Source organism: Artibeus jamaicensis, unplaced genomic scaffold (genome assembly GCF_021234435.1).
Source record: "Artibeus jamaicensis isolate MK-2021 breed Jamaican fruit bat unplaced genomic scaffold, CSHL_Jam_final contig_793, whole genome shotgun sequence".
Lineage (NCBI taxonomy): Eukaryota > Metazoa > Chordata > Mammalia > Chiroptera > Phyllostomidae > Artibeus > Artibeus jamaicensis.
In genome coordinates, this window is record NW_026521975.1 from 9,888,949 (window position 1) to 10,177,306 (window position 288,358).

Sequence of the window (288,358 nt, forward strand, 5' to 3'; positions counted from 1 at the left end):
CCAGGGCTAGGAGCACAGGGGATCCAAACAGCCCAGCGGTGAAACTCGGCCCCCACCCAAGCCGAGGCTCCAGCAAGGAGCGCCAGCGAGAAGACCAACGCCAGTGTGGTCATCCCAGGTATCCAGTCTGGGTGGGCTGGTGCGCCCTAGGGGCGTGGACACTGCAAGACACGCCCCAGACACACTTAAAGTAGCTGCGAGCCCATGCAGGCAGGAAGGAGGGAGAAAGCTCCAGCTGCTGCTGACCCAGACGTAGACCCAACCTGCACGCACTCAGCCCGCTCCAGACAGCACCATGCGGGGCCTGAGCGTGGCTCTGTGGCTCCTCGTAGCCCTGCGCACGGGTGAGGCCCCTCCGCCTGGCAGTGGGAGCAGGACCCGGGGCGGGGGGTCTGGAGCTGGGAACTGTGTCCGGACCACGGGTCTCGCGGATGAGGACGACAGAGGGAACTAGCACTGACCCGAACACACTGGGGTGTCTGGAGAGCTCAGTGGAGGAAGTGGCCTTGAGCTGGGCCTCGAAAAAGCGGACCTTCTGACGCCCCAAGGAGAGGCTCCGCCAAAGGCGTGGGGGGCGGGAGGGGGCCTGGGAATGTCGGGAGGACGTCGGAGGCTGCACGCCCCTGATGAGCATGGACGGCAGAGGAGGGTTTAGAGGCCAGAGCCCCTACTTCTCCGCAGTCACCTCGGGGAGGGAGATGGGAGGAGTCCAGGGGGTGAGAGGAGGGGCGAGACGCCTCCCCGGGGACAGCTCCGGGGCGCCTGCGGGGCGCAGGGGTGGAGAAGCGGGCGCAGGTGCCCTCCACCCCCGCCCCCGCCACGCGCTCCCGCGCCGCCACCTCCCAGGGTAGTCGGGGTCCGGACTAGGAGACTGGCGCCGGGCCTCAGGTAGCTGTTTGCAGGGCTCGAGGGCCCGAGCTCGGCGGTTGCCCGGCCTGCCGGCGTGCGGTCCCGGAGCGCCACGGGGAGGGCCGGCCCCCGTTCCGGGAGCTGCCGGACCCTTGGAGTGGGCGCGCCGGGAGAGTGGGACCTGGTCCCTAGGGGGCGGGAACCGGCCCCAAAGCCTCGCAGGGAACACAGGCCCCCCCGGCGGTCCTGGCTGGGCGGGGTGAGTGCGGGAGGCGCGCCGGGCCCGGGCCGGGAGCGAACTCGGCCGCGGCTTCCCGAGCAGGAAGAGGGGCCTGAGCAGAAGGCCGCTGAGGACTGTTTGTCCTGGCTCAACACAGGTTTATTTACAGCGCGGAAGGTGGGTTTTCTCATTTGCTTTTCCTAAAGACGGAACAGGCGCAGAGAGGTCAAGTAAGTTCCCTTGAAGTCACCTGTTAGAGGAGCACTAACTCGAAGCTGACTCAGCCTCCCTCTGTCGTCGGTCCTGGCACTGTGCCCCCTGAGGGGCTGTGCAAGGGGCATAATCACAGACGCTCCAAGAGGGTGCAAGGCTCCTCAAGGGCAGCTCTACCACTCCCCTGGCTCTTGTCTCAGTTCATGAAGGGCCCAGGGACACTGCTTAGTGAGGAACCCAGTCCAGCACCTTCTTGGAGAACACAGAGGTGTCAAGAGAGGTGGGAACTAGCGAGGTGCTTCCCAGTGGCGAGGCTGTGCTGCGGCTGAGGACCAAGTCACGAAGAGCCGCCGGAGCCATCCTCCTCAGTGGGGGCTGCGGGCGCCCTCGGGGAGCTGGGCCTCACTGCACCCTACCCCCAGCACTCGGCGGGGCGGAGGTGCGGTGGTGCACCACCTCAGACCCGGAGCAGCAGAAATGCAGCGACATGAGCCAGGCCTTCCAGAGAGCCGGGATCCAGCCCTCCCTCCTGTGCATCCAGGGCACCTCAGCTGACCACTGCGTCCAGCTCATCACGGTGAGTCCTCGCCCTTCCGCTCTGGCACCTCCACAGGCCAGACAAGAGGGCTCTGACTCAGGAGGGAGCACACAACAGCCTCATTCACTGGGAAAAGCAGCAATGTCCCCGCCCCCCCCCCCCCCCCCCCCCCGCCAGGGTTGGGCGATAGGATCTGAGTTTCCCAGGCAACAAGGGCCAGCTTGTTTCCTGCGCAGGCCCAGGCCAGGCACTGGGAGGCCCCAGGGTGGGCGCCTGCTCAGATGGGCGCCGGTGGGGAAAGGTACCTGAGAGGCGGAGTGTTTCTTCCACAAGGTCCTTGCCATACTGGCGACACTGCTCACCCCACTGAGGGAGCCCAGACAGCATAGTCCTCCGTGACCCACGGTGGAGTCACTCTCTGTGCCGTGGAGTTTTCCAGAACAGGGCTTGTGTCGATTCTGGAGTGGAAGGACCAGAGGCCAGCAGTCTTGGGTGGGTGAGTCAGGAGTGGGAAAGCAGTTCCGAGTGGCAGCAGAGCCGCGCACCTGGCACCGCCAATACTCAGAGGCAGGACTTCAGTAGCAGGACAAGGTGTGACGGGAAGCCTCAGGGGCAGACACAGAGGGACCTGAGCTTTCACTTCAGCTCAGACTTTGGGACGTCCCAAGGCCTAATCCAGTCCTGGTCCCCTGCGGGCCAAGGCCTTGGGTCAGGCTCCACTGTGAAGGCGGAGACCAATTGTATTGGGCTGTAATTCTATTCATGGACTCCGTAACACGTTGATAGTATACTGCCATTTGTGTTTTAAAGTAAAAAGGAAAAATTTGAAGAGGGCATGCATTTATGGGACTCAGTCTGCATCTTAGAGAGAAAACCCAAGAAGCAGGGCAGCCAGGAGCTGGGAAACCAGAGTGAGGAAGCCTCACTTTGCACGACACACCATTTTGTACTATCTGGCTTTTTTTTCCCTGTACATCTACTATACGTCCTATAAAATTAATATTTTTCAAATAACTAATTAGAAAAACAAGGTGAGCCCCTGGGCCTGGTAAAGGGGGAGACTCCTACGCTCTGGGCGGGGAGGGGCCTGCAAGGCTGAGCCAGGACACGGCTCCTAGGCCAGACCAAGAGGACCAGTGTGGGCCTCTGTGTCTTTTCAAGGGGCCCTAAGGGGGTGTCCCTGAGTGTCTCCCTGAGTTAGGTAGGAGGGGCGGGGAGGGGCGAGGTGGGGCTGAATCACTTGTTCCCAGCAGGCTGGGGAAGCTGAAGCCATCACTTTGGACGGAGGAGCCATTTACGAGGCAGGGAAGGAGCACGGCCTGAAGCCCGTGGTGGGTGAAGTGTATGATCAAGGTCAGAGGGCCAAGCGGGAGGAGGGGTGGGAGGAAAGGGGAAGTCGCTCTGCAGTGTGTCCTTGCTGGGCCTGGCCCAGCCATGAAGCCCTGGAGCTGGTCAGCAGCCGTCTCCCCAGAGCAGTCCTAGAGTCCTGGCCACACTAACTTTCAAAGGCCCTACATCTCTCTTGACACACCCGCCCTTTCCCCAGGAGTGAGGGTGCCGGAGGCAGAGGCTGATCCATACCTGTTTTTCCTCACGGGGGTCCCAGCAGACCCCAGGTTTTCACCCTCAAACTCTTGCCGAGGGGCTGCCCCAGGCCTGGTGTAGTGTTGGGCGTGATGGCCCGGAGTAAACCTCAGTAATGCCTGGCCACCGCGCACGTGAGGGGCCACCTGTCAGAAGCAGCAAGAGCGGTAATGGGGACGGGACAGAGGTGGTGACCAGGAACTGCAGAGCCGACACACCAAACACAAGTCCCAGCCCTGCCCCTTCCTGGGACTTCCTGTGACCTTGGACAACCTTTATTTCCTTGACTATAAAATGGGGACAGTGATCCCTGCCGATGTGTGAACACCTGACGTGGGCTATGGGTTGGAAACATGAGCTCCTTCGCCCCTGGACCTTCACCTCACACCAGACATGCCGCAGCCTCAGGCGCCCTTCGTACCTCTCCCATTTGTCCAGTGCCTGGCTTCTGTCACAATCAGATCCGTTGTCACCTCCAAGGGCTCCCCTGGGCCTTCCCACCCCTGCAAAGGTCCTCTCTTTCCTGCTTCCCAGAGCACCGATTCACTCTGCTAAGGTTCCGTCCCCTTGTGTCTTGTGTTCTTTGTTCTCACCATAGTGAGTCCCCTGAGGAGGCCCTGGTCCTCATCTTTGGTACCCAGCACAGGGTCTCTCTTGGTTGCTTGTTGAATTAGTGACTGTCAGATGACATAAGACACAGTCCAGCCCTGTAAACCAGCCAGTCTTTTCACTCAACAGCCAGAAACAATCCTGCCTCTCAGGCCCCAAATGTAGATCTTCCCCTTTAATTAATGCAACACACTTATTAAGCACCTACTACATGCCAGTCATGAGCATAGAGTAGTAAGCAACAGAAGCCAGTTTCTGCCCCTCAAAGAGCAGGTGTCAGAAAGTAAACAATGGATGGGAGACCATTAAAACAGAGCAGACAGGAGGGCTCATCCGGGGAGGTGACATTAAGTGGAGCCCAGACAAGAGTCCCAGGTAAGAAAGAGCTTAGTGTGTTCAAGGGACTAAAAGGAAAGGCACAGTGGGCCAATCAGAGGATGGGACCGGATGAGACTACTTGCTTAGGTTGCCAAGGGCCAGACTCAGGTGTACAAAACATAACACTGGTTTTGTTTTCTAGAACTCAACTTCAGTCTGACCCTGGGCACCTGCCACCACGGGGCAGTTGTGCATGCGCACCCACACTCCAGTGTCAGTGATGGGACATCAGTCCCCATAGACGAGTCACTTCTGTCTTGTCTGAATGGCCCCTTCTCGGCCACGTTTGGCCCGGGGGAATCTTTTGCAAGGCTGTAGACTCCTGCCCACCCACCTGCACCCCAGTTAGGGTCTTGAGTGATGGGAGACCACAATGTTCTGTCCACCTGTCACCTACCTACCTACCTCTCCTTCCCACTCAGCACTAGTAAGTCCCTTTTTCTAATCTGAGGGAAGCCACCACCCTGCTCTCCCTGTTCCTCCCAACCACTGCCCTTCCCGTAACCACGATACCATTCCCTCAACCTTTCCCACCTCTCCAACCTCTCCACAGGGAGAACTTTTGGAAAACAAAAGTTACCGGCCACTTCTGCTGTTGGTCCAGATACAGAGCCCCCCTGACATTCACAGATGTCGACCAACTAAGTGCCAGCTAACTTGGGAAGGAAAGGCAAAAATTAACTAATGAAATAATATCTCAATATCTACCAAACCAGGCTGCAGGAGGGCGGGATCTGTGATTAGACAGGTGGCTCACACTCAGTTGCTCCCTCAGGAACTAGAACACCACGTACTCACACACCTGTACCTCCACACACACGTGCATCCACACACAGGGTCGTGTGTGCGTGCACACGCACCCTTCTCCCACAGCCTTCCTGGTCAGGGTCCCAGCCTTTCTTGTGGCTTCTCCCTCGCCATCCTCGCTCCTCTCCTCCTTCTAGATGTTGGTACCTCCTATTACGCTGTAGCTGTGGTCAAGAGGAGCTCTAACCTGACCATCAACACCCTGAAGGGCATGAAGTCCTGCCACACGGGCATCAACAGGACAGTGGGCTGGAACGTGCCCGTGGGCTACCTGGTGGAGAGCGGCAGGCTCTCCGTGATGGGCTGTGACGTGCTGCGAGGTGAGGGCTCCTGGAGGGCAGACGCTCCTCTGCAACATCTCCGGGTTTCCCATCTCCTTGCCTCATCCCTTCCCTTTCCCTCACAGGACAGCCTTCCTCCTGGCTCACCTCCTTCTTGCACCTTCTGTAAAGAATGGCACAGTCCCAGCTCTGCCCGGGCCTCCCAGACACCTAACAGTGGTATCACTCCCGCCTGCCCTTAATGCCGGTTGCCACCATTTTAATTTCTGCTTGGGGATTCTTTCAGGGCAGCCGACTCTCACTCAGTCCTCACCCTGAAAAACGGGGCCCAGCCCATGTTGGGACATTGTGAATTGCAGCTCTCACTGGTGGACACCTGGTGCAAGTTGCTATTTACAGAAATGTGCCCTCAACTTTACAGATTCAGAAACCCTATTTCTTCAGGACCCAAGCAGGCTGCAGACTTGTACCCAGAAAGCTTACACATGGCTAATCAGAGACTTGCTGCTCCCTGACTGACTCGTTTGAAGTGCAGACAGAAAATTCTCCTCGGGAAGGGGGTGCAGAGTGATCAGAACAGGGTGGCTGAGAATGAAACGCATGAGGGGAGTCAGGTGAAGACCCGAGGGTCTCAGCTGAGAGCCCAGAGCCCTCATTCTGGCAGCCTGGGCTGACACCCTGCTTCTCATGCTTTGGGCTTCTTTTCTTGGTCACCTACTGGCCACCCAGTTGTGTCAATCTCCAGAGTGGACACTACAGCCATGAGGTGGCCCCTGACACATGACCACTATACCCTCAAACTGTTCTCCTGGATCACACCACCCCCCAAGTAGAGTTTGGGGGGCCCTCAAATCCCTTGTCCACAAGAGTGCTGACTCCTGGTTCGCTCCACAGCTGACGAGTGCTTCTGGGGGTGGGTAACGGAGGGGGGAAGGATTTTGCAGAAGACACAATGGTCTTTTAAAGCCCTGACGTGGCTGTCAGGTAGATGATCTGCCCTCAGACAGATCACCTCCTGGAACTTCAGTTTCCTCATCTTGTAAAATGGAAGTTAACTTCAGTGCAGTGAGGTCGGGGGGACCAAGATAGTTCACCCGCCATCTTTGCACAGTGCTTCACACACTGCATGACTCAGGGCACGGGCTCACCTCAGGGAGCTGTGGTTACTACGAGTTCAACTTCCATACCTCTTAGCGGGCACCTCACAGTTGTGCATACACATGCATGTACATACATGCCCAAACACATGGGGCACCCATGCCCATGCATGTATGCACTGCCCCCACATGGGCCCAGCCACTCTGTAAACCAGCACGCCCCCAGAATGCCTGGAATCCATGTCCTCACAGTTGCCGGCCAGGTATGTGTGGTTTATCGGTCACTTGACACATTTATTAAATGTCTTCTTCCCTGGGAGGATACAAAACAAGATCAAGAAAGGGCACGCACCCTGAAAGAGCTCAGTCTAGCTGGGAGGTGAGCACGAGGTGACTGGCACCCCGCTCACCCCGCGCAGCCCTGGGACGTTCTCAGCACAGGGTAAATATTTGTCAAGAGGGTGGAAACCGGCCCGGAAACCGTGCGGAGCTGACCTCTTCACTCATAACACCTCCTTCTGCTCCACTTTCCTCCCCTTCTTGTTGTGAGATGCACTGTCTATCAAGTTAATCATACTCATTAAGCAATAATTTATTTCTTTCCCTGCTTTCACTGATTGCTCACCCATACCGACGTTGAGATGAAACCCTCAACGAGAACAGCCTATAGTTGTGCTGTTCAGCCTTTGGGGGTGAACGGTTTACTTCCTGAGCCATTTCTGAATAACAACGATCACTCCCCAGGGCCCACACTTGTGTGGCCTCGGTTTGGGAATCACTGATTGGAACCAGGTTCCCAGTTTTGCTCCAACTGCAGCCTGAAGGCCCAGCCCCATCCCTGGGGCGCCTGGCCCTCCACTCCCGCCTGAGTGGCCTGAGCCGTCTCTAGTGGACGGGGCAAGGGGTCCGACCCTGCAGGACAGCTGGCTCACCCCCTCTTCCTCCTTCCCACAGCTGTCAGCGAGTATTTTGGGGGCAGCTGTGTCCCCGGAGCAGGAGAGACCAGTTACTCCAAGTCCCTGTGTCGCCTCTGCCGGGGCAACGCGGCTGGGGAGGGGGTATGTGACAAGAGCCCCCTGGAGAGATACTTCGACTACAGCGGGGCCTTCCGGTGAGAGGGGCCTGGGCGGGGCTGGCGCTCCGTGGGCGGAGTCAGGGGCCAGGCCCTGCGGCCCCAAGAGCTGGGGAAAAACACCTGGGCAGGGAGGGCCCTGGGGTGGGGGTGGGGGGGTACAGCGTCCGCAGCATCTCATCAAAGTGGCCTTTCCACAGTTCGTGTGTTCTGGTTGATTTAAAAACATCAAGCCGCAGACTGGATTTGCTCATAAGTCAACATGTTTGGTATATTTAGAGAGGTGAGGACTCAGAGAGGAAAAAAATGACAAAACAGCCTTTGGGCGCTCCCATGTCCCCATTCTGGTGACTCAGGGCGGTGGGGGTGGGGGAGTGTGTCGGGGACCCTTTGGTTCAGACTGGCAGTCCAGAGGAGCCCGCTGTGGATACGAAAGAGAGGCTTTCGCTGCTGGGCTGCAGGCCCATGGGTCTCTAAGGGAGGCCTGGGTGCCCCTACCCCCCCCCCACCCCGCAGCAGGAATGGACGCCTGCTGAGCCCTTCGCACCGGCCCAGCCTCCGTGTTTCCCCTGGAAGCAGGGAAGTCTGCTAGCGCCCACGCTCCAGTCTGGGTTCTGGGTAAAATGCAGTTTTTAGCACAAAGAGAAAAACAGGTCTCTGTCCTCTAAGCCAGAGACTGTTGCGTACCCCACCTCCCTGGTGTCGTCCCCCGGTCCAGCCCCTGATCATTTGTGGCTGTGGAGACCCAGGCAGCGCCTTTGCCCATAGCCCCTGACCTGCCTCCCCCACTGGGCAGTGCCATATAGAGGATACTTCAAGTCCTCGACCCTTCCTCTCAGGGCTCTTGTTATGGCATAAGAAGGTCTACTCCTGCCCCCTGCCTTGGGTCAGAGTCAGCTTCAAACCCCCTGAGCGTTAGGGCTGCAGCCGCCGCTAAGAGCAGCTACCACAGGAGCTCCTGCTCCTTCCAGGCCCCGCTGTACAGGATCCACACAGGCGACAAAGGATCTCTCCCCACGGGAGCCACTTTCTCATCCCCACTTCACAGGTGATGAGGCTAGGAAGGCCCCACAACGTGGCAAAGCCACTAGGAGAGCTGGCACACCAGACGGTGTGCCTGGGAAACCCACGCCCACCATGACCACCCCTCAGTCCAGGCTGGGCCTCCAGAGAGGTGGAGGGTGGGCAGGGGCTCTGGGGCTCAGGGGGCGCAGCCCCACCCCAGGCTCACAGGACTCTCCCCTGCAGGTGCCTGGCAGAAGGGGCAGGGGACGTGGCCTTTGTGAAGCACAGCACTGTGCTGGAGAACACTGACGGTGAGTGAGCAGGGACCACTTGCTGGGCCCAGGGTGGCCTCAGCGGTGGAGTTCAAAGGGGGCCGTGGGGGCAGCTCTGACCTGCCCCGATTTGTCTATGGCATTGGGTTCTGTTTCCATTCGAAGACTGGGTTCCGCTTTTCCAAAAAAGTTTGCAAATCTCTGCACTACTGCTCACCTACCATCCCTTCCTGGCATTTTCCTCTTATCTGAAGAAGCTGCCCCTTTATCTCTGGACCAGCTGTTATGTGTTGACCCAGTATATCATTGTCATTTAATTTTTTTTTAATTTTGAAATAACTAAGCTTTAGAAAAGTTGGAAGAGTAATTCAAAGAACTCCCCTTTATTCTTTCCAGGATACTGACTTTCAGCATTTGCCACAGTGACTTGCCCTTTGTCTGTGTGTGTGTGTGTGTTTTGTTTTGTTTTGTTTTTAATATTTATTTATCTTTAGAGGGGAAGGAGAGAGGGAGAGAAACATCAATGTGTGGTTGCCTCTAGTGCGTCCCCTGCTGGGACCTGGCCTGCAACCCAGGCATGTGCCCTGACTGGGAATTGAACCACGATCCTCTGGTTCTCAGACCTGCACTCAATCCACTGAGCTATACCAGCCAGGGCTGTATGTGTGTTCTTTCTGAGCCCTTGTGGACGCCTGCCCACACCCCTTTGATAACTTGGTGTGTGTCCCTAAGACCCGGGTGTGAACTTACCCCCAGTACAGTTGTCACACTCGTGAAATGTGGCACTGACACAAGACTGTCATCTACAGTCCATATGTTAGATACATTAATTGTCCAAATTCTGTCCTTTGTAGTAATTTTTTAGAGGCCAGAACCTCATGTAAGATCGCACCTGGTATCCAGTTATTAGGTCTTTTTAGTTTTCTTCAACTTTGAACAGTTTTTCAATTTTTTAAATTCTTTTGTTTGTTTTTTTGAAGAGTCAGGCCAGTGATTTTATAGAATGACCCCTAATTTTGATTAGCCCGAGGATCACTTATTTTTTTAATTGAGGGGTAACTGACATACAGCAGAAATTCATCCTTTTTGAAATACAGTTCTATGAGTGTTGCCAAAAACCAGCAGTTGGGTAACTACCACCACAGTCGAGACAGCGATTGTGGGAGACCCTTCACCCCGAAATTCCTTAGTCAGCCCTACCCCTGCCCCACCTCTATAGTCTTGCGGTGCCAGCGTGTCTGATCATTGTCCATTTTTAAAAATCATTGTCTGTTTTGTTAATCTTTGCCATTTAATCATGTAGTCTGACATTCGTGAAGACAAACAATATGAGCCAAATTTGAGAAAGAAAAACAAAGTGACCTGGAAAAGGAGGCGGCCCACAGGGTGTCTCCAGTGCAGGGCGATCCCAAGAAAACAGGCAGCAGGGACTTGGGCCCCAACGTGAGTCATGAAGAGGAGAATTTGGAACTTTGAGAAGGAATAGGGGTGCATTTGGTAAAAATTAGCTCTTTTAAAATGTTGATGGTATTCAAAGGAAATCTAAGGAAGTAATTTTTAATGATTTCTTTAGAGTTTGGCTACAACTTTGTGAGGTAGACAAAGCAATTCTATCATGCCTATCTTTTCATTAACTTTATTGTGGTGACATTGGTTAATAAAGTTTATGTAATTTTAAAGGTGCGATTCTGTGATACGTCATCAGTATATCACATTATGTGCCCACCACCCAAAGTCTAGGCTGCTTCTGTCACCATCTAGCTGACCCTTTACCCTCTTCATTCTCCCCACACCCCCTCCCCCTCTGGTACTCACCCTCCCACTGTCGGTGTCTGTCAGGTTTGTTTGTTTGTCTGTCTGTTGCTTTCTGTTTTATATCCCACATATGAGTGAAATCATATGGTTCTTGTCCTTTTCCATCTGGCTTATTTCACTTACCATGACATTCTCAAGGTCCACCCACAAATGGCAGCGTTTCATCTTTTTTATGGCTGAGTAGTCTTCCGTGGCACCTACGTGTCACCTCTCTACCCAAGTCCCTATTGGAGGACACTTTGGTTGTTTCCAGGTCTTAGCTGCTGTCAATAATGCTGCAATGAACATAGAGTTTTCATGATCCTGCGAATTATCTTTTTCCCTCCTATTTCCTCATTTTTTTAATTAGTGTTCTTAATTTTCCTATTTGTTGTCAATACTTTTTCAAGTAAATCTTGTTTTCTATTATAAGTGAGTTTTACGGAAAGTTTCCAATAATGTGGAAAATTAGTTTGAAATGACAAATGAAAAAAGGAGGATGCCAGGTTGCCTATTGAGTATGTGCTTAACTTTATTTAAAATGAATAGAAATCCCTGGCTGGCGTAGCTCAGTGGATTGAGCACAGGCCTGAGGACAAAAGCATCGCGGTTCGATTCCCAGTCAGGGCACATACCTGGGTTGCAGGCCAGTTCCCAATGGGGGATGCACAAGAGGCAACCGTACATTGATATTTCTCTCCCTCTCTCCTTCCCTTCCCCTCTAAAGATAAATAAATAAAATCTTTTTAAAAATAAAATAAAATGAATAGGAAATTTAACCATATTTAAAATGATTAGAATAGAAAAAAGGGCTTGGAGGAAATATACCAAAATATGGATAGGTGGGTTAACACTGCATTACCATGTGGGTGAAGCTTTGCAGAGTTCTCCTTTTCTCTGCGGGACCCAGTTCCGGGTGGGCTCTGTCAGCGTTTGTCCCCACTGCCCTCTGGTCCGAGCCAGATTTCATGCCGGTGGGCGGCAATGACCTCCTCGAACATTTCTCTCTCTCTCAGCTTAAGCTTCTCTTCTTCTCTTACTTTTCTTATCTTTAACAAACAGTTTTGTTTGTATGTGTTGCATTATCTCCTCAAATCCATTTTATTAGTAGAACTTGTTGAGAGATACAGAGTTGAAGAAAATAGACACAGTTAATCAAGACACCTGGCCTCGTACGGCCACCAAACTCCCCTCCACTCTGAGTGCGGGCCCCGCCTCCCGGTGAGATTCCGGAAGAGCGTCCTTCTCACCGTGGGTCTGGGCCCATGACACTCCAACTTCCCCCAGGCTCCCTCTCATGAGCCATCCCTGACACCCTCCTAACACACCCCAGTTCCACCAGACAGATTTGGCTCACAAGAGGCTTCCCAATTTCCCAGGAAACACCCTGCCCTCCTGGGGCCAGGCGCTGCTGTCGCAGGACTTCAAACTGCTGTGCCCCGATGGCAGCCAGGCTGACGTCACTGAATGGAGACGGTGTCACCTGGCCCAGGTGCCCGCTCATGCTGTGGTGGTCCGCGCTGACACGGACGGAGGCCTCATTTTCCAGCTGCTCAGTGAAGGCCAGGTGAGTTCAGGCACCCACACAGCTTCTCGAGTGGCACTGGGCCTTCGTGTTTTTCACCAGGGTGGGAGTTCAGGGCCAGAGCCGTCCCGAAGCTGGGCTGGCTGGACCAGGAGGGGCAGGACCCAGGACCCTCCCCTGGGACCCACCCCAGCTAGGGACCCTGGCCTCTGTGCTGGATGGCTCATGTGAGCAAATAAACAAAATGACAAAACCAGTAAATGTCCAAGGACACCATCAGTGAGACGTGGTGAATGATGTCTTGCTGGAGCCATTGCTTACGAGAGCAGCGAGCACTGACTGACTGCTGGCACACGGCTTCAGTTCTGCCCCATGGCTTGGTCTCAGTACCATCCCACACCCAGGCCAGGAGTCCTGGGTCCAGTCAGCTGACATGACAAGGCAGGATGCCCCCGGAGGAGCGCGGGGGGTGGAGCCGGGCCTGGCCCGCAGTGGGCATCTGCCCTGAGGGCACAGGAAGAAGGAAGTGGTGGCAGGAAGGGATCCGCCCCCGCAGCACCTCACCAGCCCCCTGCCCTTACCCTTTGACACACAGCGTCTGTTCAGCCATGAGAACAGGAGTTTCCAGATGTTCAGCTCTGAGGCCTATGGCCAGAAGAACCTGCTATTCAAAGATGCCACGTCTGAGCTGGTGCCCATCGCCACACAGACCTACGAGGCATGGCTGGGCCCTGAGTACCTGCGTGCCATGAAGGGTTTCCTCTGTGACTCGAACAGTAAGTCCACCTGTCTCTTCTGCCACCGGCTCCAGCCCAGCCTGGCTGCAAGGATGGCAGGTTTCCTGGAGAGAGGGTAGGGGCGGTGGGGGTAGGGGGGACACCACTCCAGGAGGGGAACCTGTTGCTCTCACTGCCCTGCCTGCAGGGGTTTGGGGGGAAGGCATCTCCAAAACTGGGAGGCCTGCTGTTCTCCGAAGCCCCTCCTCCCTCAGGGGGTGGGGTCCAGGCCATCACGTCTGACTGGGGAAGGCTCTCCTCACCCCCCACACTGAAGTCGCTGAGTCCTGTCACTCTCCCTGCACACCCCCTGCTCCTCCGCCCGCCCGCGGCCACAGCCCCGGCTCAGGCGTGTCTCCCCTGGACCACCGCAGTAGGGCTTCCTGCCTCCGGCCCCCCCTTCACCTACCACGGGGAGGTGCTGTGCCACTGAGCTGGACCCACGGCAGCCGTGGCCTCCCGCAAGCCTCCTCACAGCCCCGAGAAAGAGGAAGAGTCATCTCATTTTCCAATGAGGACACAAGACCAGATCGCTAAATAAATGATCCCTTATTGCTAACGAGGGAAAGAGCCAGAATTTCCCTTGGGTCTGATTCCGAGTTCTGCCTGCTGAGGCCCCAGCCCCACAGGCCGTGCTCGGGCGGCCCCTGCGGCAGGCGAGTGTGCGGTGACCGTGCGCTCACACTCACGCAGGGCTGCCGCACTACCTGCACTGGTGTGTGCTGTCCACTCCTGAGATCCAGAAGTGTGGGGACATGGCTGTGGCCTTCAGCAGGCAGGGGCTCAGGCCGGAGATCCAGTGTGTGTCAGCCGAGTCCCCCCAGCACTGCATGGAACGCATCCAGGTGGGGGCCGTGACCGGCGGGGCAGAACGGGCCTGCGGAAAGCGGTGGCAGTGCCCGGATGGTCCCTCCCCATCTTCCCCTGACCCACCTGGTCTAGGGACACAGAACAGCCTGGGAGGGGAAGGCCTCCTGTGGCCACTCCACGGGGGAAGGGGAGGAGGAAGGACCCACAGGGACCTGCCACCCCACCCCAGGAACAGGGCAGAGGGGGGGCTGTTTACCCTGAGCAGGTGGCCAGGAGTGTGATGCTGGCCCCGCCCAGCCCCGCGGCCCTAGGTGAGCCCTTCCCCTTGCTGCACCTCAGTTTCCCCTTGTGCACCACAGGGGTGGGCCTGGGTCATCGTTTGTCACGTGTCCTGACGGCAGCCCACAGCCAGAGACACATTTCACATCAATCACTGTCTAGTCTGCAAAACTTTTCTTTCAGATACATATGTTTAAAAAATTCTTTCTATAGCTGGAGATATGAGGCAGAACAGTACTTCCTCTCACTAAGTAAGATGTATGCTGGTAGTTTCTGTTCTATTATATACTAGTCTTCGGGTTTGTTTTTGTTTTTTTTCAATTTTAAGGAAACAGAGACACATTGACTTGTTCCACTTATTCATATGTTCATTGGCTGATTCTTGTATGTGCCCTGACTGGGGATCAAACCCCCAACCTTGGTGTATCAGGACAATGCTCTAACCAACTAAGCAATCTGGCCAAGGGTAGTCTTATTTATTTTTTTTTTTTAACACTTGTCATGGCCCATCACATTGATTTGGCATCACTAACACAACTGCCACCTGCAGTTAAAGGCACTGGTCCTGGTCTCGGAGTTCCATTCAGCTCCGTTTTACTTCTCTGACTGGAGACAGAGGCCAGGGTTCCGTGGCAGCCCGAGGCCCTGAAGTCAGGGACGAGGTCTCACCATGGCGACAGGTGTCCCGTCAGCTTCTGGGTTCCTGGACTCCTCCCTCCTGTTCTTCAAGAGCAAGTAGGTGGGACCTGAGGTGAGAAGCATTTTTCAGACCAAAGCCTCTCAGGAGTGTCCACCCTGCCTCCTGAGGCGGGGCCTCATCCCTCACCCTGGAGCCTCCTTCTCAGGCCCTCAGACGGCTTTTCTTTTAAGACCCAGCCCGTTCACCCATTTGTGCACTCATTTGGCAAATGTCTCACAGCCGTGCTGTGTGCCAGCCCTCGGCCAGGTGCCGGGGATGCAGCGCGGTGCCCCAGGCCTCTGAAGGCCGGCGTCCACGGGGAGAGCCCACACGAGCCGGACGGCAGAGACCGTGCGAGGCTCTGCTCAGGAGACCCTCACAAGCAGGCGACCCTCTCCCGGTAACAGGACACCCTCAGAAAACATTTACTGAAAGTAGAACCAGACACCCGTGAACAGAAGTGCTGGCGAGGGTTGGTTTCAGGCCTCTGGCCCTCCAGGCACCCCTCTTGCCGGCACCAGTTCACAATGGGAGGAAAGGGCTGATGGGGCACGATGGGGTCACCAGGAGATGGGAGTCAGAGGTCAAAGTTGACCCCAAGAGACCTGGCCCTGATACCTCCATCCGCTCCCAACACCCAGAGCCACCCTGGAGCTCACCCCAGCCTGGCCACTCTCTCTGTCCCCCTGCAGGCTGGGCAAATTGACGCTGTGACCCTCAGGGGCGAAGACATCTACACAGCAGGGAAGACGTACGGCCTGGTTCCAGCGGCTGGGGAGCAGTACGCTCGTGAGTGCAGGGGACAGGCCGCTGGCTTTGGCGTTGAGGTGGTTGGTGTTTTTATATACATATGAACTTGCCCTTTAGGCTGTTTTCAAAAGCAGCGGCTCTCCCACGGTGCCTCTGTCCCCGGGCTGGCTGCCGTCTGTCACACGCAAGCCCCTCCTGCCCCAGGCCCCAGTGTTCCCGTTCAGTTACTGGAAACACGGCTGGAGTCAGTGAACCTGTAAATGGTCACAGTGTAAGCACTTCAGGCCTTACTGGCCACATACAGACTTTGCTACCCATTTTTTTAAACAACACTTTAAAAATATAAAAGCCATTCTTAGCTTGCAACCTGGGCCAGACAAAAGCAGGCTCACCCTGGACTAGTGGCCTCCTGGGCCTCGCGCCACTTGACCATGCAGCTCACAGAAGGTGGCCCACCTGCCTGCCGGTCAGCTCATGCACACCTTCCAGGGACCTGGCCCGAAGCCTCGCGGCGCCCGGTCCTCTTAAGTGGTGACCTCAGGTTCCTTCCACCTGGTTGTGAAAAAATGTGTCTGTGTCTCAGCTGTGCCTCCTCCTTTCTGCCGGGAGGTGAGAAAAACAGCACCTGGGTGTAAGAAAAGAGGGAAAGAAAGAAATCCCTCCCAGTGAGAAGGCTGGCGGGTGAGGGGGTGGGAGAAAGAACTCCAGCAGCAGAGCCAGAAGCTGCTTCTCGGCCATGGGGCCCACACAGCCACCAGCCCTCAGGCCTGGGCGCCTGCAGGACAGGGAGGGGCAGGGCCAGGGCCAGCCCTCTGGGGTGCACAGCAGCAGGAGGAAGGGGGTGAGGCAGGAAGGGACCCCTGAAAGGCGCCCCTGGCACTGAGATGGGGCCTCACTGGTGTCCCCTTCCCCAGCAGAGGACGGGAGCCACTCGTACTTCGTGGTGGCCGTGGTGAAGCGGAACAGCTCCTACGCCTTCACCCTGAACGAGCTGCGGGGCAAGCGCTCCTGCCACTCGGCCTTTGGCAGCCCTGCCGGCTGGGACATCCCTGTGGGCACCCTCGTGCGGAGGGGCTTCATCCAGCCCAAGGACTGCGACGTCCTCACAGGTGCCACTCTCCTTGGGAACGCAGACGCAGAAAATCTTCTTTGGGGTTGGCTGGGGCCAGGGACCCTCTCCCAACATGACCTCACAGAAGGCAGCCCCAGAGACTCCTCTCCCCCTCTGACGTGGCCCTTGCTCTTAGGAAGGGTGGGAAATATTCCTGGCCACCCCGGTGACAGGGGTGTCTGGTGGTTCTGTGGAAGCTGCCAGGGTGCCCTACCCACTTACTCACCCACAGTGGAACTGGCTCCAGTGGGCACGAGGAGTGGGGTGTGCACAGGTTCTAGACCAGCTGCATCACCTCTGGTCTTGGGGCTGCCCCACCCCCCAGCCTTGGGCATCTGGGGGACCTGTTGGAAAGCAGCTGTCCATCCGTATTAGTGCTGCAGACGTTCTGACCAAGCACCCACCACAAGCCGTCCGTGGGGCCCTCCCCATATGGTGAGTGGTACACATATGTGGTGAAAGGAAGGCAGGAGGAAGCTGGCAAGATCCTTGGACTGACTGCACACACACCTCGGTCCTGGCTGGCACCACCCACACAAGCACACAGAGGCGCTGGGATTGGCTGCCTCCACTCCCAGACAGCTGGACAGGGTCTCTGACTAGAACAAAATAACTTACGAGGTAGTGAGCTCCCCATCCCTGAGGGAGTTCCAGGGAAGACTCGGTGACCGCTTATCAGAGGTTATCCACGGGGTTCCTGTATCTAGACAACCTCTGTGTTCTCTCATCCCTCTGATTCCCACGGGAGGAGATTTGCCGCTCTGAGCTGGGTGGTCAGTGGAGCGCACGGGTGGTCTTGAGCCAGAAGGCTGGGCAGGGTGGGCAGACCTGTGGGGAAGCAGCCCTCCCATCTCCTTCCTGGCTGCCCTTTCTGCACCAGCCTCTTAACACAGCTCTTTCCCTGCACTCCAGCGGTGAGCGACTTCTTCAACTCCAGTTGCGTGCCCGTGAACAACCCCAAGTACTACCCCTCTTCGCTGTGTGCACTGTGTGTGGGGGACAAGCAGGGCCGCCACAAGTGTGTGGGCAACAGCCAGGAGAGGTACTTTGGCTACAGCGGCGCCTTCAGGTACTCTGGCAGGCCTGGCAGGGAGGCCTGGGGCTGGCACGGCGTCTGGGACACTGCTGACACCTGCTTTGGCCTCTTGTGTGGCAGGTGCCTGGTTGAGAATGCAGGGGATGTCGCCTTTGTCAAGCACACAACCGTCTTTGACAACACAAATGGTACGTGAGGAGGACAGGGGCCTGAGCAAGGCCCGACCCCAGTGGGGAGGGGCCGTTCCCCACCCACAACACAGTCCAGGCCCCAGGCGTTGCTGGGTTTGGGGGCCAAGAAGCAACGGGAAAGACTGAATCTAGAAGCCTCTGACCCTTGGGGATCCTGGGGCCCCAAGAGCCTCACGGCAAGAGCAGACCTCTGGCCACACAGCCAGGACACAGGACAGTCTGCACTGGACTGCAGTCCAAACCCGCGCTCCACTGAAGTGGTAGAAACTCATTCCCAGTCAACATGGGGAGACGCCCTCTGGGATGCATATGTGGTACCAAGGTGTGTGGGAGGCGTGGCAGGGGCCTCTCTCCACAGGGCCATCCACTCGCGTCTGGTCTTCGGTCCGGAGCAGATCAATGCCACGTGCAAATACCCTCCTGCAGCCCCTCCGCAATGGCGGCCAGGCACAATCCCATTCATGTTGCTGCAGTTTTTCCTCCAACAGACCTTCCTGAACTCCCTCTGGGAAAAAGAGCTAAGAACTCTGTGCTCCGGGGCCCCCTGAGCCCATCCCTGGGGTCCTGTCAGGGGTCGGGGGCCCGTGGCAAACATCACTCCCCTCCCCTTTCTGCTCTCCCTCTGTCAGAGACTTTATTTTATTCATTCTGAAGACTGGAGGCTGTTCGCCTCCAACACTCATTGTTTGCCCGTTCTGTACACCCTGCCTACACCCAGGCTTTGAACCCCCTAACGCTTGAGGCACAGCCCTTTCAGAAAGGGCTGTCCTACCACGTCTCTGCCCAGGAAAAGGCCCACGTGGGAGATGGAGGTTGGTGAAGGAAAAGCAAACTCGCAGGGAAGAGCATCTGTTACTGTTTCAAATCTCAGACCCCACCCTGCCTATGAAGGCCACCAAAGACCCTGTGAGCTGGGAAGTGCCCCAGGCCATATTGCCACAGCCCCCCTCCCCTGCCACCCTCCCACCTGGAGCCCCTGGATCATCCCCCTCGGGAGGGAGCTGAGTGCTCCAGAGCCTGGGGGCCCTGTGTGGTCCCAGCCCCCTGCTGCCTTGGGTCAGGGAGGCCTCTCTGAACCACCCACAGTGAAACACCCACCTCCCAGGGTTGCTCAGTTCCCCATATTTTCGTCTCTACTCATGGGCCAACCCGAAGTTCCTTCTGGAGGACAGATACATGAAGACATAAAGATAATGTAACTCCCAAGGGCAGTGTGTCTGAGGAAGCCCTTGGATCAACCACCTACTTCAGAATCACTGGGGTGCTGGTTTAAAACTCCGGGTCCTGTGGAATGGTCTCTTAGGGGTTCACATGTGATGTTATACGCCATCTGGTTTGAAAAGCTCAGCTGTTAGGGGAGGAGGTGAACCTTTATTAACCCATCCCACACTCGGGCCTGAAACCTGTCACACACAAAGGGGGTTCTTTGCCCAGCAGTGGATAAGAGCCTCAGTTTCTTCACTCATACAGTGGCAGGTGATCATACCTGCCTTGTGATCATACCTGTCATGAGGACAGAGCAGTGCTTGTCAAAGCCTGTCACAGAGTAGGACTCCCAGCTCCCTCAGAACTGTAGCTCCCGCCCACACTCTGGACCTGGCTGGGCTCTCTCATCCCGGCAACAGAGCAGAGCGATCGGAGAGTGGAGAATTCTGGGGAGCTGGCCAGACACTGCCACCTCCTCTCCCCAGTCAAGGATCTTGGGGTCCCGGAGGAGAGCGTCCTCTCTCTCTTCCTCCCCCTCAGGCCACAGCTCGGAGCCATGGGCTGCTGCACTCAGGTCGGAGGACTATGAGCTGCTGTGTCCCAGTGGGGCCCGGGCCGAGGTGTTTCAGTTTGAAGACTGCAACCTGGCCCAGGTACCGTCCCGAGCCATCATGGTTCGGCCGGACACCAACACCTTTGCCGTGTATGGACTGCTGGACAAGGCCCAAGTGAGTCAGGGCAGGGGCTATGTCATTACGAGAGTAGATGACGGTTGGGGGGGGGCAAGCCCCGGGACCTGTCAGACTACCGGGATCGGACCCCCGGGGGAACCGAGGAGGCCTGGGGGAGACGGACAAATTCTGTGCTTTTTCACTTAGCCAAAAACAACCCTCCAACTACTCTCCCCTCCATTTTTTAAGATTTTCTTTATTTATTTCTAGAGAGGGGAAGGGAGGAAGAAAGAGGGGGAGAGAAGCATCAATGTGTGGTTGCCTCTCGGGTGCCCCCACCAGGGTCCTGCCTGGCTCTCTGCCTGCCTCTCTGGCCACTGCTCCCAGTCTCCTTTGCTGGTCCTTCCTCGTTCCCCAGGCCTGTGACCACCCAGGGTTCAGTCCTGACCCTCCTCTCTGCTGCACCTACACCCCTGTGGATCTCATCCAGTCCCACGCCGTCAGCTTGCATTCACGTACTAGCTCCTAAACGCCCATCTTCAGTCCTGCTGCCATCAACCCTTCAGTCTCTGACTTGCCTCTTTTTTTAAAGATTTTGTTTATTTATTTTAGAGAGGGGAAAGGAGAGGGAAACATCAATATGTGGTTGCTTCTTGCATGCCCCCTACTTGGGGGCCTGGCCTGCAACCCAGGCATGTGCCCCGACTGGGAATCGAACCAAAGACCCTTTGGTTCGCAGGCCATCGCTCAATCCACTGAGCCACACCAGCCAGGGCCAGACTTGCCTCTTTAACAACTGCCTGTTTGACATTTCAACTGGCATTCTACCGGGCATCTCACACTGAACAAGTCCAAGGTTGGACGTTCTTCTTCCCTTGGTCTTCCCCACTTTAGCCTCGGACTCCAGTCTTCTTCTCATGCTCTACATTCAGTCCATCAGCAAGTCCTATTAGCTGCACTTTCAAAATACATGTAGAACTTGAACCCAGGCTGTCTGACAGCAGGGTCCCTGAGTCCTAACCCACCCTCTCTTCCTCTCTCACCGTCCTTCCCCCTAAATTGCTGACCTGCGTGGGGGAAGTACCCTGTGCAGAGGTGCATTTTTCTGGGGAGAAAGCTGGTAACTTTCATTAGATCCTCAAGAGGATTCTTGAGCATCCCCCAAAAGATCAATAGCCACCCTGTTCCTTTCCACTGTGGTAGCTTCACCATATCTTATTCCAAATCCCATTGGATGACAGAGGTGGATGAGTTGTCTAGTCAGAGTCTTGGTGCCTGCAATCCCCTGCCCTTCGGTTCACTGTATGTAGACCAGTGACCAGCAGACAGCACCTGGGTGACCATTTGGGAGCCCAGATAAAAAGCAGGTCTGCCTGTGGTGCTTCCAGGACCTGTTTGGAGATGACCACAATAAGAATGGTTTCAAAATGTTCGACTCCTCTGACTATCATGGTCAAGATCTGCTTTTCAAGGATGCCACAGTCCGGGTGGAGCCTGTGGGGGAGAAAACCACGTACCTGGACTGGCTGGGCCCCGACTACGTGGCGGCCCTGGAAGGGATGCTGTCCCAGCAGTGCTCGGGTGCAGGTAGGGCCCGGCCACTGGGTGGGCGGCTGTGGAAGCCTGGACGGGCAGGTTCACCCCCTCCCAGAGGAGGAGCAGGCATCCTGCCAGTCTCGCCACATCCTTTTGAGTCTTTCCCCAGAGAACCTTGGGCGAGTGGAGGGAGCTCCAGGTCTTTCAAATGATCCAGATGAGGTGTCTCGGGAGGGTCTGAACAGGCGGCTGCAGAGAGTTACAGCAGAAACACTTGGCTGTGTAACCCAGAGAGACCTGGATCATGACTATAAATGCTAAAAATAATCTTCCAGAAAGGATGAGACAACTACATAAATATACATGTGGTATAATTTTAAAAGGAATGAATATGTAAAGAAAGCAGAGGAGAGAACATTTGTCATAGCTCAGAAAGAGGGAGCCTGGGTGAGCTGAGTTTACAGAAATGTGCTCAGAGCCTCATACCTGCGTTTGGGCCCTCAGCGGCCGCCCCCTGCAGGGCGCCCCCGCTCCTGCCGCTGCTCCCGCTGGCCCTCTCGGCCAGCCTCCTGCAGCCCTCCCTCTGAAGCAGCTCTGGGCGAGCCTCACCCTGCCTTGGAATGGAAACCTACTCGGAAATCTCTAGAAATACGGCTGTTCTCCTCGGTAAATCCAGCTGACACGGAAAATCATGTGATGGGAGAGGAAATGTGAGACACCGCGGAGCTCCTCAGAGCTGTGATCCCGGCACTGAAGCTTCTGCGATTGCTTCAAAGTGGAATAAAAATGATGTTAAAGAAAAGCCCCCTAACCCAGAGCTGGAGGTGAGCAGGTCTGTCTCGCTGGAATCCAGCCTCTGCCTCCCGGGCGCCACTTGTCACTTTGCCACCTGGGGGCGTTGGCCAGCCTCCCAGTCACGGCCCACCCACAGGCTGGCACTTCTTCCCTGCAAATCTGCAGGCTCCCACCACCTGGGGCCTCATCAGGCTTGGGTTTGGAAAAGGCCAGTTACCAAGGAAACAGGCTGAGCCTGGACTTCCCACGTGTCCCTCTCTGCTGGCGCCGCCCAGAGGGCCCCTCCCCTGCGGGTTCCCACTTCCCCTGTACAGACGGGATGCTTCAGCTCCCATCGGCCCCCACTCTGTCCGTCCTCCCTCCCGAGGACACTGCGTCTTTCCACAAAGGCATCCACTGGATGAGGCTACAGCCAGGCTCCCCAGAGAGGCCAAGCTGCTGGGCACACACAGCCCCTCATTCGTGTCTTCCGTGGCTTGGTGCGGCCCAGCCCACAGGACGCGGCCCAGCCCACAGGACGCCTGACTGTGCCGGGCTGGCGAGGGCCGGGAGGCCAGGGCAGGACCGTTGGGATGGAACGTTCAAGGGCTCCTTAGACAAAGGAAATGCTTCTTCATAAGAACTTTTAAGGGGTGTAGGGCTTGACACAGGGTTGGGAAGTCTAAAATTCTGCCTAAACGTCTGTCTGTTGCAGGGAGGGCAGGCCTCAGAACCAGACACGCTGTGGCCCTGCCATTCCGTGCATTCATCTGCCCCAGACCGTGTCCCCGGGTTAAGTCCAGTCAGTAGGAGTCCCCACTCCTGCATTTCCTCCTCTTAAGCTCCACGTTGCCCCTTTCCCTTACCCCCAGTGTGACGCCCACCACTCCTGTACATCTGGTGGCAGCAGGTGCCTCCAAACTGAAGGGCTCGGCCTCCAGGCTCTAAGCCCTGGAGCAGGAGGTGGCGGAGAGCTTGGGGCACTACGAGGACCTCTAAAGAGTTGGAAATGGAAGGATGCCGTTTTCTTTGTCGGAGGAGCCGGGTCAGGTGCTGAGGAGCTCCGTGTCCTCGCAGTGTGACCGGGGCATCTCCCGGCCCAGACCTGCGCCAAGTGGACCTGAGGTTCCCTCCAGAGGAAGGGTCCCTCCTCCCACCTGCTGTGAGAGTCAGTGGGAAGTGCTTGTAGAGGGTCCTCTCTCTACTCCAGGTATTGCCATGGTTGTCTCAGGAGCCAGAAGTTTCCAGAACTGCCAGATCTCACTCTGAAGTTTGCTCCTTGGAAAAAGCAAAGAGAGAGAAGAAACAGGAGCCAGCCACCCTCGTCAGCAAGCCAGGTGCTGCGTGGGCCTGGAGCTATTTACATCTCAGTGCGCAGGGGCCTCGGGGACACTGCCCCCCACCTGTGGGCGTTGGGACAGATCCCTTCCATCTCTCAGCAGCAAAGGAGGCCTCTGACCACATTCTGGCCATAGTCATACCTTCCTGGCAGGGCTCTTCGCCATTCTGGGGGGTGCCCTCACCCCCTGCGAGGGCTCGGCAGGAGCCAGCCTCTGCTATCCAGCTTTGTACCCTCTTCACTGAGGGGAGCGAATGAGTCTTCTCAGACCTGATGGTTGCATAATTTTTTTAAGAGAGATGTGTGCAGTGGGACGTGTACTTCAGCGTGGCCCCCCTGGGTTAGTACGCCACCTGGCGTGTGACACCTGCATTGTGAGCCACCCAAGGTGTCACCTGTGTGAGTGCTGTGTGACGTTTGGTTGTCAGCTAGCCACCACTGTGTTAGTGCTCATGAAACAAGTTGGCTGGGTTTTTTTTGTTGTTTTTTTTTTTTTCAATAAAGCCAAACAACCCTTCACCTGCTGAGGCTTGGATTCTGATAGAAACTTTCTGTTGCTGATTGGTTTTATCTTCATAGGTGGCCAGAGGCCGACCTGCCCCAGGTCACTCAGAATGGCATTTCCACTCAGGACCCTGTCCCCCGAGAACACAAGTCAGGGGCCAGTCAGGGCCCCCAGCCAGTGAGACCCCAACTCCCCTCCCCCATATGGACTGGTTCTCTGGCCCCCACAGGGGGGCCAGCGTCCTGGCTCATCCCACTGCCTCAACCCCTTCAGCCTCTTGGGTGTCTACTCCTCAGAGGAAGATGCAAACTTTTCCACTGCCCCTGCCCCGTGTCTCCAAAATAAGCTGCCCACACCTTTTCTTTGGCAAGTTAGCTGCTGACACACTGGAGTGGAGGAAGCGGATCAGATCCCCAACAGTCCTTGCAGTGGGAGCTCTCGGGCCCGTCCTGAAGTTGGACAGCCAGAGCCCTACTCTGGCTTGGGGAGTGGAGGTTCTCTATGCTCCCCTCTCTTATATCCCCCGACCTTCACTCTGTCCCCAGGGCAGCCTTCCTCCCTCACCGCAGACATCTTACAGAGCTGGGTCTTGCTCCCCACTGCACAGAGGCCATTTCCTGGGGGTTTGGCCCACTCATGGTGAAGCTGGGCAGCCTGGAGACCTGGTGGCAGAAGTTGGTGACAGTATCCCTACACTGGACCACACCACATGGCTCAGTTTCAGCCCATTACTCAGCTCTCCCCGTGCGGCCTCTCACTGCCTTGAAGCTTTGGGAGAGTTACCGAACATCCGGGCCCCATGGCCTCATCTAGAAATGAGCCGAGTATGCTCTGGCCGTTGTGACTCGGTTGGTTGGAGTGTTGTCCCATAAACTGACCTCACAGGTCTGATTCCTGGTCGGGTCATGCAGGAGAGGCACCATTCGATGTATCTCTCTCACATCGATGTTTCTCACCCTCCCTTCCCTTTCCTCTAAAATCAGTGAGCATGTCCTTGGTTGAGGCTCAGATTATACTACACATAAAACGCCATGCTTGATATATCACGGGTGCAAGAAAGGTGGTCTCTGTGACTTGCTATTTATTACTCCAGGAGATTGGTTTTGGGATGAAGTTTCAAATTTCTGAGAGATCAACTGATTGGCCCATTGTGGGTCAGGTGCCTCCTACGTGACCAGTCAGCTCAGGTCAGTGCCTTGTGGAAACTTGGCCACTGAGGCCCCAGAGAAAAAGGAAATGAAAGCATTGTGACCACCCCAACCAGTGGTTACCATGCATATTTTAGATGATATTTGGCATTCATTGAGCAAATACTTGTTGACCCTTACTGTTACTACCCCTGGCCCTGGGCAGGAGCGATCCTGGGCCTGGATTTTGTGCTTTAGAGCAGTGCTTTCCAGACCTCAGTATGCACACAAATCCCACAGACCTTGTTAGAATGCAAGTAGGTCTGGAGCATGGCGGACAGTCTGCAGCTCTGACCAGCTCCCAGGTGGTGCCCATGCTGTTGGTCCAGGGATCGCATTTTGGGAACTAGCCCTCCCCTGACCTGCCCCTGCCGAGCAGGAGGAGTCATGGGTAAAGGGATGAGTTTAGCCAGAGCCCATACCCCACCTTGTACACATGCCCCCGAAATTCTTTTTTAAAATACATTTTATTGATTACGCTATCACAATTGTCCCAATTTTCCCCCTTTGCTCTGCCAGCACTCCTAGTTCCTCCAGCAATCCACCCCTTAGTTCATGTCCATGGGTGATACATGTAAGTTCTCTGGCTTCTCCTTTTCCTATGCTGTACTTCACATCAGCCTGTCTATTCTGTACCTGCCTATTTGTGGTCCTTAATCTCTGCACCTTTCCCCCCATTCTCCCCTTTCCCTCTCCCAACTGATAGCCCTCCAAGTGATCTCCATATCTACAGTTCTTTTCCAGTTCTGTTTGTTTATTTAGGGTTTTTTTAAAATTTATCTTTAGAGGGGAAGGGAAGAAGAGAGGGAGGGAAACATCAATGTATGGTTGCCTTTCGTGCATCTCCTGCTGGGAACTGGTCTGCAGGGAACTGGCCTGCAACCCAGGCATGTGCCCTGACTGGGAATCGAACCTCGATTGTCTGGTTCTCAGGCCCGCGCTCAGACCACTGAGCTACACCAGCCAGGGCTAGTTTGTTTTTTAGATTGAATTTTTGATAGTTATAAATTTGCTGCCATTTTAATTTTCATAATCTTGAAATTTTTTCTTAAATAAGTCCTTTTAACATTCCATATGATAATGGCTTGGAGATGATGAGCTTCTTCAGCTTTACCTTGTCTGGGAAGCGCTTTACCTGCCCTTCAATTCTAAATGATAACTTTGCTGGATAGAGTCATCTAGGTTGTAGGTCCCTGCTTTCCATCACTTTGAATACTTGTTACCAGTTCCTTCTAGCTTGCAAAGCTTCTTTTGAGAAATCACCTGACAGTCTAATGGGAATTCCTTTGTAGGTAATTATGTGCTTTTCTCTTGCTGCTTTTAAGATTCTCTCTTTATCTTTAATATTTGGCATTTTAATTACAATGTATTTTGAGTGAGCCTCTTTGTGTCTGTCTTGTTTGAGATTCTCTGTGCTTCCTGGACTTCTATTTCCTACACCAAATTAGGGAAGTTTTCTTTCATTGTTTTTTCCAATAAGTTTTCAATATCTTGCCCTTTCTCTTCTTCCTCCAGCACCACTATGATGCAAATGTTAGTATGTTTCAAGTTGTCCCATAGCCTTCGTAGCCTTTGTTTTTGTTTTTAATTGTTTTTTTCTTTTTGCTATTGTGATTTTTTTTTCTTCCTTATGTTCCAGATCATTGAATCTCACCTACATCCACTCCACCATTGGCTCCCTGTAAATTTTTTTTATTTTATTGTTATTACATTACAGTTGTCCCATTTCCCCCCCTTCACTCTCTTCAACCCTCCTAGGAGGGCCTGGGTTGAAGAGAGTGAAGGGGAGAAAATGAAACAATCTCTGTACCATCTTCCATGTCCATGGGTCATTTATATATGCTCTTTGACTAGCCCCTTCCCCTTCCTCTCAGCATTATCCCCTCCCCTTTCCCCCCTGATCACTGTCAGTCTAATCCATGTTTCCAATCCTCTGGTTCTCTTCTGCTCATGAGTTTATTTTGTTCATTAGATTCCTCTTATAGGTGAGATCATATGGTATTTGTCTTTCACCAACTGACTTATTTCACCTAACATAATATTCTTCATTTCCATCCATGCTGTTGCAAAAGGTAGGAGTTCCTTCTTTCTTTCTGCTGCGTAGTATTCCATTGTGTAAATGTACCACAGTTTTTTGATCCACTCATTTACTGATGGGCACTTAGGATATTTCCAGCACTTGTCTATTGTAAATAGAGCTGCTGTGAACATTGGGGTGCATAGGTTCTTCTGGATTGGTGTTTCAGGATTCTTAGGATATAATGCTAGCAGTGGAATTGCTGGGTCAAAAGGCAGTCCTATGTTTTAATTTTTTCATGTAATTCCATACTCTTTTCCACAGTGGCTGCACCAGTCTGCATTCCCACCAATAGTGTGCTAGGGTTCCCTTTTCTCCACATCCTTGCCAGCACTTGTTGTTTATTGATTTGGTTATTATGGCCAACCTGGCCGGTGAGAAGTGGTATCTCATGGTGGTTTTAATTTGCATCTCTCTGATGGCTAGTGATGTTGAGCACCTTTTCATATGTCTCTGGACCATCTGTATGTCCTTCTTAGAGGAGTGTCTATTCAGGTCCTTAACCCATTTTTAAATTGGGTTGTTTGTCTTACTGGTGTTGAGTCATATGAGTTCTTTGTATATTCTGGAGATTAAACCCTTGCCCAATGTATCATTGGCAAATATCTGTTTTTGTTTGTTTAGTTTGTTTCTTTTGGTTCAGTTATTGATACATATGTGTTTATTGCCATTTTATTGTTGATAGTTGTGATCTTATTTTTCAAGATCAAATAAGTTAAGTCCCTTTAACATTTCATATCATAATAGTTTAGTGATGATGAACTCCTTTAGTGTTTTCTTGTTTGGAAAGTTCTTTACTTCTGCTTTTAAATGATATCTTTGCTGGGTAAAGTAATCTTGGCTGTAGGTCGCTGCTTTTCATGATTTTGAATATCTCTTGCCAGTGCCTTCTAGCCTGCAAAGTTTCTTTTGAGAAATCAGCTGATGGTCTTATGAAAACTCCCTTGTAATTAACTAACTGCTTTACTCTTGCTGTTTTTAAGATTTTCTCTTTCTTTTTAACCTTTGGCATTTTAATTATGATGTGTCTTGAAGTGGGCCTCTTTGCATCCATCTTGTTTGGGACTCTCTGTGCTTTCTGGACTTGCATGTCTGTTTTCTTCACCAAATTAGGGAAGTTTCTTTTCATTATTTGAAGATTTTTCAATTACTTCCTTTTCTCTTCTCCTTCTGGCACCCCTATAATGTGAATATTGGAAGGCTTGGAGTTGTCCCTTAAGCTGCTTACACTGTCCTCATTTTTTGGAGTTCTTTTTTTTCTTATTGTTCTGATTGGTTGTTTTTGCTTCCTTATATTTCAAATCATTGATTTGATTCTGGCCTTCATTCACTCTACTGTTGTTTCCCTGTAAATTGCTATTTATTTCAATTTGTGAATCATTTGTTCCTGACTGGATCTTTTTTACACTGTTGAGGTCCTCACTAAGTTCTTGAGCATCCTTATAACCAGTTTTTTGAACTGCGAATCTGATAGATTGCTTATCTCCATCTTGTTTAGCTCTTTTTCTGGAGTTTTGATCTGTTCTTTCATTTGGGCCATGTTTCTTTGTCGCCTCATTTTGGAAGCCTCCCCATGATTATTTCTATGTATTAGTTAGAGCCACTATGACTTCCTGTCTTGGTAATGTGCCCTAATGTAGTAGGTGTCCTATGAGGTCCAGTGGCACAGCCTCCCCTTTCACCCAAGCTGGACATTTGAGATGCACCCTTCTTGTGGGCTGAGTACACTCTTCTCATGTAGTTGAGACTTGATTGCTGTTGTCAAATCAGTGGGAGGCGTATGCCCAGGCCAGTCAGCTATAAGGACTGGCTATGACCACCGACCACTAACCTCTGCCCTCTGTGGAGAATCAGCTGTGCAGGGGCCCGGTGGTGGTGTTCCGACGTGGTCTGTAGCTGTCCACTGGGTGCACAGGCCCTGGGGTTTCCTGGGTAGTGCAGGACAAGGTCAGCCCCCACCTGTATTTTGCCCAGGGCCACCCTGCATGAGCTATAAAACAATCTGAGATGGCTGCTACTTGTGCTGGCCTTGGAGATTCCCAAGCTGTGAAACTATTCTGGCTGATGCTAAATGCCCAGTCTGGGAATCCCTGAAGCCAGCTGTTGCTTGTTTGAGAGGATTTAAGAAGCTGTGAAGCAGAAGCCAGGACTAGTTATTCATATGGAAAAGCACCTTGGGTGGGCCTATAAGTTGGATGGGGTGGATTCTCTGTGGCTCTTCAAGACAGGTCAAATAGTGTTACCTAGGTTGATGGAGTCCCAAATATGGCACCAGCATGCCAGCTTTGTGGCTGTGCAAGGCATGGGCTTGGAAAAGGGACAATGGCCTCTGCTTGTCCCAATGCCAGACACTTCAGCTCCTTGCAGTATGCCACTGGTGGCCTTCAAGTTGCCAGCCCAGGGCTGGAGCTCAGAGGTAGTGAGTCTGAGTAGGTGAGTCCATGTGTGAGTTTTTTAGAAGGAACTGCTTGGGATTCCAGAAGTTTCTTCCACCAACGCAATCCCCTTTGGTTTTTGTAGCCACAAGTTGTAAGGACTTATCTTTCTGGCATTTGGACCCTAGGCTGGGGGCCCTAGTGTGAGGTTGGGCCTGCTTGCTCCTGTGATATCCCTCCCGAATTTTTATCCACCACACGGGGATTAGAGACCAGCCCATTCTGCTTCTCCACCCCTCCTACCAGTCTGGGTGGATGTGGTTGCTTCAATTCCATAGTTGTCAGACTCCCATTCAACTTGCTTTCTGACATTTCTGAGTGATGGTTTTTCTATATTTTTGTTGTAATTTTCATGTGGTTGTGCAAAGAGGTGAGCCATATTTGCCTTTGCCACCATCTTGACTGGAAGCTTCTGAGATTTTTATCCTAAGCATTTCTGAGCCAGCATCTAGGGTTTGGACAGGACTCTCCTCCAGGGCTTGCCTCCTAACAGTGGTCAAAGGTGGCTCTTTGCAGGAGGTATAGATGGAGCCTGATGAACAGGCTGAGGCATCCAGGTGACATACACAAGCCCCTCAAATATGGGGTGTAGCATGGATGGGAAGGGAAGAGATGGGAGCCCGTTCTTTTTGCATTTCATATTCCAGTCTGCCAAGTCTTTATAAAGCTTCATTTGTTAAAGTAGGAAGACAAAACACTTATTTGTTAGCTTGATTTGTACCTTTTAAATATGTAGCCACTTGGTAGGTGGACCTCCACTGGTACTTGTGTCCTAGGCTCCACAAATAGTTGGGGTGGGTGACCTGCTTTGTGCAATTCTGTTCTCGGGGCTCTCGAGACACAGGAAGTGAGTTCAAAGTTCACTGCCCTGACCTTTGTGTCATTTGGAGAGGCCTCTGTGCTGGTGTGGTGGAAGAAGGGACAGTAAGAGGTGAGTGACACCCCAGTAAGGACAGGCAGGTCCTCTTGGCCCACACTGCATATCGCAGACAAGGCATCACCCCACTATCAGAATCCTCCCCAGGGCTTTCTTTACACGGGGATAGATTCCTTAGAACCACGTCCTTGTAATATTCGTGCAATAGGTATAAATGCTACCATTTTCTAAAAAAATATTTCAATTTGGAAAAAAGTTAGATCACACACCTAGGAGTCAGGAAACTTAAATTCTAGTTCCACTTTTGCTATTTGCCAAAAAATATTTGGGCAAATATTTTTTCTCCTATCTCACTCTCAGTTCCCAAATCTATGAAACGAAAATTTGGAAGGTATCTCAGTAGTTTCTAGCTGTAAACAGTTATTCTTAGACTTAGAGATACCAGTCTTCACAGGGTTATTGCCTGGTCTGGTCTGTGCTGAAGTGCAGGGGGGCCAGGTGGATCATTCATTCATTCATTCTCACCTAAAGACGTACTCATTGATTTTCAAAGAGGGGGGAAGGGAGAGAGAGGGAGGAGAGAAATATTGATGGGAGAGAGAAGCATCCATCTGTTGCCTTCTATATGCACCCTGACCAGGGACAGAACCGAAACCTAGGTACGTGCTCTGACCAGGGACCAGACTTGCAACCCAAAGTTGCGTTCTGACTAGGAATTGAAACTTTCAGTTCACAGGACGATGCTCTAACCAACTGAGTCACCAGCAAGGGCCATGTGGACTCTTAAATTTCTGCCTTTCCCAGCTGCCTTTGGATTGGCCCCAACAGCTCAGAAGCTGTCTCACAGCCTTCAAGTCAGTCTACGGTCGGTGGCTCTCAAACCAAGAGTGAATCAGAATCACCTGGAGGGCTTATTAAACCAGAACTTGGCTCTCTGACTTCAGGAGCCAATATTGGGCCTGAAAACATGCATGTCTGGCAAATTCTCAGGTGATGCTGATGCTACTGGTTAGACTACCTCGCTCTGAAGGGCACTTTAAGAAAGCATTAGCTCACACCCCATGAAAGTATGACAGGTGCCTGCCCCAGTGAGGTGGATGGCTTGGATGGGAAAGGCGAGTGGTTACAAGGTCTGGGGGGAGGAAGCTGGGCCCAGTCTGGAAGAAGGGGCAGGACTGTGAGCATGGATGGTGCTGTGCTCTCCATGGGGAGGGGCGGGATGTGCAGGATGATACCAAAGAACCCAGCCCAGGCATCCCGGTGGGCAGGTGAGGGTTTGGAGCCACATTCTGACTTCACTCCCCTGCCTAAAAAGTGGCTCCCTCGTCCCACCGGCCTGCACCCCACCCTGCATTTCTGAGCAGCACATTCAGTTAGAGGGCAGAACTCAAAGATTAGCAGGAGGAAGGCATGCGGTCAGCCTCTTCCTCCTCCTAGCTTCTGATATCCTTAGAAACCCCAACTCAGCAGAAAATCCACTACGTGGTCTCTCCTGTGGCCAACCTTTGGGACATAGGGGGGATGAAGAGATAAGCCCGGTGACTTACCAAGTAGGCCATTCTTAGCCAAAATCCCAACCCAGTCAACGTCATGGCAGGCTCTGCCTGAGACCATCCAATATCCTTCTCCCCTTTGTCTTTTCTAGCAGACCTCAGTTTCGTTCAGGATGGCAATGAGCCCCACTAAAAATATTTGCTATGAGTCACCGTGCAACCCAGTTCTGGCCAATGAAACATGAGGGGAAGTTAGAGAGTTTGGATTTCAGGAAGGCATTTTAAAAGGGCAGATGGGGCTAGCGTAGCACTTCCTCCTTCTCCAGCCCAGGACGCAGACACAATAGCTAGAAAATAGAGCAGAGTCTTCCTATGTGAGGCACCAGCTCAAGGAAAAGGACCTGGTGAGCGGGGCTGAGCAAGAAGGTGGGAGCACCGAGGCTGAGTGGCAGTGCCCAGGCCTGGCCTGGTCTCATCGGATTCCCTGATGGCTAATCCAGCTTGCTGTTGTTTCAGCTGAATGCACTCCTAACTGATGTAAGTGGTAACAGTGCAAAGAGGGCGGGATGGGCCCTTGGGACTTGCTGTCTTTGTAACAGGCTGTGTGACTCGAGGAAAGTCATAGCCTCTGTTTCTTCATCGGTGGGGATGAACCAACAGGTCTCCTTCTGTGGCTCAGAATCGAGAACCAGCTACAAGCGCCAGGGTTGGGCATAAAGAGGGATTTTAGTGATGGGCAGGAAATTGGGAAGAGGTGACATCCTGGAGTCTGTGTCTTATCCAAGTTCAGCCGAAGAGAAATCCTGAACCACAGAATTAGAGGTGTCAGCAATAACTCAGTCCAATAGTCATAAGCCTTTGACATCCCCAAAGGGGTTCACACTCTGTGGCCCTATGCCCCATCCACGGCCCTTGTAGTCAGAGGGATGGTCCACTGGACCCCTACTACCTCAGTGAGAGGAAGAATGCTCCAGAGTCACTTTGCAAAAGGCATCTGGATGGAGGAGCTAATGGGTGACCACGGCAGCCAAATTCGTGGTCAGGCTGGTGGGAATCAGCCCAGAATGTTCAACTCCACAGAAACGACCCGGTAGCCTCAGTAGATAGGATCCTGCTGTTACAGAACAGGAGTTTGCTGATTGGAGTATTCTATTCATGAATAAGATGTGGCTGTCACTAGGTAGTTTTATTTACTTACAACAAGTAAAGGAGACAGCACATTCACGTCCAAGGCCCCGTCTCCCTGAAGGGAGGCTTAGCCATTGCTAATATACACTATTTGGTTAATTACACGTTGATTTCTGCTTTGCAGTTGGCTACACTTACCTGGTGGATTCCTGTCAAAGTCATCCTGTTTACAGCTGTGTCTGCAAAGTACTGTGCTACACTTTAACATTCATCAAGAACAGCATTTAGCCCTGGCTGATATAGCTCAGTGGATTGAGTGCGGACCTGCGAACCAGACAATCGCGGTTCGATTCCCAGTCAGGGTACATACCGGGGTTGCAGGCCCATTCCCTGCAGGCCAGTTCCCAGCAGGGGACGCACGAAAGGCAACCATACATTGATGTTTCTCTCCCTCTCTCCTTCCCTTCCCCTCTACAGATAAATAAATAAAATCTTTAAAAAAAAAAAAAGAGTAGCATTTAGTAAGAACCACCAGATCTTGGGATCCTTGTTCTGTCTAACACTGCCACCAACTCTGGGACACTCCTGTGCTCTCCCTCCTTCTCTCCTGTCCCCTTTGGAAGGCCTCATCTGGACCCCAAGCCTAGCCCTTGATGGAATCAGTGTACCCCAATAAATCAACCTGCTCCTTCCAGACACACTACAGTGGTGGAGAGGAAACCTTGCCCTGAAAATGGTGAAATAAGTCAAGCTCCCCTATGTCTCTTCTCTTGGCAAAAAGCTACATGTGTGTGTGTTGAGTCAGGAGAGGTAGTTGTAAATGATTGTGAAAGTTACCCTCACTTTGTGTGTTTTTTTTTAAATAGACCTTGCCTGGCTAACGTATAGGCAAAAGTCTGGTAATGGAGTGGCTATCCCAACAACCCCTCAACCACCTGCCTTTCTCCCTCCCACCCAAGTGCATGAGAATTGTCTGTCACCCCACAGTGATCTAACTCTGGCTTTTCCCCTGCCAGCTGTGAGCCTGGCCCCCTTCCACATACCCACACTCTACTACAGGCCTGGCTTCCTGAATAAAACTGACTAGAAGCGTGAGTCAGTGAAGCCCCAAACCCAGGCTAATGTCTGGCAGGCTTTCCCTCTGGCCCTCTGGCAGCCTTGGGCCCCTGCTGGCCCACGGGCCCCCTGGAAGGCAAATCCAAGACCCTGGCAGAGTGCAGGCCATCTGCAGACCCCGCCAGGACTGACTCATGTGCACCGGCTGTGTCTTCAGACTTGGAAATGTCACAGTTTGGGGGCAAGGGTTTATTCCTGCCCCTTAACCAGAACTTCCCAAGGAAAAAGGCCGCATCCCTGCGTGTGTGTCTCTGCCACCCGCTGTGAGAGTACCTGGGGGTGGAGGCCACTGGCCCCTTAGGAAGGAGCCCCCGGGAACCAGAATCTGTGCCCGGAATGAGGGGGCAGAGAAAGACCATGGCTGTGGAGCTTTTTCTTTAAGATCTACCTGCTGAAACGTGCCCTAAGAGGGTAGGTGGGCACATGGCCAAGGCAGAGGTGTGATCGTGTTCTCTCCAAAGTTTTTATGACAGTGACACACTGGAAACAATCAAAATGCCAAGCAGTATTGGGTTTGACAAATAAAAGTCGTACACACTATCATTTGCAATGAAACACAGCAGATAGTCGGCAGCCATTAAGAGCTATATTTACTGATACGGAAAGATTTCCATGCCATATTGTTGAGTAACGAGAGCAGGTTCTGAGACTGTATATGGTTCCATCAGCATAAAACGACACTCACGCACACACACACAGAGCTGTGTGGAAATCTGTTCACCAAACTGGTAACGGTAACTATCTCTAATTGGAAGTTAAGGTAACTTTTACTTTGTCCTTTAAATTACCATATTTTGAATTTTTAAGTATTCTAAATTATTGATCATTTCCACTTTGAAACAAGCAAACAAAAAAACCCTTGTCCTGGCTGGTGTAACTAAGTGGATTAAGTGCCGGCCTGTGAACCAAAGGGTCGCTGGTTTGACTCCCAGTCAGGGCACACGCCTGGGTTATGGGCCAGGACCCCAGTAGGGGGTGCTTGAAAGGCAACCACACATTGATGTTTCTCTCTCTCTCTCTCTTTCTCCCTCCCTTCTCCTCTTCAAAAATAAATAAATATAATCTTAGGGGGGAAAAAATAAAACAAAGAAACCTCCCACTGTTCTGATCACAGTCCCAACATCTCACATCCCCTTGTCTCTTGTCAGGACATTGTGATCGCCACCCCCCAGGAGGTGGAGCAGGGCTGGGGGAGGGAGCCAGGCTTGGAGCTACTCAGTCCTGGATGTGGATTTGGCTCTACCATGAGTTGTGGGACCTTGACAAAACCACTTAACCCTTCAGAGGTTCCATTTCCTCCCTGAGTGTCTGTCTGCCTCATGGGCTGGTTGAGAGGTGTGAGTTACAGGTAAGCCAAGTGCCCACACAGTCACCTTGAGGGGGTGGAGTGAGGCCCCGCCTGCCCAGGCCAATCCAAGAGCTCAAACACAAGGGGGTCTGTTCTCTCCAGCTTCTTCTGCAACTGCCTGTGATCCTGAGCCTACAACATCCTGCCTGCGTGCAAGTAGACATGGGAGGAAGAAAGGGAAGTCTATGAGGCCAAGGTTATCCTGAGGAAAGTGGACAAAAATCCTGGCTCAGCTGGGTCAGCTACAGGAGCCCAGTTGTTACTGAACAGAGGTTCGCTGCCCACTGCACACAGAAGCCAATACTATGGCACCACCTTTTGAGAAAAGGAGCTTTATTTGCAATTGTCTGGCAAGGAGACAAAACGCATTGCTCAAAACCGTCTTCCTAGTCCAGAATTTTGGGCAGGGGTTTTAGGGGTAGCAGTTAAGGGTTCACCAGTGTTAATTGTGAGTGGTGTGTCCAAGGTTTAAAGTTTGGTTGCAGGTATCATTAAACAGAATAGGACCAGTCTGAGCTGGCATATGGTTACACTGGCATCAGAACCAGCAGCCCAGGGAAGGGCTGGGGGGAGGAAGTGAAGGGCCACATGCAGGGACCTGAGCCCAGGATCAAAGATCTGCTTCAGGCAAAGTGGGGACACAGAAAATCTCCTTCAGGCCCCTCCACACACTGCCTCTCTTGGCTCGAGAGCACTTCCATCCCACTAAAACCCCCATCGCTAGTTCACCTAGGATCACCTAGGATGCTAGAGCTTGAAGAGGCCTCAGGGAATCGACTTGGTCCAACTGGTTGGTCCCACCCCTTCATGTTTCAGGAAACCAAGGACTTTCTACTGATGGTGACTTAGCTCAAGGCTCAAGCTAGCACAGTGAGCATGAAACACAATGTATAGGGACCAGAACACACCAGCGAAATCCCTTCCACCAGAATCCCAACCCAGTTTTCTCCCCTGGGAAAATGTTAACAATTATACCACAACTATGTGCCTGAGATCCTCATTGACAGCTAGTCCCCAGGTGAGCTGGTGCCAAGATTTGAGTTTGGAATCTATTACATGGATTTTTCCTGGTTCCACCATCATAGGTTAGACTCCCTGAAAATCACACTGAGACAGATTTCTGTACAAGATTATTGGTGAGTGTGCTCAGAAACAATACCTACAGGAGGATAAGGACTCCTGAAATTGAAACCAGAAAAGGCAGTATTCATGCTGCCTGTCACTACCAGAACCAATGAGTAGAGACAAGGATTGAATCTTTTTTAAAATATATTTTATTGATTATGCCATTACAGTTGTCTCATTCCCCCCTTCATATCCCTCCACCCTATATACCCCTCCCCCACCATTCTTCCCCTTTAGTTTATGTCTATGTGTCACAAGTTCTTCAGATTCTATATTTCTTATACTATTCTTGCCCTCCCTCCTATCTATTTTCTACCTACCATCTATGCTACTTATTCTCTGTACCTTCTCCCCCTTTCTCCTCCTCCCACTCCCCTGTTGCTAACCCTCCATGTGATCTCCATTTCTATAGTTCCCCACCTGATCCAGCTGTCCTCTTAGTTTGTTTTTGTTTTAGGTGTGGTTGTTAATAACTGTGAGTTTGCTGTCCACTCACTGTTCATATTATTTGTCTTCTTTTTCCTAGATAAGTCCCTTTAACATTTCATATAGTAAGGGCTTGGTGATGATGAACTCCTTGAACTTGACCTTATCTGAGAAGCACTTTATCTGCCCTTCCATTCTAAATGAAAGCTTTGCTGGATAGAGCAATCTTGGATGTAGGTCCTTGTCTTTTATGACTTGGCATACTTCTTTCCAGCCCCTTCTTGCCTGTAAGGTCTCTTTTGAGAAATCAGCTGACAGTCTGATGGGAACCCCTTTGTAGCTGACTGTCCCCTTATCTCTTGCTGCTTCTAGGATTCTCTCCTTCATTTTAATCTTGGCTAATATAATTATGATGTGCCTTGGTGTGTTTCTTCTTGGGTCCAACTTCTTTGGGACTCTCTGAGCTTCCTGGATGTCCTGGAAGTCTATTTCCTTTGCCATATTGGGGAAGTTCTCCTTTATTATTTGTTCAAATAAGTTTTCCACTTGTTGCTCTTCCTCTTCCCCTTCTGGTACCCCTATAATTCAGATGTTGGAGCATTTAAAGATGTCCTGGAGGTTCCTAAGCCTCTCCTCATTGTTTTGAATTCTTGTTTCTTCATTCTTTTCGGTTAGGTCATTTTTTTCCTCTTTCTGGTCCACTCCCTTGATTTGAATCCCAGTCTCCTTTCCATTACTGTTGGTTTCCTGTACATTACCATTCATTTCAATTAGTTTAGCTTTCATATGTTTCTCTAATTTGTGACTAAAAGCAACCAGTTCTGTGAGGATCCTGATCACCATTGTTTTGAACTGTGCATCTGAAAGTTTGGCTATTTCTTCATCACTTAGATTTATCGGCTCTGGGGCTCTGAGTTGTTCTTGAGCCATTTTTGGTCTTTTGAGCTGTTAAGTACGAGGAGTGGAGCCTTAGTTGTTTACCAGGGCGGGGCCACCCAGGTCACTGGTTTGTGATGCTGTATGTGGGGGCGTGATCAGAGAGGTGCAATGGCATTTGTCCACTCTCTCTCAGATTTCTGTCCCCTCTGCTGCTTCCCACAAGCAAATTGGGCCCTTCTGGTGCTGGTTCCCGGGTGTGTGGGCTTGTGTACCCTCCAGGACCCTGTGGGTATCTCCCTGTGCCTCTCCCGGCACCTCGACCCCAAAAGTGTTTCTAATTGGTGCTTTCAGGCTCTAATTCCCATTGCTGGGGCCCTAGCCTGCATGGTCTGTCTCACTGCTCGCTTCTTTGCCTAGTTTATCTGCGCGCGAATGTGTGACCACAGTCAACCAGCCTCCTTGCGCCCTCACTGGGTCTGCCCGTTGCCTCCCCATGCCTGGGATCTACCAACCTCCGCCTGCACGCCTAGGTCGGTCCACCGATCTTTCCTGGCTGAACCCGCTCCACCGCTGGCTCCGCCCATCTTACCAGTCTGGCCGAATGGTTCGTTGTTGTCGGACTTCCGTACAGTTCAATTTTCTGTGTTTTGGCTGCGTTTTAGGTACTAAAACTTTGTTGTCTTTAAACTTGGTTGAGCGCGGAGGCACAGTGTTTCCACCTGCGCCCACATCTTGGCCGGAAGTCCAAGGATTGAATCTTTATGAGTGTTTTATTCAGAGGCTGGTAATCTGAGAAGATGGTGGGTTATGTACCCTAAAAAACATCCTAACATCTCATCTCAAGACGACCTTTTTATAAGGAGAAGAAAGGGTAGCTAAAGACTTTGTGGGGGAAAGGTGTTAAAGGGGTAAGAGTTACAGTTCAGTGGTAATTTTCCTAGTACTTCTTTACTTATTGATAACAATTCTTTATCTGTGTTCCCTCCTGGGAACACAATAGTTTGCAGAACCCCTGGGGCACAAAGGTTGAATTGCTTGTCCTGTAGTCCCTCCTGCGTTCCAGTTCCTAGAATACCATCTTTCCACATGCATTAATCACTTAAGCCTATCAACTATAACTAAGGCTTCAATCTTTACCTCTTGAGTTCCCCTATCATAGGGGTATCAAACTCATTTTCACTGGGGGCCACATCAGCCTCACATTTGCCTTCAAAGGGCTGAATGTATTTATAAGGGTGTGTACATACAACTACTTCTTAACAGGTAAGGAAGAGCTTGGCGCTTCTGCCCTGTAGAAACAAGGTGCCAGGCCGGATAAAACAAGGTGGAGGGCCGAATTCTGCCCATGGGCCTTGTGTTTGCCACCTGGGCCCTATCAGAATGGGCAGAGAAAGGAGTTGAAAAGCAATGCTGTAGCAAGGGAGGCTCCAGATGATCCTACAGGGAACTCTGATGTCCCCCCGGGGTTATCCTATCATGAGACATGAGGGCCTGGTCTTTGTACACCTACCTCAACCCTCTAGTGGATACAGGTTGGGGGCAGGCTTATCTTGAGCAAGGTGGCTCACTGCAACTGAGGGCGAGGCCCAGAAAGAGACCCAGCTTGAACCCATCAACTACCAACACTCCCAGCAATGGGGGAATGAGAGTCTCAGTCCTGATGGGGGGCCCTGGGTAGTGGACCACAGCGTCTACTACAGACAGTGGAAGCCACTGGAAGCCCGGGGTTACACAAACAGTAAATGACAGCTCCAAATTCAAATCCAATGGCCCCAGCCCACATCTTACCACTAATCATCATACTTAAAGTGTGTGCTTAGTCTGCAGGGCACTGTACAAGACACTGTCTGTAAATTACATCATGTACCTCTCAAAACAACCCTCAGAAGAAGGTATCAGTATTATAGCCACATTTTACGGATTAAGGACTTGAGGCTTGGAGATGATAAGTAACTTGCCCAAGGCCACTGAACTAATAAGCCAGGATTTGAACACAGGCGGTTTGACCCCAGAGTTGCTACATAATAAGGCCACACTGACAAATTAGAATCTTTCTTAGTAGCTTGTGGATAACCTGCATTTTTTAAGGTTTTGGAGGGGAAAAAATATAACATGGTTTTTGGAGTGAGAAGAGAGCATGGTGTACCCTGACTTCTGCAAGCCGCCTACTGGTCTGCAGGGTGCTGAGCCTGCGTGGGTTCCGTGCAGCCCTGCAGGCTCCCTGCTCAAAGTCCTCAGAGCTGACCCACGCTCAGGGAGTGTGGCCTGGATGGGAGAAGTCCCACGCCTCACCCCTGCTCACAGCCAACTCTGCTTGGAGCCCGGGTTTGGCCTCACAATTCCCGCAGAGCCTGGCTGGGACTCTGGGAGCTGTAACCAATGGTCACCCTCATTATCACCATTGTATTGCTCCACCAGGTCTTTTTTTAGTGCTGCTTATGAAAATGCCTGTAATACATACTGGAGAACCCCATAACGATTGTGTTCTGCAGTGTCACCGGCCCCAACAGAAGTTGACCTTTGACAGTCAGCTACACCACATTCCTCAGAAGTACTCTGTTTCCTCCCTGGGGGTGGGGTAAGACCCTCTTCACCTGTGACAGGCGGTCCCAGGAACCCAGGTTCTCATGCCCCAAAACCTGGCAGCTGCATGGGGAGGGCTGACATAGAAGAAAAGACCAGAGGTCCCCTTGCCATGCTGTCACCAGGCTCCTCTTTGTCCCACTTGATTATGGGTCTCTTTTGGGGAAGGTCTAACTTTCCCAACAGCTCTCTAAGGGTAGAGACTAGGTCCCCCCTCTCCCCACTGAATTACCAGAGCCAAACTTTATCTGAAAAACAGCTGGGACCCAGTAAGCTGTTTGCTGAATGAATGGATGGATGGATGGATGGATGGATGGATGAATGAATGAATGAATGAATGAATGAATGAATGAATGAATGAGATAAGATGTTAGCTTTGCATTCGGGAAGATGGACAGCTCCCAGCAGGCTTCCAGGAGTGCTCAGTGGCTTGCTCCCTTCTGGCAGCTTTCAAACAGTGGAGCTGATTTTTACAAAGGTTACTTACTGCTGGCACAGGGCTTGGCTGATGTCTATTCCTGGTAGCAAGGCTAATCCCTTCCCCAGAGTATGAGTGTCAGTTTGTAGAGCTGCCACAACAAAGCACCACAGCTTAGGTGGTATAAACAACAGAAATGCATTGTTTCCCAGTGGGACTTCACAGACTAAACGTCCAAGATCAAGATGTCAGCAGAGTTTCTTCCTGGGCTTGTAAATCACCCTGATCCCGGCCTTCATACAACATTCTCCATGTATGCACATGTCTCTGCGTCCAAATTCCCCCTTTTTATAAGGACACTAGTTAATTGGATTAGGGCTCGTCCTAATGACCTCATCTTAACCAATTACATCTGTAACAACCCTATGTCCAAATAAGGTTCTGAGGTGCTGGGGGTTAGGACTCCAACATACGAGTTTGGGGTGGGGACACAATTCAACCCATAACAGTTTGCTCTTCTTCTGTTGGTCAGTGGTGAGCACAGAATGCCTCACAGTTTCTCAGTCCCACCCCCACCAATGCTAAACTATCAAGACACATGGTGTTTGTGTGAGAGGCCAACCCAGAGAAGATCAGACCATCTGGGCAGCATTCCCTCAGCCCCAAGAAGTGCTCCAACCCTCCACTTACCTTCCCTCTGCAAAGAGCAAAGGAGCAAGTGCAGACGGTCTGACCTGCACCCAGACTAGTTTAGAGGAGTTTGGTCTGGTCCCATGGCTTTGGCACATCCAGGGGGGAGAGGCAGGCAGTTCCCCAGCGCTGGTGCTCTGCACACCAGACCTGGGGCCACTGGGGTATGCTCAAGCCCCAGCCCTAATGCCCTCACCCTCTCTCTCTTCCTTTCTGCCTCTCAGCTCCAGCCATCCTAGGACATCAGCTGCTCTCCCTGAAATAGTAGCATCACCCTTCATGAACTGGAAGCAAATGAGCAGGGTCATTTTCCAAGGGTATTGCAATTTGTACTGTCAATTACTAGTATTTGTTGTTACCTCCTCTCTCCTTCTCAACACACCCACAGGGGTGCTGCTAGTATAACCCCCTTCCTACTGGACACGTAAGTGAGGCTGTGAGAATCAGAGGACTCACTAGGACATGAGCACGGGCGCAGCCAGCCACAGAACGTGGTGGTGGCATGTCTGCCCCAGGCCACACTCAAGCCATCCCGCCACATGACTGGCTGGGCTCCATGCCCACAGCCTCCAGGACACCCCGCCCAAAGTCCAGGAGCAACTGCCCTTATCTCCTGTGCTCTGGATCTCCATAGTCACCTCGGGGCCCTGGGCAGGCGGGCCCCTGACTCAGGAGGAGGTCTGGATCAGCGTTTCTGGGAGCTTGGGCTCATCACTGATAATGAAGTGCTGGCCCTGCCAACAGCAGAGAAAGACTGGAGACTGAGCTTATCTCAAACCTGTCAGCCAGCTGGCTGCTCAGAGGCACCTCTGTCTGGGCATGAAGTCCCTTCCTTGTCTTGCAGGGGGTACCAAGAGCTGGGAGGGGTTCTGCCTGCACATCTGTGCTGCCATCAGTCCTCCGGTCCCACAGCAGAGAGTGGGGATGGTCAGGGAGGAGGGACAGGTCAGGCTGACACAGGCCACTTGCTCCAGCTACAAAGGTCCTGGGGGACGGTTTAACTTACTTCTTTCAGTAAAAGACAGCAACCCTGGGAAAGTGTGTGCACATGATGGATGTGTGCACACAAGTGCAAGCATGTACACCACCGTTTCCAGGCCTTTCTCCTGCAAAAGAACAGAGGAGCTGGTCCCTGCTCGACAAAGAACACAGCAGATGTCCTCACCTAGCTGTGTCTCAGGGCTCCGACCCTTGAAGGCCATGCTCTTGTCTCCCCATTTCAATTCCTATTTCCACTAGAGGCTAAAGAACTTTTTAAAAACAGGCTTTTTTCATCCTACCCCAACCTTGAGTTTCTTTTGAAACTGAGAAGGATGCCCAACGGGTGGGGCAGAGGCCGCACTGAAAAGTATCTGCCTTGCCGAGGCTCGTCTTAGGCAACTTCGTTTATTTTTCTTGTGGTAAAGTATATATAAAAATTTACCATTTTAACCATTTGAAGGGTGTAGTTCTGTGGCAATAAGCACGTCACCATGGTCTACCGTCCATCGCCAGAACTTCCCCAACTGAAACTCTGTCCCCATCAAACCCTAACTCCCCACCCCCATCCCCCAGCCTCTGGCAGCCACCCTTCTACATTCTGACTGTGTGGCTTTGACTGCTGTAGGGACGGACCTCGATGTGGACTCACATAGTATTTGTCTTGATGTGACCGAATTATTCACTTAGCATAAAGTCTTCCCGATTCGCACATATTGCAACATACAGCAGAATTTCTTCCCATTTTAAGGCTGAGTGCTGTTCTATGGTAGAGTGACCCCTCACCTACCATGGGAGTTACATTCCAGAGATGCCCACCATAGGTGAAAATTTACGAAGTAGTGGCTTTTTATTTATTTTATTATGTATATATATTTTAAGGCTTTATAAACCCTTCCCACACTCCTATAAAGCTTTCCCACTCTCTTATTAACCTTTCCCACACTCTTATAAACACTTCATATGCTCTTAAACACTTTCTTTTTTTTATTTATTTTTTTAAATTGATTATGCTGTTACAGTTGTTCTATTCCCCCCTTCATTCCCCTCCACCCTGCCCCCCCATCCCCACCATTACCCCCCTTTAGTTTATGTCCATGTGTCTCAAGTCCTTTAGGTTCTATATTTCCCATGCTATTCTTGCCCCCCCCCATCTATTCTCTATCTACCGTCTATGCTACTTATTTTCTGTACCTTCTCCCCCCATCTCCTCCTCCCACTCCCCTGTTGCTAACCCTCCTTGAGATCTTCATTTCTATGTTTCCACTCCTGATCTAGCTGTTCTTTTAGTTTGCTTTCGTTTTAGGTGTGGTTGTTAATGACTGTGAGCTTGTTGTTCTTTCACTGTTCATGTTTCTTTAACTTCTTTTTCTTAGATAAGTCCCTTTAACATTTCATATAATAAGGGCTTGGTGATGATGAACTCCTTGAATTTGATCTTATCTGAGAAGCACCTTATCTGTCCTTCCATTCTAAATGAAAGTTTTGCTGGATAGAGCAATCTTGGTTGTAGGTCTTTAGATTTCATGACTTGGAATACCTCTTTCCAGCCCCTTCTTGCCTGTAAAGTCTCTTTTGCGAAATCTGCTGACAGTCTAATGGGGACTCCTTTGTAGGTGATTGTCCCCTTAGCTCTTGCTGCTTCTAGGATTCTCTCCTTCATTTTAATTTTGGCTAATGTAATTATGATATGCCTTGGTGTGTTTCTTCTTGAGTCCAACTTTTTTGGTACTCTCTGAGCTTCTTGGATTTCTTGGAAGTCTATTTCCTTTGCCAGATTGGGGAAATTTTCTTTTATTATTTGTTCAAATAATTTCTCCACTGGTGGTTGTGTCTTTCCCCCTTCTGGTACCCCTATAGTTCGGATATTGGAGCGTTTAAAGATGTCCTGGAGGTTCCTAAGACTCTCCTCATTTCTTTGAATTCTTGCTCCTTGACTCTTTTCTGTTTGGCCATTATTTGCTTTCTTCTGGTCCACTCCATTGATTTGAGTCCCAGTTTCCTTTTCATCTCTATGGGTTTCCTGTGGAATTCCATTCATTTCCCTTAGTTTAGCCTTCATATGTTTCTCTAATTTGTGGCTATAATCAACCAGATCTGTGAGGATCCTGATGACCAGTGTTTTAAACTGTGCGTCTGAGAGTTTTGCCATTTCTTTGTCGCTTAGATTTATCTCTGGGGCTTTGAGGTCTTCCTGCGACATTTTTGGTCTGTTCTGGCCCTTTAAATGTGAGAAGCGGCGCCTTGGACTCCCAGGTCGCTGCGTTGTGACGCTGTATGTGGGGGCGTGGTCAGAGCGGGGAAATGGCGGCGCCCTCTACTGCCCCAAGCCACGGGGACCGCAGGGCCCCGGTCCAACCGCCCGCTCCCTCGCCTGTCCGCTCGCCCGCAGATAGGCAACCGCAGTCAACACGCAGCACCGCCTCCCCACTGTCTCCTCAGCAGTCGCTCTAGGTCCAATCCTGGGTTTGGAACCCGTGCGTCTGGATTCGCGCGTCTGGATTCCGCGCCTGGGTCCGTCCGACTGGAGTCCTCCTGTGCAACCCCTCACGAGACGCCGGTTTCGCCCCTTACCGGTCGGGCTGAAGAATTTGTTGTTAACGGACTTCCGAAAAGTTCAATTTTCTGTGTCCTGGCTGTGTTTTCTGTTGCTAATATTTAGTTGTCTCTAAACTTGGTTGTGTGAGAAGGCACGGCACATCCACCTATACCTCCATCTTGGCGGAAGTCTCTTAAACACTTTCTACACTCTTAAACCTATGTAATTTTAACAACATATAAAATTCTATATGGGTACTCACCAGTGAAGTATACTACAACTTAAATGATGAACTTCATGAATTATATGGCTGTGCAGTACTGATGGCGATGAAGGTGATGACAATGAGACGAACGTTCTGCACAGCCAAGAAGAGCATCACAGCTCTTCTGAAGGCACCACTTCACCAGGTGCTTCATCAGATGGTGCGGTATCTTCGCCCTGGGCCGTAACTTCAATTTCCACTAAAGGTGTAGGCATAACTGATCTCTTCATCCAAGTGATGAACATAGTTATGGGGAGTTGCTGGCACTGCTTTTTATCCACAAAGGCAGCTTCTCCAGGCAGAGAAACACTCTTGAGTCCAAAGAGTCCCTGAAATTTGTCAGACTAGCCCTTGCTGGCACTGAATGGGGTTGGTCTGGTGGGAGAAGCACTCAATGGTCCTCTTCTGAGTTATCATCCTCATCTTCATCATCACGGTCGTGAACGTCCGTGCTTTCTGCAAAACTATCATAAAGTTTCTTGGTCTTCGTCCAGATGGTATTGGTATCCAGAGAGAGATTCTTCTTCCTGCAGTCATTTATCCACAGGGCCAACGCAGACTCCATCCTCACAATGGCCTTATTGCGGGAAGCGAACACCCTCTTTGCAGTCTTGTAAATAGTCATTGTTGCCGTAGACCTAAAATTCTTCTCATCTTTCTTTATAGGGCAAACAGATTCATAGATCCCGTAATGGCAGCCTACAGCCACTTAACTTTTACCTTCCTTTAACATGTCGAGAAGTTCCACCTTTTCTTTGATGGTAAGCATATTCCTTTGGTGCTTGGGTTCACTGCCAGAAGCCTTAGAAGGCGCAGAACATTTGGGTGGCATCATAGGGCTTGAAATATATTCAAACTTTTATGAAAATTTCACAAAAACACAACACCACAGAGCAACACTACATGCAGCAAACAGACATTGATGTGAAGTGGACAAGGAGAGATGCTGAACACACAGGCACAGTGCAGGAGAGCAAACAGACTGATGCTACAGTCACTGAGCCAATCAGCGCCCAGGATACAGGACACAGTGCTGTGGTTGGTTGCCCTCCATTCCATCAGCCAATAGTGTGCCGAGTACAATCTCATGATGGCAAACTTGCACAAGCGGTACTGCCGTACTGCACTTCCATTGTGTACAGTACCTTATTCATCTGCTGATGAAATACATACTGTATTTTATTTCAATGTAATATTATTTTAATATGTTTGAATTAATTTTTTATATTGCTTTAAATTTTTTAGGCAAAAATAATTAAAATAATAAATATTACATAAATACCTGTATACTGCAAAATCCTGTGATATAAAGAAAACTCCATGATACAGAATTAGATATATATTTTTTTAAAAACCTGCGATACAGTAAAGCCACAATAAATGAACCGCAATATAGCAAGGAACAGCTGTATATATACACCACATTTTGCCTGACCATTCATTTGTCAGTGGAACTTGGGTTGTTTCCACATTGTAGCTATTATGAATAATACTGCTATGAACACAGGAGTACAAATATCTCTTTGAGACCCTGCTTTTGGTTCTGTTGTGTATATACCCAGAAATGAACTGCTGGATCATCTGGTAATCCTGTTTAAGTACTTGGGGAAACTCCATACTGTTTTCCACTCTCACCAGCAGTACACAAGGGTTATGGTTTCTCCACATCCTCACTAACACATTTTTTTTTGCAATAGCCATTCTAATGGGTGTGAAGTGGTATCTCATTGTAGGTTTGATTTGCATTTCCCTAATAATTAGTGATGTTCAGCATCTTTTCATGTGCTTGCTGGTCATCTGTATATCTTCTTTGGAGAAATGTCTATTCAAGTTCTTAGCCAACTTCACATTTTTTTTTTTTAAAAAAGCTCTTCTTGATCCTTTGAAGGTTGTCATTTGGGGCCCTTTCTTTCTGAGATTTCTTGTGGGCTGCCTCAGGGCTGGGCCTGCTCCCAAATCACACCCTCCTGTGGGAACAGGAGATGAGGGTGGAGAGGCAGCCACAAAGAAGTCTTGTCCACCTTGGACCTGGCCTGGAGAACTTTGCTCTCAGGATTTCAAACCTGTTATTGCTTGAGAAATCCAGAAGCTCAAGTTGAGCTGGAGCCAGTTTCTTGGTAGCTCCAGTACATGTGGCTCCTATAAGACCAAGAGATGACAGTTTTGAGGGGACTTTGCTGGGCTGGGAGGGCAGCAGAGATGAGCAGCACCCACCTGCAGAGCTGCCTTTGGGACCCTGTTGACTTCAATTTTCCAGGAGAATTTTCTGTCCACAGGCCACATGACAGCTAGAGTCTTCTAGCACATGCACAAACCTCTCTGCTGAAAAGAAAGATTGCCACCAGTTTTGTATCTGGAAGGTACAGTGCTGAGTATATCATCTGCTTCAGTTCAAAGTTTACCTCATCAGCCCACAGGCCTTTCTCCCATTTCATTTCTTTATTGCCCCCTGCCTTTATCCTAGACCCGATTGCTGTCCCCAAATCCCATACCCCACCCCACCACGGGCATCTGTATTTGATGTGTCTTCACATTTTTGTAAAGCATGCATATTTTCATGTATAGGTTTCTTTTATTTTAAAAAATATTGTATTTCTTTTTAGAGAGAAGGAAAAGGAAGAAGAGAGGGAGAAAAACATCAATGTGTGGTTGCCTTTTGCACACCCCCAACAGAGGAACCGGCCTGCAACCCAGGTATGTACCCTGACCAGGAATCGAACTGGTGACCTTTCTGTTCACAGGCTGGTGCTCAATCCACTGAGCCACACCAGCCAGGACTTTCTTTAACATACATTGTCCTGTGCTAATAAATCTTATTCTCCTTTTCACTTTGTCTTTCCCTTGATGCTACATTTTTTTAAAAATCCACATTTCATCAGTGTTTCTCATTTAGAAAGGATCCCTTCCTGGCTTTCACCTCTGGTAGACCAACACCTCGGTGGCTTCATTGCTTGAAACACATTTACTCTTAAGATTATTAACAAAATCAATCAATAATCATTTTTAAGCTCTTTTATTTTTAAATTACAGTTGATGTACAATATTATATTAGTTTAGGTATACAACCCTATGATTAGACATGTATATAACTTATGAAGTTATGACCCCGATAGATATAGTACCCATCTGACACATACATATTATTATAATACTATTGGCTATATTCCCTATGCTGCACTTTACATCCCCATGACTATTCTCTACCGATTTGTACTTCCTAATCCCTCCACCTTGATCACCCACCACCCTCAATCCCCCTCCCATCTGGCAACCATCAGATATGTTCTCTGTATCCATGAGACTGTTTCTGTATGGCTTGCTCATTTATTGTTTTCTTTTTTTAGATTCTACATATAAGTGAAATCATATGGCATTTGTCTTTCTATGTCTGACTTGTTTCACTCAGCACAATACCCTCTAGGTCCATCCATGTTGTTACAGATGGCAAGGTTTCATTCTTTTTTATGGCTGAGTCATATGCCATTGTATATATGCCCTACTTTCTTTTATCTACTCATTTACTGATGGACACTTGGGCTGCTTCCATATCTTGGCTATTGTAAGTAAAGTGCAATAAACATATCGATGCATACGTTTTTTTTATTTAGTGTTTTGAATTTCTTTGGGTAAATACCCAGAAGTAGAATTGCTAGGTCCTTTGTTACTTCTTGTTATAGCCTTTGTTTTAAAGTCTATTATGTCTGATATAAATATTGCTACTCCAGCTTTTTGTGTTTTGTTTCCGTTTTCATGAAATATCCTTTCCCATCTCTTTACTGTCAGTCTATGTGTCTTTTGATCTGAACTGAGTCCCTTGAAGACAGCGTATGTAGGGGTCTTGTTTTGTTACCCATTCAGCCACCGTATAGCTTTTGATTGGAGCATTTAAACCATTTGCATTTAAATAAATTTAAATGTATTTAATAGATATGTATTTGTTGTCATTATATATTTATATTCCTGATCTTTTTTCTTCTTCTAATTTTTTTTTTACTTTAAAGAGAGGAAAGAGAGAGAGAGACATCAATTTGTTGTCCCACTTATTGATGCATTCACTGGTTGATACTTGTACGTGCCCTGACTGAGGATCAAACCGTCAACCTTGGTCTATCAGGACAATGCTCTATCCTGCTGAGCTACCCCACCAGGGCCACAGTGAGTTAATTTACATTTCTTTTAATATGAGTATGTTGATATGTTATAGTTACTCTTTCCATTTATTTTTTTTTACTTTGCCTCTGATTATGGTGCCTTTTGCCATAGTGAACTTGTTTACTTTGATGTAGTACCCTTTTCTCCTTTTCTTTTAAAGCTTCTGGGTATTGCATCATACTTAGAAATGCTTTCTTATCTCTGAAATTATTTTTAATTCCTCCATTACTTCTCCTGTATTTTGTAGTTTCATTGTTTAACATGTATATATCTCATTCATCTCTGAATGATTTCGCTGTGAGGTATGAGGTACTGTACAACTCTATGTTTTTGTTTTTATTTTTCAGATGGCTACCCTTTTGCCTAGCAGTCTTATACTGAATAGTTTTCCTCTACTGATTTGAAAGTTCAACTTTATCATATCCTAAATTCCCTTATATTTAAATCTATTCCTATATTTTCTATACTGTTCCATTATCTGTCTACTCCTGTACCAGTACTACCCTAGTTTATTATGGCTCTATATAAAATTAGACACTTTAATTTCTTATAAGCCCAGTCTCCTTTCATTTGTTCTGGATACTACCCAAAATAATTACCAAAAATAATTGTGGTGGTATTTCTATTGGGCTCTCACTGATTTACACAAATGGACTTTCTAAAATTCCAGTATGTCTTTCCATTTGTTCAGATCATCTTTTCATTCATAAATGTATTGCATAAATCTCATTAAGTTTATTCCTAGTTCTTTCATTTTCTGGTTGTTATTAATTTTGTTGTTTTGTTACTTTAAAAGGATTATTTTCTTTTTTAAGTATATTTTATTGATTATGCCATTACAGTTGTTCTATTTCTCCCCCTTCATTCCCCTCTACCCTGCACACCCCCTTCCCCACCATTCCTCCTTTTAGTTTATGACCACGTGTCTCAAGTTCTTTAGATTCTATATTCCCCCTACTATTCTTGCCCTCTCCCCATCTATTTTCAACCTACCATCTATGCTACTTATTTTCTGTACCTTCTCCCCCCTTCTCCTTCTCCCACTCCGCTGTTGCTAACTCTCCATGTGATCTCCATTTCTATGGTTCTGCTCCTGATCTAGCTGTCCTCTTGGTTTGCTTTTGTTTTAGATGTGGTTCTTAATAACTGTGAGTTTGCTGTCCTTTCACTGTTCATCTTTTTTATCTTCTTTTTCTTAGATAAGACCCTTTAACATTTCATATAATAAGGGCTTGGTGATGATGAACTCCTTGAACTTGATCTTATCTGAGAAGCACTTTATCTGCCCTTCCATTCTAAATGAAAGCTTTGCTGGATAGAGCAATCTTGGATGTAGGTCTTTGGATTTCATGCCTTGGAATACTTCTTTTCAGCCCCTTCTTGCCTGTAAGGTCTCTTTGGAGAAATCAGTTGACAGTCTGATGGGAACTCCTTTGTAGGTGAATGTCCCCTTATCTCTCGCTGCTTCTAGAATTCTCTCCTTCATTTTAATCTTGGCTAATGTAATGATGATGTGCCTTGGTGTGTTCCTCCTTGGGTCCAACTTCTTTGGGACTCTCTGAGCTTCCTGGACTTCCTGGAAGACTATATCCTTTGTCAGATTGGGGAAATTCTCCTTTATTATTTGTTCAAATAAGTGTTCCACTTGTTGCTCTTCCTCTTCCCCTTCTGGTACCCCTATAATTTGGATGTTGGAATGTTTAAAGATGTCCTGGAGGTTCCTAAAGCTCTCCTCATTTTTTTAAATTCTTGTTTCTTCATTCTTTTCTGTTTGGTAATTTTTTTTCTTCCTCCTGGATCCACTCCCTTGATTTGAGTCCCAGTTTCCTTTCCATCACTATTGGTTTTCTGTGCATTTCTCTTCATTTCAATTAGTTTAGCCTTTATTTGTTCCTCTAATTTGTGACTAAAATCAGCCAATTCTGTGAGCATCCTGATCACCAGTGTTTGGAACTGTGCATCTGAAAGTTTGGCTATTTCTTGGTCGCTTAGAGTTATTGACTCTGGGGCTTTGAGTTCTCCTTGAGCCATAATGTTTTGCTCTGTTCACACCTGTTAAGTATGAGGAGCAGAGCCTTAGGTGTTCACCAGGGCAGGGCCACCCAGGTCGCTGGTTTGTGACACTGTATGTGGGGGCAGGGTCAGAGAGGGGCAATAGCGATCCCCTCTGCTGCTTTCCGCTGCTGGGGCCTGTGCAATACATCTCACTGCTAGCTCCTTTGCCTGGTTTATCTGCGCGCAAATGTGTGACCGTGGTCAGCCCTCAGTGAGTCTACCCACTGCTACTCCACACCTGGGATCAGCCCACAGCTGCCTACATGCCTGGGTCGCATGCCCAGGTTGGTCCAGTGGATCTTTCCTGCCCGATCCCACTCTGCTGCTGGCTCTGCCCCTCTTACTGGTTTGGCTGAATGCTCTCAGACTTCCGTATAGTTCAATTTTCTGTGGTTTGGCTGCATTTTTTTGCTAAAACTTTGTTGTTTTTGAACTTGGTTGTGCGAGAAGGTACAGTGTTTCCACCTACGCCTCCATCTTCACGGAAGTCCCTAAAAGGATTATTTTCTTCCATTAGTTTTTCTGAGTACTTGTTTGTAAATGTTAAGTCTATAGTTTCAGCATATTAATAGTAAACCAAATATCTTACTGAATTATTTTGCTGTTCATAATACTTTCTTTTCAATTCATAGGGTTTTTTAGAGCAGTATTGGCTTGACAGCAAAATTGAATGAAAAATATAAAGAATCCCCCACATACTCTCTGCTCCTTCCCTCCCCACCCTCAATACCCTGCATCAGAGTGGTACATTTACTACAATCAATGAACCAACATTGTCATAATGTCAACCTAGTTTCACAGTTTACATTAGGGCTCATTCTTTGTACTACATAGTCTATGGGTTTCAACAAACGTATAATGACATATATCTATCATTATAATATTATACAAATAGTTTCCATGCCCTAAAAATCCTGTATTCCCCTAATTCATCCCTCCCTCCCTGTGAACCCCTTGCAACCACTGATCTTTGTACTGTCTCTATAGTTTTGCCTTTTCCAAAATGCTATACAGTTGGAATCATACAATATGTAGCTTTTTCAGATTCCCTTCCTTCACTTAGCAATGCACATTTAAGTTTCCTTCATGTCTTTTTTTTAAGGTTTTTTAAAAAGATTTTTTATTTATTTATCTTTAGAGGGGAAGGGAAAGAGAGAGGGAGAGAAATATCAATGTATGGTTGCCTCTTGTGCATCCCCTGTTGGGAATTGGCCTGTAACCCAGGCATGTGCCCTGACTGAAAATCAAACCATGATCCTTTGGTTCTCAGGCCCACGCTCAATCCACTGAGCTACACCAGCCAGGGCCCTCCATGTCTTCTTGTGGTTTGATTACTCATTTCTTTTTAGCACTCAATAATATTCCATTGTCTGGATATACCATAGTTTATCCATTCACCTATTGAAGGACATTTTTGTTGTTACCAATTTTGGACAATTATGAATAAAGCTTCTATAAACATTTACATGCAGGTTTTTGCATGGGTGCACATTTCAACTCATTTCAATAAAACCAATAACACAATTGATGGATTGTATAGTATGAGTAAGTTTAGTTTTGTCAGAATCTCCCAAATTCTTTTTTGAAGTGGCTGTACCATTTTGCATTCCCACCCACAGTAAATGAGAGTTCTGTTGCTTTACACCCTGGCCAGCATTTGGCACTTAATACATTTTGAGTCAAATCTTTTGGGGTTTCCTATAAAATTATGTCATCTGGAAATATAATGTTTTCTCTTTCTGATTTCTATAGCTCTATGTTCTACCCTTGTCAAATCACATTGGCTATTACAGCCATTAAAATGTTAAATAATAGCTGTGAAAATGGACAAATCTCTTTTGTTCCTGATTTTGAGTTGGGAAAAACTTCTTCTCCCCATTAAAAACAATACTGCCTTTGATATTGAGATAAATATATTTTATCATATTAAGGAAAAAGTATATGCCTATTCTCTCTCCCTCTCCCTATTTTCATTTCATTACGAGTGTTTACCAAGGCTCTCCGCTCTCCTATTCAACACACGGCCATGTCATTCTGCTTAGTGCCAGCTGCAACCCTGAGACATGACAGCGAAGTTCTCAGTGAATGGATTTGGCCATATTAGGTGCCTGGTCACAAGGGCTGCTTTTAACTCTGGCAAAGTGGATGTTGTGGCCATCAATGAATCTTTCATTGGCCTCAACTACATGGTCTACATGTTCCAGCATGATTCTACTCATGGCAAGTTCAAAGGCACAGTCAAGGCTGAGAACAGGAACATGTCATCAGTGGAAAGTCCATCTCCATCTTCCAGGAGTGACATCCCCCAACATCAAGTGAGGTGATGCTGGTGCAGAATATGTTGTGAAGTCCACTGGTGTCTTCACTGCTTTGCAGAAGGCTGGGGCTCACTTGAAGGGAGGAGCCAAGAGGGTCATCATCGCTGCCCCTCCTGCGGATGCCCCCATGTTTATGATGGGTATGAACCACAACAGGTATGACAATTCCATGAAGATTGTCAGCAATGTCTCCTGAACCACCAACTGCTTGGCCCCCCGACCAAGGTCATCCATGACAACTCTGGCATGGTGAAGGGACTCATGACCACAGTCCACACCATCACTATCAACCAGAAGACCGGGGATGGCCCCTCTGGGAAGTTGTGGTGTGAAGGCGGAGGGGCTGTCCAGAACATTATCCTTTTGGCACTGCCAAAGCTGTGGGAAAGGTCATCCCTGAGCTGAATGGGAAGCTCACTGGCATGGCCTTCCCTGTCCCCACCCACAACGTGTCAGTTGTGGATCTGACCTACTGCCTGGAGAAAGCTTCCAAATATGATGACATCAAGAAGGTAGTGAAGCAGTTATCAGAGGGCTCCTTCGAGAGCATCCTGGGCTACACTGAGGACCAGATTGCCTCCTGCAACTCTAACACTGACACCCACTCCTCCACCTTCGATGCCGGGGCCGGCATTGCCCTCAATGACTGCTCTATCCAGCTCATTTCCTGGTATGACAACAAATTTGGCCACAGCAACATGGTGGTGGGCCTTAGGGTCCACATGGCTTTCAGGGACTAAGGGCCCCCTGGACCAGCAGCCCCAGTGACAGGAAGAGAGGGCCTCAGTTCCTGGGGAGTCCTTGCCCTGAGTTGATCCTCTAACATGCTGAGTATCTCCTGACCTCCAGAGTTTCCACCCCAGACTCTCTGAAGAAGGGAAGGGGCTTAGGGAGCCCTACCTTGTTGTGCACAGTCAGTAAAGTTCACTATGTTTCGCCCCCCTAAAAAGGAGTGTTTACTAAGATTAAACCATTAAATTTTTTAGCCTTTTGGGAAATGGTCATATGACTTTTCTCTTTTGATCTATTAATATGGTAAATTATGTTGATAGATTTCCTATATTAAACCATTCTTATATTGCTGGAAGATAGCTATTTTTTTAAATCCCCTTGAATTGTTCACACACGCGCACACACACACACACACACACACAAATCTTTCATCTCTGCAAAAATTGTTAAACACACAAATATGAAAGAGTTACTCATAAATGACCCTATTCCTTTAAGTCCATCCATATATATGAAAAACCCTGGATTCTTTGGCGGTAGAGACACAGATGGTTGGCCCAGAGGAACTCCTCAGACCTACCCCACTGTGTAATCACAGGTCGCATAGGGTTGGCTCTTTGCCTGAGGGCCTTCCCCGGGGCCCAGGGAGCTATGGGGCCTACAGCCCCACCCAGACATCAGGCAAGTCACTCCTTCCTACCTCTCAGAGTCACCAGTCAGTTCTGTTAATGATCTGAGATCTTTGTTTCTTGACCTCTTTCACAATGCTGGAGGCTCAGGGCCAGGGCACCTCCTGAGGAAATGAGGGGACCAGGAGGCATGGAACAGAGATTGGGGTCACCTGGTCATGGCATGTCCTTTGAGTTTCTTAGGAAATGGGCTTCCTGGTTTCAGCAAGGAAATTTGTGCTCATGTGAAAGTGAGAGACCTCTGCTTCTACAAATCAAACTCCTGGGACCACCAGTCGACTGTTTGTCTATTATCCCTGGTTCTGCCCTTAACTCTGATGCTATCTTTCTCTATCTCTCTCTCTCTCTCTCTCTTCCCAGCTTGAATAGACCCTTTACTACCCTGAGTCTTTGGCACCAAGTCCAGCTGACTAGTGGGTGTAATAAAGCAGGCCCAGATCATCAGCGCAGCAGGCAGGGTCCAGGCATCTTAAAGACTGCAGCTGGCGTGTCCTTGGAATGGGTCAGGGTTTAGCTGAGACAAAGCCAAAAGGAAACAGCACAGGGGAGGCAGCACTGAAAAACTTAGGTAGAATCATATGAAACTGCTGATAATTGGGTGGTTTTAACCTACAAAACAACAACAACAAAAACAGCACTATTATATGGTTCAAACACAAAAGCTGTTTTTCAGACCAAAATATGTAGTCACAGAACCAAGTCTGTAGTGCCACCCAGTGGTCAGAGCAAGTAAGAAGAACTTGTTTGATTAATCATGAGGCCAACTAATAACAGAATAACAGAGACTTCCGGCCAAGATGGAGGCGTAGATAGACACACTGCACCACCTCACAAAACCAAAAGAAAGATAATAACAAATTTAAAAATAAAAAACAATGAGAACTGACAGAAAATTGAACTGTATGGAAGCCCAGCGACCAAGGAGTTAAAGAAGAAATATTCATCCAGACTATAGAAAGGGTGGAGACGGGCAGCTGTGCAGAGAGGAGTGTGGCAAAGCTGTGGCTGCTGAAACCAGCAAGGCGTAGGTCTGCAGACTGGGTGGTCTCACATTTGTGTGCAGGTAAACTGGGAAGAACAACTGGGGAGCAAGACAGACCCCAAAACCCATGGTTCCAGTGCAGGGAAATAAAGCCTCAAACCTCTGATTGAAAACACCTATGGGGTTTGAGGCAGCAGTGGGAGAAACCCCCAGCCTCACAGGAGACTTTATTGGAAAGACCAACAGGGTCTTAGAAAGTATACAAGCCCACCCATCTGGGAATCAACACCAAAAGGGCCCATTTTGATTGTGGGTAGCAGGGGAAGTGACTGAAAGCCGGCTGAAAGTGGAGCAAGTGCCATTGTTTCCTCTCGGACCCCTGCCCCACATACAGCATCACAACCCAGCAACAGGATTGCCCCACCCAGGTGAATACCTAAAGCTCTGGCCCTCGTTACGTAACAGGCATATAAAGATTTTTAAAAAAGCAACAAAAAACAGATCAAAGCTCCAGAAAAAATACAACTAAGCAATGAAGAGATAGCCAACCTATCAGATACACAGTTCAAAATACTGGTAATCAGGATGCTCACAGAACTGGTTGAATATGGTCACAAATTAGATGAAAAAATGAAGGCTATGCTAAGTAAAATAAAGGAAAATATATAGGAAACCAACAGTGATGGGAAGGAAACTGGGACTCAAATCAATGGTTTGGACCAGAAGGAAGAAATAAGCATTCAACCAGAACAGAATGAAGAAACAAGAATTCAAAAAAATGAGGAGGGGCTTAAAAACCTCCAAGGCATCTTTAAACATTCCAACATCCGAATAGCAGGGGTACCAGAAGGAGAAAAGGAAGACCAAGAAATTGAAAATATATTTGAAAACATAATGAAGGAGAACCCCAATCTGGCAAAGGAAATAGACTTCCAGGAAGTCCAGGAAGCTCAGAGAGTCCCAAAGAAGTTGGACCCAAGGAGGAACACACCAAGGCACATCATAATTAAATAACCCAAGATTAAAGGTAAGGAGAGAATTTTAAAAGTAGCAAGAGAAAAGGAGACAGTTACCTACAAAGGAGTGCCCATAAGACTGTCAGCTGATTTCTCAAAAGAGACCTTACAGGCAAGAAGGGGCTGGAAAGAGCCCTGGCTGGTGTAGCTCAGTGGATTGAGCTGGGCCTGTGAACCACAGGATCGCAGTTTGATTCCCAGTCAGGAAACTGGGCTGAAGGCCTGGGCTGAAGGCCTGTTCCCAGTGGGGGACGCACGAAAGGCAATCATACATTGATATTTCTCTCCCTCTTTCCTTCCTTTCCCCTCTAAAGATAAATAAAAATTTCACCAAGCCCTTATTATATGAAATGTTAAAGGGGGCTCACCTGAGAAAAAGATCACAACTATCAACAGTAAAATGACAACAAACTTATAGTTATTAACAACCACATCTAAAACAAAAACAAACTAAGCAAACAACTAGAACAGGAATAAAACCACAGAAATTGAGATCACCTGGAGGGTTATCAGCAGGGGAGAGGGAGGGGGAGAGAGGAGGGACAGGTACAGAGAATAAGTAGCATAAATGGTAGGTAGAAAATAGACAAGGGGAGGGTAAAAATAGTATAGAAAATGTAGAAGTCAAAGAACTTACATGTATGACCCACAGACATGAAGTAAAGGCAGGGAATGTGGGTGGGAGAGGATGTGCAGGATGGAGGGTAATAAAGGGGGGGAATGGGATAACTGTAATAGCAAAATCAATAAATTATATTTAAAAATTTTTTAACAAAAGAACCTATATGCATCACCCCTGGGCAGGGACAACAGTGTAGCGATTGCCTGAGGGGGTGGGGAAGGGAAGCAAAATGGGGGGAAAAAATGGGTCACATGCATTGGCATAAACAATAAAATATCATTTAAATTTTTTTTAAAAGAATAACATTCCTGGGGCTCCAACTGCAGACTGGGTTAGGAGCTTTACAAGTAACCCAGTAACATTATTTAATGCTACTGTAGTTTATGGTAATAATTACTTACTTGATGTATTACAAACAGCTCTTTTGATGTAGGCATTTAGGGATTATCTTCTTCATTTTAGAGGGGAGAAAAATGAGGATCGGGGGATTCAAGGGAGTGATGCAAGATCCCCCAGCTGAGGGAGGCAGACCCAGGTTTGCTCTTCACACTCAGCATTGTGCCCTCCCACTTTAGGGAGATGAGTTCGCAGGCAGGAGGTCCAAACCTCCAGAGGCCCCAGCCCCAGCTGCTCCAGGTGCACACACCTGGATGTCTGAGTACTTTGTTTCATACAGGAACAGATGTTAGAGGAACTGTTAAAGGAGTTTATTAAATTAACAGCTTTTTAAAAACCGTATTAAAAAATTTATAAAATGACTTCCGGTCAAGATAGAGGCATAGGTGAACACAGTTTGCCTCCTCACACAACCACATCAAAATTACAACTAAAATATAGACCAACCATCACTCAGAACCAGCAGGAATTGAGATGAATAGAAGTCTGACAACTACAGAATTATTTTTTCTTTTTTTCACTATTTATTTTTTATTTTTTAATATATTTTATTGATGATGCCATTACAGTTGTTTTGTTTCCCTCTTCATTCCCCTCTACCCTGCACACCCCTCCCCCATGATTCCTCCCCTTTAGTTTATGTCCACGTGTCTCAAGTTCTTTAGATTCTGTATTTCCCCTACTATTCTTGCCCTCCCCCCATCTATTTTCTACCTACCGTCTATGCTACTTATTTTCTGTACCTTCTCCCCGCCTTCTTCTCCCACTCCCCTGTAGCTAACCCTCCATGTGATCTCCATTTCTATGGTTCTGCTCCTGATCCAGCTGTCCTCTTAGTTTGCTTTTGTTTTAGGTGTGGTTCTTAATAAATGTGAGTTTGCTATTCTTTCACTGTTCATCTTTTTTATCTTCTTTTTCTTAGATAAGTCCCTTTAACATTTCATATAGTAAGGGCTTGGTGATGAGGAACTCCTTGAACTTGACCTTATCTGAGAAGCACTTTATCTGTCCTTCCATTCTCAATTAAAGCTTTGCTGGATAGAGTAATCTTGGATGTAGGTCTTTGGATTTCATGCCTTGGAATAGTTCTTTCCAGTCCTTTCTTGCCTGTAAGGTCTCTTTTGAGAAATCAGCTGACAGTCTGATGGGAACTCCTTTGTAGGTGAATGTCCCCTTAGCTCTTGCTGCTTCTAGGATTCTCTCCTTCATTTGAATCTTGGCTAATGTAATTATGATGTGCCTTGGTGTGTTCCTTCTTGGGTCCAACTTCTTTGGGATTCTCTGAGCTTCCTGGATTTCCTGGAAATCTATTTCCTTTGCCAGATTGGGGAAGTTCTCCTTTATTATTTGTTCAAATACATTTTCCACTTGTTGCTCTTCCTGTTCCCCTTCTCATACCCCTATAAGTCAGATGTTGAAGTGTTTAAATGTCCTGGAGGTTCCTAAGTCTTTCCTCATTTTTTTTGAATTCTTGTTTCTTCATTCTTTTCTGTTTGGTAATTTTTTTCTTCCTCCTGGATCCACTCCCTTGATTTGAGTCCCAGTTTCCGTTCCATCACTATTTCTTTCCTGTGCATTTCCCTTCATTTCAATTAGTTTAGCATTTATATTTCCTCTAATTTGTGACTAAAATCAACCAGTTCTGTGAGCATCTTGATCACCAGCGTTTTGAACTGTGCATCTGAAAGTTTGGCTATTTCTTGGTGGCTTAGAGTTATTGGCTCTGGGGCTTTGAGCTGTTCTTCTTGAGCCACAATGTTTTGCTCTGTTCACGCCTGTTAAGTATGAGGAGCAGAGCCTTAGGTGTTCACCAGGGCAGGACCACCCAGGTCACTAGTTTGTGATGCTGTATGTGGGGGCGGGGTCAGAGAGGGACAATAGTGGTCCCCTCTGCTGCTTCTTGCTGCTGGGGCCTGCAAGGTCTGTCTCACTGCTTGCTCCTTTGCCTGGTTTATCCACGTGCAAATGTGTGACCATGGTCAGCCCTCAGTGGGTCCACCCGCTGCTACTCCACACCTGGACCCGCCCACGGCTGCCTGCATGCTGTGTCTTGTGCCCGGATGGGTCTGGTGGATCTTTCCTGCCCGACCCCACTCTGCTGCTGGCTCTGCCCCTCTTACTGGTCTGGCTAAAGGTTCGTTATTGTCAGACTTCCATATAGTTCAATTTTCTGTGGTTTGGCTGCGTTTTTGTTGCTAAAACTTTGTTGTTTTTAAACTTGGTTGTGCGAGGAGGCACAGTGTATCCACCTATGCCTCCATCTTGGCGGAAGTCTCTGCCACAACTACAGAATTAAAGAAACCACATCCATCCAGACTGATAGGAGGGGTGTGGATGTGGAATGGGCTGGTCCCACATCCATGTGTGGTGGACAAAAATTCAGGAGGGATATCTTAGGAGTAAGTGATACAGGGTGCAGCCAAGGGGGAGCCCCAAAAAAGATTTGGAATGGTGTCCAGAACTCAGAGTGTGTAGGAATATTGGAGAGACATATAAGATGTCCTCACCCCTTCCCCCCACAGGTGTGACAGTTGGGGGAAGGGACACATGGAGCAAGAACATGCAGGGCTGTTTTGTACAGCCGCAGCCTTGCAGCTAATCCATGGCATGGTCATTTAACATATCTACAGCCTTTGGCCGGTCACTTGGATATGTTAAATGGCTGTGGCCAGGCTTGGAGCTAGGAGGATGAAGTCACTTCCCCCCAAGATGTAACTGGGGGAAGGTCCCCCAAGTGACAGCGCCTGCGTGGGAGCTTGGAGAAGACTGGCTCTAGGACATGCGGCCATATCTGCCCAGACTAATGATGGCAGCCCAGTAAACTTGTAATAATACAGAAATACTGGCAGGTGTAACTTATTGTAGGAGGAATCGGAAATAGGGGTACAGAGGAAGATTGGCATGGGAATTTAAACCCAGACACAGCAGCCATTGGGGAGAGCTACACGGTTTCAGCAATGTAAGGGTCCCCTCTTGGCCAGGTGAAGAGAGAACCATGTGGTTTTGGACAGAGTGAGGACACCCTCTTAGCGAGGTGAAAGAAGGAGCCATGCGGTTCTGGCAGAGTGCAGACCCCCTCTTTCCCAGGTGAAAGGGAAAACCACCCAGCTTTGCCAGAATGGAGATCCCTGCAGCCAGGTGAAGAAGAAAGACACATGCTTTTGGTGGAGTGCTAACCCCTGCAGCTTTGGTAGAAGAGGCCCACGTGCAGCTTTGGGGTGCTCCCTTTGGCCACGTGGCCTGGAAAGCAGGAGAGACTTTGACTGGAACTTGGTACAAAGAACTCTTTTTTTTTTTTAATATTAAATTTTATTTAGTTACTTTTCAAGTACATTTTTTTTATCTATTTCTCCCATCCCACCCCACCGCCCCCAGTCTCCCCCCTCCCTCCCATTCCCCCCCCAGTCCTCATCTCTGTGTCTTTCATACTTGTTCCTCAAAATCCCTCCCCCTTTTTCCCCTTAAGTTCCCTTCCCTCTCCCCTCTGGTCGCTGCCCACTTGTTACAAAGGACTCTTGCCAGTGGACTGTGAGAGGGTGCCACATGACTTTGGATTAACTGGCGATCCTGCCTGGACAGTCAACACAGCTGACAGTACCAGCGGCCTGCAACACAGACGTGTGCTCTTTTCTTGATTTATGGTACCCGGAACTGGGGCAGGGGAGAAGGGAGCGCTGTGTGTAGGTGTATACCCTAAAGGACTTTGATATTTTAATGGAGGTATTAGGCCTGAATAGCATTAAATAAACATTTTGTTTCCTTTTCACAAATCTCTGGCATTGAGAGATGCCTTTCCAGTTGGCGGCGGACAGACGAGCCCAGTAGGTATTAGTATACCGTTTTGGGGAGGGGCCCCTGTTGTTCTGTAGCAGGTTTTTTTTTGGCATCCCTGGGTGGGCCAAATATTGCCCCCCCTTGGACCTCTGTTTGGTAACATAAGGAGTCCCAGCCCCACACCAGACCCTCAGCCCAGAGTACCGGTGCCAGGAAGATGAGTCCCCACAACTTATGGCTGCAAAAACCAGTGGGAATTGAGTCAGTGGAAGACACTTCTGGAGTCCCAAGCCATTCCTCTGAAAGAACCCACACACAAACTTACTCAGACTCAGTTCCTCTGAGCTTCAGTACTGGGGGTAGCAGCTGGAAGGACACCAAAGACATATGGGGAGGAACTGAAGTGTCTGGCATCAAGGCAAAGCTAGGGGACAGCTTTCTCCCAGACAGAAAGATGGGCAGAGTCACAGAGCAGGCAGGCTTGTGCCATATCTGAGGCTGTATCAACCTAGCTAACTGTTTGCCCTGACCTGGAGATCCTGAGGCTCCACCCCACACTGTTAACAGTGGCTTTTCCATATGAATGACTTCTCTTGGCTCAAGCTTCACAACTTCCTAAATTCTTTGAAATAACCAACAGCTGGCCTCAGTGAGCCCCCAGCCTCTTGCTAAGTGGCCACAGGTTTGACACTAGCAGCAGTAAATCAGGATTCACAGCTTGGCTTCACCTGGGAATCTCCATTCCAGCACAAGGAACAGCTTTCTCAGATTACTTTATAGGTCAGGCAGGGTGGCTTGAGCAAAACACAGGTAGGGGCTGACCTTGGCCTGTACCACCTAGGAAATCACAGGGCCTGCAACCCGGTGGAGAGCTATAGTCCATGCTGGAGCACCACCACCCTGCTCCTGCACAGCTGATCCTCCACGGAGAGCAGAGGTTGGTGATCAATGGTCACAGCAAGTCCCTGAACCTGACTGGCCTGAGTAAATCCCTCCCATTGACCTGCCAACAGCAATCAAGGCTCAATTACAATAGGAGGGTGTACTCAGCCCACACAAAGGGTGGACCTTGAGTACACAGCCTGGGTGGTAGGGGAGGCTCTGCCACTGGATCCTACAGGACACCTACTACATTAGGCTGTGCCAGCAAGACAAGGAGTCACAGCAGCTCCACCTAATACATAGAAACAAACACAGGGAGGCCACCAAAATAAGGAGACAAAGAAACATGGCCCAAATGAGAGGACAGATCAAAACTCCAAAAAAGAACTAAATAAGACAGAGATAAGCAATCTATCACATGCAGAGTTCAAAACACTGGTTATAAGGATACTCAAGGAACTTAGTGAGGACCTCAATAGCATAAAAAAGATCTAGTCAGAATGAAGGACACACTAATTGAAACAAAGAACAACTTACAGGGAAACAGCAGTAGAATGAATGAAGGCCAGAATCAAATCAATGATTTGGAATGTAAGGAAGCAAAAATCAACCAATCAAAACAACAAGAAGGGAAAAGAATCCAAACACCCGAGTACAGGCCCTGGCTGGTGTTGCTCAGTGGATTGAGTACAGGCCTGGAAACCAAGGGATCCCCAGTTTGATTCCCAGTCCGGGCACACACCTGGGGCGCCAGCCAGGTCCACAGTAGGGAGCACCTGGGGGACAAGCACACATTGATGTTTTTCTCCCTTTCTTTCTCCCTTCCTTCCCCTCTCTAAACAATTTTTTTAAAAAGAAGAAAAGGGAAGATAGTATAAGCAGCCTCTGGAACGACTTCAAGAGGTCCAACATTCACATCCTAGGGGTGCCAGAAGGAGAAAAGAAAGAGCAAGAAATGGGAAATCTATTTGAAAAAATAATGAAAGAAAACTTCCTTAATTTGCTGAAGGAAATAAGACATGCACGTCCAGAAGGTCCTAAACAAGATGGATGCAAAGAGGCCCACTCCAAGACACATCATAATTAAAATGCCAAAGGTTAAAGATACAGAAAGAATCTTATAAACTGCAAGAGAAAAGCAGATAATTACCTACAAAGGAGTGTCCATAACACTGTCAGCTGATTTCTCAAAAGAAACTTTGCAGGCTAGAAGGGACTGGCAAGAAATATTCAAAGTCATGTAAAGGAGAGACCAACAACCAAGATGGCTCTACCCAGCAAAGATATCATTTAGAATTAAAGGGCAGCTAAAGAGCTTCCCAGATGAAGAAAAAAAACTAAAGAAATTCATCATCACCAAACCATTATTATGTGAAATGGTAAAAGGACTTATTTAAGAAGAGAAGATAAAAACTATGAACAATAAAATGGCAATAAATTCATACCGGTCAACAATTGAATCTAAAAAACAAACTAAGCAAACAAGAACAGAGACAGAATCATGGGTACAGAGAGAGTTTTGATGGTTGCCAGATGGGAGGGGGGTGTGGGAGAATCAGTGTAGAGGTGAGGGGATTAAGAAGTACAAATAGGTAGTTACAGAACAACCATGGGGATGTAAAGTACAGTGTAGGAAATGGAGCAGCCAAAGAACTTACATGCATGACCCATGGACATGAACAATGGTGGGGGGACTGCCTGAGGGAGTGGGGGTGCCGAAGGGAGGGGGACCAAAGGGGAAAAATTGGGATGGCTGTAATAGCATTTTCTATGAAATATGATAAGAACATAAAATTAATAAAAGAAAATAAAAATATATAAAAATGAAAAAGAAAACCATATGCTTAAAGGACATTAATCATTAATTGTCAACTTAGTGAAGTTCACTCTGAAAAATTCTCGGTCCAAAGATTAATCAGCATTCGTGTGATCTGGACTCAGTGTTTTAATTTAAATCTTTCTGAAGGGTAAAGTGCTCTTTGTATCAAATGATGCATACAAATGGCAATGTCCAAACACTCCTCCCGAGATGCTGCAGCTATGTCCTTCCATCCTGTGAGATGGGGCAGGGGAAGAAGCTGTCTTGATAGGAAGGCTGAGGAAATGGCAAAGCAGGCAGGATGCCCCCCACCTCCAGAGGCCCCCAAGCTGGGTGCAGTGAATCAGGAGGGTACTTCCATGGCCAGCGCTTGAGACACCATCAGAGCCATCTCAGCCTGAAAGGGCCAGGATTATGTCAGGTGACTTCCCTCCAGGACACTAGAGCTGAGAAGCTTTCTAGAGATCAGTGTCATTTTACGTTGAGGAAGCCAAGCACAGAGAAAGAAATCAGCCTGTTCAGGGTCACACAGCTACATGGTGGCAGAGTCAGGTCATTCCCTGAGCGCTGGCTCCACATCCCAGCCCCCCCACCCCCACCCCCAGGCCCTGGATGAGATGGGAAATCCTGCTGCTACCACTAACCTGTAACTTGTGGGTTAGATCTGAGCCAGCAGGACATCAGCTGTTCTTAAGCCTGTACAATGTGAGAAATTTGTCCCATTGCATGTGGGTTGAGACCCAAGAGAAGAGGAAATGAAAATGGTTCCGTCAAAGACTCTGCACCTGTCCTCCAGTTTCCCACACAGTGTAGTCCTGATTAAAGATGGTGACATTGGGGAGGACAAAGATGAAAGATTAAGGGGGACAAAGGAAGAGAAGGAGACTTGAGGATAGGAAGAAGGGATCTTGGGTCCTGACCCAGGGCTGCTTGATTACATCTCAGGCTTAGGAAAGGCTTTCATACCAGGCTGCTGTTTCTCATGTGAGCTTTGAGTACATATCTGAACTTTTTAAATTGTGCACATGTATTACTTTGATCAGAGATGCAAATTAAGGGGGGAAAGGGCATAAGGGGACGACATGGTCGTGGAAAAGATATAATAAAGATTATATATATTTTTTAGGATTTTATTTTATTACTTATTTTTAGAAAGATAAAGAGAGGGAAAGAAACATCAGTGTATAGTTGACTCTCGCACACCCCTACTGAAGACCTGTCCTGTGACCCCGGCATGTGCCCTGACTGGGAATCGAACAGGCAACTCTGTGGTTTGCAGGATGGTGCTCAATCCACTGAGGTGCAAAGGCCAGGGCAGATTATATAATTTTTTTAAATGTAAATTAACACAGGAAAGACTTCAATTATACACAAGGTAACTGAAGGAAAACAAAGCATTGTCCTGGCAACTAGAGAGGTGAAGATCCCAGAGACCAGGGAGCCTGAGAGAGGGGCTGGAGTAGGAAAACAAATCTTGTCTCTCCACGCCCCACAGTGTCCTTAGCCTCTGTAGGGTCATAGACTTTTTTGAAATTAGAAACCTTAATTCACCCCAGGAAAAACATACCCCAGTATATGCATATGCACAAAATTATCCATATAATTTCTTGGGTGCACACGCCCCAGGTTAAGAGCTCCTACTCTATGTGCTGATGACCAACCAGACTGTGTTTTTCTAATCCAGACCTTTTTTCTGAGGTTCAAACCCACACATTCGACTGTCTTCTGCAAACCTTCATGGAAATCTCCAAAGTGCCAGATAACCAAAACCAACCTCCCCTTGCCCCCAAGTTTACTCCACCTCCCATATTCCCCATCTGGGGACTGGAACCATCATCTAACCAGTTGTCCAAGCGCAACACCTGCCATCAACCTGTATCAGGAGGCCTCAGTGCTGGCTGCACCTCCAAATCCACGGTGGACGTTTTAAACCACAGAGCCCTAGGCCTCACCTCTGACCTCCTGAATCAGGGCCTCTGGGAGTGGAATGCAGGCTGGCAAGTCTGAAGGGTGCCTCTCCCATGCAGAACATCTGTCCCAGCTCCGCTCCAGTCACCACATCCTGTGGTTTCTATCTATTGAATTCATTAATTAAACATGAAAGAAAAATCAAAAGTAAAAAAAGAATTCCTGTGCTTTTGCTGATGAGGAGAGGCCCTGACAATGCCATGTGCTCTTGCCTCCAGAATATAATGGCAAATCAATTTGCAAAACCTAATACTAGGACTTCCGGCCAAGATGAAGGCATAGGTGGAAACATTGTACCTCCTCACACAACCAAATTTAAGGACAACAAAGATTTAGAAACAAAAACAAAACCAAAACAGACAGAAAATCAAACTGTACCGAAGTCCGACAACAACAAACCATTCATTCCAGACCAGTAAGAGGGGTGGAGTCGGCAGCCGAAGGAGAGGGATCATGGCAGGAAAAAGCGGTAGCTGCCAAACCAACCCAGGCACGGATGCGGCTGTTGGCAGATCCCAGGTGTGGGGTGGCAACGGGTGGACCCAGGGAGGGCGCAAGGCAGCTGGCTGACCATGGTCACACATTCACACACAGATAAACTAGGAAAAAAAAATGGACAGTGAGACAGACCGTGCAACCCAGGGCCCCAGCAATGGAAATTAAAGCCTAAAAGCACCGATCGGAAAAACTTTCAGGGGGTGAGGTGCTGGGAGAGGCTCCCAGCCTCACAAGAGAGTTTGTTGGAGAGACCCACAGGGTCCTAGGATGTACACAAGTCCACCCACCTGTGAACCAGCACGAAAAGGGACCAATTTGTTTGTGGGAAGTGACAGATGGAACCAAAATCCAAGAGAGAGCAGAACAAACCCCATTGCTCCCTCTCCGACCCCGCCCCCACATACAGTGTCACAGCCCAGCCACTGGGATGCCCCACCCTGGTGAACACCTAAGGCTCCGCCCCTCATACATAACAAGTGGGAACAGACCAGAACATTTTGGCTCAAGCAGAAGAACAGCTCAAAGCCCCAGAACCAATGCTTCTAAGAGACCAAGAAATAGCCAACCTATGTGATGCACAGTTCAAAACACTGGTGATCAGGATGCTTACAGAACTGGTTGATTTTAGTCACAAATTAGATGAAAAAATGAAGGCAACACTAAGTGAAATGAAGCAAAATGCACAGGGAACCAATAGTGATAGAAAGAAAACTGGGACTCAATCAATGGAGTGGACCAGAAGGAAGAAAGGAACAACCAAACACAGAAGAATAAAGAAATAAGGATTCAAAAAAATGAGGAGAGGCTTAGGAACCTCCAGGACATCTTTAAACATTCCAACATCCAAATTATAGGGGTACCAGAAGGGGAAGAGGAAGAGCAACAAGTGGAACACTTATTTGAACAAATAATAAAGGAGAACTTCCCCAATCTGGCAAAGGATATAGACTTCCAGGAAATCCAGGAAGCTCAGAAAGTCCCAAAGGAGTTGGACCCAAGGAGGAACACACCAAGGCACATCATAATTACATTAGCCAAGATTAAAATGAAGGAGAGAATCCTAGAAGCAGCAAGAGATAAGGGGACATTCACCTACAAAGGAGTTCCCATCAGACTGTCAGCTGATTTCTCAAAAGAGACCTTACAGGCAAGGGGCTGGAAAGAGGTATTCCAAGTCATGAAATCCAAAGACCTACAACCAAGATTGCTCTATCCAGCAAAACTTTCATTTAGAATGGAAGGGCAGATAAAGTGTTTCTCAGATAAGGTCAAGTTCAAGGAGTTCCTCATCACCAAGCCCTTACTATATGAAATGTTAAAGGGACTTATCTAAGAAAAAGAAGATAAAAAATATGAACATCGAAAGGACAGCAAACTCACATTTATTAAGAACCACACCTAGGACTTCCGCCAAGATGGAGGCATAGGTGGATGTGCTGTGCCTTCTCACATAACCAAGTTTAGAGACAATTAAATATTAGCAACAGAAAACACAGCCAGAACACGGAAAATTGAACTTTTCAGAAGTCCGTTAACAACAAATTCTTCAGCCTGACCGGGAAGGGGCGAAACCAGCGGCTGGTGAGGGGTTGCACAGGAGGACTCGGTCAGACGGACTCAGGCGTGGAATCCAGACTCGCGGAATCCAGGCGCAGGGTTGGACCTAGTGAGCGACCGAGCGAGCCACCAGGCGAGCGACCTCGAAGGAGACAGCGGGGAAGTGGTGCTGCGTGTTGACTGTGGTTGCCCATTTGTGCACGAGCGGACAGGCGAGGGAGTGGGTGGTTGGACCGGGGCCCCGGTGGTCCCCGTGGCAAGCAGCAGTAGAGGGCACCGCCATTTCCCCACTCTGACCACGCCCCCACATACAGCATCACAACCCAGCGACCTGGGAGTCCAAGGCACCGCTTCTCACACTTAAAGGGCCAGAACAGACCAAAAATGTCGCAAGTTCTCAAAGTCCCAGAGCCCATAGATCTAAGCGATGAAGAAATAGCAAAACTCTCAGACGCACAGTTTAAAACAGTGGTCATCAGGATCCTCACAGAACTGGTTGATTATACCAACAAATTAGACAAATATATGAAGGCGAAACTAATTGAAATGAATGGAATTGCACAGGACACCAATAGCAATGAAAAGGAAACTGGGACTCAAATCAATGGAGTGGACCAGAAGAAAGCAAATAATGGCCAAACAGAAAAGAGTCAGGAAGCAAGAATTCAAAGAAATGAGGAGAGTCTTAGGAACCTCCAGGACATCTTTAAATGCTCCAACATCTGAATTATAGGGGTACCAGAAGGGGAAGAGGAACAGCCACCAGTGGAAATCTTATTTGAACAAATAATAAAGGAGAACTTCCCCAATCTGGCAAAGGAAATAGACTTCCAGGAAATCCAGGACGCTCACAGAGTCCCAAAGAAGTTGGACCCAAGAAGGAACACACCAAGGCACATCATAATTATATTAGCCAAAATTAAAATGAAGGAGAGAATCCTAGAAGCAGCAAGAGCTAAGGGGACAGTCACCTACAAAGGAGTCCCCATCAGACTGTCAGCAGATTTCTCAAAAAAGACCTTACAGGCAAGAAGGGGCTGGAAAGAGGTATTCCAAGTCATGAAATCCAAAGACCTACAACCAAGATTGCTCCATCCAGCAAAACTTTCATTTAGAATGGAAGGACAGATAAGGTGCTTCTCAGATAAGATCAAATTCAAGGAGTTCATCATCACCAAGCCCTTATTATATGAAATGTTAAAGGGACTTAACTAAGAAAAAGAAGATAAAATAGACAAACAGTGAAAGGACAGCAAACTCACAGTTATTAACAACCACACTTAAAAGCAAACTAAGAGGACAGCTAGATCAGGAGCAGAACCATAGAAATGAAGATCTCATGGAGGGTTAGCAACAGGGGAGTGGGAGAAGGAGAAGGGGGGAGAAGGTACAGAAAATAAGTAGCATAGACAGTAGATAGAAAATAGATGGGGGGAGGGTAAGAATAGTAGGGGGAATATAGAATCTAAAGAATTTGAGACACATGTTCATGAACTAAAGGGAGAAATGGTGGGGAGGGGTATGCATGGTGGAGGGGAATGGAGTGGGAAATAGAACAAATGTAATGGCATAATCAATAAAAAAAGTTAAAAGAGAGAAAAAAAAAAAAGAACCACACCTAAAACAAAAGCAAACTAAGAGGACAGCTAGATCAGGAGCGAAAACATAGAAATGGAGATCACATGGAGGGTGAGCAACAGGGAAGTGGGAAGAGGAGAACGAGGGAGAAGGTACAGATAATAAGTAGCATAGATGGTAGGTAGAAAATAGACAGGGGGAGGGTAATAATAGTATGGGAAATGTAGAAGCTAAAGAACTTGTGACACATAGACATGAACTAATGGGGGGGAATGAGGGGAGGAGGTGTGCAGGGTGGAGGGGAATGAAGGGGGAAAATGGGACAACTGTAATGGCATAATCAATAAAATATATTTAAAAAATAATTAGCTACATCTGTACATAATTATATGGAATCAAATTATTCATATGAATAAGAAAATAAAAACACAATGCATATGAAAAAAACCCCTAATACTAGTAGTTGCAAGAGACCAAGAGAGCTATAGCGTCAAACGCCAGATAATTCACAACTGTCCACTCTTGGAAAATCACATTCCTCTTTCTCTGAAATCTCTGGGCTATTTTATAAAGATGAAGCCTGGAGGAAGATTTAAATAATATGAGCAAGAATATTAATCTAATGGTGTCTACATATGCAAAAATCTTAAATGAGAAAGCAGTAGTTGCATCTGATATTGACAAAATAGTTGGACTCTTTAAAGAAGTCAATACTCTTGAAAACTTTCTTTTAAAAAATATATAGATTTGATATGCTTTTTTGTTTTATTTTTGTTTAGGTTCAGTTGTTAATAGCTGTGAGTTTGTTGTCATTTTACTGTTCATATTTTTTATCTCCTTTTTCTTAGATAAGTCCCTTTAACATTTCATATAATAAGGGCTTGGTGATGAGGAACTCCTTGAACTTGACCTTATCTGAGAAGCACTTTATCTGCCCTTCCATTCTAAATGAAAGCTTTTCTAGATAGATCAATCTTGGATGTAGGTTCTTGCCTTTCATGGCTTGGAATACTTCTTTCCAGCCCCTTCTTGCCTGCAAGGTCTCTTTTGAGAAATCAGCTGACAGTCTGATGGGAACTCCTTTGTAGGTAACTGTCTCCTTTTCTCTTGCTGCTTCTAGGATTCTCTCCTTTATTTTAATCTTGGCTAATATAATTATGATGTGCCTTGGTGTGTTCTTCCTTGGGTCCAACTACTTTGGGACTCTCTGAGCTTCCTGGAAGTCTGTTTCCTTCATCAGATTGGGGAAGTTCTCATTCATTATTTTTTCAAATAAGTTTTCAATGTCTTGCTCTTCCTCTTCTCTTTCTGGCATTCCTATAATTCAAATGTTGGAATGTTTGAACTTGTCCCAGAGATTCCTGAGCCTCTCCTCATTTTTTTTTTTTTTTGCATCTTTGTTTCTTCATTCTGTTCTGGTTGAATGTTTCTTTCTTCTTTCTGGTACAAACCATTGATTTGAGTTCCAGTTTCCTTCCCATCACTGTTGGTTCCTTGTTCATTTTCCTTTATCTTGCTTTTTATAGCCTTCATTTTTTCCTCTAATTTGTGACCATATTCAACTAATGTGAGCATCCTGATTGCCAGTGTCTTGAACTATGTATCTGATAGGTTGGCTATCTCTTCATCACTTAGTTGTATTTTTTTTCTGGAGCTTTGACCTGTTCTTTCATTTGGGCCTTTTTTTTTTTCTTTTTCATTTTTTTTCCCCTTGGTGCCCACTTTTTTTTTTAATATAAGATTTAGTCATCCATTTTTAGAGAGAGGGGAAAAGAGAGAGACAGAGAAAGAGAGAAACAGCAATATGTAGTTGTCTTTCATGTGTCCCCTACTAGGGAGTTGGCCCACAACCCAGGCATGTGCCCTGACTGGAAATCCAACCTGTGCTCCTTTGGTTCACAGGCCCGCACTCAATCCCCTGAGCCACACCAGCCAGGGCTATTGAAAACTTTCTAACACAAGAAGGAGAGCTCCTGAGACATAAGTTTACAATGATTTCAAACATGCTGCACAGGTAAAATCGTGCACTTACAATAAGCTGAGAATACAAACCCATTATTGTTGTGATGAAAGAATGACATGCACGCTCTGAAAGCTCTCTAGTTGTTAAAGAAAATGTATACCTTAAACACAGAAGAGGAAACTCCTTAATTGTTCTCTTGATTTAAAGGTTGCTTTAAACTGTACATTAATATGGAGTATGTAGCTCTTTTTTTAAGGGTCAAATATTTGGTATATTTTATAAAAGTGTAAATTATTTAAATTATATACACATTCTTTATTTTTTTTCTTAAACCACCTAGCCTTCAACTTCTGAAAGAGGACTCAGTGAGATAATATGATAATGTTTAACAATATTATACTTCAAAAAAAATTTTGTGTAAATAGCAGATAGCTTTGGAGATAGTTTTAAAATGTTTTCTATGGTCAGTATTATAAAAAGTTAAAACCTAAAGGTGATTTATCCAGTTTATCAATATGTAATAGTTACGCTGCTACAACACCCTCCTTACTGGTCGGACCTCCTCCAATCCTCCTTCTGTAGCCAGAGCAAACATTCTGAAATGCAAATCTGACTACATCATTCCCTTGCTTAAAGCAGTCCAGTGGCCGACCCCTTCCTTTCTCCCAGGATAAAGTGCACACTCCTTAGCAGGATGCACAAGGCCCCACCCACTCCAATCTGGCTCCTGCCTACTTCTAGATTTATGCCGCTCACCCACCACCACCACACCCACACAATTTAATCCACAGCAACACCACAACTAACTACTAAACTACTAACAGGCCCCCTGCCTGGAATTCTTTATCACCCCTCCAGGAAGCCTTCCTGGACCACACCTGGCTGCATTAGGTGCCCTTTCTTTCAGTGCCCAGAGCCCTTCGTGCTTATCTCTAGCACTGGACTAACCACAGCCGATTTTTTACAAAGGCAATTCAAAGTGGAAAAGATAGTCTTTTCAACAGATTGTGTCAGAAGACTGAATATCTATGTGGGGGGAAATGATCCTTACCTCACACCATACATAAAAATTAATTTGAATGTCTCAGACAAAAAAGCCAACTAACCAGCCAGGGTTCAGAGAGCTTCTGTGTTAGTAAACATACCCTCTTACAAGGAGGGTGGTGCACCCCAACCCCTTGGAAACTGCAGCTCCTGAGATCTCAACACTTCCAGACCCTGCCTTATGTACCTCTTCATGTGGCTGTTACTCTATACCCTTTATAATATTCCTTATAATAAACTGGTAAACATTTAGAAAAATGTATCATACACCTAGACAAAAAGCTAAAAATAGCTATTTTAGAAGAAAATCTTGTGACCTCACCTTAAGTTAGGCAAAGATTTCTTAGAACAAAAAGCATGAACCATCAAAAAAATTGGTAAATTGGACACTCACAATTAGAAACTTTGGTTTTTCACCACTAAGAAAATAAAAAGACAAACCACAGACTGCAATGGACTTCCATTCATTGCTGTTGATAATGTAAAATAGTATAACAGCTTTAAAACCCACCTGAGAGCTTCTTATAAAGTTGAAACATCATACAACCAAGCCATCCTGTTCACTTGTAGATATTTTACCCTACAGGTGAAATGGAAACATGTCCACCCAAAGACTTTATAGGGATGGTCAAGGCAGTTTTATTCACCATCTCAAAACCAGAAACAACCAAAATGTTTTCCTTTGAGGTCCTGAGAAGACACCTCCCCAAGAGTATAACTGGGGCCTCCCCCCAATCCCTGCTAACATCCAGATGGAGAAACAGCTTGTGGTATGTGCACACTACTCACTAATGTTAATGATGCACGCGACTAGGTGGACTCTCAAAAGCATTGTGCAAAGTGAAAGAAGCCAGGCACAAAAGACCACACCCTGGATGGTTCTATGCACATGAAATTCTGGGAAAGACAAAGTATCGTGATAAAAATCAGATGAGTGGTTGTCTGAGGCCAGGGAAGAAGGAGGATGAAGGACTGAGAAGGGGTGGAAGTGAATTTTGGGGAGTAATGAAAACACTGTACATATTGAATTGGACTGTGGTTAGCCTGATGCTTTCATTTGTCAAGTCAGAAAACTACACAGTACTTAAAATGTATGCTATTTATTCTATGTGAGTAATACCGTGGTGAAATAGTATTTTTTTGATGTGAGGGCTGCTGTGAAGCATAAAGGAGAATATAGGTGAAGGGATTCTGCTCAAGACCTTCTAAAAAGCCAAAGACCAAAAACCTCTGATTTATCCGGGAGAGGAGGGGGTGGGAGGGCTCGGCCCCCTGTGCGCTTCAGCCCCACGCAGAGGATCAGGGAAATAGTCCCCCGCCAGGCAGCAGCGTCATTTGGCGCCCACCACGGTCCGCCCGGCAGCACCCAGGCGACCGCACGGACCCTCTGTGACCCGGGAGGCTGCGAACTCTGCAGAGCGCGGGGCAGGGGCGCGGGGGGCGGGGCGTTCCCGCAGCCGAGGGTCCCGCGCCAGAAGGGTGGGTTGCAGCGGTGCGTCCCGCGCTCGTCGCCCGTCCCTCCGGGCGCCGTCCCGCCGCCTCCCTGGGCCCGCATCGAAGGTCGGAGCCCGGCTGTAGGGCGCTCAGCCCCGCCGGTCAGGCGACCTTGGGCCGGTCCCCTGCCCCCACTGGTACCGCCGCGGGGAAGCGCTTTCCCGCACGACAGGTGCGGCGGCCGCTCGGCTGGAACGGAACCTGCCCGGCGGCTCCGGCCCCCGACTTTCTTCCACCCATGAACCAGGTCTTCTGAGCTCGGCCCAATCCCCACCCACAAAGAACCGAACATTTTTGTTCTGAATGACAGAAGAAGTGTGGCCTAGATTGTTGAGTTATCCGTGGTGCTAAAAAGGCAGCTCACCAGCCACGGGTCGCCAAGGAGGGGGCGGCCCACCGAGTGCGCTGGGGCGCAGGGAGGGAAGGGCGCAGCCACCGCCCGGCGGGACCGGAGACCCTCCCCGCCCTGCCCCACGCGGGCCGCTGCGGGGACGCCGCGGGCAGCCTCGCCCACCGCCCACCCGCGGACTCACGGGCCCGCAGCCGCCGCCTCGCCCCTCCGAGCGCACTGCGCAGGGTTCCCAACTCCCCGGACCCCGCGGAAAGGCGACCGCGCGGGGCCCTGTGGTCCCCGCGGCTCCGGCCCGGCGCCGCCGGCCTCGCAGGTGCAGCCCAGAGCAGCGCGCGGGTGAGTGGCCGCAGCGGCTCCCGAGGAGTTGATGGGGCCCCAGGTGGGTGGGAGGGGCGGGCGGGCAGCAGGGGCGTCGGCAGTCGTTTCCATTCCCACCTTCGTTAGCTGCCCAGAGACCAGCAGATGCCAGGGACTGCGGAGGCAGGCAGGGCAGCTGTGGACCCCCGCGTTCTCGCAGGCGACTCTCCCCACCCCCGCCCCGCGGCTCCCAGCACCGACCTGGCCCAGGCTCGGGGAGACGGGGGACCCCACTGGTGTTTGCTGGGGGAGGGAGGCTGTGGGAATATTCCACTTCAGAACGCTAGACCGCGACCCGGGCGGAGGCCTAGACTGGAATCCTTTGCTGCTGCGGGCTGGCGTTCTTGGCTGGTTCAGAACTTTGCTTTCCCCATCTAGAAAGTGGGGTTATCATGCCACTTTCCAGGGTCCCTGTGCGGACGAAACCGAACGCAGCGCAGTGCTGAGCAGGGAGGCTGTGAGCAGACAGCTTCACCTTCCCAACAGAAGACGCCCGCGCCTTTGGACCTCGGTTCAGCAACCTCAGTACTTGACTTCTGGCTAGGAAAGAATTCAGACCCAAATTCAAACTATGAGAGAAAGTTTGTTTATAAAGTCACAGAGGTAGAAGAAGTGAGTGGTTGAAGAAATGGGCTCATGAAAACTTAGAGGCAGGGGAAGGGCAGTTGGAGCTTAGGAGAAAGAGAGATAAGGAAGGTGTCTGGGGAAGGGAGTGGGGAAATGCGAGGGCACGCTCTAAGGAGACACCTTCTGGGTCCTCCTCTTGAGGATGTTTGTCTGGCAGTGGGGTGGGGGGGAGGGCGTCCCAATAGAATATTCATCAGATTTCCAATTGTGTCCTTTCAGAGCCCTGGTTTCTACTGATTGTTCTGTGCCAGGGCAGGGGTCGTTAGTCAGTGTAGCTGGCCCTGATGACAGCCAAGGCATTGCCTGTCTGGTTTTGCTACATTTCTGGGCCTGGAGCTGAACCACAGCGGAGGCCTAGATTTTCATCCTAGGAGCTAATGCTTAAGGGAGTGGTGTGCAAGGACCCTCGTGGGAGGCCACCCATGGGCCCCTTATTGCTCCTTCAGGGGGGTGTATCACAGGACTAGCAACAGGCCTCGGAGGAAAGGTCAGGGGAGGGTCCAAACCTCATGACCAGCAATATGAAAGGTCAGGGGGTCTAAATCGCATGACCTCTGCTATGCAAGCTAAGGAACAGTTATCCTGGGGGCAAGGTCCTTCTTTTCCTAGTTTTGCCCATTGCTAGGCACCCAGGGCTTTCTGTCCTGGTGACCTTCTGTACTTGGCCCATTGTCCTTCCTCTGCTCCATCTGTCTGAGTGCTTCCCACACTTCCACGGGATGAGAGAATGGCCTCCTTACCCAGGAGTCCTGTGGGGGTGAAACCCCAAAAGCCAGCATTGGTGCTGCCTGTCACCTACCAGGCCCAATAAGCAGAGACAGGGATTGAATCTCTATGGGCGCTTTATTCAGATGGCTGGTGATCTGAAAAGACAGTGGGTTTGTACCCTAATGGGCCATCTTAAATTCTGACCCTTTTCATAAGGAGAAGAAAAGTGTAGGTAAGGGGCTTGGAATTCAGGGGGAAAGTTTAATTAGATGAAAGCTGCAGCATTCTTTCATTTCTGTCCTGGGCCAAGGTCTTTATCTGTGTCCTGGGCGGTGAGCTTCTCACCCTGGAGCACAATGGCTCAGATACCATTTTGATTGCTTGCAGTTTTCCTGGGGCACAACGATTGCTTATGGTCTCCTGGAGTCAAGGTGGGTCACACCTCCAGTTCCTGAAACAATGGCTTTTTACATACAATGATGACTAAGCTTATTAGCTATTACCTGAAACTAAAATTTTCCCCAAAATTGACTCCCCATCAGGGCATGGACAAGGGTAAAAGCTGGGACTTCTGACCAGCATGGAGGTGTAGGTAAATATACTTTGCCTCCTTGCACAACCAAAAGAAGGACAATAAATTTAAAAACAAAAAATAACCAGAACTGACAGAAAATCAAACTGTATAGAAGTCTAACAACCAACTACTTAAAGAGAACATATTCATTCAGACAGGCAGGAGTGGCAGAGATGTGCAGCCAGGGTGGAGAGGATGTGCGGCCAGGTGGTGGCTAGCAGACCTGGTGGTCCCACATTTGCACGGGGATAAATGGGGAGGAACAACTGGGGAGTGAGACAGACCGCACAACCCAGGATTGCAGCATGGAGAAAAGAAAGTCTCAAAACCTCTGGTTGTAAACACCTGTGGAGATTGTGGCAGCAGGAGAAACACCCAGCCTCACAGGTGAGTTTGTGGAAGAGACCCACAGGGTCCTCTAGGACCCACAGAGTCCTAGAACATACACAAACCCATTCACCTGGGAATCAGCACCAGGAGGCCCAATACACTTGCGGGTAGCAGAGAACGTGACTCAGAGCCGACCAAGCAGCATCGTTCCCTCTCTGACTTCTCCACATGTAGTACCACAGTGTAATAAAGTGGGTTGCCTCCTCCGTGAATACTTAAGGTTCCGCCTCTTACAACGTAACAGTTGCACCAAGACAAATTTTTTTTTAAAAAGGCCCAAATGAAAGAACAGATCAAAGCTCCAAAAATAGAACTAAGCAACAAGAGGATAGCCAAAGTATCAGACACAGAGTTCAAAACACTGGTAATCAGGATGCTCACAGAAATGGTTGCGTATGCTTGCAAAATAGAAGAAAAAGTGAAGGCTATGCAAAGTGAAATAAAAGAAAATATACAGGAAACCAACAGGGAAGGGAAGGAAACCGGGGCTCAAATCAACAATTTGGAGCAAAAGGAAGAAATAACATTCGACCAGAACAGGATGAAGAAAAAAGAATTTAAAAAAGAAAGAAAAGAGGCTTAGGAACCTCCAGGACAACTTTAAACGTTCCAACATCTGAAACATAGGGGTGCCAGAAGGAGAAGAGGAAGAGCAAGACATTGAAAACTTATTTGAAAAAATAATGGAGAACGTCCTCAATCTGGCAAAGGAAATAGACTTCCAGGAAGCTCAGAGAGTCCCAAAGAAGTTGGACCCAAGGAAGCACACACCAAGGCACATCATAATTACATCACCCAAAATTAGAGATAAGGAGAGAATCTTAAAAGTAGCAAGAGAAGAGGAGACAGTTACCTCCAAAGGAGTGCCCATAAGACTGTCAGCTGATTTCTCAAAAGAGACCTTGCAGGCAAGAAGGGGCTGGAAAGAAATATTCCAAATCATGAAAGGCAAGGACCTGCATCCAAGATTTCATTTAGAATGGAAGGGCAGAGAAAGTGCTTCTCAGGTAAGGTCAGGTTAGAGTTCATCATCACCAAGCCCTTATTATATGAAATGTTAAAGGGACTTATCTAAGAAAAAGAAGAACAAAATTATGAACAGTAAAATAACAACAGGAAAACTCACAACTATCAACAACTGAACCTAAAAAACAAACTAAACAGACAGCAAGAACAGGAACAGAATCACAGAAATGGAGATCACAAGGAGGGTTATCAGCAGGGAGTGGTGGGGGGAAATTCCCTCTAAAGATAAATAAATAAAATGTTAAAAAAGAAAATGTCATCCCCATGCACCAAAGTTGTGGGTTCAATTCCTAGTTAGGGTACATACAGAAGTCAATGTTTCTGTCCCTCTCTCTTTCTCTATCCATTCCTTCCTCCCTTCCTCCCTCTCAAATCAACAAAATAATTTTAATATTTTAAAAGACTTTATTTATTTATCTTTAGAAGGGGAGGGAAGGAGAGAGGGAGAGAAATATCAGTGTATGGTTGCCTCTTGTGCATCCCTTGCGGGGAACTGGCCTGAAACCCAGGCATGTGTCAGACTGGGAGTTGAACCGCAATCCTTTGGTTTGCAGGCCTGTGCCCAATCCACTGAGCTACATCAGCCAGGACTAAAAAATAATTTTTAAATGACCTGAAAACTTCAGTGTCTGCCCTGAAAGAGACCCCTATCTCCTATTGCCTGCAGGGCTGAGATGCTAAAAAACAAGCACAGAATCTCATCCTGTGAGTGGATAAATTACAATAGAAATTGAATTTTCAGCCTCAGAGGATGATCACTTTTTAAGTGAGGGCATTTAATTGTGAAGAAATGGGATCATGAAAGTTGGAATGCAGACGTGTGAGAAGATTGACAGAGCTGGGGTGTTAGAGGGGTCACTGGGGGGGGCTGTGAAAGAATTCAGAGAGGAAAATGCAGAGAACAAAGTTTGTTCACTTTCTAAGAGGGGAAGGGGGCCAGGAGTGGAAACATGCTGGCTCTAAGAAGTTGGGGTTTTAAGCTTTTATTGGCTTATAAAGGGTCGGGTTGCTGTTGTGTAGCCAGCCACTGAGCTGTCAAGGGCATTTTAACCCAGGAGGTTTTGGAAGCTGCAGTTTACTCCAGTGTCATCTTTTGCCTGTGGCTGTCAGGAGCGGCTAGTCACATTCTGTTCTTGCTTTCCCAGTAATTTTATAGTCCTGTGGACATAAGCTCAGAATACAGCAAATGGCCCAGCTTTGTCCTTTCATGAAGAATGTTGAGTCCCTAAATTCTGATGAGTCTTTTTGTACCAGCAAAAGCGGTTCTTCCTCGGCATCTGAGGAGTGCAGCCTTGCCTTTGGAAATGGTTGTGGCCTCCCCTGAGGCAGTTAGTTTGCAAGACAATTCTGATTCTCCTCAGGACCCACTCCAATACCCTCCTTTGCTTCTCGACTCAAGTCCCAGCGGGTGCCTAAGGGGAAGGTACAAAGTGTAACCCACAAAGAGGTTTGCTATCCACCCAAAGGTCTGTGTGATTTCCCCCAATTTATACTTATGAAAATCCAGGGGATATGAGATTGGAATGTTACAGTGAAGTTATTGTGTAAGACCTGGAATAGTCCAGAGAACACATTTCTCAGCAAAACACCCACCAAATCTGTCACTGAAAAGATAGGCCATGACCTTCATGTAAACAAAAGTCTGGAGGTACCTTTTTAAAGAAATGTAAAGAGTTTATTCAGATTACAATTTGCAAATTGGGAAATGTAGTCCTCAGTCTGAACTGAGGATGTGCCCAACGTGGAAGGAGTGCAGTGTGGTTTATAAAGGCTAAAGTTCAAGGAGCTGTTGATTAAAGAGATGGATTGCTAGGGAAAACAAGACATCGTAACTGTACATCGTTTGTTTTCTGATTGGTGGGGGCAAATGGAACTTCAGTGATTGGCTGCCTCAGGGATTAAGCAAATGTGGTTGTGAGATGAGAACAGTGGGTAATAATATATGATTAAACATTCATCAAGTCCCAGTTTCAGCTCAGCCTGTAGGCCTGTAGGATAAAACAGTTGTCTTTGATCACACAACCATAGTACAGAGAATATTTTTTAAATATTTTAAAAGATTTTATTTATTTACTTTTAGAGAGAGGGAAAGGAAGAAAGAGGGAGAGAAACATTGATGTGAGAGAGAAACCTCTGTCGGTTCCCACTTGTACACACCCTGACTGGGGACCCAGCCCACCACCCAGGCATGTGCTGTGACCGGGGGGATTGAAGTGGCCACCTTCAGCTTTGTGGGATGACAGCCAACCACCTGAGCCATTCCGGTCAGGGGAGTACAAAGAATACTTTTTTAACAGTGACACGGAGTGTACAATTTATCAGACAGTACAATCAGTACAGGGGTGGGGGCAGTTCTGGAGCCAAAAGGCAAAGTTACCTTCTGCAAGCAGCTGCAGAGCTCAGGGCCACAAATTATGAAATTAAAATTCTTATGAGTCCTCACACCTTTACCAGTATGTACTTTTCCTACTTCCTCTACTCTGACCAGCTTGTCACATGCCCATAGTGTGCCCAGTGGGGTGGGAAATGTTATTTGCCTTAAACCATTCCGGATCTATTCCTGGGGTTAAGGATGGGACCAAATCCCAGGCTGATGTCAACTAAGTATTCTATCACCAAAAGGGTTTTTTTTTTGGCAGGGTGTGGGGAACAAATTCTAATCTAGTATGTGCAGACACATGAATGAAAAACATATACCTGCTGTGTCAGTACCACATGCTAACCAGCTGGGCCACTGGAGATCTCCTCCATAAGCCCTCTGATTTCTGTCAGGTTAATTAAGGTCTCTGTCATAATTTCACCACTGAAAATTGCTGGTAGGGGGTGATGCATGTAGTTCTCAGTGGGAATTCTGAGTACCTGGGAAAGGGAATAGATGATGGGCACTAAACAGATGTTCTGCCCTGATAGGTGTGGCTCAGTGGATTGAGTGCTGGCCTGCAAACCCAAAGGTCACCCATTCGATTCCCAGTCAGGGCACATGGCGGGGTTGTGGGCCAGGTCCATAGTTGGGGCCATGCGAGAGGCAACCAATAGATGTATCTCTCACACATCAATGTTTCTCTCCCTTTCTTTCTGCATCCTTTTCCTTCTCTCTAAAAATAAATAAATGAAATCTTTAAAAAAAATTAACAGACGTCCCCTTGCTGAATTTCTTCTGTCCCTGCAGAGGGAATCCAGGCTTGTTCTGTAACCACCCACATCGGCACAGGGCAGGCTGGGTTCGTGTTCCCAATCAGCACAATGGATTTGGTATTTCAATTCTCATCACAGAGTAAAAGTTTTGTTCTATTTTTAGCATATATTTTTATTTATTAATTTTGAGAGAGAGAGAGAGAGAAATGTTCATTTGTTGTTCTACTTATTTATGCATTCATTGCTTGTTTCTTGTATGTGCCCCGCTTGAAGATTGAACCGGCAACCTTGGCGTATCCGGACAACTCTCTAACCAACTGAGCTACTCCGCCAGGGCTAAAAGTTCTGTTCTTAAAGAAAAGTTTGAAACACATGCATAAATGTATCTAGGCAACTGGATGGAACCAAATCCTGTTTATTTTCATAGCCAGTGGACGTGCTACTTTGGGGATCTCCCAGAGTGTCTGAAGCAGCCAAGACTTTATTACTTGTGCCTCCACTAAAAAAGTAGTAATGGTAACCTCAGATTGACCGCTTACACCTGCAAGCTCTGTACACTATGTGCCCTCCATGCAATAGCTCTTTAACTCTCCCTGGACCCCATGAGGTTGCTACTGTCATCTGACTTTCTCGACGAGGAACCTGAGGTGCAGGGATATAAGCAGCTGGCCCAAGGCAGTGGCGTGGTGAAGGACCACCTCCTGGTTCATAGCCAGTGGCTTCTGGCTGTGTCCTCACCTGGTGGACAGGGGGGAAGGGGCTCTACAGAAGCTCATTTACAGAAACACTATCATCCATGAGGGCTCCACCCTCGTAACCTAAACACCTCCCCAAGGCCCCCACTTCCTGGTACCATTACATCATGCATTAGGGTTTCAGCACACGAATGTGAGGGGAAAGACCCAGACATTCAGACCCTAGCAGTAAGTTCCCATAAGTTTCTAAAGGGTAGGTTCCAGGGTGTGTGAAAGTTGGAGGGAGTGACTGGAGACAACAGAGTGGAACTTGGTGCGTTTCTACAGGGAATTGGATGGAATCCACTGAGGTTCCCAAGTTTTCAGAACTGCAAGAGACAGGCTGCCGTGCTTGCCTACGGAGAGGAACCATGACCAGGATTGGGGCTGTGAGACCTGGAGTCGGAGGGCACCCTCATCCTAATTGAAAATGTTCTATTTAAACACTTAGCAAAATGTCATGCTAGCAAATATTATATTTAGCAAGTGTCATATTTAGACACTTAGCAAACATGATTATCAAGTAATCAGGTTGCTCAACAGAGGTCTCAGTTATCCCACCTGTGAAAAGGAGATGAGACCCACTGCCCCTGGCTGGAAAGGTTTAAATGAGATATGCATGTCATCTTTCTGGCACTTAACAGGCACTTCATAAATAGTAGCTGTTATGGTTATCATTTTAATCATACATAGATCCATTTTGAGCTTATTCAAATAATTGAACACATTGTAAATTACACGATAATAACAAATGTCATTGTTGGCAGATCTGTGGATCCAGAATAGCACCTGAAGTAGCTCAGAGGTCATTTAGAAGGCTCTTGGCCCAGTGGTCTTGGAAGAAATTGGATCTGAAGATGGCATCTAGGGTGCTGTGGGGCAGCCTCAGCCTGCTCCGTCTGCTGTGGTGTCTCCTTCCACAGACAGGATATGTGCACCCAGATGAGTTCTTCCAGTCACCTGAGGTCATGGCAGGTAAAGCACCCCATGTGTGGTTAAGATAAACTGCAGCAAAGTTTGGATTAGAGCTGACTGCATATTTAGTGGGGAGGGAGAACCATATCTGTGCAGATGAACAGTAAGTCCATGAGGCTCTCTGGAATAAGAACTTGAGGATGGGAACTTCACATTTCCTTTCCTAAGTGGTAACATTGACCTTCTGGATGGTAACTAATGAAATGACAGCCTTGTTGATGTTTTCCAACTTAGACCAACAGTACAGGTTACTGGGAGGAAAAATTGTTTTGTATTGCTCAATGGGAGGATTTGTATTCTGCTACCCCAGTGACTGGGAAAACTTACACAGGGTTGTAATCTGAACTAATGTTGATTTACATGAGGGCCGAGGGAACCCAGACCTGAAATGGTCACTTGTTAGAACTTATCTGGTAGGTGGTGTCAGGACACATCATGAAGATAGTTATTAGTTACCTTGAGCCTTTTCAGATGCTTTGGCGCATGGCTTCCTCCTCATGGTCGAAGATGGCTGCTTGAGCCCCAGCCATCACTAAAACCAAGTCTTTCCAGCCACTGGAGAAGAAATGGGCATGCCTGCTCTTTTCTACGGCATTTTTGAAAGTTGCATATCTTTTGCCCATTGCTATCCCATTAGTCAGAATGTAACACATGGCCACGCCTTGCTGCAAAGGAAGCTGAACATTACAGTTTTTATAACTGACCAAACGTCCCACTAAAGAGACTAAGGAATAAGGAGGGGTTGGGTATTCGGGAGACATAGGCATTCCACTATTTCTGCCACAGACCTCAACAAGTGGATTTCACTTGAAAGGTCCAGTCTTCTTTTCTATACTTTTTAAAACCAGAGGTAGTAAAAAGTAGCCAGATCGATCTGACCCTAGATTTTCTGTTTCCCTTTCACCTTGTGACACAGGGAAAATGGCTAAAAGGCTGGAGGAATAAGTAGGGGAAACAAAGAGCCCTAAAACCAGCAATGTTGTCAAGATGAGAAGATGTGGGGTGGAGCTGAGATGCAGAAATTAGAAGTTTGTTTCCTTCGTCCTCACCCCTCAGAGCTCTGGGACACTGGAGCACAGGGTCACAAACCAGGGCCAGCTGACAAGTACCCTTTTAATTACCTAAGTACTGCCTGAATATATTCCTCTTATAAAAAATTTAAAGATAAACAAAACTAAAGTCACTTTGGACCATAGCCACAATTGCTCATTCCCTTCCTCCTCCTCACACTGCCTGTCCTGGATAAGAATCATCATTACAGAGATGCGTTTTTTTACTCTGACTTTGGAGACTTTAAATCTGAAGAAAGGATTGGAACCTCTCCCTGCCCCTCCCCCATGCACCCTGTCCAGGGAACATCGTCACCTCATGTCCCCGGCACAGTTCCTCCTGCTCCCTCCACAGGTAGGGCCAAACTCTCCTATATTCATTTCTATTGCTGCATAACAAGTCGCCACGAACCTAGCAGCTTAAAACTGTTAGTTCACAGTTCTGTTGATTAGAAGTCAGTCGTGGGCTCTCTTAGGGCAGCACGAGATTGAAATCAAAGTATTGGCCGGGCTGAGTTCTTGTCTGAGGCTCTGGGTGGACAATCTGCTGTCCAAGCTCATGCTTCTTGTTGGAAGAATTTAGTTTATTTTGGCTACGTGACTAAAGTCCCCATTCCCTGCTGTCTGTCATCCAGGGGCTGCTCTCAGCTCCTAGAGGCTGCCCACATGCCTTGCCAATGGCTCCCTCCATCTTAAGACAGCAAAGGTGCATCAAACCCTTTTAATGGTTTGAATCTCTGATGTCCTTTTCTGTCACCAGCTGGAGAAAACATTACTTTTGGAGGGCTCCTGTGATTATTTCAGGTCCATCTGGGTTATCTATCTTATAGTAAACTGTCCCCTGGGTCATGAACTAATCACAAGAGTGTAATCCATCATTTTCACAGTCCCAGGGGTTATGTGGGAAGTCAGCACTAGGGGGCTCAAATATCTTGGGAGCCATCCTAGAATTTTGTCTATCGTAATCCCTAAGCTTGGGACTGGTTCGCCTCTGCTTCTCTCTCTACAGAGGACATCCTGGGCATAGAGGCTGCCCGGCCTTGGGAGTTTCAGCCCAGCAGCTCCTGCCGCACTGTGGTCTTCCCACTGCTGACCTCTGGCTCTGCTTTCTGGCTGCTCAAGCTCTGGGAAGCGTTGGGGCCCTGGCCCATCCCAGTGAGTGGCTACGTGCTGCTGGTGGCGCCCCGGCTCCTCCTCACTGCCCTCTCCTTTGCTCTGGATGTGGCCGTTTACCACCTGGCCCCGCTGTGGAGGGCAGAGCGCTGGAATGCCCTGGTCCTGCTGTCTGGTTCCTACGTCACCCTGGTCTTCTATACAAGGACCTTCTCCAATGCCATCGAGGGACTGTTCTTTGCATGGCTGCTGGTACTGGTATCCCCCCGTGTAGCTCAGAGCCCCACAACCAAAAGGCCTGCTCCGTGGTGGCACAGCTGGCTTCTTGGCAGCATCGTGGCGGCTGGCTTCTTCAACCGGCCCACCTTTCTGGCCTTTGCTCTGATCCCCATCTTTCTCTGGGGCATTTGTGGAGCCACGGACCCTGCCTTCAAGTCACTGACCAAGGAAGCCCTGGGGCTCCTCCCAGGATTGACCCTCACTGCATCAGTGTTTGTGGCTGCGGACAGCTGGTATTTCTTCACGCCGTCTAGATCCAGGGCCCTTGTCCTGACACCTGCCAACTTCCTGCACTACAACCTGGATCCTCAAAACCTGGCGAGACATGGCACACATTTGCGGCTCACTCACCTGGCAGTCAATGGCTTCCTGCTTTTTGGGATACTGCATGCCCAAGCCCTGCAGGCTGGGTGGCAACAGCTGCAAGCCTGCCTCCAGGCCTTCGGACAGATGGGCTCTCGGAGGCTGCCGGACACCCAGAGTCTGCTGTCCAGCCCCAGGTCTCACCTCCTGCTCCTCTACTTCCTGCCCCTGGCCCTGCTGAGTGCTTTCAGCCACCAGGAGGCTCGGTTCCTGGTCCCCCTTCTGGTCCCCTTGGTCCTGCTTTGTAGTCCACAGACCCAACCTGTGCCCTACAAGGGTACCCTGGTCCTCTTCAATGCCCTGGGTGCCCTCTTCTTTGGCTGCCTGCACCAGGGGGGTCTAGTACCTGGCCTGGAGCACCTGGAGCGGGTGGTGCATACACCTGTGTTCCCAAGCATACCTACCCACTACACACTCCTCTTCACCCACACCTACATGCCTCCCCGGCACCTCCTACACATCTCAGGTCTGGGATCGCCTGTGGAGGTGGTGGACCTGGGGGGCACTGAGGACTGGGTACTGTGCCAAGCCCTGAACAACTTCACCAGACAACCAGCCTGCCAGGTGGCTGGTGGGCAGTGGCTCTGCCGCCTTTTTGTGGTGACCCCTGGCACCACCAGGTCTGCCATGGAGAAGTGTAGTTTTCCCCTCAAGAGTGAGACACTCGTGTTTCCCCACTTGACCCTTGAGGACCCACCAGCCCTGTCCTCCCTGCTGAGTGGGGCTTGGAGGGACCATCTCAGCCTTCACATCCTGGAGCTGGGCGAGAAGCCTGACAACATGACAGAAAATCCACTGCCATAGGTGAAGGCACCGCTCCGCCTTCTGTGTAGGTAGCTGGGCTGGGACAGAGCCCAGGGTCTCTTCCATCCCTTTCCCATCCCTTCCAGAACTCCCACCACTGCCTGTCCTACACACAGCCCTTGGCTGTTTTACCTTCTGGGTAATCTGACATTCTTTTCCCCTCAAAGACCAAAGATCTGACCGGTCAAGGTCCCTAAAGAACCTGGTATAACCAATGGCCCCTAACTTCTGTTCCTGCCTATTCCTTCCAGCCACTGTACTGTTTTAAATATATGGTAGCATCTGGTTGTGAAGAGAGAACCATGTGCTAATGACATTCCTCAATGACCTGCAAACCTTCCAGGATGCCTTACCTCTTGCTGTCATGACAACCTTTTGGCTTCCAAGACACCTAGAAGAAGGCAGTGGGAACATAGAGAGAGTAGGAAGCTCAGATTCAAGGGACCCAAGTTCTAATCCCTGGTCTGATACTCACTGGCTCTGTGATCTTAAGAAAGTCTCTTCCCGTACCCAGCCTCAGTTTCCCAACCTGTACAATGGGTCAGAGGATCTCCGAGGTGTCTGCAGCACATGTCCCCTGGCTAGATAGGCACGTCTCTCCTAAAGATCTTTAAGCACAGAAGTGGGTGTGGTGGTGTAATTAATTGCACTTTTATGCCTGCTGCCTTAGTGTTTGGTTATTACTAAAAAAAAAAAAAGGATCTGAACTAGTTCTTTGCACTGCCTTCTACTCCTCTCCATCAAATATAGTGGGACATTTCAGCCTGTCATCCTTTAAGGATCATTCTCCTGGATAAAGGATCATTCTTCCTTTAAGAATCAATTTTCCTCCTGAGCCTGCTACACTCGGAGTGGAGGACACACAACAGTCAGCTTCTAGCAGCACCTTCTAGCAGGCTTCCCAGAAACTTTTCTTCTCAAATGTGATCTGGTCCCTTTCCAAGCTCCAAGGCTTTGACTGAAACCCCTCTTCACAGGATGGAGAGCGAACCCGATGCCACACCAACACCTGCTGCTTTGATGGAAGCTACCACACCCCTGAGCATGCTGCTCCCAACATAGGTCCCCTCTACCCAGTCCACTGGGGACATGAGGAGCTGTGGTACTACACCTGTCCTTCTCCCGCCTCACACCTCTGCCATCTTACGAGAACAAGAGGCAACAGAGCCACAGAGACCAGTGAGCTGGAGGTCGGCACAGAGCAGGAGACCAGACCTATACGAATGACCAAAACTGAGTCCTTTTCTAGTCTTGCCTTTTGCTGGCTAAAGCCTTGTATAATCTTAAAGCTACACCCCTTGCAGGCATGCTGTTCTGTGACTTCTGTTAGGGTCTTAGTGCCATACCTTTCTCATGACTCCAACCCTAGTAAGAGGAAATTTATTGGTAGGCTGGTAAATATGTAGCAACTTGTTTTCTGGGGCACCCCCCCCCCATTTTTAACATTTGCCCATTTCTGTGGTGTAAATACTTTCACATGGCTACTTCAAACCACTAAATTGACGTTACTGAATTCCAATTTGGGAGGAGATGCCAAGGATCTACTCCCATGAAGCAGTACAAACTGGCTCTAGAACACTACTGGACGTTTGCCTCCTTTAAATTCGAGATTCATTCGTAACAATTATTCTTGTGGTTTATGTTTCTGCTACAAATATCTTGATTTGTCTTCCTACCCCTAAGGTATCATCTCTGGCAAACGATAAGCAGCCAAAAATGGCATTTCTGTTCACAGATACAAAACCAAGTGCAACCTCAGAGACACCCAAGACACTAGGGTCCAAAAATCCTTGGACTTCTGCCTCTTCCCCAGTTGAGTCCACAACCTCAGAATTCCCTGGAAAAACTGTTGGTGTAGCAGTCCATGTAGATTGTGGTGGTCTGAACTCTATTAAATTTGCCTTTAAATGTATCTATGTGGCATCAGAAGGTGAGCTGGAATTGTCCTGCACTGCAGGGGCTGCAGGATGAGGGGGTGAGCGGCTCTGCTTTCTGGCAGAGCTTAGGAGAGCTTCAGTAGCACGCTGGGAGGCTGTTGTGGGGGTTGGGAGGATCTGGTCTGTTTCTTTAGTATTAGGGTAATTGGTGAGAAGGCAAGCCACTAATAAACACTGCAGGCTTTTACAGTGATGTGGGGAGACATCCCAATGACTTCCGGTTGGAGCAGAAAGGAGAGTTTTCTGATGCCTTCTACAGATATGGAGGGAACTTAAAGTTCTTAAATACTCCTTCCACAAAAAGTAAGCACGTGCTCCCTTCTCTTGCTTTCCTTCCTAAATGGCCAGTTTATCTTGAAATTTCATTGCTTCCTGAACCTCTTCCCTTTTTCTTTCATCCAGAAAAAAATAGTGAGTGTGCTTGTTTATATTGGAGGTAGGGGTTTGGGCTGGAGACTAATATTGTGCTGTTCTGATATCGAGACCAATGGATGGGACTGAGACCAAAGAGGCAGACAAGACAGAGTGAACAAGCTCCTCAGGATCGTCACTGCCAGGCTACAAGGAGAATCCAGTGAGTTGTCTCTGGTCTAGGAGAAGAATATGTCCTCCTGGAAGAGGAGAAGAGGGTAGGATGCCAAACCAGGATTTTGGTCATTAGGGGAACTGGACTTCTGACCTCAGAGAGGATTAAATAGCACCTCTGATGGGAAGGCTGAAGGGTGGGATACCAAGCAGGAGTCTGACCATTAGGAAAGTGGAGAACAAGCTACTTTCATTCCTTCATCCCCAAGGCAGGTGTCCAGCCCTATCCAGCTCCCCGTGACTATCAGAAAAGCCAGAGTATAAAAGTCTGTTTGGTTATCAATTGGTCTAAAAGCTTCTCCCATGGCTTTGACCTTTCTAGATTGCATGAATAACTGTGTAGCCTAATTAGAGGTGATCAGAAATTCAGTCTGAAGCCTCGAATGGCAGGACGTTTCTGTATACAATGGATTTTCCTACTACTGGGTCCATTAGCTGCACCATAATGCTTATATTCTCTCCTTAACCCTCTAAAATGGTAAATAGGAATCCAGATAGCTTATTCCATGGTAGGCAGTAGTCCTTACCACCAGTGGTGATGGTGGGGAGTAGGGAGGCAGGCACCGAAGGTCAGAGTAAATGCTATAGAGAGCTATGGACTTAGGCCCTGGAGTCAAACGCCTGGATTCACATCCCACTCTGTAAGGCCATGAGTCACTTAAGAAGCTTGTGAAAGTGGCTGTAAGGATTAAGTGATAACCCACATAGGGTGCATTCAGCAAATAGCAACACAAAGTAAGCGCTCAGTATGTTAACCATTCCCTGGGCCTATAGTGCCAGGAATCCTAATACATCTTGCTAGAGAAGTACCACACTCATATCCATTACTCAGCTTGCACATTTAATCAGCATTTTGGCACCCGCTACGTTGTCTTTCCATCCATGATCTCATCTGGAGTGCCATGCTACATCAGTGCAGAGGCAGCAGCATCACGAGTTTTAGTCCCATTCGCAGAAGGCAGGCTTTCGCTCTGTGGTACGGTCCATGGGTCTCTGTACGTGGAGAATCAGGGTCTAGCCTACCTCCGTTTCTGTTAGGCTTCGGGGTATTTCTTCACACACTGCTCTGTCCGATCTCAGGGCTGCACCGAAGATGTCCGTTTGGCCTGGGTTCTCTGATAAGTGCACCTCTACAGGCCGAAATGAGTCAGGATTCGAAGCTTTGCGCAGTGCCGGGGATCACTCATTAGAGCCCAGGCCCGTGTCCAGACCGGAAGGGAAAGCAGTAAATCTCCGCCCGGCCAAACCTGGATTTAGGGGTTTGCGTCCCGACCCTTCTGGCCACCTTGTGGTGGCCCGGGGCGCTCCCGGAGGCCGCGGCGCACCTCCTCAATGAAGGTGTCTCTGAAGCGGGCAGCGCGGCGACCCAGAGAAGCCGCGGGCCCTGCCCCAAGACCTCGCAGACGTCTCGCCGCGTCCTGGCCGCGCAGCTGGGCCTGCAGTAGAGCGAAGGCAGTGAGCTGCGCCGCACGCCGGATAGGCCGCGACTCAGCCAGGCGCTCCACTAGCTGCGGGCTGTGCAGCAAGACGGCCAGCAGCCTCCGTAAGACCATCCTTGGAGCGACCCGGAACCTGTAGCGCGCCGCCTTGGCGTCTAATCGGCGACGCTACTTAACGGACCACGTCTAATCCCACACCGCCCAGTGACGACACTACCGCGCTAGGATTGGTTGACAAAAGTACGACGTCGCCGCCGAGCGTTTCCGGTTCCGTCACCTCTTTGGCGGCCCGTTTCTCGGAGTGACCGTGTGACCGTCCACTTCTCTGCGCTATGTCCGGTGGCCTCCTGAAGGCGCTGCGCAGCGACTCCTATGTCGAGCTAAGTCAGTACCGGGACCAACACTTCCGGGTAAGGGAGGCCGGACTGCGAGAAGGGAAGGCCCTGGGCCAGAACGCTGGGTTGGTTTTCTCTGGTCTCATACGGTCGTTCCCCATTCTCTGGTTTCTGGAAATCCTGAGAGGCCCGCTGCCTGCTGGGGAAGTAATGCTGAAAGGGCGTTTGGGTATCACTAAATCTCCTCTCTCAGAAAGTGCATTTGAGGCTCGCCCTCCCAATCCCTTGCAGCCGCTCTCTGTTTCTGGGCCGATGTAGAAGGGTTCGAAGGGCAATAGTGGTGGCTCACGTTTTCCTTGACTGTGCCTTGGTAACTTTCCCTTAAGGGGAAAGGGTATCCTTCTGACATATGGAGTGTGTGGAGGCGCCTTCCTGACCCAGATATTGATATCTGGGGCCTTTTATTATGTTTTGGTTTAGATTAGCCAAACGGCCCTTTGGCGCTTCGAATCCTTCTACGCAGTGGGTGGGAGACAAAGTTGAGCCCAGGCTTCACCCCTAGGGAGCCGTAGGAGTGGGGAGATGGACCAGCCCGGCACGTTGTGTCTAGATCAGGGATTTTCATCCTTTTTCATCTCACGGCACACATAAACTAACTCCTACAATTTCGTGGCACACCAAAAAAAATTTTTCTCTTCCTACTAAAAAATAGGTATGATTTTAATCCATTCACACCAGACGGCATTTTGTTGTGTTGGCTATTGTTATTTTTAAAAAAGATTTGATCATCTAAAAGAAAAGAGATCAGGTACTGTGTGTTTTAAAAATTCTTGTGGCACAACGGTTGAAAATCGTTGGTCTATATGTCAAAATCAGAACTGCTAGGCCTCAGAAGAGGAAAATTTTAATTGGGCCTATGTCATAGATTTTGTGGAAAAAGAGAAGGCAACAGATATTCAAGGTGGTTTGTTCGCTAGCAGCAAAGGGTGGGGTGGAGCGAGCCTCATTAACCACTGCTCTCTGGTGCTGTTGCTGAAGCCCTCTGCTAAACCCTACAAGCGTGTCCGGCCTGTGGCCCTGCCTGCATTCAGCTCAGGCTGTCTGTGAATGAGTTCCAGCACAAAATTGTAAATTTACCTAAAACATTATGAGGGGTTTTTTTGTGTGTGATTATGTCCCACTGTATTCAATGTATGTCCCAGAGATGCCAAAAGGTTGGACATCCCTGCAAGAGAGGGAAGACATTTCCACACTCCTAAGAGCTTGTAATCCCATAGTAGGGATGTTAAATGGAGGCAAGTAATCATCACCTAGAGCAGAAATAAGTGTAAAGGAAGGACGGGCTGTGAGAATTCAGAAAAGGGATATAACCCTGTGACTGGACAAGAAGGGGGCACATATTGAAGAAGGTAGGTGTGGGGAATGTGTAAACAGCATTATTAGAGTAGGAAAAGGAAATTTTGTTTGAGTCCAGAGAGGAAGGTCTTAAATTCCTTTACTCAAGTCAACCGATTTTAAATGTTTACCATGTGCCAGGCACAATTTTCACTTGTCACTTAAGAGTTCTCATTAGTTTAGAAAGTTCCACATCATAACTATCTGGAATTTCAAGCATCCTGAAAAGTAGACACTGAAAAGATTTAACTTTTCCTATTCTTCCCTGAACTCTAAAGCCTGTAGCTTTATTTAGATAGTAGTAAGATTCTGTCATGCAGAATTTCTAATGTTCCCTGAATGGAATCCACATTAATATCATACCTTAAGTACAACACAGTTGTTTTGAGCCATAGGCTATTTGTTTGGACATTATTTGAGTAAAGTAAAAAGAAAAAAGGAAATGACCTCCTGACCGTAATTTTAACAAATAAAAAAAACTCTATTACAGTAGTAATACAAATAAAGTGCATCTAATGTCTTATTCCAAAGTTCTGAACACCTAATGTCTTGGGGGCTTTATAGTTCTTACAGGTTTTGTTTATTTATTTGCAGAGGGAGGGAAAAAGAGAGGGAGAGGCACAATGATCAGTTGCCTCCTGCAGGCCCCCACCTGGGGTCCTGGCCTGCAACCCAGGCATGTACCCTGACCAAGAACAGAACTTACGGACTTTCGGTTTGCTGGAGCACGCCTGACCCACTGAGTTGCACCAGTCAGGGCACCCTGGGGACTTTTTAAGGAAGTAGGGGATTGGGTATAAGACTGGATTTGAATTCCAGCTACAACTACAGACTAGCTGCCTGCTTAACAAGTCTTAACTGTCTTTACTGAGGTGTAAAATGGGAATAAATTAGGACCTACCTCAGTTCTCAGAATTAAATGAGACCTCATACATGGAAGTCTGTGACCTCCAGTCCCTTGATTCTCACTGGTCAGACATACTTACCTTTTTCTTGTTTATGATATCTATGTATATTCATACTTTAGAAAATATAAACTTGGAGCATATCCTTCACATTATTCTGTACTTTTTCACTTTGATCACTATTATGGAAATGTTCTATATCACTGTATGTGGATGAAGACTTTTCTTGGGGCTAGTTTTATTTATTGAGGTATCATGATTTAGTTCATCATTTTCCTTTTGATGTGACTAGATGGTTTCTCTGTTCTGCCACTGAACCTAAGCACACGACCAATTACTCTGAACACTGTACCACAAAGCATTCAGAGATGAAGAATGCAAAGTCTTATTCTCCGAGTGAAGAAACTGGATTAATATTCTAAACAGACCAGTGAATGAAAAAGCTGTGCCGTTTGGAAAAGTGTGCCGGTGGCCTAAATGATTCTGTTCAGCTGCTTTCCAAGTTTGAATACCACTGTGTGGCTGGTATTAGAGCCCAAACATGGGTGTGAGGGCCTGAGAGCAGGTTAGCTGGTGGGTCTTCTATTTAATCAGTGCTTGTCCTCCCCAGTGTGGAGGCTAAAAGATTTTCTCCTAAACTCAGAGAAAAATATATGAGCATGTAAACTCCCTAAGCAGTCGTTGCTTTGGACATTCTTTATGGGAGGGTTACAGGGGTGCCCTGTCTCTGCAAATCCATTTATTTTTCATTGCAGAGGTTAAAAACGCCCTTTCAAATATATTGGTTCAGGCCTGGAAATTAAACTTGGACTATTAGAAAAGGATCCAGTGCTGAGGATATGAGTATTCAGGAAAAGGAATGCCCACTTGTGCGACAGGCAGTATGGTACAGGGAAAGGAAGGCTATGTGCAATGTAACTTTCAAGTCATGGCCCTCTATGAAAAGCAACCTGGAACTTTCATGAGTGTTTCATAGATTGTGAACACCTCTCTCTCCCCCACCTTTTTTTTTGGGGGGGCAAGGTATTTGTCATAGATTGGGATGATGAGAGAAGCTGATTCCCGATTCAGAATTAATGAAAAGTTTTTGACTATTAGCAATACTACTTAAGCAGGGCTCTTATATTGTGTTAACTGTTTCTCTGTTTGAAATTCTAGGGTGACAATGAAGAGCAGGAAAAATTACTGAAGAAAAGCTGTACACTGTATGTTGGAAATCTTTCCTTTTACACAACTGAAGAACAAATCTATGAACTCTTCAGCAAAAGTGGTGACATAAAGAAAATCATTATGGGCCTGGATAAAATGAAGAAAACAGCATGTGGTTTCTGCTTTGTGGAGTATCCTTCCTGTGTATGATGTAGCTATTGGATGAAGGTGGGATCTAGAGCAGTTAGTCATCTGCTTAAAAAAACTGAGTGAGGATATTTGCTAATTAGCATCCCTAATCTTAGATCTCTTTCTCCTTCCTCCATCTACTCCTTTCTGTCCAGTGTGAGTATACTCTTACACTATGAAAGCTGGTAACATTTATATTCTCTTCTGAAATCCACTTTGTTTACAGCTAATTTCTTTAAGAAAAATAATTTTGCAAGAATATATGCTCATGTATTTAAAAAAGTCAAGGGTATAGTGAAAGTAGTATCCCTGTACCATTTTAAGCCCAGAGACAATCAGTTACCAGTTTCTTGGGTGTCTTTCCAGAAAAAATCCTGTGGATGTGTGGTAGTATACTGCATGCACTGTATTTTTTCCCCTCTTAGAGGTTGTTCCACATTAGCACATGTAGGTCTACTTTTTAAAATGGCTTTATAGTATGTATCACATATTAGGTGTATATAGCTTGAGTTTTATAGATCAAAACCAAAACTGTATTTGTTATGATCATTTAGTCTCTTCCTGGAAACTGTAAATATTGGAACTTATGAATTTACTATTTTACCCCCTAATATCTTTCTTTTTGTGGTCATTTTGTTTTATATGGTGAGAAATCTCCCAGACGTGATCTAACATGTCTTTTGAAAATTGTGTGTCCTAAATTATGTTTGTTTGTGTTTATGCTGTAAGTTTTCCATCAAGGTTGGGTTTCCAATCATAATTAGGAAAAAGGCTGCTCATTTTGTGGACCCAGGCAGAGCTGCTCTCTCCGTCGTTGCCTTACCTTTCAGGTGTGCGGGTTTCCCAAATGCCAGGAAGAATTGTATTTTGGCCAGCTAGCATCAAGAGGTGCCCTGGTTGCTCCAGACACTTTGTTCAGAACCCCATCATTTCATTTGTATTTATTTTAAATGAAATGCCTTCCTACTAGCAAGTCTTTCCACAGACTATTAATTTTTGCAGCTTCACTTCTTATTCAGCTATGAATTTAGAGATCCTGGGTTTCCTGTCTCCTCCTCTGAACTGTTTTAGAATACCTCAGACTGTGACTTTGTTTCGTCCTTTAGCACTCTCCCACTGGCTTTTGTTGAATCACTAGTCTGCTGATGGCCTCTTCTATTTTCTGGCTGTATGTTTTCTTTTCTCTCATTCATTGGGTCTTGAGAAGGAAAGGAGGGAAATGTGCTACTAGCTTGAACCATAAACCCCACTTTTGTTTTTGGTATCTGGTTTCTGGGTTCTGCAAGCTTCTTCCTTCCATTCTCCCTTCACACGCAAGGAACCAGAGTGCCCATGTTTTGCTTTTGCCTCTGATAGCAATAGTTCACAGGGGACAGAGAGAACAATGAAAACACAAAAGACAAAGGAAATCCACCCTGTACGTCATAATCAGTCTGACAGTATTTTTGCTTTTGTCTTACAGGTCAAAGATGAACAATCATAATGGCAAATACCCCAAAGAGGTTGCCACTGGCACTGTTAATTTTGTTTGCCCTTTTAGCATGCATTTCACTCATCAACATAAAATTATTGAATGCCCACTATGTGCTAGGCACCTTGTAGGTTCTAGACACTGGAATTTCAGCAAGTGTTTCCCAGTATAACTAAAGACAAGGGGGAAAATGTGTAGATCAGCATTTCTCAGTCTTTCCTTTTAATGAAATGCAATGGTAATTCCATGTGCCCAGTGACCCCTTTTATTAAGGTTGTTCTTCAATATACAGCCCCAAATTTGGACACAAGTGATTCCTTGGATAAGTGTACATTTTGTGACCTAAACTTACCCTAAACATATTTTACAAATCAAAATATGGGGAGAACAGGATCAAATAATTATTAACAGGATTACTCAGGAAATCATGACCACTGTAGCCATGCCTAAGTGTCATATTTGACTCTAGTGCTTCTGGACCAACCTGAAATAGGCCTGTGCAAACCAAATTACTGTCTTTAAATTCCATTTGGTTGGACTAGTTTTTGTACTTCTTAACAACTCAGTTTCATTTAGCTGTTCCTTGCTGTACTTCCAAAAAGGTTTGAAGAAATGCTATGTAGTGTTCCTTAATATTTACACTTAAGATACTATTCAAGACCAGATGCAGAAAATGCCATGCGGTACATCAATGGAACTCGTCTGGATGACCGGATCATTCGCACAGACTGGGACGCAGGCTTTAAGGAGGGCAGGCAGTATGGCCGTGGACGGTCTGGGGGCCAGGTATGCAGGGTCTCTGGGCTTAGCCTTTACCTGGGATTCCAGTCCTAATGACAAGAGTTACAACTTTGTGCCTAAGGCCCTGACCAGGTAGCTCAGTTGGTAAGAGCATCATCCTGATACACCGAGGTTGCACATTTGATCCCTGGTCAGGCAGGGCACGTTTATGCATTCATTGGTTGATTCTTCTAACTGAAACAGCAAATCAATGTTTCTGTCTGTCTTCTCCTTTCTCTCTCTCTCTCTCTCTCTAAAAATAAGTTTAAAAAATGAAAAAATAACTGTGCCTATAACTGGCTTGAAGTGAATCTGAAAACATCCATTGGGATTAGTAAATTTTTTTTAACCAATGAAATGGTATATTCTGTACATTTCCATAAGCAGCTATTAATGGACTTTAGGGGCTAGATATTTTCCATTTGTGAAAGTGTCCAGAACAAAAAACAAATGTATTGAAATGAGTTTTGTTTTTATTTGTAATAGATAACCAAGTTTAACTACTTTGAAATTTTTTTATTATTATTTATTTATTTTTTAGAGAGAGGGGAAGGGAAGGAGAAAGAGTGGGAGAGAAACATCAATGTGTGGTTGCCTCTCACATATCCCCTACTGGGGACCTGGCCTGCAACCCAGGCATATGCCCTGACTGGGAATCGAACCGGTGACCCTTTGCTTCACAGGCCCATGGCTCAATCCACGGAGCTACACCAGTCAGGGCTGGAATGTGTTATTTTTAATGCTGGTGAGTGATAATGTACTTGGTGCTTGGTAAAAACAAAATAAAACCCTTTTAGGTGTTCTCATAATTCTGTATAGCAGTTAAGCTCTTTTGTTTTTAAATCCTCACCTGAGGACATGCTTATTGAATTTAGAGAGGAGAAAGGAGGGAGAAAGACAGAAACACTGATCGGCTGTCTCCCACACACGCCCCAACCGGGGATCAAACCCATGACCTTTCAGTTTATCCAGTAACACTCCAACCGAGCCACACCAGCCAGGGCAAGGCAGTTAAGCTTTGAATTAGTTACTTTTATTTATTTTTTCCTATTAGATTCTTAAAAATATTTTATTTATTTATATTTAGAAGGGAGGGGAAGGAGAGAGGGAGAGAAACATCAATGTATGGTTGCCTCTCGTGAGTCCCCTGCTGGGAACTGGCCTGCAACCCAGGCATGTGCCCTGACTGGGAATCAAACTGCGACCGTGTGGTTCGCAGGCCCGCACTCAATCCACTGAGCTATGCCAGCCAGGGCTGAATTAGTTGCTTTTAGAAATTACATCCTGTTTGAATGTTCATTCACATTATGACATCTGAAAAGGCATATCAGCTATTTGACATATTTGTGGGAGATATTTGTTACACTGATCTTCTCTGTACTGTAACTTGTGTTCTTTTCAATTAAGGTACGAGATGAGTATCGACAGGACTATGATGCTGGGAGAGGAGGCTATGGAAAACTAGCCCAAAACCAGTGAGCAGTTCAGAACCCCACCAAGAAAAATTCACTCCTTTAGCCTGCTGAATTTCACATACGTTACCCAAGGTCTGCAAACCTGCTATTTTTACCAAGCTTTGAGAGCCAGAAGCCCACTTCATGGTTTTCCTCTGAAAATTATTAAAGGACAAAATTCAAAAGAATGCCTTTAATTCTAGTCTTAGAATATTGGCCATATGTCAGGTTACCTTGATTTCCTTTTGAGGTCAAAAATTGTGTTCCTTGGCAACAGATTTTATCTATAATGTTGATCTAACACACACACACACACACACACACACACCCACCCACCCACCCACCCACCCACCACCACCCCAAAACTCACTTTTAGGAAAATTGAAAATTCAAAATTAAAATTTTGTTCACATTTATGTCTAAATAGGTCCATAGTCTACACTGGGGCCTGGAATTACTATTTAAAATTTTTTAAGTTTCCTTGAGATAAAGTTTAATAAATCAAGTTTTGTGATATTGTATAGCTTTTGTTTTTAAAAAATCCCCACATGAGGACATGCCTATTGGTTTTAGAGAGAAGGGAAAGGAGGCAATGGGGTGGGGGGGAACATCTATGTAAGAGAGAAACATCGATTGGTTGCCTCTAATATGCCCCCAAACCAGGCACCAAACCTGTAACCTAGGCATGTGCACTGACTGGGAACTGCACCCATGACCCTTTTGGTTTACCCAGGGCAATATTGTATAAGCTTTGCTCTAAATTAGGAACAAATGTTTGACAACTTAATTTATTTCTATGATGAATTATAATCTCTAAATGCAAACTTAGGTGTTAAGAAAACTCCCTAAATAGTTGGTCCAAAAGTAAGCCTTACAGCCCCAGGGGATACCACCCGCTTACATATCAGGAAATTAGGTATGAGACTTGAAGAGTATTTACTAAACACCTTTTTTTCAAAAGATGTGTTTTTCCTGAGGCTAAAAAAAAAAAGTAAGTTGGTTTGTATTACAGAGAACCTTGAATACTACTCTCTAAGGGAAGTGGGGGACACTGTCAGTAAGAAATGGATTGAAATATCGGGGGACATGAATTAAAACATTGCCCTTGATATGTTGAAGGTTGCTGTGAGGGCCATCAGATTTATTCTTTTCATTTTCAGAGTTGTCTTGGGAATGGAGTAAGTTTTTAAAAAGAGCTTAAAGGTTGAGAGACTGCCTAATGAAAACGATCAGAAATGCTTCCCTCAGGAACTGTGTTCTGGCTGATTCTCATGTTGAAGTCTGTCTTGTCTTTTTGATTAATTGTGCTACTGACTTTCAGAACGTTGGCAGTGATGGTCTCCACAGAGAGGAGAGTCTAGAATATTTATTTTGCATTTGTAAGGCAAGAGGTGATTCCTAACAGTGTATTGAACTGTCGCTCATTTAAAACTGTTAATCTAGTATAATTTTCCTTGATATAAGTTTTTTCCATCTAGCAACACAGTTTATGAAACTTGTGGCTGAAATATTTCAATTGTGAATATCTTTGACACTACAGTAAGTATAGGTTTTCTCATTAAAACTGGTTGTTCGAAAAAATTTTTAAAGATTTTATTTATTTATTTTTTGAGCAAGGGGAAAGGAGGGAGAAATAGAGAAAGAAACATCAATGTGTGGTCACCACTCACATGCCCCCCTACTGGGGCCCTGGCCTGCAACCCAGGCATGTGTCCTGATTGGGAATCAAACTGACAACCCTTTGGTTTGCAGCCTGGTGCTGAATCCACTGAGCCACGCCAGCCAGGACTGGTTATTTGAAAAAAAAAATTTTTTTTAAGATATTTTATTTATTTTTAAAGGGGAAGGAAAGGAAAGAGGGAGAGAAATATCAATGTATGGTTGCCTCTCGTGAGTCCCCTGCTGGGAACTGGCCTGCAACCCAGGCATGTGCCCTGTCTGGGAATCGAACTGCGATCCTTTGGTTCACAGGCTGTGCTCAATCCACTGAGCTACACCAGCCAAGGCTGGTTATTTTAATTTTTAAAAGAGCTGTAACTACTTGTACCATATGCAATTAATTTCATGAGGACATACTATTCACTTTTTAAATTTTCTTTTTACATTACAGTTTGAATTTAATGTATTTTATATTCTTTTGTAGTAAAACATAACTCAGATTTCCATAGGCCTTAAAACCACATAGTGGTTCTATTTGGAATTGTGTCTTCTGTAACAAATTTCAATAAAGTTGGGCCAACTCATCCTTGTCTGTGCCCATTTCCTTGCCTATAAAGGACAGTGGAACCCTTTTACTCTGAAATATTAACTTAATGTGTTTTGGGAGAATCTATAAATCTCATGTCCATTTTGACAGCTACCTAATATACTAGTCACTAGCCACATGTAGCTAATAAACTAAATTAAAACATTCAGTTCCTCATTCAGACTATCCACATTTCAAATGCTCAACAGCCACACGTGGCTACTGGCTGTTATAGTAGATACAAACACAGATTTCCATCACTGCAAAAAATTCTATTGGACAGCACTGTTTAAGGGCAGGCTGCTTGGAGCCTACACTAGTCAGAGTTTACAAATAAGCCCTATCATGACTGGAATGTCACTGGGAAAAATCACCACTCACCAAACAGTACATATTATTTGATACAAGAGAACACACATTTATAAAGGCATTTAGTTTATTTTTTCAAAAAAATACTTTTGTTAGAAGGTTTGAGTCATTTTACGTGATCACAACCTTTAAACAAATTCATTTTCTGACCAAAAGGTACCCCTTAAGTGAACAGCTTGTCTAGGTCTGCTTTTGTAATGCCCAAATACAATTAGCACTTCTCTGATGGCATTCCCTAGGATTTAAGTTGCCTACAGGCCAGGAGGCAGAGCCCAGCACATAAAGTATGTGCTTTATAACTGCAGATTAGTTTGGTTTCTTATTTTTATTGTTTTTTATTTTAGAGAGGGGGGTAGGAAGGGGGAAGGAGAGAAACACTGATATGAGAGAGACATCGACTGCCTGTCTTCTGTACACACCCTGACTGCGGATGGAATCTGCGACCCAGGCCTGTGCCCTGACCCGGAATCCACCACCACCTTTTGGTTTGCAGGATGATGCTCAACCAACAGCCACACTAGCCAGGCCTAGTTTGGTTTGTTAACATCACTAAGCAGAGCAGGCAGTCAATACATCTAATTCACACCATTAATTATTTCTAGCCTGAAGGGTCTCATCCACCCAGAGTTTCCTGTTATCTCTCTTTAATGCCATAAACCATGACTGTGGAGAAAAGGGGCAGCTCAATTTACACTAGTGCCAGCTGTGTCCCAGTTAGGTCTAGGTTTTGTTCCAACTATGAATTCAAGATGACCAGTGTTACTTGTACTTAATGATAAATAGGAAATACAATGTAATGCCAAAAAAGGGGATTTAGGGACCACTGGGAGCAAGTGCTTCTTTTCCCTTAGGAGGTTCCCTTCAGAGAAGGTTGGTTCTCTACAGTTCTTGAGAGCTCTTAACTAAAAGTCAAATGAAATCTACATTCATTGCTATAAACTTAACAGGAAAAAATATCACTGGAAAGAAGCAATGACAGACTGGTAAAAGTTTGCTGATGGAGAGAACTGGGCATCTTGTTGAAGGCACATGATAATAAGTAGCTTTTAGTTTGTACAAGGCCTATAATCAAGCCCAAAAGCATGAAGTGTGCCCAGCTTCTGGACAATTCAGTCCCAAGCTAGTAACAGTAGAACAATGCCCATCTCTTTCACCAACTGCCCAGACTGTACTTCAAAAATGTCTTTGTTGCAAAGAAGCAATTACTGCAAACATCAGGACAAAGGACATTCTAATGTAGGGCTTGGGCTAAATAGAGGTTATAAGAGGAGGTGGAAAGTGACTGTCAAAACCAAGTTTCATGAATGCAGAGAAACATTTTAACCAGACTTAAAATATTTATAATTTAGGCTAAAGCATGCTGAACCATGCACCTCAGAGTGTCCTATAGAGCTGGAAGTGAACGACAAACTGGAATCGGACAGCTCACTTTAGGTTCCCTATGAACATCCCGGCAAGCCTCAATGCTGAGATGGTGGCCATTTCTCAACTGGAAGAAATGGCAGGTCAAGCTTTGGGCATTAAGATCCTTACCAGAACACACTTGTGTCTCTTCTGTATGCCTAATTCTGTCAGTTAAGGAAGATATGAAGCTCCAAAGTATAAGACATTCTGAATCAATAGCCTAGTTACTGGCTACTTTGTTTAGCTACAAAAAAAATGAAGGCAAAAGTATCACATTTGAAAAATCTCATTTTGCATACTTATGTCTGAAAACTGCAAATCAAGACGACGTCCTCCCCATTTTAAACTGTCGGCTTTCCTAATGCAGACAACCCTATCTATATAGCAGCATGAAGTACCTCTAATCTGTCTTTAACTACTTGAAGCACAATAAATACTGACCTGGTTTTATACGAAGGAGTTTGAGTCTGGGAAACTTAGGCATGTGCTGGGGCTGTTTACAATGTAAACACTGGTGTCGGTGCTTGGAATGTCTGGGGAGGGGGAACCCTGCACGTAAAACACCCTTACCTACCTGCCAGCAGCCAGCCTTAGCTTTGGCGAAGTTAAACTGCACATTTTAGCTTTTTATTTCCAAAACCTAACTAGGCCTAGATCCCAAGTGTCTTCAGCCATTTTCTTGGTATTTTTCTGTACAAGCTTCTGGGTTTCTTACTGTATCCGATGTTTTTCCTGCCCATTTCAGAAAAGGTAATTGGGGAGTCTAACATGCATTTTTATTTCCTTTTATATACCACGAAAGGCTAAAGATGCAAGATCCATTACATTAACCCTTATGAAGCCAAGTGTAAGGACAGTAACCATTTCTGCCTTTCTGCAGAAGATGAGGTTCATAGAAGCAAAAAAAAGGACTCTGGTGGTAGAGTCTCAGGGTCCATCGAGCAGAGGCCAAATGAGGAGCCCTGCATGTTCCTCAGATCACTAAACAGATCACTAAACAGGCAGGGGAGGGAGAAACCAATGACTCCTGCAAGAGACCTGAAGCCAGTCTTCATTTTAAATGTTAATATTTTAAATACCCTTGAAATAGAAAGGTATTTGGCAAATTTTAACTTCTTAAGGAAAATAACACAAGGGAAGTGTCAACTTGTAAATTACTCTCCGTTCAGCTGAGTTCTCATTTCTTTGACCACTTGTTTGATAGATACTAAGTTTTTTAATGGGTCAAAAACAAAAATCCAGAGAATTCAATGTTCCAACAAAAACTTTTACAAGTCTTAGGCATTTATTATAATTCTCATGTGTGTCTTTGTGTATAAAACACACCAGTTAGTTTATGGCCACTTCCTCTCACCCTTCAAAAGGAATGCAACTCACAATCTAAGACTCACTTAGAGGGAAGTCAGTGAAAGGTACTGCTGGTAAAAGGAAGTAAGAAAGGACTGGATTTGTCAAAACAACTCCTAGCTACCCTTTATGCCCAGGGAACACCTAATACTTTCAGAGTTATGTTGTATCAAAAACATCCTGCAGTTTTAGGTTCTGGGATTAAATTTTAAACCTGTATTCAGTTCACATCTAACTAAGTTTCAAAAGCTGCACCAAATCTACTAGGCTTTTTTTTTTTAATACTCTGCACTGCATGCTCTGTCTATATGCATGCGGTATTTGGATAATAAATATTAAATATGGGGTTGGGGAAACACATGGAATCCATAAAGTTAAAACTGAAACCGAACTGAACATTAAAAAATAGTACATGGTAGCAAGAGAAATGAATAAGCGCTAAAAATAAACTTGAGGTAACAATAGTGGCCCAATACCACTGGATCTGAAATATCTGTAAAAATTCAAATAAGTGTTTGGAGATTCAAGTAACAAACCATCCATCTGCTGCAACTTGGTCAGACTTCCCAGCCTTGCTGAATTTTAGTCCATGAGCCGGCACTCACACAGCTCCTTGTAAATCCTCTTCCGCACTCGGGGCATATCTTCTTGGGAAAACTGGAAAGGCTGCTCTAAGGCGAGGCACTTGCAGTACTGTAAAGGCCCCAGAAACACAAATGGCATGTGGAGTTATGTACCAGCCCAATGTCTAACAAAATTTTCAACAGCTTTTTGACCACTAAAGGAACCTAATAGAACAAATATCCCCTGAAAGTGGCCATTATTTAAAATCTGAATAGTTTTTACTCTGTGGCTAAAAGACCATTTGCTATAGACTTATAGCTGTTCTGCAATTGTCAAAGGTCTATGATATGGAGAAATTCTGATCAGCTTCCAGAGTGGCTTACTAATAACCTCTGATAAGACATGGATGGTATCAATTATACATGCTTGACTTTCAAAGGTGGTCTTCCAATGATAACATCTGAAAATATAGAAACTACTGCTTCTCAACAAGAAAGGAAGGGAGGAAGAAAAACTAACCTGTTAACTGTAGCTAGTTCCATGTACACATCACAGGGACTACTATCTTGCCTCTCTAAGCCCAACAAATTTAACTCACACATTGTAAATTCTGAAGGGAAAAAAAGGTATTTCATTACCTGGAGCACAAAGACTCCACAGTCACTGTCATTTTTCTGCTGTGGAATACACTGAGGGGAAAACAAAATGATCATTAAAATAAGACCAAGTCCTACTCTTCAGATAAGAAATATTGTTTTTATAGAAAAATGAGCAAGAGACAGGAAGTCTCTAGCCAGGACAGCTGGTTTGCACCTCTGGTATTTAAAATGTTTGATTTAATGGAGGCATTTGGCCACATGAAAAGAGTTATCAGTAAACCACAATTTATAGAACATTCTGCCTAAATATGAAAAATGGGAAATCGAATAAAACCCTACTTAAAGACTTCCATTTGGATTATTAGCTTTGCTATGAATTCACTAACAATGAACTTGTGGATCAGAGAACATGTACCTAGACTCTGAACACTTAACCAGTCACAATCCTGCTTAGCAGTCTTCACTTTTTGTCTCGTATTATACAACTGTGTCCTACTAAGGAAAGAAATTATAAAGGTAAATGGTATGTTTTCAGAAGAACTGTTACTATATCCTTCCTAAAGTGGGAATATGAAAGATCCTGTCTAAATTTAGGAGAATGAATGAATGAATTTAGGAGAATGCCTACATATTCTATCTGGGTAAATTCAGAAAATTTACAAGTTCAATTCTAATTTGAACTAATATACTAAGTTATTTAAAACAAAACTTAAGTTTTTAAAAATATTTTCTTTATTTTCAGAGAGGAGAACTGAGTGAGAAAAAGAGGGAGAGAAACATCCATTGGTTGTTTCTTTTCTGCCCCAAATGGGGACCTGGCCCGCAGCCCAGGCATGAGCCCTGACAGGGAATCAAACCTATCAGTTTGATAGGTGACCTACCAGTTTGTAGGCTGGGTGCTCAATCCACTAAGCAGCATCAGCCAGGGCATTTAAGTTTAAGTTTAAAACATAGTACTTGGGACTTCTGGCCAAGTGGGCAAGTAGGTAGATATACTTTGCCTCCTTGTACAACCAAAAGGTCAACAACAAATTTAAAAATAAAAAATAACCGAAACAACCAGAAAAATCTAACTATGGAAGTTTGACAACCAAGGAGTTAGAGAAGAAACACTCACTCAGACTAGTAGAAGGGGTGGAGAAGATACTCAGCAAGGCAGTGGCCGGCGGTTCCACATTCACATGCAGATAAACCAGGAGGAACAACTGGGGAGCCAGACATACCACGAAACCCAGGTTTCCAGCGCAGAGAAATAAAGCCTCAAAACCTCTGGCTATAAAAATCTACACAGGTTGTGGTGGTGAGAGAAACTCCCAGACTCATAGGAGAGTTCATTGGAGAGACTCACGGGGTCCTACCAAGCATACAAACCCATCCACCCAGGAATCAGCACCTCAAGGGTCCAATTTGCTTATGGGTAGCGAAAGAAGTGACTGAAACCCTGCTGGGCACCAAGGAGCAGCAATGCTCCCTCTCTGACCCCTTCCCCACATACAGCACCACAACACAGCAATGGGGGGTTGCCATTCAGTGGCAAATACCTATGGCTCCACCCTTTACAATGTAAGAGGCATGCAGAGACAAAGAAATATGCCTCAAATGAAAGAACAGATCAAAGCTCCAAAAACAGAACTAAGCAATGAAGAGCCAACCTATCAGATGTAGAGTTCATAACACTGGCAATTAGGATGCTCACAAAAGTGGTTGAGTATGGTTGAAAGACAGAAGTAAAGGCTACGCAGAGTGCAATAAAGAGAAATATACAGGAAAGGGAAGGAAACCAGGACTCAAATCAACAATTTGGACCAGAAAGAAGAAAGAAACATTCAACTAGAACATAATAAAAAAACAAGAATTCAAAAGAATGAGGAGAGGCTTAGGAACCTCCAGGACAACTTTAAATGTTCCAACATCTGAATCACAGGGATACCAGAAGAAGAGAAAAAGCAAGAAATTGAAAACTTACTTGAAAAACCAATGAAGGAGAACTTCCCCAATCTGGCAAAGGAAATAGACTTCCAGAAGTACACAAAGTTCTGAGAGTCCCAAATTACTTGAACCCAAAGAAGCACATACCAATGTACATCATAATTACATTACCCAAAATTAAAGATAAGGAAAATCATAAAAGCGGCAAAAGAAAAGGAGACAGAAACAGGAACTAAGCAAACAACAAGAACAGGAACAGAATCACAGAGATGGAGATTACACGGAAGGTTATCAACGGGGATGCAGAGAAGGGAGAATGGGGAAAAAGGTACAGGGAATAAGAATCATAAACAGTAGGTAGAAAATAATAGATAAGGGGAGTTTAAGAATAGTATAGGAAATGAAGAAGCCAAGGTACTTCCATGTATGACCAATGAACATGAACTAAGCCAAGGTAGAATGCTGGTGGGAAGGGGGTGCAGGGCAGAGGGGAATAAAGGGTAGAAAAATATGGGACAACTGTAATAGCATAATCGATAAAATATATTTTAAAAATAAGTATATAAAATTTAGTACTAGGTTCAGTTTAAGGATGAACAAATTCATCTTGTCCCTTTAGTTTTGGGTTAAAGGTTTGTTTCAAGACTGCATTTTTAACATTGTGTCAATGATCCAGACAGGGGACAGTAACGGGGGTGGTAGTAGAGGAAATTGGGACAACTGTCAGAGAACAATTTAAAAAAATTTTTTAAAATAAAGATCCAGACAGACCTGAGTTCAAGGACCTGACTACCAATAGTTTTGATGGCCTCTAGGGAAGGTCACACCTAGGCTTCAGTTTTATTTTTTTTTAATCTATAGAATAAAGAAATGCTTATCCCGAAATGACCAGTTACCTCACAGGCTATAAGGATCAAATGAGATCACACAAGCCAAAACACTTTGAAAACAAGAAAGCACTGACCATTAAAATGTAAGACACTAGTATTTGTAACAGTTAAGCGAGAGCTCAGTGCTGCTGCCAGGTAACTGGCAGAAACAAGGTGCCGGGCTGAATAAAACAAGGTGGCTTGTTCTGAGAGGCTACACCTGGGCACTGTGACCCACATAGAGCTTTTAGATGTCTATGAGCCAAACATAGTGCTGCTTCCAGATTGTGCTCAGGCTGAAGCTCTCAGTTCACTGTGTTCCCCAAATGCCTGGAGAGCAGCTCAGAGTATTTACTCCCTTTCCAAAATAGTCATTGAGGCAAGAAGTAGGTGCCACCAAAAAAAAAAAAAAAAGTGTGTATATATAAAATATATATATTTATATATAAATCTTTTATATCTAAATAATTATATATTTAATAAAAATATAATTCAAATAAATTTATTTGTTTATATAAATCATATATCTATCCCCCACCCACCCCAGTGGAGCAACTATATCATCATCAGCTGCCCCAGGGATGAAATGACTAAACTTGTCTGTTTCCAGCAAGTACTGGGAAACAGCGGCCAGATGATGAACAGTAAGGTTTTGAGCTGCTTCCCTGCAGCCTCTAGACTCTTCATTGGTATGTTCATCATCAATCTAAAAATGCTTTTAAAGACACCCAACCCTCTGATACTCCCATCCCCTTGAAAAGTCTGGGTTTTCATTTTTATCACTGACTTACCTTTGTAACAGCAGTCTGCCAACCCTGAAGAAATTCAGGTCTATTTTTTTCTCTGGCTTCAGTCAGCAAATACTTTTTTATATTCTGGTTGAAAAGAAACCAAAACATAGATGCTATGGTCCATGATTTGGTGAAAAATGGAACCTGCCCACAGCAGATAGAAGCAAAAGAGGATACTATGGCCCCACCGTTGGGCAGAATATGCATGAACAAGTTTGAGGCTGGAACTTTACTTCAGACCTTTTATTTTGTAACACTAAGGACTCTAACCCTCTGTACTCAGGTGCGCACTTAGACTGTGGACACCAATATATGTTGTAATAAGAACCTTTTATGAGATGGTTGGCTTTTTTCAGCACTCGGTTAACCCACTGTACCTGATACTTAAAAATTACTCATGCTCAACAGAGGGAAGGAACTCATGGCAGAAATCATTAATAGCTGAAACTAAATGAAACACATTCCTGTTTCCATACTTTTGAGAACTACAGGTAAAGGTATTATTCAATTTGTTGAAGTATAATTAAACCCATTCTAAACACTAAATAGAGGCAGATCCATCGCTGAAATTTCTACTTAAATGAAGCCTACCAAAGTTTCAAATTTTCCCTTATGCCCTCAACCTCATCATGCCTATCTTTCTCTGATACCTCTTCTAAGAGTGAAATCAGAAGTTACAGGAGATAAATCAATCCTTCCGAAAGGAAGAGTAGAAGCATGTGTGTGTATGTTTATGTGTGTATATATACATGCATGTATGTATTTTATTTCCATTAAGTGTTATACTGTAATATTCCTGCAACTTGCTTTTTTAAACTTAGTATGTCTTTGAGATCTTCCCATTTTAGAATACAGACATCTATATTCTTATTAACTGCTTTGGTCAGTTTACCAGTGTGATTATACCACAGTATACGTATTTAACTAATCTGTCGGCAGAGCTAAATTTAGGCTGTTTTGATTTTTCACTATTATCAATAATGCTGCAATGAAAATCCTGGTGCGTGCCCCATCCTTATGTGCAAATACATTTCTATGGACTAGACACCAAGAAATGGAATGGGTAAGCAATAATTTACAAGGCACTTAGAAATGATTAGAATTGCAATTGTTCAAGTACACATTCCACCAGAAAATATGAGAATGTCTTGTTTCGTTTTACCTACATAAACAACTGAATACCACTAAACTTTTCCTAATACAACAGGCAAAATAAACGGAACCGTATTTGCATTTCCTGTATCTCTGGTGAGGCCAAGCAAGCATCTCTCATGTGTTTAATGATTAAATGCATTTTTCCTAAAAATTACTCATTTTATTAGATACTTCTTTTTCTTATTTACTTGTAGGAACTCTTTATATATTCTGGATAGTGTCTATTATATAGGTTACAAACATTTTTTTCAAGTCTATCCCCTGTCTTTTTACTTTATGACATACAGAAGTTTTAAATTATGATACATTATTATTTATCAATCTGTTCCTTTATGTCTTTTGCTTTTTTTTTTCTGGTTCTGTGTAAGAATGCCTTCCCTACTCTAAGAATTTAACATCTTCTATATTATATTCTAACTTTTGTAGGTTTGTGTTTTACATTTAGGTCATTATTCTGTCTGGAATTTCTCTTTATAAATAGTATGAAGTAAGGATCTATATTTTACTTTTCAAGTAGACAGTTAATTTTCCCAATGACATATATTGAAGAGCCTGTTCCTTCCTAACTTTATCATATACTAAGTTTCCACCTATACATGAGTTGTTTCTAGATTCTCTATGCTGTATCACCAATCTATTTGTCTATTCCTAAATAAATATAAACATAGTTTTTAGTTATTAAAACTTCATGATATGGCCCTGGCTGGTGTAGCTCAGTGGATTGAGCACAGGCCTGTGAACCAGAGGATTGCAGTTCAATTCCTAGTCAGGGCACATGCCTGGGTTGCAGGCCAGTTCCCAGCAGGGGACTCACGAGAGGCAACCATACATTGATGTTCTCTCCCTCTCTCCTTCCCTTCCCCTCTAAAGATAAATAAATAAAATCTTAAAAAAAAAACCACTTTATGATATGGTTTGACACCTAGCAGACCAAGTATTCCATCTTTCACTGATCTACTTCAAAACTATTTTAGTTGTTCATGCGCATGAATTTTATGATGAGCTGACCACGTTTCATTCAAAAACCTGATGGAAAACTAATTAGGACAGAAATTGGTATATATTAGTTTGGGAAGAATTGATCACTTTCTAATACTGAGTGTGTCCATCTTCCCATCTGTTCAGATTTCCTTCAAATATTTTAGTTTTTATCTTTAAAAACTTCCACATTTTTTGCTAGAGTATATTTCTGAAAATTCTGTGTCTTTGTTACTTTTGAAAATGAAATCTTTCTCTGTTCAGTTACAATTTCTAATTGGTTCTTACCAGTGCAGAAAAATTAAGAAACCTACTGAATTTTCTTGCTTTATATCCCACCACCTCATTGAAAGCTCATATTTGCCAGCTGATTCTCTTGGTTATAATTCAGTCTACAGAATTATCTTGAAGATACAAGCAAATTTCAGCTCTAAGAGAAACCAAGGAAAATTACTTCTATCCACATTCGAAATAAAGTGTTAACAGAAAGGCACAATAAAATCTGATAAAACCCAAATAAGGAATGTGTCTCAGAGAGGGATCCAGACTATAGACATACACCTGCTCCCACCTGGATAGTCCTCTCTCTAGTAGTCCTTTTCTCTGCAAACATTTCAGTGGGTGTTTATGTCAGAAATTGATCCCCTTGGTATTGACTTATGCTACTGTATCTAGAGCCAAGAAAATATTTGGTCAATCACAAGATATATATAAAAAAATAGGCAGCATATTAACTTACCTCTACACAAAATTTAAAATGAATGCCTTGGGAATCATAAAATGAAATAATTCGGTTAGAGAGTGTCACAGTAATGAGAGACCAGTGGACTTCCAGGTGAATAGGAATCAACAGAAGACTCTTTTTAAACAGATCCACCTAATCAAGACAAGAAAAAGAAATGCAGCCATCACCACGGGCTATCCAAATCAACAATAATGAACAGTAGCTTCATTTCTTGACCTTTGACCTGCCCAAGTCATAAAACTGGGAAGTGGTGAAGCCAGAATTTGAAGCCAGGTCTTAGTCTGAAGTCCACGTAACTACCAAGCTATAATACACAATAAGTAAACTGATGACACAGAGCCCTGGCTGGTGTAGCTCAGTAGATTGAGCACTGGCCTGCAGATCTAAAGGTTGCCAGCTTGGTTCCTGGTCAGGGCACGTGTCTGGGTTGCAGGCTGGGTCACTGGTTGGAGGTGTGCGACAGGCACCCAACTGATGTTTCTCTCCCTCCTTTCCCCTCTCTCTAAAAATAAATAAATAAATAATTTGGTGGTGGGGAGAAAGGAGGCCAGTTCTACATTTTGCTTTGCCAATGAAGGACACACAGCTCCAGCATAAATAGGGAGGATTCTCAAAGTCCTTTTAACCCTTTAGCTTGTCACAACTCTACAAGTAATAACATTACCATAATCCAGAAAAACCTAAGAGCACACCATAACAAACATCACTGCACAAATTGTTGTGCCTACCTTCATGTGCTTCCCAGTATTACCTACAGAGCTTACTGAACCATATGCTTCTGGGATACTGTAGTTTTGAAAACATGAAGAGAAATAACAGTACACCAAGTGCAATGCAGAAATTGGTTTCAGCTGTATACTAGAGTTTCCAATGGAAACACACTTCCAATGCCTTTGTCTGCCAACCAACATTCTCAGGTGTAGAAGTAACCAGAATTTTATCTTTCAATCCATGCTCAGTCCTATACTCTTCCACTGAACAGGCTTAAATAAAAGGCTATACACAAACATTGCTCTTAAAAAAGAAAGAAAGAAAAGAAAACTGATGACACAGAAAGCACCACTTTCCATTCAAATTGCTAAACCTGTGCTTATCAACTGTCAAATATGACTTGGCCCCTTATTTTATGCTTAACTAATTTTCTTGTGTACATATTTGACTGAAACTCAATTCTTATTAGAAAAGCACCATGGTATTAGAAAAGAGGGCTATAAAGCTTTTGTCTTTCTACAAACTCAATTTAGTAGTTAAGATTATGGGCTCTTAAGTGTCTGGTCAAGTTCAAATTGTGGCTCTTGCATTTATCAGCCAGATGACTCTGGCAATTTTCACAGCTGTGTTTCAATTTACACCATATGAAATACAGACAACAAAAGTACCTACCTTACGACGTTTTTGAGAGTGATAATCCAGTAAATCTTAGCTATTATCATTGTTAATAGCTGAGGATGAATAGTATCCCTGATAATACCCTACGTACCCTTTACATCCTAATGCATCCTTTATATCATGATATAATATCCTTTACAATATAGAAATATTTGCAATTCCACTCAATTCTAGTTATGGATGACAAAGTAGTAGGTGTTTAATAAACTACAAATTTGTAAAAAAAAAGTTAATAAATTTATTTTCTTCAGGTACTTTAATTTTTTTAAAGGGTTTCTTTTATTTATTTATTTATTTGCTTGCTTGCTTACTTACTTATTTATTTTTAAAGAGAGGGAAGAGAGAAAGAGGGAGAGAAACATCCATGTGTGAGAAATGTATCAGTTGGTTGACTCCTGCACTCCCCCAGCTGGGGACCTGGCCTGCAGCCCAGGCATGGGCCCTGACTGTGACTCAAGCCAGCAACCTTCTGGTTTGCAGGGTGGTGCTCAACCCACTAAGCCACACCAGCCAGGACTTCTTCAGGTACATTTAAAGATAATTTTAGAGATTCCTTTGGTTAAAAAATTACAAGTCTAGTTTAAAATAGCTGAATGTTCTCAAGGCTTTCTTGCTTTCTAATACTCAGATAAGGTCCTGTTCTAGAACACATAATACATGACCTTGGAGCAAGCATTTTAGCACTTCTGTTTTTCAGTTTCTGTATCCATAAACCTGGGAGATGGAGAGAAAGAAATATTCGAAAGGACTGACAATTGGTTCTTTCCAGCTCAAAAATTCTGAGTATCTAAAACAAGAAATCATGCTTAAAATACAGTATTAAATGACAACAAATTTATATTCTTCTCAAAAAGAAACATTTTGGGATGAGCATACAGACATGCTGTGAGCTGTCTGTGGAGAAGGGTAACCTCTAGAAGCTGAGGACCTCAGTCATGCCATGACATACTGAATTCTGCCACCAACCTGAAAGAGCTTGGAAGGTGAGAATGCAGTCTGGCTGAATCCTTGAGTGCAGGCTACTGAGAACCTGAGCAGATGACCCAGTTAAGCCATACCTCAATTCCTGACCATGGAAACTGTGAGATAATCAATAACGGAAACATCTCAGCATATGAATCTGGGAAACAGGTGAATGAGAGCAGTTCTGCAGGTCAGCTGATTGCAGATTGGAGAATGTATTCCTAGCCAGGAGGTCTGGAGAGTGGTATGGCATGTTCTCTGAGGTTCCCAAAGCATTCCTAAATACTCTGAGTTGGGCGACCACCCAAACAGAAAAGGAAGGGCCAGAAATTAAGACCCTCCGGAAATTTTCTGGACCAAGCTGAACCTTTCAAACACTGAATTATACAACTTGAGAAGCTCTAAAAACTGGACCACCAAGGTTCCTGATGTCCTTAACACTATGGTTGGAGAATCTAACTAGAATCTCTTTACAAGCCTTTAATGATTAAAAAATAAGAAGATTTGCCCTGGCTGGTGTGGCCCAGCGGACTGAGCGCTACCAGCCTATGAAATTAAAGGTCACTGGTTGGATTTCCAGTCAGGGCACATGCCTGGGTTGTGGGCTATGTTCCCAGTGGGGGCATGTGAGAGGCAACCACACATTTGATGCTTCTTTCCCTTTCTTTCTCCTTCCCTTCCCCTCTCTCTAAAAATAAATTAATAAAATTAAAAAAATAAGATTTATGGAAAACAGTATGGAGATTCCTCAACATATTAAGAAAACTACCATATGATCCAGCTATGCCACTACTGGGTATGAACCCCCATGTTTAATTGCAACATTATTTACAATAGCCAAGATATGGAAACAACCTGAGTTTCTATCAGTGGATGAACTTATCTGATAAAGGTGTGATGTATACAGAAAGAATAAAATCTTGCCTCTTGCAACATGAATGGCTCTAGAGGGTATTATGCTAAGTGAAGTCAGTCAGATGGAAAAAGAAAATACCACATGATTTCATTTAAATGTGGAAACTAAAATAAAACACTTAACAAACAAATAATACCAATCTCATAGATACTGAGAACAGATTGGTGATCACCAGATGGGAAAAAGGTTGAGGGGTGGGCAGTATGAGTGAAGGTATCAATTATGTGGTGATGTAACTAGACTTTGGGTAGTGATCACTTTGTAGTATACACAAACCTCATTATATTGCAGACCTGAAACTTATATAATTTTATATATCCATTTTACTTCAGTAAAAAGGTGAGTTAAAAAAATTTTAATTATAAAAACATTTTAAAAATAAAATTAGAAAACACAAATAAAAAGATACGCTTAGTTGTATCTTTCCAGATCTTTTCCTTTTAAATTATTTATTTATTTATTCATTCATTCATTCATTTTAGAAAGAGGAAGGAAGGGAGAAAGTGGGAAAAAGAAATATCAGGAGACTTCCGCCAAGATGGAGGCATAGGTGGATGTGCCGTGCCTTCTCACACAACCAAAATTAGAGAAAACTAAATATTAGCAACAGAAAACACAGCCAGAACACAGAAAATTGAACTTTTCGGAAGTCCGTTAACAACAAATTCTTCAGCCTGACCGGTAAGGGGCGAAACCAGCGGCTGGCGGAGCAGGGTTGCACAGGAGGACTCGGCCAGACACACTCAGGTCCGCGGAACCCAGGCGCAGGGTCAGACCTAGTGAGCGACCCAGCGAGCAACCAGGCGAGCGACCGAGGGGGAGACAGCCGGGCCCGGGGCTGCGTGTTGACTGAGGTCGCGCATTTGTGCGAGGGTGGACAGGCGAGGGAGTGGGCGGTTGGACCGGGCCGGCAGGTCCCCACGGCAGGCAAGCGGCAGTGGAGGGCGCTGCCATTTCCCTGCTCTGACCCTACCTCCACATACAGCGTCATAACCCAGCGACTCTGAGTGGCCCGGCCCAGGTGAACCACCTAAGGCACTGCTCCTCCACACCCAGCTGTGAGAAGCGGCAGAGGGGGTCGCCATTTCCCCGCTCCGGGCCACGCCCCCCACATACAGCGTCACAACCCAGAGACCTGGGAATCCAAGGCGCCGCTTCTCCCATTTAAAGGGCCCGAACAGACCAAGAATGGCACAGGAGGATCTCAGAGCCCCAGAGCCAATAAATCTAAGCGATGAAGAAATAGCAAAACTCACAGACGCACAGTTTAAAACACTGGTGATCAGGATCCTCACAGAACTGGTTGATTATACCGACAAATTAGACAAACATATGAAGGCAAAACTAATTGAAATGAATGGAATTGCACAGGACACCAATAGCAATGAAAAGGAAACTGGGACTCAAATCAATGGAGTGGACCAGAAGAAAGCAAATAATGGCCAAACAGAAAAGAGTCAAGAAGCAAGAATTCAAAGAAATGAGGAGAGTCTTAGGAACCTCCAGGACATCTTTAAACGCTCCAACATCCGAATTATAGGGGTACCAAAAGGGGGAAAGGCACAGCCACCAGTGGAAAACTTATTTGAACAAATAATAAAGGAGTATTTCCCCAATCTGGCAAAGGAAATAGACTTCCAGGAAATCCAGGAAGCTCAGAGAGTACCAAAGAAGTTGGACCCAAGAAGGAACACACCAAGGCACATCGTAATTACATTAGCCAAGATTAAAATGAAGGAGAGAATCCTAGAAGCAGCAAGAGCTAAGGGGACAGTCACCTACAAAGGAGTCCCCATCAGACTGTCAGCAGATTTCTCAAAAGAGACCTTCCAGGCAAGAAGGGGCTGGAAAGAGGTATTCCAAGTCATGAAATCTAAAGACCTACAACCAAGATTGCTCTATCCAGCAAAACTTTCATTTAAAATGGAAGGACAGATAAGGTGCTTCTCAGATAAGATCAAATTCAAGGAGTTCATCATCACCAAGCCCTTATTATATGAAATGTTAAAGGGACTTATCTAAGAAAAAGAAGTTAAAGAAACATGAACAGTGAAAGGACAACAAACTCACAGTTATTAACAACCACACCTAAAACGAAAGCAAACTAAAAGGACAGCTAGATCAGGAGTGGAAACATAGAAATGAAGATCTCAAGGAGGGTTAGCAACAGGGAGTGGGAGGAGGAGAAGGGGGGAGAAGGTACAGAAAATAAGTAGCATAGACAGTAGATAGAAAATAGAAGGGGGCAAGAATAGCATGGGAAATATAGAATCTAAAGGACTTGAGACACATGGTCATAAACTAAAGGGGGGGTGATGGTGGGGATGGGGGGTAGGGTGGAGGGGAATAAAGGGGGAATAGAACAACTGTAACAGCATAATCAATAAAAAAATTTAAAAAAAAAAAGAAATATCAATTTGAGAGATAAAAACTTCTCGTATACACCTGACTGAGACCAAACCTGCAACCCAGGCACGTGCCCTGGCCAAGAATTGAACCAGCAACCTTTCACTTTGCCTCACAACACCAACTAAGCCACAATGGTCAGGGCTATTTTTTTTTAATATATTAATTTTTATGCATACATACAGACATAACTTTATATATATATGAGGTCTGTGTGGAAAAAGTACAGCTATTGTTAATATATGAAAATGGTTTGTGCAACATCAATGTAACCTGGCAGCCAAGGAGAGTGGACTGGAATGAATATGCATGAACAATGACAACTTCACTATGCTAGTCAGTGGGTGCAGTGATGCCACTGAGTGGGCACGTGTACTGTGTGGCCATCGCATTAAAAAATGACTGAGCGAATAGAGCAATGAATCTGCATCAAATTTTGCATTAAGCTCAAATGTTCCTCCAGAAACTATTTGGATGACTCTGATGGCTGCAGCTACGGGTGACTGGAGATTGGCAGCTTCAACACAAAAAACTGCCTGCTCGTACATCACGTCCTGTGCAGAGTTTTTTTGGCAAAACATCAAATCACCCAGGTGACTCAGCCTCCTTATGGCCCAGAACTGGTGCCCTCTAACCTCTGGCTTTTCCCAAAACTAAAATCATCTTTGAAAGGAAAGAAAATTCAGACTGTTGATGAGATTCAGGAAAATACAATGGGGCAGTTGATGGCAACTGGGAGAACTGTGTGAGGTCCCAAGGTGCCTACTTTGAAGGGAACTGAGGCAGCATTGTCCTATGTACAATGTTTCTTATATCTTCTTTAATGTCTCTTTTTCATATTACAGGGCTGGATATTTTCTGGACAGACCTCATAATTAAGAAATTATGTGAGAACTATATATATTCTTCCTAAAAGACACTCACTTCAGAACAAAAGACATACACTAAGAAGTGACAAGAAAAAGTATTTCATGGAAGTGAAAATAAAAAGAAAGTTGGGGTAGCAAATCTAGTATCAGACAAAATAAACTTTAAAACAAAGACTGTAAGAAGAAGAGAAAGAAGGGCACACCAACAAGAAGTTACAACACTTGTAAACATCAATGCACTCAACATACTCAACACAGGAACACCTCAACACGTAAAGCAAAATATTAGCTGACATAAAAGGAAAGACTGACAGTAGTATAATAATACTCATAGTAGGGGACTTAAATACCTCACCTACAACAATGGACAGAAATAACATGGAAACATCGGCTTTAAATGACACATTATACAACATGGAATTAATAAATACACAGACTATTCTATCCCAAAACAACAGAATATACATTCTTTTCAAGTGCACATGGAGGAGGACTCCCCAGCATAGATCACCTTATACCACAAAAATTTTAAGACATTTAAGAAGACTGAAATCACATCAAGTATTGTTTTCAAACATAATGCTACGGATCTAAATAATAATTACAAGATGAAAACTGGAAAAAAAGGAACACTAATATTTGGAGGCTAAAAAAACATGCTGTTAAACAACCAATGGGTAAAAGAAGAAATTAAAGAGGAAATAAAAAAATCTATCTTGCTCTGGCTGGTGTGGCTCAGTGGATTGAGTGGCGGTCTGCAAACCAAAGGGTCGCTGGTTTGATGCCCAGTCAGGACACAGGCCTGGTCCCCAGCAGGGAGCACACGTGAAAGGCAACTACACCTTGATGTTTCCCTCTTTCCCCCTCCCTTCTTCTCTCTCTAAAAATAGCTAAATAAAACCTTTCAAAAAAAGAATCTTATTTAAAAAAATTTTCTTGAGACAAATGAAAATGGAAACACTTTCCAAAATCTATGGAACACAGCAAAGACAGTTCAAAGAGGGAAGTTTACAGTGATACAAGGCCTACCTCAAGAAACAAACAAAACACCTCTCAAACAATTTAACCTTACACTAAAGGAACTAGAAAATGAGCAAACAAAGCCCAAAGTAAGTGGGATAATGGAAATAATAAAGATCAGGATGGAAATTAATAAAATAGAAACTTCAACAACAACAGAAAAGATTAATGAAGTAAATACTAGTACCTTATTTTGCCATGTATGACGTGCATTTTTTTGCCCAAATTTTTTAGGAAAAAATAAGGATGTGCATTATACAAGGGTAGTACTAATTCTGTACCTATATAAATGTTTTTCTCTTATTTACGCTTACGTGTTAAAAGTAAAATTCTAGAAAGCAATAATGATATCTGTATGCAAAATAATACCCTGAAATACAATAATCAGTTTTGTTTCTAAATATAAAAAAATAAAAAACTGAATTAGGGGACTTCCGCCAAGATGGAGGCATAGGTGGATGTGCCGTGCCTTCTCACACAACCAAGTTTAGAACAACTAAATATTAGCAACAGAAAACACAGCCAGAACACGGAAAATTGAACTTTTCGGAAGTCCGTTAACAACAAATTCTTCAGCCTGACCGGTAAGGGGCGAAACCAGCGGCTGGTGAAGCAGGATTGCACAGGTCTCAGTCAGACGGACTCAGGCGTGCGGAATCCAGGCGCAGGGTTGGACCTAGTGAGAGACCGAGTGAGCCACCAGGCGAGTGACCGCCGGGGAGACAGTGGGGGAGCAGGGCTGCGTGTTGACTGTGGTCGCGCATTTGTGCACGGGCGGACAGGCGAGGGAGTGAGCGGTTGGGGGCCTGCGGGTCCCCGCCGTAAGCGGCAGTGGAGGGCGCTGCCATTTCCCTGCTCTGACCCCACCTCCACATACAGCGTCATAACCCAGCAACTCTGAGTGGCCCCATGAACCACCTAAACCTCCTCCCACCCAGCTGTGAGAAACAGCAGAGGGGGTCGCCATTTCCCCGCTCTGACCACGCCCCCACATACAGCGTCACAACCCAGTGACCTGGGAGTCCAAGGCACCGCTTCTCACACTGAAAGGGCCAGAACAGACCAAAAATGTCACAAGAAGATCTCAAAGCCCCAGAGCCCATAGATCTAAGCTATGAAGAAAGAGCAAAACTCTCAGACGCACAGTTTAAAACCCTGGTCATCAGGATCCTCACAGAACTGGTTGATTATACCGACAAATTAGACAAACATATGAAGGCAAAACTAATTGAAATCAATGGAATTGCACAGGACACCAATAGCAATGAAAAGGAAACTGGGACTCAAATCAATGGAGTGGACCAGAAGAAAGCAAATAATGGCCAAACAGAAAAGAGTCAAGAAGCAAGAATTCAAAGAAATGAGGAGAGTCTTAGGAACCTCCAGGACATCTTTAAACGCTCCAACATCCGAATTATAGGGGTACCAGAAGGGGGAAAGGCACAGCCACCAGTGGAAAACTTATTTGAACAAATAATAAAGGAGTATTTCCCCAATCTGGCAAAGGAAATAGACTTCCAGGAAATCCAGGAAGCTCAGAGAGTCCCAAAGAAGTTGGACCCAAGAAGGAACACACCAAGGCACATCATAATTACATTAGCCAAAATTAAAATGAAGGAGAGAATCCTAGAAGCAGCAAGAGCTAAGGGGACAGTCACCTACAAAGGAGTCCCCATCAGACTATCAGCAGATTTCTCAAAAGAGACCTTACAGGCAAGAAGGGGCTGGAAAGAGGTATTCCAAGTCATGAAATCCAAAGACCTACAACCAAGATTGCTCTATCCAGCAAAACTTTCATTTAGAATGGAAGGACAGATAAGGTGCTTCTCAGATAAGATCAAATTCAAGGAGTTCATCATCACCAAGCCCTTATTATATGAAATGTTAAAGGGACTTATCTAAGAGAAAGAAGTTAAAGAAACATGAACAGTGAAAGGACAGCAAACTCACAGTTATTAACAACCACACCTAAAACAAAAGCAAACTAAAAGGACAGCTAGATCAGGAGTGGAAACATAGAAATGAAGATCTCAAGGAGGGTTAGCAACAGGGGAGTGGGAGGAGGAGAAGGGGGGGAGAAGGTACAGAAAATAAGTAGCATAGACAGTAGATAGAAAATAGATGGGGGGGGCAAGAATAGCATGGGAAATATAGAATCTAAAGAACTTGAGACACATGGTCATAAACTAAAGGGGGGATAACGGTGGGGATGGGGGGTAGGGTGGAGGGGAATGAAGGAGGGAATAGAACAACTGTAACAGTATAATCAATAAAAAAAATAATAAATAAAAAAAAAAAAGATTTCTTTCCTGAAAGTCTGGGCCAAAATATGGGTGCACATTATACACAGCAAAATACAGTACTTTAAAAATAAATAAAACTGACAGAGTTTAGCCAGTTTCATCAATAGAAAAAGAGAGAAGGGCCCACATAAATAAATCAGAAATGAAATAGTGACAACCAACACCACAGTAATACACAGGATTATAAGAGAATTACTATGAACAGTTTAGACCAACAAATTGAACAACCCTGAAAGAAATGAATAAATTCCTGAAAACATACAATCTTCCAAGACTGATTACTAGTAATAAAATTGAATCTGGAGTATTCAAAAAACTCCAGACAAACACAAGTCCAGAACCAGATGGCCTCACAGTTTAATTTTATGAAACATTCAAAGCAGAATACCTATCCTTCTTACACTATTCCAAAAAAATTGAAGAGGAAAGAAAGCTTCCAAACATTACCCTGATACCAAAACCAAAGGCAATACAAGAAAAGAAAATTATAAGCCAATATCCCTGATGAACACACATGCAAAAATTCTCAATAGCCCTGGCTGGGGTGGCTCAGTGGATTGAATGCTGGCCTATAAACCGAAATGTCCTTGGTTCAACTCCTAGTCAGAGCATATGCCTGGGTTGCAGGCCAGGTCCCTAGTTGGGGGAATGCAAGAGGCAACCACACATTAATGTTTCTCTCACATACTGTTGTTTCTTTCCCACTCTTTTCTCCCTCCCTCCCCTCTCTCTAAAAATAAGTAAAATCTTTTTTTTAAATCTCAACAAAATATTAGCAAACTGAATTAAACAATACATTAAGACAGTGATTTTCAACTGGTATTGAAACACACTTGTGTTGTGAGAATTTTTAAAACATGCAATACCTGACTATTTGGTCTGAAGCACTGGCGTCTTTTCCCTTAGACTAGCAAATAAAAAAATGACAACAGCCAACACAATAGCCGTCTGTTTTAAGTCAAAATTATACCCATTTTTTTCAGATGGGCGAAAAATATATTTTTTGATGTGACACAGAATTTTAGTAATCAGATTACATGTGCCATGAGATAAAAGATTGAAAACTGTTACATTAAAAGAATCATACACCACGACCAAGAGGGATTTATTCCAGAGATGCAAGGGTGGTTCAGTATCTTCAAGTCTATCAATGTGATACTCAACATAAACAAAATGAAGGATAAAAATTATATGATCATCTCAATAGATTCGGAATAGCATTTGCCAAAATTCAACATGTTTATGATAAAACTCTCAACGAAGTGGGTATAGTGGGGACATACCTCAACAAAATAAAGACTACACATGACAAACTCATAGCTAACATTATATTATAATCAACAATGAAAACCTGAACATTTTTTTTTCTATAAGATCTGAAAAAGACAAGGATGCCCACTCTCACCACTTTTATTCAACATAGTATTAGAAATCCTAGCCAGGGCAATCAGACAAAAAGAAGAAAAAAACAAAAGAAAGGAAAGGAAAGGCATCCAAATTGGAAAAGAAGTAAAACTGTCACTATTTGCACATATGATACTATATATAGAAAACCCTAAAGATTACACCAAAATACTATTAGAACTCATAAATGAATTCAGTAAAATTGCAGGATAACAATATTGATATCCAAAAATCTTTTGCATTTCTATACACTAATAACAAACTATCAGAAAGAAATTTTAAAAACTACTGACTTGCAATTGCATCAAAAAGAATAAAATACCTAGGCATAAATTCAACCAAGGAGGCAAAAAACCTATACTCAGAAAACTATTAAGACACTGATGAAAGAAACTGAAGAAACAAATACACAGAAAGATATAGCATGCTCATGGACTGGAAGAATTAATATTGTTAAAATGTCCATATACTCAAAGCAATCTATAGATTTAATGCAATTCCTATCAAAATACCAATGGTATTTTTCACACAACTAGAACAAATGATTTTAAAATTTATATCAAGAAGACCCTGAATAGGCAAAGCAATCTTGAGAAATAAAAAGGTGGAGATATCATGCTCCCTGATTTCAAACAATACTACAAAGTTACAATAAAAAAAACAACAACAGTATATACTGACACAAAAACAGACACACAGATCCATGTGTGTTCTGTTCTCCACAGAACAGAGAGCCCAGAAATAAAACACCTATATGGTCAATTAATATATGACAAAGAAGAGAAGAATATACAATGGGGAAAAACGATCTCTTCAATAAATGATATTGGAAAACTGAACAGATACATGCAAAAATGGAAACTACACCACTTTCTTATACTATATACAAAAATAAACTCAAAATGGATTAAAGATGTACATGTAAGAACGGAAACTACAAAACTCCTAGAAAAAATCATAAGCAGTAAACTCCCTGACATCAGTCTTAGCAATATTTTTGGATATGTCTCCTTAGGAAAACACAACAACAGTGAAAGTAAACAAATGGGACTGCATAAAACTAAAAAAGGCTTGGCACAGCCAAGGAAACCATCAACAAAACTAAAAGGCAACCTATGAGTGGGAGAAAATATTTCCAAATGATATGTGTAATAAGAGATTAATATCCAAAATATATAAAGAATTCATACAACTTAATATCAAAAACACAATCCAATTAAAAAATGGGCAGAGGATCTGAACAGACATTTCTCCAAAGACGACATAGAGATGGCCAACATCGCTAATCATCCCAATTGAAAAGATGCTCAATATCACTAATCATCAGGGAAATGCAAATCAAAACTATGAGACATCGCCTCACACCTGTTAGAAGGACTATTATCAAGAAGACAACTAAGAATAAGAGTTACTTTTCTCTGGTGTGATTGCATCCTGTACAGCTGTTATGTGAACAGTAGTCATTTATGTCCATCTGCCTTCTCTCCCACCTAATTGCTTGCCACCACCTGGTGGAAGAGTGACAGCCATGGACAGGAGCCTCCGAGGCCCCAAGACTATCTTTTTGATTTTGAACTAAAGACTGACAAAGATTATCACTTTAAGGTGGATAATGATGAAAGTGAGCAACAATTAAGAACGGTCATTTTAAGGGCTGGTGCAAAGGATGAATTATACATTGTTGAAGCAGAGGCAATGAACTGTGAAGGCAATTCAATTAATGTAACAATGGCACCAACTCTGACAATGTCTGTCCAGCCAATGGTTTCCCTTGGTGGCTCTGAAATAATATCGCCTGTTGTCTTACAGTTCAAGTGTGGTTTAGGGCCTGTGCATCTTGGCACATAGCACTTAGTACTGTGGAGGACAATGCAGAGTCAGAAGATGACGGGGAAGAGGATGTGAAGCCCCTAAGTATATCTAGAAAGCATTCTGCCCTACAAGTGGTAGCAAGTTTCCACAGAAAAAAGTAAAACTTTCCACTGACGAGGATCATGATAATGAAGATAATGATGATGGTTTTCATGATGAGGAAGCTGAGGAAAAACTTCCAATAAAGAAATCTGTATGAGATTTTCCAGCAAAAAATCAAACCAGAATGGAAAAGAGTCAGAACCATTAACACCAAGATCAAAAAGTCAACAATCCTTCAAAAAACAGGAAAGAAAACACCAAAAGGACCCAGGCCTGCAGAAGACAGTAGAGCAAAAATGAAAGCAAGTATAGAAAAAAAGTGGTTCTCTTGTGCAGGAAACAGACATGCAAGTCCAAGAATCACAGAGTCCCAAGCTGGCAAAAACATTCAAAGTTACGAAAAGGAGAGAACTAGATTGCTCTACCCAGCAAAGACATCATTTAGAATCGAAGGACAGATAAAGAGCTTCCCAGACAAGAAAAAACTAAAGGAGTTCATCATCACCAAACCATTATTATACAAAATGTCAAAGGGACTTTTTAAGAAAAAGAAGATCAAAACTATGAACAATAAAATGGCAATAATTATAAATCAACAATTGAATCTAAAAAACAAACTAAAAAAATATGAAGAACAAAGACAGAATCACGGATACGGAGAGCATTTTCATGGTTGCCAGATGGGAAGGGGCTGTTGGGGACTGAGAGGTGAGGAGATTAAGAACCATAAACAGGCAGTTACAGAACAGCCATGGGGATGTAAAGTACAGTAGAGGAAATGGAGCAGCCAAAGAACTTATATGCATGACCCATGGACAGGAACAATGGTGTGGAGCGGAGCGGAGCGGGAGCTAAGGGGGAAAAATCAGGACAACTATAATAGCATAATCAATAAAATATAATTTAAAAAAGAAAAGAAAAAGGTAGTTCTCTTCCCAAAGTGGAAGCTAAATGTATCAATTATGTGAAAAATTGCTTCTAGATGACCAACTAGAAGGCTATTCAAGATCTCTGGCAGTGGTGCAAGTTTCTTTAAGACAACAGTTTAAACAGTTTGTTAAAATTTTCATCTTATTTCACATCTGTAACAGTTGGTATCTGGCTATTCCTTTTATAATGCAGAGCAAGAACTTTTCCTACTATGTCTGATAAATGATGCCCAGGTTCCACTACCAACAATGTGTTGTCCAAAAATGTCTGTTTAGTTTTCGAAGTGAAACTCCATCTTCTCCTTGATCATAAGTATACATGAAATGTTACAATAGGACACAGTAGTAGTAAAGGTCAAATTGAAATGGTGGGAAGACAAAAATTTATGTGTGAAATACTTTCAATATTTTAATAAAGTAAGAAAGAAGATTAAGTGTTGATGAGGCTGTGCAAAAAAGGGAAAAGTAGTGTACACTATTGGGATTGTAAATTGGTACAGCCACTATGGAAAACAATATGGAGATTTCTCAAACATTTAAAAACAAAACTACCATATGACCCAGCAATTCCACTTATGGGGATTTATCTAAAGAAACTAAAAACATTAATTAAAAAAGATATATGCACCCCTATGTTCACTGCAGCATTACTTACAACAGTGAAGATATGGAAGCAACTAGATGTCCATAGATAAGATGTGACACACACACACAACAGAATGTTATTCAACCATAAAAAAACTATCCGCAACAACGAAGATGGACATACAAAGTATATAACACTAAGTGAAATAAGTCATATAGAAAATGACAAATACTGTATGGTTTCACTTACATGTGAAATCTAAAACCAAACAAATGAACAAACAAAAACAAACCTCACAGATACAGAGAACAAACTGATGGTTCCCAGAGTGGAGGAGTAAGGAGATGGGCAAAAAAGGTGAAAGGAAATAAAAAAGACAAATTACGGCCCTGTGGTTGAGCACTGGCCTGAGAACCAAAGGGTCGTGGGTTCAATTCCCAGTGAGGGCACATGCTTGGGCTGTGGGCCAGGTCCCTAGTCCCCAGTAGGGGGCACAAGACAGGCAACCACACACTGATGTTTCTCTCCCTCTCTTTCTCCCTTCCTCTACTCTATCTAAAATAAATAAATATTTTTTTAAAAAGCACAAATTACGGGTTACAAAGTAAGTCACAGGTATTATAATGTACAGCACGGGGAGTAGAATCAATAATGTTATAATAAATGTATAACAACAGATGGTTAGTAGACTTAACATGGTGATCACTTTTTAAGATATGTAATGTTAAGTCAGTATGTTGTACACCTGAAAGGAATACTGTACTTCCGCCAAGATGGAGGCATAGGTGGATGTGCCGTGCCTTCTCACACAACCAAAATTAGAGACAACTAAATATTAGCAACAGAAAACACAGCCAGAACACGGAAAATTGAACTTTCGGAAGTCCGTTAACAACAAATTCTTCAGCCTGACCGGTAAGGGGCGAAACCAGCGGCTGGCGGAGCAGGGTTGCACAGGAGGACTCGGCCAGACACACTCAGGTCCGCGGAACCCAGGCGCAGGGTCAGACCTAGTGAGCGACCCAGCGAGCAACCAGGCGAGCGACCTCGGGGGAGACAGCCGTGCCCGGGGCTGCGTGTTGACTGAGGTCACGCATTTGTGCGAGGGTGGACAGGCGAGGGAGTGGGCGGTTGGACCTGGCCGGCAGGTCCCCGCGGCAGTGGAGGGCACCGCCATTTCCCTGCTCTGACCCCACCTCCACATACAGCGTCATAACCCAGCAACTCTGAGTGGCCCGGCCCAGGTGAACCACCTAAGGCACTGCTCCTCCACACCCAGCTGTGAGAAGCGGCAGAGGGGGTCGCCATTTCCCTGCTCTGACCACGCCCCCACATACAGCGTCACAACCCAGAGACCTGGGAATCCAAGGCGCCGCTTTCCACACTTAAAGGGCCCGAACAGACCAAGAATGACGCAGGAGGATCTCAGAGCCCCAGAGCCAATAAATCTAAGCGATGAAGAAATAGCAAAACTCACAGACGCACAGTTTAAAACATTGGTGATCAGGATCCTCACAGAACTGGTTCATTATACTGACAAATTAGACAAATATATGAAGGCAAAACTAATTGAAATTAATGGAATTACACAGGACACCAATAGCAATGAAAAGGAAACTGGGACTCAAATCAATGGAGTGGACCAGAAGAAAGCAAATAATGGCCAAACAGAAAAGAGCCAGGAAGCAAGAATTCAAAGAAATGAGGAGAGTCTTAGGAACCTCCAGGACATCTTTAAACGCTCCAACATCCGAATTATAGAAAAGGGGAAAGGCACAGCCACCAGTGGAAAACTTATTTGAACAAATAATAAAGGAGAATTTTCCCCAATCTGGCAAAGGAAATAGACTTCCAGGAAATCCAGGAAGCTCAGAGAGTCCCAAAGAAGTTGGACCCAAGAAGGAAAACACCAAGGCACATCATAATTACATTAGCCAAAAGTAAAATGAAGGAGAGAATCCTAGAAGCAGCAAGAGGTAAGGGGACAGTCACCTACAAAGGAGTCCCCATCAGACTGTCAGCAGATTTCTCAAAAGAGACCTTACAGGCAAGAAGGGGCTGGAAAGAGGTATTCCAAGTCATGAAATCTAAAGACCTACAACCAAGATTGCTCTATCCAGCAAAACTTTCATTTAAAATGGAAGGACAGATAAGGTGCTTCTCAGATAAGATCAAATTCAAGGAGTTCATCATCACCAAGCCCTTATTATATGAAACATTAAAGGGACTTATCTAAGAAAAAGAAGTTAAAGAAACATGAACAGTGAAAGGACAACAAACTCACAGTTATTAACAACCACACCTAAAACGAAAGCAAACTAAAAGGACAGCTAGATCGGGAGTGGAAACATAGAAATGAAGATCTCAAGGAGGGTTAGCAACAGGGGAGTGGGAGGAGGAGAAAAGGGGGGAGAAGGTACAGAAAATAAGTAGCATAGACAGTAGATAGAAAATAGATGGGAGGGCAAGAATAGCATGGGAAATATAGAATCTAAAGGACTTGAGACACATAGTCATAAACTAAAGGGGGGGTGATGGTGGGGATGGGGGGTAGGGTGGAGGGGAATAAAGGGGGAATAGAACAACTGTAACAGCATAATCAATAAAAAAATTTAAAAAAAAGAAAGGAATACTGTATGCAAAGTAGAATTTTTTTTAAAATGTGGGGGGCGGATTGTATTACTGATCTCAATTATCTGTCATACTGCCTATAAGAGAATTATACAGAACTGCCTATTGCCACATGGAAATACATAATCCTGTTATGTGATTTGATTTAACCAATGTTCTTTCAATAAATAGAAGTGAAGTTATTTCACGACTGAGCTGAAGCTTCGAGAGCTATAAAGTGGCCCTAAGACTGGAATGTCTCAAGATTAGGTGCTACTAACTTCAGTTTGAGGTCCATTAAAGGAATAAAGACGAGATACTATAGATCACCTCCTCGGATGCAGGAAAATCATTTGATAAAACCCAACATCCATTTATGATTTTAAAAATCTCAGCACACTAAGGAGGAAACATTCTTACCCTTATAAAGAGCACCTACCATAAAACTCACAGCTGACATCACTATTAGTGAATGACTTAATGCTTTACTCCTAAGATTGAGAACATGGCAAAGATGTCCTCTCGAATTACTTCTATTCAACTTTATACTAGAAGTCCTAGCAATAAGGAAAAAAAAAAAAAAGACATACAGTTTGGAAACACAGAAAGAAAAGTCACTAATTACAAACATGACTGCCTATGAAAATCTCACAGAATATACAAAAACCTCACAGAATTAGGTAGTGAGTTTGACAAAGTCATAGAATATAAGGTCAACATACAGAAATCAACTGTATTTCTAACAAACTAACAGCAAGCAATTGAAAAATAAAATTTTATAATTTCTGTTTATAGCAGTTTCAGAAATACGAAATGCTTAGGGATACCTTTTAGAAATATGTATAAGACCCACACAATAAGAATTATAAAACACCGCTGAGAAAAATTAAAGACCCAAACAAACGGAAAATATGCCATGTTCATGGATTGGAAGATGCAATATTGTTAAGATATACATTCTCCCCAAAGGACATACAGATCAAATACAATACAAACCACAATCTAATAGGTTTTTTTTTTTTTAAAGAAGAGATTAACAAACTGGTTGTAAAATTTGTATGAAAATGCAAGGGGACCTTGAATCTCCAAAACAATCTGGAAAAAGATGGATAAAACTAGCCAATTTATACTGAATTCAAAACATATTATTATTTAGCCCTGGTTGGTATGGCTCAGTGGCTTGCAAAGTGAAAGGTCTCCACTTTGATTCCCAGTCAGGGCACATGCCTGAGTTGTGGGCCAGGTCCCCAGTTGGCAACCTGTGAGAAGCAATTATTTGATGTTTCTCTCCCTCTCTTTCTCCCTGCCTTCCACTCTGTCTAAAAATAAAATAAATAAAATCTTTAAAAAAAACATATTACTAACGCACAGTGATTAAGATATTATGGTAGAAGCATAAGAATAGAGATTAATGTAAGAGAATATAAAGTCCAGAAATATACAACACATACAGAGTCAAACTGGTTTTCTACAAAGTTGCCAAAGCAATTAAACAAGGAAAAGGAAGTCTTTTCAGCAAACGACATTGGAACAATGGGATAGTCACACTGAGAAAAAAAACAGAACCTTGATCTCAACCTCATGTCTTACACAAAAATTGATATACATCAGAGATGTAAATGTAAAACCTAAAACTGTAACATTAAAAGAAAACATCTCAGGGAAAAATTTTTAGACTGGATATACAAAGCAAGAACTACATTAAGAAAAAGTATAGTAAATTAGGTTTCATCAAAATTTATAATTTTTAATGCATTTGCCCTGACTGGTGTAGCTCAGTGGATTGAGCATGGGCCTGTGAACCAAAAGATCGCAGTTCGATTCCCAGTCAGGGCACATGCCTGGGTTGCAGGCCAGTTCCCAGCAGGGGCCAGTTCCCAGCAGGGGTCACATGAGAAGCAACCATACACTGATATTTCTCTCCCTCTCTTGTTCCCTTCCCTTCTAAAGATAAATAAATAAATTAATTTTTTAAAAAGCCTGAATCTTCATTTCCTTACACTAAAAAAAAAGAATTTTAATTACTTATTTTTAGAGAGGGGGGAAGGGAGGGAGGGGAGAAGAGGTAGAGAGACATCAATGTGTGGTTACCTCTCATGTGCCCCCTACCAGGGACCTGGCCCACAACCCAGGCCTGTGCCCTGACTGAAATCCAACTGGTGACCCTTTGGTTTATAGGCTGGCATTCCATCCACTGCGCCACACCAGCCAGGGCAGGTTTCAACAAAATTTAAAATTTCCAGCCCTGGCTGGTGTGGCTCAGTGGATGGAGCACCAGCCTGGAAACTGAAGGGTAACCAGTTACCAGTTTCAGGGCACAAGAGAGACAACTGACTGGTGTTTCTCTCACACATCGATGTTCCTCTCCCTCTCCTTCAACATTCCCCCTCCGCCTCTCTCTAAAAATAAATAAATAAAATCTTTAAAAATAAAGTAGAAAAGCAACAGACTGAGAAAACAACCACAAAACACAGATGTCACAGAAGACTTATATCCACAACAAACCAATAAGAAGCCTTTCTTCACTCTAAATCTTTTAATTTTTAAAAATTTTCATCTGAAGATATTTTTTTCATTGCTTTTAGAGAGAGAGGAAAGGAGAGAGAAAAAAACTTGGATGTGAGAGAGAAACATCAATCGGCTGCCTCCCATACTCATCCCAGTCAGGGATGGGAACCGTCCACCATTTGTTTCCGACATAAAGGGAAACATACAGGACCGTGCTCCAACCAGCCGAGCCACACAGGTGAGAGCTTTCAATGATATCATTCACCCATTTTCCTTAGGAGCTGGTGGGGTCTTTCTCTTACTGATCTGTAGAAGAAGCCCTTTAAAGAAAATTACTTCTGCGATATTGCAAATTATTTCCCAGTTTACAATTTTTGTTTTTACATTGCTTCTATTTATATATGCAAAATTATTTTTCTTTTTACATAATTAAATTACTTTTCTTTATAGCCTCTGAGGTTTAAGTTGTACAAAGAACAGACTTTACTACCTTGACATTTTTTTTATAAATTCTTTTACAGAGACACCTAGCAGACTTCTGGTCAATACGGAGGTGTAGATATACATGGTTTGCCTCCTTGCACAACCACATCAAAATTGCAACTAAACTATAGAAAAAACATCACTCAGAACCATCAGAAATCAAGTTGAACAGAAGTCTGACAACTATGGAACTAAAGAAACCACATCCATCCAGGCTGGTAGGAGACATGGAATAAGCTGGTCCTACACCCACATGTGGTGGATAAAAATTCCAGAAGGGTATCTCGGGAATGAGGGGTCCCAGTCCGACATCAGGCTCTACAGCCCAGGGTTCCATGCCAGGAAGATAAGTCATCGTAACTTCTGGCTGTAAAAACCAATGGGGATGGAGTTGGTGGAAGAAACTAGGGGATTCCCACCCAAGCAGTTCCTCTTAAAGGGCACTCACAGACTTACTCAGATTCACTCCCTCTGAGCTCTGGCACCAGGGTAGAAGCCAGAAAGGGACCAGTGGCACATAGGTAGGAACTGAAGTGTCTGGCATCAGAATGAGAGCTGGGAGATAGCATTATTCCAGACAGAAAGATGGGCAGAGGCCACTGATTCTTTTCTGAGCCATCCCCAGACAGAGCCACAGAGTCAGCAGGTAGGTACCATATCAAAGACTCCATCAACCTGGCTAACACCGTATGCCCTGCTCTGGAGATCCCCAGAGACTCTATACCACCCAACTGAAGGGCCCAGCCCTTTAGGTGCTTTTCCATATGAATGGCTGGTCTTGGCTCATGCTTCACAACATCCTACATCCTCTCAAAAAGCAACAGCCAGCCTCAGTGAGTCCCTAGCCCCCACATCTCTTGCTAAGTGATTCCGAACCTGGCACTAGCAACAGCCAGCCTTGGATCACAGCTTTTCTTCACCTGGGAACCTCCAAGCCCAGCACAAGTAGCAGCGACCTCCAGGTTGCTTTGTAACTAATGTTGGGAGGCTTGAGAAGAATATTGGTGGGGGCTGACCTTAGTCTGCACCACCCAGGAAACCACAGAGCCTGCACACCTAGTGAACAGCTACAGACCCCACTGGAGCTCCAAGACACTGCCTCCGCACAGCTGATGGTCCACAGAGCACAAGTTGGTGGTCAGTGGTAACAGAAAGTACTTACAACTGACTGGCCTGGGTAAATCCCTCCCACTGACCTCCCAATAGCAATCAAGGCTCAACTACAAGAGAAGGGTGTACTCAGCCTACAAGATGGGCACATCTCAAGTACCCAGCTTGGGTGACAGGAGAGGCTGAGCCACTGGACCCTACAGTAAACCTATTACATTAGGCCTCACTACCAAGATGGGCAGTCACAGCAGCTCTACCTAATACCTAACAATACAAGGAGGCTGCCAAAACTAGGAGACAAAGAAACATGGCCCAAATTAAAGAACCAATCAAAACTCCAGAAAAAGAACTAAACAAAATGGACATAAGCAATCCATCACATGCAGAGTTCAAAACACTGGTTATAAGGATGCTCAAGGAACTTAGTAAGAACCTCAACAGCATAAAAAAGATCAAGTCAGAAATTAAGGATACACTAATTGAAATAAAGAAAAATTTAAAAGGAAACAATAGTAGAGTGGATGAAGCCAAGAATCAAATCAATGATTTGGAACATAAGGAGCAAAAATCAACCAATCAAAACAAGGACAAAGAATCCAAGAAAACATGTATAGTATAAGAAGCCTCTGGGACAACTTCAAGTGCATCAACATGTACATCATAGGATTGCCAGAAGGAGAAGATAAAGAGCAAGAAATTGGCAATCTAATTAAATAGCAATGAAGGAAACCTTCCCTAATTTGGTGAAGAAAATAGACATGCAAGTCCAGGAAGCTCAGAGTCCCAAACAAGATGTATGCAAAGAGGCCCACTCCAAGACACATCATAATTAAAATGCTAAAAGTTAAAGATAAAGAGAGAATCTTAAAAGCAGAAAGAGAAAAGCTGTTAGTTACCTACAGGGGAGTTCTAATAAGACTGTCAGCCGATTTCCCAAAAGAAATATTCAAAGTCATGAAAAGTATGGACCTACAGCCAAGGTTACTCTATCCGGCAAAGCTATCATTTAGAATTGAAGTGAGGCTAAAGAGCTTCCCTGATAAGGTCAAGTTAAGAAAAAACTAAAGAAGCTCATCATCACCAAATAATTATTATAAAAATGTCAACGGGACTTATATAAGAAAAAGATCAAAACTGCAAACAATACAATGGCAATAAGTACATATGTATCAACAAATGAATCTAAAATACAAACTAAGAAAACAAAAAGAACAGAGATGGGATTGTGGATAAGGACAGCGTTTTGATGGTTGCCAGATGGGAGGGGGTTGTGGGAGAACAGATGAAGAGGTAAGGGGATTAAGAAGTACAAATAGGTGGTTACAGAATAGCCATGGTGATGTAAAATACAGCATAGGGAATATAGTAGCCAAAGACACGCACAAGATGTTTCTCTTGCATATTGATGTTTCTCTTCCTGTCTTTCTCCCTCCCTTCCCCTCTCGCTGAAAATACATAAATCAAATCTTTTTGTTTTAAATTTATCTCCATCCACAACTACTTAAAATAAGACTTAGTAGTAATTTCTCTAACCCACAGGCGGCAAACACAAGGCCCGTGGGCCAAATCTGGCCCGACACCTTGTTTTTACCCAGCAGCAGCACCGAGCTCTCGCTTAACTGCTAAGGAGTAGTTACATTTACACAGTCCTAAAACTTACATTTTGCCCTTTGAAGGCAACTGGGAGGCTGATGTGGCCCCTGGTGAAAATGAGTCTGACACCCCTGGTCTAATCCATCCAGTATAAAAAGTACAAAGTTATAATATATCTAGGCCTATAACTAGAATTTGAAATTGTTGGTGATTTTCTCAATATATCAAAAATAGAATATAAATGGGCTTTTTCAATGTTTCTGGCACAGTCAATGAATATAGAGACACCATATTTTGCTGTGAATAACGTGCTCCCATGTATAACACGCACCCACAGTTTTGGCCCAAACTTTCAAGAAAAATATTTTGTTTTAATTACTTAATTCAATTTTAATTTATTTAGATACTTTTTAATATTATAAATTTTAGCATTTATTTTTGAACATAGTAAGGTAAAAGAAATTTCATGTAACAAACAATTACAAAACACAAGAACAGATACAAGGTATTTCAGGTACTACACCCATGTATAATGTGAGTCCTCATTTTTCCCACAAAAATTTGGGCAAAAAATTGCTCATTATACACAGCAAAATACTGTAAATTAAGACTGAGACTCCGGCCAAGATGGAGGTGTAGGTAGATATACTTTGCTTCCTTGCACAACCAAAAGAAGGACAAGAACAAATTTAAAAAGAAACCACAACCAGAACTGCCAGAAAGTTGAACTCTATGGATGTCTGACAACCAAGGAGTTAAAGAAGAAACAGTTATCCAGACTGGTGGGAAGGGCAGAGACAGGCAGTCAGGTTGGAGAGGATCCAGCAAGCCAACATTGTGTGCAGATAAATTGGGAGGAGCAACTGTAGAGGGAGACAGACCACACAACCCAGGGTCCCAGCACAGAGAAATAAAGCCTCAAAAACCTCTGGCTGTAAAAATCTGTGGGAAATGCTGCAGCACCATTTCCCAGGCACACAGGAGAGTTCAGTGAGAGACCCACAGGGTCCTAGAACATACACAAGCCCAACACACCTGGGAATCATCACCAGAAGGGCCTAATTTGCTTGGGGGAAGAAGGGCAAGTTACTGAAAGCCTGCCGGGCACCAAGCAAGCAGCACTGCTCCCTCTCTGACCCCTCCCCAACATACAGCACTACAACACAGCAATGGGGGGTTGCCATTCAGTGGCAAATACCTATGGCTCCACCCTTTACAATGTAAGAGGCAATGCAGAGACAAAGAAATATAGCCCAAATGAAAGAACAGATCAAAGCTCCAAAAACAGAACCAAGCAATGAAGTGAGAGCCAACCTATCCAAACACTGGTAATCAGGATGCTCACAAAAGTGTTGAGTATGGTTGAAAAATAGAGGAAGCAGTGAAGGCTATGCAAAGTGCAATAAAGAGTAATATACAGGAGACCAACAGTAAAGGGAAGGAAACCAGGACTCAAATCAATGGTTTAGACCAGAAGGAAGAAATAAACATCAACCGGAACAGGATGAAGAAACAAGAATTCAAAAAAGTGAGGAGAGGCTTAGGAACTTCTGGGACAACTTTAAACGTTCCGACATCCAAATCATAGGGGTGCCAGGAAAAAAAAGAGGGAGAGCAAGAAATTGAAAACTTATTTGAAAAAATAATGAAGGAAAGCTTTCCCAGTCTGGTGAAGGAGATAGGCATACAAGCCCAGGAAGTTCGGAGAGTCCCAAACAAGTTGGACCCAAGAAGGAACAAGCCAAGGCACATCATAATTAAGTTACCCAAGGTTAAGGATAAGGACAGAATCTTAAAAGCAGCAAGAGAAAAGGAAAGAGTTACCTACAAAGGAATTTCCGTGACTATCAGCTAGTTTCTCGAAAGAAATCTTGCAGACAAGAGGGGGCTGGAAAGGAGTATTCGAAGTCATGAAAGGCAAGGATCTACATCCAAAATTACTCTATCCAGCAAAGCTATGAGTTAGAATGGAAGGGCATATGAAGTGCTTCCCAGACAAGGTCAAGTTAAAGTTCATCACCACCAAGCCCTTATTACATAAAACGTTAAAGGGACTTATCTAAGAAGATGACCAAAAATACGAACAGTAAAATGAGAACAAACTCACAACTATCAACAACTAAACTTGAAAACAAAGTAAGCAAACAACTAGAACAGGAACAGAATTTCAGAAATGGAGATCACATAGAAGGTTGTCAGCGGGGCGGGGGAGGAGAAAGAGGGAAAAGGTATAGGGAATAAGCAGCATAAATGGTTGGTACAAAATAGACAGGGGAGGTTAACAATACTATAGGAGCCCTGGTTGGTATAGCTCAGTGGATTGAACACCAGACTGTGAAGCAAAGGGTTGCCTGTTCAATTCCCAGTTGGAGCACATGACTGGGTTGTGTGCCAGGTCCCCAGTATGGGGCACACAAGAGGCAACCACACATTGATGTTTCTCTCCCCTTCTTTCTCCCTCACTTCCTCTCTCTCTAAAAATGAATAAATAAAATCTTAAAAAATAATATAGAGAATGAAGAAGCCAAAGAAGTTGTATGTATGACCTATGGACATGAACTAAGGTTGGTGAGGAAAGAGGGTGGCAGGTGAGGTGCAGGGCAGAGAGGAATAAAGGGGAGAAAAAATGGAACAACTGTAATAGCATAATCAATTAAAAATATATATATATTTTTGCCCTGGCTGGTATAGCTCAATGGACTGAGCATGGGCTGAGAACCAAAGGGTCACCAGTTCAATTCCCAGTCAAGGCACATGCCTGGGCGGCAGATCAGGTCTCAAATGGGCCACATGAGAGGCAACCACATACTGATGTTTCTCCGCCTCTCTTTTTCCCTCCATTCTCCTCTCTCTAAAAATAATTAAATAAAATCTTTAAAAAATAAAATAAACTTTTAAAAAATAAAAAAAGACTGAAAGGAATTTTAGGAATTACTCTAATTTATCATTTTGATAAACAAGCAATCTAAAGCCCAAATTAAATGTCTTGTCCAAGTTGCACAATGAGGTAACAGTAATGCAAACCATTAACTTTCTGCCCAGTGGTTGTTTTATCATGCTCCACATATTCAACTGGATAGACTCATGTTACTAATGTCTTTTGAACAAGATTTAAAAGAATCAATAAAAAACTGTCACATTAAAGAGTCTGTTTCTATTTAATATCATGTTGGTAATAAACTTCTTATTCTTCCCTCAAAGTGACTTATCACTTGCATTTTAAATTTAGAATAAAGAGTAGTAAAAAGAATACCTTTTTAGTCCACCTTTTTACTCCATTATATCCTTTGGTTACCAGCTGTCTATGAAAAAAGCTGTTGAAGAAGTGAACCTAGAAGAGACAGCAAATATAAGCACCAAAATTATATTAGTCTGTGCCCAGATTTAACTCAAAAAATGGAAATGTAAAAATCTTTGAATATACTGTAGACAAAAATAATAAGTTTCTTCTTTAAAATAATAACCATAAATATAGAAAGTATATTACATGTTTCACAAAAGATTGTTCCAAATTTCCATTACAATGACCATATACCTGTTATCCATAGTTAGAGCTGAAATGGGCAGTAAGTAGATTATCTGAATCTACTCAAGAAGAGAAAACAAGCTGACAAATTTCCCCAAATTAGGTGATCAAGGTAAAAGAAGCTACGATAAGATTACTCTGAACTAGAGGAATACAGATTATGAAAACTAACCTCACGTGAAGAAAGTGAATTTGAAGACACTCAATGTCATAACAACTGTAAAAAGGCCTTACTGTAATCACTTCTAGCATTGAAAGAATTATTCTGGTCATTTGGAACATCATGTCCTGCATCCTTGGCTTCAAAGTTCTCTGGCTTATAAATTAGTATCAGCTCACCTGAGAGAGTCAAGTATTGTAGTATTAAAGTGTTTACCCAGTAACTCTGACTTACTTATGATGAAAAAATTGTTCTGTTACTGCTGAGGTTCTCAGGATGTGGTCACCAGACCACATGCAATATTAGCATTACCTGGGAACTTGTTGAAATGCAAATTCTGAGGTCCTACCCCAGACCTACTAAAGCACAAACTATGAGGTTGGGGCTCAGCAATCTGGTTTTATAAATCTTCCAGGGATTCTCATGCATATTTATTTTGAGAACTATGTAGCTTAAGATATAGATATATCTATAAAACAGAGCTTACAGTAGCTCTCTCTAGAGCAGAGATCCTCAAACTTTGTACGCATCAGAATCAAGAATGCAATCTGACAGACTAGCCTCATGATTCCAATTTAAAATGTGTAACATATTTGCAATTTTTAAAAAGACTTTTATTTATTTATTTTTAAAGAGATGGAAGGGAGGTAGAGGAAGAGGGAGCAAAACATGGAGAAGTGAAAGGTATATCAACTAGTTGCCTTTCACATGCTCACGCTCCCAAATGGGGACCTGGCCCGCAACTCAGGCATGTGCCCTGACTAGGAATCAAACCAGCAACCCGCTAGTTTGCAGGCCAGTGCTCAACCCATTTGAGCCATACCAGCCAGGACCATATTTGTGATTTTAAGCGGGAAGTCATGACATTTTGTCTATCTATATTCATAAATAGTGTTGGAATCTGAAATTCATTACATCACCTGATTAAACCATTAGACTTATAAAACTTTATGAAGTACTTTGAAAGGTTTTGCTTGTTGAAATCAAAGGCTGTTCACTAAGCAACCTGAGTACTCAGAAAGAAAATACATTAAATTTAAAAATAGTTTTAGAGGACTTCCGCCAAGATGGAGGCATAGGTGGATGTGCCGTGCCTTCTCACACAACCAAGTTTAGAGACAACTAAATATTAGCAACAGAAAACACAGCCAGAACACGGAAAATTGAACTTTTCGGAAGTCCGTTAACAACAAATTCTTCAGCCTGACCGGTAAGGGGCAAAACCAGCGGCTGGTGAAGCGGGATTACACAGGAGGACTCGGTCAGATGGACTCAGGTGCGCGGAATCCAGGCCTGCGGAATCCAGGCGCAGGATTGGACCTAGTGAGAGACCAAGTGAGCCACCAGGCGAGCAACCTCGGGGGAGACAGTGGGGGAGCGGTGCTGCGTGTTGACTGTGGTCGCGCATTTGTGCGCAGGCGGACAGGCGAGGGAGTGGGCGATTGGACCAGGGCCCGGTGGGTCCCCGCCGTAAGCAGCAGTGGAGGGTGCCGCCATTTCCCTGCTCTGACCCCACCTCCACATACAGCGTCATAACCCAGCGACTCTGAGTGGCCCAGCCCAGGTGAACCACCTAAGAGGCTAATCCTCACCCAGCTGTGAGAAACAGCAGAGGGGGTCGCCATTTCCCCGCTCTGACCACGCCCCCAAATACAACATCACAACCCAGCGACCTGGGACTCCAAGGCACCGCTTCTCACACTTAAAGGGCCAGAACTGACCAAAAATGTCGCAAGAAGATCTCAAAGCCCCAGAGCCCATAGATCTAAGCGATGAAGAAAGAGCAAAACTCTCAGACGCACAGTTTAAAACCCTGGTCATCAGGATCCTCACAGAACTGGTTGTTTATACCGACAAATTAGACAAATATATGAAGGCAAAACTAATTGAAATGAATGGAATTGCACAGGACACCTGTGCAATAGCAATGAAAAGGAAACTGGGACTCAAATCAATGGAGTGGACCAGAAGAAAGCAAATAATGGCCAAACAGAAAAGAGCCAGGAAGCAAGAATTCAAAGAAATGAGGAGAGTCTTAGGAACCTCCAGGACATCTTTAAACGCTCCAACATCCGAATTATAGGGGTACCAGAAGGGGGAAAGGCACAGCCACCAGTGGAAAACTTATTTGAACAAATAATAAAGGAGAATTTCCCCAATCTGCCAAAGGAAATAGACTTCCAAGAAATCCAGGAAGCTCAGAGAGTACCAAAGAAGTTGGACCCAAGAAGGAACACACCAAGGCACATCATAATTACATTAGCCAAAATTAAAATGAAGGAGAGAATCCTAGAAGCAGCAAGAGCTAAGGGGACAGTCACCTACAAAGGAGTCCCCATCAGACTGTCAGCAGATTTCTCAAAAGAGACCTTACAGGCAAGAAGGGGCTGGAAAGAGGTATTCCAAGTCATGAAATCCAAAGACCTACAACCAAGATTGCTCTATCCAGCAAAACTTTCATTTAAAATGGAAGGACAGATAAGGTGCTTCTCAGATAAGATCAAATTCAAGGAGTTCATCATCACCAAGCCCTTATTATATGAAATGTTAAAGGGACTTATCTAAGAGAAAGAAGTTAAAGAAACATGAACAGTGAAAGGACAACAAACTCACAGTTATTAACAACCACACCTAAAACAAAAGCAAACTAAAAGGACAGCTAGATCAGGAGTGGAAACATAGAAATGAAGATCTCAAGGAGGGTTAGCAACAGGGGGAGTGGGAGGAGGAGAAGGGGGGAGAAGGTACAGAAAATAAGTAGCATAGACAGTAGATAGAAAATAGATGGGGGGGCAAGAATAGCATGGGAAATATAGAATCTAAAGGAATTGAGACACATGGTCATAAACTAAAGGGGGGTAACGGTGGGAATGGGGGGTAGGGTGGAGGGGAATGAAGGGGGGAATAGAACAACTGTAACAGCATAATCAATAAAAAAATTAAAAAAAAATAAAAATAGTTTTAATATATAACTAAGTTCTTAAGGGAATTTTACAGTTTAAGGGAGTCAGTTTGTATTTGAACTGAGTAGCATAGCAAAGATTAATCCAAGAGCCCTGGCTGGCGTGGCTCAGTGGATTGAGTGCTGGCCTGCGAACCAAAGGGTGTCTGGTTCAATTCCCAGTCAGGGCACATGACTGGGCTGTGGACCAGGTCCCCAGTAAGGGGTGCATGAGAAGCAACCACATGTTGATGTTCCTCTTTCTCTATACCTCCCTTCTCTCTCTAAAAATAAATAAAATCTTTAAAAAATAAAAGATTAATCCAAAATAAAGTTAAAATAAACACTACCACTTTTTTTTTAACCCTCACCCTGCAGGACATTTTTTCTTTCATTGCTTTTAGAGGGTGAGGAAAGCAGAGAGGAAACATCAAAGTGAGAGAATAGCATCAACTGGTTGCCTCCCTTACGTGCCCAGACTGGAGATCCGAGACTGCATGTGTCCGGGCTGGAGTCGCACATGACCATGCCTGGACCAGGGATTGAATCCACAACCTAGGTATGTACCCTGACTGGGAATTGAACCTGCCACCTTTCAGTTATGAAATGATGCTCCAACCAAGCCACAGTAGTGAAGGTACTTTACCACTTTTTTAAAGAGAACAAGACTAAGTTAAATTTAAAAGCTTAAAGCAGTCTTAACTGGTGTGGCCCAGTTGGTTGGACATCATCACTGGCAAAGCAAAGGGTCACTGTTTCAATTTCTGTTCAGGGCACATGCCTGATTTACTGGTCAGTCCCCAGTCGGGGCACATACAAGAGGCAATGCATCGACGTTTCTCTCACACATGAATGGCTCTCTCCCTCTCTTTACCCCTCCCTGCCACTCTAAAAAGCTAATTAATTAAAAGGCTTAAAACAAATATTCACTCTTGTGCATCTTCTGCCAAAAAAAATTTCTTTAAGATATCAACAAACAAACACTCTATTTATAGATTTACTTTTTTAGAGAGAACAGAAGGGAGAAAGAGAAAAACATCGACTAGTTGCCTCTCCCATGCCCCCAAATGGGGACTTGGCTTGCAACCCAGGCATATGCCCAGAGCAGGAATCGAACTAGTGACCCTCAGGTTTGCTGGACAATGCCCTACCCACTGAGCCACACCAAGTCAGGGCTAACGTACTCAGTTCGAAACAAATAAGGAAGATAACACTGGCATCATGACTCCCTCATGCAGAAGTGATTTCACAAAATGTAAGCCCCATCCCAGCACATGATCAAGATAAAATGTAACCCTTTTTATCTTTTTTTAAAGATTTATTTTTTTTAGAGAGAGGGAAGGGGAGGGAGAGAGGGAGAGACACATCAATATGTGAGAGAAACATTGATGGATTCTGCCTCTCGTACACACCCCAACCATGGACCTGGCCGATAACCTAGGCATGTGACCTGACCAGGAATGTAACCCACAACCTTTTTCTCTGCAGTACAACACTCAACCATTTGAGCCACACCAGTCAAGAGTGTAACTCTTTTTAAAAAGTCTAAGGAATATCAGCCTCGGCCAGTGTGGCTCTGTTGACTGGATGACACCTGCAAACTGAAAGGTTGTGGGTTCGATTCCCAGTCAGAGCACACACCTGGGTGTCCGGTTCAGTCCTGGGTCGGCGTACATGCAACAGACAATCAATTGATGTCTCTCTCACATTGATGTTTCTCTCTCTTTCTCCCTCCCTTCTCCTCTCTCTAGAATCAACACAAGAAAAAAAATCTAAGGAATATCAAATAATTACATAAAGGTTTTTTGAGGTTTTTTTTTAAATAAGGACTCTCCTAAAGAAGAGTAAGTTTTCACTTACTTTGTCTGGCACTGCATCCATTATCAGCTCACCATACATATTAATGACCTATAAAAAGTCAACATAAAACCAGCTTACTAACCCTATTCAACTCAAAACATCCCCCTAAGAATGAATAACATAATATACTGCTAACAATGATCAAACCTTTTGGATAGTGAGGTTAGTGAGTCATTTCAGTAAGGAATAAAGAATCCTTGATTCCAAAAGACAACTGGGAGGCCAATCCAGAAGTTATTAATTAAATTTTATTGTCCAATGTCCTCTGCAACTTTCCCATGATGGGAACTTACAACACACTCACCTGGTCATTCAGCCAATTCTGACCATCCAGCGTCGCCAAATCATCCATATCCAGCATGTGCTTATTGTAAAAGACACGGAAGTTGCATTTTTGATGTGTGGCCCGATAGTTCATTATTTCCCTATTGATAAATGGTTTTCTGAAACAGAAAGATTTTGAAATAAAAGATTAAAAATGTAAGTTCTGCTCTATTTATTGCTAAATCTTTTTTAATCACAAAAAGTCATACATACTAAGAATTTTATTTTAAAAAAGGCTTAACTTAGGCATCATTGACAAACCTATTAGAAAAGTCTTCATTAAAGACATCTTTTAATCTTCCAAGGACATCTTTTTCACTGAGTGGGACCAAACTGCCATACTTCTTCATAACCTCATCTAGAAATCCTTAAACAAAGAAAGAAAATTAAGATGGAAAAAACCATTTTCAGCAAATCATTCTCCCAATACTTAACCTTTACATAATACTTAACACACATTTACTCATATTACTACATATATTAGTTTAAAAATCTGGACAAAGCCAAAGGGGGTAGGTTCGAGGGTGGGAGGAGGGGATGGGTGAGATGGGGGGGTGAAAATGGAGACAACTGTACTTGAAAAACAATTTTAAAAAGCTTTTAAAAGTTATGTTTTATAAACAAATTAAATGAATTAGGCCTTCACCATTCCAATCTAGGGAATGCCCTACAGCATCATTTCACATTGGATTTCTAAGCCACAATACTACTGCGCTATTAGAGAAGGCGTGGCTGGCTAAAGCCAAAGGCTGACTCCTTCCAGACTCTATCTCGCAGTAGAATCCTGTCTCCTAAGGAGTGAAATCTAAAGGGGTTAATTGGGGGGGTGGGCAGAGCAGAAGAGAGCAACGGGGGAGGGGGGGACTAAGACAACTCTAATTGGACAATAAAAATAAAGAACTTGATTAAATTTACCTGATTAAACGTGTCTATCACATTTGTTAATGGAATGAATTATCTATTTAAAAATCACAATCAGAATTAACTGTTGAGATCATTGTCAAAGATCATTTGGTAAAGGTTAATTTCATCTCATAGCAAGGGACAAATTCTAAAGCATTTTTAATATCATATAATTTGAAAGCAGCATACTCTGAATAACACTGTAAGGTAAGCTTAACTGGATAGTATCTGTTGAAGCATATTTTAAGAAGAAAAAGAGAATTAAGGATAACTTCTTGGCCAAAATATAGCATAGTCTTCAGGTCAATTTAGGTCACCTATGTATGTATTTTAATGGCTTCCAAAAGGATCCACTGAATATACCTAAAAAGGCCCTAGGGAATAAAACCAGGACATTATTCCTAAGTAATAAAGAAAAAAACCGAGGGGAGGGAAGGTTTAAGAGGCTCACAGAAGTGCAGGCATGACCAGTGCTGAATGGGGACAGCAACAGCCTGGCTAACCGTCAGTTTGACAGTTAAGTCTACTAGGTTAACATGGGGAAACTAAGGACAACAGCTATTTATTCTACCCAACTCTCTAAGTTTAAGTAAGGCCCCTGTTACACATCAATACAAATGAAGAAAAGACCCACAACAAATAACTGTCTTGGGAATGGAATGTTTTGTATGGGAGAGGAACAAAAAAGGGTGTGGAAAATCTATTTTTCCCCCTGTTAGTCTCCCATCAGAGTAGCTACCAATGGGAAAGGTTTAAGACAAGAACAAAGGTCAAAACAGCACAGAGTTGTTTGCGTTCAGTGGTTTAGGCTTTGGGCATACAGAAGAGAAAAAGGGGGATCTCATGTTCCAGCTTAATTAGAGTAGGAGACAGAGATATGGGGCTTCTAAACTAGGAATAGAGCATACATTTGTCTACAGCACTTACCATATCTTTTTTTTTAAGTATGTAGATTTACTGATTGACTTTGAGAGGGTGAAACATCCGATTTGTTGCTCCACCCATTATGCATTCATTGGTTGCTTCTTGTATGTGTCCTGACTGGGGATAGAACCTGCAATCTTGGTGTATCAGGATGATATGTTAACCAACTGGGCAACCCAGCAAGGGCTACAATTTATCTTATAGTTATCTAAGTATAATCTTGTATCTATGTGGGAGAATGGGTCCAAACAGAAGGAATTCCAACATTTGAGAAACTGCATTTAAGGAACAAATTTTATATAAAAATAATGACCCTAACAACAACAAAAAAAGACCCAACTTTAGGACCAGCAACCTTCACTGAGACTTTTCAAATAAGAAAGCAGGCTTGGCTATCATACGGATATGGACTTCAATTCCAAATGAGTATTAAAGAGGTGTCCTTGCTAATAACAATGTTATTGCTGAGTGGTAGTATTTTGGGGATTTTTAGTTGTTAACATTTTTCCCTCTTACCTGTATTTTTGTTTTCACTTTCAGATGATAAACATGGATTCCTAATGTATAGAAAAGCCCTACCAGAATCTTCAAGGAGAACCCTAGATGACAATGTCTCACTGATGTACACCATTTACTCACTGGGACCAGAAGTAAAACAACAGTTAAAGAGCACTTACCATAAACCAAGCACCAGCATATTTCACTTCATCCTCGTAAATACCCTATCTAGACAGTATCACTATTTACAAATGGAGACATGAAGCTTAGGGAGGTTAAGTAACTTCTCCAAGGACTCTTAACTAGCATATGCAGGTCAGGCAACCACAGAAACTGAGCAGTTAGCGCTTATGCTGTGCCACCTCCAAATCAAGAAATACCTATAATCTTTGCTCTACAACTTATTCATCTTTCCCTTTTAACACTTGTGAGCCAAGAATTACCCAGAAAACAGACTTAAAATGAGAGATAAATTCATACTTCTTAACCCACTTGCTATCACCAAACTAATGAACCAAAAAGGAAAAGTACATTTGAAATATAATTATTTTACTTTAAAAGTACTAAAATGTCAGTATGACCAAGAAACAAAGTATAGGGGAATTCCAGTCAAGAATGTGGCAGAAAGAGACACGGCTCGCCTCTTTGCAAAACTGCATCAAAAATCACAACTAAAATATAGAACAAGCATCACTCAGAAATACCAGAAATTAAGCTGCATGGAAGTCTGACAACTATGAAATCAAGTTGAATGGAAGTCTGACAATTACAGAATTAAAGAAACCACATCCACCAGGACTGGTAGGAAAGGCACAGATGCGGAACAGGGTGGTCCCACACCCATGTGGATAAAAACTCAGGAGGGATATCTCGGGAGCGAGAAATCCCAGACCCACACCAGGTCCCCAGCCAAGGATTCCAGTGCCAGGAAGGTAAGTCCCCACAAGTTCTTGCTGCAAAACACAGTGGGGATTTAGTCGGTGGAAGACACTTCTGGAGTCCAAAGCAGTTCCTTTTAAAAAACCCACACATGGACTCATTTACTCAGACTCACTCCCTCTGAGCTGCAACACTGATACAGCAGCTTGAAAGGCACCAGTGGTATACAAGGAGAAACTAAAGTGTCTGGCACCTGGGCGAGCAGAGGCCATCTACCCTTTGCTAAACCCTTCCCTTACAGAGCTGGTAAGCGGTGCTACATCTGATACTTCATCAACTTGGCTAACACTGTCTGCCCCACCTAGGAGATCCCCAGAGGCTCTGCCCCACCCAATTTACGTGTCCCCCTCAAGCTGCTTTTCCATAAGAATGGCTGGTCTTGGTTCCTAAATTCTATCAAACAAGTAAGACCAGGCTTCTGTGAGCTCTAGTGGCAGCCAGATTAGATTCACAGCTTGGCTTTGCCTGGGAATATCCAAACCCAGCACAAGTAGCAGATTGCTACATCTCAGATTGCTTTGCAGCTTAGGCAGTGTGTCCCGGGCAAACACCCTGGGGGCTGACTTCAGCCTGCACTACCTGGGAAACCCCAGAGCCATCGCACCTAGTGGGCAGCTACAGACCACACTGGAGCACCACCACCCTGCCCCTGAACAGCTGATCCTCCACAGAGGGCACAGGTTGGTGGTCAGTGCTCACAGAGAGTATTGCAACTGAATGGCCTGGGTAAATCCTGGCCATTGATCTGCCAACAGCAATCAAGGCTCAACTACAAGAGGAGGGTGTACTCAGCCCACAAGAAGGGCACACTTCAAATACCCATCTTGGGTAATAGGGGAGGCTGTGCCACTGGACCCTACAGAACACCTAACTACATTACGCCACATTACCAAGACATGGAGTCAAAGCAGCCCTACCTAATATATAGAAACAAATACAGGGAGGCTGCCAAAACTAGGAGACAAAGAAATATGGTTCAAATGAAAGAACAAATCAAAACTCCAGAAAAAGAACGAAACTAAATGAGGTAAGCATTTTACCAGATGCAGAGTTCAAAACACTGGTTATAAGCATGCTCAAGGAACTTAGTGGGGACCTCAGCAGCATAAAAAAGACCCAGTCAGAATCAAAGGACACACTAATTGAAATAAAGAACAATTTACAAAAAAACAACACAAGAGTGGATGAAGTTGAGACTCAAATCAATGATTTGGAACATAAGGAAGCCAAAAACAACCACACAAAAAGAATAAAAAATCCCTTCCCAAAAAGAGGGTAGTATAAACAGCCTCTGGGACAACTTCAAGAGGCCCAACATTCACATCATAGGTGTGCCAGAAGAAGAGAAAGAGCAAAAAGTTAGAAATCTGAAAAAACAGTGAAAGAAAACTTCCCCTAATTTGGTGAAGGAAATAGACATGCAAGTCCAGAAAGAACAGAGTCTCAGTTATAATGGCTGCAAAGAGGCCCACTCCAAGACACACCGTAATCAAAAGGCCAAAAATTAAAGATAAAGAGAGACTCTTAAAAGCAGCAAGAGAAGTTAGTTACCAGATGGGTGGGGGGAGGAAGAGAATGGATGAGGAAGTGAGGGGATTAAGAAGTACAAATAGGTAAGTTACAGAATAGTCATGGGGATTTAAAGTACAGTATAGGAAATGAGTAGCCAAAGAACTCATATGCATGACCTATGGACATCAACAATGGTGTGGGGATTGTCTGAGGGAGTGGGGGGTACTGGGTGGAGGGAGGCGAAGGGGGAAAAAAAAAAACACAAGTCCTGCCTGGGTTGCAAAGGCCCACAGCCCCCCTTTCTCCTTCCTTCCTTCTCAAAATAAAAAAAAATAAAAAAAAAAAAAAAATATAGAAAAAATAAAACAACGAAAAACTACAGTTCAAATTATACTCCATGCTGCAAATACAAATGATAATAATATTAAAAAATAAAACCTGAGGTGTTACTTTAGAAGTTAAATTATGCAGTTAAGTTAAACTTTGTTGGATCATTTTTTTCTTGAAACAACATCCCACCCTAAAAACAGAAAAAGTTTCATCATGTTGTGTATATAAGAAATGTAACCACTTGGTTCCAACAAAATATAATACACATGCCAGAAATCAAAAATAAAGAAGGCATAAAATATAAGGATAAATTTAAGGACTGTGCAAAAGCTGAGTAAAAAGCATTATAAAATTCTGTTAAGGGACACATAGGTCAATAAATGGAGTAATTCTCTGTTTTTAGAAAGGAAAACACAAATATTGTAATGAACACAATTTTCTTTAAATTAATCTATAAATGTAATACAATAGCAATTAAATGCCATGGTTTAATTGAAAAACTTAAATCCAAAATTCATCTAGGGACAGAAGAGTGAGAAATTCCTAGAAAATTTTTTTAAAGGATTAAAAGGGAGTGGTGAATAAGCAGCGAGAGAGGAAAAGTCGGGCTAGTTCCATCAAATTATAAAGACTACAGTAAGCAAAGCAGAATAGTGCTGGCATAGAAATAGACCCAATGGCAGGTGCATCCCATAACCATGGGGAAAATATGAATCAATCAATAAACAGTATTAGAACTAGTGACTAAATCTTTTATTCACAGTTGGAATTCATTTTGGTGTAAAAAATGTGGCAGATGTCCATCTTTACTTTTTTCCAAATGGCTAAATGTAAAAATGACAATCGTAGAAAATAGGGTTGAACATTTTTATGGAATTTAAACAGGAGGAGGTGGGAGTGGGTGGGGAAAGAAACAGTGATGGTGGGAAAATGGAGACAACTATACATGAACAACAATAAAAGTAAAAATAAGAATTTAAACAGGAAGAAGTTTTAATTTTGAGAAGTTTTTTCCTAATACATAACCATAAACATTTTAAAATTAAGTGGCAGTTACCATATAATTCCTTTGTATTTCTTAAACATGTTAAGTAGCATATTATACTTACTCTTCTTGAAGCTGCTATTTTTTCCCATTCAATACATCATGCTGTTTTTACCTAAATCAGTGCAAAACAACCTAGCAGTCCATTAAATGGGTATGCCATATTTTAACTAATTCCCTACTAATCACCATTTAAGCTGTTAATTTTTGATTCTCTACATAATGCCCCAATTAATACCTTTGACATATCTTTGTTTTACTGTTTCCTCAGAATACTTGCTAAAAGTCAAATTTCTGGGTCAAATGGCATGAATATCTAAAACTTCAAATTTTCACTTACGGGTTTTGCTACAAGATTTTAATGTTACAAGAATTTCAATGCTGTATGTCAATAATGTATCTCAATAAAACAGGGGGAAAAGAATTTCAGTTTGAGAGCAGATACCCTCCTTGCTGATATGTGCCACACGCAGGGAGAGATGCTTTTTTGTTGAAATTCCCCAAGCACTTGGTCTTTTATCACGGGTCTCCCCTTTCCTCTCCACCTTCACTATCTCTAGAAATGGGAGTCACTCAGTGTTGTATCATTTTCCTACACTAATCCTCCTTCTGCCGCTGAGGCTACCCTGTGGACTTTCCCTCTACTTTCTATTTTTTTTTTTTTTAATTTTATTTATTTATCTTTAGAGGGGAAGGAGAGAGGGAGAAACATCAATGTATGGTTGCCTTTCATGCACCCCCTGCTGGGAACTGGCCTGCAGGGAACTGGCTTGCAACCCAGGCATGTGCCCTGACTGGGAATCAAACCGCGATTCTCTGGTTCGCAGGCCTGTGCTCAATCCACTGAGCTACACCAGCCAGGTCTCCCTCTACTTTCTATCTTTTAGAAGGTTCTCAGTTTCTGATTCACCAAAACTCCCCTCCTACTTTTTTAGTATGGAGATACATATGTGTCTTTAATATACTTTTTATGCATTACATTACACATCACTAAATGTTAATTCTATAAAAATTCCTACTTCCTCATGCCATGCTACAGTTTTACTATATGCCATATTCAATTTATCAATTGTTTTTCAAGTGCTACATCTATACATGTAAATTAAATGGTATTTGTGGGTAAATTCTAATAATTTGAGGCTTATATATCATAGTTCTGCTAACCTCATAGTAGGGAAATTTGTCTTTCTTCTAGGACAGTATAAACAACAGAAAAAGGGTTTTAATAATTTGATAGGACTCTGTATTTTGTTTGGGGGGGGGCCTTTTCATACACACTTAATGGTTGGGCAAACAAAGTGTTCAGAATTGTTTAAACCAGTAAAAAGTAAATCTCCTAACTCCCCAGAAAAAAGCTTTTATAACAATTTGATATATCTGTCCAGGTAGGTCCTAAACAAATATATGTGGACACATATATACATATAACTCATCCTACATATGTGTATATGTATCATTAACAAAATGACATCATTATGTTTTATAACTTGCTTTTTTCACTTTATATAGACAGTTTTCAATATCAAAATGTAGATCAAATTTATTCCTTAACAGCTTCATAATATACTATTACCATAACTTACACTTCCACAGAAACATCTGTTTTGGTTGTTGTAGGTAATGTCTCTGTAGAAATATATTTGTACTCTTATATCTTGGATAAATTTTAAGACGGGGAATGAGTCAAAGATTGATATTAACATACTGTCTTCCAGAAATGCTCATGCCAACTTAGTTTATGGGGTGGATTTAGACAACTGAACTTTTAAACATGATGTAGTAACGTGAAGCCATAAAGACAGATAAATTTTACAATGTAAGAACTGAAATTTTCTGTTAGGCAATAATATCATACACAAAGTCAGGTACTGAGTGAGGCTTTTACCTTTTGGGAGAAAAACACTTAAACTCATAACATTTATAATTAAAATTGAAGGTAACATCTTTAACCCAACAGAAAAACAGGCCAAGGAAAATTATATACAAAGAAGAAATGGCCAACATAGGAAAAATGTTCAAATTTTAAACTTAAATTCTCAAATTAAAACAAAAAAAAACCCCTCATGATTTGTAAGACTGGCAAAGTTTAAGAAGGGTAAACTGGTTCAACTTGCTGGAGGATAATTTAACAATTATCTTAAAATTTTTAGTGTAATTATTCCTCCACCACTAATTCTACCAGTAGGAATTTAACTTACAGGAACAACTGCCTAAGTATAAAGAATTCGTCTCAGTGCACCACTGTTTATAAACAAAAACAACCAGGAGCAACCCAAGTCTATTAACCAAGAACTAAACAAACTATGGGAGATCTGTATAATACAGTAATATAAAAGATTTTAGAAAAAATGTCTAGCCCTGGCTGGTGTAGCTCAGTGGATTGAGCACGGGCCTGCGAACCAGACAATCGCGGTTCGATTCCCAGTCAGGGCACATGCCAGGGTTGCAGGCAGGTTCCCTGCAGGCCAGTTCCCAGCAGGGGACGCACGAAAGGCAACCATACATTGATGTTTCTCTCCCTCTCTCCTTCCCTTCCCCTCTAAAGATAAATAAATAAAAAAATAAATAAATAAATAAAAAAAAGAAAAAATGTCTCATTGCTTAAAGGGTATAGAAGAGAAAAAACACCCTTCTAGAAAGGAAGTGTGATGTGTGGACTGGAGATTGGGGGAGAATAATGAAGAGCACATACCAGAAAGGCAGATTGACAGCTGTTCATCATCCACTGGAGATATTTTCTGACTGGTCCTCCCACTTCCCACTTGATTTTCTAGTTTGAGTCTGCTGCACGTCAGAGGAGCCTCCAGTGGACTTTTACAATAAGGGTGGTCCAGCAACTTAGAACTAAGAATGTTCTGCTTGAGAGATCCATCCTCATCCATTTGGCATGAGCTCTCTTTCTGAACAGGCTCTCTGGACACAGATTGATCTGCCCCACACAATGACAATTTTACCCTGTCATCTTTGACAGTACTTGTCCGATTTTCCTGATCCAGAGTCATAGCTTCTCTTTCGGTTTCTGAGATAAACACATTACTAGAATGATGGTCTGGTAAGGAGATGTCATGAATCGGCTCTGGAAACTCCCACTTAGGAGAGGAACAGGGTGACTGGTCCCAGGTATAAGTGGCACTGCCATTCTGTTGGTCAGGAAACGCTTCACCTAAACTAAGCTCCTTGCCCAAAAAAGGGCTTCCTTTAGTGCAGCCATCAGGCATATGAGAGTTCTTTCCCTTCACCACAGCACTGCTGTCCATATCTGGGAAGCACGGTTGATGCTGACAAGAAGGGTCTTTTAGTTCTGGGGAAGGGAACGGGCTGCAACTGCCACCCTCACAGTTCTCCCTAAGGGTCTCTTGATGGTCCCCAGGGACCTGTACCCAGCTTTGCTGGGCTTTTTTTAGCTTGCAAATTTTGCTTTTTGTTCTGAAGTGCTGGGATCTGAGAATCCTGTACCGAAATCTAATCATGGGTAATTTCTCATACATCATAAAAGGAGATACTTTTATTCTTTTTTGTTGGTTAAGTTGGAACTTTTTTGGAGTCAGAGGTCCCCCATTCCTGTGGTGCTCTAGCCCTTGGTAGTAGCCATAACAAAAGCGCTTTCTCTTATGCTTGCTCAAAGTGACCACAACAGTGCCACTCTCAACTGAACTTTGACTCTCCCCATTGAACGTCATGGGAAAGTCAGAAGCTTGCAGCTCTGTCCTAGGTCTGTGACCAATGGCCTGACCTAACACACTATTTGCTGACAAGTCAGCAACTGCCTTTAAGAGACTTTTTTCTCCATGGTATTCATGGTCAGAGTTCTTTGTTGATGACAGCAGCTTCTCTGCTTGGAGTTTCAGGAAGGTCCTTGAGGAGGAAACAAAGTGTTTAGTGCCTTTTCTTTTCACCTTAGATGAAAAAGTATTAACATTTTCAGCAGCCACATTCAATTTTGCCTTAGCAAAAAAGGGTTTATCCTGGATCCACGTTTTCTGGATTTGAAGGGCCTTCTTTTTGCACTGGAAATTCCTCAACTGCCTGCTCCAAGTAATTAGCCTTCCCAACTTCGCTTTCAGAACGCACAAGTGCTGGTGAAAGTAGAACTTCTTAAAGCCTCCAAACCCAGTGTTCCACTTCTCAGAAAAGGCTAAGTGGATTCCTTTCCTCCATAGAATTTTCCTCTGTTTTCTCATTTTTCTGATGCATAATGAGATATGGATGTAGCTATAAAGAAGAGAAAGAAAAGTTACATTTCTATCCTCAAAATGAGGTCCTAAAGACATATGCACAGAAATGTAAGTTGGAAAATTAAAAAAGAAAGAGCACAGGAAATTCAACTTAAGACTATCAGAAATAATGAAATCCTGATATTCAAGATCTTCCCCACAGTGGAACTTGAGGAGGGAAGACGTGAGTACTCTAGCATGACCCCGTTTGCTGTACCTGCTTATGGTAAGTTTCAAGAATCATTTCCCAATATACAGTTTCTGTTGGAATAAACGAGGGCAGGGAATCAGAATGGAATTTCTGAGTGTTGGCCATGTTTCTCATCTGTTAAGGACTTTATGTGAGTCACCCAAATTCTGTGTTCTCATTCATAAAATAAAGCATGGGAGGAGTAAGGGGACCAGATACCAATTAAGACTAATTCCAGCCCTGGCTGATGTGGCTCAGAGCACCAGGCTGAAAACCGAAAGATCACTGGTTTGATTCCCATCAGGGCACATGCCTGGGTTGTGGGCCAGATCCCCAGTTAGGGGCATGCAAGAGGCAACCAATCTATGTTTCTCTCCTTCTTTCTCCCAAAAATAAATAATCAATTTTTAAAAATAGAAAGACTGATTCCATATCAAACAATTTGTTCCATGTAGTATGTGGTTCACTAGGTTGGGCATTGTCCCACAAAGCGAAAGGTCGCTGCTTCAATTCCGTCAGGGCACATGCCTAGGATGCGAATTTGGTCTCCAGTTGGGGCACATGTGAGAGGCGACTGATCGACGTTTCTCTCTCAAATTGTTTTTCTCCCTTTCTCTAAAATATAAATATATATATATTTTTAAAAGGGCAGATACTTTTGCTCTCTGTATAGTTATCCACAGATATTCAATAAATGCATGCCATATCACTAATCTTAAGAATAATACCAGCCTTCTCTTTATCAACCAATTATTGACTATGTGGGGACAATACTCCATCAGGTGCTCTCCCCCAGTTACATTCTCAAGTAAATATAATTGTAAAAAGCCAATGCAGCGTGCATGTGTGTGTATGTATGAACTTTAGGAACACACCTATGGGAAATGGTAGATAAAAATGACAGTCAAAACCAAATATGATTCCCCTATGATTTAATAAGATCTCATATTACTGAAGGCTCTCTAACTAGAAATAAAGGCACCAGCCACTGCAGGTAGAGTAGAAGAATTACTAGACTATGAATCAGAGAACCAATATTCTAATTTCAGCTTGCTAATAACTTACTAAGAAGTTGTATTACCATTCTGTGCATTAGTTTGCTCTGGAAAAAAACAGGTGGGGATTGACATATTTTTATCTCAGTACCCTCTCTAAATCCCATTAAGATGACAAAATTGAGTTTTTAAAAAGGCAGAAACACTCAATGACAAAGAAAAGTTTGAAAGAAGAAAAGTAGATGAATGAGAATTAAAAGAGTTAGTAAGCCAAAAGAGCAGAAACTAAGCCAGCAGTAGGGGAAGCCAAAAAACAAGCTATAGGACCTCAGAAAGGCTTAAGAATTGGAAGTAATAATACCTATGAAGGTCAGAGTATGTATGAGAGGAAAGGAAAAAGGAAGGACTGATTCAAAGTCTGAATAAAAAACAGACCTTAAGATCCCTTCCCCTACCCTAGCAGGTAACCAAAGTTTCACTTTTGGGGAGGATGACCCAGGACATTTAAGCACACCATGCATATCAAAGGGCAGGGATACAATAGGAGAATATTTAATAAGTTTACATAGTGAATTCCTTCCCTAACCTCTTTTGCTACTCTTCCCAGAAAGATTTACACCCCCAAGGGTATAATCCTTCTTCCCAGGGGAGAAGATATCATTCAAAGAGAAAATATCAACAGATACTGATATTTTGGGATGCCTCAGTGTCCAACTCAGCCTACAGGTTGCATGTAGCCCAGGATGGCTACGAATGCAGCCCAACACAAAATTGTAAACTTACTTAAAATCCTCTTTTTTCTCATCAGTTTTCATTAGTGTTCATTGGTGTATTTACTGTGTGGCTCAAGACAACTCTTCTTCCAATGTGGCCCAGAGACACCAAAAGGTTGGATACCTCTGCACAATATAGTCCAAAGTTCAAGAAGCTGTGATTGCTGGGGGAAGAGGGGTGTAAGGGGACTAAATAGTAATGGAAAAATACAATAAGGATTAAGTTAAAAAACGAAAGCAGCAACCCTGGCTGGTGTAGCTAAGTGGATTGAGAGCAGGCCTGTGAAGCAAAGAGACACAGGTTGCACTCCCAGTCAGGGCACATGCCTAGGTTGCGGACCATGTCCCTGGCTGGGGGCATGTAAGAGACAACAGATCAATGTTTCTCTCACACATGGATGTTTCTCTCCCTCTCTTTCTCCCTCACTTACCCTCTCTCTAAAAATAAATTTTAAATCTTAAAAAAAAAAAAAAAAAAAAGAAGCAACGAGACCCCAAACTCCTTAACTCCACACAGCAGGTAACTGCCCCACCCCTACTCAAGATTAGTTTATCTTTCAGAAAGGGTAAAATAAAAGCTATGAAGATGGGAACCCCAGGCATAATTTGAAGATGAAATTATATGTTGAATACAAAACCTCTCACACACTTTCCCACTCGTCTCCCAGACCCTGGTAATCTATCTTACACACTCACGCAGAAGACTGGAAGACTCTTCTCTAGAGAATCTGGTTAGTCCATAAGAAAATCCATTTACACAGACATTCACCCCACAAAATGGCCCAGTATGGCCCACAGTTCATCCCAAAGTTAACAAGTCCCATCACATGCTCAGAATTTCCAAGCAACTTCTTAGTAGTCTTTCTTTAAAACAAAAGAATAACCAAGAATCACCAGACTTTAGTGAATCAAAAGTAGACCAAAGAGATAAAAGCAAAAACTTATATGGAGAAGTCAACTCTAAAAAACTAAGGAGGAAAGGGAAGGTGAGTCACTGTTTAGTGGGTACAGAGTTAAGTTTGGGGAGATGAAAAGGTTCTGAATATAAATGGTGGAGACGGCTGCATAAAAATGCGACTGTAGTTAATGCTACTGCACTATACACCTAAAAATGACTAAAACGGTAAATTTTGTTATGTATACTTTACAATAAAAAAGTGACAAGAGAAAAGAAAAAAACCTAACAGTCCTAAAAAAAGTAAAAGAAAATCCACTAGGAAAAAAAGAATAGAATGTTATTTTTTTTTATAGGCACAGAAATTTGTCATTTTTATTGTGGCAGACTGTTGTGGAGTTTGTTTTTTTTTTTAGTTAATAATCATAAACAATAAAGGGGTCTTGGAAATTAAATAACAAAAATGAAAAACTCAATAGAAAAAAAGAGCTAATATCCCTAATATAAGGAACTCTTAGACTGAAGAATAAAGAACAAAAAAGCCTAATGGAAAAATGGAAGAAAAGACATGAGAAGACAATTCACAAAAAGATTTTTAAATAACCCTTATTCATAAGAAAAGATGTTTGAGCCCTAAACAGTGTGGCTCAGTTGGTTGGGCATCATTCCACAAAGTTACAGGTCACCAGTTTGATTCCTGATCAGGGAACATGGCTAGGTTGTGGGTTTGGTATCTAGGTGGGGCGCATGTGAGAGACAACCAACTGATGTCTCTCTCACACATCAGTGTTTCTCTTCCTCTCTTTCTCTCTCCTGTCCACTCTATAAATAAATAAATAAATAATTTTGAAAGAAAAGATGTTTGAGAATTCCAAGATGGCTGCAGAGTAGGTGGAAGCAACACCTACCTATTCTTGGCCCCATATCTGATTTACAGCTAAATTACAGAGCAATTGACCTGAATAACCAACAGAACCCTAGCTGAATGGCAATGTAATAACCAAGGTCTTACAGAAAAAGCCATATAGAAACTAGTAAGAGAGGTGTAGACATGGAAAGGGACAGTTCTGCAGTAAGATGCAGTAGAGGCTGAGATGCAGGAGGGATACTGTGGCTGCGAAACTTCCCCCACCCTGGGAGCACAGGATCTCACCCTCACGCAGGAATCCCCAAATCAAAGCAACAGAGATGGGTAGGGAGCCTGAATAGTATCTGATAGTAAAGATCAGTGGGGATTTGGTCTCCCTGGGAGACCCAAACCACACCCTCACAGCAAAGAGCACTACTACTGTTACAGCACTAGCCTGGAATGCACAATCCAGATTCCAAGTGCTGGCAAGGCCACACTGTTGTCCTCAGCTCTGGTGGAAGGGTTTGCAGGCTACACCCAGCAGTGACTTTAAGGTACTTCTTTGTTCTGGGGAGACTTCTGTCAGAGACCCAGATGGTAACTGAACCATGTGGCTTTGGAAAGAGGGCCAGTCTCTACCACCTGTCAGATCACTTGCCCCCTCTTCCTGCTGAGTGCAGCCACACAGGAACTTTCAGGCCAGTCCTGAGGAATTTGGCTGCAGTGGTGCAGGGGGACCAGAGAGCCGCACAGGGCTGGGATTTTTGGACAGAGTCTCTCAGGAAAGCTTTGGTCTGGGAACCAGCTGGAAGAGTGCTGAGTTGTGTGGTTACATTGCGGGGAGGCAAATTCAGTTTCCCCTGCCAGTTTAACCCAAACTACCCTGGGAAGGGAAAGGGTAGCTTTCACTCGCCATCCCCTCCATGCTACAGGCTTGCAGGCACAACCCCTAACAGGACACTGTTTCAATTAGCCCTGCCAAATACACTGGCTGCAGTTCTACAGTGGGTAAGGGAGAGTGGCCCAGAGCTAGGGCATTCAAAGTGTGAGACCCTTGTAGACCTCTATCTGGAACTAGGATGAACTGCTTAGGCCCCTCATGCTGGCTGGGCCAGCATCATCCACAACAGGAGACACTTTTAATCTATCCCCCCCAAATCTCAGGCAACTGAGATTGCTCCTGTAGAGGGAAAAAGTATCTGCAACCAGCCTGAACCTGCAGTGAACCCCTCCAGGGGAAACTAGAGTTGGAGATTCGGGCAGATATTGAGTAATTTGGCTTTGAAGCAAGATCCACTTTCCCCACACTTGAGTACCTGATTGCATGATCACCAAGTAAGAGCCACACTAGCCCTGTCCATCCAACCCTGGTTCCTCCACTCTAGTGAGTTCCCAATGTGTGGAAAACACTGTGGATTGAAACTAAACTGGGCTCATCATACAGTCTTTCTCTGGAAGCTCTGGAAGAAGACCAGGCAACCTCAGGTGGAGGCGGGCCTAAGGGAGCCTCAGTTATTTTAATAGTTCTGCCCCCAGCCCTAAGCTGGAGGAAGCTGACTCCTTTACACAGATTGGCCCCTCCAGTAGATACAGATACAAACAATGAACAGTGTGGTAGCTCCAGACAAGTAGCTCAAGGCCATTTATACACCATGTCTGACAGTAACTTGTAATTAAACCTAACCCAAGTGGACCCAGAATCAACACAAGTGGAGGGCTTCAGACTACACCAGACCTTGACCCCACTAGCCACTCAACCAATGTACCCAAAGGGGAATTCCAGCAGGTACCAGACACTGCTGGGAACAACTCCACCTCAGAGGGCGGCCCCCACAAAGCCTCAGACACAGTGGCTGAGATTTACCCCTATAGTCAACCAGCTTGAAGGGTTAACTCCACACATGAAAGGGCCAACAGCATTCAAGACTCAACTACAACAGGATGTGCACGTAACCCACAAGAAACAGAGTTCAGATAATGTAGATGATTTGTGCCACAGAACCCAGCAAGACACCTTCACCATAAAATCATCGTAACAAGTTTGGAAGTCATAGCAGATCTACCTAATACACAGAAAAAATGGTGAGACAAAGAAATATGTCCCAAATAAAGGAACAAGAGAAATCCCCCAAAAAAGAATTAGATGAAATGGAAGCAACCAAAATACCAGATGCAGAGTTTAAAACAACGGCTATAAAGATGCTCAAGGGCCTTAGGAGAAGAATGAATAATCTCAGTTATTCAAAGAAAATAGTAAACATTATTTAATAGTAAAACAATAGTAAATAGTAAAACAAAGAGATAATAAACATTAAAAAGGATATGCAAACCTTAAAAAAGAACCAGTCAGAAATGAAGAATAGAATTCCGGCAAAGATGTAGGCATAGGTGGAAACACTGTGCCTCCTTATACAACCAAAATTAAGGACAACAAAGATTTAGAAACAAAAACACAACCAGCCCTGGCTGGTGTAGCTCAGTGGATTGAGTGCAGGCCTGAGAACCAAAGGATCATGGTTCCATCCCCAGTCAGGGCACATGCCTGGGTTGCAGGCCAATTCCCAGCAGGGGACTCATGAGAGGCCACCATACACTGATATTTCTCTCCCTCTCTCCTTCCCTTCCCCTCTAAAGATAAATAAATAAAATATTTTAAAAAGCCCACACAACCACAACAGACAGAAAATTGAACTGTACGGAAGTCCAACAACCATTTAACCAGACTGGTAAGAGGGGCGGAGAGGGATTGCAGCAGAAAAAGGCAGTGGCAGCCAGACCCACCAGGAGTGCAGGCAACACAGGGCTGACCACAGTCACACATTCGCATGCAGATAAACTAGGCAAAAATGAGCAGCAAGACAGACTGCACAACTCAGGACCCCAGCTATGGGAAATAAAGCCTAAAAGCACCAATTGAAAAGGTGCTGGCTTGTGGGAAGCGGCAGAGGGGACTGAAATCCAAGGAGAGCACAGAACAAGGGGCATTACTCCCTCTCTGACCCCGCCCCTAGGTGGGCTGCCCTGCCCTGGTGAACACCTAAGGCTCCAACACTCATACATAACAGACGTGACCTTACCAAAAATGACTCAATCAGAGTAACAAATCAAAGCCCCAAAGCCAATACTTTTAAGCGACCAAGAGATAGCCAACCTATCTGATGCACGGGTTCAACACACTGGCCATTGGGATGCTCACAGAACTGGTTGATTTTGGTCTCAAATTACATGAAAAAATAAAGGCTACACTAAGTGAAATGAAGGGAAATGCACAAGGATCCAATAGCGATGGAAAGAAAACTGGGACTCAAATCAATGGAGTGGACCAGAAGGAAGAAAGAAACAAACAGAAAAGAATGAAGAAACATGAATTCAAAAAAATAAGGAGAGGCTTAGGAACCTCCAGGACATCTTTAAACATTCCAACATCTGAACTATAGGGGTACCAGAAGGGGAAGAGGAACAGCCACGAGTGGAAAACTTATTTGAACAAATAATAAAGGAGAACTTCCCCAATATGGCAAACGAAATAGACTTCCAGGAAGTCCAGGAAGCTCAGAGAGTCCTAAAGAAGGTGGACCCACTTCCACCAAGATGGAGGTTTAAGGTGGATGTGCCTTGCCTCCTCTCATAACCAAGTTTAAGGACAACTAAATATTAGCATCAGAAAACACAACCAGAACACGGAAAACTGAACTTTTCGGAAGTCCGCAAACAACAAATTCTTCGGCCCGACCGGTAAGGGGCGAAACCGGCGGCGGGTGAGGAGTTACAAAGGAGAACTCGATCGACCCGGGCGCGGCGCGGAATCCAGACTCGCGAATCCAGTCGCACGGGTTCCAAACCCAGGATTGGACCTAGTGAGCAGCCCACCGGGTGAGCGACTACGGAGGAGTCAGTGGGGAGGCGGTGGCAGCCAGTTGACTGTGGGTGCCCGGTTACGCGCGGGTGAGGGAGTGAGCGGTGGGACCGGCTGCGGCGGCGGCGGCGGCAGCGCCATTTTCCCCGCTCTGACCACGCCCCCACATACAGCGTCACAACCCAGCGACCTGGGACTCCAAGGCGCCGCTTCTCTCACTTAAAGGGCCAGAACAGACCAAAAATGTCACAGGGGGACCTCAAAGTCCCGGAGATAAATCTAAGTGACGAAGAAATAGCAAATCTCTCAGACGCACAGTTTAAAACACTGGTCATCAGCTTCCTCACAGATCTGGTGGACTATAGCCACAAATTAGAGAAACATATGAAGGCTAAACTAAGGGAAATGAATGGAATTCCACAGGAAACCCATAGAGATGAAAAAAAAAACTGGGACTCAACTCAATGGAGTGAACCAGAAGGAAGAAAAAAATGATCAATCAGAAAGGAATGAAGAAATAAGAATTCAGAAAAATGAGGAGAAGCTTAGGAACTTCCAGGACATCTATAAACGCTCCAATATCCAAATTATAGGGGTACCAGAAGGGGGAAAGTCACAACCACCAGTGGAAAAACTATTTGAACAAATAATAAAAGAAAATTTCCCCAATCTGGCAAAGGAAACAGACTTCCAAGAAATCCAAGAAGCCCAGAGAGTACCAAAAAAGTTGGACTCAAGAAGAAACACACCAAGGCATATCATAATTACATTAGCCAAAATTAAAACGAAGGAGAGAATCCTGGAAGCAGCAAGAGCTAAGGGGACAATCACCTACAAAGGAGTCCCCATCAGGCTGTCAGTGGACTTCTCAAAAGAGACCTTACAGGCAAGAAGGGGCTGGAAAGAAATATTCCAAGTCATGAAAACTAAAGACCTACAACCAAGATTGCTCTACCCAGCAAAACTTTCATTTAGAACGGAAGGACAGATAAGGTGCTTCTCAGATAAGACCAAATTCAAGGAGTTCATCATCACCAAGCCCTTATTATATGAAATGTTAAAGGGACTTATCGAAGAAAAAGAAGTTAAAGAAACATGAACAGTGAAAGGACAACAAGCTCACAGTTATTAACAACCACACCTAAAACGAAAGCAAACTAAAAGGACAGCTAGATCAGGAGTGGAAACATAGAAATGAAGATCTCAAGGAGAGTTAGCAACAGGGGAGTGGGAGGAGGAGACGGGGAGAGAAGGTACAGAAAACAAGTAGCATAGACAGTAGATAGAAAATAGATGGGGGGCAAGAATAGTATGGGAAATATAGAACCTAAAGGACTTGAGACACATGGACATAAGCTAAAGGGGGGGGTAATGGGGGGTTGGGGGGCAGGGTGGAGGGGAATGAAGGGGGGAATAGAACAACTGTAACAGCATAAACAATTCAAAATAAATAAATAAATTTATTTAATAAAAAAAAAAAAAGAAGGTGGACCCAAGGAAGCACACACCAAGGTACATCATAATTATATTACCCAAGATTAAAATGAAGGAGAGAATTCTTGAAGCAGCAAGACATTAGGGGACAGTTACCTATAGAGGAGTTCCCATCAGACTGTCAGTGGATTTCTCAAAAGAGACTTTACAGGCAAGAAGGGGCTGGAAAGAAGTATTCCAAGTAATGAAATTCAAATACCTACATCCAAGATTGCTCTATCCAGCAAAGCTTTCATTTAGAATGGAAGGGCAGATAAAGTGTTTCTCGGATAAGGTCAAATTCAAGTAGCTCATCATCACCAAGCCCTTATTTTATAAAATGTTAAAGGGACTTACCTAAGAAAAAGAAGATAAAAAATATGAACAGTGAGTGGACAGCAGACTCACAGTTATTAACAACGACACATAAAACAGGAGCGGAACCACAGAAATGGAGAGCACATGGAAGGTTAGCAACAGGTAAGTGAGAGGAGGAGAGCGGGGGAGAAGGTACAGAGAATAAGTAGCATAGATGGTGGGGGGAAAATAGACGGGGAGGGCAAGAGTAGAGTGGGAAATGCAGAAGCTAAAGAACTTGTGACACATGGACATGAACTAAAGGGGGGAATGGAGGGGAGGGGGTGTGCAGGGTAGAGGGGAATGGGGTGGAGGAAGGGGACAACTGTAATGGCATAATCAATAAAATATACTAAAAATAAATGAAGAATACACTAGAAGGAATCAACAAATGGTTAGATGAAGCAGAAGGATTTAATCAGTGATTTAGAGGACAAGATAACAGTAAGTACCCAAGCAGAGTACCTGAAGGTAAAGAGAATTTCAAAAAATGAGAAAAGTGTAAGGGACCTCTAGGATGACATGAAGTGCAGCAATATCTACATCATAGGTATACCAGGAGGAGAGAAGGGTAAGCAAGGAATAGAGAACCTGTTGACGAAATAATGGCAGAAAACTATCATAACCTGGTGAAGGAAAAAGTCACACAAGGTCAGGAAGCACAGAGAGTCCCAATGAAAGAGACCTACACAGAGACACATGATTAAAATAGCAAAAGTTAAAAACAAAGAGAGAACCTGAAAGGCAGCAAGAAAGACAGTCAGTTACCTACAAGGGAGTTCCCATAAGGCTGTCCACTGGTTTTTCAACAGAAACACATCATGCCAAAAGGGACCCGCATGAAATATTCACAGTGATGAAAAGCAAGAACCTACAACCAACCCTACTCTGTCCAGCAAGGCTACCATTTAAAATTGAAGGTGAAATAAAGAGCTTCCCAGACAAAAACAAAACAAAACAAAATAAAACAAAACAAAACAAAACAAAACTGAAAGAGTTCATCACCACCAAACCAATATTGTGAAAAATGTTAAAGGAACTACTTTAAAAAGAAAAGAGAAGAACACAGATATCTTTAAAAAGGCAATAAATATTTATCAATAACCTTAAAGGTAAATGGATTAAGTCTTCTAATCAAAAGACAGGTAGCTGAGTGGATAAGAAAATATAATCCATATATATGCTGTCAACAAGACACTCACCTCAGAACAAAAGATACACAGACTGAAAGTAAAGGGGTGAAAAAAATATTCCATGAAATAGAAACAAAAAAGAAAGCTGAGGTAACAATACTTCTCTCTGACAAAATGGACTAAAAAAAAAAGGCCATACCAAGAGACACAGAAGGTCACCAGGTAATACTAATGGGATCAATCCAACAAAGCATATAACCTCTATAAACATATATGCAACCCAATATAAGAGCACCTATATACATAAAGAAAATCTTGGTGGACTTTAAGAGAAACATTGACAGCAACACAGTCACACTAGGGAATTTTAATACTCCACTATCAACAATGGATAGATGCTCCAGACAAAAAATCAACAAGACAACAGCAACCTTAAATCACACACTAGATTGGATGGATCCAATAGATATTTACAGAGCATTTTATCCCAAAATAGCAGAATATATATTCTACTCAAGGGTGCATGGAACGTTCTCAAAGATAACCACATGTCAGGACAGAGAATAAGTCTTAACAAATTTAGGAAGAATGAACCATATCAACCATCTTCTCACATCACAATGGCATTAAACTAGAAACTAATTACAATGTTTTTAAAAACTGGAAAATGTTCAAACACATGGAAGCTAAATAGCATGTTATTAAACAATGAATGGGTTAACAATGAGATAAAGGAAGAAATTAAAAACTCATGAAAACAATGAAAATGAACAAACAACAACCCCAAATCTACAGGACACAGAGAAAGCAGTCCTGAGAGGAAAGTTCATAGCATTATAGGCCTACCTCAAGAAGCAAGAAAAAAATATCAAAAACACAATCTAACCCTACACCTAAAAGAATTTCTTAGAAAAACAACAAACAAAGCCCCAAGTAAAAAGGAAGGAAATAAACAACACAGAGACCAAACATAAATAAATTTTAAAAACCACACCACAGCCCTGGCTGGTGTAGCTCAGTGGACTGAGCGCGGGCCTGAGAACCACACGATCGCGGTTCGATTCCCAGTCAGGGCACATGCCTGGGTTGCAGGCCGGTTCCCTGCAGGCCAGTTCCCAGCAGGGGACGCACAAAAGGCAACCATACATTGATGTTTCTCTCCCTCTCTCCTCCCCCCCCTTCCCCTCTAAAGATAAATAAATAATAAAATATTTTTAAAAAAAACCACACCACACACACACAATACAAAAGATCGATGAAATCAAGAGCTGGTTCTTTGAAAGGATAGATAAACCTTTAACCAGTCTAATCAAGACAAAAAGAGAGAGGACCAAAATAAATAAAAAGCCAAAAATGAAAGAGGAGAATGGCATCATTGGACAACCTGGGCAAAATGGATAAATTCCAAGAAACATACAACCTTCCAAAATTGAATCAAGAAGAATTAGTAAACCTGAATAGATCAATTACAAATGAAAATGAAGCAGTAATTAAAAAAAAAAATTTCCCAGCAAACAGAAGTCCTAAATCAGATGGCTTCACAGGCAAACTTTACCAATAATTCAAATACCTATCCTTCTCAAACTGAACTGGATTTGAAAATTTAAGAGAAGGGAAAACTTCCAAGTTCATTTTATAATTACCCTAGTTCCAAAACCAGATTTTAGCTCCAAAGCACTACAAAGAAAGAAAATTAGAGGCCAATATCCAATGAACATAGATGCTAAAATCCTCAACAAAATATTAGCAAATGGGATCCACTAATTCATTAAAAAGTATACCACGATCAAGTGGTATTGTTGTGGGGATGCAAGCTTGGTACAATATTTGCAAATCAATAAATGCAATACATCACATAATCAAAATGAAAGATAAAAATCACATGATCATATCAACAGATGCAGAAAGAACATTTGATAAAATCCAGCACCCATTTATGATAAAAACTTTCAGCAAAGTGGGAGTAAAGAGATCATACCTCAACATAATAAAGGCCATATATGAAAAATCCACAGCCAGCATCAATGGGCAAAAACTACAAGAAAGGACAAGACAGGGATGTCTGCTTTTACTAGTCTTATTCAACATGGTACTGAAAGTCCTATCCACAGCAATCAGACAAGAAATAAAAGGTATCCAATTGGAAAGGAGGAAGTAAAACTGTGATTATTCACAGATGACATGATACTGTACATAGAAAACCCTAAAGAATCCACAGAAAAATAGGTCTAATATATGAATTCAGCATAGTAGCAGAATACAAAATATTCAAAAATCAGTGGCATTTTTACACACCCACAATAAACTATCACAATGAGAAACTAAGAAAGCAATTTCATTTAGTATAGCAAAAACAACAACAACAAAAAAGGTACCTGGCCCTGGCTGGTGTAGCTCAGTGGATTGAGCACAGGCCTTCGAACCAGAGGATTGCGGTTCAATTCCCAGTCAGGGCACATGCCTGGGTTGCAGGCCAGTTCCCTGCAGGCCAGTTCCCAGCAGGGGGCGCACGAAAGGCAACTATACATTGATGTTTCTCTCCCTCTCTCCTTCCCCTCTGAAGATAAATAACATAAGATAAGGTGCCTGGAAAAAAATAAATTACGTCCTTAACCAAGGACGTAAAAGATCTGTACTCAGGAAACTATAGGACTCTGAAGAAAGAAACTGAGGAAGATACAAATAAGTGGAAGCGCATACCACGTTCATGGATTAGAAGAATTAACATCATTAAAATGTCCAAACTACCCAAAGCAATCTCTAGATTCAATGCAATTCCTACTAAAATACCATGGCAAATTTCACAGATCTAGCACAAATGTTCCAATAGTTATATAGAACCAAAAAGGACCCCAAGTAGTCCCACCAATATGGAGAAAGAATAAAATTGAAGGCATCATACTATCTGATAACAAAATATACGACAAGACTACTGTAATCAAAACAGCCTGGTACTGGCATAAAAGAACAGGCATATAAATCAACAGAACCAAACAGAGAACCCACACCTTCTGTGAAAATTAGTATTTGATAAAGGAGGCAAGAGCACACAATGGAGTAAAGACAGTCTTTTCAATAAACGGTATTGGGAAAACTGGACAGACACAAGCAGAAAAATGAAACTAGACAACCAACTTACACCACACACAAGAATAAACTCAAAATGTATAAAATGCTTAAATATGTCACAAAACCATAAAAATCCTAGAAGAAAACATATAGTAAAATCTCAGACATTTAATTATAGCAATATTTTGATGATATATCTCCTAGAGCAAGGGAAACAAAAGAAAAAATAAACAAGACTACATCAAACAAAAAAGCTGCACAGCAAAAGCAATCACCAACAAAATGAAAAGGGAACCCACTGTACAGGAGAACATATTTGCCAATGATACATCTGATAAGATGTTAATTTCCAAAATACTGAATTGGCTAAAATGTCCATTTAGTTTTTGCCATAAAATAAAAAGACACATTATTCATTTTCACCAATAACTTTACTGACTTGGATATTTTTAGAATGTTGACTATCTCCTGTGGTATAACACTGATGTTCTCAATTAATATCTTGATTTGACCATTATCAACTTCAACGGGTCTACCCGACCATGGGGCATCATCCAGCCTGAACCCCGTAGCACAAAATTTTGCAAACCACTTTTGACACATTCTATCAGCCACAGCACCTTCTCTATACAATGCACAAGTCTTTTTTTGCATTTCAGTTGGGTTTTTCCTTTCTTAAAATAACAAAGCATAATATGCTGAAGATGTTGCCTAGTTTCTTCCATCTTCAATATTAAAATGGCTACACAAAATTTCACCAGTTTTGGTAAGTTCTTTTTTAAATGCACATTGATATGACAATACTATCTAACTATCCAGCTATCACGAGACAATCTAACAAAATTGTTCTGAATGAAATTAAAGACAACTAAGTGCTACCAGAGTCATCTTATACAAAAAAACAGATGAGCTTTTTGGCCAGCCCAGTAATAACTATGTACAATGCCAGGTAGATAGATACGTGAAATATTGGGGGGAACCACTTTGTAAAATACGTGATTCTCCAGCCACTATGCTGTACACCTGAACTACAAAATAATACTGAATGCAAACTGTAATTTTAAAAAAAATAAAAAATTTAAAAAGGCAGTACATAAATGCCATGCTCAACTATTCCCGTGACCACAGCAAAATTACAGAACAATCATCACTGAGAACTTCCTGAAGTTGAACCGAACGGCAGTCCTACTAAGGATATACAAAAGCAGCCACATGGGGACATGTAGAAGGGGGAGAAACCCAGAACAGGCAGGTCCCACATGCACATGGAACAGTTAAAAATCAGGAGGGATGCCCTGGCTGGTGTGGCTCAGTGGGCTGAGTGCCAGACTGTGAACTAAAGAATCATGGCGTCAATTCCTGGGCAGGGTGCATGCCTGGATTGTGGGCCAGGTCCCTGGTTAGGGGTGTGCAAGAAGCTCACACACCAATGTCTCTCTCTCTTCTTCCCTTCCCACCACATCTAAAAAAATAATAAAGTCTTTTAAAAAAATCACAAGGGATTAAAAACCAAATAAAAAAATCAGGACTGCCCTGGTGTAGGAAACTGTTCTGCATGACGCAGGCCCAGCTCCCACTTGGAAAGGCCAGTGGAAAGCAAGGTCCCGCACACAGGACCCACGCCCACAGACAGTCTCTCCTGTGGGGAATCAGGCCTGCACTGTACCTAGGCTGCTTTGAGACTTGCTTTTGCTAAAACTCCCTCCCCCTGAATTGACGGAGCAAACATTTACTGAGTATCTTTAAAGTAACTTCCTAAAATCTACGCTAAACCTTCCAAGAACGAGTGTAGCCAGTTCAAACACTTTTCCCTTTGCATCTGCAAATATCCTTCTTCTGTAATGTAATTAGCAACACCCTCTCCTTTGTTTTCTGTCAAAGGTAACCACCTAAAGTGAACCTGTGCATAGTAAGTGAGGACCAGCCTTAATGCAATGTGCCCAGAAAAACAATAAAAGCCTGTCAAGGCAAGGGTCGGCACACTCTCCTCTTGGGAGAGTGGCCATGCTGTCCCTTTTCCTCCACAGGACTCAGTAGTCCATGTGAATTTGTCTTGTCTTAGCCACAACGTCGTGGACCCCATAAGCTGGCCCAGTATCTTGGTTGATTGGAGTGTCATCCTGATGTGCTGGGGTTGTGGGTTCAATCCCTGGTCAGGGCACATATGGAAGTTAACCAATGAGTGTGTGAATAAGTGGAACAAATTATTTTTTTTCTCTTCTTCTCTCTCTAAAATCAATCAATCAATCAATCAATCAATAAATCAGGAGGGATATCATCATTGCAGAGGTCTACCCTGAGGAGCAAGGGATCCCACATCAGGCTTCCCAACCCAGGGTTCCAGGGCCGGAAAGAAAAGTCCCCATAACTTATGGCAGTGAAAACCAGTGGAGATTGGGGCCAGGCGAGACAGAGGGCTTCTGAAGTCCCAAGCATTCCCCTTAAAGGGCCTGCACACAGACTTACTCACTGAAGGACTCACTCACTCTGAGCTTCATGTTAAATGGAAATGAAAAAAAAAGTATAAAGCAATAATTATACTAGACAAAATAAACTTTAAAACAAAGGTTATAATAGGCGACAAAGAAGGTCCCAGCAATTCCACTTCTGATATGTATCCAAAAAAACCCAAAACACTAATTCAAAAAGACATATGCATACATATGTTCATTAGCTTACAATATTACTTACAATAGCTAAGATAGCAAGCAACCTAAGTGTCCATCAATAGGTGAATAGATAAAGAATTGGTGGTACATATACAATGAAATATTACTCAGCCATAAAAAATAAAATCTTGCCACTTACGACAATACAGATATATCTAGAATGCTAAGTGAAACAAGTCAGAGAAAAACAAATACAGTATGATTTCACTTTTATGTAGAATCTTAAAAGCAAAATGAACAAACAAAACAGAAACAAACTCACACATAGAAAGAACATTATGATGGTTGCCAGACGGGAGGGATACTAAGGAAACGAGTGAAAAGGAGAACAGGATTAAGACGTACAAACTGGCCCTGCCCAGTGTGGCTCAGTGGATTGAGTGCCAGCTGTGAACCAAAAGGTCTCTGGTTTGATTCTAAGTCAGGATACATGCCTGGGTTGCAGGCCAGGTCCGCAGCTGGGGACATGTGAGAGGCGACCACACATTGATGCTTCTCTCCCTCTTTCTCTTTCCCTTCCCCTCTAAAAATATATTTTAAAAATCTTTTTTAAAAAGTACAAATTGGTAGTTAGAAAATTGCCATAGGGTTTTTTAGTATAGCATAGCAAATATAATCAATAATATTATAATAACTATGTATGGTATCAGATGGTTACTAGATTTATCAGGGTGATCACTTTGTGAGTTGCATGTCTAATCACTGTGTTGTACACCTAAATCTATGTATGTCAACTGTAATTGTAAAATAAAAATTGAAAAAAGTAAAAAAGAAAACACTGAAAACTAATATTCATAGTTGAAGAACATGGACTAAAATTGGCCAAGTGAAAAAGCATATGGGACAAAGTACAGAAGTAATAAATGCAGAGCTTCTGTTTTTTTTTCCTCCCCTTGGAGCCAGGACAGCTTTACACCCCCAGCATCAGTGTATGACGATATGCACAGAGCACTGCCAGCCAGGAAAATTCACAAGAACCTTAATATCCAGAGTTGTTATTGGGATTTATAGGCATAATTGACTGCCCATAAGACTGAGCTCAGTGTTCAGCCCACTGGAAATCCACAGATACTAAAGTCAATCAGTAAATCACACTAGCCTTTCTGACATGGTCAACCCCATCCTGAATCATACTGTTGGACTATCAGTGACCCAAGGCCCTGAAGCAAATACTCTCTAATCAGGCACAGCAGAAGGCAAGGAAAGGAAGCTTTCTTTTTGGACAAAGTTAAATTCCTTACTATATAATCATAAAAGAAAAAAGAAAATACACATGGATCTTCTCTTTTGTGCCCCCTCCAAAGACAAACTGAAATAAAAATCAAGTCACGGGAAGAATAAACCAGAAACTAATGAGAACAGTTACTATATGGCACGAGGTGAAAGAAGGAGGACTAAAAAAATGGTGGAAGGAATGAGAGGGAGTGGCACTTCTCTGAGTGTGCCTTTTTGTCGAGGTCTGACCTTTAGAACCGCCTTAATGCCTCAGATACTGTAAAAGTAAATAATTAAAATCAACCAGAATGCAGAAAGAATCTAAAATGAATTACAGGAAATAAAAAATTAAACTAAATGTATTACAAATAAATACCATAACCACACTAAAAGTAGACCATAAAAGAATTAGCTAAAGTAACTTTGGAGACCCTACCTGGGTAGCTCAGTTGGTTAAGCACTGTCCTGATACCCCATAGTTGAGGGTTCAATCCCCAGTCAGGGACACACAAGAATCAGCCAATGAATGCATAAATAAGAAACAACAAATCAGTGTTTCTTTCTCTAAAACTAATAAATTAAAAACAAGTCCAAAAAGAGAGAATTGGAGATTTACACATTTATGGTACCTACTGATGATACTTTTTTCACATTCAGCCATCAGATATAAAATGGACTAAGCACCCCATTTTGGTCTCAAGTCCTTACAAACCGAAGACTGCCTCAAGTACCACTGAAAAGCAGACTTCGAAATTCCACTTTTCACCGGGTCTTCAATTCTCACAAGACAGTCCCTGCCTTTGTTTCTACGTTAAATCTGTGATAACAGTTCAGACGAAAATTGTGACCCTCGGGGACCCTAGGAACCTGGCTGGGGTAGCTCAGTGGATTGAGTACGGCCTGCAAACCAACCGGATGCCAGCTGGATTTCTAGTCAGGGCACATGCCTGGGGTGCAGCCAGATCCCCAATAGGGGGCAGTAAGAGGCCACCACACATTGATGCTTCTTTCCCCCATTCCTTTCCTTCCCCTTTCTCTAGAAATAAACAAACAAAATCTTTTTAAAAATAAAATAAAAAATAAAATTGTGACCCTAGGTTCATTATTTATTTTTTCTTCTTAAATGCCTCTACTTAAAAAGTTCACTCTATCGGAATCTGAAATGCAACAATTTTTAAAAGTTTAGAATTAAGATACTTCAAACTGACAAAAATAAAAAATAAAAATTCAGCAACTTGTTTTTCATCCGAGTCTGAATTCACAGACTACCTATCTGTTCAGATAGCTTTTATAATTTAAGATTTTATTTATTTATTTATTTGTTTGTTTGTTTGTTTTTAGAGAGGGGGGGAAGGGAGGAAGAAAAATATCGATCAGTTGCCTCTCACACAAGACCTGAGTAGGGATAAAGTGCACGCAACCCAGGCATGTGCTGCCCCACAAATCAAGCCTCCAACCGTTCGCTTTGGAGGACAACACTCAACCAACTGAGCCACACCAGTCAGGGCAACGTGGCTTTTTAAATCAGTGAATTTAGAATGCCCTTTGCCATCTGGTTGTAGGAAATTAACATGCTATAAACTGGGTCATTTTTATAAAGAAAATAATTCAGCATATACCTTTAGAGGACTTGTGATGTACGGTCCATTTCTGACTTTACTACTAACATAGAATTACATACAAAGATTTACCCAAGTAATGAGAAGGTTATCAAAGAATGATATGAGGGCTGAATACATTTCTCTGAAAGAGACGTTCACTCTATGTGTCTATGTGTGTGCTGATGGCCTATTACCTTAATAATTCTTAAAACATTAACACCCCCCCAAAAAAGTCATGACATTTTCACTATAATGAGTAAGAAAAATACAAAAGGCACTATTACCACCTCATCAGCTAATGCTTTCTAGCCATCTACCAAATTCTTTAAATCAGTGGCACAGTACAACTTAACCAAAAAGAGAAAAATCAACTAAAAATTTAAAGACAAGCTTCAAGCAAATACTGAAAACCTTTAGTTAAATCAGGTGTTTATATGGCAATATAGAACTCAGTTCCCAAACTAGTTAGTGATACAAAGTTAAGTGGTCACATACACCAATGGAGGGGGAAAGCCTGTGTGTAGTGCACTAGGCTTACAATAAGCCAATACAAAAGGAAGATATTCTTAAGTTGTATTTTTCCACGATTTATGAAGGCTTGGCACAAAAGCTTACTAAAAAAAGTGATTTATAAAGTGATATTTAATCTTTACATTATTCTACCAACAAATAACTCTAAGCAACATTTAGTGAGAAATTTCAATATAAATTTTACTTCATCAAAAAATATTAGGGAGTCTAAATGCACACAAAGATATACAAACAACTATACATTCCACCCTCACTGGAGTGGCTCAGTGAATTAATACAGACTGTGAGCAAAAGGTTGCTGGTTCAATTCCTAGTCAGGGCACATGCCTGGGTTGCGGGCCAGGTTCCCCAGCTGAGGGCGTGCAAGAGACAACCAACTGATGTACCTCTCACACACTGATCTTTCTCTTTCTTTCTCACTCTCTCTCTTCCTCCTTCCCTTCCATTCTAAGAAGTAAATAAATAAAATCTTTTAAAAAATTACACATACTAACTTAACTTTGTTTTTTTTTTTCTTTTATTGATTTTAAAGAGAAGGGAAGGGAGGGAGAAAAAGTAAGAGTAACGATGATGTGAGAAACACTGACCAGCTGCCTCCTGCACATGCGCCAACTAGGGACCTAACCTGCAAACCAGGCATGTGTCCTGAGTGGGAATTGAACCCACGACCTTACAGTTTGCAGGACACCCAACCAACTAAGCCACACTGCCCAGGGCTTAAATAACTTGTTTTTAACCTCTGGGCTCAAAGCACCACAAAACCTGAAATAGTACTACTGATTAAAGTAAGATCATTTGTTAAGGAAAGTTAAAAAGAAGAAAATTAAGGACTTCCAGCCAGGAGGGAAACAGATGCCTCCTCACACAACCAAAAAAAAGTCAACAACAAATTTAAAAACAAAAAACAACCAGAACTGACAGAAAAATTGAACTGTATGGAATTCTGACAACCAAGGAGTTAAAGAAGAAACACTCATCCAGACTGGCAGGAGGGGAGGTGACAGGCAGGTGTGGGCAGAGAGGACTCCTGGCAAGACTTCACCAGGCAGAGCAGGTAAACCAAGAGAAACAACTTGGGAACGAGACAGACCTCACAACCCAGAGTTCCAGTGAGGGGAAATAAAGCCTCAAAACCTCTGACTGAAAAAGTCTGTGGGGATTGAGGCAGCGGGAGAAACTCCCAACCTCACAGGAGAGTTCCTTGGAAAGACCCACAGGGTCCTAGAATGCGCACAAATACACCTACCTGGGAATCAGCACCAGAAGGGTCCAATTTGCTTGTGGGAAGAAGTGACTGAAAGTTGACAGAAAGCTCAGCAGGCCACACTGTTCCCTCTCCAACCCTTCCCCTACCCCTCCCCACATACTGAGCCACAATACAGCCAAGTGGGCTGCCCCACTCTGGTGAATACCTAAGGCTCTGCCTCTTACTATGTAACAGGTGCTCTGACACTAAAAGGAAAAAAAAAAAAGGCCCAAATGAAAGAACAGATCAAACCTCCAGAAAAAAATACAACTCAGCAATGAAGAGATAGCCAACTTATCAGATGCAGACTTCAAAACACTGGTAATCAGGATGCTCATAGATTTTGTCAAGTATGGTCACAAAATAAAGGAAAAAGTGAAAGCTATGCAAGGTGAAATAAAGGAAACCAACAGTTAAGAAAAAGAAAATAGGACTCAGATCAACAGTTTGCATCAGAAAGAATAAATATTCAACTAGAATAGAATGAAGAAATAAGAATTCAAAAAAATGAGGAGAGGCTTAGGCACCTGTGGGACAACTTTAAACATTCAAACATCCAATTCATTGGGGTGCCAGAAAGAGAAGAGGAAGAGCAAGATACTGAAAACTTATCTGAACAAATAATGGAGAACTTCTCCAAGCTGGCAAAAGAAATAGACTTCCAGGAAGTCCAGTAAGCTCAGAGGGTCCTAAAGAAGTTGGACCCAAGGAAGCACACACCAGTGCACATCATAATTAAGTTATGCAAGATTAAAGATAAGAAGAGAATTTTAAAAGTAGCAAGAAAAAAGGAGAGTTATCTACAAAGGAGTCCCCATAAGACTCAACAGATTTCTCAAAGGGAACCTTGCAGGCAAGAAGGGGCTAGAAAGAAGTATTCCAAGTCATGAAAGGCAAGGACCTACATCCGAGATTGCTCTATCCAGCAGCTATCATTTAGAATGGAAGGGCAGATAAAGTGCTTTTCAGATAAGGTCAAGTTCAAGGAGTTCATCATCACCAAGCCCTTATTTTATGAAATGTTAATGGGACTTACCTAAGAAAAAGATCAAAAGTATGAACAGTAAAATGACAACAAACAACTATCAACAGCTGAACCTAAAAAAAAAACAAAAACAAAAACAAATAGCAAACAACTAGAACAGGAACAGAATCACAGAAATGGAGATCACATGGAGGGTTATCAGCAGGGAAGCAGAGGAAGGGAATGGGGGAAAAGGTACAGGGAATAAGTACCATAAATGGTAGGTACAAAACAGATGGTGTGGGCGGGGCAGTAAGAATAGTATGGGAAATGTAGAAGCCAAAGAACTTATATGTACAACCCATGGACATGAACTAAGGTGGGGGGATTGCTGGTGGAAGAGGAGGTGCAGGGCGGAGAGGAATAAAGGGGAGAGAAATATGGGACAACTGTAAGAGCATAATCAATAAAATATATTTTAAAAAATTAAGAAGGCAACAAATTACTTGGGCATGACAATGATCTTTGAGTATGTTTATTAAAAAAAAATGTGAACCCTGATCTACATCTGTTTGCATATCATGAGTCACCTGAGAAGCTTTTTAAAATCGCCAGGTCCCTCTTCACATTCTCTGAGGTAGCATCCAGGCATCTGGGGTTGGCTTAAATTCGCCAACTGCTTCTGATGCTGAGCCAGATTTTGGAACTATTGCACCAATGACCCTTAAGGTTCCTTTCGTATCTGACTTAAAAATTTCACACTGACAATTCTGTGTCAAAAGAACTGAATATAATAGCACTTGGTTAACATACTGCACAGCAGCCAATATCACATTTCACCGAGGTAAAGAAGGCATCCTTAAAGTGTCTGAGCAAATATAACAGGGGCCACTCATTCAAAACTGACTCGATCTCTCATCCTTCCTCCCCAAACATTTCTCTAACTTAGGTTCTATTAAATTCCACAGTGGTGAATGTTCTTCTCTAATACAGAGAAAAGCATCTCCTCAGGCTCACTTAGAAGTATAAAGCCACTCAAAAGATTCAAGTTCCAGTATTTATCCTCTGCAAATATTTTTTAAAAAATCCTCGCCCAAGGATATGTTCATTGACTATAGAGAGAAAGGAAAAGAGGGAGGGGAGAGGGGAGAGAGGGAGGAGAGAAGGGAGGGAGAGAGAGAGAAACATCAATTTATTGCCTCCCCTATCTGCTCTCACTGGGGATTGAACCTGCAACCTCTTGTTATACAGACAACGTTGTGACCAACTGAGCCACTGGCCAAGGCCTCTGCACATTTTCAACTAACATGAAATGTTTTGGAGGCAGAGCAAAGGGGTCCTCAGAAATATGTGCAAAGAATTCCAAGTGCGGCAAGGTGTATATGAAACCCCTCCCAGTTTTTCTCCTAAAAAGTTACTTTTAGTAAGGAACAAAAGTAGTTTGGGTCATTCCTCATATACTAATAATGTTCTATCAATAAGCATGAGCCATCTGGGTGGCTAGGTGACTCTGATTTGTTCGTAATGCTGGCCTACCCAAAACAGAAACTTGTGTGGTTACACAAGATCCTAGCATCTTCTTTGGCACCCCTCTCCACACTAAGCTTAGTTATCCTAGGCAAAAGACATAATTAGGAACCTACCATTTAGTGTCCCGGATATTCTTAAACCGAGTATAACTAGATTCCCCAAACATCTCATGATTAATTTAACGTTCTTCATTTCGTTGAATTCTCCTTACTAATTTATAAAGGTATAAAAAAGCTCCACTTTACACGTCGGAGTGATTAGCACGAGATTAAAACCACTACCAAATGGCAGGCTACGATTTCAACTCAGCTATTCAAGCTCTAAGTTGAAAACCCTTTCCACATCCTCTTCCACATCTGTCTTCTCCCAATGGCGTGAGCATACAGTGGCACTGGGGTTACTTCCTACCAAACAGAAAATCAGGTTTCCCACCACGCTAATGTTTAATTGTGCCATACCCGTTCACTAGAACAGGATCCCAGAAGTGCAGGGGAAGAAACGAAAAGGGGGAAGGAAGCAAACTGTCCGAACAAATAAAAATCCTTTACTTGCAAGACGGCAGGGGCTGAAGTTCCCCTAACAACAATTCCCTCAACGCTTTCCCCAGCTTCAGAAGGAGAGGCCGTGGCGGCGCTAGTTTTCTCTACTTCTGCGTCCTACAGCTCTAACTGGAAAGAAAGAGGGGAAGACAGCGGTCCCTAGGGATGAGCTCCCCTTCCCGCCCCAGAAAGGTACACAAGGGGCCCCAGTAGAAATCCGCTGCCTCCAGTGCGGACGTGGGAGGAGGGCAGTGCTAGAGGCCTCCAAGCCCGGGTGCTGAGCTGGCGCGCACTGGAACGGGCATGGCCAGCCAGCCGGATCTATAAGACATTCGGCCGAACTGACAGCCGGGCTCCTGCTTACCTCCGTCCTTCGCTGCCCTCACCTGCCCCACCATAGGCCCAGATACTGCGGCAGCTCGGACTGCGGCCCTGCCTTAGCCAACTCCAGGGAAAAGCCCCGTCAGCGAGAGGTGCCTGGCCTCCTCGGATCGGCCACAGCCGCGGAGCTTTCTTTAGAGCTCGGCTGAATCCGTCGCTCACTTACGTCGTCATCCTTCCGTGCCCTTCCTCCTCCGCCCGGCCAGCGCTGCGTGCCGAGGGGCGGGGCGGGAATTTACGGGATGCCCTGAGCTGGGGGCGTGGCTTGGGCTTCCGCTTCCGGTAGCGTAAGAGCGGGGTCGGGGGCCGTGCCCGCGCCCCCGCACCCCCTTCCGCCCCCATTTCAGGCCTGTGCGCTGCGCTGGAGAGGTTGGTTTCCTTTCACCTGTGTCCCGGTGTGTTGAGCACTCATAGAAACTGTGATCTAGGAATTCCAGAGGCTTTACAAAGCCGCTGTGATACTTAAGACCTCTCTGAAATTTTTACTTTCAAAAGGCTAGGGCCAACCACTACTACTCTGCAGCCTCTCCTCCCTCCACTAATCCCTTTGGCTAAACACCCAAAACCTCGCTCTTGCTCTGGATTCTCTGACCCAGGCTTTTTTTTTCTCCTGTTCTCCAATGGTGACCTTAACCCTGTGGTACCATACCAGATAAGTGGTATTGTATTGAACCATTTCGTCTGTACCTCGCCTTTGCTCAGCTGAGTTTGAGAACTCTTACCAGGAAGGGAAGAGCCTGGATATATGCACTGTAGTAGCCCTGGGGCAAAATAGTGACCTACAAATGCTAACTCTGTACTGTAAATCTGTCATTTTCTTTCTTACTGAGGAAAGTGGCATCAGTCTGATATGTCGAAGTACTACTCATTCAACATTTTTTAAATGTAAACATGAAGTAGTCTTTGTAAGCCTTCAGCCTAATTGTGGGGAAAGAGACAAATAGTTATGATGCAACATTATGACAGCTAGAAAACATAACAGCCGTTTCTGGTGGAAAATAAACTCAATTGGGACATATTCTGAAACGTCTGATCAGATCACTAGGGAGGAGTAGAGAGGAGCTGTAGGAGGAGGTTACCTGAGGTAAACAGCCTAGGACAGGATTGCCTGAGAGGCTGAAAGCTCCAGAGCATATGGATTTATGGGCCAGAAGATTTAAAATTGAAAAAAGGCCAGACACTGGCTTTTGGGCTCTATTCTGCAGGGATGCCTGGATGATCATACTGCAGCTGCCTGCATTTCCCAAAGGACAGTAATTTGGTTGGATTTTGGATGGGAGAAGAATCTCTGGGCACAAAATAGGATGGGGCTGGCCTGGTAGACCATGGCAGTTATTCTTCGGGTGTCCTAGAGAGGATGAGGTCAAATGCAGAAGCCTGCCATTCTTCCAAAATTGTGTAGCTTTTGTATCTTACATTGTTTTACTTTGTAAACTAACCCTGTAGAAATAAGATAATTAAAAACAGGGGGGCCCTGGCTGCTGTAGCTCAGTGGATTGAGCACGGGCTGCGAACCAAAGGGTGGCAGGTTCAATTCCTATTCAGGGCACATGCCTGGGTTGCGAGCCTGATCCCCAGTGGGGGCCATGGGAGAGACAACCACACATTGATGTTTCTCTCTTTCTCTCTCTCTTCCCATCTCCAAAAATTAAACAAAAAAACAAAAAAACAAAACAAAAAAAAACCCTAACAGGGTACCCTGGCTGATGTGGCTCAGTGGATAGAATGCCGGCCTGTGAATCAAAGGTTCAATTCCCAGTCAGGGCGCATGCTGGGTTAGGGGCCAGGTCCCCAATAGGGGGTGCTCGAGAGGCAACCACACATTGATGTTTCTTTCTCTCTCTTTCTCCCTCCCTTCTCTCTTAAAAAATAAATAAAATCTTAAAAAAAAAAACTAACAGAGGGAATGATAGAATTCAGGTAGATTTAAGTGATTAAGCTGCAACTAAAGAATTAAAGATATTAGCCTTAGCTGATAGGCTTAAGTTACTAATGCTCGTGGGAAGCTGTTGTACCAAAATTGTGTAGCCTTTGAATTAGGACTCCTTTCCTTTATCACCAAACCTTTGTCTCCTGAATTTTGCCTAGAGGATGACGGTGGGCAGCAGGACCCCACTTGCTATTCAGTAGCAATTCGATTATGGATAGAGAGGAGATGGGTACAATAGACTATCAAGGGTTGGGTGCTAGGAGACTTGTCATCCAGGTACAAGCAATAAAGGTATGCATTGACTGTAGAGAAGATCAAAACAGTAGTAAAACTGAATACAATCTGGTTTGCTTTTAATTATCATATGTGTAGCAAATTCTAAGCAATGTTAGTAATAAAGTACTCCTTCCCAAATGAAAGTCTTCCTTACTCTCCCTTCTAAACAAATGCTGTAGTTACTACTGAGGTTTAATATACAGTCATGTGCTGCTTAACAACAGGGATGTGTTTTGTGATTTCAACAATGCAAACATAATAGAGTGCACTTACATAAACCTAGATGGTATAGCCTACTATACACCTAGTCTACATAGTATAACTTATTACTCTATAGGGGAAGAAAAATAATTTTGATGTTACCCGTCTAAGTTCTTGGCTAAGAACATTGCTGTCATAAAAGACATATTAACAGGAAAAATTAAAGTTTAGTAGTGTGGGGGAGAAAGGGGAAACCATATACTAAACCTAACAAATTCAGGGAAGGCCTACTTGGCAAGCCTCACAAACTCAGACCTAAAGTAACCACATTAAAATGTCCTAACTCACAACTGAGGAGACTTCCAGTCAGGATGGAGGCATAGGTAGATATATACTGTGCCTCCTCACACAACCAAAAGAAGGAAAACAATGAACTGAAAATTGAACTAACAGAAAATCGAACTGTATGGAGGTCTGACAACCAAGGATTTAAAGAAAAAAACATTAATCCAGAACCATAGGAGAGATGGAGAAGAGCAGCTGGGGCAGAGAAGATTCATGGCAAGGAAGTGGCTGAAGGCCCAGCACAGGCAAGGCGGCAACTGGCAGACCAGGCAGTCCCACATTTGCATGTGGATAAACTGGGAGGAACAACTAGAGAACAAGACAGACTTCAAAACCCAGGGGTCCAGTGAGAGGAAATAAAGCCTCAAAACCTCTGACTGAAAAAACCTGTGGGGGTTGAGGTGGCAGGAGATATTCCCAGGCTCACAGGAGAGTTCATTAGAGGCACCCAAAGGGTCCTAAAACATATACAAAACCACCCACCCAGGAGTCAGCATCAGGAGGGCCCAATTTGTCCTGGCTGATGTGGATCAGCGGATTGAGTTCTGGGCTATGAACCAAAGTATTGCTGGTTCAGTTCCCTGTTAACAGCACAAGCCTGGGTTGCCGGCCAGGTCCTCAGCTGGGGGTGTACAAGAGACAACCACACATTACTTTTTCTCTCCTTCTCTGCCTCTGTTCCTCCCTCTGTAAAAATAAATAAATAAAACTTTTTTTTAAAAAAAGGCCCTGGCTGGTGTGGTGCAGTGGATTGAGCATGGGCCTGTGAAGCAAAGGGTCACCGGTTCGATTCCCAGTCAGGGCGCATGTCTGGGTATCAGGCCAGGTTCCCCAGTGGGGGACATGTGAGAGGCAACCACACACTGATATTTCTCTCCCACTCTTTCTCCTTCCCTTCCCCTCTCTCTAAAAATAAATAAAATAAGTAAAATATTTTTTAAAATAAATAACTAAAATAAAAATTTAAAAAGAGGCCTAATTTGCTCAGGGGAAGTGACTGAAAGGCAACAAAGAACTGAACAACGGGCATTGTTCCCTCTCAGACCCCCACCCCACATACAGAGCCACAACACAGCAAAGTGGGTTGCTCCACTCTGGTGAATACCTAAGGCTCTGCCCCTTACTATGTAACAGGTGCTCCAGGACTAAAAAAATGGTCCAAAGGAAAGAACAAATCAAAGCTCCAGAAAATACAACTAAGCAATGAAAAGATAGCCAACCTATCAGATGCAGACTTCAAAACACTGGTAATTAGGATGTTTACAGATTTTGTTAAGTATGGTCACAAAATAGAAGAAAAACTGAAGGTTATGAAAAGTGAATAAAGGAATAAAGGAAAATGTACAGGGAACCAAAAGTGATGAGAAGGGAACCAGGACTGGAATCAACAGTTTAGACCAAAAGGAAGAAATAAACATTCAACCAGAACAGAATGAAGAAACAAGAATTTTTTTAAAAAAAGGAGAAGCTTAGGAACCTCTGGGACAACTTCAAACATTCCAACATCAGAATCATAGGGCTGTCAGAAGGAGAAGAGGAAGAGCAAGACATTGAAAACTTATTTGAACAAATAATGAAGGAGAAATTCCCCATTCTAGCAAAGGAAATACACTTTCAGAAAGTTCAGTAAGCTTAGAGGGTCCTAAAGAAGTTGTACTCAAGGAAGCACACAACAGTACACATCATAATTAACTTATCCAAAATGAAAGATAAGGAATCTTAAAAGTAGCAAGAGAAAAGGAGACAGTTACCTACAAAGGCGTTCCCATCAGACTGTCAGCTGATTTCTCAAAAGAGACCTTACAGGTAAGAAGGGTCTGGAAAGAAATATTTCAAGTCATGAAAGGCAAGGACCTACATCCAAGATTGCTTTATCCAGCAAAGCTATCATTTAGAATGGAAGGGCAGATAAAGTGCTTCTTAGATAAGGTCAAGTTCAAGGAGATCATCATCACCAAGCCCTTATTATATAAAGTGTTAAAGGGACTTATCTAAGAAAAAGATGATCAAAAGTATTATCAGTAAAATGACAACAAACGTACAACTATCAACAGCTGAACCTAAAAAAAAAAACCTAAGGAACAAAAACAGGAACAGAATCACAGAAATGGCGATCACATGGAGGGTTATCAGCGAGGAAGGGGGAGAATGGGGGAAAAGGTACAGGGAATAAGTAGTATAAATTGTAGGTAGAAAATAGGGGAAGGTTAAGAATAGTATAGGAAATGGAGAGGCCAAAGGAGTTGTATGTATGACTCATGGACATGAACTAAAGGGTTAGGGGGAGGAATGTGAGTGGGCAGAGTTGTATAGGGTAGAGGGGAATAAAGGGGGGGAATAGAACAACTGTAATAGCAAAATCAATAAAATATATTTTTTTAATTAACTCCAAAAAAATTTCCTAACTCAAAGCAAGTCATGCCAGGGAGTCATATCCTAGGCCTGTATCTTCTTTGACAAAGTCGATCTTTACCTTAATGGGGACCATCTATTGTCTTTTTGCATCTCCTATAACATACCTGTTGAATATCAGAGTAATCCCTGTTTGCCAGACCCCTCAGGGCACAATCTCCACTAGAACACAGAACACAGAACTCCTCATTGTTCTCTTTTTCCCCACATACCATCTCCATGTGTGTAAATGTTAATTGCTAACTATCCTATACTCATCAATGTAAAAGAAGTATGTGTCACCCTGGCTGGTGTAGCTCAGTGAATTGAGCACAGGCCTGCGAACCAGAGGATCGCAGTTGATCGCAGTTCGATTCCCAGTCAGGGCATATTCCTGGGTTGCAGACCGGTTCCCTACAGGCCAGTTCCCAGCAGGGGATGCACGAAAGGCAACCATACATTGATGTTTCTCTCCCTCTCTCCTTCCCCTCTAAAGATAAATAAATAAATAAAATCTTTAAAAAAAAAGAAGTATGTATCTATCCCTTTTTAATCCAATATCAGGGATTTCCCCCCTTTGCTTTTTCTTATCTCCCTAACCTATCACCAGTGGATTTCATGTAACTCTCCCTTATGACTTTCCCTTTGATTATGATATACAAAATAAGTGGTGAAACTACCCTGGCCAGAGTGGCTCAGTTTGTTTGGTGTCATCTTGCAAACCAGACAATCATGGGTTTGATTCCTAGTCAGGGCACATGCTTAGGTGGCAGCTCTCGTCCCCTGTCCAGGAATATATGAAAGGCAGGCAATCAGTTCCTCTTTTACACTGGTGTCTCTCTCCCTCTCCTTCCTCTTCCCCTCTCTCTAAAAAATAAATAATAAATAAGTAGTAAAACTTCCATTTTCCAAAGCAAATCTCAATCCATTAACATTTTGCTTCCTGGCAGTTGTCATCAGTTTAGCTCAAACAAACTTGAGAAAATTTTTACAGGTTTGGATGTTTCTCTTGTCAACATATATACTTGATGTTAAAAAAAAAACATTTCAGCAGAGTAAATGTGAAGTTAAACTAATTGGTTTTAAATAAGCGATTCATGGATCGGGCCACATGCTATCTGGCAACTAAATCGGTATCCATGAGTTGTACAAAATGGAAGGCTTTTATAGGCAGAAAGAGAGGATGAGGGTGGGACTAGGAAATTAAAACAGGAAATTATTTCAGGCAAGAACACCTTCCCTTCAGAGAAAGCAGGGACTCTTAATAGGCAGATTACCTTACTAGAGTTTATTAGGAAATTCCAGTCTAAGAATATCTTTCTTCATGCCCTGGCTGGTGTAGCTCAGGAGACTAAGCGCAGGCTTGCAAACCAAAGGATTGAGGTTCAATTCCCAGTCAGGGCACATGTTTGGGTTGCAGGCCAGTTCCCAGCAGGGAACCCACAAGAGGCAACCATACATTGATGTTCTCTCCCTCTCTCCTTCCCTTCCCCTCTACAGATAAATAAATAAAATCTTTTAAAAAAAAAAGAATATCTTTCTTCAAAACATAAAGTGAATCAATTTATTTAAAACCATTGCGTTTCTGGGAGAGGTTGAAACTACAATTACATCAGGTATTAAGTCTAGGTATCATGGGCTTTCAGCACAACTAAGACCATTCTGGGCCCATGGTTTTCTTTTCTTTTTAAATTATATCTTATTGATTATGCTATTATAGTTGTCCTGATTTTTCCCCCATTTCCCTCCTCCACCCAGCATCCCCACTCCCTCAGGCAATCTCCCCACCATTGTTCATGTCCCAGCGTCATGCCTGTAAGTTCTTTGGCTTCTCCATTTCCTATACTGTACTTTACACCCCATGGCTATTCTCTAACAACCTATTTGTACTTCTTAACCCCCTCACTTCTACACCCATTCCCCTACACCTCTCACCCATCTGGCAACCATCAAAACGCTCTCCATATCCATGACTCTGTCTCTGTTCTTCTTGTTGCTTAGTGTGCTTTTTAGATTCAGTTGTTGATAGATTTGTAATTTTTGCCATTTTATTGTTCACAGTTTTGATCTTCTCTTACTTAAATAAGTCCCTTTAACATTTCATATCATAATGGTTTGGTGATGATGAACTCCTTTATTTTTTTCTTGTCTGGGAAGCTTTTTACCTGTCCTTCTACTCTAAATAATAGCTTTGCTGGATAAAGCAATCTTGGCTGTAGGGCCCTTCTTTTCATGACTTTGAATCTTTCTTGCCAGTCCCTTCTAGCCTGCAAAGTTTCTTTTGAGCAATCAGCTGATAGTCTTATGGATACTTCTTTGTAGATAATTATCTTCTTCTCTCTTGCCGATTTTAAGATTCTCTCTTTATCTTTAACCTTTTATATTTGTTATGATGTGTCTTGATGTGGGTCTCTTTGCATGCATTTTGTTTAGGACTCTCTGTGCTTCCTGAACATTCATGTCTATTGCCTTCACCAAATTAGGGAAGTTTTCTTTCATTATTTTTTCAAGTAGACTTCCAGTTTCTTGCTCTTTCTCTTCTCCTTCTAGCACCCCTATGATGAGAGTGTCTCACCTCTTGAAGTTGTTTCAGAGGCCATTTATACTATCCTCATTTTCTTGATTTTTTTTTCTACTTGTTGTTCTGATTGGTTGTTTTTTGATTCCTTATGTTCCATATCATTGTTTGAATCTCAGCTTCATCTACTTTACTGTTATTTTCCTGTAAATTGGTCTTTATTTCAATTATACCACTGATGTCTTTCAAGCAGCTACTTTCATGGTGGAGCTCAGAGGGAGTGAGTTTAAGTCAGTGTGCAGATTCTTTACGAGGAGCTGCTTTTGGGGCTCGAGACGTTTCTTGCACCAACTCAAACCCTCTGGTTTTTGCTGCCAGAAGTTATGGGGACTTACTTCCTGGCAATGACACCCTGGGTTGGGGGTCCTGGTTTGGAGCTGTTCATTGCTCCTGAGATATTCTGCCAGAATTTTTATCCACCACATGTGGGTGAGGGACCAGCACATTCTGCATCTGTGCCCTTCCTACCAGTCTCAAGGGATGTTGTTTCTTCAATTCTGTAGTTGTCAGGCAACCATTCAACTTGATGTCTGATGGTTCTGAGTGACTGTTGTTCTATATTTTAGTTGTAATTTTAATACACTTTATTGATTATGCTACTATAGTTGTCCCATTTTCCCCTTCACTTCCCTCCACCCTGCACACCCCTTCCCACCCACATCCCCCGGTTTAGTTCATGTCCATTTGTCATACTTATAAGTTCTTTAGCTTCTGTATTTTCCCATACTATTCTTACTCTCCCCCTGTCTATTTTCTACCTACCGACTATGCTACTTATTCTCTGTACCCTCTCCCCCTCTCTCCTTCTCGTATTGTCCCATTGCTAACCCTCCACGTGATCTCCATTTCTGTGGTTCTGTTCCTGTTGTAGTTGTTTCCTTAGTTTGTTTTTGGTTTTGTTTTAGGTGTCATTGTTATTAATTGTGTTTGCTGTCATTTTACTGATCATACTTTTGATCATCTTTTTCTTAGATAAGTCCCTTACATTTCATATAATAAGTGCTTGGTGATGATGAACTCCTTGAACTTGACCTTACCTGGGAAGCACTTTATATGCCCTTTCATTCTAAATGATAGCTTTGCTGGATAGAGGAATCTTGGATGTAGGTCCTTGCCTTTCATGACTTGGAATACTTCTTTCCAGTCCCTTCTTGCCTGTAAGGTCTCTTTTGAGGAATCAGCTGACAGTCTGATGGGAACTCCTTTGTAGGTAACTCTTTCCTTTTCTCTTGCTCCTTTTAAGATTCTCTCCTTATCTTTCATCTTGGATAACTTAATTATGATGTGCCTTGGTGTATTCCTCGTTGGGTCCAACGTCTTTGAGACTTTCTGAGCTTCCCAGACTTTCTGAAAGTCTATTTCCTTTGCCAGATTAGGGAAGTTCTCCTTTATTATTTGTTCGAATAACTTTTCCACTTGTTACTCTTCCTCTTCTCCTTCTGGTATTCCTAAAATTCGGATGTTGGAACATTTTAAGATGTCCTGGAGGTTCCTAAGCTTCTCATTTTTTTAATTCTTGTTTCTTCATTCTTTTCTGATTGGATGTGTCTTTCTTCCTTCTGGTCCACTCCATATTGGAGTGGACCAGATTTGAGTTCCAGTTTCCTTCCCATCATTATTGGTTTCCTATACATTTTTCTTTATTTCACAGCTTTGCCTTTAATTTTTCATCTAATTTGCAACCAAATTCAAGCAATTCTGTCAGTGTTCTTATTACCAGTATTTTGAACTGTGCTTCTGATAGGCTGGCTGTCTTTTTGTCGCTTAGTTGTATTTTTTCTGGAGCTTTGATCTGTTCTTTTGTTTGGGCTATTTTTTTTTTTTTTACATACCTGTTACAAAGTGAGGGGTGGAACTTAGGTATTCATCAGTGTGGGGCAACCCAGTCTCTGGTTTGTGACACTATATGTGGGAGAGGGGTCCTAGAGGGAGCAAGGGTGCTTGGTCTGCTCTGTGCCGGGTTTCAGTCACTTCCTCCACTTTCCACAAGCAAATCGAGCCCTTCTGATGCTGATTCCTGGGTGGGTGGGTTTGTGTACGTTCTCTAACCCTGTGGGTCTCTCCAATGAACTCTCCTGTGAGGCTTGGAGTTTCTCCTGGCACCTCAACCCCCACAGGTGTTTTCAATTGGTGTTTTGAAGTTTTATTTCCCTGAGCTGGGAGTCTGGATTGGGAGGTCTGTCTCGCTCCCCGGTTTAGTCTGGTTTATCTGCGCACGAATGTGGGAGTGCCCGGTCTGCCAGCCACCTTGTGGGGCATTCCCCTCCACAATCTGAGGCCTCACTGGGTCCGCCAGCTGTTGCCTTGTGGGCCCAGGGTCTGCCAACCACTGCTTTGCCTCAACCCCTCTCCCCTCAGCCACCCAACTCTTCCCCTCCTGTAGGTCTGGATGGATGATTCTACTTTAACTCCTTGGTTGTTGGACTTGGGTACAGTTCAATTTTGTATCAGTGCTGGTTGTTTTTTGTTTCTAAATTGTTGTTGTCCTCGTTTTAGATGTGTAAGGAGGCACGATGTGTCTACCTACACCTCCATCTTGGCCAGAAGTCTTGATTAACTTCTTGATGTGTGGCAGAGTTTGGTCTGAGACACTTATAATTTGGCAAGGTTATCAGATATTAGTTAACACTTTAAGCTTCTTGGGTAGCTAGAGCTAGCTTTACTGAAAGAACCTGAGTAGGACATGAACAAATTGGTTTAGATCAACTTCTTACACCTACTTATAACAAACTACAAGTCAAGCTTTTCTTTGTCACTTTTTACCTCTTCTCTCTCCAAAGGTCCATAGACTACTCAATCACAAAAGTTCCTCATTATGAAAGTCCACAGTATTCTGCAATACTGAACAGGGCCAGTCTTCAAAATTGCTTTTTGCAGTATCTTTCCCTACCCACAAGCCCAGACTAATATAATACTCACTAGAATATTGTAACAGACCCTTTGCTACAACACTTTCAGTAATTGTGGATGAAAAGGGGCTCTGTAGTAACCGTAAGTAACATCACAGGTTCATCTGATCATAAATTCCTAACTGGTCAGGCCCTAGTGGGTGGTCACCCCAGATCAGGAAAACATTTATCTTCCCCTTAAGCAATCCCATCCATTGTTTTTGTACATTTAGGTTAACACACCTTTTCTTTTCTTTTTCTGTTTAATTTCATTTTCCTTAACACACCTTTGAAATACCTCTTATTCAGACCCCTCAGGAGAACACCTAATTTTCTTAAGTATCCCATAATCCAATCATAGAGATTTCACTGTCTTGCTTTCCCCCACATTCCTGTAAACTTCAGTTTCCTTCCTTACCTTCCCTCCTTAATTCCAAAGGTATCATAGAAACTTCAAACTGTCATTCTGGAAATCACTTTTCTTAGTCTGTTGAGATCTTGCTTCCAAGTGTTTCCTCTGCTTGGCTGAAAAAATCTCTAATAAAAAGGTTTTGGGGTTTTTTTTTTTACACATTCCGATATGTTTTTAAAGGGGGGGAGGATTATACAACTGCTCCGGCCCGCAGAGCAGTCAACTGGAGCTCGACCACCTACCTAGAACGAATGGGTTGGGGGGGACAAGAGGCGCGAAGAATGGCAGCAAGACAAAAGATTCTGATCAAGCTGCAAACTTTATTTTTCCGAACTGGGTATATATATATAGGGAAGGAGGGAGAGGAAGAAAATTAGGTTGCTTGCTATTGGCTAGCTTAAGACAAAGGAGGGCCCGCTTATTGGTTACTTGGGTGTAACTTGTACTCGTGGACACCTCATGTGCCTGTAGCCGATTGGCTTGTCGAGTGCATGCACACGGGCCCTAGACGGAGGTTATCTGGAAAGTCCTTGTTGATTACAGGTTCCGGTAATCAACGGACCGTGTCTTCCGGCCAACCACAATGTTTTTAGCTAAAGGCCAGGTGCTCATTTCAGGGAAGTACGAGACCTGGGGCAAGGTTCCCAACATACAACATCTTTTCATTTCTACTTGACTCCTCTTTTTCTCTTCCTGTTAACCACAGCATGGCAAGGCCTGAATTAGGATGAGCTCAGGAATACAATCTTTCAAAATATTCCCATTTTGGATCCTAGTGACACCAAGATCCTATCTAAGCAAACTTGAGAAGCAAAGTGTACTTGTCAATGGTTTACCACCTCTTACAAAATTATTGCCTCGTGTTCATCTTCCAACTTGCAGGAAGTTCTATGAAGCTCTTTCTTACCTTGAGGGCTCTCCTCCCTCTTACTCTCTAAGAGATTAATGAAGTCTGCTCTAGAATTTAGATTAATGGATTAGTAAAATTTACACCAAAATGGTGGGAGACGTAGTGTCTAAATCCTTTAGGGAATATTTGCAACAAAGAAAAGATCTTAGTCCAAACAAATCTCTTACTCATTGAATATACTAGGACCTAATTTCAACATCCATTTGCCAACAGAAAATACCTGGGATTACTTTTCTATCTTCAACCATTGCTTCATTTCTCTGTAGCAAAACATCTCAGGACCTTCAATTAGCTCAAGGCCTGAGAAGAAGCTTCTAGCATTCAATAAATTTCTTTTTTATAGTTTAATGCATTTTAGTAGCAAACTTACACAAATAGTACAGAGACTGACAACATTAAAAACATGTAGTTGCATGTAGGACAACTCAGAACACATAGTGAATGGATGAAATCTAATGTATGATTAAAATGCTACAAACACTATTTATTGCCATTAATAAGAAATTTCCTTTTTTTCTGCCCTGGCTGGTGTGGCTCATTGGATTGTGTGGGAGACCCTTCTGGGTGGCATGGGCCCAGCTCCCACTCAGAGATGCATAGGACCCATGCCCACGTATAGGTTCTCCTGTGGGGAATCAGGACTGCAAATGCCTAGGCTGCTTTGAGTCTTGCTTTCTGCTAAAAAACTCCCTCACCCAGATTTGTGGCAAACATTTACTGCAAAATAACTTTCCTAAAATCCATGCTAAACCTTCCAAGGACCAGTGTAACTGGTTCAACCACTTTTGCCTTTTCATTTGCAAATATCCCTCCTCTGTGATATGATTAGTGGCGCTGGCTCCTTTGTTTTCTGTAGAAAGTAACTACCTCAAGCAACCTGTGCATAGTAAATGAGGACCATCATGTAATGTTCAGAGAAACCCAATAAAGGCTGGTCACGGCAAGGGCCACGGCTTTTGCTCCCCTTGAGAGAAAAGCCATGCTGTCCCTTTTTCTCCACCGGACTCGGTAGTCCATGTGAATGTCTCATTTCATCCCTAATGATGCAGACACCGGCCCACAGTGTCATTGAGCACCAGCCTCTGAACCAAAAGGTTGCTGGTTTAATTCCCAGTCAGGATACATGGTCCCCAATTGGGGGCATGTGAGAGGCAACGACACATTGATGTTTCTCTCCCTCTCTTTCTCCTCTCTCTAAAAATAAATAAACAAAATCTTCAAAAAAAAATAGAAATTCACTTGTTTTAAAAAATCCAAGTGCTGCCCTGGCTGGTGTAGCTCAGTGGATTGAGCACGGGCCTGCGAACCAGACAATCGCGGTTCAATTCCCAGTCAGGGCACATGCCTGGGTTGCAGACCAGTTCCCTGCAGGCCAATTCTCAGCAGGGGACGTATGAAAGGCAACCATACATTGATGTTTCTCTCCTTCTCTCCTTCCCTTCCCCTCTAAAGATAAATAAATAAAAAAATATTTAAAAAAAAAGTTTAAAAAAAAAATCCAAGTGCTGTCATTGTCCAGAAAAATTTAACAGGTTTATTTATAATTGTTACAAATTTTATCTGCTGAAACTTGTTCACTGAAGCACTTTGACTTGCATTAATGCTTTATGTTCTCATTTTTTATATTTAAAAAATTCACACACAAATGCAAATGGAAAAACTGGCAATCCCTAGTTTCCATTCCCTATTGTAACAGGGTGCAGCCAAGGTGGGGGGTGCAAATAGGGATTTGTAATGGGCTCTAAAACTCAGGGTGTCCAGGAAATATTAGGAAAAAAATATATATGATGTCCTCACCCCCACCAGTCTGAGCTGGGGGATGGGACACATGGAGCAGGGCCACTAAGAGCTGTTTTGCATAGTAACAGCTTTGCAGCTAACCTCTGGCATGGTCATTTAACATATCTGTAACCTTTAACTGGTTTCATGAATCGTTAAGTGGCTGTGCCCATGTTTTGAGCCAGGGGAATGGAAGTGACTTCCACCCAGAATGTAACTGGAAGGCAACTCCACCTGGTTACAGTACCTGCCTGACAGCTTGGAGATGATCGGTTCCACCCCAGGGGGGGTCATGCCTGCCCAGATTTTCTATGACAGCCCATAGAAAGAATACAGGAATGCAGATAAAGAATTGAAAGAAAGAATTCTTTCACCATTCCTGAAAGAATACAGGAATGCTGGCAGGTGAAACTGATTGTAGGAGGAATTGGAAATGGGGCTGCAGAGGAAGATCGGTGCTGGGATTTAAACCCAGGCATGGCAGCCATTACAAAAAGGGGGGACCACTTGGCTTGGGTGAGAGTCAGGACCACGCAGCTTTGGGGTGCTCCCTTTTGCCACATGGCTAGGAAGCAGGAGAGACTTTGCCTGGAAAAAGGGGGTGAATGGACTCTTGCTGATGGACCATGAGAAGGTGCCACATGGCTTTGGATTAACTAGAGATCATGGCAGAAACACAACTGATGGTGCTGGGAGCCTGAATAACAGAGTTCTATTTCTTTTCCTGAGATATGGTACCCCAGACTAGGGCAGAGGGAGAAAGGACAGTGTGCATCTTTGGGTGTTCTAAAGGACTTTAGTATTTTAATGAAGACATTAAGTCATTACTCTAAGTCTGTGTAACTTTTTAAAAAGATTTTATTTATTTATTTTTAGAGAAAAGGGAAGGGAAGGAGAAAGAGGAGAGAAACATGAATGTGTGGTTGCCTCTCCGATGACCCCCACCAGGGACCTGGCCTGAAACCCAGGCATATACCCTGACTGGGAATCGAACTAGTGACCCTTTGCTTTGCAGTCCAGCATTCAATCCACTGAGCCACATCAGCCAGGATATAAGTCTATATAACTTTTAAATAAATAATTTCTTTCCTTTTCACCAATCTCTGGCATTGAGAGATGTCCTTCTTCTCACCTTTCATTTCAAGGTGACCTTTTTATAAGGAGAAGAAAGGGTGGGTAAGAGGTTTGGAAAAAAAAGGTTTATTGGATTAGAGTTGCAATCCAGTGGCATTTTCCTCCCACTTCTTTATCCATTGATCAACAATTCTTTATCTGCATCCTGAGCTTGCTCTCTGGAACACAATGGCTTGCAGACCCCCTGGGGCACAAAGGTTGAAAGCAAACCTATTGGGGGTGAGGGAGGAACCCCTGGAGAAAAGGGGGGTTCCTTTTGGTAATAGTATATCATCCCCCCTCCCCCGTGTCTTTTCTGTAACACTGTTTTTCACTTGCAATCATAGACTCAGGTACCTTTTGATTCCACGGAGAGAAAAAAATCTATCATGTAGAACCACAAATAACAGGAAGAAGATAATTTTTTTCTTTTGTTTTGGGGGGGGGTTCTTCCAGTAAAGACAGGAAGATCTACTAGACAAATTCAAAAAGAGCTGTAAGCACTAAGAAGAGAATTTTTTTAAAAGAATGAACTGTTTCTCATCATACTGGATTCATAAGCACCTTCTCCATGTATGTGGCATGCTACCCAATGTCTTTTGGCACAGTTGCTACACACTTGGCATGGATGACACACAGGCTGGTGTCTCCAAAAAGGCCAACCAGATAAGCCTCACTTGTCTCCTCCAAAGCATCAATAGCTACACTCTGGAATGGCAGATCTGTTTTGAAGTCCTGACCAATATCTTATACAAGGCACTGGAAGGGAAGTTTGCGAATCAGAAGTTTAGTGGACTTCTGAAAATGCCTAATTTCAGAATGCTATGGCATCAGGCTTGTAATGATGAGGTTCTTTGCCCCTTCAGTGGAGGGTACATGTCTGCAAGCAGCTTTAGAAGCTAGTTGCTTCCTAGGTGTTTTACACTGGTCCATTTGCAGGCAGTCTGCTTGGTAGCAGTCATGGTATAGAGGCCTAACTCGCCCCATTTCTACTTCAGCTGGAGCTAAGGGATCTAGAGGCTGTGTTGGTACTAGAGAGTGATGGCACATTGGAGACAGTGGCTAACACCGTTAATTTTCTGGACTGGCAGTGTTTAGAAGCTAACAAGGAGAAGTGGCTCTGTAGAAATCCAAAGAACTGGGACTAGAAAACGGATAGGTATGTTCCTTGTTGACTGAATAGCACAAACAGAAACTATAATCCAAAGGTGTTAGATTAGTACACAACTCACTGAAACCGGAAAAGTAGGTGTTTGTGCTGCCTGTCACTACCAGAACCAGTAAGTAGAGAGACAAGGATTAAATCTTCTTTATTCAGGGTCTGGCAATCTGAGAAGATGGTGGGTTATATACCATAAAAACTGTCATTACCTTTCATTTCAAGGTGACCTTTTTATAAGGAGAAGAAAGGGTGGGTAAGAGGTTTGGAAGAAAAGGTTTATTGGATTAGAGTTGCAATCCAGTGGCATTTTCCTCCTACTTCTTTATCCACTGATCAACAATTCTTTATCTGCATCCTGAGCTTGCTCTCTGGAACACAATGGCTTGCAGACCTCCTGGGGCACAAAGGTTGAATTGCTTGTTGACCTGCAGTCTCTTGGTCATACATTCCAGTTCATGGAGTAAAAGCTTTCCACATGAATTAGTCACTTACACCTCTCAACTATGACCGAAGCTAAAATCTTAACTCTTGAGTTCACTGTGAAACTGGAAAAGTTGGCATTCATGTCTGTCACTACAAAAACCAAAAAGTAAATACAAGGATTGAATCTTTATGGGCACTTTATTCAGATGCTAGAGATCTAAGAAGACAGTGAGTGGATTATGTACCCTAAAATCCATCTTAACATCTCAAGTTGACTTTTTCTTCTCCTTTTCCTTCTCCTCCTCCTTTTCATAAGGAGATGAAAAGGATAGGCAAGGTGTTTGGGAAAAAGGTTAATTAAATAACAGTTGCAGTTAGGCATTGATTTTCCTGGTATTTCTTTATCTGCTGATCAACAACTCTTTTATCTGTATGATGGATATTCCCTCTCTGGAACACAAAGACTCAAGAGATGCTTGCAGACTTCCTCACGCACAAAGGTTGAATTGCTTGTCCACCCCTTAGAAAAACAGCTTTCCACAGGCATTATCACTTAGATTTTAGCCTATTTAAAACTATAGCTAAAATCTTTGTCTTGAGTTCCCCTGTCAACTTCGTGGCTTCTAGGACATGCCTCCTTATACCAAAATTAAGGGACTATATATTTCTGACTTTAAACTGTTTCATTATTCTGGGTCAAATTAAATTGTTTTACACTTTAAATTTTATTTACAACACACACAGTTGAAACTTTCCTATCCATAAAACAGTTCCCAATCTAAAATTTGAAATCTTTCAGTACAATGTTCATATTTCCTACACACGTCCTATACTTTTTTTTGTCATTAACTTATTTCTAGGTATTTTATATTTTGACCTATTATAAATGGTAGATTTTTAAGATTATATTCTCTATTTGTTGCTAGTGTTTACCAAAATAATTGACTTTTACATATTGGTGTTGTATATGGCAAACTTGCTAAATTTCTTATTTTTATAATTTATCATATATTCTTATAGGTCTCCTGTGTTTTCAACCCTATCTGCAAATAACAAGTTTTTTTTGTATCTTACTTTATAATTCTTATATATTTTTCCTTAGTGTAGTAACTAAGATATTCAACTTCAAATTTAAATAAAAGTGAATAAAAATGGGTACCCTTGTCTTGTTCTGATCTTCAAAAGAATGCTTTTTATTTTTTTTAAATATATTTTCTTGATTATGCCATTACAGTTGTTCTATTTCCCCCTTCATTCCCCTCCACCTTGTATATCCCCTCCCCCACCATTCCCCCCCCCTTAGTTTATGACCACGTGTCTCAAGTTCTTTAGATTCTATATTTCCCATACTATTCTTGCCCTCCCCCTATCTATTTTCTACCTACTGTCTATGCTACTTATTTTCTGTACCTTCTCCCCCCCTTCTCCTTCTCCCACTCCCCTGTTGCTAACCCTCCATGTGATCTTCATTTCTATGGTTCTGCTCCTGATCTAGCTGTCCTCTTAGTTTGCTTTTGTTTTACGTGTGGTTGTTAATAACTGTGAGTTTGCTGTCCTTTCACTGTTCATCTCTTTTATCTTCTTTTTCTTAGGTAAGTCCCTTTAACATTTCATATAATAAGGGCTTGGTGATGATGAACTCCTTGAATTTGATCTTATCTGAGAAGCACTTTATCTGTCCTTCCATTCTAAATGAAAGCTTTGCTGGATAGAGCAATCTTGGTTTTAGGTCTTTGGTTTTCATGACTTGGAATACTTCTTTCCAGCCCCTTCTTGCCTGTAAGGTCTCTTTTGAGAAATCAGCTGACAGTCTGATGGGGACTCCTTTGTAGGTGACTGTCCCCTTAGCTCTTGCTGCTTCTAGGATTCTCTCCTTCATTTTAATCTTGGCTAATGTAATGATGATGTGCCTTGGTGTGTTCCTTCTTGGGTCCAACTTCTTTGGGACTCTCTGAGCTTCCTGGATTTCCTGGAAGTCTATTTCCTTTGCCAGATTGGGGAAGTTCTCCTTTATTATTTGTTCAAATAAGGTTTCCACTCGTGGCTGTTCCTCTTCCCCTTCTGGTACCCCTATAATTTAGATGTTGGAACGTTTAAATGTGTCCTGGAGGTTCCTAAGCCTCTCCTCATTTTTTTGAATTCTTGTTTCTTCATCCTTTTCTGTTTGGCCATTTTTTTCCCTCCTTCTGGTCTACTCCATTGATTTGAGTCCCAGTTTCCTTTCCATTACCATTGGTTTTCTGTGCATTTCCCTTCATTTCAATTAGCTTAGCCTTCATATGTTCCTCTAATTTGTGACTAAAATTGACCAGTTCTGTGAGCATCCTGATCACCAGTGTTTTGAACTGTGCATCTGAAAGTTTGGCTATTTCTTCATCGCTTAGATTTATCGGCTCTGGGGCTCTGAGTTGTTCTTGAGCCATGTTTTGATCTGTTCGTGCCTGTTAGGTACGAGGAGCAGAGCCTTAGGTGTTGGGGGGGGCAGGCACACAGGTCTCTGGTTTGTGACGCTGTATGTGGGGGCAGGGTCAGGGGTCAGAGAGGGACAATAGCAGTCCCCTCTGCTGCTTCCCACTGCTGGGGCCTGCGGGGTCTGTCTCACTGCTCGCTCCTTTGCTGGTTTATCTGCACGCAAATGTGTGACTGCGGTCAGCCCTCAGTGAGTCCACCGCCTTGCACCCTCAGTGGGTCTGCCCACTACTCCACACCTGGGATCCGCCCACGGCTGCTGGTGCGCCTGGGTCATGCTCCCGGGTCGGTCCAGTGGATCTTTCCTGCCCAACCCCGCTCTGCTGCTGGCTCTGCCCCTCTTACCTGTTTGGCTGAAGGGTTCATTATTGTCAGACTTCCATGTAGTTCAATTTTCTGTGGTTTGGCTGTGTTTTTGTTGCTAAAACTTTGTTGTTTTTAAACTTGGTTGTGCGAGAAGGCGCAGTGTTTCCACCTACACCTCCATCTTGGTGGAAGTCCCAAAAGAATGCTTTCAATGCTTTGCCACTGAGTATCCCTCCTTGCTGCAGGTTTTTGATGCATATTTAGTTGGGTTAATGAAGTTCAACCCTTATTTGCTAAGATACGTATTTTTTAAATTATGAGTTGACTTTTACTAAATGCTTCATTTATTGAGATGCTCACTTAATATAGTAATTTGATCAATTATATTTTAAATTTTGCAAATTTTACATAACCCTACTTGATTGGGGTGCACTGTCTTTTTTATACATTGCTAGATTTAATTTTTCATGAATGATACCACCCTATAATTTTCCTTTTCACATATTGTTTTGGTATCAGTTATGCTGTTCTCACAATAGAATCTGGGGATTGTTTTCTGCATTCTAAGATAGTTTGTGCAGGTTTGGAATTCTTTTCCTTGAATATTTATAGAGCTTGGTAGTAGAAGTGCCTGGGAATTTGCTTTAAATTTTATCTAGGAAATAGGGAAGAACTAGTCTCATAAAATGGTTCAGAAGAGAGGAAAAGAAAAATAAATTTATTGTACCTGTGAATGAAAAAGCGCTCTGTAATAAACCTGACCAAAAGTAACCTTACAGGTGATCTGATAATAAATCATTGACTGGGCAGATTATAGTGGGTAATCACACCCAGGCCTATAAAATGTTTTTCAAATTTATTTTTAAGTATATTTTATTGATTATGCTTACAGTTGTCCCACATTTTTTCTACCTTTTGATCCCCTCACCCTGTACCCACCCTCCCAGCAGCATTCCCTCACCTTAGTTCATGTCCATGGGTTGTACATATATTTGGCTTCTACACTTCCCACACTATTCTTAACACCCTACCATTTATACTACTTATTCCCTGTACCTTTCCTCCATTCCCCTTGTCCCCTTCCCTGCTGATAACCCTCCATGTAATCTCCATTTCTGTGATTCTGTTCGTTTTTGTTATTTGCTTAGTTTTTATTATTTTAAGTTTTTTGTTTTGATAGTTGTGAGTTTGTCATTTACTGTTCATACTTTTGATCATCTTTTCCTTAGATAAGCCTTTTTAACATTTCATATAATAAGGGCTTGGTAACGATGAACATCTTTAACTTGACCTTATCTGGGAAGCATTTTATCTGCCCTTCCATTCTAAAGGATAGCTTTGCTGGATAGAGCAATCTTGGATGTAGGGTCTTGCCTTTCATGACTTCGAATACTTCTCTCCAGCCCCTTCTTGCCTGTAAGGTTTCTTTCAAGAAATCAGCTGACACTCCTTTGTAAGTAACTCCTTTCTCTTGCTGCTTTTAAGATTCTCTCCTTACCTTTAATCCTGGGTAATGTAATTACGATGTGTGTTGGTGTGTGCTTCCTGGGTCCAACTTCTTTGGGACTCTCCAAGCTTCCTGGACTTCCTAGAAGTCTATTTCCTTTGCCAGATTGGGGAAGTTTTCCTTTATTATTTGTTCAAATAAGTTTTCCACTTGTTGCTGTTCCTCTTCCCCTTCCGGTACCCCTATAATTTGGATATTGGAACGTTTAAAGATGTCCTGGAGGTTCCTAAGCCTCTCCTCCTTTTTTTGAATTTTCTTCGTTCGATTCTTGTTGAATGCTTATTTCTTCCTTCTAGTTCAAGTTGTTGATTTGAGTTCAGTTTCCTTCCCTTTACTGTTGGATCCCTATATATATTCCTTTATTTTATTCTGCATAGACTACACTTTCCTCTGTTTTGTGACCATACTCAACCATTTCTGTGAGCATCCTGATTACCAGTGTTTTGAACTCTGCATCTAATAGGTTGGCTAGCTCCTTGTTGCTTAGTTCTATTTTTGGGGCTTTGATCTGTTCTTAAATTTGGGCCCTATTTCTTTGTCTCTGCACACCTGTTATGATGTAAAGGGCAGAGCTTTAGGTATTCATCAAGGTAGGGCAAAACACATTGCTGTGTTGTGGTGCGTGTATGTGACGGAGGGGTTCAAGAGGGAACAATGCTGCTTGATCCTCTCTGTGCCAGCTTTCAGTCATTCCCCCCACCCCACCCAGAAGCAAATTGGGCCCTTCTGGTGCTGATTCCCAGGTGATGGGTTTGTGTACATTCTAGGACCCTGTGGGTCTCCCCAACAAACTCTCCCATGCGGCTGATTTTCCCACTGCTGCAACCCTTACAGGTTCTCACAGCCAGCAGTTTTGAGGTTTTATTTCCCTGCGCTGGAACCCTGGATTGCATGGTATGTCTCATTTTATAGTTGTTCCTCTGGGTTTACCTGCCTGCAAATGTGGGACTGGCCCATCCTCCAGCTGCTGCTGCCTGGCTGCACATCCTCTCTGGCACAGCTGAACGTTTCCACGCCTCCCCACCAGTCTGGATGAATACTTCTTCTTTAACTCCTTAAAGTTCGATTTTTTGGCAGTTCTGGTTGTTTTTAAATTCATTGTTGTCATTCTTTTGGTTGTGTGAGGAGGCAAAGTGTATCTACCTACACTTCCACCTTGGCTGAAGTTAAAAGTTAATTTTTGCCTAAAGCACACCCTATGATTGTTCTTGTTCATCTAGACCAATGCACCTTTGAAATGTCAGGAGTAATCTTTTGCAAACCCCTGGGAAATGAAACCTCTCTCAAGGGAGCCCATATCTTAGCTATTCTGTAATCCAATCCCCAGCTTGCTTCTGCCCACCTTCATGTAATCTTCCTTACATTCCCTCCTTCATTCCAAATATATATATTCCTTGTAAAACTCATTCTCTGGAGAATTTGAGGTCTTGCTTCATGTCGGTTTGGCTCAAATAAACTCATAAAATTCTATATGTTTGGATGTTTCTTACTTCCATACATCTTTCAAGAACTGTCAGTAGCTGGATGTAATGCAGAGGAAGTCAAGTTTTCCTTTGGGAAAGAGACTTGGATTGAGGAGCATTTTTTTAAACTGTATTTTTCCCATTACTATTTAGTCCCCTTATTCTCCCCCATCCCACACAATCACCACACTGTTGTTTGAGTCTTTTTTCCTTTCTGCTCAATCCCTCCCTCTCCCTTAGCTGTCACCCTGTTCTGTCTTTGTAAGGAGCCTTATCTGTATTGTTGAAACTTAAAAAAAAAAAAAAAAGTATTTTTTTTTGAGAGAATGTATTCTTGTCTTACGTACTTGAAAACTGTAGACTAAAAACGATTACAGGAAGATAGGCTTTCTGGAGCACTTAGAAGTCGGGAAGATACCTATCTGTGTTTTCTCATAAGAATATGGCTTTGGTGATACCAAGTCTGACTTAAGGGTCATTTCTAAGCAGAATGTTTCATCTAAATTCTTCCAAGATGGTACTTCTCGGTAGAGAAGTAAATTCATCTAAATTCTGTCAAGATGGTACTCAGGTATAAACCTGAGTACAGTGGCGTAATAGCAAGAATTGAACCTTTTTCACCTATGCCAGGATCTTTGAGACCATTAGTGGCAGCAGTGTCCCTGAGAGCGAACTTGGGTGAGGAAAAGCTACCAAAGACCATTTCATTTGCTATGGGCCTGTGTATTTCTGCTCCTGCTCTGGGTGGCTGCCTCCTGTTAAAGTAAATCAATCACCCCTTCAAGTATTTATAGCAGGTACTATGGCCTCTTCCCCTGATGGATTACTAATTGCAGAACTGCAACTATATTTAAATTGCATTTGTTTTCATTACCTATATAAACATTCCTTTAATTTCAGCTAGAGCCCTAGAAGTCTGAAAAGTTGTTTCCAGTTAGACAAGCTGATGAGTACTCAAAGGCTGAAATTCTAGCTGGGTAAAGTTGAGCCAATTAATGTCTCTGGACTTTTTCCTCTCATCTAAAAGCAAACACATGAATTCCTATCAGTGATACAGTATCAAAGATGTTTTTGTGCCCCCCAATATTCTTAGGTCTAGATCTAACCCCAATGTGATAGTATGAAGAGGTGGAGCCTTTGAGGGATGTTAAGGTCAACAAGGTGCCCTTGTAAGAGGCCCAGAGACCTCCTTTGCCCCTTCTGTCACGTGAGAACACAGCAGCAGTCTGTGAGCCAAGAGCAGGCCCTACCAGACACCAAATCTTGCCAGCTTCTTGATCTTGGCCTTTGTAGCCTCAATACTGTGAAAATTAAATTTGTTGTTTACAAGTCACTGTTTATGGCATTCTGTAGTGACAGCCCAAAGTAAGACGTGGAAAGAGCCACGAAAAATTTAAGATTAAGCTGTTCTCACACGTGGCGAATCCTGGCTGGCAGAATCCAGTTTATGTTGTGGCTGCTGGTGAACAATTATACATGGACAACAGAAGTCCTGTGGAGAAAAAGGGACAGCATGCTGCTCTCTGAGAGAGGGCAAGAGGGCCAGAGAACCCAGTCTGTGCCTGGCCAGGCTTTTATTGCTTCTCTGGGTACATTACATGGAGGGTAGTCCTCATTTACTATGCACAGGTTCACTGCAGGGGACTACCTTTTACAGATAACAAAGAATGTGGCTAACTACTTCATAGAAGGATGTTGCAGACCAAGGGGAAAAGTGGTTGAAGCGGTCACACTCCATACTTGGGTGGTTTAGCTCAGATTTTAGGAAGTTGCAGTAAGCCCACTGCCCCAATTCAGGGTGGGAGAGTTTTAGCAAAAATCAAGTCTCACAGCAGTCTAGGTAAAATGCAGGCCCGATTCCCTGCAGGAAAACCTCTCCATGGGCGTGGTCCTGCATGCCACTCACTCCCCACTGGTTCTCCACATGGAGGCTGAGCTACAACTCCACGCCATGCGAAGTGGATCTGTACACTCACATGCAAGCCATGGTGGCCAGTGACAGAATATGCCTATGCCCCACTTTTACCAAGTCTGATTTTGTCTTGGGCGAGTGGGACACCAAATTAGTTCTGACCAATGGGACAGAATTTAAGGGTTTCTGGGAAAACTTGTACTTTCTTGATGTAGGCATTACTCCTTCCTGCTTTCCTCTTTGCCATTTAATCATCCTCCCTTCTTCCTGACACCTAGACATGAGGCTGGAGATGGAGCAGCCATCTTGCATCTGTGTTGCAACAGGGAATAAGATATAGGTCTCTGTGCTAAGGACAATAGAGTGAAAATACAGAGCTCATGACACCCCAAGGCTGACTACACTGGACTTCTTTTTGTGTGACTTTATTTATAGTCCCATTTGGTTAGTCTCTCTTGGGTACCTGTTACTTACTGTTGAACTTAAGCCAATACCCAAAGTATATTTTTCTTTTTAAATCCCATTCAGGAAAATGACTACCTAAACTACAATGGTGGTGCACATATACTGAACTTGGAATGATGTAGAAATTAGTGTGGCCCCTGTGCAAGGATGCTCCATGGGTTTGTGAAGCATTCCACATTTAAAAAATAAAATCAAATGCAGTGTCTCATTTAGAGTTATGCATGATATGCAATACTGTAAAATAAAACATGCAACTTCATGTTACCAAACGAGAATATATTGGGGCCTTTTTGGTATAGTATTGGCAATGTAAGTCCTTATTTTACACATAACATTTTTTAGAAGAGGTGGGGAAAAGGGCAAATAGTTCCATGCAGCATTCTCAGCTCCCCAACTGCATTACCCTGTCCAATGAATGTGGTAAACAATAAAAGGTAATGATAGATCACATTTGTCGAACACTATGTGCTGCCATCATTCTAAACACTTTATGTGAAATTATTTTGACCCTGATAAAACCCTATGATGCAGGCTTTTATCATCACCCTTCATAAAAGAAACAAAAACAACCAATTCACAAAGAATGTTTAAGTGCACATTCTATTAGAATAGTAAGTTTACTAAAAGTGTAACTGGCCTTCTCACTGGCAGCAAAGTTTTAAATTATATATCTTGTTTTTATTTAGAAGAAACTCTCAGGTTCAAACTGACTATATGATGAAACAAAGCAAAAAGGAAAAAAAAAAGCTTTCATAGTCTTGCAGTGCTTACTGATGGAGATGTGTGCAGCAAGAATTATCTGAGATAATATCTTACGTCAGTCGTAATGTCATTTAAAAAAAAGGAAACAAACACTGAAACAGGACACAGCAGGCCCACAGCAGAGTGTATGAGCAGTACACACGCACAGATGAACGGAAGTGGAAAAGTTGCTTGGCTGACAATGGAAGTTACATTGAAGTGGCCGGTCCATATATGCCAGCCTGTAGTCCACTTATTTTTCAATGGTGCCTTAGTCTCAGAGCACAGCCCAAAAGATCTAAAGGTGAACAAGAGAACTGATCAAATATTTAAACACTTCTCATCACTAAAAAGTGTGGTCAAAATAGTGACAATGTTTTATAGAAGAAACTCTTGTGGGTGAGGTTTTTTTTTTCCGTTTATTGAAAAACAAAGTTCTTCAACAAAGTTATTAGCAGCAAGACTTGAAAAGTATCCTGAATGTGATTAAAATGTCTTCGTTTCAACTACAAAACTCCTTAAAGACTTTAATGACAATAAAGCATTCTGAATCAGAATCATAGGGTTATTAAACATTCCTTAACCCTATGGGCCAGATCAAATAGTTTTTGAAAATGGTGCATTTGTTTTTAAATATATGACTAAGTGAAGTAATTCATTAAGAAATTAAGAAAACACTTTTGGCAATACTTTCATGATGCTGTGTATACATACAGATCTAAGAAGGAAAGACAGGAATGTGGACAGCTATTTCATTGTTTTTTTTAATGATTTTCATTCATTTTAGAGAGAGGAATGAAGGGAGAGAAGGAGAAGTGTGGTTGCCTTTCTTGTGCACCCCCTACTGGGGACCTGGGCCAGCAACCCAGGCATGTGCCCTGACTGGGAGTAGAACCGATGCCCCTTTGGTTCACAAGCGAGCACTTAATCCACTGAGCCACACCAGCCAGGGCTATTCCTTTTTTTTTTTTTTTTTAAAAAAAAGGATTGAGGCCCTAAGGTCACCAGATCAATTCCCAGTCAGGGCACATGCCTGGGTTGTGGACCAGGCCCCCAGGTGGGGGTGTGTAAGAGTCAACTGATCGATGTATGCCTCACACATTGATGTTTCTCTCCCTCTTTTTCCCTCCCTTCCCCACTCTCTAAAAGTAAATTTAAAAAAGAAAAAGAAAAAGGCAATACAACTAGGGCAAGACGTCTTCACCTGCTACACAACACAAACACTACTGTTATTGACTGATATAAAATAATGTGGTAGGTTATCTCTTAACAAATTAACAGAAATTATATATCCACATGAGTGCTGTTCCTTTAAAAATAACCCCTGGGTTACAAAGGTACATATAAAAGATATATAAAATAGTGAGATTTAGATATCACTTATTTATTGAACATGTTTTTCTACGGATACATTATTTTTAATTTCTTTTCCTAACACAAAGATGTATAGGTACAACAGTTATAATCAGGATTATTCAGGTGATAAAAATCTTTTAATTAAAAAAATTTTTAAAGATTTTATTTTCTTATCTTTAGAAGGGAAGGGAAGGAGGGAGGGAGAGAAATATCAATGTATGGTTGCCTCTCCTGTATCCCCTGCTGGGAACTGGCCTGCAACCCAGGCACGTACCCTGACTGGGAATTGAACTGCAATCCTTTGGTTCGCAGGCCTGCACTCAATCCACTGAGCTACACCGGCCGGGGCTAAAAAAAATCTCTTTTTAAAAACACAGGTACTTACCAACTCTTGACTGGTGATGTCAAGATTCTAAAGCTGAGCTGGCTTTCTCTGATACTAAGATACGCCTTTCTTCTTTGGGTGTCTCATTAATAAGCTCATGGATTGAAAATACACAATTATCAGGAAGGCAAATCTGTATTCAGTGTACATTACGAATTGTGAAAAAACTTTAAATAATTTGCCATTGCTCTGGCTGGTGTAGCTCAGTGGACTGAGCACGGGCCTGCAAACCAGAGGATCACAGTTTGATTCCCAGTCAGGGCACATGCCTGGGTTGCAGGCCACTTCCCAGCAGGGGACACACGAGAAGCAACCATACATTGGTATTTCTCTCCCTCTCTCCTTCCCTTCCCCTCTACAGATAAATAAAATCTTAAAAAAAAAAAAAAAGAATTTGCCTTTTTTGGTCACCACTCTCCCCTTCTAATTGCTAAGTTCACAAAGAGCTGCTTGCATATTGTATATTCAAAGGTGAGAACTGAATCCCAATGACTAAAAGCTTACCAAACTGATACTCACATCACTACATCATATTCTGGACCTTATCCTGAAATAAATGCTTGGCCATAGCATTTTAAAAAGGCTAGGAATACATTCTGACTGGGTGGCTCAGTTGGTCGGAGTGTCATTCACACACTACGAGGTTGTGACTCTCAGTAAAGGCAGATATCGAGGATGGGGCGGGGAGGCAACCGACCAATGGTTCTCACATTGATGTCTCTCTCCCCCTTATTCTAATGTCAATAAACATACCCTTGGTTGAGGATTAAAAAAACAAAACAAAAAAGCTAGGAACAAATGTCCTGTATTTCTGAGAATCTTAGAAATTCTCAGAAACACCAGTGAGCACACTCGTAAACTGTTGAGGGACCTATCTTTTTGATGTTTTGAGAATCTCCTAGAAATTCAGCAGTCATTGGGGATGTTGGTAAGTCGAGTTTCAATGACATGTTGAGGACAGATACAATATACTAATAGAAAAACAGTAACTCTGATCTCCTCTCTCTGGAAGTTAAGTGAAAGGAAGTTAGTCTAAAAGGAAAACATGTAAACATGTTTTTGCTGAGGGACAGATGAGCCTGGGTAAGTGAGTAGTCTGAGGACATGGGAAGTGGTGGAAGGCAGATCTTTGGTGGGGTTCACTGCTGAGATGAACATCATCTTCCAATGAGACAAAGGAAGAAGGCAGAGAAACAAACCCAGAAAATTCTGGCACTAGGGTATTACAAAGTGTTGAGATGGTAGAATAAAAGAGGTAGGAGTCATCAGAGAGAGCCTGCAGGAAGAAGGAGAGGAAAAAATGTCCTAGGAGCAAAATGAGTGACTGGTAAATAGCACCAAGAATCCAGCTGAGATCTGAGAAAATTAATATGTAAATGAGTTAGCATTTGTTTAATACAGTGCCAGACTGTTACAGTAGTGTTGTTCCAGAACAGCATTAATCTATATCAATATTCATCAGACATCTGTCAAAAAAAACCTTTATGTGAGTTAAAAACAAGTAAGAACCCAGGAAAAATAGTTTGAGACTGGAAAAAACCCTCTTGAAAAAAAGACCTATTATGGCTTCAATGTTTGCACCTCTCCAAATTTATAGGTTGAAGTCCTAATCCCCACTGTATTGTAAATTGAAGCCCTGGCTGGTGTGGCTCAGTGAACTAAGTTAAGCGCCGGACTGCGAAGCAGAGGATTACTGGTTTGATTCCCAGTCAGGGCACAAGCCCAAGTTGCAGGCCGGGTTCCCCAGTGTGGGGAGTGCAAGAGGCAACCACACATTTGATGTTTCTGTCCCTTTCTCCCTCCTGTCCACTCTGCTTAAAAATAAATAAAATCTTTAAAAAGAAAAAAAGAAAATTGAAGACGAGGCCTTTGGATGGTAATGAGGGTTAGATGAGGTCATGAGGGCGGGGCTTCACGATGGGCTGGTGTCCTTGTGAGACACCAGACACCGCTTTCTCACTATGCAGGGATACAAAGAAGGCGTCCGGTAAGCACACAGCAAGATGGTGGCAGAATGAAGCCTACCTCGTCGGCATTTTGATCTTGGACTTCTACAACTCCAGAACTTTGAGAAATACATTTATTTTATTTAAACCATTTGGCTTGAACTGACCAGGAAAAAACTCTTAAAATACCTCAGGAAAGATACTGAACTTATGGAATAAGAACAGAAGGCTACAAGAAGGGAGACCAGAGAACAAGAATGAACTTTTGGAAATTAAAAATGTGATACTCGAGCCCTGGCTGGTGGTGTGTTTCAGTGGACTGAGTGCCAATCTGCAAACCAAAAGGCTACCAGTTCGATTCCCAGTCAGGACATGTGCCTGGGTTGTAGACCAGGTCCCCAGTTGGGGGTGTGCAAGGCATCTATCTGACCGATGTATCTCTCACACATCAATGTTTCTCTTCTTCTCTTTCTGCCTCTCTTCCACTCTATAAAATCTTTTTTAAAATGTGATTACTTCACATTATGTTAAAAAATGGGTCTGGTAAAAGAAAAAGATCAGAGGTCAAATCAAAGAAATTCTCTCAGAAAGTTAAAAACGAAAGGTAAAGAGATGGAAATCAGGAGAAAAAGAAAAATGGAAGATCAGTGCTGGAATTCCAGAGCAAAAAGACGGAGGGCGGGTGGTGGTGGAATGTGGCAATTATTATAGAAATAACTCAAGAATTCCCCAGAAATGAAGGAAATGAGTCTGACCAAGAGAGCCTGCCAACTGCCCAAAGCTAATTAAAACACACACCTTCTTCACCAAGGCATTCATTCCATGGTAAAATTTCAGAAGAAAATCTCCTGAAGCAGAAAAATGGTTACGCATGAAGGTGTTATCAGAAATGGCAGATTAAAAAACAATGAAGCAGTGGCATCAAAATTCTCAAGGAAAATGATTTCCAACCAGAAATCCTACAGTGTATCAGTTTCAGTATAAGCTATTTTCAGACATGCAAGTTTTTGGAAATCTTACCTCTATGAACCTTTTCTCAGAAAGCTAGTAAAAAATGTTCTTCTCTAAAACGAAGGAATACACAAGAAATTAGATATGGTGTTTGGCAAACAAAGACTGGAACTTAACTCAGGAGAAAAGTGGAGTCTGAGATGCCGAGGGGCAGAAGGCATGCAAAGCACCCACCAATCCAGACCACAGCCCCAGGCAAGTTCTAGGAAAGGAGCTTCATAGTAAGTTTTCAGAGGGCTTTTGAAATTTTGTGGTGATTTTGAGAAAACTCAGTGATAGGAACACAGAAATTTTCAAAGGAAACAAAAAGAAAATTAATAACAGGAAAAGCAAAGAATTCTAAGAGAAATGACATATAACCATAACTTGACTCAAATGAACAATACTCCCACATAGTCATGAGGTAAAAACTGTCTACGAATTGAATTAAAAAACTGCCATCTCTCCTAACTGGGAGACTGCAGGGATCTAGATATGGGAGAATGGGAGGGTAATGACAGCACCCAAATTCCTAACTGTCATAAATGGGAAGTTACTAAAACAAAATTTAGAAACATCAAGAAATACCTGTATAAATACAGAATTTAGAAAGCTGAAGATCAATGCATGCTAGAAACCGCTCAGAATTAAAAACATGCTTTTATGGAGCAGGATTTGGCAGTGGGGAAGTTTAAAGCTGGGATAGTACACTATTCATTACAAGTACTTTAAGATTAGTATTAGTTTTTAATCTATGTACATTACTTGGTTAAAAACCTAAAATAACTAGACCTAAAAAGGTCTTTTCCCTTCATTGCTCTGCTTCTTCTACTCTTTAAGACATAAAACTTGTTCAATGATTCAGCATAAAAAGTAATTTCTTCATTTAAAATGCCACAAATATCAAAGTAGTAGTAAAGTATGCTTTAAGTTCATACAGATGGTGCTTTACAAAATCAATCTTTTACAGGCATTTTTGTAACTTCTTAGGCAAATATTTTAAGTATTTGCTATAATTCTAAAAATACAAATATAATAGCACTAAACAGCTTCACAACAAATGCACTTTACATAGTCATTTGCTGATGCCCCTAACTCCATACTAAAAAAAAAGTGTAATTTTGTTTTTTTTTTATAGTGAAACTATACACTGCAACTGTTCGCTGTCAGGGTATTCAACACTGGAACTTAAATGTGTATAATGAAGTGATGCCTTAAAGTATTGCACTTCTAAAGTTTTCTAGGTGCATTTAACACAGAAATGCTAGTAAGGTGCTTATTATTTCAGCCAGGTAAGCATTAGAATTTCAGGCCAAATTACTGGAGGTATCAAAAGTCAGAAGTGTGTTCCTTCGTCTGACAGCCAGAACATTTCTAAGAAGTTTACTCAGAACCTGGTTTGGAAGGAGTAAGACTCATGCCTACCACCCCTAAATTTCTGGATACCTTTCTAATTTGGGCTTTGTAATACATTCAAAATAGTGCCATGAGATGTTTAAAAACATATCCTTAAAAATACTAGAGTGCTTTCTGAAAATTTATTACTTACTCTTTTAAGGTATTCTAACTTAAAGAAGTTTAGGAAAGGGAAAAATGAACATAAAAAAGTTTATTTCTAGCCCTGAAAGAACAAAGTTATTGAACAAAGTCATCAAATACAGCAGTTAATGTCAATGTAACAATTAAATAATTAAAAGGGATTAAATTAAAAATAAGTCAATATAAAATTTGAAGACAAAAGCTGCTTTCATTTAATTACATTTCTATCTATCAACATCAAAAAAGAAAAAAAAAACCCAAAATAAAACACATCCCTACTAAAAATGTTAAATTCCAAATATAATTCTCTGCTTTTCTTAATACAGAATGAAAATCTGCTTGCCACATTTTCTTTCTCCCTCTCATGTGGTGACATTCTAGAATGGTTGAGTGGGAAAGACTCAGTTCTGCTAAGGTCAGGTCAGTGTTGGATTCTCTTTTGTAATCCCCACTATACCTACCCACAGTGTCTTTGCCGAAGTGGTCAACAAACATGCTGAGAAAAAAATGTATTTGTCTGTGTATATTTTTCCTTTCTTATACACATGCATATACATATACTGTGAAAAAACGGATTTGGATTGTTTAAATATCTGGTGTGGAAGTAATGAAGACAATCTTTTTTTGTATTACTATGAAATCCACTATAATAAAAACAAAACCAAAATGAGCACTAATCTGGATTTTGGCTATATTTTAGAATTGATTTTTTGACATTTCACTAGATATGGACCTCAGTATATTTAAAATATTTTAGATAAAAAAACTGATGCAAATATTTTAAGTACTCATTTTTTATTTCTAACGATAGCTACTGCTTGATCAGATCTAGACTTATCCTGGCTACAATACAGTATATTTAAACATATTTATGTGAGATAGCCCTTAAAGAAATACTCATAGGTAGTTTCAAGTTGCTTATTAAAGGCACAGGTTCATTTAGGGCTGGTGGTAACTAGATAAGCAGCTTAATATTTATAAGTGAAAGGGAAGAGAATTATGTGCCAGGCTTTCAACACATGAAGAGAGAGTTGTGTTAGCCTTAGTTTCTGACGCTAACACAATCACTCTACTTCTTTACAATTCCAGGTAGGATAAAATATTCAATATTTTCATGGTTTCCCGGTTTTAACTGTCCCTAACAGCAGCAAAAGGAACAAAAAAGGAGAAGGAAAATTTAAGACTGCTAGAGTCTAAAATATAATAAATTAAGTACTATAGTAATACTGTCCTAATAATATAAGAGGACTAAGGTAACTTTTAGATTTCAGTGGGAATTTTCATTGTAAAGTGATGACAAAAAGGGCAAATACAAAAAGCAGTTATTTAGAAAATGTGAATCTTGATTCAGATATAAATTTTTCTTTCAACAAGATCTAAGCATTTTAATTTAAAATTAACTAATATATCACAATTCTGTACTGCTTTTAAGGTTATTCTGTTTAAAAATGACACATTTTAGAACCAAAGTATATTTCTATTACAAGTTAGTTTATCCAATTAAGTAAAGAATAAACCACAGTGTAGTTCCCTTAACCTAGGAGTCAGGTTTTAATGACAAAGTCCGTTGCCAGCAATGGACATGCAGGTAACCATCCAAAGTTGTAAATACAAACCCCAAACTGCTTCTATAAACCAAAAAGACCTTTGTTGAGTTGTAGAAATACAAATGGGGCATTAGCACTGAGTTCGATGAATATGGTCTCTATGACTGCACACGAGGTGCCAGCTACAGTGGTCATGATCATCAGTCTCATCATCTAGTTGGTTTTCACCGGTAGCATCTTCTTCACCGTAATTAATCCAGAAAACTATTTACAAAGAATGTTCAAATCTGGAATTCAAAGAGGCAATGTGGCTTTCCACCAGAAATAAACCAGCTTGTTCCTATAATTCAGTAATAGCTATAGAGGCCAATATAATCCAGAGAAACATGAAATCAAGAATCAAAAAAAGAGACAATTAAGTGCTCTAGATAAAAGTTTAACTCTTTTACTCATTTCTGTGAAAAACTTCCTGCATTATCAATAAAAAACCAGCCATTTCTATTCTTATACCTGTATCTTATACACAGATGACTGGAATGATAGGAAATAAAACTGTATTATCCCCCCCCCAATGTACTCCAAAACATCACAAATGTTTTTATTCATGATCTGTACTATTACAGGATGGCAAGCAGGCACGAAATTAATAGGAGAATGGTGGGAACATTCCCATGTTCCAAAACCAAACCACAGATTTTTCTCTTTTATGTGGCTCTTGGCATGTCAGAAAGGACAATACTGCATCCAAATACAAAACAATAAAGAAATAAGGAGAGAGGAAAAGGAGAGGAAGAAGAGACCAGAAGTGGGGGTGTAGGTGGGGGAGGGAGACTCTAATAATGCTACAGGTCACAGACCTTTTAAAATCTTTAAAATAAAAAAAATATTGCTATCAATAAGGACATTTCATTTTTCTTCCTTTCTCCAGTTTTATACCTAAACATTATTTACTTATTTGAAAAAAATATAAAGTAACTCAACATCTCAAATGATCCATGAATTTATCAAGAACTACTATCAGTTTTCAGACAGTGAAACGTTGGTAATGGTTTAGGTACGATGTTTTTAATGAATCTCTAGAGTTTACTGGTCAGCAGCTGCATCTCCACGTAACTGACAAGTCTCTTTCATGAATACAATCTCATCTACTTATCTGACAGCTCGACAAGGTTCAAGTCTTTTCCACTTTGCCTCTACTAGCTCCAAATATTTTCTCCTTTAAATGGAAAAAGAGTTAATTCTGAAAATTCAATGGTTATTATATTATTTTACTATGGTGGTGGTCGGGAGTAGGGTGAGAGAGGGTTAATTAAAAAACAAACTAAAATTACAACATATACAGAAACATTTCCAAAATGATGGGGAAAAAAGGGGAAGAGGAAGGTAGGGGCACTAACAAAAGTTGGAAGAGCAAATCCTAAAGCCAAATCTGAAGAGGAAACAGTTGAAAACAAAATCATAAAGATGTACAATCAATGGGATTCTTTTTCTGTCTCAATGATTTAGTTATAAATATAGATTATTAGTCTTCTCTTTATACATGTAACAAATGCCAAGCACTTCACTAACATGATATTTCTAAAACTGACTTTTTCACATTTGTTAAAAAAGGTAAAAATCACATACTTTTCTTCCCTTCCCCCAGTTCAAATTCTGAACTGAAATATTACAACAGCGGGTTCTAAATTCTATACAAAATTAAATCATATTAATCTCCTTTGCCAATATAAGGAGTTACATAATTTCTATCAAACTTGCCTCAAATTTAGGCCTAAGAAAAATTTCTCAAAGCAACTCAAAAAGAGCAATTCAAGAAAAAAGAAAGCTACAAAGAGAGAAAAGAAGACCAGCAGATGAGACAAATAACTGAACAACTCAAATCTACCATTCAAGTACTGAAAATACCCCAAAAGGGACAATGAATGGAATCTATTACAATGAAGTCAGCAAAATAAAATGCAAATCTCAAGCATGATAAATGGCCCTGATGGGCTGTCTGCTGAAAGAAGGCTAGTGATTCATTCCACAATTCCTTTTGGACCCTAAAGAAGGGATTCAATAGAAGGTTGTCATTCTGTTTTGCAATTTTTTCTTGGTTGTCTTCAGGAAGTAGTTATTTTTTTTCCTCCACATTGTGCAGGCCATTTCCTTAAAACCCAAAAGAGTAATAATTTTCATATATTAAAATACTTCTTTTAGAAAATGGAAAAGGAACATGAGGCCATGGCAACAATGTTAACGATTACTCTTCATTGCTTCTTTAGCTGCCATAATCAGTGGTGTCAAGCTAGATAATGGTTTGGCCAGTTTCAGGAAAGGATGCTGCCAGAAAGAGGAAAGAAAAATAAATTTATAAATGTCACCAATTTAGAAGCTAAATACTTCCTTTCAATTAAAGCCCCAAAGATTTTAAAGGGCCATGGTTTATTTAATAAACACATATTTCAATACTTGCATAAAATCAGCATAACCAATACATCACTTTCTTTATAAAATGTCAGTTAAATGACCCAGATAACCCATGCCAGCAATGAACTGCTCTGAGAATTGATAATATGCAAAAATTCACATACTCCTAAACTGTGGCAACTGTCATGCTTCTGCTGATGAATGAGCACTGAAATGTAACTGACAAAACCTACGTAAACTTTCTGCTGATTACTCGAAAAAGTCAACTTTTTCCAAAGATAATATAATTTCCAAATTCACCTGTAACAATTCTTTGGCCGAACCCCTTTTCTCCACATCCATCTCCAAACATCGATTTAAGAAATCCCGAAATATTGGCGAAAGTTTCTCTGGATTCTGAAGTTCTGGAGTTCCATTAGTTGCTATCAGGTACAAAGCCTTTAAAAAAGAACATCTGTTACGCACTTCAGGTAGCAGCTCAGCACAGAAAGTGCTTTGTAACACTCATTTCATTTCAGTAAAGACAGTCACCAAGAACACTAACATGAGGCCAGGATTCTTTCTACTCATCTGGAGTAGATGTTTTTTCCTTTGTTTTAGACCTTACATTTCCCTAACTTCTTTCTCAAAAATTAGCTTCATCTTATTTTTGGTGGGTGTAGGCGGGGGTGGAAGGTAGAGGTTGTATGTAATACATAATGATAAAAGAACTGTAATATGTAAAGAAATAAAGAAAATGACCACAATCTCACCATTAACATATAATAGCATCCCTTTTACCTTTCTCAAGCTTTTTTCAAGACACACCACACTTATAAATTAAGTTACATATAATAACGTAATTTATTAAAACTTAAAAAAAAACTAGTTATATCTATGTAGCTAGAGATGAAGAGGCAGAGGACAGAGGATTTTGGGACAGTGAATGCACTGTATACTATAACGAGGGACATACGTTATTCATTATACATTTGTCCAAACCCACACAATGTACACTACCCCAAGAGGGATGATGATGTGTCAGTGCAGGTTCACTGACTGTTAAGACACGGAAGCTCCGGTGAGGGATGCCGACAGTGAGACTGTGTGTGTGCCACGGGAGGTGGGTATACAGGAAATCTGTGCCTTCCCCTCAAGTCTGCTGTGAACTGAAAACTCCTCTTAAAGAAAGTTTAAAGGAAAAACCCCAAAACCAAAACTAGCTATATCCCTAGCTTCATCATTACTAACAACTGATTAGAGATAGAAAATTATTTTAATGGTTGAATTGACTAGTGTCTTTAATTATATGAATGTTTTATAATTTAATCAATCACCTTTGGAAAATCCTTGTATTCACTATGTACTCTTCTGATTATTTTCTTTAAATTTCTAAAAATGAAATTTTTAAAAACAAACTCTTTTCAGAAGTCCTAGATTTATAAAACTGAGTAGATAACAGCATTCCCATATCTCACCCCACCCCCTCAGTATCTTACATTAGCATACATTAGGGCTCACTCTTTGTACTGTTCAGTTTTATGGGTTTTAACAAATGCAGACTGTCATGTAACCACCATTTCAGTATCACAAAGAATAACTTCCCTGCCCTAAAAATCCCATGCTCCCCTCATTCATCACCCCCATACTCTTAAGCCCCTGGAAACCACTGATCTTTTTCACTCTATAGTTGGAACCATACAGTATATGTAGCCTTTTGAAACTGGATTCTTTCACTAAGCAATATGCATGTAAGGTTTTTCTAACTCTTTTTGTGGTTTGATAGCTCATTTCTTTTTATCTTTTTAATGTTATGGAACAACATTCCATTGTATGGATGTACCACTGTCTATATACTCAGTTTTTATACAGTATATTTATATATTTCACAAATTGGTTGTTTCCAGGTTTGAGTAATTATGAATAAAGACATAAATATTTGTGCATTTTTTTTTATTAAAGGGAGAAAAATATCAATGTGTGGTTGCCTCTCATGCACCCCACACTGGGGACCTGGCCCACAGCAACTGAGGATGTGCCCTGACTGGGAATTGAACCAGCGACCCTTTGGTTCATAGCCCGTGCTCAATCCACTGAACTACACCAGCCAGGTTGTGCGTAATTTTTTGGTATGGATCTAAGTTGTCAACTCATTTGGATAAATAATAAGGGGCATGATTTGGGGTCATATATTAAGAGCATGTTTAATCTTTTAGGAAACCGTCAAATTGTGTTCCAAAGTGACCTCTATCTACCATTTTGTATTTCCACCAGCAATGAATGAGAGTCCTGTAGTCCTTGGTACTTACTAGCATTTGGTATTATCAGGTTTTTGGATTTTAGGCCATTCTAATAGGTGTGTAATAGTATCTCTTTGTTGTTTTACTTTTTAAAAGAGTTCATTTAGCCCTGGCTGGTGTAGCTCAGTGGATTGAGCGCAGGCTGTGAACCAAAGGGTTGCCAGTTCTATTCCCAGTCAGGGCACATGCCTGGGTTGCAGGGCAGGTCCCCAGTGGGGCCACGTGAGAGGCAACCACACATTGATGTTTCTGTCTCTCTTTCTCCCTCCCTTTCCCTCTGTCTAAAAATATACATAAATAAAATCTTTTAAAAATATTTCATTTATTTTTAGAGAGGGGGAAAGAAGGGAGAAAAGAGAGGGAGAGAAACACTGATGTGGAAGAGAAACATGGGTCAGTGGCCTCTCTGCACCCCCTCAACTGGGGCCCTGGCCTGCAGCCCAGGCATGTGCCCTGACGGGGAGTCCAACTGGTGACTTTTTGCTTTGCTGAATGACCCAACCCAGAGCCACACCAGGCAGGGCTCTCTTTGATCTTTTAATTTAGCAGTTCTCCAACAACACAATGCTGACCATCTTTTCCTATGCTTACCTGGTATCTGTGTATTTTCTCTGGTGAGCTGTATGCAGATCTTTTGCCCATTAAAAAAATTTTTACCTGTGACCCTTTTATTCAGTCTAATTATTATGTGTACAATGTAAATTAATCTCCACTTCATATTTTGTCAAAATCTTTTCTCTATTTTAAAACTGAGTTGTTTGTTTCTTTGTTGTTGAATTTTGAGAATTCTTTGTATGTCTGGATAACAATCCCATATCAAACAGATGTTTTGCAAACATTTTCTTTCAGCCTGTGACTTGTTTTTTTATTCTCTTAATAGTATCTTTCTCAGAGATTTTAACTTTAACAAAGACGAATTTATTCTTTCATGAATTGTACTTCTGATGTCCCATCTAAAAACATCACCAAACCCAAGTTCACCTGGAATTTCTGCTGAGTTATTTAAAGTTTCTGCCATCTTCCCCTGACTGGTGTGGCTCAGTGGGTCAGGCGATGCTCCACAAAGTGAAAGGGTGCTCGCTGGTTTGATTCCCAGTCAGGGCACATGCTTAGGTTGTGAGTTTGGTTCCAGGTCAGGGTGACTGCAAGAGGCAACCAATCGATGTTTCTCTCCCTCTCTTTCTCCCTCCCTTGTTCTCTCTCTCTAAAAGTAAATAAATAAAATCTTTTTAAAAAGTTTTTGCCATCAAAAAAGGATATGAACTGACACTTGAACCGTCAGTACATGAGTGTGCCCATTTCCCTGTCTGTTAAAATTCATTCTTCTCTACAAGACATTTCTCCAAAAAATTTCATTCTAAGAGATTATCCCTGAGATATCCATTAATTTCAAGATCATAAAACTACTGTGAGCCTCAATACATCCATGAGAATGAATTAATAGGGAATGCCATAAAAACAAGTACTCAACCAAATACTCAATAACCTTCTTCTACTTTAGGATAAATCTTATTACACTCTACCTTCATTTATGTTTGTGATTATAAGCAACCCATCACTCCCAATCATTTCCTCAGCTTCTCCATTCTAACACCCATGCGACTCTGCACATTCTCCTTTCTAGCCTTAATGTTTTCATACCTGCTCTCCCTCCTTCTCAAACATCCTCCTTATTGAGGCCCGGCTCTCCCTTGAGGAATGTAATTCTTCCGCAGCACTCTCCAGTGGCAGCTTTTCCTCCCCCATACCTTCCAACGGCTCTGGAGACCAGTGTTCTTTTGGCTCCTAATTACCTCTTGAGGCCTCTGTTTCCCTCCTTTGTAACTCCTGGGTTTTTAAGCTCCTATCTACCTTTCCTGGCTTCAAATATCTACCAAACACCGTTATCATCTCTAACATTATTCATAATTCATGGTGATTTCAACAGTTATAAAGAAGCTTGTTACGATTCCTGATTTCTTCTCTGATGCTCTCGTCCTTTAGCCTACCTCAGCCACACCCATGCCCACATCTTACACCTTATCAGTACCAATAATTACAACTCTCGGATCTCAGTTGTACTCCCTCTCTTCTTTTCTTTTCACTCCTAGTACCCTAAAGCCAGTGATCCCTGAACTCTGCTAGACCTGAATCAATCCTACTGATCTTCCAGTGTTCGTCATTCTTTTCACATAATTATTTCTTTGACCCTGCTGCACTTCATGGCATTCAGTGGCTGAGTATGGCTGAAACCTACCTATACCTTGTCTGTACCTACGCAGCTAAATATGGTGAAAGAAAAATATATATCCCTCCTGACTGGCATCATTAACCTCATACCCCTAGCGTCTCCAAAATTCATACCAGATTTCTTTCACTCTTCCCTTTCTGTTCTTGGGACATTTCTGTGGGCTCCCCTTGAGTGTTACAATTTCTTGAACTTAGTTTTCCTTTTGATGACCCTGAAAGTTTGCATGGGTACTGATCATTTATCGAAAGATGCCCATCTACTGGAATTTGATGTTTTCTTCATGGTTAGACAGAGACTGTGGTTTTGGCGGAGGAAGATCACAGTCGGGAGTGCCATTTTCATTGCACCCTATCAAAGGTGCATCCTATCAACATGATTTAGGACTGTTCATGTTCACCTCGTCACCTAGCTGAGGTAGTATTTGTCAAGTGTCTTCACTGCAGTTACTTTTTTCTCCCCCTTTCACACTATGCTCTTTGGAAGGAAGTCACTGTGTGTAGCCTACATGTAAGGAGTGGGAGTTACGCTCCATCTCCTCCTGCAGGGTGGGGCATCCACATAAACTATTTGGAATTCTTCCGTATAGGAGATCTGATGCTTCTGCACCATCTGTTTATTTATTCAATCACTTTATTTCTATCAGTATGGACTCATAAATATCATACTTTGGGTCATAATCTCAATACTACTTTGTTGTTAAAACTACTGCACCCTGGCCAGTAGAGCTCCTTCAGTTTGGCTCTTGTGCTCCTTTGACATGCCCCACCCACCATCAGTGGGCTTTACTCTTTAACTCCATGTTATCTACTTGTTAATTTTTTAATAAAAAAGCTAAATGTTTTAGTACTAAACTTTCTTATTTCCCTGCAAGGCTGCCACTTCGTTATAAAAAAAATAGCACCAGCAAACACAGTACACTGCAAAATTAAGATAGCAGTACTATTTGTCACCCGACACGACAATGACTAACAAATGCCATTCTCCACTGCCAGTTATTTCCAGTGCAAAGATCACCAAGCATTTTGACCTAAATCCACAGACAGATATAAGCAAGTTACAATATTATATAAGGCTTAAGATAACAATGTTATCCTTGAATTACATAATTTTCATAACTAGATTTTACCATAGACAATTTCAGGAATTCTGAATATTAAACTGTAGGCTTGACCAAAAATCATATGGTGTTGTGAAAAAGATGCATATTATATTTATCTACATGAAAGTCATTTATCGCTATGTTTATCATTAAAAGTCAAGGGGTATTTTCCTTCAATATCATTGCTGTAGTTTTTTTCTACTGGTATTATTAAAACCACTATTTAAAATCTTCTATCCACCACTAATTTAAGACAACTATGGTAGATTATGTCGTTTCATACTACTTTATTTAGGGGGTGTTCCATTTTTACTCCTCGGTAAACTTTATGTATTTCTCATACACTTTTTCACTCATTAGGTCCTCTAGTTCTGAAGGGTTACTGTCATCTTGATCAGTCGACTATCTTAAAACAAGATTTGTCGACAAGTCCTGGATTTTCTGCAAAGCCTCATTAATTTTAGTTACCTCTCCTAATAGAGAATAGAGTTAACTAGCAGCTTTCACACTTTTCAAAGCAACGAACTCATCTTTTTGGTTCAATTTTGTCCCAATTTCAGGCAGACTACAGTAAATAACATCTCCCAATGCTTCCTGTGAAAAATTGGGTATCCCCACTTTTTCAATACTATTTTCTGCTGTTGCCCACTCATATCTGTCTGTGGATTTACACACCAGGCACAGACTGGAGCCACTGCGCACCGTGCTGAGTTCACAGGAGTGCAGGGAGTGGCAGCACACGCCAGTGCTATGAGTTCATTTTACTTTCTTAGCTCAGGTTTAGAAGATGTAACTCTTTCTGTCATTATTCTAATGCTCATTGAAGGGCTTACAAAGTATACACCTTTCAATTACCACCATCATTTCATTATACCACTTCATGCAGAGTATAATAATCTTATGATTCTCCCCCTTAGCCTGATGGGTTTGTTGTTTTATTTATAGACGTTCTTTTGTTCCCAGATATTATTTGTATTGAAACAGTTTTATCTTTTTTTTTTGGTTATTTTTTTGTGTTTTTAAAAATATCTTATGGCCCGGGCTGGTGTGGTTCAGCGGATTGAGTGCCGGCTTGAGAACCGAAGGGTGACTGGTTCTATTCCTGGTCAGGACACACGCCTGGGTTGCAGCTGGGTCCCTGGTTGGGGGTGTTTGGGGGGCAGCCATTCTCCCTCCCTTCCCCTCTCTCTAAAAGTAAATAAAATCTATTTTTTTTAATTTAAAGATATTTATTAAAAAGAAAATTATATATATTTTACCAATTTAGTTACTATCTCTAGTGTTCTTACTTTTCCCATATGAAACCATATTACCATTTTCTATTTGAGAAGCTTCCTTTAACATTTCTTATAGTGTAGATCTACTAGTGATAAATTCTTTCAACATTTGTATGTTTGAAAAAAATCTTTATTTCATCTTAGTTTTTAAAAGGTATTTGTTGGATGTACAATTCTTGTTTTTTTGTTTGTTGTGACCCCTACTCGGGGCCTGGCCTGCAACCCAGGCATGTGCCCCAACTGGGGATTGAACCAGGTGACCCTTGGGTTGGCAAGCTGGCACTTGGTCCACTGGGCCACACCAGCCAGGGCAGATTTCATTGCATTTTTAATGAAGGGGGACAGAAATAAAGATAATACATTAAGACAATTGAAAGAGTCCACTTTTAGGCTTCTTCCATTTCTTATTTAAGAACATATTTATATAGATTTATTGCTTGGAGCAAAACCTTTATTCCATAATTATTTTAGCTATTATTTGATTGCTCAAAGTTTGTTCTCTACAAGATTTTATAAAGTATTTATTTATAGGCATGCATTTTAGAGAGAAGTGAAAGGAGAGATGAAGAGGAGAGAGAGACATCAAGGTGAGAGAGAAACATCAATTGGTTGTCTTTCATGTGCACCCCGACTGCAACCTAGGAATCAAACTGGTGTTTTTCTGCTTTGTGGGATGATGCCTGAAACTACACTAGGCAGGACTCTCTACAAGAAGGTCACATTTTTGTGATTGTTTGGTTCACAGGCTGCTATTCAATCCGCTGAACCACACCATACAGGGCATTTATTATATTTTTTTAAAAATTTCATTTCTGCCCTGGCTGGTGTGGCTCAGTGGATTGAGCGCGGGCCTGTGAACCAAAGTATCGTGGTTTGATTCCCAGTCAGGGCACATGCCTGGGTTGCAGGCCAGTTCCCAGCAGGGGACGCACAAGAAGCAACCATATATTAATATTTCTCTCCCTCTCTCCTTCCCTTCACCTCTAAGGATAAATAAATAAAATCTTACATCAATCATTTTTCCTATACTGTATAATCTGCCACTTACTCAATCTTACATTATAGCTTATAAATTTAATAAAAAAATATACATTCTAAATATTACTACTTAACACCTGGAATGCAGTTATATAAATTGTTTTCTTGTCCTTGTGTGCTAATGCTTTTATCTGCATCAGTTCTCGTTAAGTTTTTCTTGTCATTATAGGTTGACATTTTCCTGATCTTTTGCCTGCCTGGTAAACTTTGACTGGATATTTGGGTGCTGTATATACCTGTAGTCCTGTAAATATTCTTGAACTTTGTTTTTGGACACAGTTACTTTGGAACCTCAGAACAGATCCCTCTGGGTCTTGTTTTTAAGATTTTAGGTGGGCCCCAACAAATCTGTTAGATTAAGATTTGTGAGACTATAGCAGCATGCAGTCTAGGGGTAATTATTTCCTATCACTGAGACAAGACTCCTAAGTCTTCTACTCAACATCCTGTCAATCACAAGGTTCTCCACTAGGGCTGACAGAGACAGACACTACTCCCAACCCTGTGTGAGCAGCAGGCACCATTTTCTCCAATCGTAGCAGATGGATACATCCTGGTCCTGGGTAGACTATTCACACAGGTATGCCGATCTCTGCTGAATGCTCAATGGGGATTTTCCACAAATCCTGGGTCTTGTCTCTGCAAAGGTTTCTCCACTCCTGTACTGTGTCTTGTGAATTCCAGCTGCCGGGGTCGCCCCAGACTCTCACATCCACGGCCTCAACTCAAGGAGTCCCTGTGCCTTACCTGGATTGTCCCTCCCTGTGCATGGCCTGTAAACTCTCAAGACATTAAGCTGGAACAATTGTAGGGCTCACCTCATGCCTTCCCTGTTTTTAGATATCATTTTTCTTCATAGTTTGATCTCCAAGTGTCTTGAAAACCACTGTTTCATATATTCCTGTAGAAGGGTTAATCTGGTTCCTATTATTCCATCTTGACAGGAAGTAGAAGTTCCTGTTTGCTAAGTTTCCACCAATTACATACACAGTGCCAATACTCAAGTCTCAGTTTTCATCTTACTTGACTTAATTGTAGTTTCTGACAAGCTGATATTTCCATCACTTTTTGGATGTAGATTCCAGGGCATATGTTTATTTGGTTTTATCTACCTCTCTGGCCATACCTTTTCAGTATCCTAGACTGACACATAACTCTGTCATGAAATGTCTCAGGGTGTAAACTGAATCTCCTCTATGGTCTGTCTATGCCCATTGGATCTGGTGATCCTATGTAGTCTCATAGCTTTATAATAAGTCTCAATGTTATGTCTCTGGCCTGGATCCCAGACTTGCATACCCAACAGCCTATTCAATATACCCACTTAGATATCTTCATAGGCATCTTGACAAGTCTAAATAAAACATGTTAACATGTTATCTCCTGACCTCCCACCTGCCACCCCATCCAACCCCTCTACCTGTACCCTTCTGCATTTCAGTTCAGGTGAACTGAGTTCAACTTCATTTTTTCAGTTGCTTAGGCCCAATTCCTGTGGTCATCTCTCTCTCACTCATGTAGGTTCCCCTTTCAAAATACATCCAGAATCCAGAATTCCTTTTCCCACCCCCACTGACCTCATCCTAGTCTAAGCTACCATCTTTTCTTGTCTGGATTATTGCAATACTCTCCTAATTGTTCTGCTTTTGCCTTTATCTCACTTGAGTCTAAAACCATATCACTTTTCTGCTCAAAACTGTCCATTGGTTCCCCATCTTACTTAGAGGCCTAATAACACACAACACAGTGCGGCCTCATTTCTTTACTATCTACCTTTTTTTCTCTTGCTATGTGTTCACTGACTGCGAACTATGCTGGAACCACCAACTTTTTTTTTTTAACCCATCAGGAGTGCTCCTGCTTTAGAGCTGTTGTATATGCTGTTCCTTCTGATTAGAATGTTCCTCCTTTTGGTAACTCAGTATCATCACTCTCTTACTTCCCCTGTTCAAATGTCAACTCTGTAAAGCTCTCCTCAAAGCACTTTTGAAAATGAACTCAACTTCTGACTTCCTGCCTACCAGTCCCAGTACTTGAGTCCGTCATCATTTAATATACTACATATGATTCTTACTGTTTATTGCTTCTCTCCTTCTACAAGTACAAAAATTACGTTGGTTCTTTTAGAATGCCTTGAACAGTGCCTAACAGAGCAGATCTTTGAGTTAATATTTACTGAACAAATCAATAAAATTAGAAGGTTTTAGCTCTGCGTGGCCTGGCTCAGTTGGCTGGGAGTCGTCCTGCAAGGCACATGCCTGGGTTGCGGGTTTGGTCCTGGTTAGGGCGTGTATGAGAGGCAACCAATTGATGATGTTCTCCCTCCCATCCCCTCTCTCTAGAAATGGATAGATCCAATCTTTAAAAAAAAAATTAGGTTTAAAAAATCATTCTGAAAAGTGTTCTAAAATTCACTATCTCTATAAAAGTACTTTAATTGCTTACCTGAACTGCAATTTTTGCAAGAAGATAAAAAGCATCCAGGAAAAACAATTAAAATTCATGTCATCCACATAGAGAATCTCTTATACATACCTGTCACCTTGGCCTCAGGAGCCCATTTAATAGTGTGTCCCACTTACTTGGAAAAAAATTTCTTTTAAATTTCTGGCAATTAATTGTAGTCATATACAGCAATTTAAAATCATCCTTTTATTTATTTTTTAAAAGGTTTTATTTATTTATTTTTAGAGAAAGGAAAAGGGAAGGAGAAAGAGAGGGAGAGAAATATCAATGCGTGGTTGCATCTTGCACGCCCCCTACTAGGGACCTGGCCTGCAACCCAGGCATGTGTCCTGACTGGGAATTAAACTGGTGACCCTTTGGTTCTTGGCCTGCACTCAATCCACTGAGTTACCACAGCCAGGGCTACAATCACCCTTTTAAAGTGTACAACTCAGTGGACTGAGTTATAGTGTGGATGGCTGTGAGTTCAATGTTAGTCAGTCAACAATATATGCTAAGTAGTGTGTCTTGAAACAGAAACGCACATAAAGCAAGGTTGACAAAAATGCTGTGATCAGAGGCTTACAAAAACCTAACCATGTCTCTCTCCTAGACACAATGGTTCAGCATTCATTGTCAGGGTTTGCAGCTTTACAGAACTAAACTACCATAAGAATCAAATACAAATGGAATCATACAATGTGATTTTAGTGTTTGACTTCTTTCACTTAGCATAATGTTGTCACAGTTCAATGTTGTATGTATCTGTACTTCATTCCTTTTATCTTGGCTAAAAAAGATTTCATTGCATGGATATACCACTTTTGTTTATTCATTCATCAATGATAAGACATTTGGGCTGTTTCTACATTTTGATTATTATAAATAATGCTGCAACAAACATTTGTAGATGAGTTTTAGTGTGGATATATGCTTTTAATTTTCTTGGATATATACCTCACACTGGAATTGCTAGGTCAACTCAATGCTAACTTTTAGAGGAACTGTCAAATTGTTTTTCAAAGTGCCACACGCACCACTGTACCACCTTTCCAGTTAAGAGTTCCAATTTCCCCAGTCTCACAATACTACCGTTTATCTTTCTGATTACCGTCATTCTCGTAGGTGTGAAGTGGTATGGCATTGAGCCATATATGATAATTTAAAAGTAGAAACAGCAGGAAAAAAAAGATAAACAAAAGGCAGGAAGTTAGAAAGCAGGGAAAAGAGGGAAGGGAGAAAGGGAGGAACCCTGAAACTCTCTCTCTACCCTCTGCGGCTGAATATTCAATTGTTTAAAGTTGACTGACTGTACCTGTATCTTAGGACCCTTACTCTCGTTTGAATACAGGCTTTAACATTGCCATTTGCCTAACTTTAACAAGTGATCTTGCTTTCCTCTTCTCTGTACCTAGTACTACCAGGGGCCAAGGTTCAAAATTAATAACCTGAAGGATGTATCTAGGGACCCTTAACTATCTGGAAAAGTGAGAAAATCCTTACTTATTGTGTCAAATTAGAAAGCATTCAACTTACTAAAAAATCTACAAACTCTTTACCTAACACATTCAACTCACCCCAGAAGCAAATGATTTTTAGATGCTGAATGAGGAAAATGACTAGGCTTTTATCAACTTTGCATCCTAAATTCTTGACCAGTGTTTGGTATAAGCAGGTACCACATAAATGTTTTAAAGAAAAGTATTTTTCTTAAGATAAGGCTGGTGTTTGTCTTACCCTCAAGGGATTTTCATTGAGGTATGGAGGCTCCCCTTCTACCATCTCAATAGCCATGATACCCAAAGACCATATGTCCACTTTGGGGCCATAAGCTTTCCGTGTAACCACCTCTGGTGCCATCCAGTATGGCGTGCCGACCATGGTGCTTCGCTTGCTCTGCTCAGGAGTGATCTGGGCACAGAAACCAAAATCAGCTAAAAAATAAAATAAAATAAAAAACATCTAGAGTTAATGGTATCCATGGATGTTTTTATCTAGAGTTCACTTTATTTTTTTAAATTATTTTATTTTATTGATGATGCCACTAGTTGTTCTATTTCCCCCCTTCATCCTGCACACCCCTCCCCCACCATTCCCCCCTTTAGTTTATGACCATGTGTCTCAAGTTCTTTAGATTCTATATTTCCCATACTAGTCTTGCCCCTCCTATCTATTTTCTACCTACCATCTATGCTACTTATTTTCTGTACCTTCTCCCCCATTCTCCTCCTCCCACTCCCCTGTTGCTAACCTTCCATGAGATCTTCATTTCTATGTTTCTGCTCCTAATCTAGCTGTCCTTTTAGTTTGCTTTTGTTTTAGGTGTGGTTCTTAATAACTGTGAGTTTGTTGTCCTTTCAGTGTTCATGTTTCTTTAACTTCTTTTTCTTAGATAAGTCCCTTTAACATTTCATATAATAAGGGCTTGGTGATGATGAACTCCTTGAATTTGATCTTATCTGAGAAGCACTTTATCTGTCCTTCCATTCTAAATGAAAATTTTGCTGGATAGAGTAATCCTGGTTGTAGGTCTTTGAATTTCATGACTTGGAATACCTCTTTCCAGCCCCTTCTTGCCTGTAAGGTCTCTTTTGAGAAATCAGCTGACAGTCTGATGGGGACTCCTTTGTAGATGACTGTCCCCTTATCTCTTGCTGCTTCTAGGATTCTCTCCTTCATTTTAATCTTGGCTAATGTAATGATGATGTGCCTTGGTGTGTTTCTTCTTGGGTCCAACTTCTTTGGGACTCTCTGAGCTTCCTGGATTTCCTGGAAGTCTATTGCCTTTGCCAGACTGGGGAAATTCTCTTTTATTATTTGTTCAAATAAGTGTTCCGCTCGTGGCTGTTCCTCTTCCCCTTCTGGTACCCCTATAATTCGGATGTTGGAGCGTTTAAAGATGTCCTGGAGGCTCCTAAGTCTCTCCTCATTTTCTTGAATTCTTGTTTCTTTATATTTTCCTGTTTGGCCATTTTTTTCTTCCTTCTGGTTCATTCCCTTGATTTGAGTCCCAGTTTCCTTTTCAAGACTATTGGTTTCCCGTGCAATTCCCTTCATTTCAGTTAGTTTCGCCTTCATATGTTCCTCTAATTTGTGACTAAAATCAACCAGTTCTGTGAGCATCCTGATCACCAGTGTTTTGAACTGTGCATCTGAAAGTTTTCCTATTTCTTCATTGCTTAGATTTATGGGCTCTTAGATCTGGGGCTTTGAGATCTTCTTGAGGCATTTTTGGTCTGTTCGCGCCCGCTAAGTATGAGCAGCGGAGCCTTAGGTGTTCACCAGGGCAGGCCACCCAGGTTGCTGGGTTGTGACGCTGTATGTGGGGGCGAGTCAGAGCGGGGAAATGGCGGCCCCCTTTGCTGCCTCTCACCGCTGGGGCCTGCTCAGTCCCATCTCACCGCCCACTTCCTCTCTGGTCTATCTGCGCAGGAATGTACCACCACAGTCAACCCACTGCCCTGCACCCTTGCTGGGTCCGCCGACTGCTCACTGGGTTGCTCACTGGACCTGACCGTTGCAACCCCACGCCTGGGATCTGCACGCCTGGGTCTGTCTGACCGAGTTTTCCTGTGCAACCCTGCTCCGCCAGCTGCTGGCTTCGCCCCTCTTACCAGTCAGGCTGAAGAATTTGTTGTTATCAGGCTTCCGAAAAGTTCAATTTTTTGTTGCTAATATTTTATTGTCTCTAAACTTGGTTGTGTGAGAAAGCACGGCGTCTCCACCTATGCCTCCATCTTGGCCGATCATTCTAGAGTTCACTTTAGATGACTATAATTACATTTGACTACACAGCCACTCATTTCTTAAGATTATATTAATAAAGCCAACCGCAATGGGTTTACAAATATTTTGATGATGTTACATATTCCCACTTTTTCGATTTTACTTCCCATAAGCAGAGAGCAAATTATCAGGAGATATTTTATTCTAAACAATTAAATCTAACCAGAGGGAAAAAGAGGTGGGGGAGGTATGAGAGGATAAAGAAGAGATAAATAGTGATGGAAGGAGACTTGGCTTGGGCTGGTGACACACAATACAATATACAGATGATGTGTTATAGAACTGTACCCCTGAAACCTATATAATTTTACTAATCTATGTCACCCCAGAGAATTCAATAAGAAATTCTATCCTACAGATTTAAATAAAGTTGAAGAAGGTCTAAAAGTCAAAACGCTGTCAAAAACTGAACTGAAATTCAAACTAAAACTAAATTCAATTCAAAACTAAACTAAAAGTCAAAACTAAACACTGAATCACTCAAAGGTCAGAAAATGGTAACTATGTTAGAAGAAAATAAACAGAAGCTAATCACTAAATATTCAACTTAGCAAAGTCTAGAAAAAGAGAACATTTAACTGCAACTGCACCTACAAGATGCTCACCAGCATTACTTCAATCACTTCATTTTAAACTAGCATCTAGTTTAGTATCTAATACTTTTCATTTAGTGGCAATCAGGATAAGAATCTAGAATTTTTCCTACCCTTCCACTGTTAAACCCATTCTCTTCCATACGTAACTACTGTTAACATTTGTTTGTAAGCTTTCTGTTATACATTTACACACATACAAATAATATCTGCGAACGGTTTGCTTCTTTCTACTTACTTTTAAAACTTTTTTAAAAACAACTTTTAGAGACTTTTCCATATTAATACACTGATGTACCTCATTATTATAACTACACTATATTAAAGAATATAAAATTAACATAACTACCCTGGCTGATGTTGGCTCAGTGGATTGAGTGCCGGCTTGGGAATTGAAAGGTCACTGGTTCGATTCCTGGTCAGGGCACATGCCTGGGTTGCAGGCCAGGGCCCCACTGGGGGCGTGCAAGAGGCAATCCATCAATGTATCTCTCACACATAGATGTTTCTCTCCCTCCCTCCCTTACCCTCTCTCTAAAAAAAAATCAATACATAAAATCTTAAGAAACAAAATACTGTAACGTATTTAACCATTCCCGTACTGCTACACATTTAAGACACTGTTTTTTCTTCACAGTGCTGCAGAGAACATCTTTGTACTTATGCGTATGTTTAGTAATTCTATAGAAGCAAATCATAAAATAATAATTGTTAGGTCAAATATGACTACTGACAGCTAAAATGAAAGCTTATAAAAAACCCAGATATTGTTTCTAGTACCTTATAAGAATTAACACATCTAATCCTCATGATAATTCCACTAGATAGGTACATTATTATCATTCCTATTTTATAAATGGGGAAACAGGCATTTAAATTTTTAGATAACTTACCCAAGATCATTCATCTAGTAAGAGCCAGGATTAAACATTATCCAAAAAGTCTAATTCAGTTTATAGGTGTATTCACCAAAAATTAGACATTTTAAACTTGCCTAGTAAGATTAAGAGTAATAATTTTGTATTCTGACCATCTGACAGAAACTAGCCCTTCTTTCTTATGGTTGTGGGTTTGATTCCTGGCCGATCTTACAGAGATGTTAAAAAAGGAGCAAAACTCAAGCAGAACAGAGGAAAAAGTTTTTGGTTTCTTGATCCAAGAAATGCCTTGAGTTTTGCACAGTTGGAGAAACCTCAGTATAATTTTTTAGTAGAAGTTCTTAAATTTTATAGAGGGCATCGATGGAGCTGAGAAATTATAGCTAGCTGAGGAAAAAAAAACCCTTGTGATTTCCCCCCCACGACTCTTTTTTCCCTCATCATCTCTGAGGTCAGGGTCACACAGCCCTCCCATGATTAGGCCACACTGCCAAATCCAATGAAAGCTGAAGAGCCTGACAAAAATCTATCCTAAAAGACAGAGACAAATTCAAATTTATCTTTGAAGACAGCACCAAAATCATGACAGTCCTAGGCTCTATTTCTCAGTGGTTCGGATTTAGAACAACATACACTTATTCATTTAGAGACAGAGGAAGGAACCATCAGTTGGATGCCTCCCATATGTGCCCTGACTGGGGATTGAACCCACAATCTAGGTGTGTGCCCTTACTGGGAATCAAACACGACCTTTCCAGTGTATGGGACGACACTTCAAGTAATTGAGCCACACTGGCTGCAGCTCAGCACTTTAGATTTTTAATCCTCAGAAGAATTCTTTGAAATAGATACTATAATTTCTGTATGTTTAAATGAGAAAATAAACAGAAATTAAGTAACTCATCTAAAATTATTGAGTAAGCACAGCAGATTTGGTATTGGCTGTCCAGCTGACAGTCCATAATCTTTACCACTATTCTCCCTCCCTCTCCATATACTGTCATAGAAATATTAACAGAAGAGGTTTCTGCTTAAACAAAAGGCAGAAAACTGTAGTAACAAATAAATGTTATATGCTTTTCTTTTACTCACTAAGTTTAACTGATCCTTCCATTCCCAAAAGCACATTGTCACTTTTGATGTCTCTGTGGATCACTTGGTTAGCATGTAAGAACTCCAGCGCCTGTAAACACTGAACAGAAGAAAAAAACCCCAATCAATGAAACAGTCTCGGGAAAGTGTAAGGAAGGTTCACATGTGGTACACTTAGGGCCTGAGCAATTCCTTCTAGTATCTAGCAGAAGATACTCCAATACTTACATTTATAAAGAAAAAGCATCCTTTCATGTACAAAGTTATAAAAATAAGACACCTTAATAAGATTCGCCATCTCTCACCCTCTGGTCTTACCCAGTGATAATTATTAAATGATTATCTTAACTAGTCCTATCATTCAGTCTTCAATATTTTCATTTATAATATAATGGGCAGAGCTATATAATTTCTAGGCCTTTTCATGTTTAAATGCCTAAATGTATACAGCACTTGGTAAACACCTGCACAAGACTCTTTAGAAATCACTTGAACAGTAAAGGATAAACTTGTGATTATTCCCATATGAATCTCAAATACTCAAGTTCAATCAACATGCCAAGAAAAGCAGGCAAGATCCTGGGCAATCTGGTTCTATCTAGCTGTTTATCAATGTGATGTAAGATGTTTTCATTTCTTCTATGGTGAATTTTATATAAAGCCATATTTACAAAATAGACGCCAATGATAAAGGAGTAACTTTCTTCTTACACTGTTTCAGAAAGCACTGAGTTCAAAGTGAGGAAAAACTCCTCTTCCTTAAAAGTAAAAATGAGGTTAGATTTTTAAAATCTGCATGTCTCTATATTTTTAAATATAAAGTGTGCATAAATTGTAAAGTTGAAAAAAGTTGTGTTTTTATTTCTTACCTTCATCAGAGTAGAACAAAAGAAAATATGTACATCATTTAAAAAGAGTAGACATATCATTCAAAATATTCTATTCATTCAAGGAAAAAACATACGAACTATGTACATTGTTACACTACATTTACCAAGCATTTAAGCAGATTCCTGAAAAAGAACAAATTCCCAGAAAAATGCTTGTACAAATACAAACTTGCCACAGTTGAAAGAACTCCTAAAATAATTTTATAATAATGAAAAACAAATGAAATATAAATAAATTCTTGTTAAGGTTTACCAGCTTTTAAGTAAACAACATTTTTTGTCAGAAGAAATGTTATTGAACTATCAAATTCATTAACAAACTCTTATTTTCTGCCCTACTAAAACAACCAAGCAAGCTATGCCCCTTAGGTGGGAAACAATTAAATCAGAATTAAAAATTTCCAAAAAACCCCCATTATATGTACTGTTCCTACCTGAACAAAGTTTCTAATTCATTTATGTATCACTATAAAAATGCTAAAAGCCAAATCACAGAAACCATTAACAGTTTTAAGAACTTTCATAATTTCGTCCTTTGTGACAATGATTCCTAAGATATTCCAAAGTAGTACCACAGTCTCAATGACAATAGGTAAATCATTAACCTAAGTCTCATTTGAAGAAAATGTTAGGTGAAGGAAGAAGGCTTCTTATTTGGCTTAGACACAGGCAATTTAGCAGAATTTAGGATTTAAAAGCAAACAGCTTCTTCACCTTCAATGAGATCAATAAAGCCAGAAGCAGATGTATTAACACTTGAAACTAGCATGTGTCCTCTTTTACCCAAGTTGTTTCTGCTATTGAGTGTTGCATTAAACATCTTGTTCAGACAATGAATTATTATATTACAGCACTAAAATTCACCTGTGAGTTCAGCACTTCAAAGGTCCATGCTTCATTTCAAAATTATCTTATATATAAAGGGTTGAAATTCTCATGTAGGATGAAATGGTATGGGGAAAACTTGCAGAGAATGTGTACAGAAAAAGTATCTCACATAATAAAATTAACCTGCGTGGCCCCGGCTGGTGTAGCTCAGTGGCTTAACTACAGGCCTGTGAACCAGAGGATAGCGGTTAGATTCCCAGTCAGGACACATGCCTGGGTTGCAGGCCAGTTCCCAGCAGGGGATGCATGAGAGGCAACCATATATTGATATTTCTCTCCCTTTCTCCTTCCGCTCCCCTCTAAAGATAAATAAATAAAATTAACCTGTGTGGAAAAACTTTCTCTTTTTTCATCTCCTGCTACCCATAACTTATCAAGGGGAGCAAACTCACCTCTCTGCACACAGCAGCAATCTGTGCTTCATCCATGCAGGTTTCTGTTACAACATCAGTAAGTGATCCCCCAGCAAGGTACTCCATTACTACAAACAATTCATCTCCCACCAGGTAACTAAAAAAAAGAACACACAAAATACACTCATGCTTTTACTTTTTCTAAGCCCATGGCACTGTATGTTGAAGAATCCAAAGTTTAGATATTCTCATAACAAAACTAGAAAGCTGGTAGCTTTGAGAGAGAGAGAGGAAGACAACTGGAAAGTTGCTATGTAACCCCGCAGAAAAATAACTGAGGGTGATTACAATTTTCCTGAATAATTTTAAAGTTTGTCAACAATTGTAACTTGGGGTAGATTTACTCATCCTGTTTTACAGATGAACAGACTGAGACTGAAGTCTGGACTGGTTAAGTTTGGAGAGGTTAAGGTCACATAGTTAGTAAATGACAGAACCAGAATCTGAAGCCAAGTATAAACTGTTTTCAAAGCTTATGGCTTTTCTTTCTGCATCCAAAATCTCTTTAGTTGATGTTTTTTTTTTAGAGGAAGGGGGAAGAGGGAGAGGTGGGTAGAGAAAGAGGGTGAGACAGGCATCCATTTGTTGTTCTAGTTATTTTTGCATTCATTGGCTGCTTCTTATATGGCTCTCACCAGGGATCAAGCCCATAACCATGACATATGGGGACAATGGTCTAACCAACTGAAGTACCCGGTCTGGCCCATCATCCAAAATCTTTTCTTTGAAAATATCCTAAGAACATTTTTTCATTGCTTTTAGAGAGTGAGAGGAAGGGAGAGACAGAGTGAGAAGCATCAATGTGAGAAGCATCAATTGGTTCTCTCTCATAGGGGCCCTAATTAGGGATAAAACCTGCAACTGGGTATGTGCCCTGACCAGGAATCAAACCCGTGACCCTTGGTCTACTGAATGATGCTCCAACCAACTGAGCCACACTAGCCAAGGGCAAAGAAAATCTTTTTAGTAACAAGGTAGTATCTGGAGTTAGTTTTTATAGACATGGTGGGCCCACTGGCCTCTTATGTGCTCAAACATCCAGCTCTGGGATGTAGGCAGGGTTTGATGTGGCTGTGAGGGGCTACTGGGGTCTTGCCAAAATGCCCATACATATCTTGGCCCTTCTGAGGACCAGAAAGCAAGATGGTGTCATAGCCCTTGGGGGAGTCCAGGGCCAGCAGACTGAAGGTGAGGATCTTGCCCTCGGCCTGGAGAATGTGGCTGCTCACATGAAGTGCACAAACCTTCAGTCTGGGTACCTCCTGGACGTGCACATAGGTTATAGTCCCTACAACCTCAGTGGTTTTACCCTCCCTACTGGGAAGCTTCATCTTCCGGATCATCTGGAAAAGGGACAGAGGTGGTTGGTTGGTGCAACTCATGAACAACCCCTTCAGCACCACTTGGTTGAAGGTGAAGTTGCTTCCTCTGGCCAGAGACCTGTATAGCTTGTCCAACAGCCTTAGGTAGATGTCATGGCTCTTGGGCTATCTGTGCTGAAACTTTCAGTCTTTGTTGTGGTGGATGTTCACTCTCATGATGGCGCCTTCTACTCCCACCACATCTGGAAAATGTATGGTTTTTCTTAACTACCACAATATACTGACTTAAAATACTATTTAAAAAATGTTCCTGGAAAGTTTATTTCTATGAGCATGGTGCAATTATTAGGGCTAAAGTCTAAAAATGGATTATCATTACTCCATTCAAAACAAATTTAAATGTGGAAGACCTATCTCCAAAACAACCACTATTATAATTTTTATTATTTTTTATAACTACTTCATTTATATACATGTAATTGCTTTAGAAAACACATATAATAGTAAAATATACTTTTTAAAGAAAAAACCTCACTCAAAGATGTTTATTAATTTTAGAGAGAGGAAGGAAGAGGGAGGGAGAGGAACAGACAGAAATATTGATGTCAGAGGAAAATATTGATCAACGCCTCTTTGTACGTGCCCCAACTGGGAACTGAACGTGCAACCTTTTTGGTGTATAGGATGACATTCCAACTGAGCCACCTGGCCAAAGCATAAAATATGCTTATTAACATCATTCCTAAATTAAATGCTTTTGATAAGACATTTACCCATGAAAGCATCTAAAATAAAAATTCATGTAAAAGTTTAGAAACTATGTGACCCATCACCTCTGTTAGTCAAGATATGAATCACCTTCCTGTTTCTACTTCTGAAGATTTGTAACTAATATGAGCACCAGCAGCAATGCCCTTCATTTAACTGCCTTCTCTCACTTGCCAAGTGATGCCTATGTAGAAAAGGGGACTGTTCAACTGCAATGTGCAGCTTTTACCTCTTTCACGCTTACTTCTCAGCACAGACATTCTACTGTGGTCTAACTAAAGTGGCTAGCCACCCAAACCACAAGATTTAACATTTCCGTATTTTTGTCTCAATGCTTGAGAAATATTCATTATTTACCTGTCCAAGAAGTTAACTATGTTGGGATTCTTCAATTCTTTCATCACCAGAATCTCGTTGATGATCAATTCCTTCTTTGGTTGTTTCTGTAAATTAATCTGTTTGATAGCAACCTATGATGGAAACAGAATTAAAAAAATAAATCAAAACAAGTTTCCTAATTCTCTTAACAAAATTACAAATACCAATCAGGTGATAATAATTCAGTTTACTATAAATATTATAAAATGAAATTATAATTTACTAGTTGGCAGTACTTTTATTTCCATACTGCCTATGACAATGCTTTATAATACATAGCGCCCAAATATTTTTAATCAGCTTAACAATAACCCACAACCTTCAGACCAATTACACCCAAATTATTTTTAAAGATTTTATTTACTTATTCTTAGAGACACAGGAAGGGGGAGAGAAACATCAATGTGTGAGAGAAACTTCGACTGGTTCCCTTTTGCACATGCCCTGACTACAGACTGGGCTCACAATCCAGGCATGTGCCTTCACCCGGAATTCAACCAGCACCTTTTGCTCTGTGGGACGACACCCAACCAACTGAGCTACATCAGTCAGGGCGAGTCCAAATATTTTTAGATTTCTCTTGAAACTGATTAATCAACCCAAGGACAGCTCAGTGCCTAGAATTAATTCTCTTTTCATTTAAGCTGGGAAAAAAATTTTGCTTCTTTATAAAAATAACACATTAAGTCCTTCTTTTTTCTCCTAAATAAGTGTCATAAAGTTACACAGAATAATTCTTTCAACAGATTCAACTGAAAAAGAGAATTCTATTGATTATTCACAGGTTTGTCTAGCGTCCTCCTATGCTAAAAGCTAATGATAAACCCAGAACAACAAAAAAGTAGCTACCTCCTGTCCCAACGCCACATCAGTAGCAGTGAAAACTGTACCAGAAGCCCTAGGGAAAAAAGAAGACACAGCCAGATTTAAGGTTTCTAAATCACTACCCTTTATAACATCCAAAGAATTTATATTAGAACAAATGAAAAAGGATTAAGCATTTAAGACTTAACATCTATAACAAAAGTAAAAATAAAAACAAAAGCAAAAAAAGCAAAACCAAACAAACAAAAAAACAGAAAAAGAGCCAATCCACGTGGTCAAAACTTAGGTTAGAAATGTCACAAATTTCATACCTTCAAAAACGTAAGAAAAAGATGAAGGATAGAAAAAAGCAACATATATATACTCATGGATCTGTCTCCCTGCTTAAGAAAAACAAAGAATTACAAATAAACTTGAAGGTTCTTGTGTGGCCTTTCCAAAGGCAACCTCCTTGTTTCCCAAAAGTAATCTTCTATGTGTTGTTCATATTGTATTTCATGTACGTCAGTTCCACCCATTTCTCTGTACTTTATCTATCAAGGACATAGGTGTGTATCACTACAGAATATACGTTAACATAATTTCAAAACTTCATATAATAATTTCACCATGTATTTTTCAGCGATTTTTAAATTCAATATTGGATTTGGGACGATCGTCCATATGAAACAGATGTTATTCCTGTTTTTTTATTGCTTTTTGCTAGATGCCACTCTTGTTTATTCATAATAATTATTACATATATTAATCAATATATTACAATTTATCCATTATTGTGCTTAAAAATGTTAAGAAGATTCTCAAAATCTTGTTTTTAAAACCAATGCTGCAACTGAATTTAGTTTTTGAAAAGAAATTCATAAGGAAACTTTCAAAGAAAGACTTCACCTCTTTCTAAATTCACAGAACATTTTCCAGAAATTAACAACATTAAAAATCCCAGATGTTCATTTGTTCCCAAGCAACAGAAAAAATTCAGTTGCTATAATTATATTATATTAACAATACAAATTTGTATAGTTAAAATACAAATTACTAGAAAAAAACACAGTAGACTTAAGGTCAGTAGACTCAACATCAATACTTAATGGATGTGATGAAAATGCATGTTTTTATTGCCCACACTCTTACAGCACAGATGTCAAACACAAGGCCTAAGGGCTGTCCCCGGCTCTTCATGTTGTTTTTATCCAGCTGGCCTGGCACTTTGTTTCTACCCGGTAGTAGCACCGAACTCCTTGCCCCTAGGTTAAGGAGGAGTTACGTTTATACAGTCCTAAAATTATATTTGGCCCTTTGAAGGCAACCCCAAGGCTGATGTGGCCCCTAGTGAAAATGAGTTTGACACCCCTGCTCTCACAGTCTTAAGTATTTTTAATGAGCAATTTTCCCAACCATCTAATCTCTTACCACCAATGGGCAATAACACTTAAGAAGAAACAATGTACCATCTGTGGCTAAGTAGTAGTTTTTTAAAAGCATCTAGAAATAAATGCATTACTTATTTACACAAATCTAAAGATATCACTCATAGAAGTCTGAGAGTGCTCAATGTCAGCAAGCCAAAGAAGTAATTGTGCAGTACACCTAGGAAGTATTGAATACTGTGATAATATAAGTCACAAATACTTACCCTTGCCCAATTTTTTCATATCTTGTGTATTTTTTCTTAGGGTCACCTATGCTTACAATAGTTCCTATTTAAAACAAACAAACAAAAAAATTATAAGCTCCATCAAGCATTTCAAAATTGTAAATTAATTCTAGTATCATTATTCCTTTTAATAAACTCCAATGATTTTGTTTAGTTACTTATGGCCATTTTGTATTCTCATATTGAGAAGCTATAGGTATGCATAAATACATATATAAACTTCCTTTTAAAAAGTTTCTAGCTATGATCCTTAGATCTGGCCCTTTGGGAAAAAGAGCTGCTCCAAAAGTACTGACTGTTCTAGAGATGTTACTCATTAGTCAACACATAATAAATAAGCAAAGATGAGTGTTTTGGGCTTCACCAAATTTTAATTGAAGCTATTGTTCCTAAAAGAAAATTTCTCCTTTGTCTTAAGCCAAAATATAGGGTATAAATTAAAATCAATTTGGGCCAAAGGTTACAAGAGCAGTTAACAATTCCAGAATAATGTAAAATGTAGAAGACATACTTAATTTCTCCATGATCTCTTCATCTGTCATTTTAGTCTTCTTTTTCTGTTTGTCAGAAGACTTGGCACCACCATCAACATTAGAATCACCAACTGGGGCAGGAATAGGGTCAATTACAGACCGTGTATAAATCTGCAGAGAGAGAGATAATTACTGATATATTAGAAAAAACATTTTTATGTATTCTTATTGGTACACCATTCAGTTCTTTGATTTTTAATCAGAGCTAAGTTGTCTCCAGTGTTCCAAAGAAAGAGAATATTTCCAGATCTGTCTTATAAAAGATTTGTAACTAAGAAGAACAAATGTGAAATTTTTCTTTGGCACACCATACCTATCTTTTAAGTTTTTGTAGCAGGTCCATGAAAGAAATTTAAGTGTAACCAGATCTGAAATGATATGCAAGCAATGAAGCAAAAATAAGTTTAAAATCATGTTTTTACCAAAAAAGAGAAATAAAGAGCAAAATAATACAAACCCTGATATTAAAAGAACTATTAACCCCCCCAAACTTTTGTACAAATATGATTTCTATCATTTCCTTTCCAACAGCCAGTTAATAGGAAAGAAAGAAAACAGAGCCCTCTACCATTAGATCAGGATGCAATGGCAGGCCTTAGAGCTTCCCCTGCTGAGTGCGCCAGCACTCCCTCAGAGGCCACTGCACAGCACCCTCCCCAATTTACTCATAAATATTAGCACAAGAAGAGGGACAGGACTCTGTCTCTAAGGTCATTACTGTTAGAATTCTCTTACATCTATATCTGGTTTGGAATTTATTCTTAGCAGCCTCTTGAATGACACCAAGGCTTTGAGAGAAATGTAAAATCAGAGATAAAATATATAATTTGGGTATGAAGACCAAAGTTTTAGATATAGCAGTTATCTGCATTGAAATAAACAGAGAAAGTCAGAGCAATACACGAATTCTCTGGAAGAAAAGGTTTAATATAGATAGAAAAAACAGTAAGAAGTGGGGAAGGGGGCTTGCATGCAGGGCTGGGTGAAAAAGGTGAACGGATTAAGTAAGCCCCAAAACAAACTCATACACACAGACAGTAGGGTGATTACTAAAAGATGGAAAAGGGGGATGAATGGTGATAGAAGGAGACTTAGGGTGATACCATATCAGGGACATTCTATTTCTTTAACATGGCTTCCTCAACTAATCAAAAGGCTAGCTAAAACACATATTAAGTAGTTATTTACTTCTGATGTGTTCCAGAATTGTACACCTGAAATCTGTAACTTTATTAACCAATGTCACCCCAACGAAATCAATTAAAAAAAAAAAGAGAAGTATTTTAAAGAAGCCACTCAATTTTTAACTTTCCAAAAAGCTAGTGTTTTCCTAAGTGGTCTTCAGGTAAAGATCTCCTAATCTAATTTCCCTACACTAAAATATTTTAAGCATGAGGGCTTTTAAAAATTGATCATTGGAAGTTAAATACAGACTGCTTTTTAAAACACACATGCACAGACACACACAGCCCAATTCACCAGTAAGACACTCACTGATTTTGTATGATCTGGTCGTGGGGCAATAACAGGAGGAGCAGCTTCTTCATCATCATCATCTTCCTCTGTTGCTAATGTTTCTGATCCCTTGGCACTCAGCTGTATTTATCAATGAGCAAAGTTGAGGAAGACAAGTCAAATATAATAATATATTAACATATGACCCTCCCTTAAAAAAATATCTGAAAATATGTATTTTAACAGCTCATTTCAAAATGATAAATTCTCACTGACTCTAATTACTTAAAAAGTGAACACAATTTTCTAAGTAAAGAAAGTTTATGAAATAAATATGATAAATATCCAGTATTCTTGAGAGAATTTACACCCAAATTTACATAGAGAATTTTATACCCTTTAAACAAACCCTAAAAGTAAACAATAAACCCTGGCCAGACAGATCAGTTGGTTAGAGAGCTGTCCTGATGCACCAAGATTGCAGGTACGATTTCTGGTCAGGGAATATCTATAAGAATCAACCAATGCATAATAAACAAGTGGAATAACAAACCGATGTCTCTCCCCCTCCTTTCCTCTCTGTCTCTAAAATCAATCAATAAAAAAAATTTTAAAGTAAACAATGACTTTATTTGTTAAGACCAAAAATAAAGATCCTCTAGGGTTTGAACAAGTCAGAGTCATTTTCAGGAATTTAAAACAGCTACATTCACCAGGGGAAAAAAAAAGGTGGCTAATGAAGCAACAGAGGAAGGTATTAACCTTTATATAGATAGAAATTACTATAAGCCAGGTGTGTAGCTAGGTAGGTACTTTTTAAGTTACCCCATTTAATCTTCATATAACCTGGGACACTGTTCCCTTCTAACTGAGGAACTGAAAATAAAACAGTGGCTTTGCAGGAGCATGATAACTTAGATGAAGTTTCAGAAACTTTGAAGACTGATAAGGCTTCTCTATTGTTCAGTATGTCTCCATCATCTATATTCAGTAGAATGGTGCCAGAGAAAAAGACTAGCAAGTTCTCTGTATTCATGTTTGTATATGGAAACATTACCAAAAGCAGCTAGCCTGCTCTAGATCGTAAGTTTTAGACACTTCGAGTTTATATCAGGGACATTCTATCTGTTTAACATGGCTTCCTCAAACAATCAAGTGGCTAGCTAAAATATATATGAAGGAGTTATTTATTTCTAATGGCTGTAATTCATTTTAGAAAGCAAAATAAAAACTGAAATTTGTTTTGAGTAACTTAATGAGAACAAGAGCTTTAAGAAATAACATATTCACTCACTGCTGGTGTTCCAGAAGGGAAGCCATCTTTCTCTAAATGTGAAAAAGAAAATAATGCTAAGTTAATATTTCAAAAAATGTCTAAAAAAATAAAGATAAAAAGCAGAGCAAGTAAAATGTTCTTAGACTGATTTTAAGTTGAATTAAGTCTTGAGAAAAATGACAATATTCAAACAAGAATTTGTATTAGATTGAGTTAACAAATGAAACCTTAATCTTAATGAAACTCTCAATTTACTAAAAATTATTGAATTGTATATTTCAAATGGGTAAATTTTATTAGCATGTAAATTATACCTTAATAAAGTTATTAAAAATTTACTTGAAGCTACACCTGTCAATCTGTATTTATTAAACTAAACAGAAATTTATTTATAATACTTTCTCCAGAAAACTGCCTATTGGAGAACTTAAAGCAACCACGAAGACAATGACAAGTGTGCAAAGGACAATTCTTGACATAAATTGTGACCAATATAAAAACAAATCCTGCCCTGGCTGGTGTGGCTCAGTGGGTTGAGTGGTGGCCTGTGAACCAAAGGGTCGGGGTTTTATTCCCAGTCTGGGAATGCCTGGGTTGCCGGTCAGGTCCCCAGTAGGGAGCGTGTGAGGGGCAACCACACACTGATACTTCTCTCTTATTCTCCCTCCCTTCTGCTCTCTAAAAATAAGTAAATATGTACATACATAAATCTTTTTTTTTAAATTTTTATTTATTTATCTTTAGAGGGGAAGGAGAAAGGGAGAGAAACATCAATGTATGGTTGCCTCTAGTGCATCCCCTGCAGGGAACTGGCCTGCAGGGAACCTGCCTGCAACCCAGGCATGTGCCCTGACTGGGAATCGAATCGTGATCCTCTGGTTCACAGGCCTGTGCTCAATCCACTGAGCTACACCAGCCAGGGCTCTACATACATAAATCTTAACAAAAGAAAGAAAGTGAAACAAATCCCTGAGGGTCACACAGTTCATGAAGACTAAATGTTCAAATACTCATTCTGGAGTTTAGAACGTTAAGTTGTGTGCTGTTTTACTTTAAAAAAAAATTAAATTTAAAAAAATACGTATGTAGGAAATGTATGATTTTCTGGTGCGACATTGATTTTTAAAAAAGATCACTAATTTACAAACTTACTAGTTGACCGAAAAGTTCTAGAGACAAGTACACCTTTTTGCTAAGATGTACTAACAAGGTAAAAAAAGGTCAAAATCACTTGCTAATTGGTCTTTCTACAATGATGCAAATTAAGTACAATAAAAACCACATGTATGACTTTAGCTCAATCACACTATTTTAAAATACTACATGTATGACTTCAGGAGACAGAGGAACACATTAAATGTCACAGGATGTAATTAGTAAAATCTATGCTAGGGAAACAAGACAAATGATCTCATTTCTTTAATAAATAAACTGCAAGGAAACAGATCATGAAAACCAGCATGAGATAGGGGAAGAGTAAGCATAAATATCAAAAAAGATTCAAGAGATATAGCAATCAACTGCAATGTATAAACTTTATTATGATCCTGATTCAAACAAATAAACTTTTAAAAAATCTACTATTCTCCAGTTCTTACCTGATATTTATATTTTGAGGTACATATTCTTTTAGTCTAATGCTTATTTTGTTTAAATATTTGGTAAGTTTCAATTTTTGAGTGGACTTCAACATTTTTACTTCAAATTCTGTGCATTTATATGGTAAAACAACCGTCCTCCTGTCTCACTAACAATAAATATATTTCCAATATGAATTATCAGAATCTTTCCCCTTATTTCTGTTAGTCATTCAAAAGCAATGAAAAGCAAAATAAAATAAGCAAAAAGCCAAATCATCCATTTCTGTCAAACTAAGAGAATAATATAATTCCCAGATTCCAAATTATGCATAAAAACTGCTCCAATTAGTTTATAAAAGGTAGATCCATGCAAGGGAAAAACTGGAGACAAAAACCATAGCTTAGTTTTCATTGTTTTTTTTTTAAGAAGGAATCTCTTTTTAAATCTAGAATAGCATCACAACTCTGCAATCTCATCTGAATTAGGCCTTTTAGAGCTGACTGATGTCTTACCTGGAGGAGTAAAGCTCAGATATTTCTGCTTCACTGTGTTGGAGTCATAGAACTTTAAGACATCTAACACAGCCTGAGGATTCTTCTTTTGCTCTAGTTTGGTGATATTGGAAGTCTGTAACAATCGGGCCCATTGTTCTGGCATGCCCTAAAAACAAAATAGTCAGAAATTAGTTAATCAATCTGAGTTGCTCTAATAAAATCATTTTCCTGAGGCAAATGACAAAATACAATGGCAAATCCATCTACTTAACTACAGGTTTGACTTAATTCTACAAGGCCTAGTTTTTGATCATCTTAAGACTTCCATGCAAGATGGCGGCACACGTACAGATGGCTTGCCACCTCCCACAACCACATCAAAATTACAACTAACTACGAACAACCACTTGCCAGACATAGAGCTGAATGGAAGTCCCACAACTTCAGAATTAAAGGAAGCAAGCATGTCGAGATTGACAAAAAGGGTAAAAATGCTGAATGAGCTAGTCCCACACCCACATGTGCCAGGTACGAATCGGGAGGGATATCTCAGGAGCAAGGGGTCCGAGCTCCACAACAGCACCCCAGCCCAGGATTTTAGTGCTAGGATGACAAGTTCCCACAGCTTCTGGCTGTAAAAACCAGAGAGGACTGAGGCTGTGAAAGACAAATTGCTAGAGTCCCAGGCAGTTCTTTTTACAGGGCTTGCACCTAGACTTACTCTGGTTTACTTCTTCTCAGCTTCAGCATGAGGGCAACAGATGGAAAGGCACCAGACACATACAGGGAGGAACTGAAGTGTCTGGCATCTGGGTGAGAGGTGGGGGGCAGCTTTCTCCCAGACAGAAGTGGTGGCAGAGGCCACTGCTCTTTTTCTGAGCACTCCTCCCATAGGGCTGGCTGGTGGGTGCCATATATGAAACTTCATCTACCTGGCTCACACTGTTTGCTGTACCCTGTCATCCCGCAAGGCTCCACCACCCAACTTTCGAGGCCACTCAACCTGTTTCCAGTAGCTTTTCCGTATGAATGGCTTGTCTTGGGTCACACTTCAGATTCTCTTAAACCAGGGATATCAAACTCATTTTTACTGGAGCCCATATCAGCCTTGAGGTTGCCTTTAAAGGGCTGAATGCAATGTCAACTCCTTAGCAGTTAGGAGTAGTTACATTTATATAGTCCTAAAATTATTTCGGCCCTTTTGAGGCAAACTTGAGGCTGCTGATGTGGCCCCATAAAAATGAGTTTCATACCCCTGTCCTAATTTCTCTCAAACAAGCAGCATCTGGCCTCAGCATGCCCTGTGCCAATTGCTAAGTGGCCCCAGGCCTGGGACTAGCAGCAGCTGGCCTTGGTTCACAGCTTGGACTTGCCTGGGCACCTCCAAATCCAGCACAAGTAGCAGCCAACTGCAGATGGCTTTGTAGGTTATGCCGGGTGGCCCAGGGCCAAACACAGGTGGTGGCTGACTTTAGTTTCCACCTCCTGCGAGGCCCCAGAGCCTGTGCACCCAGTGGACAGCTATAGACCAAATTGGGGCACCACCCCCCAACCACCTCCATGAGTGACAGTCAAAAGGTAGACTCAGTGGGCACCAGAGTCCTGCTAAATAGTAAGTCTTGCTTGGCATGGGCCCCTACACAGCTGGTCCTCCATGGTGGTCAGAGACTGGTGGTCAGTGGTCACTGCCGGTCCTCAGCCCCTACAGTTGGTTGGCCCAGATAAACCACTCCCATCGATCTGCCAACCGAAATCAAGGCTCAACTACAACATAGGGATGTACACCATCCACACAGTGGGCACACCTTAAGTACCCAGCTTGGGTGGTAGGAGACACTGTACCACTGGACCCCACTCTTCCAAAACAGAGAGTCATAGCAGCTCTACCTAATACACAGAAACAAACACAGGGAGGCTGGCAAAATGAAGAGACAAAGAAACATGGCCCAAATGAAAGAACAGATCAAAACTCGAGAAAAAGAACTAAATAAAATGGAGACAAGCAATCCACTAGATGCAGAGTTCAAAACACTGGTTATAAGGATGCTCAATGAACTTAGTGAGAACTTCCAACAGCATAAAAAAGGGCATGGAAACCATAAAAAAGAACCAGTCAGAAATGGAGAATACACTAATTAAAAGAGAAAACAATTTACAGGGAGTTAACAGTAAAATGGATGAAGCTGAGAATCAAATCAGCAATTTAGAATATAAGGGAGCAAAAAAACACTCAATCAGAACAAGAAAAAAGAACCCCCCAAATTGAGGAGAGTGTAAGAAGTCTCTGAAACAACTTCGGGCATACCAATTTTGCATCATGGTGTTGCCAGAAGAGAGAGAGAAAACAAGAAATTAAAAACCTATTTGAAAGAACAGTAACAGAAAATGTCACTAACCTGATGAAGGAAATAGACATACAAGTCCAGGAAGCACAGAGAGTCCCAAAGAGATGAACCCAAAGAGGCCCATTACAATAAAAATGCCAAAGGTTAAAAACAAAGAAAGAATCTTAAAAACAGCAAGAGAAAAGCAGTTAGTTACCTATAAGGGAACTCCCGTAAGACTGTCAGCTGATTTTTCAAAAGAAACTTTGCAGGATAGAAGGGACTGGTGAGAAATATTCAAAGTGATGAAAAGCAAGGACCTACATCCAAGATTACTGTATCCAGCAAAGCTACCATTTAGAATCAAAGGACAAATAAAGAACTTCCCATACAAGAAAAAGCTAAAGTTCACCATCACCAAACCAGTAATATAGAAATGTTAAAGGGCCTTCTTTAAGAAGAATATCAAATATATGAATGAAATGGCAATAAATATGTATCTATCAATAATTAAATCTAAAAAAAAACACCAAAATAAACAAAGAAGAAGAAGACAAACAGAAATCATAGATACAGAGAGCAGTTTGATGGATGCCAGATGGAAGGGGAGTAGGGTAGATGGGCAAAAAAGATGAAAGTATTTGGAAGTACTAACTGGTCATTACAGAAGAGTCATGGGGATGTAAGTACAGCATAGGGAATATAGTAACCAAAGAATATATATATGCATGAACATGGACAATGGTGTAGTGACTGCCTTAGGGAGTGGGGGCAATGGGGTCTGGGCAGAGGGAGGCCCAGAGATGGAGAGAAACATCAACAGGGAAAAAATTGGGACAAGTGTAATAGCATAAATAATGAAATATAATTTAACATAAAACACCTAGTTTTAAAAAGGCTTATTTGCCCAAATCTATTTTGCATAATTATAATTAGCAGGCCCTGCTCCCTAGGAAAAATATACATCCATCCACAAACATTTTTAGAAGAGAAACGCATTAAGAACTCAATATGTACACCAGAAAGTTACTTTCAAACTTAATACTGAGTGGAAAAGCTTAAGTGATGACATAAAAGTGAGTCCCATTAGGTAAACTTACAGTGAATTCTCCAGTAACAGCATCAAAGCCAACATGGATGGTGTGCTCAAAATCAGATGGAGGAGAAATTTCTGGCCGTTCCTTCTCTTTCTTCTTACTTCCTAAGGAGCATTAATAAAAATGAATAAGGCTATTTAAACATAATAATGTTTATATTTTTCTAAAATAGATTAGGAATGAAGTTACTCTAGAAAATAAATTTCTTAAAGACAGTGCAGTGATTGATAGAAAACTGATGAGGCCAAGTAACCAATCCTGTCACCAAGTCGGGGTGGGGACAACCAGTGTCCAGATTAGAGAAGCATACAGATTCCCAGCACTAGGCCTAATTAAAACGGCTCAAGGCAGAAGAGACAGCTCCTTAGGACACTGGTTCATTCTCTCATAAGTAAAGGCTTATATCTTAAATACTGTGTAATTTGGAAAATGTCTATCAAATTCTATTTCCATTTGGTTATATCCATCCAGAAAAGGCAACTTATATTACTATGACAATATAGATAATAGGCACTGTATAGATTCATTTACAAAGATAACATCAACTTTTTTGTGCAACTCTAACCCTTTTTTTTTCCTAGAGGAAATACTTATTTTCAGAGAGAGTGGAAGGGAGGGAGAAAGAGAGGGAGAGAAACATTAACGTGCAAGAGAAATATAGGTCGGTTGCCTCACATGCCCCCAACTGGCACCTGGCCTGCAACCCAGGCATGTACCCTGACTGTAACTGAACTGGTGATCTTCCACTTTGCAGGATGGAGCCCAAGTCACTGAGCCATGCAGGTCATGGCCAACCCTTCCTTTTTACTGAAATCAGTAATAGCTTCATTTTAAAGTTTCCATTTTTCTGTGGTTCCACCAATTATTTTTGCAACATTTCCACAACATACCTATCAATATTCTCTGTAAATTTGTTTCTTTTACTAGTCATCTCACTCTCTGATCCCTGCTCTTATCAGTAGTCATTTATGCCTAGGTTTCTGGTATGTCACCCCAGCACTTTTCTCACCTTTGTCTTGTGCTAAAATCAACGGTATTTTCTGGATTCTGTCTGTTTTTTTTCCTCTTCTTGGTTTACTCCTTCCTAATTTCTGACTATACATATATTTAGGCGAAAATGTTTATCCTACTTAAAAATTTCTTCTAATTTCCAGTGCTGCCATATGTAATAGGTCAATGCCATTCTGAACCACCGTTGGCTCTATGTCTGGATGCTCAACTTTATTGCAATGTTCTCTTTATCTGTACGCCAATGCCAGACTGCCTTGATTACTGAAGTTTTAAAATAAGCATTGAAACTACATGGTATGAGCCTTGTAACTTTTTCTTCTTTTCAAAGCTTCTTGGCTAAGTCTTTTGCATTTCTGTGTAAATGTTAGAATAAGCTCGACAATTTTACAAAAAAGCCTGCTGAGATTTTGACTGGGATTGCACTAATCATTTTGTTCAATATTAACATAGCCAGTCCAGGTTTCTTTTCACTGTTAGCATACTTCTGAAATTCTTTTATTTTAACCTACTTATGGGTTTTATTTTTTAAGTGGATTTCTTGTAGACAGCAAGTAATTAGGTCTCCTTTAGCAATTTAATAATGTCTGCCTTTTAAGTGGGGTGTCTAGATCAGTTACATTTAATTATGATTTTAATATAGTTGGGTTAAACTCACCATCCTATTATTCACTTTCTAATGGTGTCTATCTACTCTTCATTTTTTATTTTCCTCCTTTAGATTAACTATTTTTAAAATAATTGCCTTTATCTCCTTTGTTCATTTCTTCAGCTATAACTCCTTAACCGTGCACAGGTCATAGCTGATCTAGAGATACAAACTCTTTTCTTAAATACTGTTACATATAGCAGGTGTATAGGTTCCAGGTCATGGCTAGCTGTGCATCTGTATGTGACTAATATTAAGCCATAACATTTAAGCCATTGGTTTGGTCATCATATGTGTTTCTTAAGGGTGTGTGATATCCGATAGTAAATTGTATCTGAGAGAAATCGTGAACTCCAAAGTCAGTACTGATGTTATTTATTTATTTATTGATTTATTTATTTTCCTTTGGTGAACTTGGAAGTCAGTATTGTGCTGTTTTTTTTTAATTTACCATTGGAAATGGCTGGAAAAATAAATTGATTTGATAATGCAATCGATGCTGAAGAATTTCAGCAAATGCTACTCAAGTCCAATGATGAGAATGATAGTGTTGAATGTGAAAATGAAAGTGATTTAGAAGATGGAGATTTGTGGAGGTTCATTCAGAAGATTAGGATACCAAGCAAGATATTTCTAGTAAAGAATGTGAAGATGAATTAGACATGAATGAAGAATATTTTTTGGAGAGGATAAAGAATCAAAACGGAGGAAAAATCCAATAAGAAGAAAATTTAGAATCAGATGCAGAATATTTTGTATAAACTTCCATTAGTTTCGCCAAACACAGAAAATGCCAACCAAGACAGAATTTGATACTTGGGATTGCTTTACCACAAATGATATTTTAGATCTAATCTTATTATATACAAATGAATACATTGATTCTATCTCAAGCTAGTTTTCACAAGATGCTAAATGAATAGACGAAACTCAACTGAAAGCATTTTTAGGCCTTATATCTAGTTGGTTTACATAGTAGTGACTGGCTAAACTTGCAGGATTTATGGGCTACAGATGGTAGTGGGATTGAAATTTTTAAACTTACAATATATTTATGGAGATTTAGATTTATTCATAATTGTATCAAGTTTGATGACAAACCTACCCACTTAGAATGCCTGAAAAGTGCACAAATTAGCAGCTGTGAGAGACATTTTCTCAGCATTTGTAGAAAGTTGTAAATTGTTACTCCATGGGACAGACAGTAACAACAGACGAAATGTTACCTGGATTTAGAGGCAAATGTGGGTTTAGACAATATATTCCATCCAAGCCCAGTAAATATGGTATACAAATTTTTGCTATGGGCAATTCAAAAGTATTTTACACAGGAAATCTTGAAATATATATACTGGTAAGCAGCCCCAAAGCCTTTACTTGATTAGTAATAAACCAGCAGATGTAATCAAGAGACTTGCAGAACCCATTTACTCACCAGAATGTAGTATTACAGCAGGTAACTGGTTCACAGATAGAAATCTCATCTCTGACTTGAAAAAGGAGCAACTTTCACATGTAGGTACTGTTCATAACAATAACCCCTAACTGCCTCTGAATTTGTGTTTTCTAAAAACAGACCAGGAAAAACTGATTTGCTTTTGGTGTAGATTACACACTTATATCTCATATACCCCCAAAAGGGAAAAACATAACTAAGTATGCATTTCAATGACGTCGTAAATTCAGATCTGCAAAACCTGACATGATGCAACATTGCAATCAAACGAAGTCAGGAGTTGACACTGTGGACCACATGATAGGTACACAGGCCAGGAACACCAGAAGATGGCCTACGGTTATACTCTACACCACGGGTGGCAAACACAAAGCCCGAGGGCCGAATCTAGCCCTCCACCTTGTTTTATCCGGCCTGGCACCTTGTTTCTACCCAGCAGCAGCACCAAGCTCTTGTTTAACTATTAAGGCGAGTTACATTTATACAGTCCTAACATTACATTTGACCCTTTGAAGGCAACCTCAAGTTTGATATGGCCCCCAGTGAAAACAAGTTTGACACCCCTGCTCTACACAATTTTGAATATTGTGGGAATAAATGCTCAGACTATTTATATGCTGAACAGCTATGTGAAAATAAGGTGCAGAATATTTATTAGAAATCTCGTAATGCAGTTATTGTCAGGACAAAAAAAGGCATTCAGAAATCACTACAGGTGTGCATAAGACCTTACACCTGAAACTTCATCAATTTCAACACAAATTGAAGAAAATTCTAATATCGATACAGCTTCCTCAACAAGCAGAAAAAGATATGTTAGGTGCTGTGCATTTGAAATGAGTCACCTATCAAAATATTTCTCAAAGTGTTAATGAAAAGTATTTATGCCTCAAGCATAGCATATTCTTTTGTGATGACTGTTACAAATGTTTTGCAAGGCCAAGTATTGGAGATTTTGGTTAATGTTAAAAGACACTTTTTGGTTGTGTTTTTTAAGCAATATCCATGTTTCCATTATTTAAAAAGAAAATTTTTTATTTACGTTTTTATATTTCTTTAACAATGTCTAGATTCTTAACTAAAAGTAAATAAAAATAATGAGTTTTAGCATATAAATAAATGCACATTTTCAGTTAAAAAATTTTTCCCCACATTTCAGTACATATTAGTAATGAATGTATCGCTCAGATAAACACAACCCACATGTAATTTTTTTGACTGTGACTTCTGTGGGATTAAGTACCATAAAGTTCACTTGTTTAAATTATACAATTCAATGGGTTTTAGTATATTTATAGAATTGTGCTACCCCACCACGATCTAACTTTGGAACATCTCCATCATCCCTAAAAGAAACCTTATGCCCACTAACAATCACTCTCGATTGCTCCCTCTTCCCCACCCCAAACTCTGGGCAATTACTAAACTATTTTCTGTCTCCACATTTTTGCCTGTTCTGGTCATTGCATATAAATGGGATCGCACGATGTATGATTACTTGTAAATGACCTTTTTAACTTAGTCTTTAAGGTTCATCCATGCAATAGCATGTTTCAGGGCTCCATTTCATAGAAACTCAACTGATTATCTTTTAAAGAGATTCACCTGAGTATCTTTGCGTTTCCCTCCCTCTTTGAGGGCTACTGCTTTAGAGATTTTGATAAGGAAAAACAATCACCATTCACACCGATTTTCATTCCTTTAAGCAGATGCACATTTCAATCTGATACCATTTTCCTTTTGTTTAAAGGATTTTGTTTGTTTCTTGTACTGCAAGCCTGCTGGTAGTAAGTTTTTTCAGAATTTTATATATTTTTAAGTCTTTGTTTCCCCTTCATTTTTGAAAGATATTTTCACGGGATATAGAATTCTGATTTGACACTTTTTTTTGTTCATAAAGATGTTGTTTCCTGTCTTCCACCTTGCATTGTTACTTATATCAAGTTTGTTATCCTTTTTTTGTTCCTCTACATGTAGTGTGTCTTTTTTTCTGGCATATTTTAACTTTCTGACTTAAAACAGTAAGCATTTAAAAAATAACAGACTTCATATTTTTATAGCAGTTGCAGGTTTACAGAAAACAACCAAGAGCTGGAAAGTTTAAAAAATTTTCCCCTTTATCACTGGTTTTAAACAACTTGGTTGTGTGCCTTGGGGTAGTCTTTTTTTTTAAGCTTCTTTGCTAGATTTTAGTCTCCTTGGGGGGTTGAAACCACCTCTTATATTGTATCCAACTTTGAACATATTTGGAATTCAGTACACATTTAATTAATATCTATTTTAATTTAGGTAGTTTTGATGTGGAAGATATATAATTTAAGATATAAGCAATGAAATAGATTGATATATTTACTCTGTAATAGTTGTTGGGAACCTAATTTCAACTAGTTTTCATTTGCAAAAGAACTTTCACTAAGACTTTATGGCAAAATGAAAATTGAAGAAGTTGGCATTTTAATTTTTCCTGCTTTATTTTTAATAGTTCATTTATTATTATTTTTCCCATTACCATTTATCCCCCATACCCTCTTCCACCTCAATCCCCCTCCCTTGTTTTCTGTACTTGAAATATTGAACTCTTGAATCTGAGTTTAGTTTCCATTAAATGTGGAAAATTTTTAGGCATTTTTTTCAAAGTATTTTTTTTTAACTTTTCCTTTTCCTCTTCTTTGGAGACTTCAATTACACTTGTATTAGTTTGCTTAAGCTGCCCCATAGCTGTTCACTTTTGTTTTGGGTTTTTCCCGAAGAGTTTTATTTTGGATGGTTTCTATTGCCATGTTTTCAAATTCACAAATTTTTTTTAATGCAATGACTAACCTACTGTTAGCCCCACCCACTGTATTTTCTACCTGTAGAATTTTGATTTGCTCTTTTTTATATCTTCCATTGCTGCTTCTTAATATTCTGAATTCTTCTGAATTCTTCCATATATCGGACACAGCTATTTAACTGTTTTAATGTCTTTACCTACCAATTCTACCATTTGTGCCATTTCTGGATTGGTTCCAATTGGTGAATTTTGCTCATTATGGGTCTCTGCATGTATAAAAATTATTCACTGGATGGCAGACATTGAAATTTTATCCTTGTTAGGTGTTAGATGTTTTTGTATTCTTACAAATGTTAGCGAGCTTGGGGGCATAGAAAATTTTATTATTATTATTTTTTTGCTGTTCCCTCATATAGAAGAGAAACAAATTTAGAAAGTTGATCCTTTAAAGTTATTACTTTTAAGGTTTTCTTAGGCAGGACTGGAGCAACATTTAACCTAAGGCTAATTCTACCCCATTACTGAGGGAAAATTCTGTCATGTTTTATACTCTGAATGGTGAGAACACAAAACACTGCAGCCCCTGTGTGAGCTTCGAGGAATGTTCCTTCTAGTCGTACCCAGTGGCCCTCACTCTAGCTTTCGGTAGTTTCATCACATACTCAATACATGTGCAACTGAAGGCTCAAGGGTGACCCTCTGCAGATCTTTCTCTCCCACTCTCTAAATGTTTAGCTCTTTACTCACTGGTATCTGTACTACCAACTAGCTACTTTTGCATGCCCCACTTCCCAGCTATTTCTCAACTCTAAGAGAATACCTAAGTGCCCCCCTCGTACTACAGCCTGAAAACTCTCCAGACAGTAAGCTGGATCAGTCGTAGGACTCATCTCACTTGTTTTCCATCTTTTAGAAATCACTTTCCTTTACTGTCTGATGTATAATGCCTTGAAAACAGCTGTTTTGCATATATTTTCCCTCGGTATTTTAGTTCTTTCAGGTATAGGAGTAAATCTAGTCCCTGTCACTTCCTCTTAACTGGAAGTAGTAACAGGTTTGGCCATATTACCTGTAATGTAATTTTAGAATGTGATTTGATGTGGTCTTCATTCATTAGTGAAGAACACATCCAAGTGCATGTTGAGTACTCAGTGAGCCCCTTTTATCTGGAACTCATATTCTCAACACCTAGAAACTTTTTTCTCTTATTTCCTTCTATTTTCTTGGTTCATTATTAGTTTTATCAGTCCATCTTGGCCTTATTTTATAACTGTTATCTTTTCTCTCATAGTCTTTATCTTTGCATTATTGTTTAATGATCTGGGAGAAGTTTATTAACTATCTCCCACTTTTTACCTACGGACATATTGTCTGTTTTGGTTATTTGAAAAGGTGATTTTCCAAGAATTACTTTTCATTGTTCTCTGCTCAGTCTTTCTTTGAGCATGCTTATCTTGTTTCATGGATACAATTTATCTTCTGTTGTGCGGTGTGTGTGTGTGTATGCGGGTTGGGGTTTTTCTCTCCTACACTGACTGTTTCTTCTACAGTCTTTTTTTAGCTCCTGTTGTTTTAGCTTCTATGATGTTAAGGTTTTTTGGTAAATGTTTGGTAATCCTTCACTATCTATTCATATATAAAAGTATTAACAAGTTAACTGGGAGATAAGTCCGCCTTTTCAATAAAGATGGGGGCAGGATGTGGGGAACCTAAAGTATTTTTTTCCAGGGCATTCTGTTAATCCAGAGAAAATCCTCCCAACTTTTATCTGAGAATTTTGAGTCAAGCTATAAGTATTCTGCAAACAGGGCAGCAAAAATGGGTTTAGTGTGTTAATTTCCACTGAATCCACCTTTTAAATTCTGGTACTATCTTTTCCTGACTCCTCTGACAAGAAGAGGCCTCTCAGATTTAATTTCTCCTCAAATAAATATAAACAAAAGTTTATTCTTTTGTGGTCCCAGAGAATGGAAGTTACATTTGCACGGCTATATGGGGTACAAGAGGGTCCTAAGGTCCCTTTGACACTTCCTATATAGATTTTCAACTAATCCCCTGCTTTCAACCTGTTTATGCCCCCCCTACACACACACACACACACACACACACACACACACACACACACACAATTGTGTGCCTCTAAATCCTGAGCCTCTGAGATTTTTCTAAGAAAACTGGTTGACTTCTCACAGACATTCCACTCTGCAAATGCTTAGGAAATATCTTCTTCCATTTTGCTTAGTTTCTTGCCCCTTCTCCACAACTTCAACCTTCCAAACATGTATTGAAATCTCTTGTGTAGTACTATTCCCTCTCCAGTTCACTTTGCTCTTGTGATATAATTTTCCCCTATTTTTTTCACTTGTCATTTTAGTTGGGTCTGGGAAGGGAGAGTAAATACAGGCATGTGGCCACCCTTCTATGTTTAATTAGAAGGTTCTCCTAATACAGAAGAGCTAAAAGTCCAGCTGCTTGATAGGTCTGTAAAAAAAGTTGGAATATGTTCTGTACACTATCCTTTGTTTACAAGTTGTTACTGACCTCCATTAGTAGGAAACATAGTATTCTTTTGGATTAGTGATGATAGATTTGTGCTCAGATGTCCATCTCCTCTCTAAGTCTCCTAGGCACATATAATATTTACTTACAAGAGGCCTAGCTATGGTAAATGGGCAGGGCACACTGGTCACAAAAAGGAGCACAGAAAAATGCAACAGTTAAGCCTGGTATAAATGTTGCTATCTTTACTGAAGTGCACCATTATACCTATCATAAACAACCTCTCGCTTCCCAGTGGAATTTGAGTAACCTGAGGATGCCTTCTACTTCTCTTTGCGTCTCTTGACTTCTCAGTATCCTGCGTAAGAGAAAATATTTATTAACCAACTATAATCTACTAGTTTACTTTTCAGGCAGTTCTGAACTGCTCACCAAAAAATTGTACCGCTTCATGTACTAAAAACTGTTTTTTTCTTTTAAAAAAATCTGCTCAGCATCCCATTTCTGATATGCACATGGTGGGGAAAGAAGCTATTTTCTTATTTATGACCCTGATTACAAATGACTTGTCCGAGGCAGCTGTCTAACTGAGCCAGGTGAGCCACAGTTCCCCACATACTCCCAGCCAGTTAGACTGGTTCGGGGGTGAATACCTGAACTAAGCGAGAATCGGTCTCTTATAACTAAATAAAATTACAAGAAAAAAAGCACAGTAACTGTTGCAGGCCATTATTTTTAACACATAGAAAAAAAAGTCTGAAATAAGAAAGAAATATGATCAGTACACAGAAAGGAGAAAGACAAGACATACAGCAAGACAATTCTGGTTCCTGTTGTGTCTAAGGTGCAGCTGTATTTTTCAACTCAGGACCACTAAGTTTAGATATATATATTGAATTAAGTTTCATACATATTAGGAATATAGAATAAAAAGTTAAAAGAGGTAGAAAATAATTAAGAACTCAAAACATATTTACATGCATTAATCCACTTAAAAGGACACCATATCCTAAAAATTATTTGATTCCATTTCTTTTTACATAAAACACATATATAATCCCTATGTTCTAGTAGTCCTAGTAGGGTAAAAATTTTTAGAGTATCTAAAATAAAAACCTACTGAAGCATGACTCGAATCAAAGTGCTGGAAGGATACTGCTATGTAATGGAATCGCTGCTTTGTAACTCTGGAAGCCAAGAAGTAGAAGGACGACTATCACCAACAAATCCACATTTTATCCACAGAATGTCCACCAGGCAACTGGATCTCTTGGTGGGAAGTAATGGACCAGGGAAAGAAATTTCTTTTAATATAACACACAACTTATTAGTGTACTTGGAGGAAAACAGATTCTTAGAATCATTTTCCAACTTCATGAGATCGCAAAACAAGCAGGTGGGCAACCTTCAGCCAATGAGTGAAGCCTCTAAGCTATGTGTTGCACAAAAGGAACTTAAAAGAATCAAGTATGCCGTATTTGAATTAGAGTCTAGGGTAAAAAAACAAAACGCCCACCTCTTTAAAGGAAGACTCTTCTATCTCTCATCTAAAACCACCAGTGATTGACTACCCCTTTGTTCTTTTGATCCCAAACAGCTTCAAACTGGTGAAACTAAACTTGTTCTATCACACGGAACTCTAGGAAATAGGCAGAGGTGTATGGGCTACTATTATTAATGTTAGAATAAGACTTTTAAAACAAAAGAGATATTTACAGTTTTAAGTCTATCATCTTCTTAGCCAACCAGAAGTGAAGGTGCTTGCTTATAGGCTGAATAATTAAATGTGAAAATTGTTTTAGTTAAAAAATACTGTACCACTCAAAACTAACCAGAGCCTTTAAAAATAAGCCAAGATAAGAGACAATTGTCATTTTCACTAACAAAACCTATTTTCTATACAGCTACCAGTATCTCTTCAAAACAAAAACGTGACCAGGTCTTTCTTTTTTAAAATTCTGCAATGGTTTCCCAGGAAACAATAAAATATGAGCTCTGCAGCATGGAACACAAGGCCCTTTATGACCTGCTTCCTGCCTACCTCACCTCTACAATCCCTTTTTGCTGTCTATAGTTTCCTACACTTATGCTATATAATTCTCTGCCTCTGCTTTTAAATCTCACTGGACTGTACTCAGCTCCATGAATATGCTACAATCCCTCCTGTGTCTGGGCTACTGAAATTCTTTTCTGAGCACACTTTTTAAACTATCAAAATAAATCCTATTTTCACATAATCGTCCTTTAACCTTCAACTTAAATGTCACTACCTTAGGACAGACATCTCATACTATCCCTATTATCACGGTTCAGTTTGTAATTATGTGCTGTAGTTTTTGATTTGTGCCAGGAGGGTAGGGACACCATCTGCTTTGCTTATCACTGTATCTCTGATGAGTCACAGGGTACATATGACATATTAGAAGGGGTGGGAAAAGATTTGTTCCACTAAGTTGTCACAGGAAGAATAATTTCTAGTTCTCTTAATTTACCCAGTGACACTGATTAAAGCTAATAATGAATAACTAAAAATAATCCAAAGCCATTCTTTTTATTTTAAATAAAAATATTAGCTGTTTGCTACCAACAACAGCATCATAAAGGGATGTAAATTTGAGTAGAATAAATATCTCTAGATCAGACTTTATATTAGAGATGTTAAAAATCTTACAGAGTCATGTTTATTTTTTTAATCCTCACCCAAGGATATGTTTATTGATTTGAGGGGGGAGAGTGAAAGACAGAGAGACAGACAGAAGAGACATCAATTTGTTGTTCCCCTTAATTTATGCATTCATTGGTTGACTCTCATATGTGTCCAGACCGAGGATTGAACTTGCAACCTTGATATATCGGAACAATACTCTAACCAGCTGAGCTACCCTGCCAGGGCATATCACACATGTTTTTAACGGCATCTGGAATGGTGACTCCTTTCCTAGGGGTTTCCAATTTACTTTGCCCATTGCCATCAGAGGACTATCAATCGCAGCTAGAGACTTACAAAATGTATTTCTTAAATCCTAAGCCTTAAGAAGTAGTAAGAGGAGTAATCAGAATTACTCCTTGATCCATGGGGCTGCAGAATGGATGTTGTATTAGCAGGTACAAAAACAATATTAACTTTGTTGTACATCTCCATCAGAGCTCTGGGGGTGACTAGATGCACTATCAATGAGCAGTGGTATTTTAAAAGGAATCTTTTTTCTTTAGCAGTAGATAACAAGTGGGCTTAACTATTCAGTAAACTATGCTGTCAATAGGTGTGCTGTCCATCCAGGCTTTGTTGTTTACAGAGCACAGGCAGAGTAGATTCAACATAAATCTTAAGAGCCCTAGATCTACAGAAAGATACATGAGCACTGGCTTCAACTTATAGTCACCAGCTGCACTAGCCTTTAACAAGAGAGTCGGCCTACCCTTTGAGGCCAACATTGACTTCTCTTTAGCTAAGAAAGTCCTACAGATGGCATCTTCTTCCAAGATAAGGCTGTTTCATTTACATTGAAGACCCACTGTTTAGTGTAGCCACCTTCATTAATTATTTCAGCTAGATCTTTTGAAGAATTTGCTGCAGCTTTTACCTCAGTAGTTCCTGTTTCACCTTGCACTTGAACCTCATGAAACAACCTCTGCTAGCTTCAAACTCTTCTTCTGCAGCTTCCTCGCCCCTCTCTGCCTTCACAGAAGTAAAGAGAGTCAGGGCCTGTCTCTGGATTAGACTTTGGCTTATAGGAATGCTTTCGCTAGTATGATCTTCTATCGAGACTACTAAATCTTTTCCCATATCAGCAATGAGGCTGTTCACTTTCTTATTCACATATTTACTGGAGTAACACTTTAAATTTCCTTCAGGAACTTTTTCTTTGCATTCATCGCTTGGTTAACTGTTGGGTGCAAGAGGCCTAGCCTTTGACCTATCTCAGGTTTTGACACACCTTCCCCACTAAGCTTAATCATTTTTAGCTTTGATTTAAAGTGAGAGACATGCAACTCTTCCTTTCATTTGAACATGTAGAGGCCACTGTGAAGTTATTACTTATCCTTATTTCAATAATGCTGTGTCTCAGGAAATAGAGAGAGGCCCAGGGAGAGGGAGAGAGATGGTGGGATGACTAATATGAGTACACACAACATTTATCTATTAAGTTGTCATCTTACATAGGTGTGGTTTGTAGCACCTCAAAACCATTAGGTTAGTAACATCGAAGATCACCAACAACATCACCATAACAAATAATAATAATGAAAAAGTTTGAAATATTGTGAGAATTATCAAAATGTGACACATAGACACAAAATGAACAAATGTTGTTGGAAAAGTAGTGCTGATAGAGTTGCTCAATACAGGGTTGCCACAAACCTTCAATTTCTAAAAAAAAAAAAAAAAAGTAGTATCTGGAAACAAAATATAAAGAGGTATTCCAGGCCCTGGCTGGGTGGCTCAGTTGGTTGGAACACCATCCATGCACCAAAAGGTTGTGAGTTCGATTCTTGGTCAGGTGTGTGTGAGAGGCAACCAATAGATGTTTCTCCCTTCCTCTCTCTGAAACCAATGAACATATCCTTGGGTGAGGATTAAAAGAGGCATGTCAGTACACACAAAACTAAAACAAAAATTTCATGAAACAACTCTTTCACTGTGTACAATCACACTGAGGTTGAGAAACCCTGGACTAGATTCATATTTGCTGAATGAACATACATTAACATGCTGACTACTGAGTGTTACCTCAGATGCTTCTGTGGGCATTAGAGAACACATGATAAAAAGACAGTACTACTCTCAAAAATCGGAAAACCTGAATTCCCAAACACACTTGGCTCCAGGGATTTTAGACAGGGGACTGCAGACTCTATTATCACCATTCTTATAATAGTAGGTCTTTCTGAAATACCACAAATTTCATTAATGTTGGGAAGCCATGACTATAGCCCAAGTCTCTGAAAATGAAAGAGAGGACATAACAAGTCAGCTGAGCAACAACTTCAGCTATTTATTTACCTTTCTCTGTGCCTGAGAATATGGAGATGATTTTATTCCGGGGCTTTTTTTCCTCTGGAACAGAGGGCAAAGGTTTCAAACTGTGATTAGCTGACAAAGGGTCTTTGCCTCCAGTGCTAAAAATGGTACTGCTCATTCTCACGGGAGGCGCTGGAGGCTTGTCTTCCAGTTCTCCGTTATCAGACATGATTCAGAATTACGGTTACGGCCTGAAACAGATAGGCAAAAACTTAGTTAGTAACAAGGTAAAAAATAGTAGAAACGAGCACAAAACAGTAACAATCCCCTCCCCAATTCTGAATTAGAAAATGTTATTCATTTAGACTAAAACATGCAAGATCTGTAAACTCAAAGAGTAAGCAATGAAACTGGTTATCCATGAAGTATAGGCAACCTCCTCTAACAAAGTTAGTGAATGCTGAGGGAATGTCTGAAAGCCATGTCCAGATCAGAGGACATGAAGACACTAATATATTGAAAGATTCATCTAATCAACTGATTCTAAGAGTAAATGTTTTCTAATGAAAACAGACAACATAAGTCTTCAGAAAAAAGAGATTTCCAAAGAGGAAGGCTATTTCCCAACCAGCCAATCAAAGCGTAACAGATGTGGAACGGGGTTTAGAACAGGGTGCAGGCTGAGAAGCTCCTGGGAATAGAGAGAGACAAAAAAAAGAGAGAAAAAGAAAAAAAAAAAAAAAACCAAAAAACAAGACCCAAACCTCCACAGACTTGGCTGGGGATGAGGAAGCAGAGGAACAGTGGAGAGGTACTCTGCATATCAATAACAGCTGGCCAGTGCTACAGTTATGCTGAATAGCTGTGCTGCCAGGGAGGTGGAACTGACTTTGACTCAGGACGTCGCTGGAGGCGGTTGGCAGCTGGAGGAAGGCAGAAAATATGGGAATGCAGATGCAGCCCACCGTGGGAGAAGTTGGAAATGGGGTTACAAAGGAGGTGCAGGGTGAGGATTTAAACTTAAGTGCCGCACCCATTCTTGCGCATGATCATGTGGTGTGAAAGGGAGCAGTGAGAAGGGAGAAGCAAGCAAGCAGCTATGTAGTTCATAGTGAGGAAGGAAGCCACATGGCCTGGACTAATAAGGAAGGAGACGCTGCTGTGATTGTGCCTGCTTGAGCTGACTCTGGAGCCCCCAAGGACTTCCTTGCAAGACCCTGTCCTGCTGCAAATGTCCTTTCTGGATTTACGCTGGGCTATTAAGACCTGTGCCTTTCCTGAGTTTCGCCATGATCCAGAGTAACACGGCACCTGCTTTTCTGGTCTATTCAATGGATGCTGATGAAAACGTACCCCAGATCCTGCAGGAGCGAGCTGCTGTCTGAGGATATATGACTTTGGTACCCTGCAAAGGGACCGGAGAACTATTTGCGTAGCTGGATTAAGAAAAGGAAACAGGGAACTTCCACTTTTTGGGCTTCTGGCTTTTAACCTGGTGGGGAGTATGGGAAGTGCTAGGTCTCCTGGGAAAGGAGGGCTCCAAGCTGAGGTGGTCTAAGCTTCCCCAAGGTTGGAAAGTTGCAAATAAAGACCTGCTCCTTCCAGCATTAATTGTTGGGTCACTCACCAAGGCACCACACAAAGGCCCCAGTCTGCTCAGTAAAAGAAAGGATACATCTTTGCTATGTCTCCATTTCTACAGGAGACAGATAGGACATCTGCCATTAAAAAGATCAACTAATTCCCCCCACCTGGGAATCTGATTCCTCGACCACTAACTAGCCTTGTGATTACAACTTACCATTCATATAAACTTTCCTAAAGGATACAGTACAAATGTGCCACTGATGCAATATTTGGTTTCTCAGAAAATCTGACATTCCAATAACACACCTTAGTCCCTTGCAAGTTTGCAGATAGGGCCACAGAACTCAATCAATCCACTTGGAAGACTGACAAAAGTAAATCCAGAGTTTGGCTAAAAAGCAGAGTATGGCCACATCCCAAGGGTCTATCGGATGCCCTTTCCGGGCAGTCAAGTAACCCCTCTTAGCCACATACAAGGCTAACTTAGTGGGAACTTTAACCTTGTTACACATACGTATATATTTTATATCTATAAAAAAGTAGATTATATGCATTTAAAATCAGTTAAGGGAAGAGAATGCCTACTTTACAGATGAACTCTGATACAAAACAATATATTTTAGGAAACACTACACTTCTCCACTAAACAAGGTTTTGAATGGTAATTAGAACCTCATTTATTATAAAGTTATCTAATGCTTGTAAGTGAACAAAACTTTATAATATATACAATGACTAAGTATGCCAACTGTATTTACATAAAGTTAAAAACAAAATTATTTTTTCGAATTTAGTGTGAATGCTAGTTCCCAAAGAAAAGTAGGTATAATTTGGGAAGAACTGAGAAATGAAGACATTATTGTACCTACTTCTACTCCAAATCTTACAGCTTTTGTTTTCTTTGATAGGTTATACCACTAGAACTGCTGTGTATTTTATCTGCGATAATGACAGTTATCCTTCAGCCTACAAAAGGAGAGTGCGAGAAGGTGAAGGGGGAAAACATATATTTCTGGGAATAACGACTACAGAAGGGCTGGGAAAAGGGAACAAAAAAAGATTTATGTTTGTGTGTGAGAAAGACTGCCTGAAATGAAATACTGGTGGTCAAAGGAAAAGAGATGGAGGTGAGATCTAAAAAGGTGGACATCTAAGTCAAATGATTCCTCCAAACCAGCTGGTCCCACCCTGTGGGGTCTGTTCTGTTTTGGGGGTGGGATGAGAGCAGGGTGTGACTGGCTGTCCTTAAGGGTGTGTGGGCTGTCAGGTGTGTATTACCAGACAGGACTTATCTATTGCTACAAATGGGAGAGAGAGAAGGCTTAGTACCAATATTTTGAGGATCATTTGATAAAGAGAGAAATCAAGACTTTTTATCTCTTATGTGGCCACAGCATTAGACAAAATAGATAAACCTAGAGCAGCTTACTTTCATCTTTATCACCAGTGAGGACAATCCATGACAGGATCAGATTCTGGTTACACTTTGACCAACTATCACCTACATGAATGCGTATCAAATTTAAACTCAGAATAATGTAACAAAATTTCGAAATACATTTGCATGCATATATAGAAAGAAATGCACCTAAACATTAAGTTATCAGTACTTTTTACAACTGTGGTTAAAAAATCAACATAAAGTCATCAAGGTTAATTATTTGGTGTAAACTGACTACAAATTCTATCCTCAAGGCTGGCTCGTAGATGGAACGTGGCTAGAAACTGCCAATGTACCTTCAGCTGTATGTTGTCTAGTATTGTAGTTAAGAGCATGAGTTGTGAAATCAGATTGTTTTTATTTGAATCCTGGCTCTATCATGAATTTAAGGGTGACCTTGGACAATTAACAGTGAGTGGCTTAGGGCTCCTTGGAGAAATAGATGGTTCTGGGCCAAGAATATGAAAAACAAAAGATGAGTCCAGAGCAGCAACTTTCAATCTTTTCCATCTCATGGCACACACAAACTACTAAAATTCTGCAGCACATCAAATATTGTGTTTTTTGCTTATCTGACAAAAAATATGGTTTTGATTCATTCACACTGGATGGCTATCATTGTGTTGGCTGTTGTCATGTTTTTACTTAACAATCAAAGAAAAAAGACATCAGTGCCCCTGACTAAATAGTCAGATATTGCATGTTTTACATATTTTAAAAATTCTTGCAGCACATCAAATGAAAATCGCTGGCCTAGAGCATCTTATAGTGACAGAAGGTAAGGAAGTACTTAAAAAGGATAAGGGCATGTCAAAACACACAGAAAGGAATTCCAAAAGAGCAACGCTAAAATGATGTGAGCAACAAAATTAATAAAGCAGTATTGGATTATAACCCAAAGAATAAAATAAATATGTATCATTTGTATTAATACAAATAAATGAAGAAATAATCTGGGGATGGGAAAGAAAATCTTTCTTACAAAAGAATTACAAATAGTACATGTAGACAGCCCCCCTCTAGGAGTTAAAGTTTAACTTTCCTCTATACTTGAGTGTAGGCTGGACTTGGTGACTCATTTCCAAAGAACATGGAAAGGGAAGAATAACTTCAAAGTGGAAAAATCCGACGGTGCGTTGATGTAACAAACACCCAAACCTGTAGAGAATGCTTATAAAAAATTTAAGCCAAAAAGACACACCTGGAAGCAAGTTCTCAACAGACTGAGATAAATGCTATATAGGCAAGAACAATTTGCAGTTTCTTTTATGCATTTGAGATTAAGGAGGAAACATCAAGATTACATAAAGGTGGGAGGGAACAATTTGGGGTTGGGATTACAGGACAGTCAAGGTATGTGCTCTCTGGGGTAGTTATGGTTTATTTCAAAGGTGTATTAACCTAGATGCACAGAAACAGGGCTCGCCTAAGGCAAAGATGAGCCTTTTATTAAAAAGTTATATGCCTGGGGCGTGACTACCCAACATGACCTGTCCAGTTAGGAATTTATGATCAGATCATCCTGTGAGGTTTTCCACAGAACTGTTTTTTTCTTTGTCACAACTGCACTAATCAAGTGATATGGTTAACATAAGTCATGTCGGTATCACTCGCCCCCTGACCTAATGTGATGAGAAAGAAGCACACTTCACCTCTGTGAGATTCTTCCCCCAAATCTGTAACCCAGTCTGTTCATGGGGAAAACATCAGCAAACTCAACCAGAGGGACATTAGACAAAGTTCCTGACCAGTTTCCTCAAAACTGTAAAGGAAATGGAAAATGAAAACAAATTAAGACTGAGAGACTGTCACAGGGCAGAGAACTCTAAGGAGACATGACAATGTGATATCCTGCAACAGAAAAAGGCACTGGTGAAATCCAAATAAAATCTAGATTTTAGTTAATAATACTGTGCCAATGCTGGCTTCTTTGCTTTGATGTACATTTTATGGTTTATGTAATGTTAACATTAGGGGACGATGAGTAACAGCTATAGAGGAAATCTACTAACTTTGCAACTTCTCTGTAAATCTAAAGTTATTCCCAAATAACAAGTCTATTAAAAAAGGAATTACTAAGTTCTTCAAAAAGTTAAATATGTAACTTACCATATGACCTAGCAATTCCACTCCCAGTGTACACCCAAGAGAACTACAAACACATGTCCACACAAAACCTCATCAACAGCCCTGGCACGGTAACTTAGTTGGTTAGAGCATCATCCAGATACACCAAGGTTGGGGGTTTGATCCCTGGTCAGGGCACATACAAGAATCAACCAATGAATGAATGCATAAATAAGTGGAACAACAAATCAATATTTCTCTCTCTCCTCTTCTTTCCCTAATTAAAGACAAACAGCCCTGGCTGGTGTGGCTCAGTGGATTGAGAGCTGGGCTGGGAAGTAAAAGGTCACTGGTTCGATTCCCAGTCAGGGCACATGCCTGGATTGCAGGCCAGGTCCCCAGTTGGGGGTGCATGAGAGTTTCTGACCCTCCTTCTCCCTCCCTCTAAAAAGAATTAAAATAGAAAAACAAGGGAAAAAAACCAACCACCCTTGTATATAAATGTTCATAGCAGCATTATTCTTACCAGGCAAAAGATGAAAACAACCAAAATATCCACCAACACGTAAACAGATAAGGCATGGTATATCCACACAATGGAATATTATTCAGCCATTAAGAAGTGCTGATATATGCTGTAACACGATGAATCTTGAAAACGTTAAGTGAACAGCCAGACATGAAAAGGACCATACATTACACAATTCCATTTATAGGAAATAGACAGACCAGGTAAATCCGTACAGAAAGTAGAATGGTGGTTGCTAGGGGGTGAGGGGAATGGGAAGTGACAGCTGATGGGTGTGGAGTTTCTTTCTGAGGGAAGGAAAATGTTCTGGAATTAGTCATTGGTAATGGTTACACAATCTTGTGAATATGTTAAAACCACTCACTGAATTGTATACTTTAAAATAGTAAATTTTAGCTGTGTAAATTATATCTCAATTTTATAAGGAATAGTTACTACATAACTTAAAGATCAAATGAGTTAATAAAAATTGAATGCTGCTGCTTCTATTATCATGATTATTATTATTTATAAGATCTTATGCTAGAAGCTGGAGAACATAAAAGAGGACCTAGTTTTCCAAGAGTTCCAAGAGTTAATCCACATATTCATTTTAAGTTAGGTCATGAATATGCTCTTTATCAATCTGTTCTCAACATGTGCATTGGAAAAGATACTTTGTTTCTTCAAAACAGCACTGCTCAAAACATTTTTGCCTCAAGACCCTTTTAGAATTCTTTTTTTTAAAAAAGGATTTATCTATTTTTAGAGGGGGAGGGAGGGAGAAATAGGAGGGAAACATCATTGTGAGGTTGCCTCTTGCAGTGTGCACCCTTCACGGGGGACCTGGCTCCCAACCCAGGCATGTGCCCTGACTGGGAATTGAACCAGCAACCCACTACTTAAATCCACTGAGCCATACCAGCCACGGCTAGAATTTTTAAAAATATTAGAGAATCCCAAATAACTTCTGTTTATATGGAATTAAGACAAGTTAAATATTTATTTCATTAAAAAATAAACCCACTATAAATATAAGTAACTCTTATGAACTATAATAAAATGAAATGAATTTGAGAAGAGTGGAATTATTTTACATTTCTGCAAATCTTTTAAATGTCTAGCTTAGTAGAAGACAGTTAAATTCTCATTATCTGCTTCTGCATTTAATTTATTGTTATATTTTGGTTGAACTGTATGAAGAAAATCCAGTCTATATAGCTACGTAGCTAAAAAAAGTATTTTTTAATTACAAAAATTTTAAAGTATTAGCTTTCAGATAATTGTAAATATTCTTTTTTTGATATTACCCCAAATTCAACCTTCCTAAAAGTTAATTGTGGAATCTCAAACCACAGTAATAAAATTTTTTGTACTTAGTTACATTAAACACATTAACTTTGCTTGTAGTTTGAACGAATCTTTTACCCAGGCATAAATTTTATAATGTGAGAAATTATTTAGAAAATATTGATTCACCAAATTATGAAGACATTCCATATGTCTATCAACACATCAGTGGTGATACTAATGTTTTTGTTTTTGTTTTAAAAATCATATTAATATCACCACTGATATCATCAGAAAAGTCTGAGTATTGGGAAACTCAATAAAGTAGATAAAAGTTTTCTAAAATTCTAATTTTCACTTGAAAACTTAAATCACTTTGTTTCTGAGACAGTGTCTGCCACATACCCAAACAACCAGAGTTTGTGGGACAGTTGTTCTTTCAAATAAAAATGGTATTCCATTAAAAAGGGTAGTTTAGGTCAGTCACTGAAGTGGTTTGCTGCAAGACAACCCTTCTTTGTAACTGCCTCATGAGTACTTCCCATTTTGCCAGATAAATATTCCAAAAGTGAACTCAAAAGTAGAGATATAAAAAAATTAGTAATTTCATTGTTTCAAGTGCATTTTTTTAAAAAAAAATTCATCTTCCAGCACTCTTTAATCAAAATTCCATCACCAGAAAAGTCCTGGTAGCATACGATGATGCTGGGATGGGCATGTCAACTTGTCCTACAAATGGAACTGCCATAGGTTTGTACTTTAAACATGTATGAAAAATAAAATATATAGCCCTGGCTGGTGTGGCTCAGTGGATTGAGTGCTGGGCTGCAAACCAAGGGGTTGCCAGTTTGATTCCCAGTCGGGGCACATGCCTGGGTTGTGGGTCAGATGCCCAGTGAAGGGCACATGAGAGGCAACCACACAATGATGTTTCTCTCCCTTTCTCCCTCCCTCCCCCTCTCTACATACATAAATAAAATGTTTAAAAAATAAAATATGTAATATTTAGCTTTATAAATGTCCCCACTTAATCACTTTATCTTTAAAATAATTACTACTACCTCCGTCCAATAAATTAATTAACCTGGAGTCACTAAGCAAGTATCAGCCTGATGACACCAACGTCCTGAACCAGTTCTGGGGGAAACACTTCAGACAGCCAAATGCTCACAGGAACCAACGTGAATCAAAACTAGCAAATCTCTCACAGTGAGGTGAGACATCAAACACAGGAGCCTGCTAAAGGCTGTTCTTTTACATTGGGAAAAATAAATTCCCTAAACCATACGGAGATGCAGTAAAAGCTGCAATGGAACTTTTGGCACCAGTAGAAAAAAAAGGCCTTTCAAAGCCATACTTAGTGACAAAGCATTAGTCTGACAGAGAGGTGACAGAGGGGAAGGGACAGCTGCCTCAGACCTTCTCCATTCTGAGTCCCCCCTACTGGCCCCCTCTTTGGGGCTACAGTCACCCCCTCCACCTCAGAGAAGGCAGGGCACTGTCAGGGTAGCCTGCCCTCTTCAAGCTTACAAGTTCCTCAGAGGAAAGCACTGTGGGGTGGGATTGGGGCAGGGGCTGCTTTGCTATGTGCTCAGTGGACAGCAGGAAGTACTCAACACATAAGGGACACGGCCAATGCAGTGGATGGCTGCACAGCCTGAAGTGCATTCTTAAGTGAACATGGCTTTAAAAAAAAAACCAAAAAACCCCCCACAGCCTGATGGCCAATGTCTTCCTCTGTGCTAAAGTACAAGAAGTTGAACTCACCACTGCTTTTGCACCATCAATGTAAATATCAACATGGTGCAAAGGCAAAGATGTCTTAGTGTTATTATGAAAATAGATTTTGACCCCACAGACCAGAGACCACACTTTGAGAACCCAGCTCTATACCTCACCCTCATATCCCCAATTCTTTCTGATATATTTTATTGAAGTGGCAAAAGACCCACCGTTATTTTAGCCTATACTCTACAGAACATATTTTTTTCTTTTCTTTCTTTCTTTTTTTTTTTTTTTTAAGATTTTACTTATTTTTAGAGAGAGGGGAAGGGAGGAAGAAAGGGGGAGAGAAACCTTTATCTGTGGTTGCCTTTTGGGGGCCCCTCACCAGGGACCTGGCCTGCAACCCAGGCATGTGCCCTGAGTGGGATTCAAACCCAGAACATATTTTTAATACAAGAAAAGTAATCAATGGCTTAATAACTAAGTTAGGGCACAAAACCTAACCAAATCTTTAACATGGATGAAAATCTATATATGTGCAATGGTATTTACTATATTGTTTTTTGTAACAAAAATCAGTAAAATCATCATGCTGTGGGCTAGCCAGATAGACTAACTGCTATTTAAATGAAAAACACCACCAAATTCTAAGCAAATAACCTTACATGGCAACTTTCAGAACAGAGCCTCTGCTTATATACTTTGGTTATGACCCCCACCAAAAAAAAATTTCCCTTCACTGCTCTATTTTAATATACTGCATAGTACCTTTTTTATTTTCTGTAGAAACTCAGTCCAATAGAACCAAAGAGTAGAGTTAACATGCTGTCTGTTTCAGAACTTTCTTCTGGGTGACTGTATATTATAAATTTGAGTTAGCTATCTCTCAAAGAAATCCCAATGAACATAATATACTCTGTAGGTAACATACACTGAAACGAAACCCGTATTTCATACTCAATGTATGAGTCACAAATATCCCTCCTGAAATTACTCAAGATGAGAAATATGATAGCAACAATTCTAAGTTACTTGCCTCATAAATGATTAAAACTTAGTGTAAGCAAGATCAGTGACACACCACTGATGACTGACTACTCAGCCACCAGCTTAGCTGAAGACTTTTATTATTTATCACTTCATCTCAGGGTTTCTCTTACTAGTCTCTATGACTTCACCTGCTACGCGGAGGAAGAGGTTAGAAGAAGCTCTAACTAGCTTCCTAAGGAGTTTCCATGCACTCAGACTTTGTTTAGACAAAGAATGGTTAATGTAGATCACTCCTACAATGGTCAATGTAGATCACTGCATGCATTAGACAGTAGGTTTCACTGATTTTGTGGTACACACTCTGCCCAGTGAAATATTACACTTCCTGAATTTATTCTCTTTTCAAAGAACATTTCATTAACACAACATATCAACTACCCTAATATTAAAAAACCGGGGCGGGGGGAGAAGATTTAGAGTTTTCCCCTAACAACCAATTCATGGCCTTAGTCTTTAATTTTTTTCTATAAAGCAGTGTGTGTTTTTGTGTATTGTTTCTACTGCCAGTGTCAGCTGCCTAAAAAGTGCCAGATGAGGATATGATAAGGTTTTTTACATATTACATTTAACTAGAAACAAGGAATGCAAAAACAATTCATGATAAAGTACTGATTTACCTATATTTTGTTCTATCATTACTCAAAAATGTTTTATAAAAAAAGGACAAATGAATTCAGTAGTGCCTCTCTCCAAATTTGTTCAAACATTTTTTACTTTTTCTCCTCTTCAGTGAAAAACAAGTTGGCCAAAACAACAAGTATGCCCACAACACACTGTGCCCTTCTAACAGGCCCACTGTTTCACTGTGACACAACTCAAAGGCAGACAATTCCTCGACTGTCCACGGAAGGAGACTTGGGGAAGCTAAATATACAACAGAAATACAAAAAGGAGTGGTGTCTGGAGCCAGGCAGTTCAACCTGTATAAATGACTAAATTTATTATTATCTAGATGGATCAACTATGGTACTCCAAGTACAAATCATGTACTGCTGAAAAGAATGATTTAAAAGCACCATTTTGTTTTCTACTTTTACATTTTATATAAGCAAATGGATCTTAATTTTCAATACCGTATGAATGTAATAATACAACACCATTTGATAAGATGTCTAACAATCTTTCAATAAACTATAAGAGCTCCAACACTGCTGGCCTTTTCCCTTCCCTTCCCTTCCAATAAAGCTTCAAATGCCTTTGAGAGCAAAAGCAGCAATAAAAATGTCCCAAATCAAAAACAAAAAAAGAAAAAAATCCCAAATCACTTTAAGTTGGACAATACACATTGTAAAAGGGAAGTTCACACATTACAATAAAAATGTTTTTATTTGATGGCAATGCCCACAACATCAGGCCTATTAATAGCAAAGCCAGAAAGGAAAAAAGGAAAGTGGGGAAGAGATGCAGAAAACACAACTGGGGTACTACTAAAGAAGAAAAATGAATGGAAACCGATTCCCAGTCAAATAAACGAAGGACTGGATAACATCAAATCTTTAAAAATACAGCCATTAAACTTTTTAAAATGCATGGATAACTTAGTTAAGATGAAAGAATATTTCCATAGAGCTCCCAAAGCAGGGAAACCAGAAACAGAGAGTAAGCAGTTTACTAATGTTGTTATTCTTGAGGAATTTTTTTACTAAACTCTGGAGACCATAAACTTCTGCTTTGACAGCTCTCACAGGGGACAGGTGAAAAATCCACCAAGTATTCCTAAAGGAAAAAGGGATAGGATCTAAAAGGTCCTATATAAAAATAAATCAGAAATAAATCCCTCTGGGTAAAAGGAAATAAGCAAACCTTAAGTATTTTAAGCCCAGTGATAATGAGAAAGGGGAGAAAAATCTGAGAAACTGTAACAAAATGCACATTTATGATCTGAACTCATTCCATCTATGATATCCAAAAAAAAATCCCAAATAGGTTTAACTGAATGTGGCAGTACTCCCTAGTGAATGGCAGAGTGAAATACAAATATAAAGCCTCCCTGGGAGAAAACAACTTCAACACAAGCCTCAAATAATACCCAAGGGTAAAATTCAAAGAAAAGGAAGACCTCATAGCAAACACTGAAGACAGACAAGGTGCCACGAAGGAGAACAGACCAAACCAGACTGGTGAAACAGATGTGCAGTGATCTGACACACAGCATGCTCTAAGCTCGGTGGTGGCAGGGGGAGGCAGAAAAAAAGCAAATATAAAAAACAATACAGAACTTTCAGTAAGAAAAAAATACCTGAGAATTAAAACCCAACATTTGAATTAAAAGGCATCACAGACTCAGCAGAAGAGAGAATTAGTGCAGTGGGAGATGTATCTGAAGAAAAGTACCTAGAATGCAGGACAGAGACAAACAGAAAATATGAAAGAGAAGTTAGATGAATAGGTTGAATGATCTAAGAAACATCTATTTGGAGTTCCAGAAGGAGATATAGAATGACTGAGGGAATGGTTCACCAGATAAACTAATAGCTGAGAAATTCCTAGAACTGATGAAAGTCACACATTCATAAGCTGAAGAAACCTAATGAATAAAAAGCAGGATAAAAAGTAATTTATGCCCAAAGTGAAGATATAGTGAAATTAAGGATATCAAAGAGCAAAGAGTTCTTAAAATCAAAGGAGAAAAAGCGGCAAACTTCACAGACATGGCAGCTGGATCTTCAGCTTACTTCTTGAAATCAGCCATGAAAGCAAGGACACACGGGAATATCCAGAATACTGAGAGAAACAGTTGCCAAGATAAACTGCCAATTCAACAAAACCAACTTTCAAAAATAAGGTTGAAATAACATTTTGATACAAAAAAATTTGGAAGAGATTGCAATTACCCTATACTTCTAACCAAGATCAATTATGTTGGAAATCAGTAACAAAAAGGTAACTAGGATAAAGCTCCCTAAATTTGGAAACCTAAGAGACCTCTAAAAAACTTATGGTTAAAGAAAGATCATAGAAATTAGAAAATACTTAGAATTGAATAAGAATAAAAAACTATGTATCAAAACTTGTAAGACTGAATAAACAATGAGGTATATACATATTGTAGAATACTATTCGGTTTTATTTTTTTACAGGGAAGGGAAGTAAAGAAGATAGAGGGAGAGAAACATACATGTGAGAGAAACATCAATCGGCTCCCTCTCACACATGTTCTAATCAGGGACAGAACCTGCAACCCAAGCACCTACGCTAACCTGGAATCGAACTGGCAACCTTTCACTTTGCAGGAATGACATCCAACCAAGTCAAACCAGTCGGGGCTACTGTTCAGCTTTAAAAACGAATAGATTTTAATGCATGCTCTAACAAGGATGAACTTTGAAAACATTAAGTAAAAAAAGCCAAACACAAAAGGACAATTACTGTATAATTTCAGTTATTTGAGGTATCCACAGTGGTCAAATTCAGAGACAGAAGAAAGTAGGATAGAGGTCACTGTGGCCTGTGAGTGGGGGTAACAAGGGGAGCTACTGTTTAATTGGTACAAAGTTTCTGTTTGGGACGATGAAAAAGTTTTGGAAATGGATAGTGGTGACGGTTGCTCCACACCATGAATGTAGTTAATGCCAATGACTTGTACACCTAAAAAAAAAAAATTAATAAAAATGGCAAATTTCATGTTGTGTATAGTTTACCACACAAAACTTGCAGGATGTGGACTTCTGCCAAGATGGAGGCATAGGTGGAAACACCTTGCGTCCGCGCACAACCAAATCTAAGAACAACTATTTTTAACAACAATAAACACAACCAAACCACACAGAAAATCAACAATACGGAGTCCGAAAAAAACCGAAATGCTCAGCTAAACTGGTAAGAGGGGCGAAGCCAGCAGCGGAGTGGGTTGACCAAAAATATCCTGACCTGGTGGTGCGCAAGCAGCCAAAGACACGGAGTACAGGTGCGGGCTAGCTACGGGCGCACACAGGGAAGAGGCGTGGCTGGCTGTCTGGGTAGGTCGTGCATTTGCATGCAGATAAACCAGTGAAGAGGCAAGCACTGAGACTGCACGGTGCCGGGCAGCAGGCTCCCACAATTCCCATTGGACAAACAGGCCGGGACAAGTGGTGGGACGGACTGGGCCAGCGGAGAGGACCACCATTGCTCCCTCTCTGACCCCGCCCCCACATACAACATCACAACCCAGCGACCTGGGTGGCCCCACTCTGGTAAACAACTAAGGCTCCACTCCTCATACTTAACAGCTCAAACAGACCAAAAATGGCTCAAGAACAACTCAGAGCCCCAGACCCGATAAATCTGAGCGATGAAGAAATAGCCAAACTTTCAGATGCACAGTTCAAACATTGGTGATCAGGATCCTCACAGAACTGGTTGATTTTAGTCACAAATTAGAGAAACATATGAAAGCTAAACTAATTGAAATGAATGGTAATGTACGGGAAACCAATAGTAATGGAAAGGAAACTGGGACTCAAATCAAGGGAGTGGACCAGAAGGAAGGAAAAAATGACCAAACAGAAAAGAATGTAGAAACAAGAATTCAAAAAAATGAGGAGAGGCTTAGGAACCTCCAGGACATCTTTAAACGTTCCAACATTCGAATTATAGGGGTACCAGAAGGGGAAGAGGAACAGTCACGAGTGGAAACTTTATTTGAACAAATAATAAAGGAGAACTTCCCCAATCTGGCAAAGGAAATAGACTTCCAGGAAATCCAGGAAGCTCAGAGAGTCCCAAAGAAGTTGGACCCAAGAAGAAACACACCAAGGCACATCATCATTACATTAGCCAAGATTAAAATGAAGGAGAGAATCCTAGAAGCAGCAAGAGATAAGGGGACAGTCACCTACAAAGGAGTTCCCATCAGACTGTCAGCTGATTTCTCCAAAGAGACCTTACAGGCAAGAAGGGGCTGAAAAGAAGTATTCCAAGGCATGAAATCCAAAGACCTACATCCAAGATTGCTCTATCCAGCAAAGTTTTCATTTAGAATGGAAGGGCAGATAAAGTGCTTCTCAGGTAAGACCAAATTCAAGGAGTTCATCATCACCAAGCCCTTATTATATGAAATGTTAAAGAGACTTACCTAAGAAAAAGAAGATAAAAAAGTTGAACAGTGAAAGGACGACAAACTCACAGTTATCAACAACCACACCTAAAACAAAAGCAAATTAAGAGGACAGCTAGATCAGGAGCAGAACCATAGAAATGAAGATCACATGGAGGGTTACCAACAGGGGAGTGGGAGAAGCAGAAGGGGGAAGAAGGTACAGAGAATAAGTAGCATAGACAGTAGATAGAAAACAGATGGGGGAGGGAGCAAGAATAGTATGGGAAATATAGAATCTAAAGAACTTGAGACACATGGTCATAAACTAAAGGGAATAGAACAACTGTAACAGCATAATCAATAAAAAAATAAATTTAAAAAAAAAAGAAAAATTACAAAAAAAATTCCTCTATCAAAATTAATCAAGAAACAGTGAGAAAGCAAAAAAAAACACAAATTGTAATGAAAAAGGACTCTACTGGTATTTATAAAAGCTATGTTTTACACAATTTTAATACACTGAATTTTCCAATTACAAAACTATGTAACCAAGAAGAGCTTGTACTTTGTTTTGCTCAGTTTTACCATTTTATTCATCATTTGGAGTATCATGTCACCAAAAGCAGTACGCCCACGCTAGCTTGAGTCATCAATGGCAGTATACCCTGTACAAGACTGCTCTGTGGCTAAGCCTCTACACAGATATAGGCTTATGATCACTTCAAAATGACTTTTAGAGTAGTTGTGATCATGTATTTGCAAACAGAAATATACAGAGTCCAGAGAAGTAATAAGGCCTGCATGAGTGTGGTTGGGAGGGTAATAATATGGGTATAATAATTTATAGCTTTAATTTTAACATTTTACCTAAAATGTCATCTGGAGTGCTTGAGTATGATATTGTTATATTACAGAATTACATGCTTATGATTTTGTAATTAAAAAGAAGGGCGTTATTTGTGCCAGAACCTGTGCATTTTATTATAGTTTTCCTTTTATTCTCCATTATATATTCATTTTATCCCTGGAAATTGATTTCGGGAATTGAGTTAGGGCATTATATTGATCCCCCCCCCCCCCCAGAAGAAAGAACAGGTTAAATAAACCTATTATTTGTCTTTCATAGGAAAGCAGTATAACATAGTGTTTCAGAGCACAGGTCCGGATACCCATTTCTAGGAATCTATTCCAAAGATACACTAGCAAAAATACAGACAGACACATACACTAAACTGTTGCTAAAGTACTACCTAAAACAACTAAAGACTGGAAGTACCTTGAATGGCCATGAATAGGGGACTTGTTGCATTAACTATGGTACATCAGACACTGAAGTATTATGAAGCTATAAAAATGAGTGAGAAAAATCATTCTACATACTGCCATGGAGGAGTCTCATGATTCTACTAATAAAAATGCAATATGGAGGGAAACATCTACATGACATGCTACCACTTAATTTAAGGGGTGGTGGTGCTGCTGCTGGAGAGTATATCAATACACATTTTTTACTAGAACGATAAACCATAATTTTTTTAAATGCTTACTTTGGGGAGAGAGGGTACAAAATGGAGAGGACCAAGCTAAAAGCTAGACTTCTCTGAATATATCTTGCTTTGTTTATTTGATATTAGAACTCTGTAAATTACATATAATCATCAGTAAAAGTAAAATATACTACTTATAATAAATATACCACAGAGATGTAATCTAATTATCCACAGCCTGTAACTATATCCATGTATTTTTCATTTTGCAGACAATACATGAATCTTTAGTTTTACAATTAAACTAAACAAAGACCAAAAACACTGAACACAGTATTATGTGTAAATTGGCAATGGTTAAAAAGTCACATTTTCTTCCATTCTTACACCTTTAGGGATTATGACATCTACGAGAACTTTCTACATTATTCTATGTATCACACATTTGGCAAATAGTCATGAACCAGATCATGACCTTGCCTCTATTATTATAACTGCTATAATGTATCATTTTTTCAGGTTGTTTCCTTTCAAGTATCAATTTTTAAAACACTTTTTAATGTTGTTCAAATACAGTTTTCTTTTTTTTAAAATTTTCCAACTCTCTTTTTTTTTTAAAGATTTTATTTATTTATCTTTAGAAGGGAAGGGAAGGAGAGAGGGAGAGAAACATCAATGTATGGTTGCCTTTCATGCGTCCCCTGCTGGGAACTGGCCTGCAGGGAACCTGCCTGCAACCCCAGCACGTGCCCTGACTGGGAATCGAACCATGATTGTCTGGTTCGCAGGCCCGCGCTCAATCCACTGAGCTACACCAGCCAGGGCTCAAATATAGTTTTCTGATGATGTATCATTATTTCCTCTACTGAACTCTACTTTGTGAAAAAGTACTAATTTTGTATCTTTTTATTCCCAAATGGCATCTAGAAAAGCATTGAGAGATCTGTGGATTTCCAGCCAAGATGGAGGAGTAGGTAGATACACTGTGGCTTATCACACAACCGAAAGGAGGACAACAAAAAATTAAAAACAAAAACAACCAAAACTGACAGAAAATCGAACTGTATGGAAGTCCGACAACCAAGGAGTTAAAGAAGACACATTCATCCAGACCAGTAGGAGGGGCAGAGACAGGCAACGGGGTGGAGAGGAAGCATGGCAAGGCTGCGGCTGGTGGACCAGGCAAGGTGGCGGATTGTGGACTGCATGGTTCCACATCCACATGTACATAAACTGGGAGGAACAACTAGAGTCACTGAGACAGACCAGGCAACCCAGAGTCCCAGTGCAGGGAAATAAAGCCTCAACACCTCTGACTGAAAACTCCTGTGGGGCTTGAGGCAGCAGTGGGAGACAGGGGAGTTCCTTGGAGAGCCCCACAGGATCCTAGAATGTATACAAACCCACCTACCCAGGAATCAGCACCAGAAAGGCCCAATTTGCTTGAGGGTAGTAGGGAAAGTGTCTGAAAACCAGCAGAGAGCAGAGCAAAGGGCACTGTTCCCTCTTGGACCCCTCGTCACAACCCAGCAAGGTTGGTTGCCCTGACCTGGTAAATACCTAAAGTTCTGCCCCTTACAATGTAACAGGCCCTGGAGACAAAAAAAAAATAAAAGGTCCCAATGAAAGAACATGTCAAAGCTACAGAAAAATTACAACTAAGCCACAAAGAGATAGCCAACCTACCAAACGCACAGTTCAAAACACTGGTTATCAGGATGCTCCAGGAACTCACTGGGTACTTCAACAGCATAAAAAAGACCCAGGCAACCATGAAGGTTGCATTATGTGAAATAAAGAAAAATCTACAGGGAACCAACAGTGACGAGAAGGAAACCAGGACTCAAATCAACGGTTTGGAGCAGAAGAAAGAAACATTCAACCAAAACAGAATGAAGAAACAGAAATTTTAAAAAATGAGGAGAGGCTTAGGAATCTCCAGTACAACTTTAAATGTTCCAACATCCAAAACATAGGGGTGCCAGAAAGAGGAAGAGCAAGAAATTGATAACTTATATGAAAAAATAATGAAGGAGAACTCCCCTAATCTGGCAAAAAAAATAGTCTTCCAGGAAGTTGGGAAAGCTTAGAGAGTCCCAAAGAAGTTGGACCCAAGGAGGAACACACCAAGGCACATCATGATTACATTAGCCAAGATTACAGATAAGGAGAGAATCCTAAAAGCATCAAGAGAAAGGAGAGAATTCCCTACAAAGGAGGTCCTATGGGACTATCAGCTAATTTCTCAAAAGAAACCTTACAGGCAAGAAAAGGGCTGGAAAGAAGTATTCAGAGTCATAAAAGGCAAGGACCTCCATCCAAGATGACTCTATCCAGCAAACCTATCATTTGGAGTGGAAGGGCAGATAAAGTACTTCCCAGATAAGGCCAAGTTAAAGGAGTTCCTCATCACCAAGCCCTTATTATATAAAATGTTAAAGAGACTTATCTAAGAAAAAGAATATAAAAAATACAAACAGTAAAATCACAACGAACTTATAGTTATTAACAACCACACCTAAAACAAAAACAAAAACAAACTAAGCAAACAACAAAAACAAGAACAGAATCACAGAAATGGAGTTCACATGGAGGGTTATCAGTGGGAGAATCGGAGTGCGAGGGGTAGGGGGAAAGGTACAGAGAATAAGCAGCATCAACAGTAGGTACAAAATAGACAGGGGGAGGGTAAGAATAGTATAGGAAATGTAGAAGCCAAAGAACTTATATGTATGACCCATGGACATGAAGTAAAGGGGGGGGAATGCGGGTGGAGGGGGCAGAGGGGAATAAAGGGGGGAAATGGGACAACTGTAATATCATAATCAACAAAATATATTTAAAAAAAGAAAAAAGTGTTTATATACATTACATCAACTGAAATTATATTTTAAGATTTTATTTATTTATCTTTAGAGGGGAAGGAAAGGAGAGAGGGAGAGAAACACACCGCGCCCAACCCAGCAGCCTACTTGAAATTATATTTTAAATAAAAATGTTAGTCAGTTTAGGCAAATAAACTACTACCATTAATCAAGTTGTATATGGAAAGCCAAATCACTCATCTTTCGGTCCCTTGATTTAATCACCTAGAAAATGGAATTTTTTTACTACTGTTAACAGTGAGTGGGGATGGGAGAATACAGCACAAGAAAGGTACTTGAAAATTTTTAATCTCAATTTATTATCACTTTTTTCTCCATTATTTTGCTATATTAAGAGAAATAGGGATCATTAACTGCAAATGATAAGACTGCCCACAAAATACAAACAAAACTATGATAAACCCTCCTTGGGGCATGTCCACTCGAATTTCTTTTTTAAGTGAATGTGCTTTCTCCTAAACCCTGAGAGCCCCCACGAGGACTGCAACCATGGTGGCAGTAACTAGTCCCAGGCTAACCCCCTGAACCTGTCTCCAAAGCCCCCTTTTCGCTGACTCTGCAAGGAGGTGACAGCAATCCCGCCTTGCCTCACCTCTTCCCCAGACTGCTCCTGCGGACTGTTCCCGGAGAGCCGAAGCAGCCCACTGAGGCTCTCTTCCGTTGCTTCTTCTACCCAAGGCCGGGCTTGTACCACAGTCCCCAGCTTTAATACAGATACTCTCAAAAACAAGCAAACAAAAACTATGATAAATTATTAGAATAAATACAAATTTAGCAAATTGGCAGAATAAAGAGGAACATACAAAATTCAACTGTACTTTTGTATACTAAACAGAAAATGAAATTGGAGGGGGAAAATACCATTAATATAATAAAAAAATATGAAGTTCCTAGGACAGAAATTCCCAAACTTACTTCCTTTACTCTCAGTAATTACTTCCCAGTGCTCCAGGCCAACAGAAATTCCTGACAGTTTCATTCATTTATTAGCTAGGTCTGAACGACTTCATTAGTATTCATTCATGTCCTAAAAACTTAGCGATTATTTTAAAAAGCATACACATGAACTGAAAAAAATATACTTTTATTTCTTTCTTAATCACTTATAAGTGGGAAATAGTCATCTGCTGGCTATTTTCTAATAATGTATATTCGTAAAAATGCAAAGATACTGAACAACATCTGAAACCCTGGACCCCGCCCAACCTTCCTTTCTGTGCCACACTGATTTTTGTACTTTCATTCTCAGCCAACTGTTTCACAAAGATAGACATTATCAAATGTAAACTGTGGAACTTCCTAGAGCAAGGAGTCCACACTGTGTCCAACAGATGTGAATCATTGTTTCTCTCTAAAATTTAAATTATTAGTGTGATGTGTCTGAGCTCAGAGGGGTACAGCACTCTAAGGAAAAGACTGATAAATGTGACCACATTCTACATCATAGAACAGACAAGCCACAAACCAGGAGCTATCTGCAACAAAAGGTAACTGTAAAAACTGTATACAGAATATATAAAGAATTCCTACAAAGAAGTAAGTAAAAGACACATAACCCAACGACACATGACATAAACACTCATTTCATAGATTACTCACAGTAAATAAATTTATAAGGACATGAACATAAGGAAAAGTGAAAATGTGAATTAAGTTCATTAACAGATACCATTTACACCTTCTGTATGGGCAAAAATTAAGAAAGCTAACCAAAATCAAGTGTTAGCAAGGATGCAGAGCAAAGAGGTTCTTTTATTTTATTTATTTTTAGACAGAGGGGAAGGGTGGGAAGAAAGAAAGGGAGAGAAACATCAATGTGTGGCTGCCTCACACACATCCCCTACTGGGGACCTGGCCTACAATCCAGTCATATGCCCTGACTGGGAATTGAACTGGCCACCCTTTGGTTCAAGGGCTGGCACTCACTCAACTCACTTAGCCACACCAGCCAGGGCAAGCAAGGAGATTCTTATACACAGCTAGCAAGAGTAAATTGCTACTACAACTGTATCAAAAAAAACAATTGGTATTAGCTTCTAAAGTCAAATGTCTGTATATTCTGCAACTCAACAATTTTAATCCTGGTCATAAATCCAAGAAGTTCTTGCACATGTGCAAATAATAAGAATATTCATAACAGCACTTGTCATAACAGCAAATGCCTGAAAAGTCACTTGGGAAGGCTAAACTAGACTAGGCTAGCCTATGCCTCAGTAAAAAACACGTTTCCAAACCCCAATGGTTAATAGAACAAAGATTTTATGTGTAGTGGACACTAAGCATGAGGAAGTTAGCTAGCTATTCTCCTTAAGGAGATTTGGAGATCTGGGCTACTGCCAATTTTTTTCTAATTTGTTGATTTTAGAGAGAGAGAGATGAAGAGGGAGAAACATCAATTTGTTGTCCTACTTATTTACACATTCATTGGTTGCCTCTCCTATGTGCCCTGACAGGCGATCAAACCCTCAACCATGGTCTATTGGGGACGATGCTCTAACCTACTCAGCTACCCAGCCAAGGATGAGGCTGCTGCCATGGTAAAGTTCCACTATCTTAATAAGTCACCACCAAAACAGGAGGGACTGAGGGTGTATGTGGCTCTTGACTGTCTCAGTCTACAGTTGGCATGCCTCAGTTCCTCTCGTAGTTCAACAGATCCTGCCACATAAGAGGCAATCAAAAAATATTGGTTAAATGAATGCATGAGTACAGAGGAGTCAGAGATCAATTCTAACACTTCAACATGATTTGTGAAAGAGCGTGTCTGTGACTTGATAAATCATATAAAGCACAGTTTCCATGGATAAAATGTGGGGGAAGGATAGCCCAGGTACTTTCTGTAAGTCACAGGCAGAAAGTAGGCTTCACCTCACAGAAGTACTCTGAATGATCCAGAGTGGCTGGCTGCCACATCTTCCTGTACGCTGGGAAGAATGCAGAGGCTGCATTCCACTTATGGGAGGGTTTGAAATAAAACAGACAGAGACAGAGGAGAGAAAAGAAAAAAACACCTCTTTTCACGTAAGAAAAATGTTTTCTTTTTAAGTGAGAAAAGTTTTTAAAAAGAATGTTCCTGAACAGTATCAAGTGAAGACAGAGGTTTTTTGTAAAAGGGAACGCAAGTTTCCCTTTACCTCCACCACCCCTCCCTTAATCCCAACTAGATTAAACTGCTAATAACAGCAATTATACTTTATTAATCTTTGTACCCCCAGCACATAGTACATAGCTTGACACACATATGTCCTCAACAGATGTGAATTAAAATGAACTAAGACTAGATGTGTAAATAAAGTTATGGAAACAGACATCACTGGGGAATATGCAATTTTAAAAGAGAAATTTATCTTTGTCAAATTTTTGTAATTATATCAGTGACATGTTGAAAAAAATCCAAGTATTAAATTATGATATTTTGGGAGTGCTATATCATGCAGACAGGCCAACCCTGAATGAGAACTTGCTCCTAATGTTATATTCAAATTGTGTCTTCTTTAAAATATTTTGCTTATGAACAACCCTTCTGTAAACTGTGCTATCTATTATGGGTGGCCATGCTAGCCACACATAGCTACCTAAACTTAAATGAATTAAAAGCAAATAAAAATAAAACTCAGTTTCTTAGTTGCACCGGTTATAGATTTCAAGTACTCAGTAGTCACGTGTACTAGTGGCTACCACATTGGATAGCACTATTCTAAACCTTTCTATACAACTGCTCATATAGAGGAAGGATGGTTATTTCTAAATCAAAGACTGTACCTAAAAAAGTTTTAAAACTAAACTTTAAGTTTTAGTTTTTCCTTAAATTTGTCAAAAACAAGAGACCAAACAATTTACTTCTGTACCAACTTGATACTAGTCTGAAAAATAACCTAACATTATATATCCTAACCATGTATATGAACCCAGTTGTAGGCTAATACCCAAGAACTTTGTTTTCATCCTCTAGAATTACTGTCCAATTTTTAAAGTGTAAAGTCCAATAAACAGTGATGAGGTTAGATAAAGTCTTTGTCTTTCATGAGGATCCTATAGTCTTTGGTATCTGGGGAAAGATTAGTCCCCACACCACAAGGGCAAAATTCAGCTTGCAGTTTGTTTCCCCAAGTGAACCCTGATCCTGAGAGGAGCATTCACATGAAAATATTTGAGCAAAGGAGAGAAAAGCAAGCTAGACTTCTAAGATACAACATTCCACCAGTGTGATTTCAACAGAAAATCCCTTCCTAATGGTAAGAGCCCCAAAATAATGGCTAATGATTATCTATTTGACATGCTACTTAAAGAAGTTATGTAAATAACGCTGAGGGGCCCCTTAACCTCTCTGTGGACCTCCACTTCCACACCTTGGGTTCTGAAATAGAACAACAATGTTAGAAAACACACACATAGTTATGTAAATAAATGTGATATAAACACTACAGAAAGTTCCTCAAAATGCTAGTTTATATTATTTAGCATTATAACTTCTCAAAGCCATTTTTTTTCCTGTAAACAAAGATACAAAAGCAGCAGCAAGCATCATCATAAAAAGCTTTCCCTCCACAAACTAGCAATGTTTTATCAAGCGATTAACACTGGTGTCTTTATGGATAATAAAACTGAGTGGTTTTTTTCATTTCTACAATATAAATGATAGACAAAAATATTTACTTATATTCTAATTTTAATAAAATTAGCATGTACTGTTTTTGTGAGGAAAGGCAATTGAGCCATCTTCAATTAGAAAGAAACCTACTCATCTTACAAGAGCTCTATAAAATACCACTTCTCCCTTTTTGAAAAAAAGATTTTATTTATTCATTTTTTAGACAGAGGAGAAGGAGAAAGAAAGGGAGAGAAATATCAGTGTGTGGTTACCTTTTGCCCTGTGAGAGAAATATGGATCAGTTACCTCACACACTCAGGGTCATGTGCCCTGACCACAAATTGACCCTGCGACCCTTCGGTGTGCAAAATGATGCCCAACCCACTGAGCAACACCAGTCAGGGCAACCACTTCTTCCTTAACTGTTATGATCTATATGATCTCTACTTCTTCTTTGAGCTCTTAGAACACTAAATACCATTCCCATGCCAGTTTTTAATTCAGTGTTTCTCAATTCCAAATTCATCCTTTTTGCCTATGCTGAGAATGGATATAGAACCTTTAAGGTATTTTTCCTTTGCCAGCTGGTATTGTTAAACTTTATCAGTAGAGGGCGTAGGAGAGACACTGCAAAAGAGGTTTTATTTCCTGATTTCAATGCGCTTGCTCACCAGGCTCCTCCTCCCAGGCTTCTACAAGGAAGGTGTCCAGCACTGCGTTGTGAACAGCTTTCCCTGGCACCCTAGAGGGCAGATGTCCAGCACAGGTCCGCCAACACAGCGTCACGATGCCTTCTCTGCCATTAAGTGATCCAAAGTCATGCTCTCTCCAACAAGGTCTGGATCTCAGCTCCTGGAGGAAGGATGGCTCTTCTCTGTGTACACTATCTACCTCAGCCCTGGCAATAGCAGAGGCCTCTATTTCTGCCATTCCCATGTTCTTTAGAGTTAATTTACTTCCTACTAGGTAATTCCTAATTATTCCATTCTCCTGTTACAGTCAATAATTCTTTCCTTGTTCAAATTACCCTGTGATTTCTTTCCTGATTGGACCCAGAATAATATGGTCCCATCCATTAATATGACACATACTTCCAACTTTAGTCAGCGGAATTCTAACGTTACTTCTCTTTCTACAAGATTACAAACTCCTGGCAGGAGTTGGAAGGAACATTTCTCATACTTCTCTATCTGACATCAATATAACGTTGTTAACACAGAGGTACCAACAAATGTTTAAACACACATTTCAAATGATTCCTACTCTATATACCTTCACTAGTTTAAGGCCACTATAAACAACACGTTTCTAATAACCTACTTTATTTCAGAATTTTTACCACCAAAAGCACAAATAATTAGGATAACAAGAATATATTCCTCAGTGTCCCTAGGCTATAAGATTTCCAAGTCAGGACCGGCCTGCATGCTTAAACCTCACAGACCTTGTAAGACCTTGTGAAGTAAGAGATAATGAACTGCTCACGCTCATTAGGCTGTTCAGGCTACAGGGTCATAATGGGGCTGAGCATGAATGATGCCTATTTTTGCCTAACTGTGAACAATGAGGTAAGAAATTATGCTCCCAACAATGATGTTACAGCCAGGTAACAAATCACTTACTTACAAATAGGATAATTATGTTGGAATTTCGGGGTGGCTGGTAAGTGCTTTATGGTAAGCTCTGTGCTTCTAAAAACCTAGCAGAAGACCGCCTTCCACAAGCACAGTTATCAGCACTCAGCTTACCTCCTATGAGGAAAACTGGAGGAGGTTCAAAAGGCCATCCTCATTGGCCCTGAGCCCAATTTGCATTGTTACCTTTGGCTCAAAGGGTACCCCTCCAGCTTATCCCAATAAAATGTAACTAGCTTGTTTAAAATCTGTATAAAGCAGTACTTGTTTTCATCAACCCTGAAAACCAGCCCTCTGTGAAATTATCTCGATAGCAAATTAGAATTGGGAACCATACAAGAACAGAAAATGCAAGAATCAAGAAATTGCCCCAAGTTCAAACACTGAAAAAGTTGCTCTATTTCAAATGCCTTTTAGTAACCTAAAGCAGAGCCACAGAAAGAGTGGTACGTGCAGTACTTACTACCAGTACTCAATGAAATACAAAAACTGAGAAAAAGGATTTAGAAACTGTGATCTGACAGAATAATTTGCTGTTTACTCTAATAAATGGGACTTGCATTTTGTATGCCTGGTTTTTCTTTCATTTTCATTTTATGGTATTTTACAAAAGTGATTATAGTCCATTACAGATTCTGAGGCACTGATCAAAAAGTTTTCCTAAAGGATTTGCACACACATTTCTCCACGGATATATACAAATAGCCAATAAGCACATGAAAAGACATTCAACATGATTAGCCACCAGGGAAATGCAAATTAAGACCATAATGACACTCTATTTCACATCTACTAGGATAACGACTGTAAAATAAAAATGACAAAGTAAATTTAGCAAGGACATGAAGAAATCAGAATCCTCACACAGTGTTGGTGGGACTGCAAAATGGTACAGTAACATTCGAATATGACCTGCTCAGAGGTTAAACATGGAGTTATCATATGACTCAGTGATTCCACTCCTATGCATACAACCTAAAAGATATGAAAATAAGTCCACAGAAACCTATACACAAATGTTCACAGAAACACTATTTGTAACAAAAAATAAAAGGGAGCACTTGAGATCTTGTTTCCTGGCATGTATCATCAGTTTGGCTCAAATAAACTCTTATAAAATTCCCCCCCAAACCCCTCAAAACAAAAAACAAACAGAAAAGAAAGCAACCCCCAAATTTCCATTAACTGATGAATGGACAAATAAATTCTGATATATCCACACAATGGAATATTATTTGGCCATAAAAAGGAATGAATTACTTATACATGCTACAATATGGATGAACCTTGAAAACACTGTGCTAAGGGAAACCAGTCACAAAAGACTACATATTGTATAAATCCACTTAAATAATCCACTCATATGTCCAGATTTGGACAAATATAGACAAAAAACAAATTAGCAGTAACCTGGGACAAGGGGGCACAGTTTGGGATCAAATGAGTGACTGCTACTGCATGAAAGAGTTCTCTCTGAGGTAATGCAAATATTCTGAAATTAGTGCTGATGGCTGTACAACCTCATAAACATGGTTTAAACAACACCTAAAAACCATTTAAGGGTAAATTTTATCATACATGTATTATATCTCATTTCTTTTTTTAATTTAAGGAAAAGAAAGAAACCATGGTGGGGCATATATAGACACAGAGAGCAAGAACTGATGGAGCCCTGACCTGTGTGGCTCAGTTGGCTGGGCGTCATCCCATGAAGCAAAGGGTCACCAGTTCAATAGGACACATGCCTGGGTGGTGGGCCAGGTCTCCTATTGAGGAGCATGCAAGAGGCAACTGATCAATATTTCTTTCACACGCCAATGTTTTTCTCTCTTTCTCGCTCCCTTCCCCTCTAAGAATAAATAAAATCTTAAAAAAAAAAAAAGAGGGGGACTGATGGAAGCAGAGGCAAGAATGGAGAGTTCGTTCGCCTCTGGTAAAGACGACAGATACTAAAGAATATGCTGCAGTCTCCTTGAGTAATTCAAAGAGAAGAGTACTAAAAAAATGACTCGAAGAATGGAAGCATCACTGGAATAATCACATGACCTTTTAAACAGGACTACTCTGGAAGCGACAAAACTATTTATAGGTTTTGCTGTGTTCAGGAAAAGAATCACTTGGATGACTTTACAGCCATACCACCTATATTCTATGCTAATGTTCGTATCTGAAAAAGATTGATAGTCATTACTTAAAAAATAAAAATAAAAAAGAACCCTGCTGTCTGGATTATTTATTCTGCTACTAAAATTTCTATCTGGTAACAGGCAGAAAAACATGGGAGTAAAAAATATGTTCTTTTTCCATTTTAAAGAAATTAACGTACTTGGAGGAAAATATTTTAAAAATCATTTGTTTCTATACTTCTGACCTCTGTCTATTATAATACCCAATTTGCAAAACTAACCATGCCTCCCAAAACAGCTCCCGAGAACTTCTATGTCACTGCTACCCATGACTCAATCACTGTTACTTAATATCCCCAAATCTACTTAGTCCCTCAGAGTCTATTCTCCCCACTGCAGGGAGAGACCTTAAAACATTAAACTTTGTCACTTCAGGTCTTAAGATAAAGCCATTAGCCCTAACTTTTCACTCATCTCTCTATAGTCTTTCCCTCCACAGGCTTTAACTTTTATCCATTTTTTAATTTTCTGTAAATAGCCATCTCGGGTATTCACACATGACCTTACTGGAATGGTTGCTGTTGAGTGACCCACGATTCCATTTGCCTGGGACTGAGGGATTTTTCCTGGGGAACACGGATTGAATCAGTCACTCTTTCTGTCCACTACCTTCGCCTAATACTTCAAGTTTTGGTCTAAATATCACTTTCTCAGGAAACCTTCTCTGACATACTTCCTCACTCCCAATTCATGCACATTAGTTTATTCCCTTTTGCCTTAGAATGCAACATACTGGATTTGCTTTTTAAATGTCTTCTACATTATAAACTCCTCAAGCATGGATCAGGGGGTATTTTGTGGACATTATGTCACTAGCACCTAGCACTGTGTCTAGTCCATGTATCTATAAGATGAGTAATTATGTGTTGAATGAATAAATTAATCAATGAAAAGGTTTATCTGTG

General features: G+C 42.1%; 7 protein-coding genes, 1 non-coding gene and 3 pseudogenes across 26 annotated transcripts in view; 6 read left to right on the forward strand and 5 right to left on the reverse strand.

Moving 5' to 3' along the window:
* The first annotated feature begins 206 nt into the window (after window positions 1-206).
* Window positions 207-23,908, forward strand: MELTF (melanotransferrin). Of its 8 annotated transcripts, XM_037147437.2 has the most exons (16): window positions 207-344; window positions 1,705-1,859; window positions 3,074-3,173; window positions 5,336-5,518; window positions 7,531-7,687; window positions 8,897-8,964; window positions 12,099-12,286; window positions 12,840-13,020; window positions 13,714-13,865; window positions 15,481-15,577; window positions 16,453-16,647; window positions 17,562-17,718; window positions 17,806-17,873; window positions 19,623-19,810; window positions 21,142-21,340; window positions 21,794-23,908. In XM_037147437.2, the coding sequence occupies exons 1-16, from the start codon at window positions 296-298 to the stop codon at window positions 21,874-21,876; spliced, it is 2,220 nt and encodes a 739-aa protein (XP_037003332.2). In that variant the 5' UTR covers window positions 207-295; the 3' UTR covers window positions 21,877-23,908. The 8 variants fall into 8 exon arrangements, with proteins under 8 accessions (XP_037003332.2, XP_053528880.1, XP_053528881.1 ...); XM_053672905.1 differs by having other exon boundaries at window positions 21,142-21,882; XM_053672906.1 differs by having other exon boundaries at window positions 16,456-16,647; window positions 21,142-21,882.
* Window positions 23,909-32,299: 8,391 nt separating this feature from the next.
* Window positions 32,300-88,687, forward strand: PIGZ (phosphatidylinositol glycan anchor biosynthesis class Z). 4 transcript variants are annotated; one of them, XR_008392920.1, is made up of 4 exons: window positions 32,300-32,513; window positions 46,138-46,232; window positions 48,075-48,165; window positions 49,473-49,571. XR_008392920.1 is itself a non-coding variant. In XM_037147454.2 (3 exons), the coding sequence occupies exons 2-3, from the start codon at window positions 83,771-83,773 to the stop codon at window positions 87,494-87,496; spliced, it is 1,668 nt and encodes a 555-aa protein (XP_037003349.2). In that variant the 5' UTR covers window positions 75,627-75,698; window positions 83,681-83,770; the 3' UTR covers window positions 87,497-88,687. The 4 variants fall into 4 exon arrangements, 1 of the variants encoding a protein (XP_037003349.2); XR_008392921.1 differs by lacking the exon at window positions 46,138-46,232; XM_037147454.2 differs by lacking the exons at window positions 32,300-32,513; window positions 46,138-46,232; window positions 48,075-48,165; window positions 49,473-49,571 and adding exons at window positions 75,627-75,698; window positions 83,681-83,888; window positions 85,947-88,687.
* LOC119050920 (glyceraldehyde-3-phosphate dehydrogenase-like) lies at window positions 53,658-54,965 on the forward strand (annotated as a pseudogene).
* Window positions 70,941-72,527, forward strand: LOC119050922 (testis-expressed protein 12-like; annotated as a pseudogene).
* Window positions 88,688-90,838: 2,151 nt separating the features above from the next.
* NCBP2AS2 (NCBP2 antisense 2 (head to head)) lies at window positions 90,839-91,656 on the reverse strand. The gene has a single exon (XM_037147446.2). It carries the CDS (start codon window positions 91,569-91,571, stop codon window positions 91,272-91,274), a length of 300 nt encoding a protein of 99 aa, XP_037003341.1. The 5' UTR covers window positions 91,572-91,656; the 3' UTR covers window positions 90,839-91,271.
* A 47-nt stretch (window positions 91,657-91,703) lies between these two features.
* Window positions 91,704-101,378, forward strand: NCBP2 (nuclear cap binding protein subunit 2). The gene is made up of 4 exons (XM_037147445.2): window positions 91,704-91,867; window positions 95,251-95,432; window positions 97,549-97,687; window positions 99,089-101,378. The coding sequence occupies exons 1-4, from the start codon at window positions 91,790-91,792 to the stop codon at window positions 99,158-99,160; spliced, it is 471 nt and encodes a 156-aa protein (XP_037003340.1). The 5' UTR covers window positions 91,704-91,789; the 3' UTR covers window positions 99,161-101,378.
* A 58-nt stretch (window positions 101,379-101,436) lies between these two features.
* On the reverse strand, window positions 101,437-178,785 carry SENP5 (SUMO specific peptidase 5). 9 transcript variants are annotated; one of them, XM_053672827.1, is made up of 11 exons: window positions 178,560-178,734; window positions 156,278-156,431; window positions 152,788-154,307; window positions 144,206-144,311; window positions 143,925-144,063; window positions 143,621-143,668; window positions 138,387-138,464; window positions 112,125-112,262; window positions 109,253-109,336; window positions 105,703-105,753; window positions 101,437-105,193 (listed from the first exon to the last, which is right to left on the reverse strand). In XM_053672827.1, the coding sequence occupies exons 2-11, from the start codon at window positions 156,307-156,309 to the stop codon at window positions 105,083-105,085; spliced, it is 2,307 nt and encodes a 768-aa protein (XP_053528802.1). In that variant the 5' UTR covers window positions 156,310-156,431; window positions 178,560-178,734; the 3' UTR covers window positions 101,437-105,082. The 9 variants fall into 9 exon arrangements, with proteins under 9 accessions (XP_053528802.1, XP_037003290.2, XP_037003291.2 ...); XM_037147395.2 differs by lacking the exons at window positions 156,278-156,431; window positions 178,560-178,734 and adding an exon at window positions 178,743-178,785; XM_037147396.2 differs by lacking the exon at window positions 156,278-156,431.
* On the forward strand, window positions 125,081-126,350 carry LOC119050864 (nucleophosmin-like; annotated as a pseudogene).
* Window positions 178,786-193,842: 15,057 nt separating the features above from the next.
* LOC119050928 (U7 small nuclear RNA) lies at window positions 193,843-193,905 on the reverse strand. Its single transcript, XR_005082833.2, has one exon. It is a non-coding gene; the product is annotated as a U7 small nuclear RNA (small nuclear RNA).
* Window positions 193,906-211,535: 17,630 nt separating this feature from the next.
* PAK2 (p21 (RAC1) activated kinase 2) overlaps window positions 211,536-288,358 on the reverse strand; it is a 91,658-nt gene continuing 14,835 nt past the window's right edge. The window contains exons 2-15 of the mRNA XM_037147401.2: window positions 260,025-260,233; window positions 246,638-246,738; window positions 243,232-243,379; window positions 241,157-241,188; window positions 239,902-240,003; window positions 238,386-238,518; window positions 237,854-237,917; window positions 236,245-236,293; window positions 235,375-235,487; window positions 232,907-233,024; window positions 230,737-230,836; window positions 226,125-226,321; window positions 214,320-214,457; window positions 211,536-213,932 (exon numbers count right to left, since the gene is read on the reverse strand). Coding sequence (XP_037003296.1) covers window positions 213,846-213,932; window positions 214,320-214,457; window positions 226,125-226,321; window positions 230,737-230,836; window positions 232,907-233,024; window positions 235,375-235,487; window positions 236,245-236,293; window positions 237,854-237,917; window positions 238,386-238,518; window positions 239,902-240,003; window positions 241,157-241,188; window positions 243,232-243,379; window positions 246,638-246,738; window positions 260,025-260,211 — 1,569 coding nt within the window. The 5' untranslated portion in view covers window positions 260,212-260,233 and the 3' untranslated portion in view covers window positions 211,536-213,845. The remainder of the gene's footprint in view (window positions 213,933-214,319; window positions 214,458-226,124; window positions 226,322-230,736; window positions 230,837-232,906; window positions 233,025-235,374; window positions 235,488-236,244; window positions 236,294-237,853; window positions 237,918-238,385; window positions 238,519-239,901; window positions 240,004-241,156; window positions 241,189-243,231; window positions 243,380-246,637; window positions 246,739-260,024; window positions 260,234-288,358) is intronic.
* On the reverse strand, window positions 233,693-234,544 carry LOC119050866 (60S ribosomal protein L18-like). Its single transcript, XM_053672823.1, is given in 1 exon segment — window positions 233,693-234,544. A coding segment is annotated over 1 exon segment (516 nt). The 5' UTR covers window positions 234,466-234,544; the 3' UTR covers window positions 233,693-233,949.

Coding starts and splice junctions, on each gene's coding strand:
- NCBP2 (XM_037147445.2), top strand. CDS start 91,790: ATGTCCGGTGGCCTCCTGAAGGCGCTGCGCAGCGACTCCTATGTCGAG. Junction 91,868..95,250: donor ACCGGGACCAACACTTCCGG/GTAAGGGAGGCC, acceptor TTGAAATTCTAG/GGTGACAATGAAGAGCAGGA. Junction 95,433..97,548: donor TGTGGTTTCTGCTTTGTGGA/GTATCCTTCCTG, acceptor TTTACACTTAAG/ATACTATTCAAGACCAGATG.
- PIGZ (XM_037147454.2), top strand. CDS start 83,771: ATGGCATCTAGGGTGCTGTGGGGCAGCCTCAGCCTGCTCCGTCTGCTG. Junction 83,889..85,946: donor GTCACCTGAGGTCATGGCAG/GTAAAGCACCCC, acceptor CTCTCTCTACAG/AGGACATCCTGGGCATAGAG.
- NCBP2AS2 (XM_037147446.2), bottom strand. CDS start 91,571: ATGGTCTTACGGAGGCTGCTGGCCGTCTTGCTGCACAGCCCGCAGCTA.
- SENP5 (XM_053672827.1), bottom strand. CDS start 156,309: ATGAAAACTGATGAGAAAAAAGAGGATTTTAA. Junction 138,465..143,620: donor TGGATGCAGTGCCAGACAAA/GTAAGTGAAAAC, acceptor TGTCTCTTCTAG/GTTCACTTCTTCAACAGCTT. Junction 109,337..112,124: donor ATTTTAAATTTTGTGTAGAG/GTAAGTTAATAT, acceptor CTTTTCAACCAG/AATATAAAAAAGTATTTGCT.
- MELTF (XM_053672905.1), top strand. CDS start 296: ATGCGGGGCCTGAGCGTGGCTCTGTGGCTCCTCGTAGCCCTGCGCACG. Junction 5,519..7,530: donor GGGCTGTGACGTGCTGCGAG/GTGAGGGCTCCT, acceptor TCCTTCCCACAG/CTGTCAGCGAGTATTTTGGG. Junction 16,648..17,561: donor GGACTGCGACGTCCTCACAG/GTGCCACTCTCC, acceptor CCTGCACTCCAG/CGGTGAGCGACTTCTTCAAC.